Source organism: Platalea leucorodia (assembly GCF_965183815.1).
Source record: "Platalea leucorodia genome assembly, chromosome: 8".
NCBI lineage: Eukaryota > Metazoa > Chordata > Aves > Pelecaniformes > Threskiornithidae > Platalea > Platalea leucorodia.
This window is the reverse complement of record NC_138830.1, coordinates 11,161,328-11,423,480: the sequence shown is the minus strand read 5'-3', so window position 1 is coordinate 11,423,480 and position 262,153 is coordinate 11,161,328. Positions and strand designations below refer to the sequence as shown.

Genomic DNA, 262,153 nt, shown 5'->3' with positions numbered 1-262,153 from the left:
GCGGGGCGGGAAGAAGGTAGCCCGCTCTCTGCTCGGACGGAGGGACCGCAGCCGAGGCGTGGGGAGGACGGGGGCGATGCCGGTGCCCCTCCCCGTCCCGCCGCAGGCGCTGCCGCAGGGCGCTGCCTGGTTTGCAGAGGCGGAGCGGCGTCCCCGGCTCCAGCCTCGGCGGCCCCCGCCCGCCCTGCCGGCTGGTGGTTTGCACCAGCCCGTCACCCGCTGCCTTTCGGCCGGGGAAGGTGCGACTGTGTCCTTATCTGGGGCTTAACCTTTACCACAGCTGGGGCGGGAGCGTTGGCTTCGGTGCGCAGCAGCTGTGTCGCCCCCTCGGCCACGGCCGCGGGCCTGCCACGCTCTTTGCAGCAAGCCAGGCTTGGAGCAAGACATGGGGGAGGCCAGGAAAGCCCCTGCTGTGCCCCTCTGAAGGGATTCGCACCAGCTAAAGGGACTGCGAACTTGTCCCAGGGCTTTCCCAGTCAAGCTTTGCCCGCTGGAAGGGATGGGGCGGAGGGGGCGAAACCGCGGCCGTGCATCCCTGTGTGGCAGTGGCCGAGGGGCAGACGTGGCCCCGCTCCCCCAGGGAAGCGTGGCACGGGGTATCCAGCCCCCGCCTCGGAAAGTCAGTGAGGGAGGAGATGGACACAGCCGCCTTTCCTCTCACAAATATCCTTAACAAACCTTCAGCTGTAGCTTCTCCTCTGCTGTGTTTAAATACCCTGTCCTCATCTGACATCTTCTTTCCACCAGCCAAATTTGGCTGATGTCTCATTTAAGTGCTTTATATAACAAGTGCCTGCTTGCAGCGCAGTCCTTGCTCTCCTGTCAGGAATGTTTGTGAGAGTCAATTCGATAGAAAAACTGAAATAAACTCAGGAAAAGAGACGGGAATCGAAGTAGAACTGGATCCTGAATATTCCTTCCAAGTCCACAGGCCAGCAGTACAAGTAAAAAGTGTCACCACGCAAAGCAACGATTCAAGGGCACCCTTAAGGTAACAGAGAATCCCTTCAGAGCTCCCTGACACATATGGCAGCATGTCCTGTGGAGCTCCGACTCCGTTTCTGACAAAAATGAGAATCGGCTCCATTGCAGGTGCTCTAATATTTTGGGACAGAAGAATTGACAGACAGACGCACAGAAGGAGAGCCCTTCCCATGGCAAAGCAGCCGAGAGCACGCGTGGCTGCTGCATTTTCCCGCAGTCTGTTCCCCAGAACTCACAATTATGCAATTTCAGATTGCTTTGGCTGAGACTTTATGGGGAAGAAGCTGCAAGATGCACTTCATGCTTTATAAATGCTATGTCCAAGCAAAGGGTGGATTTTAAGACAGAAGCCAGTCATTAAACAGACCTTTGTCTGCATCAAACACGTTGGAATGTAGGGGTAAATAGCTGTGCAGATACTGAGCAATGTGGTTAAACAGCATAAACAGAAAGGACAAAGTATGAATGATGGAGAGAATTAAACTGTGTTAAAGCTTCAAGGTGAATCACTCTTATTGTATTTTAGGGTGTTGACCTGAAATTGTTCTGAGCATGAGCGTGCCTTTGGTCCCTGGGCAGTGGAAGCAAACAGAGCTGCTTTTCAGAGGTGGCTGGCTGTTTCTGAGCTGATGACATGTTGAAGCCCAAAGGCTCTGCGTCATGCACCTAGAGGGAAAGAAGAACATGAACCTCCATTATGCCAAAGTGAGTGCAAAATATGTTAGGAAAGATGAGCAGAGAGTGTTGTTTAAGCCAAGGGAGCCAGGGCCCTGCCTACACTTTTCTGTCCTCTATGTCTCCAGTGCTGGAGCAGATCCAAGAGTAAAAGGGAGGGCATGAGGGCTAGCAGAAAACTGTGCTGGTAAATAATGATGTGTACACTCCACCCAGACTAGCTCTGGGTGATGGGCCGGCGGCAGCATCAACAGCGTTTTTACACCTGTGGTCCTGCGAGTGTACGTACTCCCTTAGTACGATGGTGGGAGGAAAATGCTTATGTAGGCATAACCCACTTTTAAGTGTGTCACGAGTCTCCTCCAGTGTTTATTCTAAAGGATATAAACGTACTGGTGCTACCAATCAGAGGAGTTACATGTTTAGCTCCAGTGGCAGCAGCTAATGCTTTTAGCGCTGCAAGTCCCGGATTCATCCCTGTGGGATGGCAGCTGTTACATAAACAAGGCCTGTACAGTATTAAAACTTGCCCTGGTTGAAGGTCTGGGATTTGCCGTAATCAGCCCTGACTGCAGCAAGAAAAGCACAGCCAGACTGAAGAGCCAGCGGCAGCTTCAAAGCCAAGGCCTGCAGACCACGAGGGCTAGGAAGCAACACCTGACAATTAGTTTCCTTAGAGGTGTACAGTATCTGCTCCCCCACACCCCAAAACAAACATCAGCAACAAACTTAAAGTGATGCTTGAAATGAACTGACTTGAGCCATTGGATCTGGTAGTGGAGTATCACCAAGTTGACCAGGAAAACCAAGGCTTAGTCTGTGGGAGTGATGGTCTTTATTTATCCAACTCTCCTACCACATCTTTCCCCATAGGATCTGAGGACTTGCTTCTGCCTCCTGGGGAGTATGGAGCACGTGCTGCCCAGGCGACTTAACTGAGCTGAATCTTGGACACAAAAAAACAGATGTCTCTTCAGGAGATCTTCTGAGCTTGAGGAGCATTGCAGCACTAGTTTGGGTTCACAGCACTGCAATTAAGACCAGAATCTCAGCCACACAAAACCCTGTTACACACATGACTGCAAAGCAGAGAGTTGTGCACCGATGGGATCCAAACGCCTGGCAAGCCCAGAAGACACTGGCTGCACAGATCGGGTGCGGGGAGCAGTGGGGTGGTGCAGTCACTGTTTTACTACTAGCAAAAAATTGCAATGAGGCACTAGGACAAAACAGCTTTTCTCTTTGCCCTGAAGGAAAAGATAGCCCCCAAAGAAGCAGCAAGACGTGATTGGACTGATGTCCGTGGAGATATGTGGAATACCAGGAGATGCCTTGGGCTACCAGGAGTGCAGAGCTGTCACATCAGGCCGGCCACCCGCCCAGTGCCTCCTTCCAGACCTGTGGGCTGTGCGAGGCTGGCTGGGGAACACAACATGCTTTGGTCAGAGCGGATGGTGCTTGAGGAGGTGTCTTCCTTTGGCACAAATCTGGACACCCCTGTGGAGAGCTGTTCTTCCCTCTCTCCCCAGATCTCCTTTCCTATGATGTACCTCATACACAGAGGACATCTCCTTCTTACCCTTCCCCGCTGGGATGCATGGTCCCAGCTGCTGAGGCTTGCATTTTCGGCACAAGTTTCCTAGGTTCAGCCCCTCCTGATGAGCATGCTGACAGTAGTTATGCTTGCTGGTGCTTTTTTACTCTCTCGCTGATCAGAGCTCTTAGCCATGAAGTGCAGAACTAAGAAATTAATTGGATGGCTCAAGGAAAAGTCCCATGACCTCAAATTTAGCCTGCAGCATTGCAAACCATAACAAGTCCAGAAATAGGGAGGTCTAGAGAGACTGCATTCATCAGCTTGTTCCCAATCATCATCAGCTTGTATCCCTGTGCAGTGCCCGATCTTTTATTGTCCATCATTTCCAGGTCTCCCTCCCACACACAGCCTATTAGTTCAGGACTTTGAGTTCTCAGAGCAGACTAAAAGATTTCCCGTTGCACTGCAGCTACTGCAAGTCACTCCTCTGGAAAGCAATAATTTAGCCTCAGCTGGGCCGTATTTCTCTTTCCTAGGAGCCTCCAACCCATGTGGGCAGCTTGGCAGATTGAAACAAGCCTCAGAGGTCTAGCGCTGCTGAAATACCTGCGTACTGCCTACAACTGGAGAGTGGAGAAACATCGCTGCTCATTTTCCTTTGTATCTTATATCCACCTTCACAGTTTAAGAGGAAGAGGAAAATATTTGTGGCAAAAGCATTAACAAGAGGATTACTGGGAATAGTAATTCTTAGTCCATCATCCTAAGGCTCCAGCGTTAACATCCCATGGAGAAGATGGAGAGGGAGGCAGGAGCCAATGTGGTACTTGTAGCAGGACTGTCAGAAACTGCTGTGACTTGGTCAACCCATTCCCCTCTTAAATCTCACTAGCATACAAACTATTTCAGGACATCAGTGGGCTGGGTTTGTCCCATGAAAACCACAGTCCAGTTTCCTGCAAATGAAGACGTTAATAATCAGCAATAATGTTATTGCATAATAGGTCTTGACTTGTTACAGCAAGAAATGGGTATGGTTGCCTTTAATTGAGGAGAAGTTGTGGTATCTAATGGATTTGGTCCTGGTTTGCACTGAAGGACAAGAAGAGTCACAAATATTCCCTGCACATATATAGTGCTGCTAGCGTCCAAGTCTTCCTAAAAATCCTGCTGCTGTGCGCGGGGTCTGGGGAGGCTCGTGACCACTGCCCTCCGAACTGCCTGCAGCAATACCTGGTTCAACACGCCTGTCCGTGCCGTGCCAGGCATGTCCCTGCCTGCTGGAGCACAGATGCTTGTCCACAAGACTATAGACACACCACCGTATGCGCTTCATGGCTACCTGACTCCATCCAAACCCACAGCATGGAGCTAATAACCTCCCCATATGGACCTGGTACCAAAACCCTCTGTCCCATCCCAGTCGTAGCTGCACAGAAAGGGGTTAGCAGGGTCAGAGCATGAAAGACGCAGTGCCATGAGCCAACCGTTTCCTGGAACTCGGCACTTTCCTTGGGGCTGCTCTGATTTTCAGGGCTTGTGGGGCACAGGACCTTGTGGGGTGCTCAAGACCTAAGCAACACCAGAGGGACCCCTCACTTTGCAGCACAGACCCTCTCCAAGCTCCCACCTTTTCATTACTGCAGTCTCATTGTGCTTGCAGCTCTGCAAATGACTCATTCAGACGTTCAAGTCCATGTGCTTTGTGTTGCTTCAGTGCTGAACAATCTGTGTTGCAGATCAGAAACTGGGGAGAGTGGAGGCCAGCTCATGCAGCGCAGCGGGGAGCGATGATTTCCCCACCCTTCCCCTGGGAAAATACAGAAGAGGGACGTGATGCATTTGTACCAAGAGAAAAGATTCCCTTTCCTCCTGACCTGTTTTAGCCAGGAGTTCATTAATATCTTAATACACCTGTGTATTCAGCTTTCCTGGAAACGAACTGTACTTGCTTGATATTTATGCAAAACTGTTAGCAGCGTGGATGTTCACAGTGATTGTGTTTCAGAGGATAAGGCTCCCAGGCTGATCCAGGCAGAGATATTGCTCCCGAATACAGCAGTACCACCCATCACCTGCCCTTCAGTTCATGTGGGAGAATGAACCTTCCTAGCCAAGCTCACAGTGTTTTATTCTCAAAACCTTCTACAAATAGCCATGCTTTTGCAACAAATGCCTTTCAGTGTTATTTTATATTTTTTTAGGTTTTAATCATCCTGCCCTATTTCTGCAGCATTTACTCTTGTCAGAGTGCAGAAGTAAAAGGTGCGATACTGCGTTGTATCACACAGATTAAACTTGGTTTGTAATTCATCATTCATATGCAACTTTCTTTGGGCTTTGGGAGAATGGGATACAAACAACACCCTCCCAACACAATTAGCAGCAACACCTTCAAAACTAGTTTTTTCTTACAGGGAAAAGCCAGAAGCTCTCAAAGCTGTTGCAACGTTTAAAGCGTAATCCAGTGCAGAAAACCAGTTCAAGGCAGTTCACCTCTAGACTGATTGTTTAATCTTTCTTCTATAAACCTGATTATTCAGAGGATGAGATCAATTCAAGGGCAAAGCACTATCCAGAGACCAGAAGCTGATGCAGGCCTACGCACAGTAGCAAGTTGTGAGGTTCCTACAGCTTGCACCACACCCACGGTTAATAAGTAATGGATAGAAATCTGTAGCATGGGTCAAGCTGGAGCCTGCCTGCTCTCACAGGCACAGCAGACTTCAGCCTTGGCAGTTGTATGGCTGGTTGTTTGATAAAGTTAGTGGAAAGGCCAAACAATGCTAAAATAAAAAAAAAAAAAAACCAAACCAGGAGATGTGTCTGGATGAACATTAACAGTCTGGGATACATCCCAACTATACCACTCTGGCTTTGGAAGTTACCTCCTCTCAGCTGTCTATTAGCCGTAGTCTGCAGATGTGCAGTAGTGGCTTTGGTTAGTCTGCAGCACTAAGCACGTGGGGAGAAACTCCTCTGCCCCTCTCCAAGAGCAGCCCAGGACTGTCCCCAAGCCAGAGCATAAGGAGAGGACAATGTCAGAGCGGTGTGTCAGAGACGGCGCTATGCTGGACGCAGGCTGTGGCAGGGGAACTGGTTTAAGCCTTACAAAACCCGGAGGTGGTGACCAGGGCATGATGCAGCACGACCTTCCCATCGGCTCCCAGGGACGCGGTCGCAGCCTGCTGCCAGGGCAGGGCACGCTCTGTCCTCTCCTCTTCTGCCTCTGCAAAAACAGCTGTGGGCTCGCCAAGGCGAAGGCGTCACTGCTTCCAGCTGTGTGGAAACAGCAAAGCCGGACATGGCGACAAGGTCCCTCGGTTGACCTGTATTGAGATGTGGTTTTCTTACGCAGCTGCTTATGTGGCTGTGCAGGGCCTGCTTGACGGGCACCATCAAGATGTACCATGGAAAAATGATGCATGGATGCAGTGGTGAGAGCCACAGGTCAGCGTGCAAAGCGCTCCCTCCCGCTGCTCTCCCTGTCAGCACCCACAACACTCCAGCTCCTCCGAGCAGCTCCTGGTGCACGAGGCGCACATCAGGCATGGACAAGCACCACCGCTTTGATCTTCCAGCAGATGATGAACTTAGCAGCAGCCGTGTCTTCTCTCTCATTCCTCCAAACCCTCCCCGTTTCCTACTGTCCTGGTTTCAGCTGGGATAGAGTTAATTTTCTTCTTAGTAGCTGGTAGAGTGCTGTGTTTTGGATTTAGTATGAGAATAATGTTGATAACGCACTGATGTTTTGGTTCTTGCTGAGCAGAGTTTACACTAGTCAAGGACTTTTCAGCTTCTTGTGCTCTGCCAGGTGCATAAGAAGCTGGGAGGGAGCACAGCCAGGACAGCTGACCCAGACTGTCCAAAGGGCTATTCCATACCATATGGCGTCATGCTCAGTATATAAGCTGGGGGAAGAAGAAGGAATGGGGGGACGTTGGGCATGATGGCGTTTGTCTTCCCAAGTAACTGTTACGCGTGATGGAGCCCTGCTTTCCTGAGGATGGCTGAACACCTGCCTGCCGATGGGAAGCAGTGAATGAATTCCTTGCTTTGCTTTGCTTGTGCGCGCGGCTTTTGCTTTACCTATTAAACTGTCTTTATCTCAACCCATGAGTTTTCTTACTTTTACTCTTCCGATTCTCTCCCCCATCCCACCAGCGGGGAGTGAGCGAGCAGCTGTGTGGGGCTCAGTTGCTGGCTGGGGTTAAACCACGACACCTACATCAGTTGTGAAGTGACTCTGTCAGCATCCATCCAAGGTCTCGGTGATGCTGCGTAGCAGTGATGTTCAATACCTTCCTCTGCTGCACTCTCCTCCCCCAGGACACAGTTCATGGTGCCGTTAGCTCTCTCACCACCTGCTCTCATCCTCTACGGAGATGCTTGTTGACGATAGCTCAGCTGGTCATTATGTACTTCACATCTGAGCCATGCTGCTGGGAAGATGGGATGTATCCCTGGTGCCTGGCAGTGGGTCCGTAAGGAAGGCAATGCTGCAGGGACTGCCACTACCACTGGAGTCAAGGTCTCTATTTCCCCACGTGTTCTTAAGCCCTTGGGCTTTTCCATAGTGCATCCTCTGCCCTCCAGCCTAGCACATGCTGCCAGGGAACCGCCAGCCTGCGTTTGCCCCCATGCTCCCAAGCGTCCCTCGAGGTGCACGGGAAGGATGAGCCAGCCTCAGCGAGCAGGCAGCAGGCAGCCTGCAGGGAGAGGAGCTTTCTGTCCCATTGACAACACCACAAGCAGGGCTTCAAAAAAAGGAGAAAATAATTAAAAATACTGGGAGCCCCTGGTGGTGCCTGGAATCCCATGTGGCGGAGAAGAGGCCAGCTGGGATGCCAATTTTGGAGCTTGCCAGTGTGATCAGTCAGTTTTAGAAGCAAACAAGGACAGCCAAGGTCAGAGAGCGTTGGGCCTCTGGGACTGCCGCTGTGCAGCTGAAAACTGGGAAAAAGGGGAAGCTGCAAGTCAAACGCAGAACTGTCCTTGCCGCTGCAGCTGCTTCTGGGGCTCTCCCGGGTCCCGGGGTGGCCAGGTCCCAGGGGCTGGCCCTGCTGCATGCAGCAGTGATGGGGGCAAGGAGCTGTTTTTTGGAGACTCCTGCTTGGGGTCGCAGAGGAAGGCAAGCAGCTCTGCATCCAGACAGCAAGGGGATGGGAACTCAAGGCAGCAGTGTGTAATTAGCAGGGAGAGTTGCTCTGCTCTGTTGTTGGGGGAGAAAGCAGCAGAGACAACTGTCTCCTGCATTCTCCCCCTGGGAAGATCAGGACTGGTTTCCTGGGGGCTCCTGAGACAACCCCCCTGCGTGCATCTTGTTTTGCTGAGCTAATTGCTTTTGCTTCCTCTGGAAGCTCTGCCTGAGCACCAGCAGCCATGCTGCAATGCCACCACAACACCCAGGTGCCCATGTGCTCGGGAGCCCCCCGCTCCCCTCCACGCATTGCTACACCCCCCCCAGGGCTCTGTGTGGGGCTGGTGATGGCAGGTGAGCACGTGCCCTGCTGGCCCCCAAGTGATGGACTAGAGCCACGGTGCAAGGAGGATGGGTCTCAGTCTGGGTGGCCATGGCACCTGCTCATCTCTCCTCTCATTGCATCAACCGGTAGGACCATGGGGACCACCATTGTGGGACACCAAAAGTTTGGGACAAAGCCTAGGCAACAGCCTGGGTTAGCCAAGGCTAAGCTTGCAGTGAAGATGTAGCCCAAAAGGAAATACTGATTAGTCTGAAACCTCGGGGCTGTTTGTTAAGGCTACAGAAATCCCCGAACAGGAAAGCATATGTCTGGAGCAGGTCTGCTTTGCCAAACAGAGCCATGTCACGTGCCTGTCCCATGCCCGGCAGATGGGGGGGGGGAGTCCTCCAGCTGTTTCTGAGACATTAATAGGAAAAGCCTTGTGTGTAATCATGGCTTTGTCGGGTCAACTGGAAACAAAGCACTCCAGCCGCTGCGTGCTGCTCTGCATCGCGACGCGTGAGGACAGGAACCTCCCGCAGCCGTGGCTGCAGAGATGAGGCCGGTGCTCGAGGAGTGGGAAACAGCTCTAGGGTCTGCAGCCTGGTTAACACAAATCTCAGCCCCACAACGCTTAGAATAACAAACCCAGCCTAATACTGATAACCAAAGAATGGCCCAACCTCCAGACCCCCCATGCCCTCTCCCCGGGACTGGGAGTGCAGCACATGGGAGCTGGGGGATATGAAGACTAGAAGCATCAGGACCACCCCCTCCAGCCTGCGGTTACGGGATGGGAGCAGTGTGACGGTGCTCAATCCCTGGGGTAGTCACCAGCTTGTTCTGTGACCACAACGGCATCACACCTCCAACTCGTGGCTCAGCTCCTCCTCCTAAAAAATGCGTGACTGCTGGAAACTATGTGACAGAGGCAAAGGAGAGTCGCTGTACGAAAAGCAGGGCAAGGTCTCAAACCACTGCTGTGCAAAAGATCCTCCCCATCAGTGAGCAGCATCTGGCTTCCTCTTAAAGACAGAAGATTGAACCAGTTTGAACTAATGGAAAATACCCTGTTCAGACCCATCTCCTTGTTGGAGTGAGGCGCACGTAGCATCAATCACTAGCTGCTCCTGCTTTGAAAATACAGCAGCTCTTCATGTGGGTGGGAAAAATGAGCTCAAGCATTGCACGGCCTTTGTGAATCCTATTGCTGCCTCCTCTGTCTTTAAAAAAGCTAGGGCCTGCTCTCTGCAGTGCACATAATATGGCTACAGTCTGATATGAATTAAGTCCAGCTTTCAGTGTTGGTTTGTTACTTTCCTATTTCGTCAGTGCTTTGCACAGAGGAATGCACAGCGATGGTTTAATACACATTTTACTGCAGGCATTTATCAGATCACACTCTGATGTCCTGTGATTGCAGGCAAAGATACAATTTAGATCAAGTTTCTAGCTGAACACCTGTGTCACCTATAGGTAAGAGTAGGTCTGGGTGATGTCTCCACGCAGGGAGAGTTGAACTCTCCGCCATCAAGACATGGAGGGGGAGAGTTGAGCCCTGCCTGTGCCTTTACAGCTGCATGCTCTGGACTCTTTTCTTGCATCAGCACCGAGTTACTACAGCCGTGGTGTCTTTGGGCTTACCTTTGCCCTGTTTTGCACTTGACGTCATTGCAGACACCCCCGCAAAGTCCAAGCCAGGTCTTTACACATGTCTCTACCCAAGAGGCTGGTTGTGTGTCTGCACTGCACAGGGATCAGAGCTGTCAGGGTACCTCTGAGGGCCAAGGATCAAAGCTGAGTATTACGATCCTGCTAAGAGTGTTTGTTCCCATATATAGCATTGGCACTGCAGCCATGCCTGGAGTCCCTCTTTGGAAGCAGTGGCCCTGTGATGGGGACAGACAGCCCCAGAGGCACTCCAGCCCGGCTCTGACAGCATGCATCAAGCCCGGCTGGGGCAGGAGCTGTCTGAGTGCCGAGGAGGGGGGCATATTCCTGCCTCATGGAGCTAATAATTTCATCTCAGCTGACTGCATCAAGAAAAAAACAAGTCTGATAACTACAAGGTGGCAGGTATCAAACCTTGTGACTGGTGGTGTCACCAGGGCTTCAGACTGTGGTTGATTGCAAAAGGATGAAAAGAAGTAGAAATAATACATCTGTTCAGGGCACCGAAGCCAGCACTCGAAGGAGAGTGCTGCAGACAAGTGGAGACTGGGAAGCTGCTCCCGGAGACAAGGTATCTCATCTGCCTGTGCCTAGTACTCCCACTGATGTGACAGAAAAGTGGCGGGAGCACTGTGATGAATTCCTCAGCGTGTCTCAGGTATAGACCCTCATCACACGACTTGGCATTATTAATTGCTTTGACTTGGAAGAAACATAAGAGGAACCTCTAATCCAAGAGACTTCATCTTTTCTGGTTTCCAGTATATTACCTTTTCTTTGATATCTACTACAGCTTGAACCAGCACTTCTACACTACCAGGGAAAAGGTCGTTAATCAGCTACTTCCTTCTACTTCTCTGCAACCATGTGCATATCACAGTTTGAAATATATCCCTAACAAATTAAAAGAAGTGTTGGAATGAGTCCATGGGAAACATAACTTCAGCAACCAGATCTGTAGTGTACAACATCTGTCAAGATAATGTGATCTCTCACTGGCTTTGATGTGATGGAAGCAGGCTGCTGAGTTCCCCTGAGAAAATTCCCCTTCTCTCTCTTTATTAATTAGATCTTAACGCAGCCCCAACACAAAGCTTTTCTAGAATAAAACTCTGGGTGCACAAGCAATCGAAGGGGTCCTTGAAATGGCACAGCTACTGAATATCACTCAGTTCCCAGCCATCCCTGGAAATGTGAAGCCCCTTGGGCTGAGAGCTCTGATAAATGTGCCTTTCCTGTGGAGCTCCAGGCTCTCAGGGAAGGAAGGGTTAAAGGAAATGTGCCCTCTCCTCTGAACAGGGCCCTTGCAGGAAAGGCAGTGATCAGAGCACAGATAGCTGTGCCTTGATCAAAGCTCCCCCTCTCCTCTGGCAGCTCAGGCGGTGGGAAGCAGGGCTGCCTCCTTCCTGAAATGGTGCATCTGGTGGGCAGCAGGGAGAAGGCAGAGGGATGGACCACTCCTCCTTCGGCATCTCCTCCAGGCAGGGCAGGGACTGCTCCGGGAGGGGATGCTGCAAGAGCCCTTTTCCTTCCCTGGACAAGATGAGGGATGAGGAATAACCCTGCTTTCTGCCCTTGCACTGCAGAGGGGAGCAGCCCCATCTCCAAACAAGGGAGCAGGAACAGAGCAACAATTCCCTCTGACGGCTGCTCTGTGTCGGTGGCATAAGGCCCTGGTGTGGGAAGGAGCAGAGGGATGGGCTGGAGCCAGCCAGGGAGCTATTGAAATGAGGCCCTGGGTGAGAGAGTGGCCAGCCATCCTTCTCCTGGGTATTTTCCCTGGCTGTTTAGAGCCAGGGAATTCCCTCCTTGCCCCCAGCAGCCCTGGCTTGGCACCGCAGGTTCCCTTCTCATCATGCAGGTGACACCGGGTCCTGTCCCCGTAAGCCTCTGCAGCACGGCATTTCCCTGTCCATCCCCACAGTCCCAAGGCTGCGGTTACCCAGCCCCACATCTTGCTCTGCCCTTTGTCTTTCCAAAGGAGATGTCTTTTTCTTCCTGGCTCAGCCCACAGATCCCTTCCTACCAGACATTGTTTATTACCGAAGCGCAAGCCTCTCTGGGCCACCCTTACATACCTGCTTGGGAAGGGCTGTTCCCAGCTTCTCCTGCTACAGGAATCCACATGGATCAGAGCTGGAAAAGGGTTAGCTGAGAAAACAGGAGGCAGCTCTGCTACCTCCCACCTTGTGCACTGCTGAACGGCGAAAAAGGACCTGCTCGTGGGCTGCTGCATCATTTTGCGTGGCTCAGTACAGAGCCAAACAGGACCGCTAAGCTGGGGTAAACCCTGGACTAACCTAGGCTTCGAAGGCCAGGGACCCCAGGGAAGGAGCTGTTACCAATATAGCACTGGTGCACTGGTGCAAAGATTTGTATGTGAATAAGGAACATAGAAAGGGCAGGGGAAGTATTAGTCTGCAGACTCATGAGTCTTACTCGGGGAGAAAGTGATCTCCTGGGTGTTTATGCTCCGGCAGTCCCCTGTGTGATCGGGAGTGCTGGTTCCCGTGGCTGCTCCAGCACCACCCCCAATGGGAAATGTGTTTTGCTCTTCAGACTTGAGCAATTTCTGGGGTCACACAGGGTGGCTGCCTCCAGGGGCTGCCGTCCCCAGGGCTGGAGCACATGCCAAGCCCAGATGGCCGCTGACTCATCTCCCACCCACCCCCCCCAGGGCAGGGTGTCCTTGCCGAGCTGACGGAGGAGCCTGCGCCTACCATGCCTAAAGCCTCATCAGTCTCTAAGAGTGGCCAGAGAGATGAATCAGCAAAGGATGGAGCCAGAGCGTGAGCAGCGATAGCAGAAGAGCAGCAGAGCCATGGCCCTGCACCCGCACTGTGGTTACCTGTGCAAGACCATGTCTGTTAGCTGGACGTAAGCACCATTGCTCTGGGGATGGTGTTTCTCCTCGGGAGAGCAGCTGGTGAGGGATGATGGAAGCAGCGTCCTGGAAGACGCATCCCGTCACACAGACTTCATCCAAGAGCTACATAAGGAGTCTGGAAGTAACTGTTGCTTGCTGAGGCCATGGGAAGAGAGCAAAACCATTGCAAGGGGGAGAAATTGGAGCAAGGCTCGTAAAGGGCTGGAAACTCAGCTAAAATATCCAGGGCAAGACAGCCTACAGCCCAGTCTGTGTCTGTGAGGGAAGAGCCTGGGACCAGGAAGAGCCCTGGGGAAGAAGTAAATTTTCTAAGCAGTTTACTCTGGGACTTAGCAGTGCTTTCCCCACCTCTCCTCTCATTTCAGGTTCCCGAGCTCCAGGCAGGGCTGGTCAGCGGCAGACAGACTGTCACATGGATGTCCCTTCTCCAGGTACTGGGGCACTTGTGCTGTCCCTTGCCCCTCCTGGGAGACCTGTGCCACCCATGAGGAACTTGCTCAGCCTGGCACACCTATGTGGCACCCAGCGGCATGGGATGAGCATCTACCAGCAGCACCCTGCTGCTGCACTCTGCTCACCGCGAACGCTCAGCCCCATCTCCATATTCTGGCAGCTGGGGAGGTGCTGGTGCAGCAGCCGCCTGTCTCGTTGCACATCCCATCTGGCATGGGGGCAACACGAAACACGGGGCAACCAAGCTACGGGGAGCTGTGGCAGCCCAGAGCTCGGGCAGCAGTAGTGCATCCTGCCTTATAGCAGGTGAATGATGCTGTGCCCAGCATCTCGCTGGTGGAAAAGGCCACCAGGGAGTTCTGCGAGCAGCACCCCAGGGCGGCTGGAAACCCAGGGGGACGCAGACAGGGTGGCCTCGTGTCTTTGGCTCCCCTTCTCAAGACTGCCAACCAAGGAGCAGCAGGATGCCGAGAGCGGAGGAAGCCCAGCAGTCCGTCTGGCAGAAACCCTCTGCTGAGAAGCACAGGAGAGGCCCAACTGAGCGAAGAGCAGTGGAATAGCCTCTGAGTCAGTGTCCTTTCTTGTCAGCTTGGCTGGAGCCCAGGGCATGGGAGGGAGGAAGGCAGAAGGGTTGGGATGCAGAGTCCATCCGGCTTTCACATTTGCTGACTGACTTGTGGGCTGCAGTTTTCTTTTTATCTGCAGGACATGGTTCGGTGCTCAGGTAAATCTTGTGTCAGGCACAGAGCCGTTCAGGCATGCAGGAGGGCTGGACAATGTAAGCACGTCCTGGCTGTTGCCTACCCCTTCTCCCAGGGGCAGGAGCTTCTCCAAAGGTGCTTGGGTCTGGCAGACCCCTCTCTACACCTGGCAAGTGAGCATCAGCCATCCTAGGCAAGCTCAGGATGGCCCCTGAGCCCAGACACCCCGTGCCTGGGTGCAGGGCCTGCCCCATGTCACCTCTGACACTGTTGTGACGGATGAGCTCGACCCCTTGAGCAGACTGGCGGTGGTTTGGTGCAGGCTCCGTAAGAGGTAAAGACCTGAGCTGTAGCCGGGCCGTGAACTCCTCTAGTTCCAATCTGTTCTCTGAAAACCCACAAAGGAGCAGAGTGGCCCTGTGAGCATCCATGCATATGAGCTTGGAACACCGATCATGCGACTGACACATGAATAGTGGGTGGCTTTTCCAAGACTCATTTATCAAGGAACAAAGAAAGTTGTGGGTACAAGGTGTCTCCTGCATACCTTTTCTATGGCACGTAATTTGGCTACAAGCCAACCACTTTATCCTATAAATATGCCAGCCTAAGAGAGCCGCCTTTGAGCTCTCCCTGCTAGGCAGCATGGCTGCATGGCGGTGATCTCCCCTTGAGCTGGGACGCCTCTCAAGGTTGCTCCTCAAGGCAGAGAGACCTTTTACCAACGACAGATCTTTGGTAAGCGACCGATATCATGCATAACCTTGTAGTATGGTAACTTTGATTTTGTCTTGGTAACTTTGATTGCATGCTGAACTGATGCTAATGAAGCATTATATAATTTTTGCATGTACAATCCCTTAGACATAAACCGTTGACCAAGTCTGAGATTAAGATTGGACCTAGCTGCACCTAAGCTCCATCAGGAGTTTAGAAAGCAAGGGGGTCTACTCTGAACCTCGTGACTCAACGGGAGGGTCTTCCTTACTCTCTGCAACTCCGGTCTCTCTATGAATCATTCTAACTCGAGTGTAACTCAATTTTCCTTTGTATGATTCTTCCATGCAGTAATTAATAGAGTGAACCTTGTCATCGAGCTTTCTTAAGTCGCACTTTTACATTATATTAAAACCACTTTTGCTGATATCTTTGTTGGTGATTCCTTAAGCGTCCTAAACCACCCATTCACGACAACTGTGTGGGGAGAGCCCCAGCCAAACCAGGCTCCCTGCCAGCATGGCATGGGCCAGGAAGAGCTGAGTTTAGGCACTAACTGCATCCTTGACCTGGATTCGAGGTGACACACATCCCATAGCTCTGCTGAGGCACCCAAGGAAGCTCCAAGGGCATCAGAGCTGCTGGCCACCAGGCAGGACATGTGAGGGGAAATCAGGCTCGTGCTAGGTACGTGGTTCTTCCATGCAGACCTCCTGTGATCCTCCTCATTGCAAATCTCACCACCCTGGGGACCCCCTGACACAGGTCCCACTCAGCCCTGATGAATGTGGAGCCCCAAAGCCATCTAAAATAGGACCAAATCTGGAGCTGCCTGCCAAGGCTTAGTGATGCCTCATGGGCCATCGTCTATGCAGAGGGAAAAGCCAGAGATCAACCACATGCTCAGAGAGGACAACAAATGGAAAAGAGAGATGGGTTAAAAATGTAAGAACAGAGACTGGGAGAATGCCCCAGAAAGCAGAGCATCCCCACCATAGTCTGTGTGTCTTCCCACCCCCCTGCACAGCCACTGTGGGATATTGGACTCGATGGACCTTCAGTCTAACCCAGTCCAGCCTCATTTCAATTTTCATGAGCTAATTTTAATTTTAAAAGCTCCCCTGGAATTATATTGCTTTCAGAAAATGTTTGGCCTCGGTGCTACTGGCCTGCAAGTCCCGGTGAAACCAAAGGGAAATGGGTGAGCAAAGCCTGAGGAATATTTATCAGGCTGATATTGAGTTCAGTTCATTAGCAATTACCTTGATTTGTCTTCCCCTGCTCTTGCCAATTTACCAGGGCAGCGTCTTGGAAACTCGCCTCATTTGGAGAGAACAGGATGTAATTAGCCAGATAATCTGCTGATTCTCCTGTCGAGCTCTGTGTGCCCTGTCTCGACACGGGCAGTGGCTGCGCAGGCTGGATCAGACCTGATTTCTGGTGCTGTTTATGCACTTAGTGCTATGTAGGCAGGAAGAAAGATGCTGTCCTGCCCTCGGGCAATGACAAATCCACCTCTTGGATCATTTCTCAAGCTGTAACCCCTGGGCTGAAACCATCTGGGAGCTTTTGTTCTGGGGTTAGCTTCTTTGCCGAGGCAACAGGATTCCCAAGTGTATGCGGATACCTATTTTTGAAAAGGATGGGGATGATTTATTTCCCTAGGGCAGCTCATTTCTATTTTCTCACCATGTCCATCCTTGCTGCTTTATTCCAAACCACTAGCTAAGGTCAAGCAACTCAGCCACAAGGTGCAGCACAGCAAGGGCTCAGTCACAAGTTACTGGGCGCAGATGGCACCACGTAAGCAATGCCTGAGCATTTTAACTGCTAAGGGAAATTTCAGGGAATACCCAGTGCTGCAGAGTCCTTCAGGAGACAGAGGAGAGTTGTTTTCTACCAACTCAGCCCCGACCCTGCAATTCAACCAATGAAAAGGGATGCTGCATGTTGCATATTATGCTCTCCTCCCACTCACAACCCAGCCAAGACCCCTCAGCACTGCCACGGGGGCTGTACAGGCTGCCCGCGACACTGCGACAGTACTCTAGGTCTGTGATTGAGTTGTGCCTCCCTTAATTACCCCCTTCACCAGGATAGAAAAAGGCCATCAAGGCATGCCTTGGGTTCCCCCCCCCCCCCCTCCCCGGAAGGGCCCTGCCTTGCAGGCGGGGGTGCAAGTGCCCTGTGTTTCTTTCTCGAATCGCAGCTGAGCTGCGTTTCAGCTCCTTGAGTCTCTGGCTGGCCAGTCAGTGGGCAAGCGCAGAGCTGCGAGCAGATGAGAGCAGCAAGGACCAGAGCAGGGTGTCACAGCGGGGCAGTTTATGGGGAGCAAGGGACAACAAGAATCCAAGAGAGGCTGGTGAGGAGACAGAGGAGGGGCTGTGAACGCCTGTCCCATGTGGAGAGGGGCAGAAGTGTGACAACGGGTCAGGGCAGCGAGCACCAGGTCCTGCAGCACCCTGTGCTGGTAAGGGCTCTCCTGCAGCCCTCCTGCTGCCAGCCCCTTAGGAGCTCCCTGGAGAAGTCTCTCAGCCTGTTTTCCTGGTTTTGAATGCAGGGGTTATCACACAGCTTTCTCTAGCTGAAAAATGAGCAGACAGCAGTGCTGTGTGAGCTGTGCCAGGCAAGAGGGATCACAGCACTGTGAGTGGCAGCAGAGAGGCGGAGGCAGAGGGATTCAGCTGAGGGCACGCTTTCTGTGCCAAGGACTGTATGCGGCCGATCCTCTTCTGAGGGCCAGGCCAATATTGAAGCACTTTAGGAGGGACAACCAGACCTGCGTGAGGACAGAGCCCAGGCTGAGGCAGGGGTGGCTGCAGGGATCAGGATCCACGAAACTGACAGTGTCAGAGCAGAGGGCACAGCCGGACACCGTCACCTGCAGCACCCAAACCGGGCTGCTTCACCAAGCTGGGGGGAAGACAAATGCCACCCCCGCTCCCAGAAACCACGTCTTCTTTTCTCCTCTCCTCTCTGGAAGCGTCTCTGGGCGCGCTCTGAGGGGTCCCTCAGGGACGGGGGGTTTTGGGGGTTGATGGAAGGCGTGAGTGCTGAAGGGCTGGTTCGCAGCAAGGCTGGCCTGTGCGGAAACGGCGGTTGGACATCTGGAAACGCAGCACAAGCACACGACAGCTAGGAAGCCTATCAAGAAAATATAACTTTTTCCTAAACTGGAAATCCCCAAGGTCATCTGGGAAATGCCTGCGTGTGGGAAACCCGGGCCTTCCCTGGCCCTGGCCCTGGCCGTGCCCTGTCACGGCGGGGAGCGCTGCTCTCCCTCCTCGGGGGAGGCTGATAAAAACCCCTCTGCCCTGCTCCTGAGGCGCAGGCATGCGGGCCAGCAGCTTTGCCTGAGGAAGATCCGTCGGGCAATGGCGGATCTTCTCCACACAGGTGCCGAGGGAAGGGGCGAAAGGCTGGGGAGGCAGCGAGGAGTTTCTGAACCCCTCCTGAAGCTGCCCCGGCTGCCTACGCTCACCCCGGGCCCTGCCTTCTGCTCGGCCGGCTCACGGAGCGGGCCTGCCCCGCTCTCCGGGGCTGGGCTCCGCCGAACCGCCCGGCCGCGGCCCCGCGCTCTTCTGTCCCCGCCGAGCTCCCGTCGCTGCTTCCGGCGCGGAGCCGGAAGCGGAAGGGGGGGGAGCTGAGGCAGCGTGAGGAGATGGCGGCCCGCAGCACGGCGAGGCGGGGGGCTGGCGCCGGGGCGGCCCGCGGGCCCGACCCGCAGGAGGAGCCGCCACCGCCGCTCCAGGCCGTGCTGGTTGCCGACAGCTTCAACCGCCGCTTCTTCCCTATCTCCAAAGACCGGCCGCGGGTGAGAAATCCCCCCTGCTTGCTGCCGCCTCCCCCGGGCCGGTTCCTCCGGGGCCGCCTGTCCCGGTCTGCCCCGTCCCTGGGGGTCCGGAGCGGGCAGGACTCTGACGAAAAGCGGAGTTGCTCGCTGGCAACGATGGTCGGGCCCGCGGTCGCGGCGTGCCCCGCCGTGAGAGCCCCGGGCTGGGTCGGGAAAAGACGAGTCGTCCCCCCCCGCGCCGCTGCCGGCAGGTCCCGGGGCGCTGCTGGGGCCCAGGGCTCGGGCAGTCCCCGCCGCCGCGGCTTTTCCCGCCTTCCCCCACGCCGTGGAAGCCTCCGGCCGTTTCTCCTCGCTTGTAGGAGTTTATATCCCCCGCTGGAGAGGCAGCGAGGATCTTATTGCTGCGTTGGTGCTGTTTGCTTTTCCATATGGAAAGGCGAACTGCGCTGTTTGCTTTTCATCTGTCGCTGGTGCAGGAGAGGCAGCGGGTTTGGGCGGGCTTGTTTCCGATAGAGGAAAGAAGCAAAATCTTTATTCTCGCCAACAATAATGGCTAAAACAATATGGTCAGAAAAATGGATGGGGAAAGCACTTTAATTATCCAGATCAGAAGGCTCTATGTTAAAGGAAAGAGCGCTTCTGGAGAACTTGGGTCCGAACAATTATCTTGCCTCATTTGCCGATTAAATGTTTGTGGTGGTCATAATTATACACGCGAGCTCAGGCCTGAAACAAAACGTCACCAAAAATGAATTAAAGAATAGTATGAGATCACTCAGTTGTGAGTCAGTAACTTGGTTTAAAAGTGTGGCTTGAATCTCACTTCACTTTAGATCGTTTGGTTTTTTTTTTTCCCCTGCTTTCATTCTGGACACTCATGGCTTCGTCATTCGTGCCTGTCAGGTTTTTCTTGTAGCAGTTGAAGCCTGAGTCAGGGAATCAGCACTCTGGGATTTTTTTTTTTTCAGTCTCTGTCTGTTATTTAAGTACTCTTAAAGAGTTTTATGTGTGATAACTTCATTTCTTTTATGCTTTCCTCTCTGAAATGAGGATCTGCCCCTACAGAAGATCAGAAACTAGCTCTTACTGTTTAGATCAACTTTGAAAATTTTTGATAAAAGGAGGTAGAGCAGTTATTCGTGTTATTTTTCTGGTGCCACTGATATATTCTCAAGTTGGAAGGGACTGTTGCTGATGTTGAGGTACAGAGTGTTTGTTCAGCTATCTGTGTGTCTTTTTTTTCAGGCTCTTTTACCTATGGCAAATGTGGCCATGATTGACTATACTTTGGAGTTCCTAACAGCAACTGGAGTGGAAGAAACCTTCGTTTTCTGCTGTTGGAAGTCAGCTGAGATAAAAGAGCATTTACAGTAAGTCTCTCTTCTTCTTTTTAGCTTTATCATGGGGAGGATTCTTCTGTCCACCAGCAAGCCTCAAAGGTCTCACTGATCCTTCTGATGAAAACCATGTGCTAGAGATCCCCCTCCAAGAGAAGTCTCCTAACACATCTCAAAAAAAGACCATCCCTCCTGTGAAGGAGTGTGGTTGTGCAGCGTATTAAAAGGGTTGAGTGTTTCGGAACTGTGTTTGTATCGGCATTTAACTTTTCTTGTCTAAAAGCCGGGGTCTTCTGGATAGCTGTGTAAATTAGAGTACCGCCCTTTGCGTTATGCCCTGTCTCGGTATGTTGTGCAGCATATGGAAACAGGTCGCTCGGACAGCACCTTTGCCTCTGCATGCTGCAGGTTTGCAAGCTAAGAAGCATGCAGTCTTTTCCCTGCCTCAGATACTGCTTTCCGAGGAAAAAAAAGTTTGGGTTGCATGTAACTTCTCCTTCTCCTTTGTCAAAACTTGGCTCACAGTGGAGTCAGGTTTCCTAAGTTTCCATAAGCTACGGTCTCAAAGTCTAACCCTCTTCAGTTCATCTGCTGTGTGCAAATAAGCATCCCTAAGCCTATCGATAGTAATAGGATTCTCCTTGCGTTCACTTACAGATGTGGTGTGCGCTGAGGCACTGTGTCCTAGTGTGTTCTCTACAGGAATATCCTCTTTACGCCTTCGTGGTGTGTTTTTCTCCCTCCAGAAAATCCAAGTGGTGCCGCCACACCTCTCCCAACACGGTGCGCTTTGTGACTTCTGACCTGTATCGCTCCCTTGGTGACGTGCTACGAGACGTTGATGCCAAGTCCCTTGTTCGTTCTGACTTTATTCTCGTCACTGGAGATGTGGTGTCCAATTTCAATATATCCAAAGCCCTGGAAGAGCACAAGTAGGTGTTGAAAGAGTGTACGGTTGCTTGGTGTGCTGAGACTCTGGGCTCTAACTCTCTGAAGAGTGATTTTAAAGTTCTGCCCTTCTTTTTCAGGTTGCGTCGTAAGATGGAAAAGAATGTTTCTGTGATGACGATGATATTCAAGGAGTCCTCACCTGGCCACCATGCCAGGTGCAAAGAAGATGACATTGTTATTGCTATGGACAGTGCCACAAACCGTGTCCTTCACTACCAGAGAACCCAGGGGCTGAAACGCTTCCGCTTTCCTATGGTGCGTCTGGAAACTGACGGGTGGAACAGGGCTGCAGTAGTGAAGCAGCCCACCCCAAGGAGGAGGTCCTCCTTGAGTCAGGGCTGGGGAACTGTGCTTGCTGCTTCTTTTGGAGGAGCAGATGATAGGCAGTAACTCTTGGGAAACTGGCTTTTTTTGACTTTAACCTTTATTTGAGGCTTGGTGAAATCGTGCTGGGGCACACATGTTTGGGACTCATTTCAGAGTTTGAAGACAGGGCAGACATATTTCCCACAGTTCAGTTTTTGCATTTATTTGATTCCTTTTCTCCATGTGAAACAAGGGAGATGGATGGTTTGTGCTGTCGCGGGGTTCCCAAATTGGGATGCATATACCACTATTGTACACAAACCATTTTGAAGCGGCGCTGAGCCTGGCATGGGGGGGTAGAATAACAGCAGGTGCAAGGGGTGGTACCTCCTACTACCTCTGCCTGTACTGTTCACCTGAAAAGGTTATGGGCTCTTCTAATAATGTAGTAAATGCTCTGTAAATGTCTGTGGAGGCACTTTCTCCAGTGAGATAGATGGACCTTTTTCTTTTTGCAATTCAGAACTAAGACTGTGATTATATGGCATTTTCATCCCCAAATCAGTAATCAGTGGATTGTTTTTTACCTTCGAATGAAAGCACAAATCACCATAGGAAACCAAAAAGAAAAGAACAAAACAAACAAAAAAATGACAACAACAAAAAAACAATGCACAGCTGTAAAAACAGGAGGTATGGAAGCTACAAACATTGCATTTTGATTTATTAATGTTCTTTGTAGATTTGTAGCTCCCGGTGACTAAGGTAAGGAGCCTCCTGGAGGAAAAGTGATCATTCAAAGTACAAGCTGTTTCTTGGAGAGCTGCGTTGTGTAAGGATGAGGCCAGCCTTTGCTGACTGACACGCAGCTCTGTGTGTGACCAGGCTGTGCCTGCTAAGCCTGTGTCTCAGTGTAGATTGTAGATTTCTCTGATCTCCTGAACTTCAGCTAGTTTAATAATTCAATCAATGCTGCCTCTGGTTTAGAGAAGGCTTTTGGGGTTCAGTACTGCATGAGGCACTCAGATCATCTGAATTTTTTCCTCTTTTCAGAGTCTGTTCCAGAACTCTATTGAGAATGTTGAGGTGCGCCATGACTTGCTGGATTGTCATATCAGCATCTGCTCTCCACAGGTGAGCTCTGCCCTTCTGAGGGTCCAAAATCCAATCTGCCTTGCTCCCTTTGTCCTGTTGGTGTGCAGGGGGTGCGTGTGGCCTGAGTGTACTAGGTTTGGAAACCAGAACGCCCAGTTGTGCTCTGACTGAGCTGAGAGCCTGAGTGATCATGTGCCGCTGCTCTGCGGACTGTATGGGTGCTCTAGTCTGTATCTGGCATCCACTGCTCGAGCCCAGGCAGAACTAGGCAGTGGATGCCTCGGTAGACTGGCTGATTTGGCACCAGATGAAACTATTCTGGAAAATAAGCAATTTCACTTCGAGTATAGTAGCATCTGTGGAGCAGAGGTGATGGCTATGGAAAAGTGTCAGTACTTACAAGCTGGTACCATGTTAGGGTAACATTCAGGGTTATTCCAGCTTAGGCTCGCTGACATCTCTTCCACATCTGAAAAAGCTGGTGTACAGCCTTCCTTTGGGAGTGAAACTACAATGTGAGGCTGGGCGGATTGCTTGGAAATGCTAAAGCAATGTTTTGCCCCTTCTGAAAACCAAAATCTGTTCATAGTCTCCATTAGGAGGAGGAGATGGGAAGGTCAACACTCCTAGCAGAAGAAAGCTTTATTCAAGGCAAGAGCATCACTTTCCTATACTGTATAACTCGGCTTTCTGAGAACCAGTGAACAGCCATTAATTACCTGGCTTCCCTGGCAACGTTTTCTGCTAACTATATTATTTCCTTATATTTTATTCCTGGCAGGTGGCTGAGCTGTTCACAGACAATTTTGACTACCAGACACGGGATGACTTTGTGCGTGGTCTGTTGGTGAATGAGGAGGTAAGGAGAGGGTTGTTACAAGGGAGATCCTATTACCTTGCGTTAGAGAATCTTCTGACCTGCTCCTGCCTGTTTCCCAGGTCCTGGGGAACCAGATCCATATGCATGTAACGACAGAAGAGTACGGTGCCCATATATGCAACCTGCTAATGTACGAAGCTGTGTGCTCTGACATCATCCGGCGCTGGGTTTATCCTTTGACTCCAGAGATGAACTTCACCGATGACGAGAATCAGAGTTACACCCATTCTAAACACAACATTTACCGAGGGGTGGATGTTAGCCTCGGCCACGGCAGCGTGCTGGAAGAGAATGTACTCATTGGGCAGGGAACAGTCATCGGCAGCAACTGCTCCATAACAAACAGCGTTATTGGGCAGAACTGTAGGATAGGTGAGTACAAGAATGGGGGACATGCAGGTCTTGCCAGGCAAGGGCACAGGTTGTTGGGATTTAGTTTTTAAAGTGCATTTGGCTCTGAGAGAGGATGATAGGTGGGTACTGTTGAATTCTAATGGGAAGAAGGGAGAAAAGCTTGGTTTTCTAGCAGAGAAAATATATTAAAGTTTTCAGGGTACAATAATGATGCTGAAAGGTGGAAGGCACTTCATGCATGTAAGTTGTTTTAGCTGTGGAGGACACATGACCTTTACTGATCTAGAGTTATCAGCCACCAACATCCTGGAAGTGAGGGACATCTGTCCCTGTTTTCGAGAGCTGCCTGGTAGTCCTTCTTCCTAGTCTTGGCTGGATTTTTTTTGTGATTTGGCTGTATTTGTGCAAAACCAAGATGTCAGTTGTTACTGTCAACCTGTTAAGTCTCTGTAGAGAACAAACTTGTCTCTGAGCTTTGGGTAGGAAGTGGCCGTAGGCCTCTAAGGCCAATTTTTACCTTTCATCTAACATCCATCATGCATCAAGGGCATTGGGATTCAGTAAGATGCTTTCTAGTGGACTCAGCAGTGTGGGAGAGCAGCAAACTGCCTTGCTCAACATATTTGTGCTTGGTGATGTATAACAGGTGATAAAGTCACTTTGGATGGAGCTTTTCTCTGGGACAGAGTGCACATAGCAGATAACGTGGAGATCTGCCATTCTGTTGTCTGCGATGAAGCTGAAGTGAAGGAGAAAGTGAAGCTAAAGCCCCACTGTGTCCTCTCTTCTCAGGTGAGCTGTATTTATGTCTGTTCTGCTTTCTGCCTTTCTTGGCAGGTTACTAGACTTACGCTAGACCATACCAGAATAGAGGGCTGCTCCAAGCCTTTTTGCAGAGGTGAGAGATATGCTACTGCTCCTACCTTTTTCTTCCTTTTGTTTGGCTGGGTTAGTATGGTATGTGATCTAGCAGTGCTGATGCCTTCAGTTATACTTGTTAGTATACAGCTTGTCTGGAACAGCTGTTGTCCCTGCTGGTGGAGGTGCAAGGGGGCAACCAGGGTATTTCTTCATTAAGATATGTTGCACATATTTGCAGGTAGTAGTGGGTCCTGGCATCACCCTTTCTGAAGGCACAGTGATCTCTCTGCACCCACCAGATGAGGAGGAGGAGGATGATGACCAGTTTAGTGATGATTCTGGCGTGAACAAGGAGGAAAGCAAAGTGAAACTGAAAGGTAGGAGAGTCTCTGGCTCCATGCAATCAGGCTGTGCAGAGGGCTTTGCCTTCCATGATCTTTCGGGTTCTTTCCCTCCCCAATTCTAGACTCTGCAGTGTCAGGCTGGAGCTTAGTGCTGCACTCAGCTGGGAACATCTGTGTTTTCAGTAGGGTAAGCAAGGATATTCGGCTGAAGTTGGACAGTGAGGTGTACCTCAGTACCCCAATATTAAAATCTTTGGAGACTCAGCTATTTTCCATTTTTCTTAGAGTAGAAGCATTGTAGGAGACAATAAGCTGAAGCTGTTCAGTTCAAGGCAGGTTGCAAGATCTGTGTCCTCATACCTGGACTGTGTCCAAGGACTTTGTCCTTGTGAAATGCTGTTTCTACCAGTTTTGGCTTTGTCAAGGGATCTAAACATGGTCAGCTGAATGTTGCTGCTGTAGGGAGGAGTAAGTTTCGTTTGTCAAGGCAAGTGAGAAGATAAAAGCTGAAATCTGTATACATCTGCAGGAATCCCAGCTCCCTCTTGATGAAGGATATTTAGGGGCAGTAATATGCAGGTTATACCAGCCTTATTTCAGGTTTGCATGTAAGCACATCCAGTACATCTGCCTCCTAATCACTGTTTCTCTTTCAGGTTACAATAAAAAGGATGTAGGCTCAGAGGGCAGAGGCTATCTCTGGAAAGCAGATGACAAGAATGAAGAGGATGAAGAGCAGAGACAAAGCCTATGGGGTGAGGAGAAGTTTAGTGTAGTCAGCTGGGGATGGACAGACAGACCTGTGTTGGGGAAACTGGCTGGGTGGGACACTGATAATTGTGTCTAGAGTAAGACCTGGGCTTTGTGAAGCAGGCTGGCTCCAGATAACATACGTGTGTGGAGGCAAGGTGAGAGGTGAAAGCAGGCAATGGACCAGATTCTCTCTCGTCCTGTGCTCTGTGGAAGATGCTTATTATATCTTTGACTTACGCTAACACGCAGCTGTCTGTGGGGTGAATGGTGCACTGTGGGATACCAGGCCCTCCCTTGGAGGGAATATGCCTTGGCTATTCCGGGTGCTGCTGGCTTTCTTCCTGCTAGTGACAGCGTCTGCTGACATTGCTCTGTCATGAGTCAGCAGTCTGCGCAAAATGCATTTGCTTCTGTCCCTGTCCTTTGTCGTCTGCCTGCAGACTCTTAAAAAAGCCCCATTATCCTAGTGCCAGCTGTAGCATTCCCTCTGCAGCAAATCTAATCATCTGGACCTGTAAGTAGAAGCTTCCTTGCAAGGACAGATAGTTGCTGACTTGGTTGGGAAGTCCCTGGGACACCTGGTTCCTCATCCATATGACAGCTGCAGCTTTTGGGTGTTGAATGCTGCGTCTTCTCTTCTTCGTCAGGCCCAGCTATGCCTTCAGAGGAAGAGAGCGAGTCAGACAGCGACCTGAGCATGGGCTCTGAGGAGCCAGACAGTCGGGCAGCGTCCCCTCAGCTAGATGACATCAAAGGTGAGAGATGGGCTGTTAAGAAGTATGGTGAGTCTGCAGATAATGCAGTGAGTGTGAGATTTGTGCTGCTTTCTCCAGGTATATTGGAAAATTTGTGGATGTCTATAATATGTTTGTTTCCTGACCTCACTGCCTACATTCTCTACAGAGTTCTTTAATATTCCCTGTATTGCTGTCGTGTTAACCCAAGGCAGCCAGGGATGAGAAGCTAGACAAAGATCCTTTATCTTTCTCACTCCTGATCACTGGGCCTTCGTGAAAGTGACCTGCCCGAGTTGTCTGTTTAAATGGCAGTGTCGTTGGCTAAACTCAGAGATTTTGTGAAGGTCCAGCAGAGTTTCCCTGTGTGGACAGCTTGCTGCTGTAATTGTACTGGAGGATTAAATGTTCTTGTAGGAGCTGCCTCTTTCGGTTTTGGTTTTCTGTTTTGCTGTGTTCAGCTTACCTGGATTTGAAAGAGGTTCAAGCCAAATTGGAAAATAAAGCCTTTTTCATGTTAAAATATCTCCTCAAAGGAAATTAAAGAGATAAATTTTAGGTTTGAATTCACGTCTTTAGTTACGAGAAGATGAGGTTTGTCTGAATAGGAAAGGCTAGATTGTGAAAGTATAATGGAAACTGCTCTAAAAGGTTGCAGAGGTAAATAGCTTTGTACTGGTTTGTGTGGATAGATAAATGATATCTCATAGGTTGTTCCTTTATTTGAATTATAATCCACTATTTATAAGTATAGTTGATGTGGGTTTGTGCCAGCTTACGGAGAACAAATAGACATCTGTGTCAGAATGCTTCCTTTGTTAAGGGCATAGTTTCTTCAGTAATGAACAGTTTGAAGAATCTGTGCTTTTCCCTCTCATGTCTAACTACCTGTCCTTTCTTTCATTAGTTTTCCAGAATGAGGTTTTGGGTACGTTACAGAGGGGCGAAGAAGAAAACATTTCCTGTGACAACCTGGTCCTGGAAATCAACTCCCTCAAGTGAGTGTTCCCTTAGGGATGCTGTCCCTTATGCTGAACAGTTGGGTTTGATGGCGGATCTAGAAAGCGGAGGAGAAACCATGTGAATACCCATGCTTGATTGTGAAACATTAATTTTATCAGTATAGAGCATGAGAAATGCAGATTAGAGAACATGACTGAATGACGACAGGAGTTGATGGAGAGCGCCAGCTGCATCTATAGCATCCTCAGTGGTTAGGCTTTTCCTGCCCCAATTCTGTAACAAGAGATTGAATTGCTATTTAAGTAACTGTGGACTGAAGAGAGCAAGCCAGCTCTTGGCGCAGACTGCCTGTGAGTTCATGCAGGGGCTGCTGCTCTGTGCGTTGCAACATTCAGACAGCTGCCTACAGCTGGGGCTGTGCCGCGGTGTGGCTTGTCCACTGTTTTTACAGCAGCAAGTCTAGAACACGTAATCGGAGTGCCTTTTACCTAGTATTTCTCAAATACAAACCTGTTTCCCTTCTTTTGTGCAACGGTATTCCTACAGCACTCTAGTAAGTGCGAAGGGGCTGTCCCTGCAGCAGCTTGTTCCGCTGTGATAGCAGATTTTCAGGACTTGTGGCCTTATGCAGGGCCTGATGCAATGCAAGGTGGTTTTATTGCCTGAATGTTTGGAAAACCAAACAAACAAATAAAAAACAAATCTGGAAGATGAAAATCAAATTTTCTGCTGTATCTCTGTGACGAGCTACAGTCTGCAGAGATCAGATAGTGTGAAATGTTGGGGTTTTTTGCCTTTTTCCTCGCAGGTATGCCTATAACATTGGCCTGAAGGAGATGATGCAGGTGCTCAGTAAAGTGATCCTGGAGTTCCCACTGCAGCAGCTGGATGCAAACCTGGACTCCCAGAACTATTTCTCAGCGTTACTTCCTGTAAGTCCCGCTCCATGTGGCTCTTCTTTGGGCTTGTCTCCTCGTGTGTAGGAGTCTGTCTGGATGCCCCAGGTTGTTCCTGGCTGAGGAGTCTTTTTGGCTAAGCCTGAAGCCACTTGAACGCCTTGAGTTCATGAGCCTCTTTGTCTTCTATAGAAGTAAAAGTGAACTGAAACTATTGTACCTGCTTGGAAGAGCTAAGCTGAGACTGTAGGTGTGGGGAGCTTAACTTCAGTACCTGTGGTTGTTTTAGTTTCCTGTGTGTGATAGTAGAAGTGCATCACTTGTAGAAGAGAGAAGAGAGGGACTGTTAGAGATGTCTTCACAGGCTTGCATTCCAGGAACCCAGTTCCAATCCATCATAAGCCCTGTCCCTGGGGCAGCAGGGAGCGCTCCTCTCCCAATGGGATCCTTCCCAAGGTCTTACTCATCTGCATACTGTAAGTGGTGCCAATTTTTTTCCAGCCAAATGCAAAGACATGATATTGTTGTCTTTGAGCAAAGATACAGAGTTCTGTTGTGTCTCTAAAGAGACGGGTTGTATAACTGTGTTAGAACGATTTCCGTTTCCTGACTTAAGGGAGACAAAATAGGGTAGGATCTGCTTTAAAAAGCAGGCAGTCTTAGTTAATCCAAGCTGAAGCTGTTGCAGTATTTTCGCTCTTTGTTATAACGCATTTATGTATTTGAGTTTGCAAACTCTACAGGTTACGAAGGTGCTCTTACAGAATGTATGGGTCTGACGTGTTTGGGAAGCACTAGTTTAATTTTTTTCAGAGATGGAGGTAAAGAGGAACACTAGACAGACATCCTCATAATCCTTTCTCTGAGGAAGTATGTGCTTTCAATTGATGAGGAAGGGTGGAAAACTAGTTCTTCTTTATGTAGGTGTAAGCATGGCATGTGTGGACATGTGGAAATGCCTTCTGTAGGAAACGTCCATGTGAACCGATCTGTTCATCAGATGGCTTAGTGAGATTTTGCTGTTCACTCTGTTTAAATTCTGCTTGCTTTTGTTCATTTTTCCAGACTGTTTTCTTTGAATAGCATGTGCTGTCCTGGATAAAGAGAATTGAAGGAGGAGGACTGAAGAGAACAGGTTAGAGCAGGTGTTAGAGTCTGAGTGGAAAGCAGTACGTCTAGACAACAGGTTGTGTGGAGTTGGTAGCTGTGTAGGATGGTTTAGGGTTTTTCCAGCTAGGATATGGCATCTCTTCCCGTCTCCCAGATTGGGCTCCTAATCTAGCATGAGTAGGACAGGATAACTTCACTGCAGCACCCAGTCAGAAGAGGGTCTTGTCTGGGATACAGGATACTATATAAATGCATAATGTTTTGCATAATTGCCCAAAGCCCCTTAGAAGCTAAAGACAATGGAAGTACAGGAAGGGCTTACCTCTGCGTAACTTTGCCCATACATATTTCATCATAGGAAAGCTGATGCTCATGTTTAACAGCAGAGACGGCAAATCAACTCACCTTTAGTGAGAAGTGATAATAATCTAAATGTAATGTTCAGGGTGACCATGCCCCATGTCACGGACAAGTGGAATTTCTCTAGGGAGGGGATTGTGTGGCATGTGCATTTATGAAACACAAATTATCCTTAGATTTATCAAAGAGAGCCAAGTGTCAAACCAATTGACCATCATGGCAGCCAGTTTCTCCAGGTGCTCCTTTGTAAAGAACAACCAGAAAGTTTCTTAGGGAATCCTCTGGGACAGTTTTGTGCCTTGGTGTCTTTACTGTGTGCAGAATTGTTGTGCTGGCTTTCTGTACTGAAATCAGGAGGAAGGCAGTATCCTGGTGAGGTATACTGTTAATGTTCACTTGCGCCTGATGTTAGTCACCGTTACAATAACCCAATACGTTTGAGCGGAGATGTGCCTCTGATGGAGGTAGTGAATCAGCCTTCAAAGGCTTATTAAACAGACATCGATGGTCTTCCTAGGCAGCAGCTTTGTGTATTTACCAGCAGTGCTCTGAAGAGAAGAGACCAGTTCTTTGGACAGAACATGCATGTGTGTACAGCATCTGAAACAGTGACTTTTCTGCAACCTGTGGTTCCCTAGTTAGTAAAAAGTACACTTCATTAATTTACTAATACTTGCTTTACACCCTGAGAATCCCAAGCACTAGCTTGGTGTAGGTGAGTGCATAATGAAAGCAGGTAGCTGAAGTGTGTAGCTATGCAGCTAAAACTGCCTCAGTCAATAGCGGTATTAGGCTGAGATCTGCTTATGATGGTTTACGTATGGCAAAGTATTATTTTGTATGAGATGGGGATACTTGCATTCTGAGAGTGGTGAGTATCAGAAGCTCACTGAACTTTACAGAACTGTTTTATGTTTCTTACTTTATTTGTAGCTCAACTCTGACTAAGAGGTGCTGAAGGAAGATGGGTCGCTTGTGTAAGAGCGATGGTAGAGCAGTCCCAGACAGCTCAGGAGGGGAAATTGTGGAAATGCCATGGTTATGATGTATGGTTTGACTGGAGACCACAGTATGTGCTCTGAAGTGCTGGCCCCTGAGCATGAAGCTCTTAAGTGTTGCAGCAATTTTAGGAAACAAGCATCCGGTAAAGGATATGCCCATGGGTATTTTTCAGATGAAACATGGAGGCCTGAGAAATAGAGTTATCCAGTTCGATGTGTGTCAGACATCTTGTTCGGCTCTCGTACAAGTTGTAAAGCAGAGAGGGTACAGAAAACCAGACCTTTCCTAGAACTGTAGACATGATTTGAGCAAACATGGCTGAAGCTGCTGATAAACTGAAGGCTGCGCTTCTGTCGTCACTGAAGCAGCATCAAACAAGGTTATGTAGGTGATGTCTAAAGGGAGCCGGGGGAGGCAATATCGCAGCTCAGTTTGCTGAGCTGGCCAGTGTCTGCGCTGCTGCCCGCAGCTAGCACGTGTGGTGCACCTCTTCAGGTTTCTGTTAGGGAACCTTACGCTTTTGTAATGTCATGAGAGTGAACACAACATGGGATCGCTCGCTCAGGGACCAAACAGATCTCTGCTTTTGCTGAAGCAATTTACGGTGGTCAGCACAGGCGCTGTTATGGTGTAACAGGCTGGAATTATAGCTTCGTCCCTTGTGCTTTGCACGTACTTCACAATGGTGTTCTGTGCTCGAGGTAGGGGTAAAATGGGCCTAGTGTCGAGACTGTCCTTCTGACAAAGAAGAGTGGATCACAAACCTCTCTGAAGTTTGTACAGCATCACTGACCAGATCTGATGAAAAATGAATCAACTTGTCAGAGGAATTTGATTGCTTTCTCCAGACTGTAGATTGTTTTGAGGAGTTACCCAGGTAGAGTCAAAGCCTGGAAAGTTACGATGTTGTCCATAGGGATCTTTGTCAGGTTATCTTCTCACATTTTTCAGTCTTTTATTCAATCTAAAATAATTGGGAGCTTCAAATTCCCCAGTTCGGATTTTCATGAAACTCCCAAAACAGCCTCTGTGGTCATACAGGCTCACAGGTGTGTTTTGCTAGGGGCTCTGTGGGGCTGAGCCCTACTTTCACCGTTAGCACCAGTTACAGTACAGTGCATGTTCTTGACCTGAGGTGGCATATTTTTTCTTCTTTCCTTTTCCCAGCAATAGGCATACTGGATTGAGTCCTGGTGTTGTGAGTGTTTATAGCTCTGCTTTCATTTATAAATAGCTTGCTTTCAGAAACTCAATAGCTTCTAGTTAGAATTGTGCCCGCTTATGATTTAAAGGCGTTAACAGAAAGGTATTACAAAGTATTTCTTAGACTGGAAGGAACTTACTAGTAGCTTTACTACATTTGAAGTGAAGAATTCCAAAGGATAATAAAAATGCAGGACGTGGTGGTAGAGGAGGGAAGAGTGTTTAGGATTAAACATTTTGCTAAAGGCTAAAACACTTTCTGGAAATATGCCATGCAACCCTTAGTTTTTTGTTGTGATACCATGATGATTAGGATCATTCTGTGCTGTTACTGTTGTTTCTCGAGCCAGTCGATGTACTGCTATACAGATCAGTTTGTTTGTACTAATCCCCTTCTTTGTTTCTGCTTGAGGCATGCAAATTCCAGCAGGGTTGCATAGCAAATGTGTCTGAAGAGGTGATGGAGTGTAGTACTATGGAGTAGTTGAGCACCGTTTCCTAGTACAGGCTACCTTTGGTAGTCTGTGCTAGCCTGGGTTCTAGCTCCACTATGTGTCCTGAAGCTCTCCCTCTGGCAGGGCTACTGCCTGTTAACAGTTGTCCTGGACAGAATAATGCTGATTAATCCTGAATGTAGGTAACTCAGAGCTGCTTCATCACACGCCAAGCCCCTGTGAATTACCTGTTTCCCTTCAAAACAGACCAGATGTGTTCTGTAAGGAGATATGGTTGAAGGCAAAGGAAAACAGTACATCTCTACGAGCATGCCCGGGATGTAGTTGCAGGAACGCCTGCTGTTGGATTAATCCATTTAAAAAGATGTGGAATGCTGGTTTAATTTCCTACAATGTTTTTTTTTTTTTTTTAGGATAGTCTGGTCATGATGTGGCCAATGAGGAATTTTTGTATCTTATCCTAGTTCTGATACCTTTTAAAATTGTTGTGGTCAGGGGTCTAAGTATCCATATTACCTCTTATCCCAGATTCAGGTCAGCCTGTGCTGCTTTGCAGAGCTTTCCGTGCTGCTTGCTTTTCAGATATGTACAATAAGTGAAAGAGTTGTGGGGGACTCGGGCAGAAATCCTGTTTGAAGAGGTAGCACCAAAATCATTAAACTTCATAAAAAATAAGCCTTGGAGGAGAGAACGGAGATCAGCTAACAGCGTAACAACTTCTTGCCCTTCATCCTTCCCACCTGTTCCCTGCAGCAGACTCCAGGATCCAAACAAGCCTGTAGGCACACAGCAAACGTGTGACTTGCACTTAGGGGCTGCTCCATTGTGCTCCTGTTTTAGGGGTGGCTATTTTGCACTGTCCACTTCTTCTCAGCTGGTAATTATCCTGGCACTATCTTTTTCTCTTTTGTCTTATTTGCTCTTCTGCTTTGAAGGAAAAGTTCCACTGAAATGTCAGCTGTTCTGTGGGGGGAAGGTTTGAGTAGCATGTATGTGCCTCTTCTTATTGGTCTGCTGTTTTCTTTCAGTACCAGGCTCTGTTAAACACATTTATTGTGATAATCTGGTATTCCATCCAGAGAGGCAAAACCAAGAAAGCTAATGAATATCCTCAAAGTTGCTTAGTAAAACCGGGTCCTATCTGCACATGTGAGACTTAATAGCATCTGTTTCATGGACAGAGTGGGGCAAATACATTAAATGCTCAGCTGAATGGTTTCTTAAAATGCTTCTCTGGGTCAGCTTCTTAGTGCAACACAGCTGAGAAACAGGGGTGAGTGTACACAACCATCTCATAGCTCAGGAACTCTTCTGTGTTCTTCCCCTGCAGCTGTTGAAGAACTGGACCCCACTGTTTAAGAACTACATAAAACGGGCGTCAGATCACTTGAATGCCTTATTTGCCATTGAGGAATTCTTCCTGGAACATGACAGTCTCTGCACATCGATAGCTAAAGTGAGTATCCGCTCCCAACTCTGAGGACCTGTTTTTTCTTAGATTCATGGTGAAATGCATCCTGTTTGCATCATCGGCTTGTCTGCTTTAGAGGAGAGAATCTGGGGGTCTCAGTGAAGAGGGTGTATAGAAAATCCATCTATAATGATTGCTTTAACAATAAAAAAAAAAAAATTCTATGTCTGCCTGTGCCTCTGAGCACAGCTGAGGGTGAGTATTAATTACCAGCATGCAGCCTGAAGGGAGCTATTATTTTGCAGCTTCCAACCTAGGTGCCCTTGTTGTGTGATGCTGGAAGAGGCAGGGCCAGAGGCTTGCTTTAGGAAGAGCTTTACTTCATTTGTCTCTCCATGGTCCCTCGGATCTAACTGCCAAATGGTTTATCCTACTTTAGAGTGTAAAACAAGCAAAGCTGGGAATAAGGGTAGGATTTCCTATTCAGGCTGAGCTAGTTATGAAACTGGGAAAAAAGGGGAGCTGACATTTGGCTTATTACCTATCTCCCCGTTTCTGAGAGTTTTCAGTATATTCCTCCTCACCCTCCTTCACAAATATTTTGTCCCTGCATTCTTTCTGCCCTATTACACTGAGAACATTTGACTTGGATCACAAGTCTTTCCTTTAGCAGTGTCTCAGGAAGCCTCTGTCTCTTTTGGAAGAGCTCTCCTAGAGCCTGCATAACTCTTGGGTCCTCAAGAAAGAGTAATCTTAACTTCTGCTACCAGTGCTTCTGGCTGATGGCAAAGCACTTAGGACTGGAGCCAAAAGCCTTCAGTTTGGTGAGCCAAAATGTCCTTGAAGTACAGCAATTGTTTGGCATGTGTCCATTGTTCTAGGGGCCTGGGTTTCCCTGGAGGCTGGGAATTGAAGTGACACTTTATATTTGGAGTTGGCAGCCAGCTTTGTCAGTGCTCTGCCGCAAGGAGACCGACTGCAAAGTGCCTGCTCTGCCTGAGCACAAAGGCACCCTGAGAAAGCGTGATTGCATCTTCCCCTCGCTGCACTGGGCAGGAGTTTGAGCTGATGAGTGACCAATTGCTTTGACACCTGCCATAAGGCACTTTTAAGAGAGAACTGGCAGGAGGAGGGAGCCTGGGGCAGAGCTGGGTAGATTCATGCTCTTCTCTGCACACATCACCGTTGTGCATATGTGGGCCTGCAAAAGAGTTGCTTGTTAGATCTGCTTTGGGGATGGGTTTTGGGATGCTTTAAAAAGAGAACTTAAGTAACGTCTTGAACTGTCATCCTCTGTGGCCCTTTGTCGCCCGCAGCTCTCAATCATACCCTGCATCCACAGAGCTGAAGCTGATGGAGCTTGAACTTTGATTCATTATGTGTCATAGCATCTAACTGTCAGCAACATAAGGCTTGGTAGGAGAAGCACAGTTATTTTTAACAATAAAAGCAAAATGAAGCAGACTGAGCAGCCTTCTGTTGAAGATGGAGCTGGGAGACACAGATTATGTGCAAACTGTGCTTGGACATGAGCTAGCTCCAAAAGAGTTTATAGCCCCTGTTGCTTTTTTCTAATCGATGCAGGTGTTGATGACATTTTACCAGCTGGAAATTCTGGAAGAAGATGTAATTCTCAATTGGTTCTCTTTGCGGGACACGACTGACAAGGGAAAACAGCTTCGTAAAAACCAGCGGGTAAGTCCCAAAGGTGTTTAAAGGGAGGGGCGGGGGGCGGAGAGAGAGAGGCAACAGCTGCTAGAAGAAATTTCGAGTGGAGTTCGGTGCCACTGTCGCCTTCTGTGGAGCAGCTGCCATTACGCGGTAGGCCAGTAATGCACCAGTGCATTGAACACTAAGCAAGACAACCTTGTTCTCCAGAACAGACGTTTCTGTGCGTTCTGCCATAATCATCGTATTTGGATGAGGAATGGAGGTAGTAGTAGAGGGAGATTGTTTTTAGTGGGTTCTCTGTAGCACGAGGCCAGCACTTTATGGAGTAGCAGCACGGCTTCTGTAAGCCAACACCCATTTGAAATGGGCTTTAGGCCAATGCCCTCTGTGCTGGCCCCATGCAATTCCTTTGAAGCTTTCATTGCTGGCTCACCAGTCCCTTCACATATATTTCTAAGCGTTTGCTGTACTGAGTGGTTTCATTTGGCTTGTGTTGCAAGGAGCGTATAAACTTCCCCCTCCATCAGGCAGAACTTTGTGCTGCAGTTTGGCTGAGCCCTGTTCCAGTCATCCTTCCTGGATCTGGAAGAGGAGCAGGGGAAAAAAGCCATCTCTGAAGAACTGCAACTTTGTTTAAAACCTTTGCAAAGTCAGCTCTTAATATAGGTCAGCAGTGCTTTCAGCTGCTTATTCGAGCCCAGTTAAAAGGTAAAATGAGCTGCCATCTTTATAGCAATTTCTCAGGGAGTAGGTTTTTCCCAGCAGAGTTTTCCTAACATGTCTTAGCTAAGGTGCAGCTGTCATCATTTCTCCCTCAAGCTCTGAAAAACTGTCAAACTTTTTGTCTTTTCGCTGAGTATTGTGGGGATTGTCTGACTGGAGAAATCTCCCTCAGGAATTCAATCAGTCTGGGTTTGCCCATGGCATCCCACTTGTTTTTCATCTAAGCTTTTGTTCTCTCTCCCTCCGTCTGCCTCTGTTTCAGCGTCTCCTAGAAACACTCTTTCTCTTTCTTGTGCTTGATAGTGGTGCTCACTGACACAGTGTAGTTGTTGAGCATTCCCAGCATCCGTTTGGTGTCACTTGTTACCCAATTACATTGCATTCTCTCTGCAGCTCCAGAAGTTTATCCAGTGGCTGGAGGAGGCAGAGGAAGAGTCGTCTGACGGCGACCAAGACTGACACGGTAGCTCGGCATGGGAAGAGGCACTCTCACTGCCTTTCTGGGCCGAGTGGGCAGGGCAAGATCAATGCCAGTGCATGGTGTGTAGATGTGGGGCCTGACATCGAAGTGACTGACAATCCCATCATTAAGTTGTGTGTTCCCAACTTTGCCACTTCCCTCCCTCCCTCGCTTTCCCAGTGGCACCTTACGTTGGATAGTTGCAGCCCCGTGTAAAAACCATAAGGGAAAAGCAGGAGGTGGTGATACCTAGAATCCCTCTGGAGCCTGGATGTGATATACTATAAGCTATCTTTTGGGAGGTCCGTGTTACTAATACAAAGGGAGCAAATCGACGCAAATGCATACAACGCCCTTATAAATCTAACCATCGGGGTTGTGGGAGAGTGGTCATACAGCTGAGTTATTTGGAGTCATTGTTATTCTGGAGCTAAGAAAACTCCTGCTGAAGAGACACTGGCAAGGTTGGTGAGTAGGAGCATGTGGATTAGGATCTGGAGTGCAGGACTGGGATTCAGGAGTTCCTGTGCCTGGAGAAGATGCAGTTGTCTGAGGATGCCCAAGGCATTTTGCAGCCTAGGAGGCACTTCTGTGATCTATCCAAAAGGGAAAATCTCTTGCCATCTGCCGTGCGAGGATCTAACGCAAGGTTGCACAGTAGAGTTGGTAAAACCATGTGTTTCCCCCTTCTGTAGAACAGGGGATAACACGTGCTCGGTTCCCCCTGCGGGGGTTGGCTAATAGCGGATGTGTACTGGCCAGTGAAATGCCGTATGGATCACTACATCTTAGATGCGATCCGTCTTCTGTGTGTCCCCAGCTTGGCAGACATGTTTTAGAAAAGTGTCTATTTCTTTTTTTTTTTTTTTTTTTTTAATAAAAAGGGAGCAGAGGTGCCTGGCTCCTCCTGCTGCACCAGCTACACTTGTGTTTTGCTCTGGGGGCACTGACCACACCAGCTGCTTTAAGGAGGATGCAAGTTCCTCAGTTCTGCTCCAGTGTGAAAAGGAGCAAACAGTATTGCCTTCAGCAGCACGTGCTTTGTGTTTCCACATGATTTCAGTTATACAAGCTTGCTTACTTCATGTCCTTTTATTTATTTGAAAATTTCCCTCAGACAGCAGCGAAAGTGCTGCAAACCCACTGTAAAGTTCAGCAGCCGCAGAGCAACTCGGCATGCAGCAGGGAACGAGCATGCCTCTGGCACTTTGTTGCCAGCACAGACAATGTGTGGCAGCAATAAGGCCTTTAAGAACAGCTTTCTTGGAAGCGCTGTGTTCTTCCCTGCTCTCAAAGAACAGAGCAAAAAAGGCACAGCGAGAATCAGCTTGTGTTCATAGGTGGATTATTTGTTGGACGTGCTGACCTTGCCTCTGTCCCTTCAGGAGGAGCATGAAATAAATCCTTTGCGGGGGGGAAATGCACTGGAGCTGCCCACTCAGGATATTTACTTGGCCGTTCCGTGGTGCCACAATTGTCAGTGAGGGGACAGCGTTGGATGCTGGAGACCAGGGATACTGCCTCTTAAAAACTGATGTTCAGGCAGGGCGATCTTGTGCACTCACACGATCAGTTGCCAGGATTGTGCATAAATGTGCTTGTTTTCTGACATGGCAAACTCAGTCTTGTAAATGTTGGGGAAATAGTTGGTATCTGAGTTTTCTGTATCTGCCAATATTTAATTCAGGGAGCAAATAAAAACTATCCTGGTGTTACCGGCTTGTTTGCTTTGTTTGAATTGTATGTCTCTAGCTGTGGCACATGGAGCAGGGCTTAATGGGGAAGCGAAATCGCTACTTTTTCCTCAAGAGATTTTAAGCACGTAATAGGCAGGTAGGAAATCAGCACACCACTGAATTGCTGTAAATGTTCAGTGACAACTCATGACCTCGCTGTTTACAAGTAGAGAACAGTTTATTAAAACTTCCGAACTTAGAATCCTGAAACAGGTGAGGTTTGGTTTTTGTACAGGATTATGTTGCAAAGTTGAACCTTAAATCCTATGGAACCTGTTATCCTTTGCCACAATGAGAATTCGTGGGAATGTTGGCTGTTAGGTACTGCATCGTGCCCTCCTGATGTTGGGGCGTAAGAACTGGCAGAGAGGGAGAAGGACAGCTACGGAGCTCTTGGTAAAACCATTTACAAACCAGCTGCAAGGCATGGTAATTTTAAAATCTCCTTGAACATCGTAAGTATTTTTTGTTTTCCTTTCACAATGCAAAAATGGCTTAAAAAATAGGTTTAACGTGCAGTTCTGTAAATGGCTTGGTTTTGCCAGAGGCTCTTGATTCTTTGTGCTGAGTAACAATTCCACTTTTGTTTTCTCCACGTTCCTTCCTCCTTTGCTCCATAGTAACCAACTTCTTCACGGTGTGAGCAGCTTTCTCACCCAGGGGTTAAGATCCAAGGGGAGAACGTTGCTCTATGGCCAAATATCCTTCAGGCCTCGGTGGTGTGTGTGGTGGGGTGGTTTTACAGGTGCCAGGAATAGGGTAGCAAAAAGGAGAAAAAATAGGACACTTGATACTCTCCAAGGTGGAGTTCTGGCATGGTGCAGCATCCTTATGGGCAGGTAAGCCTATACTTTTTAAAGGAGCATTAATTGCATTGCTTAAGTATAGGGTGGGCTTGATGCTGTCTATTGCTTTCAGTCGAGTTGTATATTCGGTTGGAAGACTAGAAATGCCTTTGAGAGCAACCTTGTTTGCGCAATCGTTGCTATCCATCTTTTTTAGCAATGTAAGCAGTAAGTAGTTTTATTTTTTTCTCAGGCTGTAGTAGTAGTCAGATTGTCTGACTCCCCATCTGACATGGATGGATGGATGAATGTCACCTGGTGTTCCTGTATCAAACTCACAACTTAACAATAGTGCGCCTTTTAGAAAAAGAGAATAGTTTTGTGTTGCTTAAAGGTGTAAGTGTTGGAACTCAAGTACATCCACCTCTGCTTTGGTCTGTTCTGAGATGCACTGAAATGCCTGCAGCCTCTTAACTCCATAAAGAGAAGCAATGCTATCAATGTGGCAATTTTTAAATGTCGACATAAGCCAACAGGCTGTTCAGAAACTCTTCCTCGTGGACTGAGAGTGCTCAGCACAATCCCCTACTGCTAATTTCTTTGGCTCTGTGTTCTTAACCTCCATTCATTAAGAGTGAGTCATACTTCACAAGACCTCTGCGAGCAGTTAAATCAATCTATCGATGGAGTCTATTCAGTCACTTGGCCTGTTTTAAAAGAAAAGGCAGCTGTAACAATGAGATTTCATCTCTGACCGCCCTGGGGGTGTGCAGCACCCCTCCTCTGGGCTGCCTTCTCAGCACGTCAGAAAATTGCCCTTTTGGTAACAAAGGTGTCTAAGGCCTACGACACAGGCTCCAAGGTGCATCCACAACTGTGCTGGGAGGTGGGCAAGAGAGTGGCCCTGTTAGGGGAAGACTGTAATTCTTTCACGTGGGCCCAGCTTTTGGGGCAGGGAGGTTTGCAAAAAGACTTTAAGGTTAGCTCTGTCAGGGTTGACACAATGAGAAGCAGCTTAAACTAAACTTTTCCATTCCTGACCTGGATTCTTCTTTCCAGGTACGCCAGCTTTTACCACAGAGCTCCGAGCATGAGGAAGTGCCAGTCTTCCAAGAGCTGACGTGGAAATACGGGAGAGCCTCACACCTCTTATGGCTTCTGCTTACCTGAGGTCTTCCCTTGATTTATTTTTTGAATTTAATGTCAGATTCTTCACCCAGTCTAGCAGTGCTGCCCAGATAATTGCTAGCAACGCCTACGGGACTCTTTCATGCATGAAGAGGCTATTTAGCTCATGCTTGCCTGCCAGCCTGAGGAGCTTGGCTCTGTTCCCTATAAGATCTCTCTGACTCCTCTTCCTACGGCAAGTGAGTCTGGCGCTGAGGGCTGGTAACCTAGTCGCACTCCCCGTGCAGGCCCACAGTGTGGTTCTTCCTCTGCATTTGTTCCTTCTAATCCAGGAGGGTGCGAGGCGGTTCTTGCCCTTCCTGGTGGTGGGTGTTCCCCAAGCTCCGTTTGCTCTCGGCCACAGCTCCAGGAAACTGCGGATGGAGACGGTTCCTGGGCGCCCCTTGGGTGCCGGCAAGGTGTCCAGAGGGGAAGGCAGCCAGCCCAAGGCTGCTGCGGCACAGAGGCAAGTCCTAGGGGCTGGGGTCACGGTGCTGATGACGGTAGGTAAGAGAGCGATAGGGTCTGGGGAGAGAGAGAGAGAGGATGGGGAAGAAACCACAGAGCCAAGGGGCTGTTGGAGCTGATACGTGGACAGTTGAAGAGGCTACAGGATGTGGAAAGGAGGATGCTCATGAAGAGCAGAGGAGGGGGTCTGCTTGGTGAGGAAATGAGGCTGGGGAACTTGAAGGGACACTGCGGTGTCCAGTGCTGAGTATCAGGGATGGGTGTTGGATGGTGACAAGGGGTTTGGAGGGAAGCCACAGCTGGAGAGGAACTGGGGTGGGAGGTGCAGAGTCCCTGTGCGGGGTGGCCATCAGAGACGGAGTATGGGGAGTTCAAAGGGGTCTGGAGATGGGAGGACAGGGTAGAGCGGGATATGCCTCACCTTCTGTAAGCTGTATGCAAGAGGCATGTAGTTGTATGAGGAGCATGGGGAAGGCTGAGAGGTGTGGGAAAAAGGGCTAGGGCTGCTGAGATGGCAGGGGAGGCCTGGGGTGTGTACGTGAGAAGCAGTGGAGGTTGTGGGACATGGGAGCGGACACGGGACAGGAACGACCATGTGTGTGAAGCAGCATCAGGGGGGTAAGAGGGGACGAAAGCTGAACGGGGACGGGGAGCCTGGGAGGGGTATATGGGCACATGCCAGCTAGCACTGGGCATGTGGGCGCACGGGGAGTACTGGGCTGCATATAAGGGGATGTGGATGTAAAGTAAAAATCCAAACCCACGCACAGGCGGTGGGGCTGTGCGGGGCCGGGGGGGTGAGGCGGGGTGCAGGCCCGGGGGGGTGCGCCCAGACGGGGTGCAGCAGGAGCCGCTGGATGTGCGGCCCTGGGGAGGGGGTGGATGGGGGCGGGGGGCTCACAGGCAGGGTGCGGGCCTGGATAGCGCAGGGGTCCGGGTCGAGGACGCGCTGGACCGTGCCCCTCACGGGGGGCCCGTTGAGCCCCGGGCCCGGTCCGTCCCGGGGTACCGGCTCCGGGTGCAGGCTGGGCCCGGCTCCGGGCTCGGGCTCGGTCCGCGGCGCGGCCCCCGCGGGGCGCCGGTTCCGGTTCCGGCGGAGCCGGGGCGGCGGGCGGGCGGGCGGGGGAGGAGCCGCCGGAGCCCGAGCTTGCGCTCTGGAGCCGGGCGGCGCTGGGACCCGGAGAACAAGGGGCGCGGGGGGACCGGGCGTGCGGAGGCCGCAAGCCGGGCCGGGGCGCGGGAGGGGGCCGGGCCGGGCCGGGCCGGGCGGGGGCCGGGACCGAGGCCGAGGCGGCGGCCGGGGGTCGCGGGCCGCGCCGGGCCGGGGGCGGAGGAGGAGAGGCGGAGGAGGCGGAGGCCTGGCGGCCGGGCAGGGGCGCCATGGCGGCGGCCGAGACGAAGATCATTTACCACCTGGACGAGCAGGAGACGCCGTACCTGGTGAAGCTGCCGATCCCGGCCGAGCGCGTCACCCTCGGCGACTTCAAGGGCCTCCTCAACCGCCCCAACTACAAGTTCTACTTCAAGTCCATGGACGACGACTTCGGGTGAGCGCGGACGCGGGCCCGGCCCGCCGGGAGGGAGCCCGCCGTGTCCCCGCGTCTGGGGCGGGCTCCGGGGGGCCCCGTCTGGGGGGCGGGCTGCCTGGGGGGTGCCCGCTGTGGGGAGGGGGACCCGTCCTCCGCCCCCATTGCCTTGCCCTGGAGGGGGGCGGGGGGGTGCCCCGCTTGTGCTCTGTCTCGGGGTTCACCCGGTTACCTCGCCTGAGGGGGGGCTGGTGGTGATACCCCCCCCCGCCCCGTGCGCCTTCCGTGGGGCTGGTGGTCCCTGCGTGCTGCCTCTGGGGACGGCCCCCCGCCGTCCTCCCCTTCCCCGCTAGCTCTGGGGGAAGCTGCCCCCCGCTGACTGCTCTGTGGGGGAGCTGGTGGCATCCTCCGTGCACCTTCTTTAGGGTGGCACCCCGACATCTGCCAGAGGCACCTCGGAGGAGGCCATCGCCCCCTCCCCGTGCTCACGATGTTTGGGCAGCACCTTGCCCGAGAGGGTATCTCCCAGTGCAGCCCACCTTGGGGGTGTATAAGGGTGGCGTTCCCCCGCGTATCCTACTTGGGATTGTCGTTCCCCATGGAAGGGGCCTGGGCAGCTCCCACTGTGCCTGCCTGGGGAGGTGCCCCTTGTTCCCTCCACCAAGAGGGTGCGGGGGCAGTGCCCCCTCCATCACTCCTTCCCAGGGAGTGGATTTGGGGACAATTTCATTCTCCTACCGTCCATTTTGGGGAGGGCCATCCATTTTGGCAGCTTTGTCCTCCGCATCTCATCTTTGGGAAGAATGGGTAAAGGGGACCAGCTTTCTCCTCCCCTGCCTCCATGGAGAAGGAGTGAGAGCTCTCCGCGTGCTGCCCATCTCCGAGCATGGAGCGCGTACAAGACCTGCTGTACCCACGTACGTGTCCCATCCTCGATGTAAGGTGTCGCGTGCTCGATCTCTGGGATGGGTCTGTATGGAAGAGGGGTGCAGCCCTGCCTTGTGTCCCATCTCCTGCGGGGCAGCTGTCTTTCAACACCGGTGTTTTCATCACTTCTTTTGGGATACCCTTTGGTTCCTTCCATCACGTGTGGCTGTTTGGAGGTGAGGAGGTATATTCTGTCCCTTGTTTGGACGGTTGTACTGACTAATATTCTGGGGAGCCCCTGCTGTCTCCTACCTTCATAAAGTTGGTGACTGTTCTGGGGAGCAAGTACCCTGTGAAGCCAACTCTCTGTAAGACCCTTTGTCCCCACTCTGTTTTGTCCAGAGACTTCCAGCCTCTGGCTCTCCTCTGGCCTTTTTGAGGACCTGTTTCCATCCTGGGAACGTAGCTTCTCTTGGCTTCCACAACATGTGACCCTTTACCATTCCTAGCATTTTGGTATTTGGAAGAGTTGCATGATCCTCCTTCCCCTGGATTTTTTCCCCCCTCTGAAGATTTAGTGTTTACAGTAGATCTTGTGTATGGAGGCTGGGACTGCAAAAAGCTTTCAGTTTTATAGTCTTCCTAGTGTCTTCTTATTGCGCCAAATACCTCCCTAGGCTGTGATCTTGGCTCGTACCCTACGTTGAACAGGGCTGGGCCTGTTCAGGGCTTGGATGGGGATCGGTGTGGCTGCCTCGGCAGGGGATGCTTTCCCCTCTGCAGCCAAATTATCCCAGTGCCCAGGTTCCCGTTAGCTTGGGAGATGCCAGCTTTCAGATGAGGCTTGAAATTTGGAGTCACTCCTTTGACCACAGTCTGGGACGCTTTGCCTCCCTAAATTCCTCCTGACCCAGTGGAGAGCTTGAGTGCTCAGAAGCTTCCCCGTTCTCTCCAGGCAAATAGAAGTCTCCAGTCCTCATTTTCCATAAATTTCCCCAGCAATATCGGTTGTCTGTGCATCGTTTCCTGTCCCTCAGCTGTTGAGTAGTGTTGGGTGCTACGAAACAGCTGCCTCTCCCTCTCTCGGAGGGGACCGTGTTCATTGGTGGGAGAAGCGAATTCTCCGTGCGTGCTGTTTGTAAACAAATGCTTTGGGATCCTTTGAAATGTTGTTCTTGAAGTGAATTCAAACTTGTCTTGAATGAAACATTGCCATGTGGGTGGGAGAGTGTCTGCGTAACTATAAACAAAGTTTAGCAATAAATAGCAGCGTCTCGCGTTGGGAAGAGGGGTCTGGTGGCAGCAAAGTTCTGTGCTGTGCCTTTTCATCCTCCTCTATTTCTTTAAGGCTCCACAAGAGGAGGCAGATGGTAGATTAATGAAACTCAACGATAAAGCAGCATAGGGAGTTGTCGTGGATGCTAGCAGGGAGAGGGGAAAATCACTCAGGAAGACGCAGCGAGTTTAGTTGCGTCAGAAATGCATGGGATGAGATTTTTGTTGGGACCGGTTCAGCTAACTCTTCTGGGAAGAGTGAACCTCTCTGGAAGGGAAGGTGCAGCTGAGAGGGGTCGGAGGCTGCGTGTGGGCAGCCTGTCCCTTGCCAAAGTCCTGCGTGATGAGTTGCGCAGTTGGAGCAGCGCGTGGCAAGGCCTTGTGTGGGACAGAGGGGAGAAAGCCTCCGGTGGTGCCACCATGGATGCCCCATCAGGAAACCTGTCTTTGCTCCTTCCCAGGGAGCTGAAGAACGTGCGGGTGGTTGGCTGGAGCACAGGGGGGAACAGCCAGAGCAGTCCAGCTGCAGCCTTGTCTCTGAGAAGCCCTGGAGCCCCAGGCACCACTCGAAATAGAATCATAGAATTGTGGAATCATTTAGGTTGGAAAAGACCTTTGAGATCTTCAAGTCCAACCAAAATACTTCATGATCCCTGGTAATTGGTATCCAGGAGAGAGCAAGCGCCTTTGGTCTGCAGAGAGAGGCAGGGACAGAAGGGCAGGAGGCACCTCAGCTGCTCGGACTGTCAATGCATGGGCAATTAGTGAAAATGAGGAGGAGGTTAACGATGGCTGTATTCAGAAGCTGTGTGCCAGGGAAGGGCGTCGCACTCTTGCACGTGTATCCCTCTTGGCCCCTTCCCTCAAGGTGCCCTCTGCCCGGCGTGGGGGGTGGCCTGCCTTGTGCTGAGGGTTTCTGAGCTGGGCTGGTTCTGGTCAGTTGGGCAGTGTCCAGCAGTAGTACCCAGGGTAAAGCCCCTTCGTGAAAGAGGCGAGCTATTAACAGTGGATGGCCTTATGGCAGCTGATCAACGAGGAGACCTGCGGATCCGATGGCTCATGCTTTTCATCAGCGATTGGACCTTTTGCAGAATCCCTGTGGCATAAGACTAAGTTCTCCTCTCTTCTCTTGTTGGGAATGGAGGCATCTCACCTTCCAGGGTCAGCTGGAGCAAGATGTGGTCCAACATTTCCTCTCACCCCTGTTGCCCAGACTGAATCTGTTTCTCCCTCTTCCTCCTCTTTCCAAGCTGTGGATCTCCAGCCTGGCATTCCCTTCAGCTCACCCCATCCCCAAGGCAGTATTACAGCCGCTGTCTTGGTGTGTGGGATTTTTCATTCTTTTGTTTATCTTGTTAATATTTGTTTGCTCTGAGAATCAGGGCGGTGATGGAGCAGCTTCAGTGTTTACATCTCCTTGGAAATGTGAACTGAGGCTCCCCTGGGTGGCTGTGGAGTTGTCTGGCTATGCCAGGAGCTAATCCTAGTCAAAATGCTCAGCCCCAAATTAAGAAGACCCCAGAATGCTGTCACCTCTAGGTGAGAAGGAAGAGAAAGGAGAAGATTTCATGCACCCGATCCTGGGGAGAGGAGCTGTGAGCAGCAGGGAGGCTGCAGGGTTTCGTTGCCTGGTAGCTGGGCTACAGCTGCAAATAGAAGATCCAGCCTGAGCCCAGTGGTGCAGAGCAGTGACGCAGGGTGCAGATATTTGTGCCCTTGTTGGCTTTGTGGATTGCCAATCCCAGAACTGGAGACACGTGGAAGAGCGAAGCAGACTGATGGTGGATGTATGGCAGTGGTACGCTCTTCTTGAACCTGAGATACTTGTGCGGATGTGCCTCGCTGTGAAGTGTGGAACTACCCTTAGCCTGCTAACCTTGCCCTCATTAGAGAAGGAAGGGGTTTTTTTTTCTACAGCTTGAGTCTTTTTATTCAACATTTTACAGGTAAGATCCGTGTGCTGGTCAGCAGGAGAGAGCCTTAGATCAGTGCAGTGCTATGACTCTTGTGAGATCCATGTTCTCCATCAAGCCACCCGCAGGTTTTTCATGGGGTTTTGAATAGACTTTTTAATTTTTGTCTTTTTTTGTTCCTAATCTGTAAAATGGAAATTCTAACAGTGCTCCTGTGCGTTGTCTTGTCCACTTGACACTGTGAGCTTCTTGAGCAAACATTCATGTGGATCTTAGCATGACAGAGCTCTCAGTTCCATAGAGGTGCTGCAAGAACAGTACTGTAACTTCTCCTGGGGACCTGTGCAGTTGGGAAAGGAACAACCGTGCTGATGGTCTGTGGTATTTTGTAGTTTGCTGGGACATGGGCTTCAGTGATGTGTAAAGTGTTGCCTCCTGCCCAAGTCCTTCGTGAGAAACATACCTGTCTCTGGGCAGCATGGATCTTCTCACCAGCCCGGTTGTGTGCATGTTTGCCCCAGCTGAACTACAGGATTGACTTTTCATCTGGCCAGGTGACTGGTACAACTCTGAGGATATTCTTCTATCAATTGAAATGTGGTTTCTTTTGACTCGTTTTTTGCTTGTAATTGACACCGCTCATTTTCTATCAATCGAAAGGTGTTACCACAGGGGCATGCTAAAGTTTAAATTAAACTTTTCAAAGCAGTTTCAGTTAAATGAGTGCAATTTGTGTGTCCAGGTAAGTCCTTAGCACCTGCCCTGAAGATCCATCTCGTCTTTCCATAAAATCTGGAGCGCCTGAAAGTTTGACTTTCTTCTGCATGTGGAGAAAGCACTCGGGTGATCATTTTGCTTATATCCACTCGGCCACCTCTCCTCTTCCAGGCTGGAGAGCAGAAAGGCCCGCTTCTCCTGCAAGGGGACCATCCCTCGCTCCCCATCTCACCTACTTGTTCTGCATTGCCCAGAGGACACCAGCGATTCGAGGTACAGTGGTGGGATGGTGCTGCTCCTCCCACTGCTGCTGGTTTCTCCCCGTTGCAGGTCTTGATTCCAATATTAACTTTAGAGCTGTGGTGAGTGATTCCTAGGTCTCAACTGTCAAGTGAAAATTGGTATCCAACAAATTGCTAGCCCGGTATCTAATCCAGACCTGCTTAATTATCACCTGCTCTCCAAAGCCGGGTACGAGGCAGTGATTAGGGCAACACTCTGGAGGCAGAACAAAGCGGGCGCTGCTGGAATTCCCAGTGCAGGGGTCAGATGCCGTTGGTATTTGGCGACCTCATCTCCTGCACATGTGCATGGGGAAACGCGTTGACGCCGACTGAAAGGCTGAGTGATTTATTTTTATTGCAGGGTCTTTCTGAAATTGATGCCAGCAGTGACTGTCCTTCTGGCTGGAAGTGTTTGGAGCTGGGGAAGGGATCCTAAACTTAATAAGCGGTGTCAGTCCCTAAGCAGTGGTGAGCCGCTGGCATGGTGCCCCTGCCTTTCCTGCCAGCTCTTTGTAGCGTGAGTTGGGGAAGTTTGTTTTATTTTGATTTTTGGAACTTTATTTTTTAAATTTTGAATTGGAAACTGCTGTCTGCAGAAGACCTTTGCCTGTCCCATGCCCCTGGTGGAGAGTGCTTCCATGTCAGCGTGGATTTCATGCAGGGAGAGTTGGCAAGAGGTCTGTGAGCAAAAGGGCCTCCAAAACTGCGTGCGACTCCCTTGCGAGCTCACGTCCTTTGTGGTGCTTCTGTCCGAGTGACAGCATTGACCTGGCTGTGAGATGGCCGTCACTTTTCTTCTTCTGGCCAGTCCCTGTCCTTTCTGTTTGGAGGGCAGCACTTACCCACGTGAGAGGCCGCAGCACCCCATCTCCTGTGCTCCCCGCTCTGGAGGATGTGTGGTTCCCTGCCTGCTCACGTGAGATGTGCTGCCGCAGTTAACTACAGTCCACTGGAGGTTATTTTTTGGACATTTTCTTGTAGATTACTGCAGCTTGTGCCTCTGTCTCCTGGGTTGTTGAGGATTTGGCAGAGAGCTGCTAACCACTGTCTGCGCTTGTGGTGGGAATTCCTGTAATGCTGCCCGTGCTGGGGGGTGGCCCATCGACACTGGAGCTGATCCTGGCTGTAGCTGCTGCTGGAGGCTGTTTCCAAGTGTCGTGGCGGTGGTGGTGGGGGGCCACAGCAGTGCCAGGGCTGGGGTGCAGATGGAGAGGGTTAGCTGATGGTATTCACTCTTTCCCTGGGTTGTATTGTCTGTGCCTGGCAGTGTGTGTCCTGCTGTTCAACAGACCTGACTATTACTGACTCCATAGGTGTCCGGCTTTGTCTGTTGTGGTTGGAGCTGTGCTCCGAAGGCCACATTGGATGGCAGTCGTAGCCTGGTTTCTTTGCCCAGGGGTGGCATTCGGAAAGCCAAGTTAGCCAAATCGGGCTGCAGACCAATTTCCCTAAGGCCTTGTCTGTACTATGCAAACAATGAAGCTTTACAACAGCTATTGAACTTGTTTGCAGCTAGAGCTGGTCAGAATTTTTTTTTTTTACTGAGTGTATTTTCTCCCAAAATATGGTGTTATGTTGAAGCCAGCATTTTTCTTGGAGAGGTATTGTTTTCAATTATGTTTTTGATGAGAATGTTTCTTAATTTTTAGCCTCTCTTGTCGTCTCTGAAAAGAAGAGAAAGAGAGGTCAAGAAACCTTTGCCCATCCATGAGAACACAGCTGTTTTGTTGCAGCTCTTTGTTTTGAAATCATCTGGAGGACTCTGGTTCTCCAAATTCCTGCACAGAGCAAAAACCTGCCTCGATGTCTCAGAAATTGCCATGAAGTAAATCTGTGCGCCCTGACTGTCTGTGGTGCAGCTGTGCTCCAGTGTGGTTCAGTCTCTGAGGTCAAGGCCAAACACCGTTAAAAATGACTCATAAACCACCATAATCTGGGTCGTGACCTGAGTGTTGTTTGTTGTTATGGGATGATAGTGGTGGCCCCACTGCTCAGTCTTCTGGTTCCTGCTGAAATACAACTTTTGAGAGTTTCATCTAGAACTTGGCCATTCCCAAATCCCAGACCTTGGCTCACCCGCAGCGTGGGTACTGGGTCTTCTGGGTGGTGGTGTAAGGAGCGACGTTCCTTCCTATGTGGCTGTGGTGGGAGCAGGATGGGCAGCTGGGGAGGCAGCGTTTCATAATGGACTCTGAGAAGGAAGGTGCTGGCTTGTAGGGATGGAGGCAGACAGCCCACGAGCCCAAGGCCTGTATGCTTGGGAGCACTGAGCCTTCAGTAAGTCCCTCTTCTCCAGGATGCTCCTGGCTTCCTTCACCTGTGATTTCCCCACCTGGTCTCCCAGCAGGCAGAGACGCCTGGGTCTGCAGCCTCGTGGCCCAAACTCTTGAAGGTGGAGGTAGTTACCCACCGCCATGCATTTGCAGATGCTCAGGGAAGAAGGGTGCTGTGAGTATAAGCAAAGAAAATCTGTTTTCCCCCGCAGCTTTTCTGCTGCACAGATGTGTTTGGCTTCGGCCGTCTCTCAGGGTGGGCATCAGGCCCTCCATCTAGACCCAAAGGCTGTATATGCAGGGGTGTAGGGAGCATAGTTAAAATTCCTCAAGTCCTTTTTGAGCTCATGGTACTTAAAGTGGTGGGAAGCCTCTTGCATGTCTGCACAGCATTTGCCAAACTGTTCTGAGCTGAGGGTATCTGCTGTAATGAAGTGCTACTCCTCCACCCTTGACTGCATCCAAATAGATATAACAATGTTGTGGTTTAGGATATTTGATCTGTGTGAAAGCCCATGAAGGAGAGCTGGGCTTGCAGAACACAGCGAAGACTGCGTCTGCAGGAAATTGCCTTCATGTTGTCACACCAGCTTTGCATCGTGCTGCACATCTGATGAGGCAGCAGTCAGGGCTGTGTGTTTTTGGTGCTTCCTATTGATTTCCTCCTCTCTCCATCCCTTGTTTGTTATTCGGAGCCTGCCCTTCTGACCTGTGCTGGATGGATGGTGGTTTTCCAGAAGGGGGATGTGGCACCACGTGGCTGTTACTGTTTGTCCCGGTGGTGCTGGCTTGTTAGGCAGCAGCTGGCAAGTTAAGTAAAACTTAATCCTGCCGGTGGCTGCTGTTGGAAATTTTTGGACCAAATCCTTTTGTGAAGGCTTTTTGGAAGGCGGTGAAGTAAGGTACAAATCTGGGAATTAGTCTAATCTCTGTGACTTTGCTTTGTCCGTGTGCTTATCTATGTAATGCCATAGTGGCCTTAGGAGAGTACGCGAGCTCTTGGGCTGTGAATATCGCTGTCTCCAAGGACCGCGTTAGCTTGCAGAGCTGAAGTATTAGTGTCTCCCTGAGCCCCTGCTCTGAAGCTCTTGGTTTCACTTTTTTCCATCGCTGTGTTGTTACTGCAGTAGCACTAACATTGAGCCCATCCAGGAACAGGCTGGAATTCTCTGGAGGCTTTTCCAGGCAGAGATGCCTGGTGCTGACCTTCCTGTGCTGTGTAATCCTGTATCGCAGTGGAGGGTTGGGACTGTTGTTGTATCAGTTATTTATTAAAGGAGACATGCCAGAGGCATTGTTTTTCCAATCACAGCTAGCTATTGAAGGCAGCAGAAGCAGCGTTTGGGTACCCTGCTCCACTAAGTCCTCTGTGTTGGTTATCCCCTCACTGGGGCATCTGTCCATGTGTCTTGTTGGCTAAAATTTGCTATCTTGCAAGAACTGGAGGAAAAGAAGATACAGTGAGTGGTGACTGAATCGCTGCAGTGGGAATCCATCCTTCTAGTCCTGGTTGAAGACGTGAGCTGAAGCAGGGAAGGCTTCCTCGCATGACTTGGACCAGAGGTCTGTTTCTGGGAGACCTGGCACCAGCCGCTGTGTGGGAAGGTCTTTCCTCTGCTGGTTTTTGACCTGCCCCTAGGGTTTGGAGAGGAATTTATTTGCTACGTGGCCCCTCTGATCGCTGGCAGCTGTCTCTGTGATAGGCTGGGAATTCAGGGTCTGGGTAATAGAGGCTGTGAGCTTTTCCTTGTTTTCTGATTGCTGGCAGCTCCTGTCATGTATAGGCTCTGTCTGAGGACACTTGAGGGTCTGCCGGAGGGGTCTGTGTTTTGGGACCGCTGGCTCCGCATGGATTATCATAGCGGGGAAGCTGGTGCTAGCACGTTAGCCTGCCCACTCGCTGGCCTTCAACTTTTTCCCTCAGCATTGCTCTGACCTACTCTGACCTGCTTGCGATTCACGGTCCTTTTGTGTCTCACCATCTGCGAGCAAATAGGTTGTTCCCTGCACTGTGCCGTGCTGCCGTTGTTGACAACCAGAGCGGTGTCAGGAGTGCGGTGACAAACCTGGCTTTGTGGCCTGATGTGATCGAGAAGTGCGGTGACAAACCTGGCTTTGTGGCCTGACGTGATCGGCAGGGCAGGGGCAGGCAGCAGGCTGCTGCTGCGCTGATGGCTGTTAGCTGGGTTGGCCCCAGGGCGCAGCAGCTTCTCAAATTGAAGCTTTTTTTTTTTTTTTCAGAAGCTGTGATGGATATGCAAACTCCAAGCTTCTGTTTGCATATGGCTAACAAGCTGTCCCAGTTCATTCGGCCCTGCCTAGCTCAACCAGTATTTTAGTGCCACTTGCAGAGAGACTTGCCTGTGGGCCCAGCTGAGGCGGTGCTATACTGGGAGCCCATATAGGGGCTTAATGCAGGAAGTCTTGCCATTGCACTGTGTTCATTTGAATTTTTTCTTACTGGCTTTTGTAGCTCTGAGAAGGGTGGATTTCCATGGATCTAGCTGCACAGCTGAGTCCCTTATGGCAGACCTCCCAGTTGTCTTAGACCCGGGGCTGGTAAACGCACCTTTAGGTCCTGAAGGACCTCCTGCAAGATGGATTTTCCTTCCAGAGTGAAAATGTTTCATTTCAGCTGGGGCCAAAAGGTGCGTTGGTTTGGGAAAACTCTTAAGATTATTCCCTGCCCAGGCATCCTGAAAGCAGCAGAGGAGTTTTGGGGTGGCAACATCTGCTTCAGCTTAGGGTACGCTCTGTCTGGGTTTCCTTGGGGCAGCTCCGACTTACTGCAGAGGTATGTAACGTCTATACAGGGCGTGTGCATTGAGTCTGATGTGTCTGAGCTGGGTCGGACTCTGAATCCCCCATACAAAAACACGTGAGCCTACTACGGCAGGATTTTTTTGTTTTGTTTTGTTTTGTTTTTTAATATTGCCAGTGTGGGACACTTTAAAAATCTGTTGGTGCCTTCATATGATGTTACCTTTGGTGCAGCTGGTACCCGTGCTCTGGTAATAGGAAGCTGCATGGTGCACGTGCTCTCCCGTGTAGCGAGATGTGTAGACCTGAGGTGGAGACTGTGTCTGGCCATGTCATCTGCAGGGACCAGGTGAGCTCCTGGTCGGTCAACAACTAGCACAAAGAGTTTGTGGTGACTTTACGTGTGACTATAGGAGAGATGCTTCATGGGAATTTGATGTCAGTATCATAGATAATTAGGAAGCTCAAAATCGGGGTCTTGTAACTTATCAGCAGATGCACAGACACAGGAGGTGGCCCTATTGCAGTAATAATGTGTGACGAGTATTTCTGAGCTGCCATTGGGAACAGTTAATGTGTAGAGTGACCAGTTCAACACAGTTACCGAGCTCATGGGTTATTTACAGACTGCAGACAGGTTGAGCTGCCTTTCACCGCAATTCTCCATCCGTGAAGGACCTGGGAGTTGGCAGCTGTGGTTTTGAGACCCTCCACAAGAGGAACATTTCACGTCACGTGTGATGGTGACTTCTGGAGGTCACTGACCGTTATCCAGCCTTTGGTGCAGTTGTCAGAGATGGCAGGTGGGAAGGTCTTGAATGGTATGCGACAGGGTCAGGCCCGGGAGTTCACAGTGTCAAAAAGCAGCAGCTCTGAGTTGGACTTGGTCCTGCAGAGGTGGGGTATGTTGCTGTAGTAATCCAAAGCACCATCCCCTTCTAAATTACGGGGAAACACCCTCTTGTTGAAAAGGCTGTTGATCCCTGGTGTAGAGGTGAGTCCTGGCAGGACCTGGACTGAGTTCTGTACATGGCACCTCACACAGACGATGAACTAACGCCAGTGATCGCTTCTAGCTGAGCTGCTGAAACAGAAAAGCTTGGCTGCTTGCAGAAAACGCCTTCCTTCCAGATCAAAACCATGGCCTGCACCCTGTTTCAGTAAATCTCTGATGCTCTTTTGGAGGAGCCCTAGGCAGGTGATGGTCTCCTGAGGTATTGCTTTGCCCAGTGGAACGTCCATCAGGTGGCAGGAGGAGTCCTGTGGGCCAGGGTTTTCATAAAGGAAGGAAAAAGAAGTGAGTATTTTTGTTGCTGAGATTAAACCAGCAGCATGGTGGAGACAGCTCACATTTTCCCTGCTTCTTGGCTAACCAGATTCCTTTTAATTTACAGTAATTGACTGGCTCCTGCTTTATGGTTCCCATCCACTTTCTGGACCTCTGGTTGAGTGAGTTGTGTGCCACCACATGCTTGGTTTGGTTAGGACTGGAGCATCTTTCTTGTCTCTTTCTTCCAGCAGTTGAATGGTATTTTGTTTGCTGGGTGATGGCTGGAGGGAAAGCTTGGCTGGCCTGGTAAAGGATGCTTGATAGGACATTGCTCGTTGTATTTTTCAGGGGCTTGGCCCTGTGTCTTGAAAGGTGTTTGGTGAAGATGACTGGTATTAGCTGAAATAAATGAAGTATATAAAAGGCTACTAAAATGTGCTCTCTGTACTGGCACCATCAAAAGCAGGAGACCAGGTGAAACAGCTAGCCTTCATCTACTTCTGATTGGGTTTGTCTACTAGTAGACCTAGGTAGGAGCTGATTGTTTTAAACCCTTGGTTTTCTCCAAGTTCTTCCTGGCTTGCTGACAATTTCCTGAGAGTGAAGTGAATAGTTCAAGTTGCACCAAAAATTATCCAGGGCCCAAAGGTGAGGAAGAAAAAGACCACACGTCCCTGTCCCAGCGATGGTCAGAAATGGTTCTTATGGGAGTTCAGAACCCTCATGCTGTCTGCTGCCTCCTGCATTTTAGGACCAGATGGATGTAATATCACTGTTTGCCCTTTTTTCAGAGTGCTGCAATAGCCTGGGATCAGGGACAAAGTTTGTTCTTTGCTACCATGCAGCTGTTGTGGCTCTGAAAGGCTTTTCTTTGCATGAGTCTTTCTTATTGTCTTCGGCAAATGTTTTGTGGTGGAACTTAGTTTTGAGCTTTATTAACTCCCTGTTGGTTTTATAGGGGTTCTCTGTATGTCTTATAGGCCCAGTTAGCAGAGATGTTGCTGATGGTAGCCCAGCTGATTGCAAAGAGTAGGTGCAGTCATCTAGAGCCTGTTATCCTTCAAGGCCCCTTCCCACCGGGTAGGAGGTTGGGCTGGTTTCCTTGGGAGGCTCTTGCAAAGTTGTTCGTGCCGGGAGAGAGTAATGTGCGCTGGTCAGTGTCTTGAGGGCAGGACACGTGTAGAGGCTGCTTTGTCATCTCCTGGTGGAGATCTGTCATTAAACACAAATGAATTGTTAACATGATGGGGGAAGCAAACCTCACTCCTCCTCCCCACAGACATCTGCCTTGGTCTGTGCCTTCCCAGACCTGCTCTGAAGGTGGCTGGCCAGCAGAAAGGTGCTCCAAGAGCAGAGGGCTGGTGCTGGGCAGGGCTGCTGTGCTGGCAGCCCGGGACAAGGGGGTGCTGGCGAGCAGACGGCTCTGTGGCAGCTCCCTGCTTCCCCAGGTGTGGAAGTCCAAGCTTTCAGACTTTGTTTCCCACCCTCCCCCTCTTCCCGTTTTCCCCCTCTTCTCCTCTCCTTGCTCTCCCGCTGAGTTGATGCTTTTCCAGGAATGAGCTGTACTGCTGGCCCAGCACATTCCACAGCAGCAGCGCTTTCTTGGCAGGAGCCTCGCCTGCTGTTAAGAAAAAGCAGGACTGACTTGGCGTCCCTCAGCTGAGGGCCAGAAAAGGAAGGCCTGGTCCTGCCTTCCTCATGGTGCATGCAGAGCCTTCCTGGACATCGTGCCCCTCTCCCTTGCCTGTTGCATATGTGCTAACATCCCCCCAGCAGTCCTTGGAGCCCTTTGCAGCTCCTCGCTGTCGTCTTAACCGGCATGAAGTCCCTGGGCATTTCAAGGGAGCCTGTTGGTTTTCTAGCCAGCCTAGAGAGGGATGGGTGACTCCTGTGGAGAATTGCAAGGAATTCCCTGTGGGGCCCAGACACCTCTTCCACAAACTTCTTGATAAGATGTAGTTGCACCCTTTGTGTTTTGCTACCTGCAGTAGCTGGGTAAACCCTTGTTCCACCTCTCTGCACAGTCCCTTTCTCTCTGTTGGCAGCAGCTCTGTGTTGAGGGCGCTTCCCACCATCTGTACCCAGACGGAGCTAAGTGTTAACAGCAGACCAAGCCTCCTCCGGTTTGCTTGCCATCTCTCATATCTATATGAACCATAGCAACTGCATCAGGATTTTACCCTGTCTCACACACGTCTCCATTCGGCTGAGGCCTCTTCAGGCCTGTTTCCTATCCCACCTTGAATACAAGGCCAGCTTTTGGTCACTGCTATGTCTATGGATGTCTCAGTTCCCTGAAGGTCATTTCTGCAGATGTTTAACCTCAATTTTTTTCTTTCTCACAATGAGTCCTTGCACTTGTATCCTTGTATTGGGCCATGGAAGCTCTTAAAGTTGTTGAGGAGCTGAAACGGAGCTACCAGGGTGAAGATCCTGGCTGGGCTTCTGCTGGGAGTTCCCATTTGTTCTGATTTCCAATTCAAAGAGACTGGAAGTGTCACTGAACCTTCAGGGGCCTGGAGAATGCTTCCTTTGATGATGTCTCTAAATGTCCTTCTGGGGCTTGGAAGCATTGCTTGGGCAGGGCGGGATTAATTAGTATGGAGGTGCCTCCTGCAGTCCCCATGCAGCTTCCTCCTCCCAGTCGGAGGACAGGCCTGTTGGGCTTGTTTGCAGAGCAGTGCTGCAGCCAGATGGTCACTCTGGAGATCAAGGCGAGAGGGGCCGACGGGGGTCTTGGGCTCACTTCGAAATCAAGCTTTGCTATAGCTTTGCTTTGATAAGCGCTGCTCCTGGGCAGGCCTGTGAGGTCGGGTGGCTCATTCCTAAATGCCATTCCTTTTCCAGTCTTTGGACTAGATGAACAGGAGGTCTGTCCTCTGTCATCTCCCACCCAGGGATGCCTGTAGGACTGAGCACAGGTCCAGCTGGAGCCAAGCATCTCCTGGACGGAGGGGTTGTGGTTGTCCTGGTGTACGTCCAGTGTAGTGATTGCAAATGTGTTAATGAGGGGTTCTTGGGGAAAACAGTTGCTATCTTAGATGTCTGTTCAGCCCCTGCCTGAGTAACCGTGGGGGGAAAGCATGGCAAGCAGTGGGGTGCGTGGGGAGGCTGTGCGGAAGCAGTGGTGAGTGCGGTTGAGGGAGGCTGTAGAGATTACAGCCTGAAAATGAAAGAGGTTGTTCCTGTGCTTTCGCTCATGGGCACGATGTCCCCGCTCCTGAGGAGAGCGGGTAGTAGCTTGAAATGGGGTGACCTGCTCCCCGAGGATCCTTGTAAAGCTCCCTTAATTTGTAAGGAGAGCAGAGGCGGCCTCTCCTGCTTGAATGCAGAGCTGTGTTATTGTTGCATTAGCAGGACAGCTGGTTTGTGCTTTTTGATTCCTAAAAATCACCCCAGGTAAAGACAGTGCTGCAAGGGAGCTCACATTCACACGGGGTGCAGGGACAGACGGGAGAATGGCAGCTCCCCTGGGGAGGAGGGTCTGACAGAGCTAAACCACCACAGATCTGCGTTTCCCTTTTTACCCTGTGCTACAGCATAAAGCGGCAGTGGAGAATACCCTGTCCGGGGGCTCGGGATGGAAATTAAATGGGAGAGTGATGGTCTCTGTTTACACTCGGAGAGCCCTTCTCACCCCGGTGCACTGTGCAATTTGTACCCTATGTAGCACTCCTCCTCCTCGCACAGGAGGTAAAAATACAGTAAGGAAGACCCGAAGAATGCCCTGGCTTACAGAGACAGACAACTCAAATCCTCTAATCCTGTTTGATGTGTGCTGTTTGCCTGCGAAGCCTAAGGTCTCACCGATACACATGTGTACTCTTTGGTTGGGCCTGTAGCCCCTGGGGGGATTGTATCCCCACGGGAAGCACACATGTCATGTCTGGGCTTAGTCTAACAGGCAAGTATTTCCCATCTAAAATCCCAACTCTGTTGGAGAATTGCCCTGTCCAATTTTCTCTTCTGGTGAAATGGCAGCAGAGCTCGTCCCTGTGGCCCTGGCATTTGATCTTGCAGAAGGGAGGAGGATTTTGCTCTAGAGTTAGGAGAAGCTCACACTTGGATAGTAGCCCATGAAGGTGCTTGCTTTTGCTATGCAGCACTATTAATCTGTACAATCATTTGGAGACAAGACATCCCTGCCCTAAGGGGTGTGTACTAAAGGTCTTGAAAGTGAGATCCCATTTCTGGTGTGTAAATCCCTGAAGCTTGTGCTATGGGGTAGAAACGTCTCCTGATGTTTTTTGTTTGTTTCGTTGTTTTTTTTCCTTTTTTCATGGTTCTGTGGGCTGTAGAAGATGGGGGCTGTTGAGGAGTGACCTACCTAATCTGTGCACTTTTGGGGGGTTGTAATAGAGGATTAAGTTTAACATTGAATTTCTGGGCTTTGCAATGTTGGAAAAAGTGTTGCTGTTCTGTGAAGGTCTTTCCTCTCAATAATTGAACTAAATGAAGGAAAAAAATCTTACTTTTTTTTTTTTTCCATCTGCTCTACTAGCTTTTCATCTTTTTAGTGTGAAATTGTCACTGCTCAATTGTCTTCTCAGTCTTTGTACCTCCCCTAACATGACTCCTTTTCATCCTGGCTGTCGAGCTGTCTAACATGCTTGAGGGGTCCCCTTCCCTCACCTCCCTTCTTGGTACTGACCCCCCCCCAACTCCAGATTCAGCTTTTTGGATCACCGCCGCGTCCTGCGATTGCTTCTCTCTGAGCATCCTCCCCATTACGAGCCCTCAGATAGACGAGTTGGGGGACAGGACCGCCAGAGACGAGCAGCGATCGCTGCTGAGCTCCAGCCTGCATCCACATCTGAGGTTCAAATCCTCCTGCCGGACCCTTTGTCAATGCTTCTTGGATTTTTTTTCTTTCTCTGGGCTCACGTTACTCCATCCGAGTTCTTCGCTGGGACCCCACTGTGGTTAGCGGGTCCCGCTCAGGAGAGACCAGAGCTGGCTGAAGCTAGAAACTCCCTTCTATCCACAGCCTCGCCCGGGCTGGAGGCCACCGAGGGGAAACGGGGAGGCTGGGAGCACAGCAGCTGCGCTGGTGACGGCTGCGCAGCCCGGGGTCTCTGACACGGCGCAGCCGTCTCCGAGGCTTGGGTTTTATGGCCTCCTTTCTCTCCTGTGCACGCTCTCTTGTTCCCCACCTTCCCTTCATTCCTAGGACATGACTCTGTGATATAAAATACCCTCTAATTTCCTGAGCCGGGCTGGGGCTCCCTGGAGAAGGCAGCGTCTGCCTGCCTGTCCCTTGCCCGCCTCTGCATCCTTGTTCCAGGCTGCCGGCTGCTCCCGCCGGGAGGGAGCGGGAGGGAAGCTGGGAGCGTGGCATCTTCCCAGGCCGTGGGGAGAGGGTCTGCCGGCTCTTCCGGAGAAGCCGGTGGGAGGGTAGGGATGGAGCCAGGGATGGAGCTGGGTTTCCTCCACTTCCCTCCCTGCTGCCGGGGCTGCCCCTTCCCCTCCCCCAGCTGCATGGGAGCAGATGTGCTGCTTGTGTCAGCGCTGGCAGCCCCCTCTGCACACCCCAGCCGGGGTCCTGCGGCAGCCAGAGCCTCGTCCCCTCCTCCTCCCCCCCGGCTTGGCCCCGTGTGTCGCTGGGGATGGCGGTTGAATCATCCGCCCACTCGGCCTGCCTCCCCTGTAACCCTCCCTCCCTCCTTCCTCCCTCCCGCAGGTCTCTTTGTTGGAAAATTCAAGGCAGATGAGTGCCGGGGAGCGCTGGGCCTGCGGGCCAGGCGCTGAGCCTGCAGCTTGGCCGCAGCACGTCGGCCGGCCCCGGGGACAGGACGGGGGCCAGCGAGCGCCCGTTCTGCTGGGCAATTCTCCATGCAGAGGAGCAGCACTGGGGGGGCTGGACCCACGCTCGCCTGGGCAAAGCTCGGGCTGCGTCTCCATAGAAGGGGGTTTTTGTGGCCACCATTCTCAGCCATGTTGTGCCCAGCCCCCAGCAGGACTTTAAACATGAGAAAATCTGAAACCAGGCTGCCCTGATGGACAGTAAACTAAAAGCAGTCCCTTTGAAATCAGCCTTGGGCAGATGTTTTCCCTGGGCTGCGGTGGCTCCTGCCAAAAGGAAAGGCTTTTAGAGAACCGAGAGACCCTGAGCTCCTTCTGGGTCTGCTCTTTTGGGACTCCCGGGTTCAGACCCCATCAGCTGGGGGCTCTTCCCAGCACATTCACAGGATGGTTTTCCCTCCTGGCACATCCACGGGACGGTTTCATCTCATGGCTGCCTCCCCATGCAACCATGGAGGAGAAACGTGGCACCGCTCACAGCTCCCCCAGAGGCTGCTCAGTTGGTGGCTTCTGACGTGAAACTGCGGTCTTGTTTGTGTGAGAAGTGTGACTTGAAGAGAGTGATGAGAGGTGGGGGGAGGAAGGCTACAGCTCAGGGCTGAGGCTGGAGAGGAATGCAGGGCACGAATAGCTGGGACGGTGTGAGGGGTAACAGACGTGAGCAAGGCTCCAGAGAGATTCCTGCTCAGCACGTGCCCGACTCCAGCACTATCAGTTTTTGCTCCGTAGAGTCCAAATATATAATCCATTGTGCTCTGGCATCTGGGTGATAAATAATGTAGTGGCTGGGGAAGGAGGGAGAAAACTGCTCCGGGGTGGAGCTGACCCCTGGGATGTCTGGGGCAGCAGCGGGGTAATAGGAATGACAAGGGACCGGCTCTCAGGACAGAAGGAGCTTGTTCTCCATCGGGCATTGCAGTTGACGGTGGGCAGGGGGTCTTGGGGATTGGTTTCCTCTGTCCCCGCTGAAAGTGGAATAGTTCATTTGTGCTTAGCGGTTGGTCACCTTGACCCTGCAAATATATCACCCCGTCCCCTTCACCCACAGGCAGGGCTCTGTGTCCCTGAGCAGGCAGCACGCAGCACTAAAAATTGGCTCTGCCTGAAGTTCTCTCTAGGAACTGGATGAAGTCCAGGCTGCTGGCGACAGTATGAATGGATGCTAGTGCAGCCAGGCCAGGGTGCGTGTGTGTGTGCTTGGAAGTGAGGAGACGACAACTTGCCTGCATTGGAAAGGGTTGGCGTAGGCACCGAAGAGGACAGGTCCTGGGGAAGACTGCCTGTGTTTGATGCTTGTCCCGGGCTGCAGGGGCTTTGGGCAGAGGCTGGCACAGGGCATGCTGAAAAAGCATTAAGCCAGCCGGGTTTTAATCCATCCTCACTGCTCCTTTCCTGCTTCTCCATCTGTGCAAGAGGAATTAACGCACATCCTGGGAGTGGATTAAACTGCTCAAACCGTGACCTCTTCATCTGTGCCTTCTGGGGATGGGTAGCATTTGTCCAGTCCCTTTGCTGGCTCTTCCATTTGGGCAGGGATCGTGAATGCCAGCTGCCAGCAAAGACGTGGCAACGTGCTGCCTTTGGCCCGTGGGACAGCCCTTTGCTGAGTGTGCGTGGCACTGGAGCAACCAGTGCGGCTGGCAGGGTGGAGCGAGCCTGCTCCCCGAGTTTTCGTCCTCCAGCACTGTTCATTTGCCTTTTGCTGATGCCTTGTGAGTGTCGGTGAGCCTTGCCATCCTATTTTCAGTGGCTGTTTGGGCAGCTGTTGGCACACCAGGGAGCGCAGCCGGGAGCCCAGAGTACCTGTTTCTCCGAGCCCCAGCGTGCTGCGACTCGGTGGCAGTGCCTGGCCTGCGTGGCGGTCTGGGGCAATGGGTCACAGCTCCGCGTCCCGTGCTTGCCTCCCCTTCAGTTCTCCGTGAGATGGGGGACCCTTCAGAGCTGTTGATGGGATCCCGCCTCTGTGTACTCTGTTAGTTACTTATAAGCTACTTCTTTTAGTACGTAATTTGCCTTGGCTTCACATTCGTTCTTTTGTTCTTTTTCTGTTGGATTCCTTTTCCCCCCAAACATAATTTATTCACTGTTTAGATACTACGTTATTTTTTTAAGAACAATATGTGTCAAACTACCTTAGATATAGCTTGGAAGGGGAAATTAATATAACAAACTACTTGTAAGATGTCTTTGTATTAAATAAGAGTGCTTAAAATGTTGTCACTGAGTAGAAAAGAAAATAATCTTGTTAAAGCCTATTTTGCCATTAAATTTGATTTATCAAAGGTCGTATTAATTGAATCTGGTGAATTTACAAGTTTTCTTGATTGCAGACTCACTGTGGAAAAAGTATTTAGGTGCCTGGTGATATTTAAAATAGAAAGAATACACTTTCTCTCCAAAGACAACTGATGTTTTTACTGTTGGGGAAAAAAAATTATCAGTGCTCCCTCCACTGTGAAGACTGATAGTAATGTAGCTGTTTGTGTAATGCGGGAACATGACATTGTGGCACAACTATAAAGCTTGAAGTGATGTTGAAATATTATGTACGTAATTAAAAAGCAACAGTAACATTTGGGAGGAAGCATGTTTAATGTATTTCACTTTCATCTTTTAGAAATCTCTGGCGTAGGTTGTGATTCTTTCAGATCATTTTAAAGAGGTTTGAATTATGTATTTCTTTAGAAATAAGTGAACTGGTGGAAGTATTCATCTGAATTTTTTTTTTTTTTTTGACTGATTAAAATGTGAGTTGGGGGATAAAACAGCTGGATGCACATGGGAGAGCCTGTTCTGCCCTTGTCTTCTCCTCTCCAGCCTGCCAATCATGGCTGTGGGCATAGGAAGCTGTAGCCTGGCAGCAGGAGGGAGCTGCCGGTCCTCTCCCTGCCCCATCCCCAAGCCTGGGCCTGGGCTGCCTATTGTTGGGTGCAAACACCTGCCTGGGAAAGTCTCCTTTTCCTCTGAAGTCCTGGACCCAGCTCTAACTGCCTCCTCTCCCCTCTGCAGGGTGGTGAAAGAAGAAATCTCAGATGACAATGCCAAGCTTCCCTGCTTCAACGGCCGGGTGGTGTCGTGGGTAAGCAAGCCCCTTGCTCCGGTATCTCGCTGCCTGTTTCTGCTCTCTCTGAAAACCACCATTTGGTTGCATAGTGCCAAGTAAGGCACGGGAACTGCTCCCTACTGTCGAAGTGCTGACTGCTAATGAAGCTGATGAGCTGGATTACTACGCTCCAGTCCCTCAGCTGGAGAGGGGGCTGCGTGGTGCTGGGTCCCCCGTGCTGGGGAAGACGCGGGATGCCTCTGTGGAGAGCTCGCGGTCCCTGATGCCTGGCAGAGGTGACAGTCCCGGCCTGTCCGCAGCATAACCCGTGTGCCCCTATGGCAGGGTCAGCTTTCCAAGGAAAGTCCTGCTCCGGTGACTGGCGCAAGGGGCTTAAGTGACTTTAGTGCTGGTGAAGCGGACTGGATTTGACTGCCCTGAAGACTAAAGGTACTGCCTGGGCAGCTGCAGGACAAGCTTCTCCCTCCATGCCACGCCATGCACATGCTCTGTCCCCTGCCCGCATGCCTCCCTCCGCCCCCAAGGGGACCCTCTTTTTTTGGGGGGGAGGGGAGAGGGTGTTCAGTCTCCATAGCCTGTCATCCCTTTTTCCCCTCTGCTGAGCTGCAGTTTGGGCTGATGAGGGTGTGTGGATCTACGCCAGGAGCAGAACCAAGACCCAAGTGTCTTTTTCCAGAGGCCACCAGAGAGCCCCTAAACAGTAAAAATCCCCAGCAAATCAGGCTACATCAGACCTAAAGCTTCTTCTGTCCCTGCACCAAACAGCTAGGCCTCGGCTGGGGGGCCGTGAAGCGACTGCGTTTCAGGAGGGAGGGTGGAGGTGACAGGGGCGGGTGGGCGCCCTGCTGCCAGACTGGCTCCCGCCGGGATGCTGGCCGGGGGAGCGGGGCGCAGGGTGGGGTCCTGCCCGCCCCCCACACCGGGAGGAGGGGGTGCGCTGGGCTCCCACACAAAGAGCCAGCAGGCCTGGCGGCCAGACGCCTGCCGTCCTCCCTCTAGCGGTTAGCCGGGCCCGTTGGAAAACAGCTTGTCCGGCTCTTGGCCACCATCCCCACTGCTGCTGTGTCTGCCCTGAGACATCTCCCCACCCCTCCCTTTCCAGCTGCCTTCTGTTTTCACCTGCTCTATGGGGAGTCCCAGAGGCTCTGAACCCTTTCCGTTGCTCTTTATTTACCTGGCGTGCTTTTCCTTGTGGTCCACGCATCCATGCAGCCGCTGGTTTTCCTTGTAGGGGCTCTCTGGTTGCTCAGTGTGAGTGGCACAGATCTGGTGTGGCTCCATCTGGTGTGAGCAGGGCACCGTGCTGCTGCTCTGGCGTGCTGGCTCCTTGCAGGGCAGATGTGCCTGCAGTTAGCACCGCTGCCAGCTCTTCTGCACAAAGGATGACGGCAGTCTCGGAGACCTTTATGCACAGCTGGTGATCCCTTTTTCTGTCCCTGCTGAGAGTCTCCTTGTCTGTGGGTGGTTTGGGGGCTGGAGGGGGGAGCACTTGCTTTGCTGCTTCTGCCAGACAGGCTGGGATGAGGCTATTTTAGGAACTTGGTACTAATTTTAGCTAGAGGGAAAGACGGGGGCTTGGATCCAAGCGAATATTTCCTGACAGTGCAAGAGGCAAGAAAAGCACAGGGTGGTTATCAAAACCTTCCCTGGAGGAAATCCCAACCCCAGGAGTGTTAGAGAAAGGCAGCATCAGTCCCCCTGCTCCGGAACACCCCCTTTCCTCTCTTCACTGCTGTTTGACAGCTGCCTGCGGCTAGTTCCCTCTGTCCAGATCTATTTGCTTGGTCTTGCCTTGAGATCTTTAAGCATAGAGTGTTATATGACTTTTTCTCTAGGCAATGATGGCCCCTTCCAGCATTTCTTCTCCCCTGTGCTTCCAGGCAGTGGCTGCCAGAGCAATGATGTGGCCCTCAGGGAGTGGGATGTGTCCTGGGAAGACAAGTCGCCAGGAAGGTGCCAGGAGCAGAGCTGGGCATGTGCCTGGGGCTTGCTGGAGGGAGGGAAGCTGAGCCGAGTGTGAGACAAGAGCTGGTTAGACAGTTGCAAAAGCAGGAGCTGTTGGGCTTGTCCTGGGGCTTGTGGGACGGGCTCTGCGGCTTTTGGCACCCCAGGGTGCTCTCTGCCCTGTCTGCTGCCTTGGCCGTGGCTTTCTTGAGGCTGCTCTGTCTTCCTTGCCACAACTGCATCCCTTTCTCTGTTCCCAGTGCCTCCCTGGCAGCTGACCTCTCTCCCCCTGCCCTAATGATGATCTGTGGGGTCCATCCCCTCTTTTATCATGGTTTCCCCTGTTCTCCGAGGTGGGCAGGGCACAGCTTTATGTTTCATCAGTGATGCTGAGTTGATGCTCAACTCAGGACCTGTGTAAATGGGCCGTGCCTCCAGCACCTGGGTTAGCATCTGCTCCTGCTTCCATGTTGCATATGTGGTTCCCCTCACCAGCAGGCAGCAGAGTTGCCTCTCCATTTACACTGGGCATTACAGTTTGGGCAGCAGCTATCCGCTCCTTTCCAGCCCGTGTTTCGTGATCCTTCTGCCCTGACCCGCCGTGGGGCATCCCTCACCGCTGTGAGATCAGGCCTCTCCTGTGATGGCTGATGGTGTGGCAGTTGGTTCAAGGACGCAGGCTGAGGCCTGACCTGGTCTCCTCACCTCCCTGGGCCGGCTCCAGGCTGACCCACAGCCTGTTTTGTCTGGGGCGGATCAAGGCACTGGGACCTGTGGTCCCTCCCTGACACTGGGGAGAGCTGACCCCCCTGCTTGCCCGTGCCGTGGACAGATGTGGTGCAGACATGAAAAGCACATTTGAAAGTCCCTAGAGATGGAAATTGATCTTCCCGTGCTTGAGAGCTCTAGCCTTTCCCTGGGGACTCGCTCCCTGGCCAGGGGAGGGCTCCTTTCTGGGCCCTATCACCTCTGCTTTGGGCATCCCTGAATGTCTCTTGCAAGGAAGAGACTTTCTGTTGCTTTGCTGTCTGGTCCTATTGGAATTAGGCCCATTCAATGCAGCTTGAAAGTGGGGAGAGCACAAACCTGTATAGGGAGAGATGTTGGGGAAACCACTTCCCATTGAGTTCATTTGAGCTATTCTCTGTTTCATCCCACTGGCGAGCCTGTTCCCCCCGGGAGAGGCTTCACCTCATTCCCTGAACCCTGAAATTCATGGTTTATCTTAGAGCCAGCGGCACAGATGTAGGTGTGCCTGGGCTGCCCCAAAGCATGGCTAGTATAAATAGTTACTGGGGTTTGACCCTTGGTTGAATTTATGCACTGGGGAAACTGCTGAGCTTCTCAGAGGTCGGCTGGAGGCTATGCCTAGGCCGCTTAGCTGGGCACAAGCTGGAAGTTTGCAAAGTACTTGTAGAAACCAGAAAAAAAAAAAGTATGTTTTGGAGTCTTATTTCAAAGCCAGCCTCAGCCCTGAGCTCTGTTACCCCCAGGTCCCATCATGGGCTGGGAAGGTGAAAGTCCTTCTGGGTCCACAGCTCAAAGGCAGAGGTGTAGAGGCTGGTAAAATCGAGAAAAGGAATGCCGGGTAGCTGCCTCTTCCGAGGTAAGAACAACTAGGGGAATCCGCTCCTTGCCACAGGACATGTGCTAAAGGTTACCTGAGCGTAAAAATTGTGCAGCATGGGTGCGCAGATGGTGTCAGTCTCCAAGCAGGGCTGTCAGCCACCCGGACTTCACCGCTGGTTCAGGAATTCCTGAGCCACAAATAGCCAGCGTCTGGGAAGGCATTGAGGGGGAATGCTGCTACATGCTTGGCCTGTTCCATACCCGCTCCTGGGCATCTGCTGTTGTCCGCCGTCAGAGATGAGATCCTGGGCCAGGCAGGCTTTTGGCCAGCTCATTTGGCCACTCTTGTGAACGTTTTCCCCGCGCCTCAGCCATTTCGTTCTCTGTCTCTCGTCCCTCCAGCTGGTGTCTGCAGAGGGTTCCCATTCAGATGCTGGCTCAGTCTGTGCCGATAACCAGACAGAGCTGCCACCCTCCATGGAGCGCACGGGAGGAATTGGAGACTCCAGGCCCCCCTCTTTCCAGTAAGTTACCTGGACACCTATCCTGGTTTCCGAGGGACCCACAGTGACTTTGCTGTAAATCCAGACCGGGGGCTGGGACGCTCCTACCCAAAGAGCCAGCCAGAGGGGAGGAGGATGGGGCTGGAAGCAGATTCGAAGTGGAGCTGCATTACTCGACAAGCAAGGGCATGCTGAAAATAGTGCAGGGAAGTTGGCAAAGAGCTGGCACAGATTCCCCCAGTCCCTTGCCCTGAGCTCATAGATCTGCTGTGGTTGTTCCCCACCGCCTCTGCTCCTGTCCCTCAAGAAGGAGACAGCTGATGGCTGGAGGCTTGTGCTGGCCAGCACAGAGGTAGAGAGAGCCTGCTTAAGTTGTTCCCTGTTGGACATATTTGTTCCTTTTCATCTCATCGCAGCCCTAACACTGGGGGCAGCCGGGAAAACTTGGACAATGAGACAGAGACAGACTCGGTGGTGTCGTCGCAAAGGGAACGACCTCGTCGGAAAGATGGTCCGGAGCATGGTGAGTGTTGGTAACATGGCAAGAGCTCTGCAGGGCATGGCTGGGGCACAGTGGGGTACCAGCTCCAGACAAGGGACAGCTCCCTCTGCTCTGCAGAACCTTCCCAGCTTAGAAGGGCTCTTCAGTGATCTGAGGCCATAGCCTCATGTTGGAGGCAGGAGCTAACACCTGTGTTGTATCAGAGCTTGGTGTTGAAACCTTTGGGGACAAAGGAGATGTCTCCTCTAGAAACCTCAAGAGCAGGAGACAGCAGTGCCTCAGTCCTTCTTAGTTGAAAAGGAGAATGGCCTTGCCACTCCATGCTGCTCCTTGCTCTGCCAAGGAACCAGCTGCAAGTCTTCCACGACTTTAGCAGCATGGTTCCTAGTGGCCCATCAGCCTCTTCCCCATCCTGTAGTGATAGAAGAGGTATCCCACAGAATATAGATCTGATCCCAGGGTGGACTTAGAGCCGGCTGGCACTAGATGGGATTGTCTGATGGCCAGTTTCATTCTGGGAAGGTTGCCGTGAGCCCTGCGGGAAGGAAGGGGGTTGTTTCCCTGTGGCCTGTCTCAAGCACACTGAGTCTTGTCTTTTCATAGCACCCAGGGTGAATGGGACAGTGAAGGGAGAGCGGCGCCGAGACCTGGGCGGGTACGAGAGCTCCTCCACGCTCATGAGCAGTGAGCTGGAGACCACCAGCTTCTTCGATTCAGATGAAGATGACTCCACCAGCAGGTAGGAGAGCTTAGGTCCTGGAGGAACACCAGCTTCCCTCTGCCTCCCAGCACTGAGAGATGCCTTTGCAGGGCACAGTAATCCTGGCTCTAGGGTCCTTGCTCAGAGCTGCCTCTGTCTCAAGTCTCACCCAGCGGCCCCCTCTGCTGTTGTCTGTCCCCATGTACATGTTCTGCCCCTCTGCCCCTGCAATCCTCTATTCCCTGTGCCATTTCTGTGGCTCTCTTGCTGCCAGAGCCACCACCCTGGAAGCAGAAGAACTGACTCTCGCTTTTGCCTCTAGGTTTAGCAGTTCGACAGAGCAAAGCAGCGCTTCCCGTCTAATGAGGAGGCACAAGCGACGCCGGCGGAAACAGAAGGCTCCACGCATTGAGCGGGTACCCAGGGGCTGGGTATCCTGGGGAGGGCAATGCAGGGCAAGATAGGCTGCCTGGTGGATCTCTCCACTCAGTGCTCCAGGGCCGATCAGGGATTCGGCTGTGTTTGCTGTGGGCACAGCTGGGGACAGGTGGTGTCCAAGTGCTGAGACTTTATGAAGTGCTGTAAACCTTTCCCAAGCCAATGTAGCCTCAAGAGCTGGGACCACAGACCTTGTACTGGATGTGGAGAGATCACAAGGACTGTGGCTGATGCCCTCTGGCTCTGCAAAGCTCCCAGCATAAGGCTGGAGTTATGGATGGTGGCTGTGGTGCCGCAGGGAGCACAAGTAGAAGGAGCTGGGGCTGGGAATGTTGCTGAGGCACAGGAGGACATCTCATGTTTCGCTTATGTTGCAGTCATCGTCCTTCAGCAGCATCACAGACTCCACCATGTCCCTGAACATCATCACGGTCACGCTGAACATGGGTGAGTGGGAGGTGTGCATGGAGGCTGCAGTCCTTCCAGAGCGAGACTGGGTGGCAGAGAGGGAACTGGGGAACGAGCAAAGAGAAGCCATGCGGGGAGGAGTGAGGAGATGGATTCTGTAGGAAAGTGGCTTGTCTTGAAGCACTGGTCTTTCAAGAGTTTCTCTGCGTTCCAGGACATCTCTCTGGGACAGGGGTGCAAACAATCATCATTAGCACGTGGTTTGTCTGAGGTTAGGGCTGCCCGTGCCTGCTGCTTTATGGTGTCTTACTTCTTTCTCTTTCCATCCCTGCAGAGAAATACAACTTCCTGGGCATTTCTATTGTGGGACAGAGCAATGAGCGTGGGGATGGAGGCATTTACATTGGCTCTATCATGAAGGGCGGCGCTGTGGCAGCTGATGGCAGGATTGAGCCAGGAGACATGCTCTTGCAGGTACTTCACGCCCACATAGCTCCATCTTTGGGCCTGGGAAAGCAGTAAGAACAGACTCAGAAGCCTCCCTGCGCACTTTGGCAGGCTAAACCCAGGAAGCTGTGCTTGGAAGAGGGAAGCTGAGTCACTGCTGAGCTGAGTGGGGAGCTCAGCCTCTGGTCACATCTCTGGGACTCACCTCTTTGCGTTGTTTGCAGGTAAATGACATCAACTTTGAGAACATGAGCAACGATGATGCTGTGCGGGTGCTGAGGGAGATTGTGCACAAGCCGGGGTAAGTACTCGGGTTGTTCCTTACCTCCATGGGCAGCTGTATGGTGTGTGCTTGGGGTGTGTGAGTTGTGTCTTCCAGCCACCTTTGCCAGTGGCTCTACAGAAGCTCGGAACTTACCATTTTGGGGTTGCTTTGATTCCTGAGTTTTCATGCCCAAAGCAAGAATTGCAGCCAACAGAATGGTGGTGAATTGGGGTCCGTGCCCCTTTTTTGTGGGGATGCCATGTCATTAGGGTTATCAGCAACCCTCAGTAGGGTCACATCATTTTGTCCGTGGCACTAAGGAAATCCATAGCTGGAGGGGGACAAGGGCACTTTACTGGCAGCTTCTCCCTGCCTCGCAGGAGAGAGCCGGCATAGAGCATGTGTCCATCACACAGGGTTTTGTGCCACTATGCTCTTGTTCTAACTCTCGCCTTTTTGTTGCAGGCCCATCACCCTGACGGTGGCCAAGTGCTGGGACCCCAGCCCCCGGGGCTGCTTCTCGTTACCCAGGAGTAAGTGGATAGCTGACCCACCCTTAACGCTGGTGCCCAGCTCATGTGAGAGCCCTGCCTTAAGCACTTACTTGGTTGTTGTCTTGTTCCTTCCCTGTGTGTGTGACTCCATGTGGCACTGAATTGGGGTTTGATGGGGTTTCAGCTCTCCTGTTAGGAGGCTGCTATGTCCTATTCCCAGGCCAAAATGCCCATAAGCCCAGCCCTCCTTCCCACATCACGCTGGGGACGCGTTTCACTGGGGTAGGGGGGTCACTTGCTCGGGGCGCCAGAGGAAAGAGAAACCCCTCCTTGAGCCATAGGGGGATCTCTCCCTCTGCACCTCTCCTGCTGACCCTCCCTCTCTTCTTTCTCTCCCAGTTGCTCCCCAGCGGATCTGGGCTGGGCCAGACTCTCCATGCTCCGATCCGGGTGAGTCCCGGCAGATGCTGGGGATGGAATGGGCTGCGCTGAGTCCCTGTCCCTCCCCAGAGGCTGATTTGATGAGGGGATAATTTCTTATAGCTACTGACTGACTCTTTCTTCACTGCAGGTGAGCCCATCCGGCCCATCGACCCGGCAGCCTGGGTGTCTCACACGGCAGCGATGACTGGCACCTACCCAGCGTACGGTATGAGTCCATCCATGAGCACAATCACTTCCACCAGCTCCTCCATCACCAGCTCCATCCCAGAGACCGAACGTAAGTTCTTGTGCCTCCGTGCTCCACCCGCTGCACGGCTTCCTCACCTTCGCTGTGCTGTAAAGGGAGCAATACATCTGCTTGGGGACAGCTGGGATGGGCAAGGTCTGCCCTGACAGGGGATTAAGAGGGAGGCAGCTCTCACCAGGCAGGCACTTGGATCAGTGGAAGTTCTGGCTGGGTGAATTAATACCACCTTTTTCAGCCTTCAAGTTAAGGGGAGTAGAAGAGCCTGGGTGCAATCCAGGAGCTGTGGCAGGTGCAGAGGAAAGGCTCAGAGCAGTCGGGGATTACCAGCTGAGAGTGCCGGACCAGAGGGAATCAGCTTGTCCCTGGAGCAATTGCCCTCCCAGACAGCAGATAGGGCAGGATGGAGGCAGCTGGAAGCAAAGAGCCTTGCAGTGGGGCAGGGTCCTGCTGAGCACGGGGCTCTTTTCATTGCTTTCTGAAGGTTTTGGGTGATTCTAGTATACAGAGCCTTGAAGCAAGGGTCTAGAGAGCCGGGGCAAAAAGCCAGGAGTTTCTTGTAAGTTTGTGAGGAGCAGAGAATTCCCTTGCTGGGCCATGTGGGCTCAGTAGGCAGCGTTTGGATCTCAGCTGCTTGGGACTGGTTGGAAGGAAGGAAACTCTAGCCTGGGTTTTGCACAGGGCGAAATGGCTGATGTGGGAAGGATAACATTGGAAGGCTGGAAGGGGGGTTACACAGCATGCGCCCCAAGGCTGTCTGCGATGTATTGTTCCCTGGCCCATTCCTCCTATGTGCAATGCTTCCATGTAGCCCTGTTGTCTTTTCTGTCCTCTCTCATCTCTGCCTCCCTTCCCTTCGTCCACACCACAGGCCTCGATGACTTTCACCTGTCCATCCACAGCGACATGGCCACTATTGTCAAAGCCATGGCCTCACCAGAGTCAGGCCTGGAGGTGCGTGACCGCATGTGGCTGAAGATCACCATCCCCAATGCCTTCATTGGTAAGAGACTGTGCTGCCTGCAGCAGAGGCAGGGAGTGGGGAATGGGTGGTGTGTTTTCCAAGCAGATGCCCGAGGGAGCATCTCTCACCACAAACTGTTGACCAGGCCAGAGTCACAAATTGAACTTTTGGCTGTGCAGTCCCTTTTCGCCTTTTGGCCCACTTTGTCTTGGCGCCAGTGCGGCCCACTGCCTCAAGGGCCCCTGTCTTTCTCTCTGTTGCTGTATTTAACTCTGATGTTTGGTGGCAGGTTCGGATGTGGTGGATTGGCTCTATCACCATGTGGAGGGCTTTACAGACCGTCGTGAATCCCGCAAATATGCCAGCAATCTGCTGAAGGCTGGCTACATCCGACACACCGTGAACAAGATCACCTTCTCGGAGCAATGCTATTACATCTTCGGGGACCTCTGTGGAAGTATGGCACTTGGCATGGGCGAGGGAGAGGATGGAGGGGGGTTGAGGTCCTGCAGAGCCCTTCTAACACTGTGGGCACATAGCTACCGCCGTTGCCACAGGCTGGGCCCCATGTTCTAAAGACCCTGTTAGAGAGTGAGGAAGAATATCCCAGCTCCCTTGTCATGCTGCTGGGGTGGTGAAGTTGGAAGATGGCACTGTTACCTACTATGTGATCTTTTCTCCTGGGCAGCCATAGCAGAGTCTTAGTCTTTACTGACTTTGTCTCCAGGCTCTGAACTTCCAGTGCTGGCAAGGGGGTGGTGCTCAAAGAACTGGGTTGTTCTCAAGTAAGAGGGATGGGGGAAGTAATTGGCAGGGTGAGCTGCAGCTCTGATGTGGTCCTTTCCCACCAAGCTGGTCTCTGTATTAAGAGTGGGAGCTCGGACTCGCGCAGCCTGGCTATTGTCCAGCCAGGAAGCACAAATGGTTGCATTGACTAGCAGGGAGAGTGCCAACTTCTTGCCTTTCCTCGTGTACCCCATCCTTGTCCATCAGCAAGCGTGGACAGGGAGCTTCTTCATCACACGTGGTTGTCTTTCCATTTGAATTAACCCCTCTTCTCTGCTTTCTTGCAGACATGGCTAATCTTTCTCTTCATGATCACGATGGCTCCAGCGGCGCCTCCGATCAGGACACTTTGGCTCCGCTTCCCCACCCAGGAGCCGCACCCTGGCCTATGGCTTTCCCGTATCAGTATCCACCACCTCATCCATACAACCCCCACCCCGGCTTCCCTGACCCAGGCTACAGCTACGGAGGGGGCAGTGCGGGCAGCCAGCACAGTGAAGGTGAGTGCAAAGGACGAAAATATGCCTGCAGGCGGGCAGATGCCCTGTTCCGTACTGGGGAGCAGTAGGAAAAGGCTGCTTAGGCAAGGCCCTATGTGTGGGGGAACCAGGGCAAAAGCCATCTCAGAAGGGTTGTGGGACTCAGAGTTGAAAGGAGACCGAGAGCACGGACTGTGCTGGCAGATGGCTGTGCTGCAGCATGCTGTAGTCCTCTCTTGGCTAGAGGAGCATCCTTTCTTCCTGGCTTGTCTGAGCTGTCACCTAACCTTGCCTCATGCGCTTCGCAGGGAGCCGGAGCAGCGGTTCCAATCGCAGCGGCAGCGAGAGGAGGAAGGAGAGAGAGAAGACTGGGGAATCCAAGTCAGGCGGCAGCGGGAGCGAGTCGGACCACACCACGAGGAGCAGCATGCGGCGTGAGCGCGCGGCCAGCGAGCGCTCCGTGCCGGCCAGCCAGCACAGCCAGCGTAGCCAGCACTCTCTGGCTCACAGCATCCGCAGCCACCACAGCCAGCAGTCGTACGGGCCGCCCGGCCTCCCCCCTCTCTTCAGCCCCCCCATGTTGCTGATGCCTCCACCGCCTTCAGCCATGGGGCCCCCCGGGGCACCGCCGGGCCGTGACCTGGCCTCTGTGCCCCCCGAACTGACAGCCAGTAGACAGTCCTTCCGAATGGCCATGGGCAACCCCAGTGAGTTCTTTGTGGATGTAATGTGAAGCGCCCGTCCCCTGTCTGTCTGCTGCCCCTCCTTCCCCCCCTCCATCCCCGTCATTTGTCTCCTAGGACCAGCCCTGGCTTCACCCCTTGTTTTTTGGTTTTTTTTTTTTTTTTAAATTTTTTTTTTTTTTTTTTTGGTCTTGATAACGAAAAGAAAAAAAGGGAAAAAAATAATAAATGGAACTAAACCTTGATTCTAATCCCTCCTCGAGCGGGGTGGATGGGGCTGGCAGGCCTGCTGGGTGCTGCCAGCCCATCCCGCCACCAGACTTGTGTATTGCCGATGGTAATTCCCTCCTGCCGTCCTCTCTAACCCCATTAATCCGCATCCGTCCCAGCGCTCTGTGCTGCTTGCCCGTGTGTCGCTGCTGCCTCAGTCCTTCCACCCTAAACATCTCTTCTTTCTTTTCACCCTTTTGTGTTTCTTCTATCAAGCAGCAAAGAATTACGGGGTGTTTGACTTTCTCTGAGCCTGCCGCCCGTGGGGGGGAGAGCTGGAGCGTGGCGTGGCCCGACAGGAGGACACGGAGCTCCAAGGGCGCTGGGCACGCGTGGCGCTGAAGATGGCTTCTTTCCTCCCCCTTGCGGAAGACGCCCTGCCCTTCCCGCAGCCCTGAGAGGGGAGCAGGGACCAGCCTTATATATGCATTTTAAATCCCATTGTAGTTGCCTTTTGGCTAATGCATGAATGTTCCAGGGCTTCAGTGCCTCCGGGGAGTGGAGAGATGCTGCCGCTTCCCTCTTGCCTCCTTCCTCTCGCCCATGCATTGGGCCAAGTCCAAGCCTGGCGCTGCCCCATGGCAGGACCCTCCTTCACCTTGCTCGGGCCGTGAGTCTCGGGGCTGGGGCTGTACCTCTGTGTTTAGCCCAGAGCAGTGCTGGGTGCCTGCCCTTGGGTCCTCGGGGGGGATTTAAGGGCAGAGTTCTGCTCCCTCCATCCTGCTCTTTGTCCTTCCGCCTGTGACACACTGCTGCCTGCCCTGTTTGTAGGGGCTGTCCTATGTCTGGGGCTGGCGGTGGCAGCTGCTGCCTGCGCTCGGCAATGTGACATCTTCAAGGGCCTGGACGGAGGGAGGGGGCACAACTGGTTCACTTTCACGCTTTGGGGAAAGGTGGAGGTCCCCTGTGTTTGCCCTGCGAAGGACCCGAGTCTGCCTCCCCCTCTGCCCAGCACTGTGAGCGCTGCCTGCCAGGCTGCCAGGAGGGACGAGGCTCTGGGACGGCCCCGCTCTCTCCGGGCTGTGAACGGCGGCTGGCGACAACACGAGCTCCCCGGGGAGGGAGGCTGCAGCCTGAACCGTGGCCTCCGGACTTGGTGCCAGCAGATGTGTCGGGACAGCTGAGGCCATTTGCTCCGGCGCTCCCTGCCCTTTTTCCTTTTCTGGGTACTCAAGAGATGTGCCTCGGGCCGGGGGCAGCCCCCTTCCCCGCGCCCGGGGCCAAGCACGGTACGCGCCAAGCACGGTACGGTACAGGCACGCTCGACCCCGCTCCTGTTGGTGCTGGTGCCCTGCTGCGCCGTGGCCGCCTCCGTAAGCGTTGCCTCCTTTTGTCTTGTGTTTGCAGTTTTTATACGCTGGAGATGAAATGTATTTTGCTCCTCGGGGGTCTGCGTTGCCCCTGCAACCCCTCTGCCAGCTCTCGCTTGCCATCGGTTCATCATCTCCCCGTGACTCCCTAAACCCTCTCCTTCCCCTCCGCCCGCCGGGGCCCGCTCCCCGCCATCCTCCCGTCCCCCGGCTCGGCTCCGGCAAGCTGCCGCCCGTGCCCCCCTCTCCTGATGCCGCCCAGCAGCCGCCCTGGCCACTGCTCACGCCCTTGCCCTACCCTGCCCGCTGGGTTTTATAAAAACAAAACCAATCTCCTTGTTTTTATTTATAAACATAGTTTTATTGGACTCCTGCCTTGTGTTGGTGGTTTGTTTTTTGTTTTTCTTTTTTTCCAGCCTCCTTTTCTGCCCTCCTGCCTTTCGCTCCGCAGCGAGATCCCAGCGGGACCAGGGCACCCTGTTTCCCAAATGCCTCTTCCCGGCATTCCGGGGGCTGCTGCGGCCTGAACCTGGCCCTGGCCCGGGCCCGGCCTCCCGGTGCCGGTGCGGGGCCTGGCCGCGGGCGCTCCGTGCTCCCCCGTTTCCAGCAGGCATGCCGCGGGGGGAGAGGGGCGGTGCTGGCGGCCAGCAGCCCCGCGGAAGGGCATGGCCGCTCCAGGCCTCTACGCGGGGGGAGGGCCGCCTCCCTGCCCGGGCGCACCGCAGCGCCCTGCAGGCCGTCCCGGCGGGGACCGGGGCGGAGCGGAGGCCCCACGCCCGCAGCCCCGGCGCTGCCGCTCGCACGGTGCCCACGCCGCCTCCCCCCCTCCGCGGACTACAACTCCCATGGCGCACCGCGCCGCACGGACTACAGCTCCCGGCAGGCTCCGCGCGGGGGCCGTCCTGCCCGGCGCCGCCGTCGGCCGAGCCCCGCCTCCCGGGCTGGCGCATGCGCAGCGGCGGCGGGGCGCGGGCGGGGCATGCGCGGCGGCGGCTCTGCAGTGATAGGGGGGGCGCGGAGGGAAGGGGGGGCGGCGGCCGCCATCTTGGGCGCTGGGCAGCGAGCGGCGGCGGGCAGCGGCAGGTGAGGTGCCCGGGGCCGTCCTCCCGCTCCCCGGCGGGGCTGCGCGCCCCGCTTCCCTTCTCTGGGCCGGCTTCCTTGCGGCGGGTGCTCGCTCTGCGGCGGCGCCCGGGCGGTGGCCGAGCCGCCGTGGGTGGCGGCTCCCTCGGCGCTCGCCGGGGTTGGGGGTCCGCGGGCCTACCCCGCGGGGCGCGGGGCGGCCCTGACAGGCTTGGGGGGGAGCCGCCGGCGGGGAGAGGTACCTCGGCGGCTGCCCTTGAGGAGGGGAGCGGCGGTGCCCCCCGGGGCCGGGCCGCCCCTTGCGGAGCCGTGTGGGAGGGAAGCGGGGCTCCCCCCGCGGGGGGCTTTCCCTTAGGCCCCGGGGAAGGGGTGCTGGGCGACCCCAGCCCCGCCGCAGCTGGCTCATCTACTCGCACGTTGCTTAGGGGTGAGGGGGTTTATTAATTGCTTGTGTTAATTAGCTCCGTGTCCGGAGTACCTGGGGTGGCAGCCCTGCGGTGCTGAACCGGGTGAGGGTGGGGACAGAGTCAAGCTCTGCGGGTGGCGGAGGACGCCTGGGGAGGGCCTGCAGCGATGTGCTGGGTCAGCCTGAGCAAAGGTCTTGCAGTCCGATCGGGCAGGAACTTCCCCTAAAATTATTTGCCTGTACTACTGCTACAAACGTGAATTAGCTAGGTTATGGCTTGCACCCTCTGGCTTCTTCTCTGGGAAACCTGCTGAGGCAGAACATAGCGCTGCTGGTGCTAAACTCTGCTTGTTCCGAGGCTTAAAACAGGCTCTTATCCAACGGCTCCTCTAGATGCGTTTCCACTTCCATTCTTTCCTGGGTAGGTCTTTGGGTCCAGTAAAGCTGCAGGAAGCGCAGCCTGTGTTTATCATCCAGTGCAGTTGACTTCTCTCCCCGCTAGGAAATGACTCGCTTCTGATCTAGTCTTCTCCTCATAAGCTGTGTGAGTCCATGATCTGTTTTGTGCTTGCTTTAGTATGACAAAGCTGCTATCAAGTTTTAGCCTCAGGCTGCCAAAATCTGAGCCTGGAACTTTCCCAGATACCTGAGTCTGGATGGCTTCTGCGGCTTGGAAGTCTAGGTATTACAGGTTTCTAACTGCATTCGGGCTCACGTAGTGTTTTGTTGGGCAACGTTTGCTTGAATGCTATCAGATCTGTAGCTACTATTTTTTCCTATAGTAAAAGCTGTTCTTGTCGCTGTGAGTTTTGCTCGGAGGGACAATCTCTAATCTGAAGAGATGCTGCCAAACTGCCTACTTCCATATTTTCCCTGTCAGTAGGGAGACATCACTTCTGTAGGAAGTGCCATGTTACTGACATCTAGTGACAAAGATACCTGGCGTCCTTTGGGCTGCAAACTGGCCATGTTTCAGGGAGAGCATCTGAGATCTCTTTGAAGGGTATCGTAGCCGGCTTCTTCCTCCTCCTGAGAGAGCACAATTCTGGCCTTTGAGGAGTTGAGTCTTGAGGCTGTGAAGAGTTACATCTTCAGTCCTTTGAGGCACAGATGACTGGAAATGTTTGATAGCATCTCTTTTTTTTTTTTTTTTTTTGATGGAATGGGAACGATCATAAAACAAAATGGGCTTTGTAAAGAAACTTCCTGTGACCCTAGTTAAACTTCGCTTGTCTCATCCCTGCATCAAGAAATGATAAAGCCAAAACTGTCTTTTGCAGCACAACATCTCACACTGGTTTTCTAAGCTTATACTACTAAAGACCATTAGGGTGTTTAAAGGCTTTTCTTTGGGTTAGCTGGAGGATGGACAGAAGTACAGCCTGGGGTGCCAAAATATAATTGGTCTGTATGCCAGAGTCAGCTTCTCTCCTGTAGTGAATGACCTACAGAGTCAAAAGTTACTAGCAAGCCATATATTATTTTGATCTCAGCAGGAGGTTGGCAGCTCAGCTAAAAGCTTGTAGGCTGAGGCACAGAATGTGAAATGCAGTTATCTGCTCTACAGTGATAGCAGAGAGAGAAACACTGGCAAGTCAGGGCACCTAGACCATTACTGGCCTGCAGAATATAGGCTCTTACTCAAACTGCAGTCCGTGTCTCTAACCACTTCTGTTAGAAGATGAATAGAATGCAAGTCATTGTTCAGGTTTCTAGCTCAAGAGTGAAAAGGGCATAGAAGTTGCTTCAGCCTGACTTTAAAACTGCCTCGGAAGAACTGGTAGACATGGAAGAAGGCATTGGGGCTGTTCAGATAAGGTTGGACTCAAAATAAGGTGGAGAGGTGTGTTAAACACTGTTCCTGGGATGTTTTGCCAGAGTAAGGGACCTTCTTGTGTTTCCCTGTGTCAGTATTTATCTCTTACTGCTCTTTAGACTGGCTGCGTGCAGTACGGCACGCAGAAGTAGACTGTAGGAGGAGAGCCTGGTAAGAGTTGAATGTGCTCCTCTTCCTGCCCACTGGTTATGGGGATTTATGGGATTGGGTTTAAAATAGGAACGGTTTCTCTGAAACTGATGGGTTTATCTCAGTAGCTCTTTAGCTCACGGTATGCCTCTTAATTAAATTATGCAGCCTGTCTTCCCCAGGATTAAGTGATGGCAGCTACTCTTGTTTAAAACCAAGTGCAGCCCATGGCCTCCTGGAAAGTGGCTAATGCAGCCCTCTAAGCAAAGCTTAGATGCTTGGATTAGCTGGTGGGGCAGTGACATCGTTGTAAGCCTTAAGCCTTTAGGTTTGATAATGGCTAGCACTAGCCTGAAAGGACTGGTTTTCTGAATAACTCCAGTTTGCCAGAGCAGCCTGACTAATCCCCCTCCTGCTCCAACTGTTGTCGCTTGTCCAAGATCATACTGATTTCTGGAATGCAGAAATTGTTACAGTTGGTGATTTACCCTCAGCCCTCTGGGTGAGAGCTGCAGTACCTCTCCTGGTTTCTTCCTGGATGAGAACTCTAGCAGCTAATGTACCTTGAACTGCTTAGTTAGATAAGCTCATTAATGCACAGAAGTCTTACTTACTGTTAAGTCAGAACCCAAACTTTCTTTTAATAGACTACTAAATGGGTTGGTTGCTTTACACAGCTTATTAACTGACTTGTGATTGCTGTTCCCTAGATGTGCTGTGTAGATTAGAGAAATAAGCATTCCTGTTTTCATTCAAACTAAGTGATGTCTGTGCTGTGGGGAAACTTCTAGCCCTTAATGGGAGTGACAAAGCCCAGAGTAGCTGGGTCTTGGGCTCACTACTCATCATCTTGTGTTTATTCGTACCCTGTACTTGATGGCACAGGAAAATCGATGAAGCTAGCAGCTAGTCTCACAGTGGGGCTGTGGCCAAAATGGCTTTGCAGATGAGCAGGAGTCCTATCAGATCTGCTGATCAAGCCTCAGCAGCTTGCTCTGTCCGTGGCTGAGTTGAAGGTAACTGGCAGGCCATGTTGCATGCTTATTTTCACCACCTGTAGTGCTAGAGTCTTTTCTGGAGAGGTATCTCGACAGTGAGAATGGCACCTGCACAGCTGGCTCAGTAAAATACAGCTGATCCCCAAGGTGTGTTCTAAAATGAATGGACAAATGCACTCAGCGCTATCGGGATGCTACCAGTGCTCACCAAACCCTGAGGCTGTTGGTGCTTGGGTGGTAATGTGAAACTGTAGTTATATTGTTAGGGGCAGCTCTGCTGTCAGGCTGCTCCTGAGCAATTCTTCTTGAGCTGCTGCGTTACGACCGCACTTCTGAAGAGCGAACACAGAGGATTTGCTGAGCAGACCTGCCGTGGCAGCGGCCAGGCCTGGCTCAAGAGTTCAGCAGCTTCTGCCTGCACTGAACTTAGAGAAGCTGGTGTGGGAGGACACAGACAACTGCATTTGCTCTTTCCCGAGGCAAAAATACCAATATACGCCCAAAGTTTATGGCTCCAGTACCGTTAGGCTGTAGGCACGTTGCTAATGACATGTTTCCTCCAGACAGTACCTCATTCTTCTAGAGCTAGAACAAGCATCTCTTGCCTGGATGTGAAGCTGCAGTTAGTGCAGCCACGTTGCCTTGTACCACTGCAGAAAACTGACTGACAATTCACTGTTTTTCCGAAGCAATGAGTTTGAACAGATCAGCTTTTTTATTTTTTGTTTTCATTTGTGCAAATACAGTCACAAAAGGCAGACAACTGTGTTCCAAAGTTTGTGGTGTAGGTTGAAGCCAGCACTGTTCCTGCTGGTGCAGGGAAGGATTAATGGTCTGCATGGTGTCGCCTGAAAGACTTCAGGTTATGGGACGAACGTGTTGGAGAAAACCACTTGTTTGAATGTCTGTATATGTGGGATTTAGGCTAGAATTCAGCTTTGTCTTTCATACCCTAATGAACAGATAACTGTGGTACTACAGTGGTTTCTTGTTACTGGTGTGATGCTATGGCTTCTCAAGCGGAGAGACCGTGGGAGGCTAATGCAGTGGGCAAAGACTGGAGGATTGGTACTGTTTGCTGTGGTGTTTCTGGAAGAGTTGCTGCAGATACAGACAAATCACTGCAGAGGGAACAAACTATGCTTGTTAATCCATTCCTTATGTCTGCCTTGGTTTAGTCTAAGAAAGCTCCGTGCTGTATGTTGTTCATTTTTTCTACAGCTATTCTAGGTCTGAATCCACGAAGAGGCAATGGAAGTGGAAGGCTGGGCTCTTACATGCTGCAGGAGGGAGCTGCTGAATCTTCACTTGCTAAATGCAGGTTTAGTGCATCATCTCGCTAGGTAGCTCCCAGTTCTGCCACTTGTTGCATCTCAGAATATGTGAAGCTACTGACAGCCCAGCAACAGGATCCTGCTGCCCGAGCCCGTGCTCCTGACTGCACCCACGCATTCCGAGTGTGTGGCACAATGTAGGTCTGAAAGGGCAAAGCCTGATGGCTTTTGGAGAGCTGCCTATCTTTAGCTCAGATGTAATAAATAGACCATTTTCCATCTATAATAGAATCAGTGGACAAAAGCAGGTTTCAAGATACTATGCTTTATTGCATTTTTGTCTTTCTCTGGGCTCCCTTGGTTATGGTCTGCAGGTAACCTGCTGCAGAGTGGCTTCTGGGGCTTCCTCTAACGTGTCACGATGGTTTGAGAGAGGGATACTCCCTAATGCACATCCCTTGCACAGCATGAGCAGTGACATGATTTGAGACGAGTATGCTTGATTCTTTTAAGAAGGTGCACGTTACCGTGTCAGTCATTGTAGGTCCAGCTAATCCTGCTGCTTTTCAGTTACGTAACTACTGAAATGCATTCAAATCCACATCCCAGCATTTCATTTTTATACTTGTTCTTTTTTTTTTTTTAGCTGGCTGTCTTAATGTTGTAACTTTGCCATAGTTGCTATAAAGGTGTATCTTAATGCTCTCATTTTCACTTCAGTGGAAAGGCATTTCCATGTAGCCTTAACTCCTAGTAGGTTTATAAGTGTGTATAAGTATGTGGTCTGTCTGTGATGTTCTTCATGATCCTTTTCCTTTCTATTTATGGGTTGAAATAGAAGTATATGGGAATGCAAGTACTTGACAGCAGAGTAGGAAGCGTACTGGCCTTAGGTATTTGTAGGAGCAGCATTCAGATGTTAGATCTCACTCCTACCCCAGTAGCTAGCTGCTTGAAGAATGCAGAGTGTATTGGGAGAGGACTGTTGTTCCTAAATTAAGGTGATTAGTCACCAACTGGTGTGAATTCAACATACATGTGGATCTTCTCTGCACCTTAACTAGAATAAATCCATCCATACTATAACTAAAAAACAGGGCTGTAGCTAGCAGTGTGGAGCGGGTTGCCATATGTTCAAGCCAGTGAAACAGAAGGAGCGGAGCTGCAAAGCTCTGAAAATGCAGTTGATGGACCGTTAACCCAAATGCTTCATCTAGAGTTATCTTGGTTTCCAGGCACTTAATGATGAACAGTTGAAGAAGCAATGGGCTTTGCTCTTAAACTGTGTCTTGCAATGAGCTATTAGCCTGAGGAAACTCAAAAACAGCGTAGGGTAAGCTCTCTAGAAAAGGCTGACTGTGGAGAGGAGCAGAATGAGTCATTGAGAGCTGATTGAGCAATGCTGGGACGCTTTCTGAGTCATGTCGCATATGCACAGCGAGCAGACGAACCCATCTTCTGTGGTGGATTTCTTATTCTGGGGCCTTCTGATTCCAGCAGCCGTGAGTCACTGAATGTCAGTCTCAAATTAATTTGAGCCCTGTTCCCTGCAGTTCTTAACCATTGCAAGTGCTAGGATCTTTCATTTTCAAAGCTGATCTGAAAAGAAAACTGTTCGTTATTTAAAAACCTGTGGAAGATCATACCAAGTCTGAACTGTACCACTAAAAACCTCATTCTAGTTGCAGTGTAACCTTGAAATAGTTGAAACGAGTATCCGCAAAACTTGTACCGAAACACAAATGAGGATCAAAACAAAGCAGGCTTATTTTCACTGCAGCCACTTCAAGGAGAGCCATTGTCATCTTAAAGAGCCATTCTTCTTGCTAAGCTTTAAGCAACTTTCTTTTGCATGCTGCCCTTTGTATAGCTTTCCTCTCATCTGTTCATATATCTCTAGGCCAGTCATTCCACCTCTTGACTTTCCAGCTGCGCGGACATGCTCCCATTAGCTGATGGAAGTAACTGTAGTGGGGAGGGAGCACAGTCACTCTGATCTTGTGTCTGGGAGGGACTCAATGCAAGGCTTGAGCAGAAGACTGGAATGTTGTCAGTGTTCCCTGAACTTCCATTGTGGGCAAACTTGGTGAAGGCTGGCTGAGAGAACGGCGCTGCACCAGAATGAGCTTGCTGTAAATGTTGTGTTGATGCCGTTGTGCTGTCTATGCTTGTGATGTTTGGAACTCATCAAGATGCTGGACTGCAGAAGTCAAGCAGAGCACGGAAGATCTGCTTATAATTGTGTTAAATACCTTGTGTACTTGAGACCTCTTTGGGCCCTGATGTCATTAGATAGGAGTGCAGCAAGATGTTTATACTGCGTGTGTCCTTCAACTACCGCGGAGACCTGACGGATATCGGGTACGGTTGGGTTAGTCATCTAAAACTGTTTCCTTGTATTCACTGTTGTTAGCCCATGTGACTTTGCTTGGTACCTGAAAACACTTTACCTTACGCAAATAGAGTTCGGTAAATTGCACTTCTGACACAAATAGTTAGGTAAATTGCACTTAAATGTGAATTCAGGTTTAATTTGTAGAGTGGTAGAATTGTGGGGTTTTTTTCAGGCTTGAGGAGAATCATAACTGGTGTGGAAGCAAGCTGCTACTACATGTGAAATAATGCTGGTGGCTATCTCTCTGGTATATTTATGCTTGTAGGCTGCCATTACAAAACAACCTGGCAGAGTGGTCCTGATCTTGTGGCTAAATCTGTAGTAAGTGAAACTGCCTCCTCGAGTGTTAAGCAGGGGTTCACATAGCACAGAGCCAGTCCCCTTCTGACTTTGAGCAAGTTGTCCAGTATTGAGTTGCATTGCCAGTGTTGCATGGCTAGTATGCATCAGCTGGTTGGTGGCAAATCTCTCTGCGTGATCCTATTTTGTAGCAAATGAGGATTTGCAATAAGAGCAATCCTGTTCAGGAGTCATGGGGTGGGGGGTGGATATGAGGGCATTCAGAGTAGTAAGGGCAAAGTAGGTCAAAAATGGCATAGAGGTGCAGTGGTGGGACTATAAAACGGCACACTAAATTCAAGGTACATAAATGTACAATGGTGCATGTAGGTGGATTAGGGAGCAAAGGCAATTCTAGCTTCACCTGTAATATGGTTAATCACCTTGAAGACTGAATTCAGTGTGATCTTGGAGTTATGCTAGATGATGAAATCATTAGCTTCTTGCTAGTGGTGGTTTAAAAACATAAGTCAAATATTGAGAACCACTGGGAAGAGATCAAAGCAGGATCTGTATGATTGTCATACTGTCTGTATCATGGATTGCTAACATCTTGAATAACTTGTGCAGATTTGCGTTCACTTCCAGAAGGAGAATGTTTAGAGAGAGGCACTGAGAAAGACCAAAGCATAAAGCAATTTCCTTGTGAAGAGCAACTGAGTAAGGTGGGAACACCTCATTCTGGGAAGGGGGCAATGAAGGCAGTGGAGAAAATCTGCAAAATCATGAGTGGCCTGGAGATAGAGTATGGGGGCTAGTTCTTAATTTTGTCTTCCTGCGCTTGAACTGAAGGCCAGTAAACAAAGCTGAGGGAAGGAAGAAAAACCAGGCTTAAAGGAGGGTGTTTTATACAGTGGTGTTAAAACTGTAGACTTTTTTTTTTGCCATGGGATGCTGCTGATGCAGAGATTTGAGAGGAAACTGGGCAAATACTTTAAAGAGATCCATTGAGAATTCTAAAATAAACAAGCCATTGCAGGGGGATCTCCTGGGGAGTTTTTTCTTGACCTGTCCTTACTGTTATCTGACTGTCCCTTCATTGCCAACGTCCGAGACAAGACACTGAGCTAACAGATCTACAGTATGAACCAATGTGGCTTTGAAATGTGCAACTGAAGCTGGTTAGCTTGGGAGCTAACTGCACATGGAAAGTTTGAAGCCTGAGCTCACCTCCCAGTATATTTGTATAAGGAAGAAACCTAGCATTTCTTTGCATTGACAAAGAATTTTTTTAAAGACTAAAAGCACTTGAATCATGCTGTATCTAGTCTCCGTCTAACGTTGACTCTGCTGCCTAGTACTGTGATGCAATTAAAAATGCTGATATTTTTGCCTGTAACTTAAGCGAAGCTATTGCAGAATATGTTCTAACATATGAGAAAGCATAGCCTCATTATCTTAATCAACATTTAAAGCTTGTAGATCTTCCTAAGAGAAGGCATTTAATTTCCAACATGAAGCTTGATCAGCAGTCTTCTACATGTTTTATAGTAATGTAGTAAATATTCAAATCAAGGCTTTTTCAGAAAGTGATTGGATTGTCATGCTAGCAAGAGGCTTTGTCTTGTATATGCTGTGTGCCTGATCGTGTTGCTCATGAAAGCAGACGTTTCCTTTATGCTAAAAATAGTGAAACAAATAACTTAAGCAGCATTAAAACCCAAGAGGGAGATTACTTTTTTTTTTTTTTAAGACTAGGATGTGCTTTCTAGGAATCTTCTGGAAAGGGTTTGTAGAATTCATACGATCCAGCTTTGACCAGTTGCATAAGCTTCCAGGAACCTATTCTATACAATGTAAGGCTTAAAGAGGATGCAGGAACTCTTCTTCACCTTCAGTAGCAATAGCTCATATCTGAATGTGGAAGCCAGCCCTGTAGCAGTCTGAAAAGACATCCTTGACTCTATCTGGAATGAAAAAATACTAATTAGGAAAGAATTTCCTAGAGTGGGCAACAAGTTGCTTTCATTGTCGTAATGGTTCTCTTTTTTTAATCATTTGGCCTGAGTGACCTTTTGAATGTTTGCTGAATTACAGCTTCAGCATCTGCCAGACTTGTTGGGCAACTGTATTCAAACAGATGTTCTCCGTGTTTTGGGTTCTAGCCCTGCATGTTCCCTTTTAGTGGCCTCCTGGATGCCTGTTAGAGCAGTGTGCGTTTCATGTAAGTAGTCATGAGTCTGTGGTACAGCCCCTTCCTTAAATTTGAGAACCTGGTTTTATTCTGTTGACCAACAGGATTGTCCCCGTCTTCTGGGGTGAGGATGCTGGCATTGCTGCCAGCTGCACCGTGTGGCCTTGGTCCCCCTACGTGGGACACTGAGCGGCCACAGAAGGCTTTTCCCACCCTGTAATGACATGGGAATCTCAGACTGTGCCCTGCCTCTGTCTTAATAGGTTTCATTACAGAGACTTAGCCTGGAAGTAAATGAAATACTTGTATCCTGAAGTTATAAAGTGTCACTAATGGGAATGAGAGAAAAACGTATTTGAAAACCTTTTCTGTGCTAGATGGAGTCTCAGACATCAAAAAATGTTGATGACAGTGCGACATGAAGCCACTGACAAGTGGCAGGAGGCAGCCTGTTAATAGCCAGAGACGCTCAACCAGCAGAATGTGGGAGTAAAAGCCAGGAAGCTCACTACTGAGCTTTGGGAAAACTGCTCGCCTGTCTGTTTCTTGCTATTTTGACTTAACTGACTTTTTTGATTCTTTTTCCTTTTAATGAGCAGAAGCAGCCATCTGGTAGCTGAAGACCCATAGCAGAGAAATATGTGTAATGTTACTCTCTGAGGACTCATTAGGTGTAGCTAAAAATATTAGTATAAAGGCTTATGAAATTTAAAGTTTCTTTTTTGTCTTTCTGAAATGAAAATTAGTGGCTGCACTATAAATCTTGTTTTAGCACAGAGCTCATGTCTGCAGTAGTTCCCTCAAATAGGCAGCTGCTTTAGTTTCTTGAACATAACTTCTAGAGGATACGTTACTCTTAGTACTCCAGGCATCTACCCTGGAAGTCCTTTTGTCCCTCTGTTGTGTGTATTGCTTTTGTATTCTTTTTTTTCCTGACCTTTGAGATGATCTGAGGCCAGGTCATTTTAGCTTAATTTTTGCTGTGTTCCTGAACAAACACATATCGGTTCACTGTCAGCATCTGTCTCTAGGCTAGCCTCTCCCTATCCTTCCCACCCACCCCAGACAAGTGGGTGTAGGCTAACCCACCCTAACAGCAGCGTGGAGATGGTTGGTTATCTAATGCTCTGCAGTGCCAAAGCTGAGAAATACCGATGTGATCATCCCAAGACTTAGTCATGAGGCTTGCCCTATCGTATTTGTAGTGCTCTTCTCTGGGCTAAGCCAACCAGTCAGTTGCTAGCGTGGGTATTATGACTTAAACCTGAGTGAATAGGAACGTGTGCGACTACAGGAATGGCATCTGGGAAAGTAGCTGTGTATTTAGAAAAATAAAATCAAACTGTCTTCTGCCTCAGTAATGTCTACCAGCTTTGTAGTTCTCTTCAAAACAATCTTCCTTTGAAGAAAGAGGAGATTAGCAGTTTAAGAGGGTAACTTCTGAGGCACTAGCCCCCAATTAAAGTGGCTCATGGTTGAAATCTCCCACTCCAATGGCACCTTGTAGCCAGGCTGCTCTCATTTTGGACTCTGAAGTGTTACTCAGTACTGCTGCTAGGGATCAGCAAAGGCTGTAACGTTGCCACTTAAAAATTAGTTTTTTGAACAAGCACTCCAGATGCCTGCGATCAAGTAGCTTAGCTTAAGTAACTAGGATGACCCCGTTCCTCTGATCACCTTTTATGCTCTACCCATACCCCTTGAATGCAAGATGCTAGAAATTAGGCCTGAGGACTCTTGCTGAAGACATTAATTCCAAGCTGCGAAAGCAGCTAAAACGTAACACTATATAGACTCCATGTGTATTGTAGCAGTTCCCCATCACCCTTTGCTTTATTAAAACAGGGAGCTGCTTTTGATCTCACAGCTGCACTGTTGCTGGTATGTGGATAAGAAATACTCTGAATGAGCTGTTATCTAAAAAGCTTACCTGGCTAATGACAACTGCTGGTTCTCTGTACCTAGTTATTAATGCAGCCTGTACTACTAGGCAGCTATGATCCCAAGCAGATCTGTGTTGGATTTTGTCAATTTTGCATCCTTATCTGCAAATGTAATGGTTAGAAATGTTGAGTTACTGGACCAACTAGGTCAGTGGTTGCTACTGTGTAATCATTGTCTCCTTAAGTTCAGCGGTCTTCCTAGGCTCTTGTAAAAGCAGTAATAAACCAAGGTGTACTTGCTGCTAAGAACCCCCTGCTGTACAGTGTTAGGCTTGGTGACATCTCAAACACTTGCGTGAACTGCATGCAAAAAGCCTAACTAAGAATTGAATCTGATTTGCATCTTGGTCATTGGGGAGATAGGCACTTTATAGTAGAAATAAAGGGTCTTTGATTTGCTTGTAGTTCCAGGCCTGTGGTTTTTTTCTCATGTTCAGGGGATAGGCCAGATACTACTAATACTTGAGGCTTGATCCACTCGTGCTGATGAATGGAATAAGAAGTAAGCATGCATCTATTTCAGTGCTACTTTTAATCTTCAGTCCTGACTACAAATTGCAGTCATCTTCAGAGCCTTGTGTGTTACAGGATGCACAAGAGCTGTTCATTTCACGTAGACCTAAGCTCTTGAGTTGCTTCAGACAAGCTCAGGAAGTCACTCAGCTGGGCCTCTGTCAGGATTCCTGTGGTGGCTCCCGAGGTCTGGAGCAAGGCTGTTGGTTCCCGGTGGGCTTCTTTCTTGAGTCCTTGTTGTTGTGTGCCCCAGAGGGGCAGTTCTGCAGCAAACCTGAGGGAACACTGGTCTGGAGAGACTGGCACGTAGTTTGGGGCGTAGGTCTGTTGTGGTACGTACAGTCTGTACTGTGCGTTGGGAGCACACACTTTTCCATATAAAATCCCAGCAGATGAAAAAGTATAATCTGTAACTGCAGCAATAAGGCTACTTCCCTCCTCTCCAGACTAAAACACTGTTTCTGATAGTCCTTTATAAGTAAGGAGCTCTGTACTCTCCTCTCCAGGATGTAAGCATGAGGCAGGCAGTTGCTTCCAGTGTCTGAGCCGCTCCTGAGTCACTAGCTACCCTACTGGGCCTCAGCCATGTACTCGCCTGGCCAGGTGTAACAAGATAAATTAGGTGAAGTTGCCTACAGCATCAGACTTCCAGGAGTATCTCTGAACATGCCCTCCACTTGTCCCTCCCTGTAATCTGCTGGAGTTCATTATTCCTGTGGCATCAAGATGTGTGCCGTCAGGTCCTCACCACCACAAGTATTGTGAGACTTGTCTTCTGATTGAGGATGTGTGTGACAAAAGGTGTCTGTGCCCTGGCTAGTAGCCAGCAGGTGTCAAAAGTCTGTTCCTGCTGTACTGCTTGTTGCCATGCAGCCTACTGATATATGCCCTCTCTTGCTTCAGGTCTTAAGCAACATGGGAAGAGAAGACTAAAGTTCCATCATGATCGGAGGCTTATTCATCTATAATCACAAAGGAGAGGTTTTAATCTCTCGAGTCTACCGGGATGACATTGGGTAAGTGCTTGTGTTGCATCCCTGGTCTTTGCATTTCTGTCTCATTTTGGTGCGGACAACAACCCAGAGCTGCTTTGTTCTGCATTAGCTGTGCATGCATGTAAGACTGCAACTCAACTTGCTGCTCTAGGCTTAGTTCAGAAAAAAATTTAAGCCCTGGTCACCTACAGGTGGTAGTAAAGGATGGCCTGCAGACAAACCTGAGACTTCCCTTTGGATGGTAGAGATCTGGCTGTTACTCCACGTGCTTCAGCAACATGGACTGCCACTGCAGGAGTCTACAAGCCTCGCTGTAATCGTTAAAACTTTACGGGAGCAGTAATGTGGGAACTGTCTGCTATGCGCTATAACCAGGGCTCTGAATTAGTTTCAAACACAGATGTCTAGCATCAAGCACAGGCATGCAGGAGACTGCCTGTGGTCTTGGAAAGTTAAGTCTGCAAGCAGTCTCGTAGTAACCACAGCTGTACACTTAAAGCTGGCATTCTGTCCCCCAGCTTTGTATGGCAGCCTTATATGTGAAAAGCTTACATTCACTGGGTAATTAAAGTTGCGGGAAGCACTGAAACCCTTCAGTAGATTGTAGGTGTCTCGTTGCACTTCACACAAATGTTATGATGCTCACTTAGACTGAATCTGCACAATCCTTAGGCTGCTAGTTCCCAGAAGGGACCTTACTAAAAATTTGGTGTCTTATAGGCAGTGGATAGTGCTATAAGGAACCCGATATCAAATGATGATGCTGCTTGTACTGAAAACCTTAAGTGGCTTTCTTGCACGCTACTACTCTTCCTGGTGGATTTTCATTACTGTTAGGCATTAGGTGGAAGTTAGTAACTGAAGTTAACAGGGTCAAAACATAGCTAAAGGAAGCAGGGCTGTGGTAGGTGTTAATTCAAAGTCCAATGAGAGAGATCCTTCTGGTCAGTTTAGGAAAAAATCATTTGTACCAGGTCTTCACAATGAATGGTGGTAGGATGTGCTGTGAAATAACTTGTTGCCATGAATTACAAAAAACTGTCAAGCCAGTCTGTCTTGAGACTGCTCTAGTCTGAAGAGTGTGTCCCTTCTGGTTATGGATTGTCTAGGGGAGGTTAAAAGTTGAGGTAGAACTAGTAGCTAGTCAAGGCTTGCACTGTTTCATTGATGGAGTAGCAGCCAACACAGTGTCTGTAATAAGGCTGCACCTAATGAGCTTTAAATCTCTTGGCTTGTTCTGAGTCAACTAAGGCAGAGTAAAGTAGCTGTTCTAAGTGAGTGATTCCAGGGCTTCCACACAGAGCTGAGCCAAGGAAGCATTGTATTTCTGAAGCAGAAAACTGCTGGCTACAAAGTTGCCTCTCCTCTGTTGCACTAACTCATTTCAGTCTTGAATATTTGTTAGCTGAAGCTCTGTGGAGCAATTCATATGCCAGATCTGACTTTGTAAAGTTCACCTAATGAATAGGTATCACAGTGACTGAGCCAAGCCAGTGTGGATTATAGATAAATTTTGAGAATATGTTGGGGGGGGTGGGGCTAGGGACACTGTTACTGCAGTTTCTGGTAAAAATATTTTTTTTTTTTGTGGCTTGCAAACTTAAAGCACTTAAAGATAGGTTTGTGCTTGAACTGATGTTTATTCAAGAAGGCCTTTTAATTTAAAGGGCATTCTGGCTGTGGAGATGGAAACTGGGGAGTGAAGTAGTTATTTTTAATGTAGTGATCTTCTATAGCTTTTTATCTTGGCTCATTCCTCTTATAAAGCGAGTGACTTGTGTTCAGTACGTGATAAAGTACTTCCTGCCGGCTGGCCAGGCAAAACTAGAAAATGGGATTTCCTGCCTGATCTTATCTTAACTTTTTCATTTGGCAAAAGGTGCCAAAAAGATTCAAGTGTTTTCTCTAGGACTTCAGGAGTCAGTATTCCCTTGAGTGAAATCCTCCATTCAGTTCCTGTGAAAGTGTCGGTCTTGTGACTTAGGTGGAGCTAGCACTGGCTGTTAACCAAGCTTGCTCCCTAAGGTGTTGGATTCCTTCTGAAACAGGCCTTCAGACCTGGCTTGGAATTTTTTAGATGTGTGACCTTATAAAACAAGTTGTCTTAAAATGGCTCTGTCTCATCTTGTGATGTAATCAAGTAAGTGAGAATCTTCAGCTCTATAGCAAGCAAGTGGAGTTGGATATCTGCTATTTCCTATTCTGAACACTAGCATCAATACCAGGTCTGCTTAAAAGCTTTTAGTGTCCTGACCTTCAGAGGGAGGTAGAGAAAGGAATAGCCATGATCCCGTAGCTTGTACTCAACTCTGTAGTTCTGTCTCTAACCAAACAACGAGGTAATAGATTTTTAGAACACTCTACAGTTTTTAATTCCTAAACGATAGATCTGAAGTGCTGAGGGCTGAGCCCATCCAGCTTGTTGAGAGGTAGGTTGAATGGGAAATCAGCATAGCTGCTGCTTGTCTTCATGCAGGCTCTGAGTGATGGACCCTTAAGCCTCCTTGGTCTTGGCACTTGCCTTTGGCATTCTGAAGCCTCAGCCTACATGTTGGGAGAGATTAAAGGTTATCTGTGGTTATGAGAACCCCTCCCCTTACACAGTTTAAGTGTCTAAATAAGCAAATACTAGCTCAAATGTTAATGAGCAAAGTGATGGTCAATGAAGAAACCCTTCCCTTGACTTTTTTAAAGGCAGAAGTACCACAAAACTTGAACTTTCTTTGCTTGCAACTTAGAATGGCTTTAGTGCATGTAGTGCATCTGTCCATACAGCAGCTAGCTGCATGCATAAGCAACTTCTTAAAAAAAAAAAAAAAAAGAAAAAAGCAAAGCACTATGCATTTAATTCAGGATACCACAGAGGGCTCTACTGTGATCTTCAAGTGCCTTGTTCTTCAGTGACATAGTCATTGGGAGAACCTACCTGCATTTAAAAATGTAGCTATTTAATAAAAATAAGCTATTTGAAACTGAACAGCTTACATGACAAACTGCATGCACTTTAAGCGTAATAGGCATTTGGTTTCTGAGCTTCTAATACATCACTTTTGGCTTCGTGGCGCTTGATCCTTAAGGAAAAAGTGCAAGCTGGATAGAGCAGTGTCAGAATCTGCAGGATGTGCCATATCTCTCCAGATGTGCTCCAGCTCTATCAAACTTGCTGTATTTCCTGTTGGCTGGACCAAGCCAGAAAGCATCAACCCAAACAGCTTCAAATGAAAGCGCTGTCATAGAAATGCCCACTCAGACTTGCAGCCCTGTTCTGAGGCAGACTGGGAAGAAGATACCTGATACTCTGCGGTCCCCAGGCGATGCCTCAGATTGAGGCTTTGGGGTTTTTCCCCTCCAAGGCCTGCTATATCTATTAGCAGAGCAGACTGGGTATCACTGATGTGATACGGATGCAGCTCATCTGGACTAAATGCCCAGTTAGCCCTAAAATTCAGCCAAACACAAGTCTGTCCACACTGGCAGCCTGACCACGGCATGTCAGCGTTGTGCCTTGCGAGGGCTTCATTGCTGCCACCGCTTGTTACTGTCCATCCAATACCACCTTGGCCTTTTGTGCCCAGGAGCAGGGGGAGGGGGTGCTGTTTGGTCTCTCCTGATCTCTTTGGATTCATTGTGCCTTGTGTGTGTGTTTCTAACCCTTTCTCTTGTTGCTGTCACTCCTCCTTTCTCCGCTGGCGCCATTTCTGTCCATCCCATCTCATTGGCTGCTGTAGCAATAGGTAAGAGACGCGTGGTAGGCCATGACTGGCACTGCACAGCGGGCAACTGGTGTGCTAGAAAAGCTTCACTGAGCTGAGGCTTCTCCTCTAGCGTGCACCAGTCTGGTTGCTGGTTCTGGTACTAGTTCTAGCGGGTTAGAACTTGAGGCTGGGCGGGCTAATGCTCCATAACAAGCTGAACTTCTCTTGCAAGGCTTACTGGAGGGGAGGAATGGGGCTTTTAGATATTGTTATTTTATAGCAGATTAAATTACTTTCTTATGGAAAAACTAAGGTAGAAATGAAATATTGATTTAAATCAAACTTACGGACCTTCTGGGGCAATAAAACCTGAAGTATTTGAAGGCCAGAATTTTGCTTATGGGGGAGCATGTTTACTGATGAAGCTTCTACATATGTACCCAGACCTTCAAGGAGCAAACACCTGCTGTGGTAGCATATGTTCCATTGAATATCCTTTGTTTTCAAACCTGGAAGTGTCTGCTGGATTGTTGAAAACCCTCAATGCTTACAAACATTTGTATGCCTGTATCCTTGCTTGCGAGGATATTATTACTGTGTGCTTTCAAACATGGTTCTGCATAATCAGTACCATGGCCTTGATGCTGCAGTCAGAAGACGCACTGTTCTACGTAGTCTGTAAGAGTATGAGTAATAAAGCACAACTAGATGAGTCTTGGCTTTGTGTGTAGACTATTGCTTTAAGTCTTGGTCTTGTCATATAAAGCACTCGGGCTTCCTTCCTGTGTTCTTAGGATTGGTGGACTTTAACTCAATTTGGGGAGTTTACCCTGACTTTTAACTATGGGATAAGGAAACTCCAGTGTGGAAGAGCTGGCATCCAGAATGCCCCTCGGACATCCCTGTTTACCCAGGAGGGATTCGTTCCCTGTCACTAGTGTATAGACAGTTTGGATTAAAGATGGCAGCAGCTAGGGGAAGCTTGCACAGCGCCTTTTTGGCACTTTTTGTGCAGAACATCTTTTCTTTACCATAAATGGTACTGGATCATCCAGTGCACATAATGCAGTGCTATTGGCACACTGCACTGTGGGGACCCTAAGTCCATGTGCAAGAGACCTGTTCTGAAGCCTAGCAGGCTTGAGAGGACATGTGAAACTGGAAAGCCAAAAATGTTCCTAATCCTGCTTGCTGCTTTGAGCCTGCCCTCCATGGTGCCTGGGGTACGGAGGTGAGGTGGACCTGAGAACTAAAGCTCCCTTTCGTGGTATACCTGGGCACTGACTTCTGTCAGGTGACCCAGGTAGGTTTTGCTGTGTTTTCCTCAGTGGTATGTCTAGGAGGAACTGCCATTGACAAATATTTTGGGAGAGAGAGACTGCAGCTTGCTTTGGGGCAAGAGTATGAAGGCCTGGGCATGCAGAGTTGACAGTAACTAGGTGTTTGGTCAAAACTGGGCTCTTCTTTGAGCCATAAGCTGCTACTGTGTTTGTTCCCAGCTATGGCAATCAGTCGGAAGTGCTAGCGAAATTAATTGAAGGGAAGGTTCCTTTGCCGTCTGACTCTAGGTGGAGGTTAGCTTCTCCTTCTAACGACAGTTGCACTGTCATCTGAAGCTCTGTAGAGACCAGTAGTACTCTGTCTCTCCTTTAGTTTGTGCAGAATTTAATGTCTAACTCTGCTCAGAGCCTTCACTTGTCCCTCTTAAAGACATCCCCAGGCACACTTCTTAAGTGAGCTTGGTGTATGTAGTTCAGTGTCTGACTATAATTGCATAAGCAGAACTGTGCAGCCAGCTTGTTTTCACATTCGCTGTGCTAACTTATCTTTGGTGATGAACTTGTAGGCGGAATGCCGTCGACGCCTTCCGCGTCAATGTCATCCACGCACGGCAGCAGGTACGCTCGCCTGTCACCAACATCGCCCGCACAAGTTTCTTCCATGTCAAGCGTTCCAACATCTGGCTGGCTGCTGTCACCAAGCAGAATGTCAACGCTGCCATGGTATTCGAGTTTCTTTACAAGATGTGTGACGTGATGACTGCCTACTTCGGGAAGATCAGTGAGGAGAACATAAAGAACAACTTCGTGCTGATCTATGAGCTACTGGATGGTGAGATGTTTCCCTTATCTGTTATGCGATATTGCACTTGGTTGTTGTAAAACCCTTAGCTTAGTTTGATGCAGTAATAATCTTTGAAGTATTTTTAATATGTGTGACTGAGTTCAAAATCACTTGTTCTGCTTTCTAATGCCACCTGTACTGTAAGTGTAGATGACATCTCAAGCCCATAGCCTTGTGTTGATTGTGGCTCACTTTGCTGAAGTGTTGGGAGCCGCACACTTGTATGAATGAGGCAGCTGGTACTGGACTCCAGCTTCTGAATGAATCCTGTGCAGATGAAGGGCTATCATTGTGCTGAGGTATATAAGGGGGGCTATCATTAGCTGGGATGGCTGGCCTTAGAGGTGCTAGTGCCCAGGTGGCTCTAGCACTCTATGGCAGCAGTCACCCCAGGCTGCAGTTGGTTGCCTCTTGGGGGCAGTTCTGAGACAGAAGGAAATCAATAAAACCCAACCTGCTCTGTCCCAGCCCTACCTTCCCCAGTGACACTGTTCCAAATTTCACCATAGAATAATACAGTCTCTCTTAGGCTGCTTGCGATATCAGCCTGCCTGCAGACATTGCCCTTGAGCTGTCCCTGTTTCACATAACATGAGCGCTTTGTATTAGTTATGCTTCAATTTGTTTTCCAGACAAGGCACCACGCGTGTGTGTCCTGGGATTCTTTGCCAAGGGTCACAGTGACTGGTGGGTTCTCTGTTCTCTGCCCAGGGAACTCTGGGCAGATCAAGAGACTGTTCTTTCTCTTCTTTGGTCGGTCACTGCTGCCTCCTAGTAGGCACAGTGAGATCAAAACCTGCCAGTGTGGTGTTACTCAGTATTCACGTTAATGGTCTTCTCTCCCCTCCCGATCTCTTGTAGGTTGTTCCCTTCCTCTTTGAGGGGAGGGGGTGTTACGTGCACTAGCTGCCTGTAGTTAACATCTGTTTCTCTCCCACACTGATTATCTGCAGTGCCACTACTCTGCTGTTATTTTTCTAGGTTGTGGTTTTTATTACATCTTCATACGAAAATCAAAACCTAAAGAAAATGCTGCAAAGATAGATTGCTCTACTATTGAGTAAACCCTCTTTATTGTCCATTGGATGTTTTTGGAAAAACTCCTCAGTGTGCCCTGTGCACACGGCTAGTCTAGTTGATATGTAGTCCTGAAGTGCAGTTTTACTTAAAAAACAGCAAATTCATCAGTTGGACAGCTTTCCGTCACCCCTTCTCTCCAAAATATTGCACAGGGAAGTCAATTTAGCAAGGCTGTTTCTTTTCTCTTGGTAAAGAATGCTCCGGCAACTTATCCAGAAATTTAATGTGTAAGCAGTGTCTGCGTACAAATTGGCTCTCTCCTTATAGGAATGGTTAGCGTGGTTGGCATGTTTATACCTTGCAGCTCTGAACTAATGTTTTTTTTTTACCCTTTCGTAGAAATCCTGGACTTTGGCTACCCTCAGAACTCTGAAACAGGGGCCTTGAAGACCTTCATCACCCAGCAAGGCATCAAGAGTCAGGTAACCAGAGGAATTTGGGGTGCAGCACTGCTCTGCTGATTAATTTTCTGTAAGGCTGTTCAAGAAAGTATGGTCTTAATTACCAACTAACCATTTGGCCTGTGCTGAGTGGAGGTGCCTGAGAGATTGAGAACACCCTGGCAGGGATGTAGCTCAGTGGCATCTTGTTCTAGGTGTCTCTGCGCTGGTATGACCTCATCTGCCCTGGTGCATGGTAAGATGTGGAAGAAAGGGCCCTGAGCTAGGATAATGCCAGGCCCTTGCATGCAAATGATTGCTGGCTTGGGGCTCTGGTCTCTGTCAGCTTCTGACAGAGAATAAACAAATCTACCTGCTGAACCAGAAAGAGCTCTTTTGTGTGTGAATCTCACTGAGCAGGTCTGTTCTCCACCAGCCTTTAGTGCTTTGAGCTGCCAGGATTTCATGCCTGCCTTGTAATGAAGTATTCTTCAGCCTTGTGGATCTTGCTGTCAGGAAGCTGATGTTACACTGTCGCTGCCTGTAACATCTTTGCCCACCAGCATCAGTACAGTCTGAGATTTCTCATGTTAGAGATGAGAATCTCTACTGTGCATTTGGCACAGTATTAACCCTTGCAACAAAGTTTACATGGAGATAAAAGATAAAGGGCACCTGGGGAAAAAGACATTTAAATTGGACTGTTCTTGTGTTTTAAACTAGCTCTAATCCTACTCCAGGCTACAGTCCTCAAAACTAGGCTTCCCATCTTGGACGGCTCATGCTCAACCTCTGAAACCAAAGGACTGTTATAGTTCCTGTTTCTTGTGTCCCCAAGGATTATTGCTCACTGTGTCCATCTGACACAGCTGTGCAACTCCTAATGAGGACTTGGCCTAAAACTCAGTCCTCTACCCTGTGTAGCAGGTGAGTCAGGAGAAAAGCTGTGAGTCAGTTTGTACTGAAGCTGTCTGCAGCAGAGATCTGGGTGAAACTTCAGCCCCAAGGTACAAACAGAAGCAAAGTGCTAAACAAGAGCCTGCCTGGTGACTTGTTGTTAAGGTTAAGCAGAGGTCAAAGTCTCTGGAGGCTCTGTTTCAACTCTGTTCATCAGCACTTACTTCCTAAGAACTCCTTTTTAAACTTCTAATCTACTGTAGCAATATTAGCTGCATCTCTCAAGAAGGAGGTGAGAGAGAAGCTGCCCCTGAGCAGCATATTTCCTGCTAGAACAGCAAACTGTTTTGCAAGAGGGCACGCGTGTATCGCTGGCCAGATGTGAGTGCATCCGGTCTCAGTCCCCCATCCCAAGCCCTAGTGCAAATCACTCTGGCCTTCTGCAGTCTGACATTTTGGGCAGTCAGCAGTCAAGATAGCTGAGTCAGCTCCTGTTCCTAGGAAAACTGAAAACTAACCACAACCCTCACTTCCTTCCCTAGCTTTTTTTTTTTGCTTTTCTCTGTTTTAACAAACTTTTATGCTGTTTGTGTGCAAACCACTGTCACAGCATCTTAATTCATTCAACAGCAGGTTTAGTCCCTCTTACAAAGAGGAGTTTGGACCTCAGTTTTACATAAGTAAGCAGTTATTCTGCTCTGTGTTGAAAGTTTGTGCAGCCCAGTTCAAAAAGCAGAAATAATCCTTTGCAGGCACAGTATGGCAGGGGCAACAATTGAATGAGTACTTGCCAGATTTCCTTGTCTGCTCTCTACTCTGGTACATCTAGCCTCCTCCCTTGCTTACAGCCAGGACATCGGGCCCAAATCTGGGACTGGGTGGTCTGTCATCCATGTTCCCTTATCCCTGCTTAGTTCGTGATGGTGCTTTCCTTGGGCTTGTGTCCTGCTGAATTTAAGGAGCAAAATCCACAGTTATGGCAGGCTTTCCAAACTCAACTTTTTGACTTTGTTCTCAGTGAAAGATTTCAGGCATACTGAGCTGCTGCCCTCTGAATGCCCACCCCGTATGGCTATAGTGGTCTTCCCAGGGCTGGTGATCTTTGAACACAAGATCTGCTTTATTGTTTTTTTTTTTTTTTGAAAGTGGGTCTGATATTGGTGCATTGCTTTCCAAGGGAAGTACCCCCATGCTCTGGGAAGGGGGTGGTGTAGCACACAGATTTTTAAAAGGTGCTGGTGTGCAACATGGTTTCGCTTCTAGTCCCTGCCCATGAAGTAGCCCCCTCCTCAAACAGCAGAACTGCAGGCCATGCTGATGTCCTGTATCAGAACTGATGCCGGCATTGGCTCAGATGTCTTCCTCCAGCAGAGGCTAAACCTGCTCTTACACCTCGAGGTGGAGCTGTGCTCCGTGTGCTCACTTCTCACTCTTCAGATCCTGTCTGCATCTGTCCAGACTTCATTATCTGAACGTTGTCATTTTCTTCCTCTCCAAGTGCTTTCTGGGAGAGTGAGTTGGTCAGCTCTTAGTTACTGTGTTACCCCAAACCTTAGACATACTGTGGTGCTAAAATGCTAGTAGTACTTTTTGAAAGTGAGGAGGGGGCTGCCACCAGCTGCCAGAGCCCAGGAAACCTGCCGGTAGCTGTGCCTTTAACCTAGTCAACATGCTGGCAACTGAGTACAGCAGGCTGGATATTCTTGTCCCCTTTTAGCTGACTTAATTGTCCAGCTCGGGGAAGATCCCAGTCCTGAGAAATTTCAGACCCAGGTGCCTTCAGTCCCTCCCTTAGGGAACACTCATGCTGCTGGGTGATCTCTGCTTCCAGATCCATCCAGTCACTTTCTGTAGCGACCAGTAGAGTTTCATAGCACTGATGCAGGAGTTGGGAACATGAGCACATGATCAGTGTCCCTTTGGAAGCCAGAGAACTGGGTATTATATCTGTGTGTGCCTCTCCTTCCTCTTAAGCCTGAAAAAAGCATTGAACAAGGCAGATAAGGAGGCTTTTTTTGTGGGACGGACAAGGGAGGTGCTTTGTACTGCATTGAGCACTTCCACTCCCCCAGGAACTGCCTAGGTAAAACTCTCTGCCTCTTAGATATGACAGTAATGGCTCTGCTTGCTCAAGGAGTGACCATGTCTGTGGCAAGAGCATGTGTGAAACCAAGCCACTGCTGGTTTAAAGCTGAGATCATGTACTGCCACCCTGTGGGCCCAGTGCAAGGCTGCTGGGGCAGGACCCACTTCTGTGTTCTGCAGTCGTTCTGGTGGAAGAGGCAGAATTAACAAGGCCATAGCTTTATACAGGACCCATACTTAAGATGCCTGCAGTCCTGGGTGCCTTGTACTTCTCATAGTTTGGGCACCTGTGCCATGGTAAACATGCAGGGCTTGCTTTAGGAATGGCAACGGGAGGAGTCTGCTCTGCGTAGGAGCATTGCTGGGAGTGGTATTTGGCCTGTCTGTCACTCCCTCTGCTCTACCTGGTGTTTTTGTGGTGTGTAATGGGCCCAGTCTGAAAAGCCTTTTCATTGCTGGGAGTGCCAGGTTTCCTGAGGGGAACTAAAGGTCAAAGACCCTCATCTCGTTTGTGCTAATTAGCTACCTAATTGATGATGAGCTGGCCTGCTTTGTTCCTGTCCTGAGGTAGCCTTAAGCCTAACCTGCCTCTTTCTCCCTTCCTCCCTTTTCTTGCTATTGACCTGCTTGCCTGTTAACCCTGTGTGCACCACACTTGCTGCTATACATCTACTTCCTGACTTTCTGCGTGTGACTGGACCCCGCCTGTAGCATCAGGTAGGAAACCTCCCTGTGCCTCTCACCACAATCCTTAGTGCTCTTAGGAGCCTTAGAGCCTGGATGCTGTTAGATGCATGTAAGATTAGCATTGGTGTGTAACTCTAATGACTGCAGTCATTAAGAAGCAGTCCTTGGGGACCACCTGTCTCATGGCCCTCGGGTTTAATGTTGGATAAGGGTGTCAACTGGCCTGTCAGCTGCTTCTCTGCTTAACATGGATTGATGTGACAGTCTGAGACATGAATGTCATTGGTGGAGCCTGTGCCTCCCTGCACCTAGGTATAGCCTAATGGAATAGTTAACAAAATGGAAGAATCTTTTCTGCTGTTGTGACCAATTTTTAGTTAGGCATAGGGTTTTCTGTATTGAGGAGAGAATGACCAAATCATGGGGTGTGTGACAGCACCCATATCTAAGTGTCAAAAGCAGTTGTGTGTAATGAATAGCAAGCGCTTGCTCTTAGATTTAGAGGAAGCTTTCTTAGTCTTTGAGTTTATCTAGAGGTCTAAGATGTCATTTCTTCCCTTCAGACTAAAGAAGAGCAATCCCAGATCACCAGCCAGGTGACTGGGCAGATTGGATGGAGACGTGAAGGGATCAAATATCGTCGCAATGAACTCTTTCTTGATGTGCTGGAGAGCGTGAATCTCTTGATGTCCCCCCAGGGTAAGTAGGAGGTGTAGAGCTGGCATCCTTCTCCCTGTCAAGGTTTGTGAGTGGGGACCTGTGTAAGTGTTCTGAACTGCGCTCTTCTCTACATCAGGTCAGGTTTTGAGCGCCCACGTCTCTGGCAGAGTGGTGATGAAGAGTTACCTGAGTGGAATGCCAGAGTGCAAGTTTGGCATGAATGACAAGATTGTCATTGAAAAACAAGGCAAAGGGACTGCGGATGAAACGGGGAAAAGGTAAGAGGCATTGGGGTAAAAGCCACTTGCCACCAGGGACTCTTATAAAAGGGCAGCACTTAGTAGCTTTTCTGATCTGACAGACAAAGCTCACCTCTTCTTCCTTTCAGCTATTACTGCTAATTTTTCTCTGGGTAGGTCAGTTGTCGTGCAGGCTACCAGCCTGAGGGCCTCAATACAGAGGGCTTTTCTGCAGTAGGGCTAGTGTGAGGAGGTGGAATGTCATCTTTGGTGTCTGACTTCACAGCTATACATGGGCAAGTGCCAGGAGCTCTTCAAGTATTAAGATTCAAACATAGTGTTAAGTGTGGAGTTCTTGCAGCTGGAAACATTTCCCCAAAATGACTTCTCCCACAGCTTGTGTCTCTAGCAGTTCTAGTCAGTGCAGAGACTCTTACTGACAGGATGCAGTAGTCGTGCTCCCAAGGAGTGGTGAAGGAACCCCGCTGACCATAGCCTGCTCTACCCAGGCTGTTCCCACAAACTAGAGCAGTTGACAGACTAATACTGGGTGAGCACCTCCTGCTGACATACAGGTGGTCAGTGGCCGTGTGGATTGGAGGCTCATCCCTTCCAGGAGCCCTGCTACCTTCCTTCCCAGCTGCACCTCGCTCAGTACCCACACTGAAGCTGAAAACAGGTCTTATGCCTTTTCCAGCCTTCCTGCTTGGGGTGGAGAGATAAAAGCAAAGGGACTACCACTTTCTCTCACTAACCATTTGCAACTCAACTGTGTTTCTCTTGGTTGTTTTTGTTTTGTTTTTTTTTTTTTTGCTGACCCCCAGTGAACTAGGAAGGTAGATAATCTGCTTCAGCTGTGTATGCACTCTGCTCTCCCCTTGTCTCTTGCTTTGTTTGACTTGTGCATGTAACTCGGATCTCAGACACTTTCCATGATGGTTCCTGTAAATGGAGCTGAGCTGCTATTTTCCTTTTCTCTCAGAACCAAGCCAAGAGCTATCACTTCACTGTCACCTTTAAGCCATCTTTCCTGTACCTGAATCAAGCTAGTAAAATGGATGAGCCTCAGGTGGCTGCCCAGTGGGGGTATACTCTAGTGAAAACGTTATCTGCATAGGCCTCTGAAGAGTCGTTAACACTGTCCAAAAGCTGCTGTGCCGTGAGTGCCTTTGCCTGTAAATGTGCTGTTTTCTTGAGTTACAGAAGCAAGGTGGACAGGGACTCTTGCTGGGTGGTTCTCTGGTGGGCAAGAGCTTGGAGGTGTCACTGTCCAGAAGCAGTGAGGTGACCAAAACGGACAGCTGCTGCTATTGCTTTTTGGCATCTAGCATGTGGCAACAGCAAACCCCGAATAATACGGCCTGAGACCTGGAGCAGTGCTAGGCAGCAGGGCTTTCCCAGCAGTGTTCCAAAGGAACAGGAACTAGTCAGCTAATGTTGGCTGTCTTCTGGGCAATGGATTAGGAAAGACTAACTCCCACTTATGAAGCACAAACTACACCACTGGGTGGTCAGTCTGCTTCCCATTTGTGCAGGTAATGGTGGTTCCTAGGACAGCTGAACCTGCCTGTGGTGCTTACACTATCTCAGCACACTCGCATGATTGTCCTGTTGCTCCTGGCAGTTGAGGCAGCCTAGATATCGCAGTACTATATTGCTGCCTCTTCTGTTGCTACTGCCTTCTCATTTTCTGGTCCCTCTCAGTAGCTGAGAGTTCTTGGCTGACCTCAGGACCTGCAGCAAGGAAGGTATTCTCAGAGACTAGAACCCAGCACAAGTTCAGTGCTGGCAGGTTAGGTTAGTGCCCCCGGATGGGCAGATGATAGCTGTGTAGATTTTTAGAAGTGAGAGAGAGAAACCTTTATGGCATAATATCTGGTCTTTGGCAGATGGGTTCAGAATCAAACCACCTGCTAGCAGTGTGGAAATTAACAGCTGTAAAGAGATTTCTGAAGAGGAAGACCCTGGACCTGGCATCTCCTGGCTGTGTGGCAGTGGGATAGATAGCTTTGTGGACAGGAAAGTGTTCTCTCTCCTTTGAACTGTGTTGCGAGAAGACTTGGGCTAGCAGAGTTGCCTTTGCAGTACTGAGGTGCTGCTGGCAGGCAGACCCAAGCATTGTGTTGCTGGCTATGACAGGAGGGTGCTCCTCTAATCTCTCTCCTCTTTGGGGAGAGGAGGGAGAGAATTCTTTCAAACAAGCTTCCTGAAATATGATTTTTGTGGTGGTGAAACAAGGAAAGTCTGAGCCAAGAGGCTGCTGTCCCCTAAATCTCTCCCTGCCTCCCCATTTCCTGGACACCTGCGATGGCAACATGCTCTGTAGAGTAGTTTCTGCCTGCGCAGACTTTGACTGCACCAAGATACCAGGGCTGCAGCTTGCACTTGTTTAACTATGTCTTGTGTTTTTAGCGGCAAACAGTCAATCGCCATCGACGACTGCACTTTCCACCAGTGCGTGAGGCTCAGCAAATTTGATTCTGAGAGGAGCATCAGCTTCATTCCACCAGATGGAGAGTTTGAGCTCATGAGGTACGGTGGTGGGAGATGAACAGGCTGGTGCTGACATCTGCTTGCTGCTACAGTGGTGTTGCTGCTCTCTGGCAGGCTTGCGCACCTTGAGTACCTAACAAATGTGCACTTGGCTTCTTTCTTTTCAGAGTGGAATCTGTAGGGTGTCTCACAAATCCTTCTGTTACAAATGTGGTAGAAGCCCAGCTGCATGGTTTTCTTTGCCACAACTATAGTGTTGGATGTGGGTTTCCTTACCCTTTAGCTTGCTGTATCTGTGGGTTTTTTTAGTGCTTAAAACTGGTGTCCTTGAACAGGATCATTGGCAGGAACCAGATATAAAACTTGGGACTCGATGAACCATCACTACCCTAGGGCAGCACAGATCTTACTGCTGCTTCCTTCTGGGATGGCTCCATTTCTGGTTGATGTTTCGAAGCTGTTCCCTGTATGCGGGGGCTGTCTCTCTAGGAAGGTGGTACAATTTGAGACCCGAAGGGAGTTAACTCCTTCTCAGAGTTCACTGTTGCCTCCCTCCCTGCAGATACCGAACCACTAAGGACATCATCCTTCCCTTCCGTGTGATTCCCCTGGTGCGGGAGGTGGGTCGGACCAAGCTGGAAGTGAAGGTGGTGATCAAATCAAATTTCAAACCTTCCTTGCTGGCCCAGAAGATAGAGGTAAGAGAACAAAAACCTATGGTCTCTTGTGCCTGGGAATTGTCTCTCCACTTTATGTCCCTTGCTATGGAGTCCTCACAGATGAGTCCTCAAACTTGTGCAGGACTAAAAGCGTGTACTGAACGCCGCACAGATGCGTGGTGCTGCTGTGCTGTGAAAGGGAATTGCTGTAGAGCAGGGAGGTGGAAGTTGTTTGCAGTTGCACAGCCACCTTGGCAGAGGCCTCGTTCCCTGCAGCAGCTGTTGACTTAATGTCTTGGCCACTGTGAAAAGTTCATGTTCTTCTGTCTGCATGATCTGATGGCATGTCAGACAGGCAGCAGGCTGTGAGCTGTGTAAGACAGGCTAAGGGTGGCTTTGCAGCTTAGTCCCTTTCTGAGGAAGGCTTACTGCTGCAAAGCTAGGCTGTCCAGAGCCTGGTGCAACTAGACCTCCCTGGCCAGCCTGGCATCCTTCCTGAGCTCATCTGCCCGACACCAGCTGGGTTTCCTGCAGCCTGAACTGGAAAGCACTGCCCTGTTCCTCACTGACTGTTGTGGATTCTGAAAATGTGTTTGAACCTTCAAGAAACCGGAGAGCTAGCCTAGGATGCCTTGTGGTAGCTGATGTTCTCTGGGTCCTGAGATGGGAGAGAGAGAAGGCCAAGGGGTCCGGGACAGGCAGTCTTCCCCTGAGGCTGCACAGAGTGCTCAGGCTGCAGCCTCCTTGCCCCTGCTCACCAGACTCTGCCTTCTAGGTCCGGATCCCAACGCCTCTCAATACCAGTGGAGTGCAAGTCATCTGTATGAAAGGGAAGGCAAAGTACAAGGCCAGTGAGAATGCCATTGTCTGGAAGTAAGTGAGCGTGTGGGGTCGGGGGTGCTGCAGGGGCAGGGCTTGGGCCGGCAGAGTCTGTTTAGTGCTCCTGTCTGCCCTGAGCACATGTAGTGGAGGGGAGAATAAACTCGGGCGCTCCCTCACTTCTGGGCTTTCTCTGATAGGATAAAACGTATGGCTGGAATGAAGGAATCCCAGATCAGTGCGGAGATTGAACTGCTGCCCACCAATGACAAGAAGAAGTGGGCTCGGCCCCCGATCTCCATGAACTTTGAGGTGAGTCCCTGTCTGCCTCGCAGGGTGCAGCTAACCTTGGAGAACCTTTGTCAGTCTGCTCCCTTCTTCCCTCATGGGAATTGCACAGGTTTGAGTGCTCCTTGTCCCAAGCTGCCTTGTGGCTCTTTTAACACGAGGCCAGCCAGGTGGCAAAGCTAATGGAAGTAAACTGCTCTTAAAGCCACTGGAGTCTGTCACTGCATGCAGGGAGTAGGGAAGGGACCAGTGGCTCTTGGTGTCTGTTTCTAGATGCATAGCCAAGGGGTCCTCTGGCTTTTGTGTGTGGAGAGCATCTTTACCCCTCTGTTCCAACGCTCTCCGTTGCCTTTCCCTTTCTCAATAGGTCCCGTTTGCGCCCTCTGGGCTGAAGGTGCGCTACCTGAAAGTCTTTGAGCCAAAGCTGAACTACAGTGACCACGATGTGATAAAATGGGTGAGGTACATCGGCAGGAGCGGAATCTACGAGACCAGATGCTAGCCCCAGCAGGCTGGCGGGCTCCCTCTTCTCCAAGCCATCCTCCGCCTCTCCTCAAGTCTTCAAGTACATTCAGAGAAAACATCTGCCTGGCCCCTCTACGCAGATTGAAAGCCCCTGTGGCTCACCTTGGGAGCGGACTCGCCTGCCTGTGCTCGGTTACCACCCACGCTGCAGCTGAAATTCAGAACCCAGCGGCGCACAGGGGCGCAGTCAGCCTCCTGCTCCCCGTCCCAGGGTGGGGAAGGGCTAGTCTAACTCCCATCCTCTTGTGATCTTTCTAGGGAACGTCCACCATTAAACTTCCTCTTCTGTTGGTGTCTCACTACTTGCATCATATCCTAGTATTTTTGGAGTTCTTGTGCATATGTACTCGTAGAATAGACCTAAACATAGACTGGACAAATCTGAGTTGAAGTTACCCTGGCTTCTGTACTAGCTATTGCTGTTGTGGTAGATGTCGCTGGCCAGTCTGAGATGCCTGGGGTGGTGAATTTGTCGGGCCTCCACCAGAGGAGATGGTGGGCTCACCAGATCTCACCGCCACCACCTTATATTTCTTGCAAAGTCGTCAGTATAGAGTCCTGCCGTGGGAAGGTTTGTGACCAAAAAGGATGAGGGTTTAGACTCTTGCTGGTGTGTATGTGGGTGGCACAGCATTTCAGGTCCTTGGAGCACTTACCCCCACCCACCGCTGGCTCGAGCCAGTCTGTCCTTTCCAAACGAATTGGAAACGTGGCCCCTCTGTCCCAGGGCGCGCGGGGCGGCTGAGCTCTGTCAGGATGTGAACAGGGTCTGTCCTCGGGGAATCTAAAATGTGGTTGGCAGTAAGAGCCCCCTGCCCCAGCCTGCCCTCTCCGCACTTCTACCAAACGCTTCTGGGCCATAGGAATGCTGCTGCTACCCACAGTCCTGCTTCTGGTAGTGTGGTCTCCATTTTGTACACTTTGTGATTTGTCCAGCTCCGAATCTAATAAAGTATGTAGAACGGAGAAGGCTCCCTGCGTTGCTGTTTGGGACTTGTGGTGCGAGAGCCTGGGCTGTGCTCCGGGCTCGGGGCTTGCTTTTGTTGCTTCCCCAGCCCTGGGCTGCCCGGGGGTTCGTAGGTGGAAAGAACAAGGGGTGCTCTTGTTCCCGGCAGTGCCCCGTTGCTGCTGTGGCTCCCTGGGGAAAGGAGGGTGCTCGGGGCTTTCCCCCCGGGGCCGGCTCACCCAAACCTGCGCTGGGCTGAACTGACCCCCGCCGCCCCCGCGGTAAGGGCTGCTTTGCCCAAGCCCGGCCCCAGGGGGCCTTGGTGGCTTTTCCTTCTGAGCAGCTGGGGAAAGTGTTTAAAAAAGGGAGTTTTTCCCTTTCCAGTTGGCTTTTGGAGGCTGGGGCCACAGGAGGGTGCTGTGCCTGCTCCAAGCAGCGGCTGCAACAGGCCCCGAAACTCTATTTTACTTTTTTCGAAGGGGGGGGGGGGGGAAGCCCCCAACCCCCACGCCTGCCGCGGGGGGGGGCGGGGGCTGGGCCGCGCTCCGCCCGGCCCCGCGCCGCGGGGAAGCCCCGGGGTCCCTCCCCGCCCGCTGGGTACCGGGGAGGGGGGGCCGCTCTCCCCGCCCTCCCCGGTACCGGTACCGGATACCGGTCCCGGCGCCGGGCGGCTGCACGTGGCAGCGGCCTCCGCGCAGGCGCGCCCCGCCCCGGACTCCACTTCCCAGCGTCCCCCGCGCTCATGGCGGCCGCCCGCCTCCTTCCCGGCAGCCCCCGCGCGCGCGCCGTCCCTTCCGCCTCTGCCGCCGTGCCGGGCTCCGTGCGGCGGCGGCGGCGGCGGCACCGGTCCGCACCGCGGCCGGGCCCCGCTCCGGCTCCGGCTCCGCCATGGCGTCGTGCGCCGACATCCTCCGCAGCGAGTTCCCCGACCTGGACGGCGAGGTCTTCGCTTACGTGACGGGTGAGCGCTGCCCGCCTAACCGCGGCTCGGCCTCCCCGCCCCGCCGCATGTCGCGACACCTCCCCGCTGTCGCGACAGGCGGCGGCGCCCGAGTCGCGACAGGCGGCCCGGGGAGGGGCAGGGGAGCGGGAACGGGCGGGTGCCACCTGTCGGCCGCATCGCGACAGGCGGCCGTCAGTCGCGATAGCGCGGGGAGTGCAGCGCCGTCGCCGTGTGCCCGCAGGGATCCTGCACGGCAGCGGGGCGGACTTCGAGTCGGTGGACGAGCTGGTGGAGGCGGTGGGGGAGCTGCTGCGGGAGGTGTCGCAGGACGCCAAGGACGACGGGGCCATCCGGGAGATCTGCCAGCGCCTCTTCAACACCCTGCAGCTGTAAGGGCCCCCCTCACGCCCCCCTCACACCCCCCTCACACCCCCCTCACACCCCCCTCACACCCCTCTCGCCCTCCTCCTCCTCACCCGCCTCCTCCTCCTCTCCCGCAGGGACGAGGGCCGGGCCCAGCGCTGCAGCCAGGTGCTGCTGGACGCCCCCATCCAGCTCTCCCAGATCACCGACGGGTACGGTGAGTGGCACCCCCCCGGAGACCCCCATCCTCGCAGCTCCCCTCTCGCCGTCGGGGCGCCGGCAGCGAGGACAGGCTCGGGGCGTCGAGCGTGGCCTCGGGGGAGTGGTTCCCCGCCCGCCCACGGGGCAAGCTGGGGTGGAAGGAGAGGAGCCACCCTTTGGTCCCCTCGTCCTGTCGGAGAGGGGACAGTCCTGCCCGCTCGCGGGCAGCCGCTACGGCAGCGCTCGGTGGAGCCTGGCTGGAGCACGTGCTCACCAACCCAACGCTCTTCTTGCAGCGGATGCCAGCGTGGACCTGCTGCCCGGGCTGCTGCTGAAGAGAGGCCAGGCCTCGGTAAGTGAGGGGCCATGCCCTCGTTTGTAAGCCGGCGGACCCGCTGGGAGTGGCTAACGCGCGGTGCAGGTGCCCGGCCCTGCTCCAGTCACCTCGCCCTCCGAGAGCAGCCAGGACGGGCAGTCATCCTGGCCGGGGGCACCGCTGCGGGGGGTACTGCTCCTCCTTGTCAGGTTCACTGTCATTTGGGAAACTCTTGACCTTGGTCTGGTAAAGAGGCTCAACAGGAGTTAACGGCTTATTAATTTGACAAGATCTATTGGGCCATAACTTCCTAGTGAGCTTCAGAGCGTGGTTGGTGCAGTGGCGGTGCTCAGAGTGCAGCTTCTCTGACTTTCATGAGGGCCTTTGGCTCCTACAGCAAGGCCTTTGATTGAGAAAATAGGATGTACCAGGATGACGTCTTGCCATACTCGGTGAGAGAGAAGATCCTGGCTAATGGTTAGGTGCTGGATGTTACAGGTGAGGAGTTACCAGGGAGCAGCTGTTTTCCAGAGAGCTGCTGCAGGGGGGTTGTAAGCCCAGCTTTAGAAATGGCTGTGGGTTGTCGTGGGTTGAGAAATAAGATCAGGAGCAGAGAAGTTTGGAAGCAGTTGTGCTCCGTGACCTGGAGGAAATCGGAACGTCTTTGCCGATCAAACGCGTGGCCGCTCCGGAGCGACCCAGCTTGCCTTCTGCGTCAGATGCACCGAAGTTTGAGTACGGGTGCGGTGCCGTTGTGCATCTGTGAAGCAAAGACGGCGGTGGCTGTGCAGGGTGGGCAGTCGCTCTGCCAGGCTGGTCTCTGGCAGAGCCCTGCCTTCCTGGGGTAACGCGTTGCGGATGAGAACCCCTCGCTTGGAGGCTGAGACCTAACGCGATCCCCGCGTGTCTGAATGGGAGTCTTAAGTGAAAGCTGGCAGCTGTTGCTTGTTTTGGCACTGGAGCTGTTGCTGCTGGGTTCGCTCGCTGGCTCTCGCGTCCACAACTCAGAAAGGATCTTCAGAAAAATTGGAGACGATTCAGAGAAGGTCTCGGGAGGCCTCTCAAGTTCTGGAGGACATGTCTTACCAGGAGATTCAGGGAGCTCAGTATAGTTTACAGAGGGACTTAATCTGCCTGTAGGTACGGGGTCACAGCTCCAGTAACAAGATGCTCTTCAGTCTAGCGTGCAGGTCTGTAACGTGCTCCCGTGGCTGCCGAGTTGCCTAGAAATATCTAGGAGTGTTCTTGGTCAGCCACAAATATTTGACTTGACGCAGGAATAAGCTGGAGTGGGCTGAGAGCCTGGCCGAGACCAGAGGCCAGGTTAAAACGCTTGGCTCCTTCTTGCCTTCAAGTTTTTAATTAAATGCTTTTTGTCTCTGTCTTGATTGATCCGCCACGTAAGCTGACTTTGTTCCAAACTGGCTAAAGTTTAACGTGCCTGGTGGTCTAGGACGAGGGTGTGTGTAGGGTGTAGCGGAGGAGGCACCGGGGTAGCAGTTTGCTGCTGTTGAAGTGACTTGGCTGACCCGGGTCCCTGGGACTAGAGACACTGGCTGTACGTTAGGGTCAGCCAAACCCTTTGCCTCGCTGAGGCAAAACTGTCGTGTATGAGTGGTTGATTTAGGACTTCGTTCCTGAAGTCACTTCCTGGCCTGACTACCTTCCTCAAAATGCGCTTGAGTCTGTCCCAGTTCCCCTGTCCTACCTCCCTCCTGCCCTTCCTCCCTTCCTTCCAGGCGTGAGGGGTTGATTGATCTCTTTTCTCGTGGAGTTGGGCTTTTGGGGCTTTTGCTGAAGATGCTCTCTCTTCTTTAAACTCTCTCCTTTGTGCCCCAGATGGTGAACGCGAAGAAACTGGAGAAGGCGGAAGCCAGGCTGAAAGCCAAGCAGGACAAGAGGATGGAGCGGGATTCCTTGAAGTCATCTGGTCCTCTGTGAGTATGGAGGGCGCCTCGAACATCCCCATCCCGCTCTGCTGCGCGTGGCCGGGATCTGGCTGTACCGGAGCTTTCCTGTTGAGCCCCCTTCTCTGTCTTCTGCCTGCCCACAGGGTCCTCGAGGAGGCATCTGCCAGCCAAGCTGCCAGCAAGAAGGAGACTCGCATGGAGTCATCAGGCAAGAACAAGTCGTATGATGTGCGCATCGAGAACTTCGATGTGTCCTTCGGTGAGCGGTGAGTGCAGCTGGGGAGGTGGGACAGGTCCTGGCTGGGGTTTTGGACCATGGGTCATTGAGACCGGACTGGAGAGTGGTTGGGAAATGACAGAGGGCGTGGGAAGGATCAGAAAGCAAGGTGGGCCCCTGACCCTCTTGGCTTTGGGCAGGAGAAGCCTGTGATGGTTGCTTGGCCCCAGCGCAGCCTGAAATATGCTGGGGGCAGGTGGCTGCCAGTTATCTCCCTCCCCATGGGGCGGTCTGACCAGGTACCTGCCCGTTCTCTTGCTTCAGTGTCCTACTGGCAGGAGCAGACCTGAACCTGGCGTTTGGACGGCGCTACGGGCTGGTGGGCAGGAATGGGCTGGGGAAGACCACGCTGCTGAAGATGATCGCCAGCCGGAGCCTGCGCATCCCCTCGCACATCAGCATCCTCCACGTGGAGCAGGAGGTGGCGGGGGACGAGACGCCGGCGCTGCAGAGTGTGCTGGAGTGCGACACCACGCGTGAGAGTCTGCTGCGGGAGGAGAGGGATCTGACGGCTAAAATTAATGCCGGCAGGTGAGATGTTGCCGCTGGGTTTCCAGCCCTTCTATGGCTTCTTGACCGCAAGGTCTCATTCTGAGGTCTCTCCCTTCAAACGGAGGGCTCCAGCAGGGCTGGGCTGCGTCTTGCCCACCTTAGTCCTGCTTGGGGAGATCACACCCTTATATCGAGGTACTAGAGCGTGTCCAGAGAAGGGCAACAAAGTTGGTGAAGGGTCTTGAGAACAAGTCTTACAAGGAGCGGCTGAGGGAGCTGGGCTTGTTTAGTCTGGAGAAGAGGAGGCTGAGGGGAGACCTTATCGCTCTCTACAGCTACCTGAAAGGAGGCTGTAGCGAGGTGGGGGTCGGTCTCTTCTCCCAAGTAACAAGCGAGAGGATGAGAGGAAACGGCCTCAAGCTGCACCAGGGGAGGTTTAGGTTGGATATTAGAAAAAACTTCTTCACCGAAAGGGTGGTCAGGCACTGGAACAGGCTGCCCAGGGAAGTGGTTGAGTCCCCATCGCTGGAGGTATTTAAAAGACAGGTAGACGTGGTGCTCGAGGACATGGTTTAGTGGTGGACTTGGCAGTGATAGGTTAACAGTTGGACTCGATGATCTTAAGGGTCTTTTCCAACCTTAACAATTCTATGATTCTATGATTCTACCCTCCCCCAACACTCAAACCCTGACTCCCGCCAGTCCCACATGCTCCTCTTTGTCCTGCCCTAGGGGAGAAGGGACAGAAGGTGCCAGGCTATCAGAGATCTACGCAAAGCTGGAGGAGATTGAGGCAGACAAGGCCCCAGCAAGGTGAGACAGCCCTGTGGGCACTGCATGGGCAGTGGTTTGGGGTGTGGGGTATGGAAGGGTGATGCTGTGGCCCTGGGATCCAGCATGTGGGGACAGGGGGCTCTCGCTACTGCTCTTCTTCTGTCACAGCTCTGCTGGGTTACGAGTACTCGAGCTTCCCCTGAAGCTGGAGGGATTTTCCCGCCCACACCCCCACACCCCCGCCCCAAAATGGCTTGCATTGTTGCTGCTGCTCCTCTTGGACCTCCCCAGGTTCCTGGTGTCTGGGGTATTTTTAATGGGATGTTGGTGGTAGTGACTCTCTTCCTGGCCAAAGAGCTGAAAGCTTCTTGTGAATCTCCTGGGGCTTCACGTGGATGCTGCGCCTTGCTGGGCTGCATTTCCCAGTCAAGAGCTGCTCTTAGGCATGCAGGGAAGTTTTCCGGCGCCAGGATGGCTTTAAACCATGCAGCAGAGTCCCGACGGTGACTGTGGGTCTGAGACCTCAGACTGCGCTCTGCCGTTGGATGCTGTTGCTGGGTTCCAGTTCTTTCCCCTTTTCCCCAGGGCGTCCGTCATTCTCGCTGGGCTGGGCTTTAATGCAAAGATGCAACAACAGGCAACCAAGTAAGTCTCTAGGTTCTGTGCATTGAGACAGAAATGGGTGTGGGGAGAGGCTGCTGCTAGCAAGCCCCCAGGCACTGCTGTGGCTGTAAGGGAGGGGAGCCCTGTGGGAGAGTGAGGGTCTATTCCTGACTGTCCAATGTGGTCTCCTGCCTTGGGGGTGCCAAGCCCCTGCCTGCTGGGCCACGGATCTTGTGCTGCACCCGAGATCTCTGCAGGGACGTGCCGTCTCTGGGTGACAGCAGAGCCAAAAGGGTGGCGGGGGAGCAGGGAGCCTGGCAGGCAGGCAAACACAGAGTTGTTTTGCATTAAACAGTAACCCCTCTCTGCAACCTCTTCTCTCCTCAGAGAGTTTTCTGGAGGCTGGAGGATGAGACTGGCCTTAGCCAGAGCCCTTTTTGCCAGGTTGGTGTCCAGGCCTTCGTGCCATGGGTTAACCCTCCTTGCTGTCCATGCTGCAAGGTGCAGGGGTGCTGCCTGGGGGTCCTCTCGACTCAGGCTCTCGGGCTGGGGAGCGTTGAAGGCATCGCAGCTCTGTATGTGTGGTGAAACGTGCTCTGCACTGACCCTGTGCTCTTTTTGCTTCTGATGCCTATGTCTTGTTTTTCCTAGGCCAGATCTCCTTCTGCTGGATGGTAAGTCGATACTGCGAGTCCCCTCCGACACCGCCGCTGGGCCTGCCTGTGCCCTTGCTGGGGTTGGGAACGTGCCCTGGCCTTTAGCTGCCTGCTCAAAATAGCCCTGTGTGACAGGGCCGGCGCTGACAGGGCTGTCGGTGCTCCCCTGGCACGGCGGGCAGAGCTGGCGGCAGCGCAGGGAAGTCTGCTTGGGCGGCCGCTTTCACTGTGCTCAGCAGAGCTCTGCCCCACGTCCCAGCCGGGTGGTCTGCGCGTCCTCGTGCCGCAAGCAGTCCCTTTCCCTCACCTGTCCCCGCAGTCGGCTCTGGCTGCCAGCACACTCCGGGGGGAGTCCCTTCGCTGCAGGGGGTGACCCTGGTGCCAGGCTGGTTCCCTGGGGAGGTGCCCACCTTGGGTGGGGGGTCTGGGCAAGGCACTGCTGCTGGGCACCAGGGTCCAGGTACCGGTATGGAGTAGGGGGAGCGTCCCTGGCTGAGCCTCGGCCCCATGCCCACCCCCTTCAGCACACTCCACGCGTGTGAGTCCCCTGAGCTGTGGGGACAGGTCCCCACGCAGGGTGTCTTCCTCCACCATGCTGATCACTAGCCTTTCCTGAGTAAAAAAGCGTAATCCAGCCGTTCTCATCCCTCCTGACCTCAGTGTCTCTTTCCCTTCCCTCAGAGCCAACGAACATGCTGGACGTGAGGGCCATTTTGTGGCTCGAGACCTACCTGCAGGTAGGGTAGTGGGACAGAGCGAGGGTGAGGGATGGTGATGTCCTCCAGGACGGTGTCTTGCCTTGCTGGGTGGTGGGACCAAGCTCTGCACTCTGGCTTGATGATGCTCAGGCCTCCCTCTTGCTGTCTCCTCCAGACGTGGCAGTCGACCATCCTCGTGGTGTCCCACGACAGGAACTTCCTGAACGCGGTGGCCACGGACATCATCCACCTGCACTCGCAGCGGCTGGACACGTACCGCGGGGACTTTGAGAACTTCATGAAGATCAAGGAGGAGCGGCTGAAGAACCAGCAACGAGAGTACGAAGCCCAGCAGCAGTACCGCGAGCACATCCAGGTACTGGGTGAAGCCAGTAGTGCTGGGACACTCTTCTCCCAGCCTCATTCCTTTCTCCATGCTTCTAGACCCATGGATGTGGCTCTTGTTGCAGGAGGTTTGGCAGCAGAGTGGGGTTGCTGGAGCTGAAGGGAACCTGGGGTGCTCTGATGCTTTTCTCTCTTGTAGGTTTTCATTGACCGCTTTCGCTACAACGCCAACCGAGCGTCTCAAGTGCAGAGCAAGCTCAAGCTGTTGGAGAAGCTGTAAGTGCCTGTCCTGCTTCTCTCTGGAGGTGGGGAGGGGACAGTGCTCATGGGAAGAAACAGAGGTTCCCAGAGTGCCTGGGGGATACAGGGGTGGTTCGGGGTTTGGGTGCTCTGTCCCTGGTCCAGAGGTTTTGGCTAGGATGAGGCATCCCAGAGCTGACACCTTCTGGTGTGAGAACAGACCCCCCCAGTGCCAGGCACCTTGGTTATGTGTCTCCTTTCCTTGCAGGCCGGAGCTGAAACCTGTGGACAAGGAGTCTGAGGTGATCATGAAGTAAGTGTCCCCTGAGCCCTTGCTTGGAGGGCACCTGGTTCCCTTTCTGACATGAGCTCCTCCTGGGTCCTGTCCTGGCTGGGACAACCACCCCTTCCTGTGGGCCAGCCTTACTCTGACAGGGAGCCCAGGCAGGCCCCCACGTTCAGGCTCAGTTCCCTCTTGGGGCCAAGGCTGCAGATCCATGTCCCCTTCTTGTGACCATCCTTCCCAGAGACCCTGCATGGTAGGGAGCGCCCCTTGCCACCCGGGGGGTTGCAGAAGTTGTCCTTGGGGGCTGGGAGCAGGGTCTCTGAAGTTCCTGGCCATCTCTCACCTCTTCCTGCCTTCCCAGGTTCCCCGATGGCTTTGAGAAGTTCTCCCCCCCAATCCTGCAGCTAGACGAAGTAGACTTCTATTACGACCCAAGTCACTACATCTTTCGTTCCCTCTCCGTCTCTGCTGACCTGGAGTCCCGCATCTGTGTGGTATGTGGGATTGCAGAATAACGGTGGCTACCAGGGACCCTGGGAGGTCCCTGCTCAGAGCAGGGCCAGCTTTGATGTTAGGTCAGGTTGCTCAGGTCCTAGTCCAGTTGAATTCTAGATATCTCCAGGGAGGACTATTTCTCCCATTCCACTAGGTCCCATTGCAGCATTTGATCATCCTCATTTTGAGGAACATGGGAACATTTTTCCTAATACCAGTTAGAATTTGTGGCTTGTGCCTATTGCCCGGCACCTCTGAGAAGAGTCTGGGTCCACCTTCTCTGTAACTCCCTGTTAGCTGACAACAGCAGCACGTAGTGGGGGCTCCTGCTGCATTGGATGGGGCAGCAGAGAGATGCTCTGTGCTTGCAAATGAGGCTGGGACCGGGTAATCCTTAGGCTGGAGGGTTGGGGAGGGAACATCTTCTAGCGCTGCTGCCTGCGCTGCTCGTCAGTGATAGAAATGCAGCTTCCAGGTAGCCGGAGTCACTGGTTAGACTCTCATCCTGCCCCTTTCTGCTGTGCGATCATCCAAGAGAGCTGAAATTCCCTGATCGCTGCCTCCCCCTCTCTGAAGTACCTTCATGGGTTTCATGTTCTCCAATGCTGCTGCTGCTTCTCTAGGTTGGGGAAAACGGAGCTGGCAAGTCGACCATGCTAAAGATCTTAATGGGGGAGCTGGCACCAGTCAGAGGGATCAGACATGCTCACAGGTACCTGGTAGGAAGGGCTGGGGGACTGGGAGGAATGGTGCAGCTGGAGGGCTTCTGGGCTGTGCTGTGGAGTGATGGCTGCCCGAGTGACGGGGATGGGTCCTGCACACCCACGCGTATGCCCCCCCCTTCTGTAGCTGCAGCTGCAAGCGCTGTGGTTGCAGGGCCTGGTACCAGCTCCCAGTCTGTCTTCTCATTCTGCAGAAACCTAAAGATCGGTTATTTCAGCCAGCACCATGTGGATCAACTGGACTTAAACATCAGTGCTGTAGAGTTGCTGGCAAGAAAGTTCCCAGGTGAGTTCTGGAGATTCCAGGAGATCTGGGCCATCGAGGTCTCCTTTGCCACGCACGGAGCGGCATTGATTTGTTCTGTGGCCCTGGGCCCCAGACTCTGTCACGTCAGTGCCTAAGGGACACTGCCTGCTCCGGGTTAACTCCCCACGTCCAGCACAGGTTCGGGACACCAGCCTTGAGAAGCTGAGCTGGTTGCGCAGGGGCAGCCGCCAGTCTGCAGATCTCGGGCTGGTGCTCTGGGCCGTGGCCGAGTTTTGGGGGCAGATGGCCCATTTTCCTGCTGGGCACAGAACAAGCACCAGCTCCCCCTTTCCCAGCTGCCAAAACCTCTCGCTCCCTTCTCCGCTTAACGCGACGTGGCGCGGTGACAGGGAGTTGGGGGCAGCGTCACTTGGAGTCAGTCACCAGCCCTGCAGCCCCTGTCCTGATTGTGTCAGTCAGGTTTTCCCCGCAAACCCCCTGCTTGGGGGAGAATTGCCTGGAAGCGGCTGCTGAATTCCTCCCCCGCCGCCCTGGTCTGGCACAGGCTGCCCGGCCGCGGCGCCCACCGAGCTCACGGCGCCGAGGGCCCTGTGTCACGCCAGGCGTGCCATAGCTGTGTTGTGACACGCTCCTGCAGGGAAAACGGAGGAGGAGTACCGGCATCAGCTGGGGAGCTACGGCGTCTCGGGGGAGCTGGCTGTGCGTCCCGTGGCCAGCCTGTCTGGAGGTCAGAAGAGTCGCGTGGCCTTTGCCCAGATGACTATGACCTGGTAATTTTCTCCCAGATGCTGTTAATTTTTGCACGGCTCCATCCCCGGAGCCTGCTTCACCAGGAGGAAGGCGGGCATCCAGGGACTTCCCGCTGCCCCACAGAAACCTCATCCTTGGGACTTTTGCGGGGAGGGATGTTGTCACCCTGGGGGACTGTGTGGAAGCAGGCAGGTGGCTTTCTCCTGCTGCTTTGGGCTCGCAGGGATAAGGGGTGGCCCCTTAGCTGGGCAATGCCCATCTTGGCTGGGCAAATGCCGGTGGCTGCGGCTTTTCATGGCTAAAGCAGCAGTCTGGTGGAGGCCCCTGCTGCACGAAGGGGTGCGGACCCAGCCCGGGCCTGCTCCAGTGTGTGCTCACAGCCATCTTCTCTTCCAGTCCAAACTTCTACATCCTGGATGAGCCGACAAATCACCTGGACATGGAGACCATTGAGGCGCTGGCAAAGGCACTGAATAAGTTCCGGGTAAGGCTCCCTCGGTGAGATCTGTTTTTCTAATGCTCCCTGCAGCCTCCAGCTCGGGTTACTTGGTATCAGCCTGAGGTGGACAGTAGAATACCAGTGGTGGCTTCGAGTCCAGGACAGATGTTGGGAAGGGTCAGTCGCATTTCTGCCTTAGCCGTCCATCCTGGGGGTTTGTTTCACTTGCCGGCTTTGGCTAGGGGTGGCTGAGAGAGGCAACAGCAGACCAGAGAGCACCTTGTCCCCCATCTTGGCCGGTCACCTATACTCTGTGACTTCTCGTGTGCCGCATGCAGCACTCAGCCCTGCCTTGGGGCCTCTCGGCTCTTTCTTAGGCGCAATTTATGGCTGATCTCCAAAGTTTCAGCCTCCAGATAGCACTGCGATCAACCTGGTTCTCACTGTTTATAGTTGCTCAGGTTGGGGCAGTTTTCCTGTGAAAGAAAAGCTTAATTGAGGTTGCTCAGGGCCTGGTCCAGCCACTTTGGACTCCATTGACTCCACCTGGAATCTCCATCCTTGCAGTTGTCGGAAACCTGGAGAGCCAGTAACAAACCCCGCGCTTGCCTTATGAGGGGGGATGCTAAATACGTTACTGCTGCACATGCCTCCTCCCTATGTCACCTGCCTGTCCCCTCGAAGGAAGGAAAGGCTGGGATTAGGTTCCTGCCCATGAAGCACCGTTGAGTTTTCTCTGGAGCGGATGGAAACCCGAAGTCCTGGGCACAGGCTGGACAGGGGCACGGGATCTCCGTGCCACCAGCACTGGGCCCTGGGTTGTGCTCCATTAAGTTCCCTTTTTCTCCCCTCTCCGTGTGTTGGCAGGGTGGTGTAATTCTGGTGTCCCACGACGAGCGCTTCATCCGCCTGGTGTGTCAGGAGCTGTGGGTGTGTGAGAACGCCACTGTGACCCGCATCGAGGGTGGCTTCGACCAGTACAGAGACATCCTGAAGGAGCAGTTCCGGAAGGAGGGTTTCCTATAAGGGAGGCGGGAGCCGGACTGCGCCAGGGGCTGGAGCGCCAAGCTCGGCCTCCTCGGCATCCATCCCAACTGTGCCTGGCAGAGCGCCGAGGACGCTGCTGCCCGCATGGACCGTCAGCCATGCCATCAAACTGCCACCTGAACTGCTCTCCCCTCCCAGGGCCGGGCGCAAGGACAGCGAGGGAGCAGGAGCCCGGTGCTGCGTGTGGCCGGGGGCTCTGCCGGCGGCCGGGGCTGTGCCTGGCGCTGGGCACGCTGGAAAGGCTGTGCCTGGAGCTGCTGCTCTGCCGAGAGGAGGGAGGGAGGTGTCGTGTCCCGACCCCCCCAGTTTAACTCCGTGCTCTGGAGGGCAGGAGAAGAGCTGTTCTCCATGTTTCGTTGCTTCCCCCTCTGCCTTTTTCTTTCTTTCTTCTTTTTTTTTTTTTTCTTGTGTGCGTTTAGCTGGCCGAACACTAGTCAGGTTCCATCACATGCCACCGTCCCCTGTGCCGCCCTGGAGGGAAATGAGGCCTTTGCTGCTAAAAGTGACCCCCTGCCTCTTCCCCCAGCCCCTGCAAACGGGGGCTCGCTCGCTCTGTCCTCCCCAGGGGCTTGTGCTCACAGTGCTGGGGGAGCCAGAGCCCGGCTTTGCCCGGGCCTCGCTCCCTGCTCCTTTCCCTGCCTCGCTGCCTGCCTTTCCTTTCCTTTCCAACCGGCCCTGGGGGGGGGGCTGCCCGGGGGGGGCACCCCTCCCCGCCCGCCTGCACCGAGGTCGCAGTGTAAATAAACCCAGGAGGCAGTGGGTGCAGCGCTCGCCTTTCCTTGAGGGGCTGCGGGGCTGGAATTTGGGGGGCACGGAGCAAGGCTGCTGGCGGGGGGGGAGATGCTTTCCGGATGGGAAATGGCTCCCCTGCGGCGGTGGGGAGGCTGGCACCCGGGGGGGCTGTGCCTGTGGCCCACCGGGCTCCTAGGGGCCGCGGGCCACCTCGGGGGGCGGCACGGAGGAGGGGCGAGGCCGGCGTTGGGTGCCTGGATCCGGTTGTGGTTTGGGGGCTGCCAGAGACCGGGGCCGAGGGAGGGAGGGAGGGGGGCGCGGAGCGGGGGGCCCCGGCAGCCCGGGGCGGGGGGGCGCAGGGACCCTGCGGGGCCCCGGGCGGGGCGGGGGGGAGGCTCGGCGGGGCACCGGGGCACCCCCCGCCCCCGCCCCGCCGCCGGTAGAGGCGGCCCCCCCGCCAGGCCCCGCCCCCGCCTTCCCCGCCACCAGGTGGTCCCGCCCCTGCGGCCGGGGCGGCGTTCGAGCCTCGCTCCGACCGGCGGCGGGCACCCACCGCGCCGCAGCGGGCAGGGCCGGGCCGGGCCGGGCGGGCGGCATGAGCGCCGGCGGGGAGGCGGCAGGTGAGGGGCGCGGGGCCGCCGCCGCCGCCCCCGGAGGACCGTCGTTCCCCCGCGGCGGGCCGCGCTCGGCGGGGAGCAGCCCCGTGCCCAGCCCCGGGTCCCCCGTGCCCGAGGAGGTGAGCGGGGCGGTGTCCGGGGACCGGAGGGGGGGCCGCGCCGCGCCGCGCGCCCGGGGGTGCGGTGCCGCCCCGGGATGCGGGGGAAGGGGGGGGGGGGGCGGTCGTGTGTGTGAGTGTGCGGGGTGGGGGGGCGGGTCGCGTGTCTTTACGCCGGGGCAGTTGTGTGTGTGTGTGTGTGTGCGCGGGGGGCCGTGTGCCGGGGAGGGCTCTGCGGGAGGGGGCTCTGCGTGGGGGGGGTTGTGCCCGAGGGGGGCCTGGGGGGGGGGGCTGTGTGCGTGGGGGGGCGGCTCGGTGTGTGTGCACGGGGGGGGGGGGGGCGCTCTGTGTGTGTGTGTGTGTGTGTGCAAGGAGCCCCCGGGGGGCGGCCGTGGGCGCGGGCGGGGGATGGTGCCCCGGGCGCGCGTGTGTGTGCCTGTGCGGGGGTGGGGGGGCGGCGGACACGCGGGGTCCGGGGGGGGGGGGGGCGGCGGGGCGGCCGGGGACCTGCGTGGCCGGGCTGTGCCGGGGCGGGCCGGGGCTGGGGGCTGCGGGGGCGTCCGTGTCCGTGTGAACGGGGGGGGTGGGGGGTGTTGTGTGCCGGTTGCGGGGGTGCCGAGGGTGGGGGGTTCCTGGGGCGGGTGCCGCTCGTACAGGGGGTGCCCGTGCCCGTGGGCGGGGGTGGGGTCGCCCCCCCCACACCCCCCCGGCGGCCGGTCGGGGCAGGACCGGGAGCGCGGCGCCATCTTGGGAGCCATCAGGTGCCCGGCGCGGGGACGGGCGGCGGCGGCGGCGGGGGGGCCGCCCCTTCCCCTCCCCTTCCCGCGGGGGGAGCCGTGCCGCCCGGCCCCGGGCTCTGCCCTCGGTCCCCGGAGCCGGCGGGGGTCCCGCTCCTCCGCCCCCGGCTCTGCCGCGGGCTCCCGGCGCTCCCGCACCGCCGGGCCCTGGGTCCCCGGGACCCTGTCCCCAGCGGCGCCGGGCTCTTCTGGCTGACCCCCGCATCGCCGGGCCCCCTCCCAGCCCCGGCGCCTTCGCCCTCGGGGCTTGAGTCAGCCGGCTGTGGGCGGGGGGGGGGGCGGGCGGACGGACGGACATCCCCGGTACCAGGACTCCCGAGCCTCTGACTCAGGCTCTGCCAGGCGGCTGCTGGGCTTTCTTGGTGTCCCATCGTGTGTCCCCTCTCTGTGATCTGGGTTTTAAGGGCTGCATCTGTCGAGCCAGATGATGCAGATGGGTTACGGGAAGGATGGGCGTTCGGGCGACCTAAATATTACGTGCTCGTATAAGTGCCTGGCGGTCCAGGGCCGCCTGCCGGGGTCGGTCGTGATCCTCGGCTCAGGTAGGGGTATCTGGGGAGTTTAATCGACACGTGACGTTTGTTGCAGCCGTTGCAGAAACGACAGAGAACCGTGGAGGACTTCAACCAGTTCTGCACCTTCGTTTTGGCCTACGCAGGCTACATCCCCTACCCTGAAGAGGTAAGCGGGCTTGCAGGGTGTTCCTCTGCAAAAAGACTGGTTCTGGTTGCAGACCCAGCTCCTACTTCTTCTCCTGGAGATTCGTTCTCCATCCCCAGCCCCTTCCTCCTCACCCTGAACGTCTGCGCTGCGGTCTCCCATGCTAGTCCTGTGTCTTCCCCTCTTGCAGAATGAGCCCTGGACCCACGGAGGCAGCATGAGTCCCCAGAACAGCACGGGGAGCACTCAGGACAGCGATAGCTGGGCCTCGTCCCACTCCTCCGACTGCCACGTCCTGACGGACGACGGGAGGAGCAGGAACGCTGTGGCCCGGGGGGCTGTGGACAACAGCTTGCTCGTGAGCTGCCCTGCCTTCCCCACCGGCTTCTACGATGTCCGGCCCCAGCAAACCAAACGGAAGAAACCACCAGCAAAGAAACTCATTTTGGAGCAGGAGGTGGAGAAGAGGGTGCCGCTGGGCGGTGGGAAGGGCTTTGGGGCAGAGCAGGACGGGGTGAAGGAGCTGGCTGCACTGGAGGGACAGGTGCCTCCCATGAAAGAGCAGCTCTTGGAGCCTGCCCCCAGCCCAGCTGGGGATCCCCAGCCCAACTCCCTCCTGGAGGAGCTGATGAAGGAGGAGAAGGACTGGATGCACAGAGCACAGGGGACCGAGAAGCCAGCGGGAGATGATCCTCAGCTAAAGGAGCACGACCCCTGCTCTGGAGGGAGGAAAAGCCCCAGTTCTTGTAGTACCTTGGACCAAAGTGAAGGGGAAGATGCAAGCAGAGGGAGCTCCCAGCTTAGCGGTGAGTGTCCGAGGGAGCGCAGAGGGCCCCGTTGTGCTGCAGCCAGTGCCGAATATTGTCCCTCCCTCGGCCTGAGCCACCCATGCTGGCTGCAGGGAGGGCTTGTCGATGGCCCAAGCCTCTCCCAGCAAGGGGAGTCCCTTGGGGACCTGGGAGGACTGAAGAGCGGAGGGCAGGGAGCTGGCTCTGTTCTGCAGAGTGAGCCGTACAGACCTGAAACGTGTCTGACGTGGGGCATAAGGGCACCTTGCTCATCTGGTCTTTATTTTTTTTCTCTCTTTTTTTTCCCCTTCCTTTTTCAACTTCAGCAGTTGAATTCGCAGCAGCTCCCAACACCAAAGCAGAAGGTGAGTGGGGGGCTCTCCCATTTAACACCCAGGGGAACTGGCTAGTCTGGCCACAGCCGGACCTGCAGCTGGTAAGGTGGTTTCTGACCGGTGTCTCTCTCCCTGGCCAGATGACGATGCCTGGGATCTGATCACCTGCTTCTGCCTGAAGCCCTTCGCAGGGAGGCCCATGATCGAATGTAACGAATGCGCTACCTGGATCCACCTCTCTTGTGCCAAGATCCGCAAATCCAACGTGCCTGAGGTTTTCATCTGCCAGCGATGCCGCGATGCCAAGCAGGAGATTCGCCGCTCGAACCGAGCTCGGACGGTGCCGCGCAAGCGCTTCTGTGACTGAAGCTCCTCCAGAGCAGGGAGGCCGGGGGTCCCCTTTTTAAACTGAAGACTGTAGCCCGGTTTGGCTAGACAATCAATGCACAGTAATGGCAGGGGAGGGGCTGGGCCGCGGGGCTGGACTGTCCCCCTTCCACTTCTGACTCCGGGAAGCTGCCACGCGTGCCCTCCCTGGGGATCGCGTTGGCCACGGAGCTCGGCTACCCCAGAGGTGTGGGGGGGAGAGGAGGATGGTCCAGCCGCGCACTAGGTCACTCGGAAACATCTCTGTCCTCGCACAAAGCTGGCTCAGTGCCTTTCCCCCAGGGCAGCCGAGGAGAACCTAGTCCAAGTAGTTTTTCTGTGGTGTGGTGGAAGCTTACACTTATCCTAAGATGTGACTCCCCTTCCTCCTTTTTCCTCACCGTTTTCCTTTCCTTGCCTCAGACCTGCGGGTTGGCTGCGATGGCAAAGCCCTGGTGACCCAAATTCTCCTCCAGCAAGTAGGGGCAGCCCAGGCGAGCTCCCTCCACAGCGTGCTGCCCTCCAGGGCGGGAGGGGAAGGGACATCTGTCCTGCTGGCGCCCGAAGCAGACTGGGGTCTGCGTCTTGGGGGTATTGGTAGAGCCGTCCATCTCTGGCTCATCAGCCTTGTAGGCTGCACAGGGGAGGTACTTCCCCTGGCCCATGGTGCTCCCGGTTTCGTTTGCTGTGCCCGTGGCCCCAGGATAGGCCTGTTGGGTCAGGAGCACCAAAGGCATCCTCTGGTAGACGATTACGCAGGCTGCTCTCGCTGAGCAGCCCTCCTTGGTTCACCTTCTCCAGTTGCACTGAAGTCTCCTGTGTGAAAGGGGGGTGGGATTCCTGGTAGGAGACTGAGCAGTTATCCTCGGAGCTGGCTGTGACAGGGCTGTGGAGCCCTTTGGAAGGGGAACAGGAGAGTGCCCTAGTTAGCTTTCCATGTTTTCCAGTTTAAAACAACTGAAGCTTGTACCCTGTGGCCATCTCCTGCCTGCAGGGCTGCCTGGTGGAGCATCTGCTTCAACACCAGCTGGATGCTGAGTCCTGAGCTGAGATGGAGCCTGGAGCTGGGAGGACCTGCCTTCCCAGCACTCCCTCCATCACAGAAGTTGGTTTGTTTTGGTTTTTTTTTTTTCTGGACATACAGAGTGAAACCTAATGACTTGTCACAAGTGGGCCCAGAGCCCCTTCTGCTATGCAACTGCTGCTCCAGAGACACGCCTTCTCCAGGCCCCTGGTTAAGTTCGGCAGTGGAAGGCTTTCCCCCTCTCCTTGTCGTGTGTCTGTGATCTCCTGGGGCCCCACCTGCACTAACTGTTGGATCCCACCTCTTCCTCACAGCCCCTCCAAAGAGCCTGGCCCATGTGCCTTCTGCACTTTCCCCGGGGGAAGCGGACCCCGCTCCTGTCCTGGTGACACTCGGCTCAGCCCCCGGCGTGCCGCTGCCCGCCGCGGGGAGTGGGACAGCCCCCACGTGCCAGTCCCCATGGCTATATTTCTTAACTGGGTTCTTTCCTACTTGCACATCTGGTTACTGTGGGACCACAGCTGGGGGAGGGTGTGGGGCAGCCCCCTGTCACTCAGCAGCCCCCAGGCTCGTCCCTGTGCCTCTCTCCTCCTGTGGAAAGCCTGGGCCCCGAAAGTGCTTTATGTTTTTATAGTTACTTTGTATTGATATGTAAAATAGCAAATTCTGGTCCTTGCCCTGTGGAGTGTGGCTGGAGTCTTATGTATATAATAAAGTACTTTTGCCATAACGGTGGTGGCTTTGGCATAGTTCAGTGGCTTTGGGTCTCACGTCCCTCTGGGACCCGAGTGCTCCCCTTCTGCTGTGGCTGGGAGGGGACCTGGTCTGGGGATCCCACCCAGCCCTGCTTCCCCCCCAGTGCACGCCGAGCTGCACAAACAACAGGGAACGAGTGGGCCAGTGCACGTTGTATTTAATAGAGCCATGCCCACCTCCCTGCCTTGCTGCAGCGCATGGGGCTGCTCCACAGGAACGTCCTCTGGAGCTGCGTGGGCTTGGGGACAACCTCTTCGATGGGCACCATCTTCCCGAGGCTGCAGCCAGCTCATCGTGAGCATCACGGTTTACTCCAAAGCAGCAGCAGGTCCGATGCCTCAGGGAGGGTGTCCACACACCCCCCGCTGCGACTCTTTGAGGTACACCACGATTTAGCTCACAAGCTGTGTTTTGCTCTTGGGCTCTGACAAACCTTCCCTGGCTCTGCCTCCACTCTGGAGCGGAGCTACAATTTAGTCCTGACAGCAGTTGAGGTGCTAAAGGATCCAGTTTTCTCCACAAAATAAGTCTGTTATTCCAGCACAGAGGCATCGCTGGCTTCCCCTGCGGATCCGGAGGCGTGCCAGCTTTCGTCAGGCAGCACAGTCAGGTCAAATGGGGAACGCAGCGAGGGGGACAGGACAAGAAGGCACTGGGGACTGAGCACTGACCCGGCGGGGGCAGGAAGAAGTCACTGTTGGAGGGGACCCTGACCAAAGCAGGGTCCTGCTGGTGCGACATTTCATTCCTGAGGCAGTTGTGTTGGGGCAGAGGCAGCGAACAGTCCAAGAACAGCAGCAAAACTAGGCGTAATTTCTATGCTAGGGGCCAAAGCTGGGTTTGTGTGGCCAAGCGAGCATCCTGGTGAACGAGGCGGGGCGGGGTCTACTCCTCCTTGGCCCAGACTGAGCCGCCAGCCTTCTCCTCCAGGTGGGGAATCACCGCCTCGGTGTAAAACTTCTCCAGCTTGGGCACCGTCTGCTCCCAGAACTTGGCATCAAACTCCACGGGGACCACAGCCGTCTCCTTGGTGGTGTGCACCACGAAGTCAGCCTGCTGGAAGCCAGCGGCCGCCAGCTGGCACTGAACCTGGGTGAAGTAGGCATGATCCTTCTTCAGGGCGTAGGAGTCCCCGTCCACCTCCAGGCAGAAATCCTTGTCCTTGCAGGCCTCGCGCACCGTCCTGTTCCTGTGCTTGTAGGGACACTTCACCTCCAGCAGCCCTAGGGCCTTTCCCGTGGCCGCCTCCTTGATGACGCCGTCCGGGCTGGCGGCGATCCACTTCTTCTCCCGGTGAATGAAGAGGCCGCAGTCCTCCACCCGCACCGGCTTGCCCACCGCCTGCGACTTCAGCTGCTCGTAGGCCTGCACGGCCGCCTTCTCGTTGCGAACCCCCCAGGACATGGCCGGCGTTTGCACCCCGGGGCCGGAGCTCACCACTGCTTTCAGGTAGGACTGGGGCACCTCATCCGTCTTGCCGTTGGCAAACTTGCTGTTGGCGATCCTGGGGGCCACGGAGGCGGTGATACGGTTCTCCCGCCACTCATACCACTTGGGGTTGCTCCACTGGCCCCGGGTCTCCTTCTCCACCCATGGGATGTCCTGGCTCTCCAAGGGGGGCAGGAACCGGCCCCAGGCCCCGCTCGGGTCAGCCCCAGGCTGCTTCTTCTGCGGACGTGGGTCAGGTCTGGCCGGACCAGCGGCTCCTTTGGCATCAGATGACTTCTTCTGGGTTGCAGAGCAACCCCTGGGGGATGCTCTCTGCTGGTCCCCAGCATCTCCTAGGGCACTGCGGGATGCTGCGGGTCTCGGCTGAGAGGAGTCTGGCTTTGCTCCTCGGCCGGCAGCTCCGGCAGCCGGAGCGCTCCTGGATCGGCTGCCCACAGCCGCGGCCTTGGCGCGAGTGGCCGAGGCGGAAGGTGGTGGCGCGGCGGGGGCGGTTTTGGAGGCGGCTGTGGCCGGACGAGGGGATGACGTGCCGGTGGGCTCCTTCCTGGGTCTCCCCATCGCTGCCCGTCAGTGGGTCTCGCGCTGTGGGTATTGAATAAAATTGAATGCGCGTCCCCAAAACACAAATCTCCCTTTCTCTGGCCCTCCCTGCGCGGGCTGCCGGGGCACCTCTGCCCCCGCGCCTTTTCTCGGGTGACGCCAGCTGGCGCACCATGCCGGCTGCTTCCACAGTGCCGGGGTGCACACCCTGCCCCCCCCCCAACCCAGCCCTGCGTGGGGCCGGGTCTGCCCACGGCAGCCCGCGCTCCCGCCCCGCGGCCGGGCGAGCGGGGGGACGGCGGGGTCTCCCCGGGGCCACCTCCGCAGGGACGAGGGAGCGGTGCCCGCGGGTGCCGCGGCTGCACGGGGACCGGGCGAGGCTCCCCGAGGGCCCATCGCCCGGACACGCGTGGGGGGCGGACACCCGGAACCGCCCCGGGGGGACCCCACGCGTGCTGCGGGGCCGGGGCCGGGGCGCGGGGCTCCCCCGGCCCGCAGCGGCCGCCGCCGCCCGGTGCCGCCCGCTCTCACCGCTGCTCCGCCGCCGCTCCGGAAGCGCGCCCCGCCCGCACCACGTGCCCGCGGGGCGGCGGCGGCCCCGGGACGCGGGGCGGGGAGCGGGGCCGGGGCGCGGTGCAGCCGCGCCGGGTGCAGCCGGGCCCCGCCGCTCCCCGCTAGAGGGAAGCAGCCGCTCGGCCGTGCCCGGCGGGCGGGGGCCGCCCGGACCTGCCCGCTCCCCTTCCGCATCCCCTTTTCCCTCTGTTTTCTCCCCAGGGTCTCCCTCTGCCCCCCGCCCCGACCCCCCCCGGCCCCACCAACATTTTGCCCTGGGCTGGGGACAAGCCCCTGCAGCTCCCTCCGTGCCCTGCCCGCTCCCCCCCGGGCCTTTCGGGGGGGGTTTCTCTTCCAGGTCCTCTTCTCCCGGCCCCTCTCCCTCCTCCACCTCCCCCGCCCGCCTCCTCAGCCCCGGGTACCCCATCCCTGCCCGCGGGCAGGGGCCCGAGCCCGGCAGGGATGCAGGCCAGCACGGTCCTGCCCGCCACCCAGCACCCCAGCTTTGCCCTCGGGGTCCCAAGCGAAGGGACAGGCGCCTGACCGGGCTCCGCCGCGCTGCTGAGCCCCGACCGCTGCTGGCCCGAGCCGATCCGAAACGCCACGCTTCACCGACAGACCCTGCGCAGCGAGGCGGGCGTCAGGGGCGTGGGAGTTTCGAGTTCCCAAAACCCACGGAGTTTCGTTTCCAGCAGCGAGCCAGCCGCTGAGTAAGCCCGGCTGCCCCAGGCTCCCCGCGGCTGCCCCAGGCTCCCCGCGGCTGCGAGCCCCCGCTATTTTCGGCTGCGGAAAGGAAACCCAGCAGCCACCAGCGTGTGTCCTGGGTCTGCCTGCGCCAGCATCCTGGGAGGGCCCCGGTTCAATCTGGGCAGGAGGAGCGCTGGCAGCTTTCCCGGCTCCCTTCCCCAGGGGTCCCCGATGCCTCCATGAGCCATCTCTCTTCCTCTGCTGCTGTTTCATTTCCTGCTGCTCGTTCCCTCCAGCCCCTCTGTAACTCCCTGCAGCTGGGCAGGCCAATATTGCACCGGTTAAACTGAGGTGTGCCTAATTTTGACCAGGCATTCCCCTCCTCCGTGGCTCCCCCTCCTCAGGATCCCCTTTAATTGGTGCTGATTAACGAGCAGCAGACGGCTGAACACGGCGCCCCTGCCCCTCTCCCTGCAGGCAGAGCCTTTGCCTATGCTGGGTCCGAGGAGCCGCAGCTGCATCGAGTGCAGTCTCTCCCAGCCTGACACTGGCCAGTATCAACGCGGGCTTTGGGTTATTTTCTCCCATCACACTCAATTCACAGGGCTTATCAGTGACTTAGGAGCTGAGAGCATCTGGGACAGCTTTGTGGTCCCTGCTCCCTTTAGCCAGCCCTATCTCTGGGTGATATTTCAGCTCAATAAACCCAGGACAAGGTACAGGTGATGTGGGGATAAATACCCAGATCGTGACTCGTCCCTTGGGTGCTGTGGCAGTCTCTGTTGAGGGCTGTGTGGGGTTGTTGGGGCATGAGGGCATTTAACGGAGCCCTTGGGCTGAGCTGGGCCTGTGTTCGCAGGCTTTAACACACACCTTAGCTCAGCGCTCTGCTGAAAAGCAATGCCGAGCTCTCTGTGGGTTTATTTGTGGCTGCGATGAGCTGCTGTAGCGCAGCTGTGACGGCGCAGAGCGGGGACACGCATGTCTGATGCTGGTGTGAGCGCTGTATGGAGCGGGACGGAGCCCATCTGCGTCTCACCAGGGCTGCTGTGCATCACCAGCGTGCTCGGGGAGGCTCGGCTGTGTCTCCGGGGCTGCACATGCTGTGGTTATTCATCTGCCGTAACGCCGAGGCTGCAGACAGCATCTGACGCCGTGGGCTGGCTGAGCCCCGTCACCCCGGCTGGTGGCACCGACCCAGCACTCGCATTTGGATGCTTTTCTTTGCCTCAACTTGGCCTAGAAACAATATCTCAGAGAAAAATCAAAGCTTGCGATTTTTTTTTTTTCTGGGGCTGGAGCGGCCGTGGCGCTCGCCGTGACGATGGGAGCGGGAGCCCCGTGCATGCCGCAGGCTGGGTGGATGTGCTGCGGTGTGCGCTGTGCCTCCAGCAGCTCGCAGAGCTGGCGTCTGTCATGTAGGGCGGGTAATATATGGGTTAGCATCCTTCTCCCGTGGTCATAAATGACAGGGAAGGAGAGCAGCTGCATGCTTTCGCTCTCCTCTCTCCCCGTGCAGCACAAGGAGGGGAAGCGGCGTGCCGTGGGGCATCTCGCATGGGGAGAGGGAATGGCTCAGCATGCTCTCGCAAGCACCCCGGGGACACGCAGAGTGCCTCTCTGCCAGATAATTGCGTTGGCTGAAGCGCAGGGTAAGGGGTCGGGAGGAGGGAGCGTGCCCCGTGCTACTGTGTGCGGCAAAGGGCGTCTTCCACCGAGATCTTCCTCCTTTGCTCGTGCCGTCACCTGTGAAACCCGTGCCGAGGAGCCAAAGCCGTAGCGGTGCGTGGGTCAGCTTAGAGGTGAGATCCAGCGGGGAGACGCTGCTCTGCCAGGCCTCCTCGCTCCGGTGCCACTCCGAAATCACCTGCTGAGGACTGGGGGACTGCTCCCCCCACCGGTGCTGCTCTTTGTGCCCCAGTTTGTGCCTGTGTGGCTGGGCTGGCTCCGGGTTCGGCGTGGCTGCGACGGTGGGTTTTGCGGCGTGTGGGAGGGTGGGGGCTCCCCTCTGCGTGCTCTATAAAAAGAGCCGCGGCAGCACAACCCTATCTATAGCACAGCGAGGGAGCTGCCTGCGCAAGGCACGGCAGGGATTAGCCCCAAATTTGACGGTTTTCTCCAGTCCCACTTGGGAACGTGGGACCGGCAGTGGCGGCTGAGGGATTCCCAGTGCACCCCGGGCTGGGCTCAGCAGTGAGATCTCCCTGCCAGCAGATGTGTCCTGGCTTTGCCGGGATTTCCTGACCGTCTGCACCCTCCCCATGGGGGCTATGTCACGCTTGTCACCCAAAGGCTGGGCTCTCCCCAGATTCCCCCTCTTCCCTGCTCTTTGGGGCTAGGATTTCACTGCAGCACATGGAGGCTGACAGGGATGGTCCCGGTGGGACCCCAGAGTGTCTGGGTTTGGGGTGGGTGCTCGGCATCCGCCGGTGCCCTGTTCTCTTGCAGCAGTCTCAGGGCAGTTGAGACCTCTCCTAGAGAAGCTGGTTGTGACACTTGTGGCCCACGATATTTGTACTGGAGAGTTCAGCCGGCTGATGGGGGATTGCGTTTTGCCTTGTGCTTTGTTCGGGGGGGCATGGGGGGCGGTTGTGTGTCCCAGGCAGCCAAACCCCGTGTTTGTGGGTGCTGCAGCATCACCCTGGGGTCTCGCCAGCACCCGAGTTTGGCTGGATATCTCCATGCTGTGCATGCAGAGCAGCCCACGGCCTCTTGGCCAGTGCTTGTCACCCTCTGGGGGTGCTGGCCGTCCCCTGAGACCCCGGGCACCACCCATGAGAGCATCCCCCAGCCCTCCCCAGGGCGGCGGTACCAGGGAGTGTGTCTCTTTAATGAGGCTGGGCTTGGAGCAGCTCTGCTGCTGGCACAGGGAGTGAGGGATGGAGCGAGGGCGGTGAAGGAGCCAGCGCCAGAGAGGGAGCCTGCAGCAGGGAGAGGCAGGGAAGGACCGCTCATCCCCCCTGGGTACTGCGGCCCCCTGAGCCGGAGGGGCAGCGAAACCCACCCCCAGGGCATAAGGCTCTGCGGAGGGCAGGGACCCAGTGGGTGCTGAGCTGAGCCTGCAGCCCCTGTGTCATCCTCCTCCTCCTCCTCTTCCAGGTAAGGGCCGGGGTGGGGGGGGGAGTCTGGGACCACAGTGGCCCGGGACCCTGCAGGTATCCTGCCATTCCTGGGTGCCCCAGGGTTGCACGCCTGCTTTCGGGGTAGCCCTGGATCACAGGAGGGGTGAGAGGTGGGAGATGAGGCAGCAGGGCCACAAAAGTGCTGAAATCACCATCCAGCATGGACCTGACAGGGCTGGCTTTAATAACTGCTGGGAACATGCCCCAGGGTATCACCAGCTGGTCCCCGGCCCATGCCACAGATGTCCCGTGGCCGGAAGAGCAGCGGGACCCTTTTGCAGGGACCCTTGTGTTGGGGGGGGTCTGGGGGGACTGGGACATTTTTTTGGGGTGTGCCTGTGTTAGGGTGCATTGAGGGCAAGTCCTGTTCCCTGGCACGGGGCTGGGGTTTTCCAGGGGTTTTAGCAGCTCTGGGGAAGCGAGAGCAGCAGTTCTGGATGCAGTGCATGTGCCGGGGCGTGTGTGCATGCATGCACGCGTGTGTGTGTATGTGCGCAGCAGGTACTGCTCTCTGTTTCAACTTCCCAGCAGACCAAGGAGCAGTGCCAGCCAGGGGACAGCACCGCAGGCTGGAGGCTCGGGCTGGGGACAGCCCAGCTGAGCGTGGTGCCAGGCAGCCCTTCGCCCCGTCCCCTTCACCTGCAGCCACTGGGGAAATCCCTTTCCCCTCCACTCCTCCTCTTTGGGCTCTCTGCAAAGCGGTGTGCCCTACGGGCACTGGGCAGCAGTGCCATAACCTCCCGCCTCCGTGGCCTCCTCCCTGCTCCAGGAGTTGGGATGGATCCTGCTCTCCCGCCCTTGTGCTCCATCCCAGCGGAGCGATGCGATGTCCCGCGGCAAGGGGAGGCGAGGGAAGCAGGGGGTAACGCGGGCAAGCAGGAGGGGCAGCGATGCCTTGCTCCAGGCACTGCCACAGAGGCTTGGGCTCCTCTCCTTCCATCCTTCTCTTGTACCGGCCTGTGCCTCTGCCACCAGTGGAAATTTCCACTGGGTTTCCCTGTGCCGGGGCTGGCCTCACCCTTCCCCAGGACCACGCTGCACACCGGTGCGGGCGGCTGTCGCTGCAGCAGGTGAAACTCTGACAACTTCGCAGGCAGCTAAGGAGGGTCTGCTGGGCTCAGGAGCCTGGCTTGCGGCAGCTGCCTTGCTGGAAAAACTCAACCTGCCCACGGGTGAGAAGAGAAATGTTAAGTTTTTCTGACCTAGAGAAGAGTTACCTCCTTCTTGCCTTCACTGAGAGCTTTCTGCCGCCAGCACAAAAAGCCGCCCCCAGCCCCGCTCCTGTGGCAGCCCCCTCTGTATCAGAGATGCTGCTGGTCAAACCAGCTCCTGCGGGCAGCAGGTGGGGAGGGAGGAAGAGGAGGGGGCTGCGAAGGCACTGGTGACCATGCTGGGGATGGGGCCGGGGACCTGTTGGTGATGCCACACTGGTACCTGGGGACAGTTTGCTGCCGCAGGGGAAGAGGACGAAGAGGCGGGGGCGAGGACCATCGGGTCTGGTTTTATTCATTACCACGGGGCTTAGAGCAGGCAGCACGAAGCACGGCAGGGCCAGATGGGCCCTGTTTACTCTGCGAGGGTAAATGTAAAGAGAAGTGATAAAAAGCAGCCGGGATGGCTTCTCTGGTAAGTCCCTGGTAAACAAGCCGGTGGTGCCCCAGCCAACGGGCGGCACAGCAAATAACAGGCACGTTGCTGAGCATTAAGCCGGGTGCCTTGGGAACAAATGGAAGGGCTTTGGGGTAAAATCAGTCTTCAATGGCTTGATGTGGCTGGGCTGGGGGAGTCCCAGTCCCCAGAGCCTGGCTGGGTGCTGTGGTCAGGGCAGGACCCAGCTGATGACATTCCTGGTGGTGGCACAGCTGGCATGGAGGAAAACCAGGCTGTGCATTGTCCCTGTGCTGCCTTGTGTGGTGGGATAGCAATTTGGGGGGCTCAGCAGGGCATGCAGCATCCTGCACGTGGGGTGAAGACCTGGAGATGGCGGGGGGTGGTTGGGTGGCCAGGACCTGCCAGCATAACCCTGCGATGCCAATTGAGCAGATAAACAGCTCCCCTCCGGCATAATGGACTTATTCCTGGGATGCAGCCACGTTGCTAATGCGCTTCTGCGCTTCTTGGGGGCTCCCTGCCTTGTGCCAGCCGTGGGCTCGGTCCTGGTGCTGCTTCCGAGGATGTAGCCCTGCTCCGCTTTCAAGGATGCTCTGAGAGAGGCGCCCTGTGACTGCGTGCTGAGGCCCCCCGAGCCTCCTGTTACCGATGCTCGTACGAGCCGTTCCTGGGATGAAGGCCACCGGAGTGGCAGGACCAGATGGCTCGCTAGTACCTGGCCTTGTCCTCGCCCCGGGCGCGGTGCACGCTGAAGCGCCGGCACACGGCGTGACGCGGGGACCTCACTGCTGTTGGGTAGCAGGCGCTTGGGGCAGGCAGGGGATACGGTGTGGAGGTGCAGACCCATGCCTGCAGCGGGACCCATGCACACCATCCACGGAGAGGCAGGGCTAAGGCTGACCTGAATATTTTATGTGAATATGCAATGGCACGCAGTAAGGCAATGTTAGAGTGATGCCTTGGCTCTGGGCAATTACCTGGGATGCTGCTCCCAGGTGGTTTTCCCAAGGGGAAGAGAGGTGTGGAGTGGGTTGGTGCCCTGGCTGGAAGGCATCCCCAGCCACCTCTCTTCTCATGACCGCTGCCAAAGGGTGGGATGCCGCACGCGTCCATCTCTGGGCAGAGCGTCGCTTGCCCGGAGGCAGAGCATCGTCCCCCGAGCCAGGCTCCCCCCTGCAGTGCCTTCCCCCCTGTGCCACGCTTCAGTGCAGGGCTGACCTTGTTGTTAATTATTAAACCCCCGGCAAACACTGCTCGCTGTTTTGTCCTAGTTACACCATGGGCTTCTTGCCCTTCTTTTTTTTTTTTTTTTTTAAAAAAAAAATTACCCTGGTAACCTCTGTGGGTGGATGGAGATGGGAGCAGCAGATGCTCCTCTCCCAGCCAGTGCAGGAGATGGTCTGGGGAGGCTCTGAAGCCACCGAGCTGCTGTGGGGTGGCCAAGAGATGGGTTGCATGTGGCTGCCTGTTATCCATCATGTCTAGGAGTCGCTGCTTGTCTGCCAGGACTTGGGGCTTGCATGTAACTGCTGATGCCCATGAGAAGTTATTTCACTGCCCAGCAGCCAGGGATATTTACCTGTGGGGTGGAAGAGCTCTCTGTGGGCTTCTGTGACTCCAGACCCAGTTTCTAAGTGGGCTGGGGTCCGAGCAGAGCCCTGGGTCCAGGTCCATGTGTTTTGTGGATGCTGCAGAGCAGCATCCCTGGGATGAGGAGGGCTGGGGACCCGCTCCCCCCCTGCAGCCTGGGCAGATGGAAGCAGTTTACATGCACAAACCCCTTGCCAGCAGCCCCTGTCCCCGAGCACCGAGCGCCTGCCTCCCCTCTGCCCACAGCTGCCCACCAAGGGACCATGCCGGGCCTGTATGCCCTCTCCTCCTGGGAGGCTCTGCCCCTGAAGAGCTCCAGGGTGAAGGCTTGTGCCAACGGGTACTCCCTGAGCATCACTGCTCACCTCGTGTACACCAACCCCCATGAGGAGCCTGTGGAAGGTAAGGGGGAGCTATCAAGGCTGGCAGGGACCTAGGCTGCCTGCACGGACCCCTGAAAATACCCACGCTGGAGAACATCCCGTCTCCAGCTCACCTGTGTCCTGGCCCCCAAACCTGGCTCAGTCTGGGGAGAGAAGGTGGAAGTCAATGGTGGCAGGGGCACTGCCGACACCCAGCATCGCCCTGCAGGCAAGAGAAGAGCAAGGCTAGGCAAAAACATTCCCAGTGCTGAGGAAGAGGGGGATTTCATCCTCCCTGCCCTCCTCCGGGCTAGTGAGGCTCTGGGTCCTTCCTGCATGTTGCCCTGCTCCCGTGCATTTAAATCGCCCTGCTCTTAGCGGTGCTGTCATGGGCTGGCCGGTGCCGCGGCAGTGTCTGTGCCAGGATCTGCCTCGGCGTTATCTCCTGCCCACAGGCATCTTCATCTACCCACTGGAGGAGTCGGAGGTAGTGGCTGGCTTCGAGGCGGCGGTGGGCAGCCGGCGGGTGACGTTCCAGGTCCAGAACCGGCACCGGGCACAGGACTGTTGCCTCCAGTGCGGCCCCAGCCCCGGCCGGCCGCGCCGCTGTGCCAGCGGTAAGTGCTGTGGCATGGGTGATCCTGTTGGGTCCTCCAGGCTGGGAGGCTCGGAGCTCAGGGTGGGCTCCTCATCCTCACTGCTGCTTTTCCATGAGGGCTGCTGCTGCTCCCTGTGCCAGGGCAGCCCCGTCCCCTTTCCCCTCCATCCACTTCTCCTAGGTCTTTACCCTTTGCATGGCCTCTCTTGTCCCCTTTGAGAGTAATCAGTGCAATTAACACCCTCCTTCCCCAACCTTGCTGACCCCCCCGCGTCCCTCCCCTGCCCAGGCCACCTTGTCCTGGATGAAGACACAGAGCGCTCCACCTTCGTCATCATCACGGGCACACTGTGCCCAGCGGAGAACCTGGCCATCACCCTGAGCACGGCGCAGGAGCTGGCGACGCTGCCGGACGGAGCCCTGCGCCTCCTCCTCCCCCCCATCCTCACGCCCCGTGTCCCCACCGTCCCTGAGAGCGAGCCGGCAAGCTTGTGTGACGACAGGTTGGCCCTATGGTGATTTTCATGGCTTCCTCAGTCTCCGCCATCCCGGGGGGGGGATGTCGATGCTGGGCAAGCTGGGAGGGGGCAGGAGCCATCACTGCCTCTCCCCTTGCAGCCCCACCAGCTGTTTCGGGGGGCCGGGTGCCCGGAGCCAGCCGTCCCTCGCAGCGCCTGCAGAGAGCATGGATGTCTTTCGGGGACGACCCTACAACCCCTTTCCTTACGAGTTTGCCTTTGAGCTGCTGGTGAAGGGCCCCTGCTTGCTGGCAGGTAGGGGGGCAACTCGGGTGGTGTCAGCTGGTTGGGTAAAACCTCCTGAAATATGGGTGACAACCCCCGGGATGGCGTCCCCCTGGTCCCTCCATGCTTCTAGGGGGACACAAGCCCCCTTCCCAGGCAGCCTCTTGCGCTCCCTACCTACGAAGAAGCCCTTTCCCCATCCCACCCTTGGGGCTGGGACCTCCCCAAATTCACCCCACGCGTGGCTTTGGGCAGCTCTGGGTCAGCAGCTTCTTTCCCCAGGGAGACGCGATGGATGAGGGAGAGGATGGGTGAGGAGGGGATGCGGGGTGGGTGGTAGGGATGTGCTTCTGGCCGCCAGCCCAGTTAATCCCATTAGAGCTGGCAGGGAGCAGCCACCACTCTGGCGCTGGGTCCGGCACAGGTGCAGTGCCCAGTGGGTAGGGGGCTGAGGCAGGGGGCACGAGGGGCTGCCCCACTGCCTGCTCCCCCCGCCAGGGCTGGAGAGTCCATCCCACGCCCTGCGAGCCGACGCCGACCCCTGGGCCAGCTCTGCTGCCACCACCTGCGTCACCCTGGCCGAGCCCCACCGCTATGACAGGGACCTGGAGATCATCCTCTACCCCTGCGGTGAGGGGGGACAGTGCCCTTGGCGGGTTTGGGGGAGATGGGGCATCACCCCAAAAGCATCCGGAGCATCCCCCACGGAGCAGGGCAGCTCTGAACTCCCCTGTTGTCCCCCTCAGAGCCCCACCACCCCCACCTGGTGATGGAGGATGGCACCATGACGTACCCCGAGTACGAGGCCCATGTCCGGAGCCGCCGGGATTACGTGCGGATCGCCAGGAAGGACAGCAGCGGCGAGAGACAGGTGACAGGGCATGGCCGCTGCCAGCCCGGTAGGGAGGAGGAGGAGGAGGAGGAGGAAGGGGGAGGCGGTGGGAAGGGGGCGAGGAAGACCTCGGCGTGGGCCTGGGGGTGTGAGAAAGCTCCCGGCCTGCCTGGCTCGCAGGTGGTTTTTGTGCAGAAGCGTTTCCACAAAGACATCTTCCCCAACCCCGTGCTGATGCTGAACTTCTGCCCGGCGGCGGAGGGCGTCCCTGGGGACCTGCAGAGCGTCACTCGTGAGGTCCTCTTCCTCATCGACCGCAGCAGCACCATGAGCAGCCCCAACCTCGACAAGGTCAAGGTGAGGCATGTCCACAGGGCTGGGGATGCTCTGCAGGTGGCCGGTCCTTAGCAGCCCTCCCCGGTCCCCACTGTCACCCCAGGAGGCTTTGCTGGTGGCCCTGAAGAGCCTCCCGTCAGGGACGCTGCTCAACATCGCCGGCTTCGGCGCCGATGTCAAGCCGCTCTTCCCATCCAGCCGCCTCTGCAGCAATGTGAGTGCTGCCAGGCAAAGCCCCCACCAGCCCCTCTCCGTCCCCCCTCCCGGCTCCCTGGCATGGGGTCGCGGCTGGCGAGATGGGGGACCGCTGCAAGACCGGCTCTCCGTGCGGGCAGGAGACGCTGCGGCGTGCCTGCGAGCATCTCGGCGGGCTGCGGGCAGACACAGGCAGCACCAACCTGCTGGTGGCCCTGGGCTGGGCGCTGGCACAGCCCCTCCACCACGGCTACCCCCGCCAGCTCTTCCTCTTCACCAATGCGGCGGTGGGCAATGCAGGCAGGATCCTCCGGCTGGTGCGCAGGCAGGCCAGCACTGTCAGGTATGGCACCGGCAGTGCTGCAGGGTCACAGTGCTCTCCATGTCCCTTGGGCTGTTCTCACTGATTTCTCCTTCTGCAGCCCCAAATCTCACCTCCGCCAGGCCCAAGGGTGTCTTTCACCCATCGCATCCCCCAGCCCCACCGGCTCGGCTTCCCCTGGGGTACCCCAACTCGGCACACAGCCGAGGCGGCACCTCTGGCTATCAAACACCCCTGCCCCTCCCTGCTGCCGGGCTTGCCGCTGGGCTGCCCAGCCCCTGGCACCGGCCCAGCCACGGCTTTTCATCGCCTGGCTCTCTCCTGCAGGTGCTTCAACTTTGGCATGGGCCCACGGGTGTGCCGGCGGCTGCTGAAGGGCATGGCCAAGGTCAGCCGGGGCTGCGCCGAGTTCCTGAGCCCGGCCGAGAGGCTGCAGCCCAAGGTAACACCCGGGCAGGGACAGGGGGCACGGGGGCCACCACGGTGTCTGATGCTGGCTCCTCTCCCCGCCCCAGCTGATCAAGTCCCTGAAGAAGGCGATCGAGCCGGCCGTCAGCGACATCACCATCGACTGGTACGTCCCCGACAGCATGGAAGCTCTGCTCTCGCCCACCGAGCTCCCGGCCCTCTACCCCGGTGACCGCCTTGTCAGCTACTGCGTCCTCTACAGCATCGCCCGCTTCCGCGACAGGCGCCCACCAGTACGACCAGCACCGCCCTGGCATGGAGAGAACGGCACGTTCCCAGTGCCACCGGCTTCTCCCCGTGCCGGGGGGCTGACAGCAGTGCTCTCTCTCTGCCAGGGCCGGGAAGGGGCTTGCCGGAGCTCCCGGGGCTCAGCCTTCCCCTCCCAGGAGGAGGTGCCCAGTCCCGGGGAGAGCCGCCAGCCGCCCCGGAGCACCCCGGGATCTGGGGATGCCTCCCTGGAGCTCTCTGCCGGGGGCACGGAGGCGTCAGAGCGGAGTGAGTGGGGCCGGGGCCGGGGTGGGGGGCAGGCGCGGGAGCCGTGGGCTGATGGGCTGTGCGCTCGCTGGGCAGGTGCGGATCCCGTTTCGGGGGGAGACATCTGGAAGCGGATTTACCAGCCCTCCTACATCCAGGAGCAGTACGTCCTGACGCACTGCTCCGTCAGCACCGACCGCAGCCGGGGGCTGCTCTCCCACAGCTCCACCAGCAGCGAGTCCACTGGCTCCCGCGACGTAGCCCCCGAGGGCGGCTCCTCGGCCCCCAGCGCCGATGCCACCTCCCAGCAGGGCCAGAAGAGCCTGTCCCTCTGCGAGTCCTCCACCAAATCCGCCCCACTGCCCTCTGTCCCAGCTGGCACCAAGGTAAGGATGTCGATGGGGTGCAAGGGCCCACGCATGGCGGGGTTGTTCCTGGCTTAGCTGGAGTCTGGCTGCCCCGTTGTACCTGGACACGTGGCCGCTGGGCTGGAAACACAGCGTTGTAGCCTGGGTTTTAAGGAAGAATCAGCCGTGGGTGCCACAAGGAGGCTCATGGGGTGGTTTTGTCGTACTGGAATGGGACAGCTGGGGACCAAGAAGCTGGTCCCCCAGCTCCCTGGGCCAGTAGTCAGTTGGGTGGCTAACAAACCCCCTAGCCAGCTCAGATCCTTGTTGATGCTACAGAAGTTAAAAGTAAGTCAAACTAGCTGGGCTGGAATCAGGTAACCAACCTGCCAAGCTGGAGAGGAGGGAGTGGGCTGGCTGACCACCCTGCCCGGCTCCTTCAGCCCTCGACCAACGCCACCTGATGCTTCATTAGTGATGGGTCACATCCCCTCTGCTTCATACCTGGGTTTAAAGCCCAGCCAGGTCGCTGGGATGGGGAGAGGCAGCTCCCCCGGTGAAGGTGGCCCCGAGGCCGGGTGAGGCCAGCTGTCACCTGCCTCTGGAACATGTCCCTTCCCAGTGGCACGGGTTAGGTAATCTGCTCCTGCCGCACAACAGCACAGCTGGTGGCCTTTGCTGCTGAAATGTCAAGCGTAAGTGATTTCCCTGCAGTGTAAATGATCCTCGTCGGGCTCCCTGCTGCTGCGGCGAGAGGTGGCACGGGCGCCCGCTGCCCTGCCGTAGCTTTTAGGTGAAGCATCTCAGTGCAGAGACATCACTCTGTGCTGGGAACTGCATCCCACCCTACCACCATCCAGCCTGAGCAACTGAGCTAAACCCCCACACGCACAAAAATCCCTGCCAACTCCTCCTGCCTCGGCGTCAGCCTGAGTCAGCCCCCGGGGATGTTTGCAAACTCCTGTCTCGGTGCCGTCGGTCCTTCCCACGTTTATGAGGAGCCTGGCGAGCATCGCCTGCCGCCCTGGGAGGCTGCCGGCTGCCAGCCTGCAGAGCGGCGGGGCTGGGCGTCAGCCAGCGGCTCTGGCCAACAGCCGGCCGGGGCCGCAGGTGCCCCATCACGGCTTGGCGCAATCTGGGCTCTGCACCGGCGCCTTTGCCGGGCTCGCCGTCAGCCTCCCCCCTCCGCAGGTGACGGTGGCCCTGAGCACGGAGGAGCTGGCACGGCGGAAGAAGGCGCTGGCACGTGCCGCCCTGGCCGGCCGCAGCTTTTCCTCGCCGCACGGGGAGCTGGATGCCCACCGGCTGTGCCGGGCGCTGGAGAAGGTGTCGCAGAAGAGGAACCAGTCCTTGGAGGGGCGGCTGGACGAGCTGGGACCCCGGGCAGGGCGGCTGCAGCCCAGCACGGTGGAGTCGAGTGCGTGCTGGCTGCCAGGGGACGAGGGCAGCAGGGGCAGAACTGTACCCTCCCCCTCACTGAGCCCACATCTTGCCCTTGTCCAGATAACCTCCTCTCGCCCACCCACCTGGACTGGGACATGCTGGTGGAGCCCTCCTACCTCTTCAGTGCCTCGCCGGTGCCGGGGGAGCCCAGCCTGGGCGATGCCAGCCTGCCCCTGCGCTGCCAGGTGGTGATCCACGGGCTGCGAGCCGGCAAGCCGGTGTCCTGGGAAGTGACGACCTCGCTGGAGTCGCTGCTGCAGCCCCGGGAGGGGTCGGGCAGGGAGGACCCCCCACGGCGGGCAGGCAAGGCCTGGGACAAGCCGCTGCACCGCTTGGCAGCACGCTCCGTCATCCGGGACAACGAGAACGCGGCGCAGCGGGAAGCCGAGCTGGAGCAGGGTGGGTGCTGGTGCACGTGTCCCCCACCACGGCACAGCCCCGGCATCCCCCCACTTCTAACTACCTTGCTCTGGGCAGGTTTTTCCCGCCGGTTTCGCCTGAAAGCCATGCAAACCAGCAAAGCCTGCAACGTGCCTTCTCTCTACACCCGCCTGGTGCCCGTGGATGGTGCCACACAGGCAGCGCTGCCCGCAGCCCCCGAGGTGTGGGGCACAGGTATGGCTGGGGGGCCCGGTGTGCTGGGGAGGGGGCAGTGAGGGGACGGAGGGCTGAGGTGGCACTGTCCCTTGCAGCTGGCTTGGCCAGCTGGCCACGAGCCGCCACGGCTGGGAGCTGGCACCACAGGAGCTCTTCAGTGGGTCTGGGCCAGCAGCGGGATGCGGAGGAGCAGGATGAGGCCCCCGTCGCTGCAGGTACCAATCCAGGCCCTTACGTTGGCTTGTGCTCCCCAGGGCCCTGCCTGAGCACCGGGGTTCCTGGGGACCCTCAGCTCGTGGCTGCACAGGGCTGGTCCCGGCTGGAGCGCTGTGGATGCCTGGGAAGAGGCATTGGTCTCTGGCCCACACTGGGAGGGGGACTAGGGGAGCAGCGCAGTGGCCCTGGCAGCAGCTCTGGGCCGTGAAGGTCCCAGGAGCCCAGTGGCCCTCAGGGCTTTGCTCTTTTGCAGAGCGAGATGAGACCCCCGGGTCTCCGGCCAGCATCTCCTCCCCTACCTATGGCTGGGAAAAGCAGAACTGCTCAAACGGTGCGTCCAGGGCGGAGGGGGCCAAGGGCTGGATGATGGGGGGCTGGGGGTGCCCCCAGCACCCTGTTGCTGGCAGCTGAGAGCTGGAGCATCTGCTGTGCTCATGCCTGCCCTCGCTGCCCAGGCACAGGCACTGGGGAGCAGGACGCACCTCTGGGTGCACCGTGGCCCCCCATGCTCAGCTCTCCCCACCTTGCAGGACCTCCAACCAGCCCCTCCACCACCTCCATGGGCTCCCAGAAATCCACAGAGAGCATCGCCGGCTCCAGGTGAGGCTGCAGGGTGGGGAGGGATGTGAGGACCCAAAAAATGGCACACTGGGGGGAGAGCAGGACAGTGCCACTTCTGGGGTGCTGCAGGTCCAATGTTCCCCACCAGCTCCTGTGGCGTAAGGGCGGGCGGGGTTGGTGCTCCAGCCCCTTCCCTGCAGCAGGCTGGGGTCCAGCTGCCCTTCGGGAATTGCCCCCCACCCCGCTAACTCACCTGTTTGCCCCACAGGTTTAGCCTGAGCAGGCGCAGGGGCCCCAGCCTGGCGCTGCGCCCGCAGTGCCTCAGCCCAGAGAGCGAGTGCTCCAGCAACCACGCCAGCCACGACTACCTCCCGCTGGTAAGGACCCCATCCCAGCCGGGGGGGCCGAGCAGGCACCTTCCCTGCTGGGTTGCAGCCGAGCCACCCCAGCAATGCCCGGCAGCACCAGCAGCAGCACCCAGCTCAGGGTGCAAACCCAGTGGGCACCAACTCAGCCTTGCTGCATCCTCGAATGGCCCTGGGGGCCTTTACTGACATTTTGGGGAGGGGAGCACTGGACAGTCCCTGTGCCCCAGGGACGCTCCTGCAGCCCTCACCACTGAGCGCTGGGGGCTGCGGTGGGTCTGTGCCCCTGCCTGGCCCCCACAGTCGCCTGCCCCCCCATTGCAGGTGCAGCTGCAGCAAGCCCAGGGGCCATTCCAGCTCACTGAGAGCTTCTCCGAAGTGGTGCAGATCCCCCTGGACCGCCTGCGCCGGGCCTCCCCCTACGCCTCCCACCGAGCCAGCCTCAGCCCCACGTCCCCGGGGGCCAGGAGCAGCCCCGAGGCACGGCCCGGCAGTGAGGAGGGCGAGGAGCCCGCCACAGCCCCACAGCCCGGCTCGCCCCCAACCCGCAGCACTTGCTCCGAGGTGCTCAGCGCGGCCGTGTGGGCGCAGGCGGACAGCGGGCACGGCTCCGAGTCCGACACCGGCCCCCACTCGGCCGCCCCCTCCGAGGCTGGCGTGAGCTGGCAGGACGCGGGGCCAGAGGACCTGGAGAGCGCCAGCTGGGCCACGGCGGTGGCCTTGGCCTGGCTGGAGCATCGCTGCGCCGGCTTCTTCGAGGAGTGGGAGCTGGTGGCGGCCAAGGCGGACGCGTGGCTGCAGGCACAGCGGCTGCCCGAGGGGGTGGACGTGGGCTGCCTCAAAGGGGCGGCCAGGCACTTGTTCCTGCTGCTGCGTCACTGGGACGAGAACATCAAGCTGAACATGCTGTGCTACAACCCCAACAACGTCTGACGGCCGCCGGAGGGGCCAATAAAGACGCCTGGCTCCGCGCTGCCTGCACAGGCGTCTCTGTTATGGGCAAGGAGCCGTTGGCCCCGTTCAGGCCATGCTGGTGCTCACCAGAGCTCACCTGGGGGGTCACCCCCTTCCCAGCCATCTCCCATGGGAAGGAACAGACAGGGGACTAGGAAAAGCTGTGCTGGAGGGCTCCCTGGGCTGCATCAAGGCGATTCAAACCTTGAGGCAAAGCGGTTTTGCAGATCCTCTGTCGTAACCTCACCCCAGAGGCTGCTCCCCTGCCTGGGGCAGCACTCTCCCAGGGCTGGGAAAGCAGCTCCCACGGCCCCGGCGGCTGCTCTGCCTCCCCGCAGGTGGGGCAGTGCTGAGGCACAGCCGTCCTGACACTGTCACAGCACGAGGACGCTGCGGCTGGGGAAGGCCACACGAAGCCCCCTTTATTGGGGAAGTCCTGCCTGCCGGGGGTCCCCATGCTGCCCCCTCTGCACAGTTCCAGGGCTCGCAGCCCTCCTGGGATGGCGGCCGGTGGCAGCCTGGGAGCCGGGCAGGAAAAGAGTAGGCAAAAGGGGCAGTCCCAGAGGCCAGTTCCCATCGTCTGGCCGGTCACGCTCTCACTGGGCCTTCTTGGAGATGGGTGCGGGCCTCCGGCTCGGCGGGGGGGTGTGCGGTGCCGGCACGGGGGCCGTGCCGTACCAGAGCTGGAGTAGGACGAGTCCATGGCAGATGTGGAGGGAGAGGGAGCTGCAGACCGTGGAGGGGTAGGTGTTCCAGCAGAGCTCGATCACACCCAGCAGCAGCACCCTGCAGGGGGGAAAGCTGGGGGTCAGCATGGGGAGGGACATGCCAACCCCCCTCGCTCCCAGACCCCCCAGCAGCCGGGTGGTTCCCCCTCCCTGGCAGCACGCACTTGGGCATGTGGGCGAGCTTGGCGGTAGGGGTGCACCAGAGTAAGTAGGGCAGCGTGTGGAAATACCAGACGTAGAACTGGTAGTGCAGGGATCGGCTGCAGCAGACGCCCAGGAAGTTGGAGGAGAAGAGGACGAAGACGATCTGTGCACTGGCATTAAGGGGACGAACATGGGAGGCTGGAGGTGTGATCCCACAGCAGCTCCCCAGCCGCAGAGCACAGCTCCTTCTCCCGGGTCAGGCTGGTACTGACAGCGCAGCAGGACCAGGAGCCTGTGAATGCCGAGCCCGAGGTCTGCCCTGCCCTGCCCTGCCTTCTCCCCCCTTCCTTGCTGCCCACCCCACCAAAGGATATTGTTGACGGTCAAGGGAGGGGACGGGTGTTTCCTTTCGGCAGGATCCTTCAGCAGAGCCAGGATGCTCTCTTTGGACCTGAGGGGGAAGCACAAACATCGATCTCAGCTGATGAAAGCCTCTTCCACCCCGACCTTCCCCTGTGAGCCACGATGCTTGGGCAGTGCATGCTCCAAAACAGAACAGTAACTCCCCTCCCCACTCCTGCCTGCAACTGCAGAATTGCAGCACTGTGGGGGCAGGGGGGTCATGGACCCATATCCTGCACCACGGGGGCTGATGGGCATCGGCTGCCAGGGACCAGCACCCATGGGGAATCCCGGGTCTCACCTGTGCCACCGGTGCAGTGCAAAGAGCCCCAGGCCAGCCAGGTGAGCCAGGAGCAGTGCAGCATGGAAAGCCCGATTCTGGAAAACCTCTTCTGGGAGGAAGCGCCAATTCACCGTCCATTTGAACTGGAACTGGCGGCCCAGGTCAAAGGAGCGAGTCAGGTATCCCACAGGGTTCACCAGCAGGAAGGGCAGCCCCAGAATCACCTGCCGGAGACACACCAGCACCCTTGCAGCCAGGTCCCCGCCACCCTGGCCACCTCCTGAGAACCCCAGTACCGCATAGGGCGACAGGGACAGTCAGCCAAAGATGGGAGCCCCATGAATTAGATCATTTATCAACCTCCAGCTTGCTGCGTGGGGCCAACTCAGATGCTGGTACCACTGTATATCCACCCAGCGGTCTCCAGCCCCCAGGACAGCCAGGCAGGATGCTGCGATGCAGGCAGGGCAGCCCATGACCCCCTGCCGATGGGGCTGCCAGCCTGCCCCTGGCAGCCGATGCGAGCGGGGACCCACCTGGAGCAGGGCACAGATGCAGAGCTTGGGGATACAGCCCAGGAGACCGAACCGTTGGAGGAGGAGGAATAGAAGTCCGGGCGCGAAGAGCAGGATGTTCATCTTCACGGACACAGCCAGGCTGAGTGGGAAGCTGCATTACCGCTGTAGCCCCCCACACGGGTACCCAGGGGCCGAGCTCGCTCACGCAGGCAGCACCCCATGGAGAGCAGCCCCCACCCTGCCCGCAGACCCTCACCTGAAGAGGAGGCAGCCCCAGGACCAGCGTTCCTCCAGGAAGAGGTTGATGGCAAGGAAGAGGATGGCCATAGCAACGGGGTCATTAAAGAGCCGCAGGACAAAGATGGAGTGGATGCGGTAGGAGGCGCAGCACATGAAGAAGAAAACATACGGGGGGACCTTGCAGGGGACGGAGAGACACGAGGGCCATCAGCAGCCTGTCCCGGACCCCCTCGCTGCCACTGAGCCCCTCCAAACCTCAGACCCCAGCCCGTTTCGCCCCGGTGAGGACTCAGCAGAGCAGGAGAGGCCCCGAGGCGGCCAGCGAGTCCCCCTGGCTCCGGGCTACCTTGTTGGTTCGGCAGTAGATGCGAAAGACGAGGAGGAGGTTGAGGAGGTAGAGGCCGGCGAAGAGGTACTGGGCCAGGCGGACGTCAGTGCCGCGGCCCGTGGCGTAGTACAGCCCCAGGAAGATGTAGACGAAGCCGGCGGGGTAGCTGCGGAGAGACGGGAGTGAGGGGCCAGGCCCTGGGACCCCCCGGGAGTCCCCGGTCGTGGGGAGCTCGTCCGTCCCCGTCACTCACACCAGCGGCCCGGTGTCGCCCTTCAGCTGCGTGTAGTCGAGGGTCCCGTTGGCAAACCCCTCCACCTCCTCCATGTAGGCCTTCCAGTCGATCTCGGTGTCTGCGGGGAGGGCCGGGGCTCAGGCAGGGCGGGGGGGGGGGGGGGGCTCCCCCACCCCAGACCCCACGGCCCTGCCCGGTCCCCGCCCCCCTCCCTCGCTGCCCCCAGCCCACCCCTGTCCCCCGGGGGATGCTGTCCCCCATGGGGGCCGGGGGCAGCCCCGTCACCCTGCCAGCGGGACCACCCCGCTGCACCCCAGCGCCCGGGGGAGAGCTGTCACCGCCCGGAGGACCCCCCCCGCCCCCGGCACTCACAGGGAACCCTGCGGATGACCCAGAGGTTGACGCCGCCCTCGGCCAGGCAGAGGCAGGCGGCCACCAGCGGGGTGTAGCTGGGTTCCAGCAGCGCAACCCGCCGCTCCCGCCAGGCCCGTCGCAGCGCCGCCGCCCCCCGCCCCGCCGCCATGGTCGTCCCGCTGTTCCGTTCCGTGTTTCCGGCCGGAACGCTTAAAGCGGTGGCACTCACTGAAACCGGAAGCCGCACGTGGTGGGCGGTGCGGGCAGCACGTGGCGCACGGTGCTTGCCCGACACCCCCCCCCCCCCCGCCAGGTTATGGAGCGGCGGCAGCGCGCGCCCGCCGCCAACCGCCGTTACCGGCAACGCCGTTTTTGGGACGCGTTGTACCGGCGGGAAGGCGCCGAGCCCCGGGAGTGGTTGGGGGGGTTGTCCCGGTTCCTCCCGCAGCTGGAAGGCGAGCTGCGTCCCGGTGACCGTATCCTCGTCCTCGGTACGTGCTCGGTGGAGGGCGGGGGGCTCGGGGGTCACAACTGCGGGCCCATCCGCCGACAGCCTGGTAGGTTCACCCGCGCCCCCCCCCCCCGCCCATGGCGGGCGGGCGGGGCGCGGGTGAACCTACCGGGCCGGTGGGATTAAGCGGGTGTAATCACCGATCCTGTTACCGGATCAGCCGCCGCCAGCTGCGCTTAATAGTGCCTAAATCCACCCCCCCCCGGGGAACGGCTGATCCGCGGCCGAGCGCATCCCGAGGGGAAGGGGCCTCTCCCGGTGCCCGCCGCACCGGGGGGGTCCGTGTCCTGCGGGGGCCGGGTGCTGCCTCCCCCCGTTAAGCCACCCCTCCGATGCCGCACGCTGCCCTCGTTTGCCACGAGTCCTTGCCCCACGGCACCGGCGGGGGGGGGGAAAACCGGGGACGCCCCGTCCCCCTGCTCCTTCCCGGCCTCCTGCATCCCGCCCCGGGGCGGGGGGATCCGGTGTGCGGGGGCTGCTCTCACCCCGCGGCCCCGCAGCACCCAAAGCCCCCTAAGGGGGGGTAATTAAGAACCAGCTCGGTGCTCACTAATTAGCACCAAGGCACAGCCCTCTCCAGCTGCCCCAGCCCACCCGCACCCTCCCCCGGGTCCCAGGGAGCGGGGTTGGGGTGCAGGTAACCCCCCGAACCCCAGTTGAGCCGCGTCCCGGCACAGGTTGCGGCAACAGTGCCCTCAGCCACGACCTGCACGAGCTGGGCTACACCGACGTCACCAGCATCGACTTCTCCCCCGCTTGCATCGAGGCCATGCGCGCCCGCTACGCCCACTGCCCCGGCCTGCGCTGGGCCGTCATGGACATCCGCGCCCTCGCCTTCCCCGACGCCGCCTTCGACGTGGTGCTGGAGAAGGGCACCCTTGACGTGCTGATGGTGGAGGAGACGGACCCGTGGGATGTCTCGCCCCAGGCGGCTGCCGCGATGCACCGGGTGCTGGCGGAGGTAACAGGGTTGGGGGGCAGAGGGTGGACCCCGTCCCCATTTGGGGTGGGTGTAGGTGCAGAATGTCCCCTCGCCACCCTGCTTCCCTGGGCATGTCCCCACTGGTGCCTCTGCTGCCCTGCAAAGGAACACCCACAGGCGGTCCCGGCAGCCTTGGGGGTGGGGGACCCCCCCCTCTCCCACCCCACTGCCTTCCCCCCAGGGTGGTAGATGGAGCAGGTTGTGTCCCTGGGGTCCTGCTGGGGGGCTGGGTGACCCCCCCCTCTTTACTTGCACTCTAAATATGAAGGGGTGGCAGGAAAAGTGGGCCCCATCGTGGCCTGGGTGGCTGTAGGGGCACCCAAGGGTGCCCGGGGGGGCTGGGGGGGGACACGCCGAGGTGGCCCTGCCTGCCCAGGGCAAGGTGATGACCACAGGGCTGTGACAGGCTCCCCCCCCCCCCCGGCCCAGCTTCGATCTCATTAGCCGGGGTCCCCATCGGTCCAGGGTTGCCATGGCAACCCCCATCAGCATCGACAGGGCCTTGGCGTTGCCACGGGGACGGGCAATGCCTCCAGGCCCCGATTAATTGGCGACAGAGGCAGGGACCGGATTGAACCTGCCCCGGTGCGGGGGTGCAGGTCCTGGCACCCTCCCCTGCCCCAGGGGAATTACTGCAAGGATAATTAATTGCTGTGCCTGCCCGACACCCTTGGGTGTGGGCACAGGGTGCTGGGAGGGTGCTCGTGGCTACTGGCCCCCTATCCTTTCTTGCCCCCCTGAGCCCAGGAGGGAGCGGGACCCCAGGCGCTGTGGGCAGGGGGGCTGTCCTCGCCATCCAGGCCCTGCCCTGCCCTGCCAGCTCTGCTGCCTGTCCTTGTCATTCGGCCAAACAGCAAGGATTTAGCTCTTTTTTTCCCCTTTTTTTTTCCCTTTTTAATCCCCTGCTCAATCCCTGCCCTCCCCCAGCATCTCTGGGCACCAGCCTCCACCCGCAGCCGGTCCCCAATGTCCTCGTCCCCGGGGGGATTCGTGGGGCCTTCCCACCCACTTGCTGCTTTGCTGGTCCCTCTGTGTGGGTCCGGCGGTGGCTGGCACCCCGTTTCTCATGGGGGGGCTGAGGTTTTCACAGCCTCTGTCCTGCTCTCCCTGCAGGGGGGATGTAAGGACCCAAAAATCCACCCTGCCTGTGGGGATGCCCCGGGGACAGCCCTGTCCCGGTGATCCAGGGGCGATGAGGAGGGGGTGACCGGTCAGTGCCAGAGCGGGGAGCAGCCGGCCTCGCCCCCCCGCGCCGGCCGGCGGATGGGAAGGTTTCCTGCGGCCGTCTCCAAGCAACGGCCATTAGTGCTCTATTAAGGAGGGATGGGATGCGGGGATGCAGGATGCCTCTCGCTCAGCTCCAGCCGGAGATCCCTGCCTGCCCCCAGCTCTGGGGACCCCCTCCCCATGCCCACCAGTTGGGAAGCTGTGGGGTCTTTCCAGGATGGATGCATCCGGGGCTTTGCAGGAGGATGCTGAGCTGGGTGCCTGGAGGGGGGATGCAGGGACCTGCCTTCCCCTTTTCCTGGCCAAAACCACTAAGGTTTGGTTCAAAAGCCCCCACCGCAGCTGGGGGGGACACACAGGCTGCCTGCTCCCCTCTCCATCCCTGGCCCCAGCCAGCGCAGAGCCGTGGAGCTTCCCAGTGGGATTAAACCAGAGCTTGGGAAACCCCGGCTTGGCCCCCAGCCCTCTCCCCTGCCGCAGTGGCTCTCTGCCCTTGCAGAGGGGGGATCTGGGGGTGTCCCCCCCTGGGGCAGGGTGCCGATGGGGGGGGGGGATCACCGGCTGGGGGGTTGGCTGGCCGCCTGTCCGCCCCGGGCGCTGCCTTTGCATGCCGAGCACGCGAGCGCTGGCCGTAAAAGCCTTTTGACATTGGATAAAGCCAGGCAAGAAAATTGATGTTCTTTTCCATCCTGTTAGCGGGGGCTTAGTTCCAGCGGGGAGAAAATGGTGATTAAAAGGGTCGAATCCTTTCCCGTCCAACCCCCACACACACACCTCGGACGCTGGGTGTTGGTGGGAGGGTGGCACTGGGTGCCCTGGGGAGGGGTGGGTGGGATGGGGGTCCCACGCTGCTCCAGGGGGGCCCTGTGCCCAGGAGGGTGAAGCTTTTCCCTGCACCAGGGTTGGGTCTCTGTGCCATCTGCTGTGCATGGGGTGAAGAGTTTTGGGGTGCAGGGAGAGGCTGTGAGTGGGGACCCCCATTAACACCAAGCTGTGGGTGATCTGGGGACATGGCAGAACCAGGCGTGGGGGGGGCAAGGTTAGGCCAGGAAATTTGGGGGGGCAATGGGAGAGGCTGGGGGGGATCTTTGGCAGATGGTGATGGGGCTGTCCCTGCCAGAGGGGGTGAACCTCACTGTGTCCCCCCGCCCCGTCCCGGGGGTTCTCCTGCCGCAGGTGAGCCGGGTGCTGCGCCCGGGGGGCTGCTTCATCTCCATCACCTTCACCCAGCCCCACTTCCGCAAGCCCCACTACGCCCAGGAGGCCTTCGGCTGGTCCCTGCGCCACGTCGCCTGCGGGGACGGGGACGCCGGCGCCTTCCACTACTTCGTCTACATCATGCGCAAGGGGCAGCCCCTGGACGCCCCCGACCTGGCCCTGGGGCGCCGGCTGCACCAGCCCCCACCGCCCCCCGCCCCGCCGCCACCTCCCGCCCCCCCGGACAACAACGAGGACTATCTCCTTGCCATCCAGCTGTGACCCTGGGGGGGCTTCCCCTGCCTCCCCCCCACCCAATAACGCCTTAAGCTGCTCCACCCTTGTGGGTGGGGGACAGGGAACCAGTGTCGTCCCCCCAAGCTGCCCAGTGATGTGAGTAATGGGAGAAAAGAGGGGGGCTTGGCCTCCTCCCGGGGGGGGGACAGCGGGATGCTCCAGGGATGCTGTGCTCCCATCACCAGCCCTTCTCTCGCCCAGCTGGAGAGCAGCCAGGGCTCGGGGCTTTGCGGACGGTAATGAAACCAAATCGGGTTTAATTCCACCCATCCATCTTGCGGGGAGCGGCTCCCTGCTCCCCCGCCCCAGCACAGGCAGCTGGGCTGGGGGCAGCATGGGGGGTGCTGGCACTGGGTGCAGGGGGTAGCATGGGGGGTGCTCACTGCTCCCCGTCCCGCCACGGGACCCCTGGACCGGCCTCCTCGGCCGTGGGGGTGCACAAGGGCACCGTGTCCTTGTCACCCCCCAGCCCCGGCCGGGGGTCCGGGCTGGGACATGTCAGTGCGGGGCTGGGGGCACCGTGGAGTGCATGTGTGGGCAGGGTGGCACGTCTGCCCCTGTCCCCCTCCATCCCCGCTCCTGGCCGCGGTGACAACCCCGGTGTGCCGCACACGCCTGGCCCGCGCCTGCCCGTGCCTGGGGCCGGCGGCACGCGTGTGCCGGGGCTGGTGACAGGCATGCCACCGTGTGCCGGCAGGGCTGGCTGCGCATGGGTGCCAGCGCGTGGGTGCTGGCATGGCGGCTGCAGCAGGTGCGCAGGTGCTACCGGGGGTGTCCCCAGGGGCCGTTTGGGCACCAAACCCCACCAGGGTGGGTGACACCGGGGGGCACGGAGGGGACCCCTCATCAAAGGGACGGCGGTAACGTAGCGAAGAGGCGCGAGCTGCTGGGCTGCTATTTCTGGCAAAAGGCATAAGTGGGTCAGCCAGTGGCTCCCCCTGCGCCGGGAGCCAGCGAAGGACTCCGGGGTCAGCCCCCCCTGCCATGCCACCCCATCCCGCAGGCACCCCAAAAACCAGCCGGTGCCTGGGAGGAACAGAAAGGAGCAGGCGGCTGCTGGCCTCGCCTCGGTACATGAATGTATTTTATTCATTGCATTTTGTTCACCAGTACAGTGAAAAATGGCATTTAAATTTACAATGGATCATTCGTAGAACATCATGACACAAGTATCTTTTTTTTTTTTTTTTTCCTTTTTTTTGGTGTTTTTTTTCTCGGTTTTGTTTTTTGTTTGGTGTTTTTTTGTTGTGTTTTTTTTTTGCGTTGTCTCCATAAATGCCACTCGTAGGTTATTGAAAAAGATGACGAGTTTCTCATGCACATCAGACCCCCCCGAGAAGCTTCTTAAAAAATAAAATTAAATTAAAGTACAAAATTAAAAACAACGACTCAGGCCGGTCCCTGCCCTCCCCGCTCCCCCCCCCCGGCCCCACTACCCTCAAGCGAGGGGCAGCGCCGGGACCCCCCGGCACCCACAGCCGGCCCGGGGGGCTCTGGCCCCGGCGCTGCTGGGAGGGGACTGCGGCGGCTGATGGTGCTGCCGAACCCTCCAGCCGGTCCCGCTGCCGGCGGTGGGGGTCAGGCTGGGGGTCCCCGCTCCCCTCCCTGCATCTTCGGCTTTCCTCGCGTTCCCTCCATCTTTCTCACCCCCCGTTTATTTTTCCCCCCTCGGTTTTTTCTTCTTTTTTTGTCTTTTTTTTTCTTATGGAAAAAAATATGAACCATTTTTGTTTGTTTGTTTTCCCGATGCGGTTACTTCAACATCTCAACGTCAGCAGATCGTTTTTAACAAAGATTCGGATATAAAAATACAAATATGAGGAGTTTCTGTTTAAAAAGAAGCGTGCCGGAGTGGTGGGGCTGACCCTCGGCCCCCGGACCGGGCCCCCGGGCCACCAAGCTCATGCAAAAAACGATGGAGCAAAAAATGTCTCTGGACAGCAGCGCTCCCCCCCCCGGCTCGTGGGGCCGGATCCCCCCCCGGGATTCGGGGACCCCCCGCCAAGGAGGATGGGGGGGGACCCCCCCGGGGAGGGGGGGGTCTTTGCCCAGGGTGGGGGGGCTCGGCGGGTGCCCTCCCCCTCCCCGGGGGAGGCGGAGGGGTAAAGTGCATGGCTCGGGGGGGGGATGGTGGCCGCGGAGCCCCCCCCGGGCCGGGGGGGGGGCACGGGCATGGTCTCCCCCTCCTCGTCGGCGGTCCAGCCAGCATGCAGGGCCGGGCGGGCTGGGAGCAGGGCACGGCCTGCGGGTCCTGGCGGAGGGTCCCGGCTTACACCCCCGGCGGCGACTTCTCCGTCATGCCCTTGAGCACCTCGTCTATCCGGTCATCTTCGATCACCACTGCGGGGACAGGCGCGGGTGGGCGAGGGGACCCCCCCACGCCCAGCCTCTGCCCCCCCCCCTCCCCGGCTCTCACCCCACTCACCACCCCAGGAGGGCTCCAGATGTGCCCCCCCCTTCCCAGATGCTGGGGAGCACGGTGCAGGTGGGTGGAATGGGGATGGGGGGGTCGCCCCGCCCCCGCATGGCTTGGGTAGGGGCAGCATCCCCCCTCCTGCAGCCAGCCGGCCCCCTCTGGATGGGTGGTTTGGGAAGGGGGGGGCAGGAAAGACCAGGAAGGACCCCCCCTCCTCTCTGCGGCAGGCGCTGATGAGAGCAACAGGACTGGAATGGGTAATGACCCAGCGGGGGGGGCCCCGCCAGCTCGGCGGGGGTGGCAGCCAGACCCCCATCAGCATCACCCGCTGTGCAGGACACCCCCCCCGCCATCGGGGGAGCCGGACAGCCCCCCTGTCAGCATAGTGGGCTGCACGGACCCCCACCGTCAGCAGCACCATGGGGGGGTGGACAGCCCCCCCCCCCCCCCGGTCAGCATCACCCTCCAGACAGCCCCCCCCGTCAGCATCACCATCGGGGGGGCCACACAGAGACCCCCCACATCACCATCACCGGCTGGGCAGATCCCCCCCCCATCACCATCACCCTCAGGGGTGGCGGACAGACACCCCCCCCAACATCACTACTGGGGTGCTCAGCAACCCCCACATCAGCACCCTGGGGGCAAATTGGCCAGACCCCCCCCCCCCGCCATCACCAACATCACCAGGGGAGCAGCCAGACCCCCCGCCATCACCAACATCACCGAGGGAGCAGCCAGACCCCCCCCATCACCACCGAGGGGGAACCAGCCTCCCCATCACCCCGGGGGGGGCTGCTAGACCCAGCCACCACCACTGCAAAGGGGGGGCGGGTGGAGCAGCCAGCAGCTCACCCCCCCTCGGGGCCGGGGTGTATTTGTGCTGGGAGGGGGCTCTGTTCCCCCCCCCTTTTGCCCCTGCAGCTCAAGGAGGGGTGCTTGCCTATGGGGGTCCCCCAAGTAGGTGGGGTGGGGGCCACAGGGGAGGCAGGGGCCATTCTCCGGGGTCCCCAAGGCATCGGGGAGGATCGATGGTGACAGATTGGGGCGCAGGGGAGGGGGGGGGGCATTTATTTGGGTCCTGATGGAAGCAGGGGAGCTGCTGATGGGGGTCTCTGCGGCAGGCAGCAAAGCGGGGGGGTGGGGGGGGCACACAGGTTCATGGAGTCCCGGGGGGGGACAGTAAAAGGGGGGGGGTGTTTGTTGATCAGCATCGCCAGCGGCTGCTGATGGGGGTCTCTGCGGCAGGGAGAAACGTGGAGGGAGAGAGGTTTATGGGGCTGGGGGGGCTGTTTGGTGATGCTGGGGGTTGTTTATAGGGATGTGGGGGGACAGTCCAAAGGGATGTGGGGGCAATCCCAGGGGTGCTGAGGAACAGTTCCGGGGGGGTCCCGGGGGGCATTCACGGATGCGCCGGGGGGCAGCCCCAGGGATGCTTGAGGATAGCCCCGGGGGCAGCCCCAGGGATGCAGCAGGGTAGTCCCGGGGGCAGCCCCGGGCTGGGGGGGGCAGCGCTGGTGTCTGGAGCTGGGGACGGGGGGGGCCTGCGGTTCTAGGGCAGCGCCGGGTGCCAGTCGCAGAGCTGGGGATCCCGGGGATGCCGGGGGGCAGCGCCGGGGGTGATGTGGGGCAGAGCTGGAGGTTCTAGGGATGCTGGGGGGGGCAGAGCCGGGGGTGCCGGGGGGCAGTGCTGGGGATGCAAGGCAGAGCCGGGAGTCCCAGGGATGCTGTGGGGCGATGCCGATGGCGCCGGGGGGGGGCAGTGCCAGGGATGCACTGGCCAGTGCCGGGGATGCCGGGGACGGGAGGGCAGGATCCAGGGTCCCGAGGATGCCGGGGGGCAGCGCCGGGGATGCCGCAGGGCAGATCCGGGGGTCCCGGGGCAGAGCTGGGGATGGAAGGGCAGAGCCGGGAGCGCCGGGGACGCCGTGGGGCAGAGCCGGGGATGCAAGGACAGACCCGGGGGTCCCGCTGGGACAGCGCTGGGGATGCGAGAACCAGCGCCGGGGATGCCAGGGATGCCGCAGGGCAGATGCGGGGGTCCCGGGGATGCGGCGGGGCTGAGGCGGGGGGTCGGGGGGCAGAGGCGGGGGGGTCGGGCGGGTACCTCTCTTGGCGCGGCCGATCTGTCCCAGCTTGGGGGGCCGCTTGCCCTGGTTGCCCCCGAAGAAGGCGTTGGTGTCCTGCAGGCGGCAGCTGAAGGGCAGCTCCCCCGCCTCGGGCTCGGCGCCGTAGCGGCCCACCTTGTCCTCGCCGTAGGGCAGCACCTGCGACATGGCGGGGGCCGAGCGGGCCGAGCCGCGCCGCGCCGAGCCGGGAGCCGGTCTGCGGCGGCGGCGGCGGCGGCGGGGAGGAAACCCGGGCGGAAGGATGAAGTCATGCATCCGGGGGGAGCGGGGACCCCCCCGGCGGGGGGCGGCTCCGGAGCGCCGCGGCCCGGCCCGGCCCGGCACGGCACGGCCGGGATGGGGATGGGGACCCCCGCCGCCGTGCGTCCCTGCCCGGGTTGGGATGGGGGGGACCCAGCCCCTGTCCTGTCCCCAGCGCAGGGTGGTCCGTCTGGTCCCCCTCCGCCCCCGGCACGGCCTTGCCGGGGTGGTCACCCCAATTCCGGGGTGCCCCTGTGGAGCGGGGAGCCCTGGGCACAGGCGGGTACCCCCGTGTCCTGCAGCCGAGGACCACCAGGCACAGCCGAGCACTCCCGCAGCGCACCGAGGTGATGCCAAACAGACCCCCCCCCAACACCCTGCTCTGGTCCCCCGAACCACCCCAGCACCCCCAGCCCAGCTCCCAGCCTCCTGCAGCCCGGCGGGCTCAAGCCCCCCCAGATCAGCTCCTACCCCAGCGTTTCCCCAGCCAGGTTGTCCCCAGCCCCCCCCCACTTGTGCCCCTTGCCCAACACCCATCCAGGCACCCCCTCCTACAGCCCCCCCAGTGTTGGGGTCCCCCCTTGGAGCCACACCGGTCCTGCCCCAGCCCCTGCCCGTTGCCTTGGCCGCCCCATGTATGGGTCTCTGCACATGTGTGTGATCTGTATGTACACGGGTGCCCATTTGCATGTGTTTGCAGGGCTGTGGGGGGCACGTGGGTGTGATTCTGCAGGTGCCCGTGAGCGTGGCCATGTAGGGGCCGTGCCCCAGGATGCCTCTCGCCCCATGGTTTGGTCCTTCCCTGGGGGCTCTCTGCAGACAAGGGGAAGGGGAGCCATCCCCAATGGGGACCTGCTGTGGGTCAGGGAGGAGAGACCTACAAAAGCGGTTCCAGTGCCCCCCCAGAGCCCTGTTTGTGAACCCTCTGCACACCCCTGCCCCAGACCCGCCCTGGCCCTTCCCTCCTGTGTTTTTCCCTGCCAGTGCAGTGCTTGCACTAATTGGCATTGGTGGCCCTGAGCGGCCTCACCTGGGACCCCCCATCCCTGTCACCTGGGGCTGGGGGGGCTATTTAAGCTCAGGCTGGGGCTGCTGCTCCTTGCCTGAGCTGTGGGTACAGCCCTGGCCCCGGCTGGTTCCTGGACATGATGACGATGACAATGATGATGACGACAACGACGAAGGCACAGGCTGGTTGGAAAGGGCCACCCTGTCATGGAGCAGCCCTGTTCCTGCTGCTCTCTCGCATCCAGGCCCCACTGCTCGTTTGGGTGTGCTGGGTTGCAGCAAAGCCAGAGCCCTGCGTGGCAGCAGCACTTGCCAGCCCCATACCAGCCCCATGAGAATCTCCCTCTGGGTGTCTTGAGGGAGCAAGAGCGGGGTTTTACAGATGGCCCTATTGTCCATCTCTCCATGCCAGCATCTCCATGGCCTGAGATCCTGGTGAAAGGTGCTACAGAAGAGCATCAGCCCTGCTGGTCCATGTGAGAGGGCAGGTACTTCTATTTTGGGAAGTCTCAGCCATGCCTTTCCCTTTGTGCCGGGCTCTGCAGAGCACAGGTCCCCTCCCAGAGCAGAGACGGGAAGGGATGGGGCAGTGGTGCCCGCTCTCTGCTGGCAAGGCAGTGCCGTTATTCCTGTCTTTGCTGGGGAACCAGCTTGAACTTTTTCATGTGACGGCTTCTGCTCCCACAAAAAGCGCCTGGGAAAATAGGCGAGAGGCCCACGCTGAGATGTGGCCTGCTTTTCCCGTCACCAAGCCCACGTGCCGCTGCCCGTGGGCAGGGACAGGCAGGCCGTGGCACGCGCGGGGCCGGGGGTGAGCGAGAAGAGGAGCAGATGGGCTGTGTGGGATGTGAGCAGGACCGCTGCTGCACTCCAGGAGGGTTTCCAGCCCGGCGGGCTCCTGGGGAGAAGCTCAAGAGGGGTCACCCTGGGAATGGCCCTGCTTATCCTGCACCTGTATCTGTACGGTGCCTTGCACCCAGAGGAGCTGCTTGGCTTGGCTATGGGGTGGGCGGGAACTCTGTGGGGCTGGCTGGGGTTTGGGGGTGTGGGAGGGACCCTCCACCCAGCCCAGGCAGGAGGAGGGATGGATTCATGCCGGTACAGGTGGGCTGTGGGTGGGAGAGGGCAGCGCTGTGGCTCTGGGCACTGCATCTCCTTGGGACATCTCTGGCTTCCCCGAGGCTGCTGCTGGTCATGACCCCAGTCTCATCCCCTGCCAGTGCAGGTTGCATCCCGCCATGGTGAGCTGGACTGCACGCCTGCCTTCCCCTGGCTCTCATCCCACCTTCGTTATCCGTCTTTTAGCAGCCACGTAATCTCCTTTCTCGCTTCCTTTGCAGCCTTTTGTCCGACACAAAGCCGGCTCCAGAGGGAAGAAGGGGCTGTGGGAGCGGGAAGCAGGCGGCTCTTCCTGCCCTGGCTCCTTAAACCTGGGCTGCAGCCCCCGAGCTGGGACACCTTGCAGGTGATGCAAGGGCTGGGGGCAGCCGTGACCCCCCTGGGGCAGATATGGGGCCGGGCAGGGGGCACGCAGCCAGGGTCCCAGCCGCAGAGGGGAGCCGCATCGCCCCCCCCCCAGCAATGGAGATTGCGCTGCATTGCCTGGCCTCGGACGACGCCCCAGGAGCCCAGCAGTGCCTGCCGTGACCCAGCCCCACAGCTGGATGCTGCCCCTGAGCCCTGCACCCTTGGAGGGATTCGGGTGCTGGCTCCGGGTGCTCTGATGGAGGTGAGGGGGTTCCCTGCAGTCGCTGGTGCTTCAAGTGGTTTTACGGTGGAGAAACGCGCTGTGTGTGCGCAAGCGGCTCGTGGTGGGGCATGTCCTGCCCAGGCTCTGCAGGGACCCCCGGGCAGCAAGCGCTGGACTGGATGGGAGCACCTGGTGGTCCCCAAGGCCTGGCTGGGATGGGGTCGGTGGCCTGGCAGGCAGCGGCTGGATGACAGGGGGCTCGGAAGAGGCAGGAGGCATCAGCCACCAGACCCAGGGCTTTCTCTGGTGCAGGTCCAGGAGCCTGTCGGTGCTGTCACCCGGGGCTGGCCCCACGGGGCTGGGGGCTGCAGAGGCATGCCGGGAGGCCAGCTCTGGTGCCTCCATCTGTGCTGCTTCCAGCCCTGCCAAGAAACGTGAAATGGCACTTCTGCTCCGCGGCAGCCGCGGCCCCGGGGCCCTCACCGAGCGCCAGCTCCCTGCTGCTGGCACCCCCGCTCTCTCTGAGCACCTGGCCCGGCGTGGGGGACCAGCGAAGGTCACTGGCAAGGTCAGGGATGTCTCTCCCCTTGGCTCTTGTCGCCAGCTCTCGGTAGCCAAGTGGCTCCCAGGAGGCAGAGCCCAGGTGGGGATGCTGCTGTGTGTGCTGCCTGTGCCATGGTCGGGCAGCTCCTTTGCACAGGCATTTTGGGGGAGCAGAGACATGGTCCCAGGCTGGGTGCAGGCAGTGGAGATGGCCACGTGTGCCGATGGCTGTGGTGGCCCTCCTCACCGTAGTGAGGAGATGTTGGGGGACAGGGGATGGGCATCCTGCTCGGCAGCTGTGCTGTGGGTCAGCCCAGGGCAAGCATGGGACAGTGGCTTGTTCCTCGCCCTGTGCTGTCCCTGCAGCCAGTGACGTGGGAAGACAAGGCTGAAAAGCCCTCCCCCGAGGGAAAACACCTTTCCCAGGGAGGAAGGGCTCAGACCTTCGCAGGAGAGCTGGGGCCAGCCAGCAGCCTGTCACTAGTGAGATGAGTCTGTCTGTCTCAGCATGCAGCCTGGCTTTGGGAAGAGGGTGCTGCCGAGGGGGCTCCGATTGTAAGCTGGGGCAGGTGGAAGAGGGATGGCACTGTCCCCATCCCTCACATGAGCTGCCCAGGGCACAAATGGGGACGGTGAGCATCATCATCATCATCATCACTGAGCAGATGGGGCACCCCCAGCATGCTGCCTGGGGCAGGGGCTTCACGGAGGGTGCTCTGCCCAGAGCTGGGGTGGAGGGGAGCAGGAGGGTGGGGGGCTGACCCCGTCGGGGGGTGAACAGCCCTGTTGGGGTGTGAGGCTCCGTCCTCGCCTATCACCACATCTCTGGTCACCATGACAACAGACAGGCAGGCAGGCAGGCAGGCGGGAGCGGGCTGGCAGCCCTGGGGGGCGTGGGTGGGGGCCATGGGCACGGGCTGGCACCCACAGGGACCCTGTGGGGTGGGGGGGGGCAGCCGGCAGGACGCCTGGGTCCCTGTGTGGTGGGGAGCGTGGCTGGGCAGGGCTCAGCCTGCGCACTGTGAGCTCCCCGCTGTCCTGCTCTGGACCAAAAATCCCCGGGGGGACACACAGTGGGTTCGGCCGGGGGCACAGGCGCTGCGGCATGGCCAGGCAGCCCCTGTGCCGGGTGGTTTGGCACAGCGAGGCTTTGGCTGGCGCTGAGCTGAGCGGTTGAGTCACGCTGCTGCCCAGAGCGGTGCCAGGCAGGGCTGCTCAGTGGGGTCTGCGTGTCCAGGCCACCGCGGGGCTGGTGGCCTCCTGGGGGTGGCAGAGACCCAAGAGGGGAGACATAGGGTAGGGCTGTGCCCCAGCATGGGGTGGCACCCTCCCCGTGCTCCTCCAGCACCAGAGATGCGTCCCCTGCCCCCAGGCACCCTCAGCACCTGTGGGGACAGAGGGGAGCGGGTGGCCGCAGGTCCCTCTCTAGCTGTCCCTGTCCCCAGCTGACTGCCGGGCCCCGGGGAACGAGGCGAGCAGTCTCGGGGAGCGCAGGCACCCACTGCCCTCCCCGGCCCACGCACCCACTCGCGCCAGCAGCTCTTGGCATGCAGGGAGTGTGTTCCTGGCAGCCCGGCCCTCTCCCATCTGGTATTTATCTCCTTCCCGAAATCCCTCCTGCTACGGGAGGGATGCCCGGCTCCGGCGGCGATCCGGGCCCCACTGCTCACTCTGCAGCGCGGCAGTCACTGTGCTGATGTGGGGAAGAGGCTGGGCTGAAAGATGGGGGGGGCGGGGAGGGGAAACCCCCACCCCAAAAATGCACGTGGGTCCCAAGAGGTTTCACTGGGTGCTCTGGGGCATCACGGCTGGCTGCAGGCCCTGGGGGCAACACCACAGGGGCACCTTTGCCCCAGGCAAGCTCCCAGCCCCAAACTGGTAGCAACAGGGACTGCTGCCCTGGGGAGGGGGCACGTCATCCCCTTGCCCCCTCCCAACACTGCTGTCTGGCTGCCAGGGGCCTGCTAGCGCTGCCCCTCCCCACCCCAAATCCTGGGTGCCCCAAAGCTGCAGGAGCCAGGAGAGCCCGTGGGTTGCCTGGGCAACTGCAGCCAGGCACTGATGGGGAGCGGTCCAGGGGAGCGGTTGCCATGGAGACCAGAGGAGCACGATCGCCTTGGCAACGGTACTGTCCCCCCACCCCTTTCGGGGCTGTATCCTGAGGAGGTGCACCCCAGCCGGGGGTCTGCTGCCCACCACCCACTGGTGAGGGTACCCCCGGGCCGGCTCCCTGGGCGGGGAGGGAAGCGGCTGCCGGCGCCTCCCCCCGACTTCACGGCGCGAAGGAAGAGACGAGGCCGAGCTCGGCTCCTTGGCTTTATCACTCCACACACCACCGCAAGCCGCTCCTGCACCCGGTCCTGGCCGGGAGGCGGGCAGGAAAGCTGGGTGCAGTGGGGGCTGGAGGCACAGGCAGGCTCCAGGGCATCCCAGGGCTGTCCTGCCGCTCCAGGAGGAGAGCGGGGACCCTGTGGAGAGGGATGGAGGGACGCTGTCCCCCTCCCCAGGTGGCAGAGCAACTAGTGAAGGGGCGTACTTCATCCCTGCCAGCCCCCGGGTGCCCCTGGTCTGGGCAGTGGCTGTAGGCACACAGATTGAGGGGGAGGACAATGGTGGCACTGAGGTGTGCCACTGTGGTGGCTTGGGGGTCTCTGTCACCCCACTGTGCCCTCTGTGCCCTGCCACCTCTGGTCTTGACCCTGCCATCCTCCTCGTGGACGAAGCCACGCGCTGGAGAAGTCAAACAAGGGGAAAAGTCCCGGATGGCTTTGGGGGAGTCAGGGCTGGGAAAGGGGCACGGGTCAGACAGCCGGCAGCCAGAGGAACGCCCCGGCGTGGGGCAGGCAACTCGGCTCCTCGGCTCAGGCACCGAGTATGTTTCCCCCAAGCCTTCACGTCTGGGCGGGGGGTCCCTCTGGCAGACAAAGGGAGGATGAGGAGGCTATAACTCCCCCTCATCCCAAAAACAGACAGGAGGGGCACACCAGGACCCTTCCCTCCCAACAGGAATCCCTCAGCTGCACGCGAGGGGACAGCTGAGATTTCTGCAGGCTTTGGGCTTGGCTTGGTTCACGCTGCCCCTCCCTGGGCCCCACCACCCAGGGTGCTCTCAGGCCTGGTAGAGGGGCACCACACGGTCAATGGGCCCCCGGCAGATGGGGCAGAGGTGGGCAGGCAAGGCCTGGAAGCAGCGGAAGCAGCAGCAGATGTGGCCACAGCCCAAGAGGACACACTCGCGGGGCCGCGTCAGGCAGATCACGCAGGAGTCCTCGGTCCCCCCATCCCCAGCCTCCTCGCCGTCCGGCTCCTTGTCCTCAGGCTGCTGCTTGAGGCGGGCGCGGCGGTAGGCACGGCACAGGGCGTGCAGGAGGACGGCCAGGCCTGCCGCGGCACACAGCAGGGCCGCACCCTTCCAGAGCCCACTGGCCGACTCCAGCTCCGCCAGCACCGTCTGCCAGTCCCCCAGGCACAGGAAATACTCGCCCCCCCGGGCCGGCGGCTGGAGGTGCAGGGAGCCATCGGGGTGCAGGGCCAGCTCCCCGATGCCTGTCAGCCCGGCCCCCACCCGCAGCATCTCCTCCGTCTCCAGGATGCCCTTGGGCTTCTCCCCGCTCAAGTACTGGCCCAGCAGGTCGCGGAAGCCGTGGGCCGGCTGCTGGAACCGCTCGTACACCGTCTCCAGCGGCAGGCAGATGGCTCGGAGCGGACTCTCCACGTTCACCTGCGTCACCGCCTCGGTGTCTGGCGAGGCCAGCAAGAAGGGGACAGTGTAGACCTGCTCCGAGAGCACCCGCTCACTCTCAGTCCTGAAAGCAGAGAGCGCAGCGCTGGGATGTGGAGAACGCGGAGGAACTCCGAGCTCCTGGGGCTGAGCCAAGGGTAGGGACTAGAGCCTTTAACCGAGCCACTTTCTGCCTCTCAAGTGGCCCCAGAGGATGGGGGTCTGGACCCACCGGTGCAAGCCCAACCCTGCTGTCCCCTCCCATCGCTCACCAGCTCCGGGCCAAGCTGTTCCAGATCAGCCGATGCTCTTTCAGCAGCAGTTTCTGGATCACGCCCTGCAGCCCCTCATGGTAATGGCTGGTCAGCGCAGCCTTGGCTGGCAGCACTATGCCTAAGGACCAAGGGATGCATCACAGCTGAAGGAGGAGAGCCCAGCCCCTATCCCCAGTGTGGGGCCGCAGGGTCTCCTTACCTTCCAGGGCAACGTAAGGCAGGCATCTCCCATCAGCCGCAGACACCAGTGCTGGTAAATCGTCATCAACCTGGAGCTTTGGGGCCTCCTGGAAGAGCAGGGACTGAGTGTGAACATGGGCAGGGGCAGATGGGCTGGCAGGCAGAGGGCGGGTCATGCAGGGCTTTGTGGGGATCTCTGGCAGGATGTGACCTGCATGGTCCTGGGCATCGTGACATCAGTAGAGGACGCAGCAGGCTGCAGTCATCAGCAAGCTGCACCCAAATCAAAGGCTCTGGGCTGGGCAGTGTAGGGCACGGGGGAAGGGGCAGTGGGCAGGAGAGAGCATCTGAGGGACAGGGCTACCTGTATGCGTGCCACGACTCTGGCTTTCTTCCTGTACAGGTAGTAGAAGAGGCCGGAGAAGGCGAGGCTGGAGCCCAGACACAGCAGCTCCCCAGGCGTGATGGGTGGCGTGTCCATGGTGCCAGGCTCGGGCGGCACGCCTGCAAGGTGAGCGTGTTGGCCGCGGGACGGGGTCATGTCAGCCCAGGGGCAGGGATGTCCTAGCGCCCCTGTCCCCAGGGCAGGGACATCCCACTGCCCCTGTCCCCTGGGTGCTGCCGCCCTAGGGCCAAGCCTGCCCGCGGCCCTGGCTGGCAGTTCAGCTCCAGCACCCACAGGTGCCTGGCAGCCCCAGCCTGACACAGCTCCCCTTGCCCAGCTCCCCTTTGGGTCCAGAGGCACCCAAAATCTTGCCCTGCGCCCAGGATGGGGCCGAGGCCCAGCACCCGTGACCCAGCCCGGGCCCTGAACCCAGGGTCCCACCTAGGCCCGGCAGCCCCAGTCCAGGCCCAGCACCTCCAGTCCGGGCCCAGCACCCCCGATCTGGCCCAAACCCAGCACCCGGCTCGGACCCAGCCCCCCGGGCCCGGCCCGGCCCCGCCGCTGCCTCTTACGCCGGCCCGGCCCCGCTGCCCCCCGTGCCCCCCTAGGCCGGAGACGCCCAAGCCCGGACCCTGGCCCCGCCGCGCCGCCTGCTGGGAAATGGAGTGCGGCCTCCGCGGCGCGGCGGCGGGGCGAGCCGTGCCCGGAACTACGGCTCCCAGCGTCCCCTGCGCCGAACTACAGCTCCCGTCGGGCCTTGCGCCTGCCACCGACAGGACTACAACTCCCGGCGGCCTTTGCGAGCCCCCCCGGGGGCCGGTGGGGTCCCGGTGCAGAGGCGGGGGTGCACGGCGGGGGGAGCCCCGTACGGGGCTGGGGGCGCGGCGTGGGGAGAGGCCCCGGCCAGGGCAGGCCCCCGGTGCTCCGCGGAGGGGGCTCGGCCACGGCCTGGCCCCAGGGCAGGATGGGGTCACCCGTTCTGCACCCCCGCCCCGGGGGGCAAGGGGACCCCTCGGCTGGGCTTTGCACCGGGGGACACCCCCCCCGCTCCCGGGGCTGGGGTCTGTCCCAGCCCGGCTCCTGACCTCCCGCTCCCCCAGCCTCACCCAGAGCCGCCCTCGGTGTCCCCCAGCCACCCTGCTGGGTGCCAGCCGGCAGCACGGCCCCCCCACGCCGGTGGCTGAGGGGTGACCCCGTCCCCCCTGCCCTGCCTGGGGTGCCAGGGCTGAGGGCCAGCCCTGCGGCTGCCCTTCTCCTGCCCCGCGCCTCTGCTCCCCTCCCTCTGTCCCTCAAGACATCTCATCTCCCGCTCCTTTCCCTTGGTCCCTCGGGATGCCTCATGTCCCACTCCCATCCCTCGGGATGCCTCATCTCCCACACGTTCCCCCGGCTTTTGAGTCACCCCCCGCTCCAGATCCCACCTCTCCCCCGACCCCAACACCGCGAAGGACCCAGAGTCGCTGGACTAAGTGGAAACTGCTTTTAATCGTTAAATAAATTCAGCGACAGCCACCCACAGCTGAAGGCACCGGAGTCCCCGCTGCTGCCCGCTGGTCTCAGCAGAGGTGGATGGGGAAGCCAAGCCGGATTGAGAGGGGGCGAGGGAAGAGCGGAGCCGGGTGGCCCCCAGCCTCCGTCTCCAGCAGGTCGGGGGGCTCGGCTCTAGTGCTCTCCCTGGGACCCTTCTGACCTGCCCACCCCGGGGGGGACGCAGCGCTGGGGGGGCTGAGCTGTGCCCGTCTCTAGCACGTCAGGGTTGGGGGGGCAGAGCGGCGTTTTGGGGGTGCTACGGCTTTTCTGCCGGCCGTGCCCGGCCCCAGGCTGAGGATGGGGGCTGCGGTGGGTGCCCAGTTTGTGCTGGGGAGGGGGGCAGAGGTGGGGCAAGGCGGCGTGCGGTGTGTGCACAGGGGGGGACCGCGATGGAGAGTGACCCGGGGGGTGGCCCCGCTCTCTGCCCGTGGGCTAGCTCTGGCAGCCGGTGAGGGCTGGGGGTGGGGGCACAGCAAAGCATCGTCCCCTCTGTCCCCAACACCCTCCCCATCCCTACCACACCTCACAGTGCTTGCCGGGGTTCATGGGGGAGCCCAGGGGGCAGCCGAAATGTTCAACAAAGTCCCGGGAGTTGCTGAGGGTGCCGATGACGCGGTACTTGTCGGGGCTGTGGGGGTCGGTCACCAGCCCTTCGTGGGAGCTCTCGGGCGTCCGGACGGAGCACCACACCTGCCAGAGCAGGAGCAGCCTCAGGGATGGAGGACAGAGCCCCTCAGGTGGGATAGGGGGCTGTGGAGTGGCTCCGAGGGGCTGGGGAGGGATGGGGAACCCACCATGCTGCTGTGCCCTACCTGTGCGAAGCCCACGAAGAAGAGCTGGTGGTTGGTGAGCCCCAGGGCCGGCAGGCGCTTCTCCTCCCCATTCTTCTGCAGCCAGGACTTGTATGCCTGCAGGAGAGGCGCCCTGAAGCCCCGGGGAGGGACAGACAGGCACGGGGGTCCGCGTCCCCTTGGGACTGTGGCACTCACATTGTAGGCTGCCTTGAGCCCGCCGTTGTCGGCGATGTTCTCGCCCAGCGTCTGCCGGCCATTGACCTTCTCGCGGTGGACGGTGTAGCGGCCGTACTGCTCCGTCATGCACGCCGTCCGGTTCTTGAAGGCCTCCAGGGAGGAGTTCTGCCACCATGGCCGCAGGTTGCCCTCCTTGTCGTACTCCCGCCCTGCGGGACCGAGCCGTGGGTGGGGTGGGTCTGGGGGACACCGGCCCCCTGCAGACCCCCTGCTGCAGGGGGTCCCGAAGCAGGGTGGGGTGCAGTGGGGACAGCCCCAGGGGACACCGGGGGACCTGGCGCCTTGGGTCCATGCCCAGGGCAGATGGTGTCCCCCAGCCCCTGCTCCAGGCGGGCTCCGGCTAGGGCTCAGCTGTGTGCTTGGGTCCCATCCATCCCCCGGTGGATCCCTGCTGTCCCAAGCCAGATTTGTCACCCCACATTCCCCCATTGACCCCGTCTCGGCTCCGGGGCTGTGGTGAAGATGCAAAGCAGAGCGGATGTGAGAGGGACCCATCCCGTGCCCCACGGGGAGGAGGATGAGGAGGGGGCCGGGGCTGCAGACACCGTGTCCTCACCAAGCGGATGGAGCGAAAGCTGCACAGAGAAGCCGGGGGGAGGTATCAGCGGGTGCCACCTGGGGAGACAGGACGATAGAAGGGGGGGCGGCTGGGGGGGCATGAGCACGCATGATGCAATGGATGGCAAAGCGGGACCCCCGCGCGCCCATGGCACCCCCTCCCCACACCGAGGGCAGGGGCCGGGCGGGGGGCAGGGAGGTGATGGGGGTCAGGGCTGCGCTGCCCGCGGGCTCTCACCTTGGTCGTCAAACGCGTGGGTCAGCTCGTGCCCCATCACCACGCCGATGCCACCGAAATTAAGGGCTCTGTGGGGCCGTGGGAGAGAGCCAGGTAAGTGTGGGGGGATGATGCCATCAAAGCCTGCCCCCAGCCCGGGCACCCCCTCCACAGCCTGGGCACCCCGTCTGTGTCTGGGGCACCCTGCAAGACTCTGCTCCGGTTGGCACCCAGCTGGGAATGAGTCCTGTTGGGGACACTGGTGGCCCCACAGGGACTTTGCAGGTTGTCTTGTCTGTGGGATGTAAAGCCTTGAGGGACCCTCAAGTCCTCCCAGGGCTTTGCTTCGTGACTGTGGGGGGCTCTGTGGAGTGCTGGCCCTGATCCAGCCCGTGCCCCCGCATCCCCATGCCAGCTCACTTGGGGTGGTTGCGGGCGTAGAAGGGAGCCTGCAGGATGCCGGCGGGGAAGACGATCCCGTTCTTGGTGGGCAGGTAGTAGGCATTGACGGTCTGCGGGGTCATGCTCCACCTGGGGCAGAGAGGTGGGACAGGGGACAGGCAGGGATGCATCCCCTCTCCCCCCTCCAATGTGGCACCCTCCTGTGCCATCTCCCACCGCAGGTCCCCTGTGCTGCCCTGCCGGAGGCTGGCACCACCGCCGCGTGACCAAGGGACCCTGTCCCAGGGACAAGCCAGAGCCACTGCGGGTGACCCAAAATGCTGTGCCACCCCATGGAGGGACCTTCCCCCCAGTGAGCCAGTGCCACCCAGGCCGTGCTGGGGACAGTGCTGTGACACTGTGCCAGTGTCACATCCTCTGGGCCCCCCCCCTTACTGGTCGCGGTTGGGGGGTTTCCGGAGCTGGTCGGCCATCACTTTGGCAGAGAAGTTGTAGAAGTTCAGCATGTTCTGGAAGAAGGAGTCCTCCGAGACCTCGTACTGGTGAGGAAGAGGAGAAATGAGGAAGGGTCCACCAGGGACTGCTCCCCCCACCCTGTCTGGGATGTACTCAGTACCGGGGTGGCTCTGCATAACTCCCCATCCCAAACGGGTCCCCCAAATAGGGACATCGCCCCACCACGGGGCCCTGCAGGGCTTGGCGTGAGCAGGGACCAGGCCCCCTCCCTGTGAGCCAGGTGCCCCCCTACCCCATCATAGACGTCATCCAGCTCCTTGTTGTCCAGGATGAAGTCGGGGAAGCCGATCATGTCGTAGATGGCGTCCGCCTGTGTGGGGAGAGGCCCTGGCAGTGAGATGGGGTGGGGGGGCTTCCCGGGAGTGGGGGGTCTCCCACCCTCCGCCCTCCCCAGGGTCACCTTCTCCTTCGCAGCCTGCCTGGTCTTCTCGTCCATCCAGTCCAGCTGGTCCAGGGACACCTCGAATGCCGCCCGGATCTCACTGATCATCTCCTCAGCCTGGGGAGGGGAGGGAATGAAGGCCCCTCTGCCCTCCGCAGCCCCTTGGACAGGGACAGGGTGGGCAGGATGCGACCTCCCCAGGGCTGGGGGTCCCGTTTCCCTGCTCCCTGCCTTCCAGCCCTGGGGTTTGGGGGGGAAAGGGGGGTTCCCACGGATGGTGATGGGGAGGGGACAGGGGCAGAAGTATCCTCACGATGGCCTTGCTGTCCCGGTCGAAGGTGGCTTTGACGAAGAGGGAGCCCAGGGCGAAGCCCAGCGTGTCATCCGTGTTGGAAATGCAGGTTTGCCAGCGGGGCGTGCAGGACTGTGGGAGTGAGATGGGGCTCCGTGAGACCCCCAGCCCCCTCCCCTGCTCCTCTCCCTGCCCCTAGCCTGGCTCTGCCCCCTCCCCAGGGGGGAGATGCTCAGCAGCTAAACCCCCATCCCAAAAGATGGTCCCTGGGTTCCCTCTGCAGCATCCGGGGCTCAGCATTCCAAGGGCATCCCAAGGGCAGAGGTGGTCCTGGCTGCTTCCAGGCTGGGGGCCGAGGGGGCTGGTCCCAGGGCCCCCCGTTACCTTCCTGGTGCCATACAGTGTCTCCAGCAGCCTCTCCTGGGCTGTCTCAAAGCGCTGGTCCAGGCTGGAAGCTGTCTTCTGCACCAAGTTCCAGATCAAGTAGTTGTTCAGGATGCTGCAGGGGCAGAGAGATGCCACGGCTTGGCACAGGCATGGTCCATGGGGGATGCCCCAGCTGCCAGCGAGCCCAAAATGTGCCCCCACCATGGGGAAAACCCCAAACGGGGCATGGCGGGGGTTCACGGGTGCCTCACCTCCTGTCGGTGCTGTTGATGAGGTCAGAGACCTGCTGCAGGTAGGTGTCCCCGTACACCACCACGGGCTCTGTGTCGGCCAGCTCCAGCGGGGCCAGGGCGTAGGACAGGTAATCCAGCCAGTCAATGGCGGGGGCCAGGGCCTGGGGGGGGGGACACAGGGATGCGGCACCTGGGTGCTCGGCACGGCTCTGCCCCTCCCGTCTGTCACAGGAGGATCCCCTGGGGCAGGGGCTGTGTTACCCAGGAGGGTCCCAAGGTCCCTCAGCACCCCAAATCCCTGCTCTGACCCAAACCCTTCCCATGGCTCCCTGCTGCTCTCAATGCTGCAGAAGGAGGGGACCCCAGGACTCCCCATGCAGGGTGGCAGCTCGCCCCAAATCCTAATGACCAGGGGGATGAGCACCTCGCTCCAGCACCCAGCACATGTCCCACAATGGATGGGGCCGCCTGGGGTGTCCTGGGGGGGACAGCAGCGGGCATGGACCCCTCGGTGCCCCATTGGACAACCCCCCCCTTGCATCTCCAGAGGGTTTCCCCAGGCTGTGCCATGCTGTGCCCACCTGCAGCTCAGCGATGCTCATTTTGTGGTAGATCTTCTCGTCGTCCCGCCGCTCAGCCTGGGGCACGGTGATGTTGGCCAGCTGGGTTTCGAAGTCCAGCACCTGCTGCATCTGGAGGCGGGTGGGCTCCGGGGTGCCCCCCAGCAGCGTGCCCAGCTCCACCATGTAGTCCAGGTACGCTGCCAGGACCTGGCGGGACCCCAAGCCCCAGCTCAGTCCCGGCTGCAGCTCATCCCACCTCCCCGGGGGGTTCAGACCCGCTGCCTGGGCACCGTGCCTGGGCACTGTGCCACCTCAATGGGCAGGGTGCAGGTGCCGGGTGCGTCCCGGCGCTGCTTGCACCCCATTGCTGCGGGTTTCCCCTGATTGCTGCCGGCAGGGTGCCCGGTGCCCAGCCTCACCCTCTCGTTGGCAGTCTTGTTCAGGTAGTAATCCCGGGATGGGAGAAAAAGCCCCGACTGGTCTACCTGGGAGGAGAGACGGGCAGCATGGGCAGCCCAGTGCCCACCGGTGCCCCCTCGGTGCTTGCCAGCCCTCAGTGCCAAGGTGCCAACCTGGATGACGTTGCTGTTGGAGCTCTTGGAGTCTGCACCCACGTACACCGTGAAGAAGGGGGTTGCCCGGTATGTGCCCGACACCATCTTGAGGACCTCCATGAAGCTGGTCTGGTTCCAGGAGCCGGTGACATTCCACCCCCCGATCTGCTGGCAGACAGACCCGGCACCTCAAGGAGGGATAGGGTCTGTCCCCGAGGGCTGCCCCCTCCCCGGTTACACAAAGAGCTGAGCAGGAGATGTGCTAGGCTGAGCCCTGACAGTTCGGCTCACGTGTGGATGGCTGCCCACCTTGTCGATGAGCTCCATGAGGGGCTGGGAGCCCAGCTCCTCTATCCTCTGCTCCTTGAGGCAGGACAGGTAGTACCGCTGCGTCTTCCGCTCCGCCTCGCTGCTGGAGTTGAAGGTGGCGTTCTCTGCGGGAGGCTGCAGGTCAGTCCTGGGGACGCCTGTGCCCAGACGTCACCCCCCCAGTGCCCATGACCCCCCCTGGAGCCCACCTAGGAGATGCTTCATGATGGCCTGGTTCTGGTCCCAGATGCTGTTGAAGGTGCTCCACTTGGAGCGCCCATTGGGCAGTGGGTTCCTCTTGATCCAGCCCCCACATGAGTACTGGTAGAAGTCCTGGCACGGGTCCGTCTCCGCATCCAGGGCCTCCAGGATCTTGCTGGCCACCCGGACGCAGGCATCCGTCAGGCACGTGCTGTGAGAGGGATCTGGCAGGGAAGGCATGCCTGGGGCTGTGCGCGTGTGTGGGGGAAACCGAGGCACGGAGCGGGGCCAAACCCTGCCTGCACCCCGGGCACGCAGAGCACCCGGAGCAGGAGCCATGGGCTGACCCATCCCTCCCCATCCTGCCGTGTCCCCCCTGGGTGGGGGGATGCCACTGCCACCCCGGTGGGGCGCGGGGCCCCTCCCTACCTCTGTGGTACTGGATGGCCAGGGCGACGATGGCGACACCGAGCAGCAGGGCCAGGGAGATGGCGACGGCGCAGAGCACCAGCTCCAGCTGGCTGCGCGAGGCCAGGCGGCTCAGCAGCGGCCCCGGCCCCTTCCGAAACCCCACCTGGGCAGGAGCAGGACCTGCCATCGCACCGTGGGGGGACCAAACCTCACTGCTCCCTCTTCCCTCCCCTCCTGTGCCCTGGTGCCTGGCTCAGCTGCATGACGAGGAGGGGATCAGGGCATCCCTCTGGGGGTCCCCAGGGCACGAGCCCCGGCGAGCTGGCAGTGGGTGCTTGTGGCCCCCCCCCACCGCAAGGAAGGACGATGGCCCGGGCACACTCTTTGCCGCATTTTGGCTGCCTCCCAGCACATCCCTGGGGACAGCCAGGGCTGGCTTGGCTGTGGGCCCTGCTCCTGCTGCCCACCCGGCTGCGGGCAGGCTCCGGCTGAGGGTGAGGAGCGGGGCCAGGGAGGATGGAGAGGGGAAGGATGGAGGGGCCCGGGCAGACCTCACCTCCACGCTGTCGGGAGAGGCGCTGCCGTCCCCCGTTGGCTCTGGCCCCTCGTCATCCTGCAGCGTGGCACGCTTGTAGTCAGGCATCTGCCGAGGGAGGGAGCGGGCTGGGATGGGGGTGTGGGGGTGGCTGCTCCCCGCCCCACCATCCCTTCCGGATCTTACGGTGAGGACCGGTGCCCACTCCGTGGCTGCACGGGGGGAACGGGGCAGCCCCTGACCCCCCTCGGTACACCAGGGCCTCCCCCAGGGGCTGTCCCCAGCCCCGGGTGGCCCCGGGGAGCACGGGGAGAGATGCTGGTGGGGGGCTCGGGGGCTCGCTCCAGAGCATTCCTCCACGTCGCCATGGCAGCCGTGGCATCAGCCCTGCCGACAGGTGCCACATCGCCACGGAGACGTGGTCCCTGTTGCCAAGCAACCATTGGCTAGTGCTGCTGCCTTGCCCCTCCTCCCCCGCCTGGAACTTTCCATGCAGATGTGCACCGGTCCGAAACATCTGGAAGCGCCTCCCACCCCATCCTGGCCTCAGGGGTGCCCGGGGTGCAGGGCCGAGCCCGTGCAGGCAGAGCGTGAGGGGAGAGGGGGCACTACAGGGGGTGCCAGCCGGCAGGGCAGGACCCCCTCACTCCCGGCCTTACGGGGCAGCCCAGCAGGGGCTGCTTGCACCGACCCAGCCGTGAGGGCTGCCGAGGACTCAGCCAAGAGGGAGGTGGTGGAGCTGAGCCAGCAGCTTTGGGGGAGGTGGCGGGGGGATGAGCTGGAAGAAAAAGCTGGAGGCTTTGGTGGAAGAGAATCAGCAATGCTGCTGGTCACGAGCCATCCTTAGGCTTCAGAGTTAACGCCTGGGTGGGTTGCTGCTCACCCTCCCATCTGTGCTGCAGACTAAGGTGGATGCCCCAGGGCTGCCTGCAGGGCCGGTGTCGGGAGCCGGGGCGGGAAGGATGATGGGCAGGGGGTGAAGCAGAGCAAGTGCCCTGTGCCCAGCTCTGCCCACTGCCACACCGCCGGCACAGGGAGGGGGCTTCGCCTAGGGCTGCAGCAGCGGGAGGGTGCAAGGCTGGGATCGACGGTTGGCAGGAGCCCCCCGCCAGGGCGGGTTCCTGGGAGCCGCAGGCATTAGGAGGGACGGCTCGGCATCCTGTGGGAACTCAGCCAGGCACCCCCACCGCCTTGGCTCCTCCAACACTCTCCTCTCCCCTCCTGGGTGGTCCTCGTCCTCCTGGGCACGAGCCAGCATCACCCCCTCCCCAGTACCTCCTGGCACCCTTAAGGCAGGAGCAGGACCTGGTCCTGGGGCTCCTCCTGCCCTCTCCATGGGGCTGAGACCCACAGGGTCAGGGCCCCCTGCTCCCTTCAGGGGTGCTGCCTTGGGAGGCACCCTATGAGCAGCATCACTGTACCCCAGGTGGGCTTCATACCTCGGCAGAGAAGGGTCTGTGGGGCCACCTCCGAACTGCCCCAGCTCCATTTGCCCGACCCCAGGCAGGGGTCTGGATGTGCCCTTCCTCCCCCTTCTTCCCCCCGCCGTGGGGGACGGGGACCCTCCAGCCACGCAGCTCTCCCAGCCCCACGCAGCCCCCTGCGTCCCCCGGCCATCCCCCCTCCACGGGCTCCCCCAGCCCCTCCATCCCTTCCTCCTGCGGGGTCCCGCAGCCTCCCCAGCCCTTCCAGCTCCTTGAGCCCTCCAGCCCCCGGGCTCTCCTCTGCCCCGGCCCCCTCCTGTACCCCTCTCCGTCCCCTCTGCCCCCCCGGAGCCGCTGCCCCCCGTCCCCCCGCTCCTCCTGCCCCGCTCCCCGCCCTGCCCCGCCGCCATCCCCGGCCCGGTCCGCGCCGCTGCCCCGGCCACTCACGGCGTGTCCGAGCTCCTGGAGGGCCACGTTCATCCTGGCCATCCCGGGCCGCCTCCCGCCTAGCTCCGCTCCCCGCCCGGGCCGCGCCGGGCCCCCGCCGCCGCCGCCGCAGCGCCGCCTGCCTCTGCCGCCGCCATGGCCCGCACCGGCCGCCGCGCCGCCGCCGGGACCGGGACCGGGACAGGGACCGGGCAGGGATGGGGCAGCAGCGGAGGGATGGAGCCGCGGGGGCTGGTACCGGCTGGGCGCCGCCCGTAGGCAACGGGGCGGGGGCGGCGGGGGCCGGCGCCTCGGGGGTGGCTGGAGCGGGGGCACCGGTGCCCAGCCCGGTCGCACCGCTCCGCTCCACCCGGCCCGGCCCCGCCGCCAAGGTGACCGCCGTGCGTGCGGGAGGAGCCCCGCACCGGCACCGCCACCCGCACCGGTGTCTGCACTGGCACCGCCACCCGCACCCCCACTGGCACCCGCACCGGCACAGGGAGCAGCACCCGGGCTCGCACCCATGCGCCCGCAATGGGCACCGGCACGCTGACACACGTACCGGCACGCGGGGAGGCACGCTGGCACTGCGCAACACCGGGTACCGGCACCGGTAGCGGGGTGGCAGTGGTGCACAGCTGCAGCAGCACACCCTGCTCTGGTACCCGGGTGTGCACCCCAACGCACCAGTGCAATCCCAGGATGCACACACACACTGACTGACACCGGCACCCCGAGGTCACCCGCAGGCCCGTGCCACCACACACGGTGTGACACAGTCGCACGCACACAGGCGTGCACAGCCATGGCCGTCGCCGCGGTGGCGAGCAAGGGGGAGGCCGTGGCTACGCACGCAGCCTCACACCCCGCCTCGACACCTCCCAACGCTGTGCCACCGCCTGCCTGGGGCAGGGTGTCACCGCAGGTCACCCGCCTGGTGCCCGGGGTGCTGCCAGGGGGGCAGCAGCCTGTGGGAGTGTCAGGGCGCAGGCACACGGGTGGGGTCCCGCCTACCCTCCGGGGTGCAGGGCACAGAGCGGCTGGGTGGGTGCCCGGGTGTGCGCAGCAGCGGTGCCTCGAGAAACATCAGTGGGGGGACGCCTGGCACTGCAGCCACTGCCAGGGCAGGGTAAGGTGCCCCCCGGGGTCCCCGGTGGGGTGGGGGAGGCAGTGCCACCCGCCTGAACCGCGGGTCCGGGGGCACGGGGCAGCACGCGTGTGCAGGGGGTGTGTGTGTGACACGGGTGGAGGGGCACAGGGGTGCCCACGGGAGTCCCCGGCGTGTCGGGCCACTGCCGAGCCCGCCAGCCCCGGGCAATGCCGCCTCACTCGGGTGGCACCGGTGCCCCGTGCCAGGCTGGCGGAGCTCCGGGTCCCCGACCCCGTCCCCGGCTGTCCCGGGCCGGGCCGGGCCGGGCCTGGACGCCCCCGCTCCCGCCGCTGCCGATGGCGCTGCCGGTGCCCGGCGCTGCGCAGCGCCGCGACACGTGGGGCCGCCCCGCCCCTCGCCCCGCCCCTGTCCCCGCCCCCGGCGCGCGGCGGTGTCGTCACGGCGGCGCCGGGCGGCGATTGGCGGCGGGGGGTTGCGGCGCGCAGGCGCGGAGCGGCGGGTGCGCGGCGGAGCGGCCATGGAGGCGGGCGGCGGCGGCGGGCAGAGCCGGGTGCAGGGCGGCCCCGGGTCGGGCGGCGACGAGAAGCCCACGCCGCCCTGGGGACGGGACCGCCGGGAGCCGCCCGCGGGGCCCGAGAAGGAGCAGGAGCTGGTGAGCGCCGCCGCCGCGGGCCGCAGCTGAGTCACGGCCCAGCCGGGCTCGCGTCACCGGCGGGGCGGGACGTCATCCCACGTCATGAGGGTGGCCGGCACCCCTCCGGGGGCGTCTGTGGCGTCGCCGAGGCTCCCTCCGGCGGGGGCACTTGACGTCACCGGCGCGAGGGGGGTCCCTCCGGAGGGGAGCCGTGACGTCACTGAGGCGAGGGGCTCCCTCCGAAGGGAGGCCGTGACGTCTTGGGGGTACCCGCGTGACAGAGCTGAAGGCTCCCTGCCCTAGGGGGGGTGCGTGTGCGCGGTGGGGCGGGGGGGCCTTCGGGGTCTGACGTCGCTGGAGTGGGGTGAGGAGAGCCGTGATGTAATCAGTGGGGACTGCGGAGGGGTCCCCTCTTTGCCCGGCGCGGGGGTGGCCTTGGCGCCGGGGGTCCCCACGGGCTGTGGGGTGCTGCCCCTGGGTGGAGGGGCCGCTGTCAGCGGGATGCCCCCGTGGGGCTGTGCCCCGCCGGGCCCCTTGCCGTGCAGCACCGGGCGATGGAGGCGCCGCTCACCCCGGGAAGGGGTGGTCCCTTTGGGGGGGATCCCCGGTAACGACAACGTTGACCCCCCAGCAGCACTGGGGTGGGATGGCGCCCTGGGGGGGTGTCACTGTGTCCTGGTCCCCCTGCGGCTTGGGGTGACACCCCCACCCCTGCCACACTGGGGGTGTCCATGCTGGGCACCATTAACTCCACTTTCTCCTGTGCATTTCGGCAGTCCGAGGAGGACAAGCAGCTGCAGGATGAGCTGGAGATGCTGGTGGAGCGCCTGGGGGTAAGTCTGTGCCGTGCCTCGGCAAGGAGCTGCGGAGCCGGGAGCCTTGGCCAGGACTTGAGTCCGTCAGTCCCTCGCTTGTGGTTGTTCTTTGTGAAGTGGAGGCGGGGGGGGTTCATCTTGAGCAGGGCCCCTCGTCTGCTGTGGTCTGTCCCCCAGCCTTGCTGTCTGTCTGACTGGTGCCCGGGGGACCTCTGCCTCCCTCTGCTCTGAGCCATGGCTGTGTTTGAGGAGGGCTGTCGGGGTGGTGGTGCAGGAACCAGCTCCCTGCTCCCTGACAGGCAGCTTCCCTCTGCAGGAGAAAGATACATCCCTCTACCGCCCAGCCCTGGAGGAGCTGCGGAGGCAGATCCGCTCTTCCACCACCTCCATGACCTCCGTTCCCAAACCCCTCAAGTTCCTACGGCCGCATTACGGCAAGCTGAAGGAGATCTATGAGAACATGGCTCCAGGAGAGAACAAGGTAAAGGCTCTTGGCTCCACCATTCCACCTGGCTGGGGGATGGTGCTGGTGCAGGTGATCACAGAGCCATCCAGACCCTGTGGTGCAACATCAGCCTCTGTGACTTGCTCCGGTGGATTATAACTTGCCAGGGCTGTGCCTTTGCCGGCTTGTGGGTGCAGGGAGAGCGTTGTGTCCCTGGCTGCCTCTGCTTCCCTGTGCCCGGCGTGTGTCTGGACCTCCGTACTCTTTCCACAGCGCTTTGCGGCAGACATAATTTCTGTTCTGGCCATGACCATGAGTGGGGAGCGCGAGTGTCTGAAGTACCGGCTGGTGGGCTCCCAGGAGGAGCTGGCGTCTTGGGGGCATGAATACGTCAGGTAAGCCTGGGTGGGAGCAGGGCTGGGGGAAGGACAAGGGCTCAGGGGGATTTCCCTGACCACTTTGACTCTAGCCTGCCTGGGAGGTGTCCCAACTTGCTGGGCTTCTCCTGTCACATCTGCACACGTGTCACCTCATCCTCTCTCCACAGTGGTTTGCTAACTGCAGAGATCTTGCTGCCGTGGCCTCTGTAATCTCTGCTCTTAACCCTATTCCTCCCCTGGGCTTGTCCCCCACAAGCTCTCACAGGAATGTGGAGCCCCCGTAAACAATACGCAGCCCCAGCTAACTGGTAGCAGCTGCTCCCCATCTCTGGGGCTGGGTGAAGCTGGTTTCTGTGGCGGTGACGTCCCTTTGTCCTTGCAGGCACCTGGCAGGGGAGGTGGCCAAGGAGTGGCAGGAGATTGATGAGGCTGACAAGGCTCAGAGGGACACGCTCCTCACACTGGTCAAGGAGATCGTCCCCTACAACATGGCCCACAATGCAGAGCACGAGGCCTGTGACCTGCTCATGGAGATCGAGCAGATGGACATGCTGGAGAAGTACATCGATGACAACGCCTACTCCAAAGTGTGCCTCTATCTGACCAGGTGAGGGACCTCAGCAGTCTCAGGCACTGGAGGGCGCCTGGTCCCTGGTGGTCCGAGGTTGCCTGACGCGGTCATCGCCCTCATGCCTGTCTCCTCCTCAAAGCTGCGTAAGCTACGTCCCAGAGCCTGAGAACTCAGCTCTCCTGCGCTGTGCCCTGGGCATCTTCCGCAAGTTCAGCCGCTACCCTGAAGCCCTCCGCCTGGCTCTGATGCTCAATGACATGGAGCTGGTGGAGGACATCTTCACTTCCTGCAAAGATGTGTAAGTGGAGACTCATTTCCCACCCTCTGGGGCCTTCGCCCATTGTGGTGGGGTGTGGCTCCCTGTCTGGGCAAGAGCTGGGTTGGATCCTGCCACTGCCGGAGGTGTCTGGGGCTTTGGACTGAGACTCTTGCCCCTGAAATCAAGATGGGCCAGAGCGGGTCGTCTCTGGGCTGCTCTTGTGTGCCTCTAGAGCAGGGCAGGCTGGCTCACCGTTTGGTGAGCCTGTGTTTGTGCTGGGGCTGGCTGGGGTCTGGGCACTTGTGAAACCTCTTCTCTCTGCGCAGAGTTGTCCAGAAGCAGATGGCCTTTATGCTGGGCCGCCATGGGGTCTTCCTGGAGCTGAACGAGGATGTGGAGGAATACGAGGACCTGACCGAGATCATGTCCAACGTCCAGCTCAACAGCAACTTCCTGGCCTTGGCCAGAGAAGTGAGTGTCTCAGCTGGGAAAAGAGCCCTGGGCTGCCTCCAGCTGTGGCTGCCCTGGCTGCCAGGCTCTGTGGCAAGATCTAGGAAGACATCGTTCACCCCTATGAGCTTGGCCAGGCACCACCTGGAGAGGTTGCCCTTGTAGGGCAGCTGCCCTGGGGTGTGCTGGCTGGGTGGTAACCCCCTTCTCCCTTGTCTCTGCAGCTGGACATCATGGAGCCCAAAGTGCCGGATGATATTTACAAAACCCACCTGGAAAATAACCGTAAGGGCTGCTCTTGTGGCCTTTGTCTTTTCTCCTGTGGGGAGCTCCTGGGGCTGGAAGGCACCTCTGGGCCAGCGCAGTCAGCTGTGTGTCCTGAGGCAGGCCGATGGCTTGCCTGCGGTCTCTGACCTGGCGTGGAGCAGACCCAGCTGCCTGCCATGGATTTGGGCTCCTCCTACCTGCTGGTGGTGGGACAGGTCCTCATCTGCCCGTGGCGTGGGACAGCTGTGCGGTGGAAGGCTGGCAGGGCTTCTCTTGCTGCCCAGCTCATCCTGACATCATTCCCCAGGGTTCGGGGGGAGCGGTTCCCAAGTGGACTCAGCCCGGATGAATTTGGCCTCCTCCTTTGTGAACGGCTTTGTGAATGCTGCGTTCGGACAGGACAAGCTGCTGACAGACGATGGCAATAAATGGTTGTACAAGAACAAGGACCATGGTGAGGGAGCTGGCTGGGCAGGGGCTGGAGGTGCCCTTAGGGTTGGGGTCGCTACCCTGACCCTTTTGGGGGCCTGCTGAAAGCAGGGGCTACAGGGCACAGCTGCTGCTGGGCTGCCCCATGTCCCTGGCCACCACCTGCCCCAGGTAGGGCACGTCAATTCAGGGTTGATGTGAGCTCTTCTCCCCTGGAACCACAGGGATGCTGAGTGCTGCAGCCTCGCTGGGCACGATACTGCTGTGGGACGTGGACGGGGGGCTCACGCAGATCGACAAGTACCTATACTCCTCGGAGGATTACATCAAGGTCGGTGGCACCGATCCCAGCGACAGGCTCTACGGCTGCGTGAGGCAGCCCTGCTGTGGGCTGGGTGTGCGGCTGGCTCGGGGAATGGTTAACTTTGCCTTGCTCCGTTGTGCGGCTCAGCTGCTGCCTGGAGAGGGGTGGATGCCCTGTGTCCCAGGGTTTTGAGTGGCTCACAGCAAGGTGGGGAGCTCTTGGGGACTGCCTGAGGCACCTTTGGGTTCCCCTTGTCACAGAGCTACGAGCTTTGGACTGCTCAGCTGGATCCAGAGTGGCGTTGCTCACTTGGTACCAACTTGCCCATCCCGGGGAGTGGGTGTAACGTGTGGGGTGATATTAGTCACTGGCTGGCAGGGAGCTTTTGTGTGTTGGCGGCTGGTGCATGACGGTGCTTCTGCCTTGCAGTCGGGAGCCCTCCTGGCCTGTGGCATTGTCAACTCAGGGGTGAGGAACGAGTGTGACCCTGCCCTGGCCCTCCTGTCCGACTACGTCCTTCACAACAGCAACACCATGAGGATCGGAGCCATTTTTGGGTAAGGGCCTGGCCCCAGCCTTCCCGCACTGTGCAGGGTGGTGCAGCTCCCCCCTCACGCTCCCCTGGATTCTCCGCAGGCTGGGACTGGCGTATGCAGGCTCCAACCGTGAGGACGTCCTGACTTTGCTGCTACCAGTGATGGGAGACTCCAAGTCCAGCATGGAGGTAGGGAGCGAGGCAGGGTTCACCTGGGGTTCCTGCTTCCCCACCCAGTCCCCAGCAGCTCCTGGGAATACAGGGGCCGTCCTGCAGCCGGTTTGGGCTCCAAGAGCAAGGCTACATGTCCCTGCTCCATGCTGTGCTGTGCCAGAACAGCACGACCCTATTTTCCCCATCTAAGCTGCTCGTGCAACGCGACTGCAGCAGATGTGGGAGGGTAGGAAGCCATCAAGTCTCCCAGTAGCCCAAATCTTTGCGCAAAGCGGGGACCAAGGGTACCCAGTGCTCTTTCAGGCTGGGCAGCCGTCAGGCTGGGCAGACCCGGCCCTGAGCCGTGGATCAGCTCGCTCTGCACTTTCGCCATGTACAATGTGTCTCCTTCCCTCCTTCACCAGGTGGCTGGCGTGACAGCCCTGGCCTGCGGGATGATATCGGTGGGTTCCTGCAATGGAGATGTCACCTCAACCATCCTCCAGACCATCATGGAGAAATCGGAGACAGAGCTGAAGGACACATATGCCCGGTGGCTGCCGCTCGGCCTGGGCTTGAACCACTTGGGTAAGGCTGGGCAGTGCCAGTGGCTCATGGATTGGAGGATGGGCTGAGAGCATCCCTCCACCGCTGTCCTCTAACCACTGCGCCTTCCTCGGCAGGGAAGGGAGAGGCGATTGAGGCCATCTTGGCAGCACTGGAGGTGGTGTCAGAGCCGTTCCGCAGCTTTGCCAACACACTGGTGGACATCTGTGCCTATGCGGGTGAGTTGGGCTGATCGAGGTGAGGGAAGCAGGAGCGGGTCCCAGGCCCTCCGCCTGCTGATCCTGGCCCTCTGCTCTGCCCCCAGGCTCGGGGAATGTCCTGAAGGTGCAACAGCTCCTGCACATCTGCAGTGAGCACTTTGACTCCAAGGAGAAAGAGGAAGACAAGGACAAAAAGGACAAGAAAGAGAAGGAGAAGAAAGAGAGCTCAGCTGACATGGGGGCTCACCAGGTGGGGAAATGTGGGCTGAGACCTGTGCCCTGAGGCAGGAGCTGGCTTTGGGAGGATCCCCAAGGCCCTTGTGGGATCAGAGCTGGAGCAGAACAGCCCCCAGCAGCATCCCCTGCTCTCCCTGTCCCCCTGGGCTCAGCCTGGGCGCAGGGGCTGTGAGAACTTGGGTTTTGGGCTGGGTGCTCCTCGTCTGATGCTCAGTGCCGGTGTCCCCACAGGGCGTAGCAGTGTTGGGGATTGCGCTCATTGCCATGGGTGAAGAGATCGGTGCTGAGATGGCCCTGCGCACGTTTGGCCATCTGGTGAGTGAGGCCGGGGGGACAGCACAGAGCCGGGAAGGGACCTGGGAGTAGAGACTGGGTCTTGCCTCTGTAAACCTTGCTGCCCTTGGTAAGCTGGGTCTAACACCCACCTCCCCTCCGTGCAGCTGCGGTACGGGGAGCCCACCCTGCGCCGTGCTGTGCCCCTGGCGCTGGCCCTTATCTCGGTCTCCAACCCCCGGCTCAACATCCTCGACACCCTCAGCAAGTTCTCTCACGACGCTGACCCCGAGGTCTCCTACAACTCCATCTTTGCCATGGGCATGGTGGGCAGCGGTAAGCCTGGGGGACAGCCTGGTTTGGGGCTCGTGCGGGCGGAAGGTGGGAGACCCGAGCCGTGTACCCTACTCTCTGCCTGCACCCCCTCTTCCTCAGGTACTAACAACGCCCGGCTGGCAGCGATGCTGCGGCAGCTCGCCCAGTACCACGCCAAGGACCCCAACAACCTCTTCATGGTGCGGTTAGCCCAGGTGAGGTGATGATCCTGCACTCGCTGCTCGTGGCAGGGAAGGGGCAGGTTGGGGGTCCCTGTGGTGTTGTGGGGGTGTCACCCTCCTGCCGGGCAGGGCTGGGGGTCCCAGGCGTTACCCCACTGCTCTCTCACGTGCTTTCTTTGCCACGCCAGGGCCTGACCCACCTGGGCAAGGGGACGCTCACCCTGTGCCCCTATCACAGTGATCGCCAGCTCATGAGCCAGGTGGCCGTGGCCGGGCTGCTGACCGTCCTTGTGTCCTTCCTGGATGTGCGCAACAGTGAGTACTGTGGGCTCGGCCCCCCGGGCACCCCCCTGCCCCGCAGGGTGGGCATCGCTCAGCCCCTTTACTTCTGTCTCCCCCCAGTTATCCTGGGCAAGTCCCACTACGTCCTCTATGGCCTCGTTGCTGCCATGCAGCCCCGCATGCTGGTCACCTTCGACGAGGAGCTGCGACCTCTGCCCGTGTCGGTTCGGGTGGGACAGGTAAGGGGCAGCTGGGGATGGGGTGCCCCGACATCCCTGTGTGTCCCCGGCATTTACCTCGCTCTTCTCCCACAGGCCGTGGACGTGGTGGGCCAGGCAGGCAAGCCAAAAACCATCACTGGCTTCCAGACGCACACGACGCCGGTGCTGCTGGCGCATGGAGAACGGGCAGAGCTGGCCACAGAGGAGCACGTGCCCGTGACGCCCATCCTGGAGGGATTTGTTATCCTACGCAAGAACCCCAACTATGACGTTTGAGCCAAGGGGGGCCTGGGGGGAGGGTGGGTAGGTGGTTTGGGAGGGGAGGAAACAAAAAACCTAGTTTGTTTGTTTTTTTGTTACCGAGAGTCAAGAAAATAAACTATGCGGAGACTCCAGTGCTGCCGTACGCTCCTTGTGCCGGGGGTGTGGGCTGGGCGCTGAGCCCCTCAAGGCTGCCCGCTGCCCCCTGGGGCCGGGCACGGCGCAGGCCCCGAGAAGCAGGGGGTGAACACGGAGCTGTCGGGTACCACGGGTGCTCCCGCTCCTCCCCACCCTGTGTCTGGCCGCGGCAGCATGTGCCGGCAGTGTGTGACTCCCTTCCCTGGGGGGGCTCAGGAGGGGACTCCCGGGTTCAGCCTCAGAGCCGGGATCAGGGTTAAAATCGGTCTTGGGGCGGGGTGGAAGTTACGGGGGAGGTAATTTTAGGAAAGAGAAGAAAACCCTGTCCCTTTTCCAAAAGGGGAAGGGTCAATGCCTGGCCCTGTCCCCCTGGGAGGCCGGGTCTGGGGCAGCTGAGTCCCAGGGGGAGTGGGCTGGATGCAGGGTAGGGGCAAGGTGCCGTGTCCTGTGGGGTGCTGGGTGGGGGCCGTGTCCCCCGTGGGTGCGAGGTGCTGGGTGGGTCCTGGGTAGGTGCAGCAGCTGGAGGGGCGTGAGGCCTGGGTGAATGCAGGTGGTCGTGGGTGCAGGTCCCGGGTGGGCGCCGGTCCTGGGGGGGTCCCGGTGCAGGTGGGTGCGGGTCTTGGGTGGTGCCGTGTGGGTGCCGACGCTGGATGGATCCTGGGTGGGTGCGGGTCGGAGTCGTGCCGGTGCTGGGTGGGTGCTGGTCCCAGGGGGTGCTGGTGCAGGCAGGTGCAGGTGCTGGGTGGGTGCTGGTCCCAGGGGGTGCTGGTGCAGGCAGGTGCAGGTCTTGGGTGGGTGCTGATGCTGGATGGATCCTGGGTGGGTGCGGGTCAGCGGCGTCCTGGTGCTGGGTGGGTGCAGGTCTTGCGTGGGTGCTGGTCCCGGGGGGTTGCAGGTCCCGGGGGGTTGCAGGCCCCGGGCCGTGCCGGTTCCGGGGGGTTGCGTGTCCCGAGGGGGTGCCGGTCCGGGGAGTTGCAGGCCCCGGGCGGGTGCCGGTCCCGGGGCGGTGCCGGTCCCGGGTGGGTGCCGGTCCGGGGGGTTGCAGGCCCCGGGCCGTGCCGGTGCGGGTGCCGGCGGGTGCCGGGTGCGGCGTCGCGCCACGTGCTCCCGCACGGGGCGTGCGGGGGAGGGCTGGAGCGGTGGGCGTAGCCCCGACGGGGAGGCGTGGCCTAGCGCGGGAGGGGGCGTTCCCCGCCCCGCCCCCCCCGCCGGAGCGAGCGCAGGCTCCTCCTTCCCCGCCCCGCCCCGTGACGGCGGCGGGCGGGGGGCGCGCGGCGCCAGCGTCACGTGCGGCGGGCGGTGCCCGGAGCAGCTTCAGGCGCGGCGGCCGGCGCCCCGCCCCCCGCGCCCCTCCCCCGCGGCGGTGCCCGGCCCCGCCCCTGCGCGCGGCGCGGCTCCGGAAATGGTCGTGCTGCGCTGCGCTGCGGCTGCGTCGGGCCGCGCGCGCTGAAGGAGACTGAAGGTAACGGGCGGGGGCGGGGCGGGCGCGCGCCGCGGGGGGGCGGGTGGGGGGGGGGGGAGGAGGGGGGGTACCGGTACCGGGCCGCGCGCCGCCGCCCCGGGCCTCGCGCCGCCGGGCCCCCGCCGCGCCGCCGCTACCGCCGCCACCACGTGGGCGCCGCCCCGCCGTCGCCGGCCCCCTCCTCTGCCCCGTCCCGCTCCGCTCCGCTCCGCTCCCGCCGGGCCCCTCCCGGTCCCGGTCCCGGTGGTCCTGCGCGGCGCCTCTCCGCGCCCACGTGCCGGCCGGTGCGCCCCGCCGCCGCCGCCGCCGCTGCCGCGCACGTGCTCCCGCCGCCGCGCCCGCCTAGGCCCGCCGCCGCCGCCGCCGCACGTGGTGCGTGCCCCGCCGCCCCCGCCCCGCCGCGCCCGCCCGTGCGCCGCCGCCGGTGCCGGTGGGGCCGCGGGCCATGGCGGCGGCCGGCAGTGACACGTGTCCTTGGCAGAGGCCGCCGCCGCCGCGGGGGGGAGCGGGGCCGCCGGATGCCGCACCGGGCCCCCGCGCCGCGCCCCGGCCGCCCCGGCCCGGCCTCCTCCCGCCGCCAAGATGGTGCCGGCGCCTGGGGCCTGCCCGCCGCCCCGGGACGCAGCCGGCAGCGCCGGGCCGCCGCCTCGGCCTGGGGGCGAGGCCGGGCTCGGGCCTGGCGGGGCCGCCTGCTCCTGGGCCGGCGCCGCGGCCTGGCCCGGCCCCGCCGCCGGGGGCACCCCCCCCCCCCTCCCCCGCCCCCGGCCGGTCACCCCCCGCCGCCGCGGAGCCCCGCCTGCCGCCCCCTGCTCCGACGGGGCCTGGCTGCCCCGGCCCCGGGCAGGGACCCCACGCCCCGGCTGCGGGCCCGGCGCAGGCCTCGGGCCCCGGCCCAGGGGAGGCAGCGGCCGCGGCGGCTCCTCCTGTTGCAAACCCCCCTCTGGGATGGGACCCGCCTGGCCCCGGGCACCGCGGGGGCGGTGCGGGCCCCGGCTGATCTCTCTCTCCCCCTCCCTCCTCTCTCCAAGTCAGTCGGATGAACGGTCTCTGCAGGCCCGCTCAGCCGGCCCAGGTTTTTCCCGCGGGGGGGTGAGTATCCTGCTCGCTCCCGGTTGTACCGGCGGTGGGGGGCTGTCCCCGGGCGTCCCCTCCCCTCTCTGACCCCTCTTTTTTTTGGGGGAGTTGACCGGTACTAAGGCCGAGCTGAGATGGCCCGGGCTGCCCCATGCCCGGGTAGGGCTGCTGGTGCCGAGCTCCCGGGACCGGGTGGGGGGAGCACCGGGGGGCGCAGCCCAGCCCCTGCCGCCTCCTGAAACCCCGGCGGGACCCATCTCCGCTGGGCTTGTGGCCGGGGGGGCCCCCGTGATGGGGTGGCACCCCCCATTCCGGGGTTACAGCCCTGGGGGGGGACAGGGCACCCCGGTGCCGGCGGGACGTGCCTGGCAGTGCCCGGCAGCGGGACCGGGCACCGGTGGCGCTGACGCAGCCGAGCGTTGGGTTACAGGAGGCACGGCGGCTGCTCCCTCGGGTGCCCCGGCCGGCAGCGGGCTCGCCGGCTGCCGTGGGGTGCGGGGGACCCCCGGCAGGGTGGGGGGCACCGCCTCTCCTTCCTGCCCCCGGCGGCCTTTGCACTGGGGCGGGGAGAGCGGCACCGGCTGCCAAGTCCCTCCCGGGAGGGTGCCCGGGCCCGCCTGGGTGCCGGCGGTGGCAGGGGGGCTGCGGGCTTCCCCCGGGCAGGAGCGTCGGTGGCGCAGGGGGATGCAGGAGCTGCTCCCTGCCCTCCCCGGTAGGCGTTTGCGGCGTACGCCGGGGACCCGGCGCCACCGGCAGGAACAGGTTTGGCCGGCCGGGGGAAGCGCTTAGTAGGTCAGCTGGGGTGGAGCCGGGCACGGCTGACGCCGGGGTGCCGCCGGCCCACCCAGCCCCCCGGAGCTGGTGGTGGCCTGGGTGCTGGCAGTGGGCCACGGGCACTGGTGCCCGCTTGTGCGGGGTGCCTGGCCGGGCTCTGCGGGGTCACCTCGGGGGGTGGGGTGTGTGTGTCAGTCCTGCCGGTGGGCACAGCTGAGTTTGGGGCACCGTGGGGGGCTTTACTCCACAGGGCGCGGGGATCTGCCCGGGCTGGGCGCCCAGGCGGTGCTCACCCTCTCCCTGTGTCCCAGTGGGGCGGGGGGGGTGGCTGGGGGTCTGCGCCCCGGTGTGATGCCGTCCGTGGGGCATGGCCGGTGTCAGGCTTTACGCTGAGGGGCTGGAGATGCCCCGTTTTTGGGTGCAGGAGACAGATGCCAGGGGTGCTGCCTGCCTCCAGCTTACGCGCGCTGTCCCTGTCCCCGCAGATAGCGAGGGGATCCTTATGCACAACCCCATGAAATGAACAAAGCTCCACAGCCCACAGGAGGAGCCCCGACAGCCCCGCACCCTGCCCCTTCTCCCGGACTGCCGCAGGTAACCAGCCCCTTCGGGGTGTGGGGCGGGGGGGACACCCATCTTTGCCTCCCTGCTCTGTGCCGGGGGTGGCAGTGCCATCTCCTTCCCTCCCTGCCTCCCTCTAGCCGACATTCCCACCTGGTCAGACGGCACCTGTGGTTTTTAACCCGGCACCGACCTCACAAATGAATACGCCTTCTCAGCCGCGCCAGGTAAGGGCTTTGCCCCGGGTTGGAGGAGGCGATGGCGGGGGGGGGCCAGCAGCCTTTCTCCCTCCTGGCTGAGTAGCCCCCACCGCTGCGGTGCCCAGGGGTGCCAGGAGCCCTGTGGTGCCCCTCGGGGCCGGCGCGCGCCTGCGAGGGGGAGTGTGCCCGCGATCCAGACCACGACCGCTGCCTGTGGACCTCCCGGCCCTGGGGTGGGGGGGGCAGAGGCCTCCAGCCAGGGTTGCCCACCAAGTGACTGCTCTTCTCTCCTTCCTCCCCTGTCCCAAACCTCCCTCTCCTCCTCTCTTAGTTTCCAGCAGGGCCTCGGGCTATTCACCAGCAGGTACTAACCCGCTTCCCCCACCCGGCATGCCGAGCACCCTGCCCCGACACTGCACAGAAACACCCACCCTGGGCATGAAGGGGCCAGGGAGCACGTGGGGACCCCAGAGCTGGGGGATGGGCTGGTCTGGGGAAAGTGGGGGACACCTCAACTTTGGGGGGGTTTCCCTGCAGTGTCTCCCCAGTTTCTTCCTTGCATGGAGCCTGCAGCATGTGGCTGTGCCTGTGCTAACCCCAGCCCGGGCTGCTGCTTCTGCCTGTGCCCTTTCTCATCTTCTTCTTCCTCTTCTTCCCCACTTTGTGGGGGTCTCCCAGCGCCCTGCAGTGCCATGCAAGGCTCTGGACCTCCATCAGCCCTCTCATGTGGAGGAGCTGCTGGGGACAGATCTGGTGACGTTCTCGGCTGTGCTGGCTGGGGAGCCCCTTGATCCCTTCCCTGCCCCTTGGGGTGTCCCTACAGGGGACACTGGTGGATGTGAGCACCAGGCAAAGGGCTCCCCAGCCTCCTGTCCCCTCCTCTGCCAGCCACGCTGTGTTCAAGCCCTGTCCCAATGCGGGTAACTCCTGTCTCTCTCTTTCCCCTTTTCCCTCTGTATGCGTGCGCTTGCTAACAGGGAGGATTCAGGTCTCTTCAGGTAACGCTTTCTCCTTGCCCCGGGGTGTGTGTGCAGACCCTTCCTTGCCCACTCACTGCTGGGCTTGAGCTGCTGCTCCCGGGGATGCTCCCACCTGGCAAAGAAGTCGGGTCGGGATGAACGGCATGGGCCGGGGCGAGAATAGCTGGCTCTGCACGCCCTGGCTGTCCGGCCCCGGCGTGGCTCGGCACGGTGGGACTACAGGTCCCAGCATTCAATGCGAGCGCCGGGAACCGGTGTGAAGCACGCCGGGACCCGCCGCCGCTGAGCTGCGTGCGGCCGTGGCCGGCTCCGGGCGCTGGAGCTGCCGGCCCCCGTTGGGCTGGGAGGGGGCCGCGCCGGGTATGAGCTGGGTCGGGTGGACCCAGGCAGCCCCGCAGGTGCGTGGGGACGGGATGGTGCCAGGGTGGGGGTGCTCTGGGGAACACGGCTGGGGGGGGGGAGGGGGGCTGCATCCTGGGGTGGTGGGGGGGGGTGTCTCGTCGGTGCCGGGTGGGGATGCTGGCACGCCGCCTGACGCTGTGCCCCGTCTCTCCCCAAGCATTTCTACCAGAACAGGGCGCAGCCTCCCGCCAGCGCGTCCCGCGTGCAGAGTAACACGACGGCCCGGCCCGGCCCCCCTGCCCATGTGTATCCAGCTGCTTCCCAGGTGATGATGATACCCTCCCAGATATCCTACACACCTTCCCAAGGAGCCTATTACATTCCCGGACAGGTGAGGGACGTGCCCCGGGCTCTGTGGGAGGGGGCTGGGGTGGGCACCAGTGGGGGGTGTTGCCCGGGGTTGGAGCCCAGGTCTGCTTTGGGAGGGTGGAAGGGGTCCCCCAGGCTCTCTGAGCACCCACTGATTTGAGCAGGGTGTTGCCTGGCTCTGTAGAGAGGCAGCAGTCAGCGTTGGTCCCCCTCCCCGGCAGCCCCCCGAGGCGCCTGGTGCCCACTTTGCCTGCGTCCTGCTCCCTGCCCTGGCGCCCAGCTGGTTCACAGGCAGGTTTGGGGGTATGTCAGTGGTTTGGGGGTACGTCTGCGCCCTGCAGGGGAGGTAACTGACCTTTCTTCTTCTCCCCCATTGCAGGGTCGCTCCACGTATGTCGTCCCAACCCAACAGTACCCGGTCCAGCCCGGTGCCCCTAGTTTTTACCCTGGAGCCAGCCCCACAGAGTTCGGGACTTACGGTACAGATGGCGGGGAGGGGGTTGCTCTGCTCCCTGGTGCTCTTCTAGACCCAGCACCCCCACCTTTTTTTGCTCCCCTGCCTCTGGCCTCCCTGCAGCCCTCTGTGCTCAGGAGCTGAGCACAGACCCCTCTGCCTTTGCCAGCTCGCTGGGGCTGTCTCTGTGACTCCATTACAGGCTGTTTTGGGGGGCAGGGGGTGTTGCCCATCTCACAGCAACACCAAGGGCTGTGCATCGTGTCCCATCGGTCCATCCACCCCCGCCCTTTTCCAAATCGGGGCCGTTTAATGTTTAACTCTCCTGGTGGAAGGCCGGGACAGACTTTATCCCCTGCTCCCCCTCGCTCACCGTCAAGGTGGTGAGCAGTTTTCTGCTTGCTGACCCTGCCTCAGCTCCCCGCTCCCCAGGGAGCTGAGCCTGGGGTGCTGGTGTTGCTCCATGCCTGCCCTCTCCCGGCGCTGGGGAGTGGTGGTGTGAGCAGCCCCCCCTTCTTCCCCCCGCTCGCATGTGGCCACCCGGGCTGTGACTATATTTAGGCTTGGTCGGTCCCGGGAGGCCCGGCAGACACAGAAATGTGAGCCGAGGCCTCCGGCCCCGGCACAGCAGCAAAGCATAACCGGGGCAGAGATGGGTTTCTCCTGAGCCAGGTACGTCCCCGTCCTCCCTCCCTCTTGTCCCGGGGCCCAGCCGGCCTCTCGGAGGAGGAAGGTGGCCCCCAGCAGTGGCTGGCTCCCGTGCTCTGGCCAGGGCATAGCCACTTCTTCGTCCCCGGCAGGGGGGCATCCCCTGGGTGTCTCTGTGGGGTCCCAGGATGGGTTTGCCCCCCGCCTTCCCTTTGGGGCTGCAGCTGTTCCCGGGGGAGCTGGCAGCAGCATGCCTCTTGCCTGCAAGACCGGGTGGGTGGCCTGGCACTGCGTGCCCCTCGATGGGCCGGCCCTCCTGGTCCCCAGGGCTGGGCAGCTCGGGGTCTCCCTCCCTCCTGCTGCGCCTGGCCCATCCCCAGCTGTGCCTGTCCCCCCTCATGCCCACGTCCCCGTGGCACCGCTCTAGGGGTGATGTTTGCTCTGGGGGTGATGCTCGCGGATGCCCTGGGAGGAGCAGAGTGCCTCTCGGGGGCTGTGCCAGCCCTGGATGGGGTCCAGCTCTGCCTCCGGCCCCCGCCACAGCTCCCTCCTCTGGGCTGGGCTCGCCGGGGGCTCAGGCTGCGTGGGGAGCCTGAGCCCCTCGGCCTGGGTGTGAATGGAGGGTGCGGACGGGGCTGCCTGGTGCCGCCCTTGGGCTGGTGCTGGCCCCGGCGAGATAAGGGTGCCGGCAGGAAGGTGGCCGCCCGCGGAGCTGGGACACCGTACCCGGCATGGCCGAGCGTCCCGGCGGTGGCGTGGAGCCGGTGGGCACGGCGGACGCCTGCGGGGCCTGGCTGGGCGTGGGGGCGGCGCGGGGACGCTCTGCTTCACAGGGAAGGAATTCGGTCAGGCCTGTCAGGCGGGTTGGGACAATCCGGGCCGGATGCGATGGGGGTTCGCTGCAGAGCGGCACGGGCTCCCCAGGCTCCTGACAGACCCTTGTGTGTGGGGGATCAGGGGGTCTCCAGGACGGGCTTGGAGGATCTGGGTTGGCCGGTCTGACGCTCTCTCCTCTCCTCCAGCGGGTGCTTATTACCCAGCACAGGGGGTGCAGCAGTTCCCGGCGGGGGTCCCCACCGCCCAGGTCATTGTGAGCCAGCAGCCGCCGATCCCCCCAAAACGAGAGCGCAAGACGGTAAGGAGCCATCCGCCTCCAGGCAGGGGGGAGCTCGCACGCAGGAGGGGACGGTGCCAGCCCCGGCTGCCGGTGGTGTGCGGGATGGGACATGGTGCAGCATGCCGGGGAAGGCGAGCGGAGCGGGGCCGTGTCTCCCCCCCAGGCTGGGGGGCTCGGCTGAGGGGCTTGGGGTGCGCAGCGGGTGCCATCGACCTTGGCCGTCCCGGCGGGCAGTGTTGTGCTGAGTCATGGCTCCCCGGGGGGGGCGGGGGTGCCGCGGCTGCCAACTGCTGTCTGCTCCTGGAGATGCCGGCGCTCAGAGGCCTCGCGCGGGGCCTATTTATAGCGGGGAGCCGGGCGGCTGCCGGCGTGGCCCTGCGCTGGGGGGCTGGGGGTGTCGCTGGGCCAGGGAGGGGGGATGCTGGCGCATTCCTTGGCGGAGGGGCCTCGGTGCTCCTCAGGCTCTGCTCTTGCTGCCCTGGAGCAGGTCACATTTGGCGGTGGGGAGAACAAGACCCCTGGCTGCACTGTGCCCCCCACCGGAGTCCTGGACCTGTGTCCCCCCACTCACCCCCCAGCAGGGTGCCCTGTGGCTCCTGCTGCACCCACGGCAGGCGTGGGGCCAGCGAGGCTGAGGGCGTATGGGCTGTGCCTGGAATGGCACAGAGCTCGCCATGACTTTTGCGTGCTGAGGCCGGTCCCCTGTGCTGTCCCTGAGGTGGGGGGTGTCCCCACAGCCCCTGTGCCAGCGTGGTGATGCCTTGGGATCCCCCCACCCCTGGAGATGGCACTGGCCTGGGGACATGGTGCTGGCTCTGGCTGCCTGGCAGCATGGCTTGCAAGGCTCGCCCTGCCCCACACCGTCCCTACCCACTGGGCATCGGGACAGGCCGGTGTCTGTGGGGCGCTGTGCCCTGTGGGGAGGGGAGGTGGCACCCACCGGTCCCCAAACTGTGCATGGTCAGGGCAGGCACAGCGCTGAACGAGCCTCTCCCTTTGGAGAAGGGAGTGTGCTGGGGGTGTCAGGCCCAGGGAAAGGGGGTGGCCCGTGTGCTGTGTCCCCCACCCCACTGACAGCTTGCATCTCTCTGCCCTGACCCGTGGACAGATCCGGATACGAGACCCCAACCAAGGTGGCAAAGACATCACTGAAGAAATCATGTCCGGAGCAAGGACCTCATCCACTCCCACCCCTCCGCAGGTAAGGGGACTCCCCGACAGGGGCAGTGGGATGTGCACGGGGCCCTGCTGAACTCCCTCTTTGCCCCCTAGGCTGGAAGCGGTTTGGAGCCCCAGGCCAATGGAGAGACCCCCCATGTAGCAGTTATTGTCCGGCCAGGTAAGTGCCCGTGCCGGGGGTGGGTGTGCCAGCCGGCACGGCTGCTGCCAGGCTCCCTGTTGTTGGCACTGTGGAGTGCGAGATGCAAGCCCTGCCATTCTTCGGTTCACTTGGGGCTTGCGGGGTGAAACATTGCCTACATACCTGGGGACTGGTGTCCCCATGTTGGGTCCAGGAGAGTTTATAGGGGCTGTCTGCTCACCCCAGCTGTCCCCTGGGCACTGGAGGACCCCTCATGTCCCTGTCACCCGTTTGTGATGTGCGTTGGCACATCTGTCCCTACTGCTCTTGCAGATGGAGGGATTTAGGGAGGGATGTGGGGTCAGCCGGGGATTGGAGAGCCCCCTGTTAACGCCACCCATCTTGCAGATGACCGCCCAAAGCCCGCGCTGGTGGTGAGCAAGCCTGTCTCCCTGGAGCCCAACAAGTCGGCGTCTCCATCGCCTCCCCCTCCCCTCATCCCCGAGGTGGAGCCCGTGGTGCTCTCGGCCGTGGCACTGGTGCCAATGGAGCCCCCCGTGGACGTGGACACTAAACCGGAGCTGGGCGAGGCGCCGCCCGACCCGCACAAGACGTTTAGCGCCATCACTACAGTGCCAGGGGCTGTGGAGCCGCCCCTCGTGCCCACGCCCGACATGGACACGGTGGTCGCGGAGGAGGAGGAGGAGGTCGCCATTCCCCTCCCGGAGCCCGCCCCGCAGGCGCCTGCGCCCCCCGAGGCGCCGCTGGTGCCCATTGTCCCCCCCAATGCCAGCCGTGCCCCCGGTGCCGGCCGCGCCGTCGCCGCCACCCGTCGTACCGCAGGCCCCTGAAGCGCCCGCCAAACCCGCCTCCCCCAGCCCCCCGCCGCCCCGGGAAGAGCCCTGCCCCGAGCCCGCTGCCGAGCCTGCCGCCGAGGCCAACGGGGTTTTAGAGGAGGTGCCCAAGCCGGTCCCCGAGGCGCCTGTGTGCCAGCCGGTGCCGTTGCCTGCGCCGGTGCCAGTGCCCACCCTGGACTCCCCCATCGCCCAGCCCGAAGAGCTGCCCCTGCCCAACGGGGTGGAGGGCACCAGCAAAGCGGAGCCGAGCGAGGAGCAGCCCGAGTCTGACGTCAGCCCCATCTCAGAGCCTGAGGAGCCGGCTCAGCCCGGCACCCCTGCCTCCCCCCCGGCAGAGGAGGAGGAGGAGGAGAGCGAAGGCCCCGGCGAGGCCCAGGAGCGGAGCTCGAGCCCGGCCCCTGCCCCTTCACAGACCTCGGAGGCGACCGCGCAAGGTTGGGGATGCTGGGCTGGGGCGTGTGGGGCCGCGGGGTGCCCCAGGGTGGGTGTTGGGTGACATGGGGGGGTCAGCTGGGTGCGGTGCCAGGCATGGGGTACAGGGAGGGTGTCGGAGAGGGGGACGGGGTTAGGTGACCCAGGACACGTGGGTGTGGGGTGCTGGGGGACACACAACGTGCCCGTGGATGGCGAGATGGGGGGAGATGTCTGGGGTATAGAGGGGTGTACGTGTGGGGTGCCCTGGGTCACAGGGAATGAGGTGCCACAAGGGAAGTGTGTTTTATGTGATGCCTTACGCAGGGGTGTAGGGTGGGTATTGGGTACATAGGGGTGCCTGGGGGAAAGTGGGGTGCCCTAGGGATGTGCTGGGGTGAAGATATGTTTGTTGTATTTTTTTTTTTTTTAAACACCCTGCACAGGAGCATGGGGGTTCCATAGGGGTACTGGGGGAGGATGGGGAAGACGGGTACACAGGACACGTTCACACAGAGCACCCTGTGCCAGCATACAGGGGGGCTATAGGAGGGCGACCTGGAGGCAGATGTGCTTCTGGGGAGCACCTCTGTATGGGGCGGTGTGTAGGGGTGGCAGGGAGGGGAGCATATATGGGGGCAGAGGCATGTACAGGGGTGTCCCTGTACGGGCTGCCCTGCAGAGGGGTGTGGGTATCTGCAGGGATCCCCTGAGGAGGATGGGGAGCGCTGCACTGGGGAAGAGGTGTGGATGGGGTGCTTCGGAGAGGCACAGGGTAAATTGGGGTGCAGCAGCTGGATGGGGAGAGGGGTGAGGTGCCTCTGTACAGGGTGTATTCTGGGGAGCACGCTTAGGGAGCGGGGTGCCTTGGTGGGCTCTGTGTAGGATCTGCAGGGCTGCAGATGCCCAGGTGGGTGCACGGTGTGTTTGGGGACGGGGGCTGTGCTGGGGTGGCAGGACCATGTCCCTGTGGCTCACCACGGCCCCATCCTGAAGTTTGCCTGGTGTTACTGGGGCCTTGCTGGTGGCCCCGGAGCTGGTGTCAGGGTATGTGGGGGACTGGGAGGGTTCCTGTCCTTCACCTCCCTGTCTCTCCTCCCAGTCGCCGTGTCGGTGCCAAAGAAGAAGCGAAGGATGAAGGAGCTGAACAAGAAGGAGGCAGTAGGCGATTTGCTGGATGCCTTTAAAGAGGTGAGCATCCCAGGGGTGTCTGGGGGTCACCCTGTGTCCCATCTCCTCCTGTGATGAACTCTGCTTTGTGCCATCGTGTCTGGGCCACTGATGCTCTGTGATGGTAATGAGGATCTGAGGCGAGGTGGACGCCTGGGTGCGGGGTGGAGGGGGCAGGACCAGGTTCGCAGGGTGACTGCTGTCCCTGTCCTTCCCGATGCAGTCTCAGATCAGCGACAGTGCCTCGGAGGCGGAGAACAAGCCCCCTGCATCCGCCCCTGCCCGCGAAGCAGAGGATGTGGCCCCTGCCCGTCCACAGGAAGAGTCAGAGGAGACGTGGGAGGAAAAGGAGGACAAGCTGGCCCCGGAGAAGGGCAAGGCTGCTGATCAGAAGTACCGCTACAAGGAAGGTGAGCCGTGCCTTGGCCCAGGCCTTCCCCGGGAGCCACCACCTCTGGACCCAGCGGTGGGGAGGGTGGGGGTGGCACGGTCCAGCTGTCCTAAACCTCATACTCTCCTCCCATCTTGTCCCCAAGCCTGGCACAGGGTGGGGGACAGAGGCCCCAGCGCGAGGGTCCTGGCAGGAGGCAGGGAGCTGGTGGCATCAGGCTTTCTGTCTAAGCAAGCAGCGTTGTGCTCATGGCGTACCAGGCTGGGGCAGCTCTGTGGTTGTCTACATCCCACCTTGTTGGTCCCTGGGTGGGCCTGGACCTGCCGCAGCTCGGGGTGGAGGATACGGGACAGGCCGCATCAGGGTCTCCCTCTTGCCACCCACTGCAGAGCAATGGAAGCCACTGAACCCCGAGGAGAAGAAGCGATATGACCGGGAGTTCTTGCTGGGCTTCCAGTTCATCTTCGCCAGCATGCAGAAACCTGAGGGGCTGCCCCAGATCACGGACGTGGTGCTGGACAAGGTCGGTGCGGCCCTGGAAATTGGGGGAGTGTGGGTGGTGACCAGGTGGGGGTCTGGCTCCTCTTTGTGCCTTGTCAAGGCAGGGCAGGGCCTTACCTGCTGTGCTCGGGGTCCTGTTGCAGCATCTGCAACAGGCCTTGAGCCTGGGGTTGGTGGGGGGCACCTTTGGGGCCATCTTTCCAGTTCCTTGTCCCGGCGCTGAGGCTGGGGGATGGATCCGTCCCGCTCCTCTGCCCCCGGGCATCCTCAGCCCTGTGTACCTTCGCAGGCCAACAAGACCCCACTGCGGGCACTCGACCCTATCCGCCTCAGCGGCATGAACTGCAGCCCTGACTTCACCCCCTCCTTTGCCAACCTCGGCCGGCCCGTCATGGGCAACCGGGGCCTGGTGAGTATCTCCTCGCTTCACCCACACCGTCCCCCTCCGCCTCTCCGTGATGATCAAGCCTTCGAGCCAATGTGTCTGGGCCACTGATGTCCATGATGGAACTGAGGATCTGAGCAGCAGGCGGATGGGGACACCTCGGGAGCCGGCCCGGCTGGTCCCAGAGCAAAGAGCTGAGTTTCTTCTCCCCATGTCAGCCTTCAGGGTTGGGTCCCCGCCGCTCCCAGCAGAGCCAGAGGAAGGAACCCCGCAAAATTATTGCCACTGTGTCCCTCAATGAGGATGTCAAGCTGAACAAGGCCGAGAAGGCCTGGAAACCCAGCAGCAAGCGTGCCTCCGAGGAGGAGGATCCTGAGAATATCAAGACGCAGGTGGGAGCTGGGGCAGGCGGGTGGTGGGAGGGGAGGGCGGGGGGGCGACGTGCCTGGCTCTCACTGACCCTGCTGTCCTTGCAGGAACTGCTCCGCCGCGTCCGCAGCATCCTCAACAAGCTGACGCCCCAGATGTTCCAGCAGCTGATGAAGCAGGTGATGGAATTGTCCATCGACACGGAGGAGCGGCTCAAGGGTGTCATCGACCTCGTCTTCGAGAAGGCCATCTCGGAGCCAAACTTCTCTGTTGCCTATGCTAACATGTGCCGTTGCCTTATGGGGGTGAGCAGGAGCTTGGGGGTCTCGTGCCGAGCTGGTAGGGGTTTGTTCGGGGCCTTGGCTGAGCTCAGCAGGGTGCAGAGCTCTGCGTGGGGTGGGCGTGTGGATGGCAGACCAAGTCCAGAGTCTTAGCAAGGCGGGGTGGCTTTTCCCTGCTTTGAGCAGTGCCTGGGCCTTAGCTGGCCGGCTTTTGGGGGAGACACAACTCATGCTCCTTGCCTGGGTTGTACCTCTCCCTGCAGCTCAAAGTGCCCACAACAGACAAGCCCACGGTGACTGTGAACTTCCGCAAGCTGCTGCTCAACCGCTGCCAGAAGGAGTTTGAGAAGGATAAGGACGACGACGAGATCTTTGAGAAGCGGCAGAAGGAGATGGACGATGCCAGTGCTGTGAGTTGGGGTGGGAGGCTGTGGCTGAGGGCTGGCATGGGCGTCTTTGGGGCGGCTCTGGGCTCTGAGCTGCCCTGCTGTGCCCTCCCTGCAGCCCGAGGAGAAGGCGCGCATGAAGGACGAGCTGGAGGAGGCGCGGGACAAGGCCCGCCGGCGATCCCTGGGCAACATCAAGTTCATCGGAGAGCTCTTCAAACTGAAGATGTTGACGGAGGCCATCATGCATGACTGCGTGGTGAAGCTGCTCAAAAACCACGATGAGGAGTCTCTTGAGTGCCTTTGCCGCCTGCTTACCACCATTGGCAAGGACTTGGACTTTGAGAAGGCCAAGGTACCCCTTGCCCTGCCCTGCCTTGCCTTTCCCTGCCCTTGCCTTTAGGAGGGATGTGACCGTGACTCTGTCCCTCTATAGCCTAGGATGGACCAGTACTTCAATCAGATGGAGAAGATCATCAAAGAGAAGAAGACATCATCCCGAATCCGTTTCATGCTGCAGGATGTGATTGACCTCAGACGGGTAAGGCACATGACCTGCTATTGCCCGGGGACTGTCCTGTGTCCTCTGCTTGCTCCCATGGAGCTGCTGGCCTGTGTCCTCTGAGTGCCAGCAGTCCGTGTGTCCCCGGGAGGGGAGAGGTGGGTGTGTAAGCTGTGGCCAGCCCCAGAGACACCATGCTAGCCCCCAGCCCTTGGTTAGCATGGTAATGATAGTGGGCACACAGTAACTGGCGGCTGTTTAATGCAGGGGGGCTCCAGAAACTGAGCCCTTTTGTGCCAAAAGCTGCCACAGCACATGGGGAGCTGTGATGGCTGAGGCAGGAGACCGGCCTGAGGCTTTGAGGGTGGGGTGGCTGGGAAGGGGGAATGTCTCTGCCTCCATCCTCCAGCCAGCTCAGTGCCCTCTTCCCTCCTTCCCTGCCCTCTGCAGAATAGCTGGGTGCCGCGGCGAGGAGACCAGGGCCCCAAAACCATCGACCAGATCCACAAGGAAGCAGAGATGGAGGAGCATCGGGAACACATCAAAGTGCAGCAGCTCATGTCGAAGGACAAGAGGAGAGGACCCCCCGGGCCATCCTCCAGCAGTGAGTGCCTGGGCTCGGGGGCACCTGAGGCTGCCAGGGGTGGGTTGCTCCTGCTGGGCACCGCTTGAGGCCTGCCTGTGCCTTATGTCTGTCCCCCTTGTGCCCAGGTGGTCGCGGGAGCCTGGTCGCAGATGATGGCTGGAACACGGTGCCCATCAGCAAGGGCAACCGGCCCATCGACACCAGCCGGCTCACGAAGATCACCAAGGTGAGGCTGGGGGTGCAGTGTGGGCAGCTGAGCTGGCTGCTTGGCTCGGATCTTGCCTTGGTGTGAGGTTCAGAACTGACTCTGTCTCTACACCTGCAGCCTGGATCCATCGACTCCAACAACCAGCTCTTTGCGCCGGGCGGGCGGCTGAGCTGGGGCAAAGGCAGCAGCGGAGGGTCTGGCGCGAAGCCTGCAGATTCAGGTAGGCAGCGTGGGGCTGGCTGGGTGCTGTTGGATGGGGCAGGAGGGGGTATCCTTCCCCTGGCGGTTCCTGTACCGGGGAGGTGCTGAACTCTGAGACTCCCCTCTTTTCACGCCCAGCATCTGATTCAGGGCGACCAGCCACGAGCACCTTGAACCGCTTCTCAGCGCTCCAGCAGTCGACCCCTGCCGAGAGTCTGGAGTCCCGCCGCGTGGTGCAAAGGTGAGGGGCCAGCCCTGCCTTGGCGTGTGGGCGTGTTGGTCTGCAGCCCAGGGAGGAACCCCCCGAATCGGGCAGTGGTTTGCCTACATATTGACCGACATATGGCATCTGGGCTGGAATAATCCCCTGTGGCAGGATGGGGTCTTGGGGGGGCTCAGAGTCAGTTGTGAGTCCTTGTGGCAAAGAAGGCTGACCCCACCCTGGGCTTCCTCCCTGCTGTTTGGCACTTAGGGGACCACACCTGGGTGTTGGGTCCAGCCTGGGGGTCCTGGGACCAGATGGACATTGATGGGCTGGAGGGAGTCCTGTGGAGGCTGGAGCACGAGGTCCCCAGGGAGAGTCGGAGTCGGGTTTGTTCAGGAGAAGAGGAAAACAAAGGGGGATCTCGCCACAGTCTGCTGCAGGGGAAAGGTGTGGGCAGGATGGGGCCAGGCTCTGCTCAGCCATGCCAAGGGACAGAGCGAAAGGCAAAGGGCATGAGCTGGAACAGGGGAGAAACAGGGAAAAGTGTTTTCCCCTGAGGGTGGTCAGTGACCCTGGAAAGGGCTGGGATTGGAATGGGACAGCCTTGCCTCACAGAGCTCTCTGTAGGCTGGGGTCAGGGAGGGTGGTGATGGGCTCTTCACGCTGTGTCTGTTGTCCTCCCACCCAGGAGCAGCTCCAGCCGCGACAGGTCAGACAAGGCTGGGGACAGAGGGGACCGGGAGTCACGTTCGGAGAAGGGCAGTGACCGGCTGGAGCGGGCAGACAGGAACAGGTCTGCCCTCACCAAGAGGAGCTTCAGCAAAGAGACAGAGGACAGGAGCCGAGAACGAGAGAAGCAGGGCGGCCCCGAGGCCGTGCGCAAGGCTGCTAGCATGACGGAGGAACGGGACAGGAGCCGAGAGACCAGTGAGCTGGGGAGGAGCGGTGTCCTGCGGGTCTGGCCGTGGCCTGGGGCTCTGCCTGTCCCAGGCAGCACCTGATCCTTGCTCTTTCCTCGCAGTTAAGCAAGAGCCGGCACCTCCCGCAGCATCCCCCAAGCCCACGCTGTCGGAAGAGGAGCTGGAGAAGAAATCCAAGGCGATCATAGAGGAATACCTGCACATCAATGACATGAAGGTGGGAGGAGGGGGTGGCCAGGCACAGCACCATATGGCTCCCATAACACGCCATCCGCTTTCCTGGGCAGCAGTGCTCTTAGGCAGGGTGCCGGCGGTGCCTGGATGAGAAAGGGGGGAGTCGGGCTGGCCATGGGGCAGTACTGACCCGCCTTTTCTCCGCAGGAGGCCCTGCAGTGCGTGCAGGAGCTGGGAAGCCCCTCCTCGCTCTACATCTTCGTGCAGAACGGCATCGAGTCCACGCTGGAGAGGAGCACCATCTCCCGCGAGCACATGGGGGTCCTGCTGTGCCAGCTGGTGAAGGCGGGCACGCTCTCCAAGGAGCAGTACTACAAAGGGTGAGGAGGGGCTGGGCCAGCCTGGCCCCGAGCTGGTATTTGCTTGGCTTTGAATTCGGCCCTGCCTTGAGCAGGGCTCATCACTGAGACCTCCCGAGGTCTCTCCCAGCTGAGGGCGCAGGGGCTGCTGGATCCCAATGGCCCTACTGTCCTGCAGGCTGCGGGAGATCCTGGAGGTTGCAGAAGACATGGAGATCGATATCCCCCACATCTGGCTGTACTTGGCCGAGCTTATCACCCCCATCCTGCAAGAGGAAGGCATCCCCATGGAGGAGCTCTTCAGGTGAGGGGCGTGCCCCTCCGTGGGGCTGCCACGGGGTCCGGGGGGGGGGCTCCTGGGGGCAGGTAGCTCAACCAGGTCTCTGGTGCCCTGCAGGGAGATAACGAAGCCCCTGGTGCCCATTGGGAAGGCCACCACGCTGCTGGTCAAGGTGCTGGGCTTGTTGTGCAAGGGCATGGTAAGTGCATGGGGCTCGCCTAGCTGCTGGCCGCTGCCTCGGGGACTGGCAGCTTGCTCAGAGGGGCAGGCTGGCATGCGGGGATTGAACCCCTCTGCCACCAGAGGGGATGGCAGGGGGGCATCCCTTGCCATGTCTGGGTCATGGGGGTGGCATGGCCAAGCTGCACTATCCCCCTCCCTGGAGATGGAGGGCCTGGGGTGCTGATGCCGACTGTCTGTCTGTCCTGCAGAGCCAGAAGACCGCAGGCAAACTGTGGCGGGACGGGGGCCTGAGCTGGAAGGAATTCCTGCCTGAGGACCAGGATGTCAACAAATTTGTCACAGAGCAGGTGGGAGCTCAGCAGCGGTGAGGGGCAGAGACAGGCAGTGGGGGTCCCTGGGGGTCCTGCTGCCGGGAGCGTGGTGTTCCCCCATGCTGCCTTTAACAGCTCATCTCTGCCCACTCCCCCAGAAATTGGAGTACACAATGGGGGACAGTTCGGACACGCCAAGCCGCAAGGAGCTGACCTCAGAGGAGCTGTGCAAGCAAATGGACAAACTGCTGAAGGAGAACCCGAACAACCAAAGAATATACGACTGGATCGAGGTGAGGGTGTGGGCGCAGCGACTGCAGGTCCAGGAGCTCCCTCCCAGCTCCCTCCCCACCTCATAACCCCTCTACCCTTCCTCCAGGCCAACCTGAGTGAGCAGCAGGTCTCGTCCAACACGTTTATCAGGGCCCTGATGACGTCCGTGTGCCACTCAGCCATCGTATGTGAGTACCAGGGTGAGGCAGCGGGGGTCCCCCTGCCCACGCTGCCCCCCTCTCACACCCCATCTCCTGCAGTCGAGAACCCCTACCGCGTGGATGCCCTGGTCATCCGCAACCAAGCCAAGCTGCTGCAGAAGTACCTGCGGGATGAGCAGAAGGAGCTCCAGGCGCTCTATGCCCTGCAAGCCTTGGTGGTGAAGTTGGACCAGCCTCCCAGTGAGTGTCACGGGACGGGTGGGCTGAGGAGGGGGGTGGCAGGCGCATCCCCACCCCAGCAGGGCGGCTGGTGGCCGGGGAATGGCAGGGGCCCCCCCTTTGTCCCTCCCCAGACCTGCTGCGGATGTTCTTTGATGCCCTCTACGATGAGGACGTCATCAAGGAGGAGGCTTTCTACAAGTGGGAGTCCAGCAAGGACCCGGCCGAGCAGCAGGGCAAAGGGGTGGCTCTCAAATCGGTGACGGCCTTTTTCACCTGGCTCCGGGAAGCCGAGGATGAGTCGGACAACAACTGAGCAGCCGTGAGGAGGAGGAGGGGGAAGGGAAAGGGGGGAGAGAGAGCGGGGCACCCTGGGGGGCATCTCTGTCCCCTCCTGCCCCCAGCCCCTCTGGACTTGCTGACGCTGGGGCCGAGGGACCTGCTGTGCCCCCCACAGCCCCACTCTCTCTTTTCAATTCTCCTCTCCCTCCTCCCCCGTCCCGGTTCTGTTTGCAAGGCCTGTACTAGTTTGTCATGATGATAATAAACAGATGCTGACGGAGGTGGCGGTCGCGGTGGGTCCCCTTGGGGCCCCCCCTCTGCCCCCTCCCAGCGCAGGCACACCAGGTCTGTGGGAGCAGGGCAGAGCACCTCCGGACTCATGTCATGGGGAGGGGGGACAGGATGGGGACATGTCTCTCCCCTCCTCTTCCTCCTCCTACTTCTTGCTGAAATATAGAGATTATATATATATAAACTTATTAATTTGGTTTGGGGACAGGAGCGTGATTTCTTTCTCTCCCCTGTCCTCTCTGTTCCTCCATCACTGCCTGGACCCCCACTCTATGGTTTTTTATTTTAAATATAAATCATTCCCCCCCAGCTCCTGCTCTGACACCTGGGGAGGGTGCTGGGGAGGAGAGAGGGTGACCCCTCTCTGTGGGCCAGGCTGAGTCCCCTCCTCCCCCTGCCCGAAGTCCCCATCGTCCTCCCAAACGTTTAAGGCCACAATTGGGCAAGCGACGGGGCGGCCCCCCCATCCGCGTCCCCTGTATTTATAGAGCGCCGGATGTGACGAGCCGCACGTGTAATTATTAAAGGAAAGATTCAATTACTGGTCACGTGAATTTGTAAATAATTTTTTTTTTGCTTTTTTTTTTTCTTTATGGAGTATTTAATTGAAGATTTAAAGGCATCTTTTCACCTTAAAACTGGAAATAAAAGAACATTGCTAAATAACGCCCCGTGTGCCGCTGTTGCCGCCCCCCCCGTCCCATGTCCCTTGCGCCTGGGCTGGCGTGGGGGTGCCAGCCCCGAGCCCGGGCAGGGGCCAGCCTCCCCCGGCACGCCAAGGCAGACGGTAGGTACCCCTGGACCTGGGGCTGGGAGGGGGGCAAGGGGGTCGGATGTGCCTGGGACCCTGCCTCGCTAGCTCCCCCTGGCACAGGGTCTCCCGTGGTGGAGGGGGCAGCCCTGCCAGCACCCCGGCTGTCCCCCAGCGCTCCTTTTCCTGTGGGCACAGAAGTGGCAGGACCTGCGTGGTCTGCTTGGGCTCTGCCTTGGGGCATGAGATGGATCCCCCCCAACCTTCTCTTTTGGGAGGACCCTTCTTGTCTTGCAGGTGGGGTGGAGATGGGGCAGGCCTGGGCTGCCCCCAACCCTGCTGGGGGTCCATGCTGGGGGACAGAGGCGAGGGTGGGCTGGTCCCCCCCTTAGAGCCAGGCTGGTCTTTGGTGCGTTGGGCCGCCTCTTGCTGAGTCACCCTGGCCATGGCCCAGAGGGTACAGAATAATTAACCGGAGGCTGTTCCCCAGATCAGAGGCTGATCTGTCTGAGCTGCAACCCTGGCAGCACTGATGCTGGGAAGCAGTTGGCAGGGAAAGGCTGGCAGGGCCTGGCGGGGGGTACTGGCTGTGAGCTCCCCCTGTCTGGGAGTGAGTAAAGAGGGAGGCCCTTGGGCTGCTCCAGTACCCTGCTTGTCAAAGGGGAGGGTGGCACCCTGGCAGTGCCCTCCTGTCCCCCTCTCTTGCCAGGGAAAGGGTACCGCAGCGTTAATTGCCATCAGTAGGTTTCAGAATGAACAGACATCTTTGGCTGCAGGTCAACATCTCAGCCTGGCATCCGTGCTGGCCTGGATCTCCTGCAGGGGAGGTCGCTGTGGTGCTGTGAGATGTCCCAAAGCCTACACACACACACACACACACACACACACACACCCCGCCCCAAACCCAGCTCCAGCGAGGCGGGCCCCCAGCCCCCTGTCCCTGGCCGCGGGCTCCCTCCGGCACCAGCGGCCCCTTGGGGCGGGGGGCAGGCAGGGCCGCAGCCCCCCGTTCGCGGGCAGGCCTGGGGCTGAGGGCTGCCGTGTTGCGGGTGGGTCCCTGCCCCGTGTCCCCCCCGGGGGCTCCGGGGGCGGCGGCGCCCCGGGGCCGGGAGGGGCGGCGCTGTCCGCGGTGCTGGCCCGGCGCTCTCCGCGGTGCCCGGCCTTCCTCTCCTCCTCCTCCTCCTCCTCAGCCCCCTCCTCTTCCTTCGCCCATCCTCCTCCTCCTCCTCCCCCCGGCGCCCCCCTCCTCTTCCTCCATCCCCCTCTTCCTCTTCCTTCAGCCCCCCTCTTCCTTCACCCTCTCCGCCTGCCTTCATTCCCCTTCTCTCTCTCCTCGTCTCCCCTTCCTCCTCTTCCTTCCAGCCTCCCTCTCCCCCCATCCTCCCCTTCCTTCCTCTCCCTCATCCTTCACCCCCCCTCCGCCTCCTCTCCCCCAGCCTTCCTCCCGCCCTTCCTCCTCCTCTCTCCCATCCTCCTCTCTCCGTCTCCCCATCCTCCTCCTCTTCCTCCCCATCTCCCTCCTCCCTTCCCGCCTCCCCCTCTCCCTCCTCTTCCTCCCCCAGCAGTGACGTCTCTGGACGTGCTGCTCCCCCGGCCCGGCGCAGGCACCGCTCGGGGCTCCCGCACCGCGGCCCGCTCCGGCCCGGCACCAGCCTCCGGTGGGGCGCGGGCGCTGCCCGGGGCCGCCCATGCGGCCGGGGGGCGATGCGGGCGGCGCGGAGCCGGCGGTAGTGCCCGCACCGGGGCCCCCCCGGGAGCATGGGCTGCATCGGCTCCAAAACCACCATCGGTGGGTGAGCGGCAGCGGGCCGGGGCCGGGGCGGGGGGTTTGGGGCCCATAGGGGGTCTTAGGGTATGGAGGGTATCGGGGGGCTTGGGGATGTGGCGTGTAGGGGGGTGCTGGGGGGCGATGAGGGTGTCGAGGGCTACGGTGGGGCTGCTATGGGGGAGCTGAGGGTCATGGGGACGGGGTGGGGGTGTATGGGGTGGTTTATGGGGATTGGGGGGGATATAGGGAGGTGTAGAAGTGGGGTGCAGAGGATTGGGGTGCCTAAGGATGAAGGAGGGGGGATACAGGGAGCTTGAGGGCTCTGGAGGACTTGGCTGCATAGAGGGGGATGGCGGGGTTGGGGCCTGGGGGTGCTGCTCTGGGGCAGCTGGGTGGCCCAGGGGGGTGCGGGGAGATTGGGGGGTGAGGATGTGTAGGGATTGGGGGGATTAGAGGGGCCAGAGCACAGTTTTGTGGGAGCTGGTGGGTGGTGTGGGGCGTGCGGGGGGCTGGGAAGGGGCTGTGGGATTGGGGTGCTGGTCAGAGGCCTGGGAGAGTATGGGGGTGCTATGGGGGGGGTAGAGGTGTTTATTGGAGGGGCTATGGGGGCTGGCAGGGGGGTGCTGCAGGGTGTGGGGTGCCAGAGGGTGCTGTGGGGGTGCCACAGATGTCCCGGGGGTGCTGCAGGAGGGATGGGGGCGATGGGGGCCGTGGCTGTGATCCGAGGGTGTTCTGGGGGCTGGGGCTGGCAGGGGCTGGGATGGTGCTGGGGGTGTTGCAGACACACCGGGGGGGCCCTGGGGGTGCTGTTGCTGGGGGGGGCGGGGTGTCGATGCTGGGGCATCACCACGGGGTGCCCCTGCCCACAGCTGGAGGTGGGGGCAATGCTGCCAGCAGCTTCACCCCAGATAGGGGAGCACCGTTCGCCCCCCTCCATATCCCACCTCACGGCTGGTTTACGTCAGCCAGGCCCACGTCGGTGCAGGGGCAATGAGGCTCCTTGGGGACAGCCTGCTCCGGCCCCTTGGGGGCTGGCCGGGCCTGGGGGCTGCAGTGATGGGGGACCCTCCCTGGCACCGGTGCTTGGGAGTCAGTGCCCGGGGGCGGGGAGCCATCCCTTTGGGGTGCCGGTGCCAGGAGGTCGGACTGTTGGAGCAGAGGACGCCTGCGGGTGCTTTTATCCCCCCACCCCTTTTTGCTCCTTTCCCTCTGCCCCAGAGATGGGAAACTGGGGAGGGTGTGTTGGAGATGGTGGAGACCCCAGCAGCACGGCCCAGTGCCACCTCCCTCCGTGCACCCAGCACCTGGTCCGGTCCGTCCCCCCCAGCCTGGTCCAGCTGCCCCCACCCCTCCCGAAACAGCCGCCAAGCCGGGATGGGCGCCCGGTCCCCGGTGCCAGGCTGGGGCCGTGTGTTACCGCTGACACAGGCGGAAGAGTTGCCCGGGCATGAGTCACCCGTGCTGCAGCACCCAGCTGCTCCAGAGTGGCCCTGCAATGAGTTGTGTCTGGTCTCGGACCAGGCGAGAGGCAGCTACCCTGGGGTGGGGGGCTGAGGGGGCTGCCGGGGGGACGGAGGTGCTGATGCCTCCCCGGCTCTTCCCACAGTGGCCGTGGACACGACGCTGTGCGTGGAGTGGAAGGAGGTGAAAGCGCTGTCGCCGCTGAGTGCTGCCCGCCCGCTGCCCCGCCTGGTGCGCCAGGCCTCCTTCGACAGCCAGGACTTCCTCCAGGTACCGCTGAGCACAGCCGTGACCAGCCGGGGTGTCCGTGTGCCAGTACCCCACAGCGGTCACCCGGCCTGGCCATGGCCGGTGGCACGACGGGCTCCGCTGCCCGCCGCCCCGCTGCCCGCCTGGCCCTGCCAGCTCGCAGCCAGCTCCGGGGCTGCTCTGACGTCAGCCGCGAGCCGGGCTGTATCCTGGGAGAAATCAGTCCACGGTGCCTCGTTGCCATGGCAATGCAATTTGTTGCGCGCCTCCAAATCCCGCATCGCTTCCCCCGTGGCCATGGGCTTGAGGCCTGGTGTGGACAGGACGGGCAATGGGGACACGCGGCGGGGTGCCCCGGCACAGCAGGTGCTGCCAGCGGGCAGGCACTGGGGAGCCCGGCCGCAGCGGCCTTGCACACGCGTGTGCGTGCGTGTGTGCACGCGCATGAGCTGGGGAGGACACTCAGTGGCACCAACGAGCACAGGGCATGCACACGCGCAGATGGATGCGTGTGTGCAGTGGGTGCACATGTGTGTGCAGTACATGCACACATGGAGTGTGCACAGTGAGCACATGTGTGCGTGCAGTGAGTGCACATGTGGGCACGGTGAGGATGGCCCTGGCTGCAGTGAGGGGGTGTGTGAGGGTGCACGTGCATGCAGTGAGTGCATGCGTGTGTTTAAGGTCAGTGCGTGTGCATGAGAGTGTGTGTGTCTGTGCAGGCGGTTACGTGAGTGGGCACGTGCAGGTGTGCGTGCACTGAGCATGTCTTGTGCATGCACATATGTGCACGCATGTATAAGAGTGCAGTTGTGAGTGTGCATGCAGTAGCAACGTACGGGTGTACCAACAGCAGGGGAGCGTGCACACCGGCACGGTTGTGCCTGTACCCACCACCCTGAGTGTAGTGGCTGTGACCATCCCTCTGCACACACGTGCACGTAATGCACGGGCGTGCACAGACACCCCATGCTTGCCACATGGCACCTGCGGGGTGGGCACTGAGTGGGGCTGAGCCCCCTCCCAGGGCACAGGGCTCCTGGTGGGGGAGCAGGGGTAGGCAGCAGGCAGGGAGCAGGCAGGGTGGCCGGGGGCCGTGACGCCCCTGCCTGCTCTGGCAGGTCAATGTTGAGGACACTGTCGAGATGCTGCCCAAGTCAAGGCGCGCGCTGACCATCCAGGAGATCGCTGCCCTGGCCCGCTCCTCGCTGCATGGTAACTGCCCGCCCGGCCCGGGGCGCGGGGTTGCCCGAGGGGGCATGCGGGGGGGGGGGGGGGGTCTCCTGTGGGCGAGGAGGCTGGGCCTCTTGGGGAGCACATTGGGGCCAGCCCGCTGGGGTTTGGGGGGCACAAGGTATCCCTGTGGTCCCTGGTGGCACCCAAAAGAAGGACATGGGGGTGCCAGGTCCCAAGGGCTGCAGGTGGGGCGCGCTGGGTCCCAGGGTCGTGGGCTCCATGGAGGGGATAGGGGGTGCTGACGCGGGGGCACATCTCGCAGGCATCTCGCAGGTGGTGAAGGAGCACGTGACAAAGCCGACGGCCATGGCGCAGGGCCGCGTCGCCCACCTCATCGAGTGGAAGGGCTGGTGCAAGCCGGTGGAGCCGCCCACTGCCCTGGAGAGCGCCTTCAGCTCCTACTGCCACCTGAGCGAGGGCGAGCAGGAGGCGCGCTTTGCTGCCGGTGGGCACCGCGCGGGGCACGGCCAGTGGGCACGCTCCCCCACCACGGCCAAGGGCAGGGGTGGTGGGGTGGGTTGTCCCCATCCATCCATCTATCCATCCCCCCCTTGGTGCCATGGCACCATGGGCACAGAGGCGCCGGGGCAGGGGGGATTTTGGAGGCACCTCCCGGTGTGAGTGTGACCTGTGCCTGTCCCATGCCAGGTGTGGCGGAACAGTTTGCCATTGCCGAGGCCAAGCTGCGAGCCTGGTCCTCGGTGGACGGGGATGACTCCAACGACGAGTCCTACGACGAGGACTTCATGCCCTCCACGGAGAGCTCCCAGCCCACCGGTAAGCACCACGGGGACCGGGCATCTGCTGTGTGGGCCAGGTGTCCCACTGCCGGTGTTGGTGTCCCACTGCCGGTGTTGGTGTCCTGCTGCCGGTGTTGGTGTCCCGCTGCCGGTGCCAAGGGTTGAAGGAGCGGGGTGCCTGATGCCTGGCCACATTCCCCAGCCTGGCCAACCCCTTACGGGGCAGTGCCCCTGCCTGGCACCATGGCAAGCAGTGCCCGTGCCAGGGATGGGGAAACCCTGCGACGTAACACCCTCCCGGGTACCAGAGCGTATTTTGCTTTTTCTTTGGTGGTCACCAGTGCCACGCACGCAGCAATTTGTGGGCAAAGCGGGCAGGGTGCCTGGCACAGGGCTGCTCCCATCCTGCTGCTCGTATCCCGTGGGGCACAGGGTGGGGGGCAGCTTGCAGCCCCCGGTGCCATCCGCCCTGGACTGACCCCAGGCATCCCGGTTCCCCACAGAGCTGTCTGGCACGGTACCCGCCAGTGCGCTGCTGCGAGACCTGCTGCAGGGCCACCTGTGCCAGCTGGGCGTGCGGCACGGCTCCTGCGAGCCCGAAAGCGACTCCTCGCACACTCTTTCCCCCGAGACCCTCTGCTCCAGCCTCTGCAGCCTGGAGATGGTGTCGCCCTCCGAACTCACTGCCAAACTGCTGGGCTCCCTGGGGGGCGAGGACCTGCTGCTGCCCAAGCTGCCCCCCCCGGCCAGCCAAAGTGCCTTGCGGGGCCTGGCACGGCTCCGGTGCCAGGACTCCCTCTACTCCGTGTCCTACGCCGAAGCCTGCCTCTCACCCGCCGAGGACGAGGTGGTGCTGAGCAAGGACTTCCCGCTCCGCCGGAAAGTCTCCGACGTCGCCTCCTCCGGGGTGGCATCGCTGGAGGAGGAGGAGGAGGCTGAAGAGCCCTGATGACCCCCTGGGGTGCCCTGCCTCTCCTGGCGGGGGTCCAGCCCCCCAGCTGCTGCCCCCCGGCCGGACCCTGTGCTGGGCGAGGGATGGGCCCTGCCGCCACTCCCCCTCGCTAGCTGGGCACGGGGCGGGGTTCGGGGGGCCGCCGCAGCCCCCCTCGGCCAGTGTGCCCCCGCCGTGCCCCGGCCCTGCTTGGCCACATCGTTGCCCTCCTGGATTTTTTGCATGAGAACAGGGAAGGGCTTGGGGAGGTCCAACCCCTGCCCCGATGCCCACATGTGCCCCCCCAAACTGAATCAGTGGGGCTGGTTGTTCGCATGTTCCCCCCCAAACCACCCCGGGGTCTCCTTTCGGACATGGGCCCCCCCACTTTGGCATGGCTAAACCTCTCCGAGTATCCTGTGGCACCCCCGCCCCGTGCCTGGCACCCTTGGTTTGGGGCGGTGGGGGGGATTTGGGGAGCGGGGGGCTTTTCTCCTCTCTCCCCAGTCGGCTTTTATCGGACTGAGTTTTATACTGTGAACTGCTGCCTCAGGGTACGGGGCCAGTGGGGGTGCTGGGGGGTGCCGGGGGGTGCCGGGGGGGCACGGATGTGCCATGGTGCCGGGGCTTTCGATACTTTTGTACGTGCGTCAGGCTGGCATGGGGAGACTGCGGGGCCGGGTGGGCACGGGCCCCCAGGCTGGGGGCTTTGTGCCACCAGCGACAGCACACCCGAGCCAGCCCTGCAGCGGCAGGGTTCAGCCCGGCCAGGGCCCCCCAAGTCTGCTGTGGGGCAACGCGGGGTGGAGAGAGGGGGGAGGCGGCAGGTCCCGGGACTGACGTCCCCGTCCCCAAGTCACTCACCCCTAGCAGGGAACCAAGTGCCTACACGAAGGGCGACCAGCCCCCCCTGGTCCTGGCCGGGGGTGGCATCCCGGCTCGGGGACCCCCCCAGGGCTGTGCCGGGGGTCTGGGCACGCTGTCTGGGGGAGGAATGCCAGTTTTTGCCAACGCTTGCGCCCCCCTTTCCCGCATGGCACGTGTTCTCGTGGGGCCGCTCGCCCGCTGCATGCTATTCCTCGCCCAGCCCGGCCACGGCCCCCCCCAGCCCTGCACCCCGGGGTGCCCTGAGCACCCGCTATGCCCCCGCTCCCGCGCACCCCCTCAGCACCCCCCATCAACCTCCGCTGGATGCAGCACCCCTTCCCCCTCCCCGCCGTGGGGTGCCCGGCATGGGCCTGACTCCCCTCTCCCTGCATGGCCAAGCTGCAGGGGGATGCAGGAGCCAGCAGGCCTGATGCCACGCCAATGGGCTCCCTGCACCACCACCCCCCTTTCTGGGGACAGCAGCTGCTCCCCAAAGCTCTGGGACAGGCTGGGGGGTACAGGGTGCCTGCAGATGGGTGGGGGTCTTTGCTCTGCGTGTGTGTGCGCGTGTGTGCACACCTGGGAGCGTATGTGCATGTGCACGCGTGTGCATACTCGCGGGAGCTGCCTGTGTCCCCCGCCCCGCTGCAGCGGTACCCATGGGGTACCCATGGGGTGCCCACACCCCGGCACCCCCTCCTCCATCCCGCCAGGTCTCGAATAAAATCCATCGTGCGAGCGCTGTGCTGGGCACCTCTTCTTGCAGGTGGGTGGCAGGTTGGCGGTGGCAGCGGCATGTCCCCCCCGCCACGTCCCCGCAGGGTGACAGCGAGGCTTCGGCCCTTATCTCGCATTCCTGGGGCCGGGGTGCCTAATTATGGGCATCTGGCGGTGGCGGTGGTGGCAGGCGGCCGGCCCCCTCCCCGCGGCTGGGGCTTTGGGGGGCGCGGGCGGCAGGCGCCATGGCCTCGTTCAGCTCAGCCTCCGCGTACCGCGCCGAGCGCATCGGCACCTACGGCCAGGGGCATGGCGAGCCCCGCTTCGAGGGTGACCGGCGGCACAGCCCCTTCGGGGTACGGGCACACGAGGCCTTCGGGTACCCAGGTACTGGGGACGGGGGGGTGGGGGTCCCTGCTACCCCAGGGAGGGTTCCCCCAAGGTTTATCCCACTGCCCTGTGCCTGGGCACAGCGTGGGACCCACCAGCACAGACTAGGGGGGCTGGGGGGAGCCCTGACTGCCCCCCAGGTGCCCCCTGGCTCTCTGGACTCTCCTCCAACCCTCTCCCCCCAGTCCCTTTGTGCCCCCCCTGACCCAAGTCCCCGGTATGCCCAGTGTCCCTGCTGTCCCCAGGCCCCCCATGACCCCATCTCCCCCCTCCCCAGGCTCTTCTGAGCCTCCTGGTGGCCCCAGACCCCTCCATGTCCCTTCCCGCCCCTCCCAGACCTTCCTGTCTGTCCTTATGTCCTCAGCCCCCCTGTACCCCTGACCCCTCAGTATCCCCTGTTACCCCCCACTTTTCTGTACACCCCCAGAGTCCCCCAGTAACCCCATCCCCCCCAACCCACTCCCCCCAGACTTTCCTGGCTGTCCCCTGTGTCCCCAGCCTCCTGTGCCATTCCCCTGCTCTCCCCAGGTCATCCAGTGCCCCCAGACCCTCCTGGTGCCTTCGGGTGCCCCCAGACCCTCCCAGTGCCTCCTGCTACCCCCAGACCCCCACCCCAGACCACCCAGTACCCCCTGTACCCCTGGGGCCCCCAGTTCCCCCTGTAACCCCCAGCACCCCCGATGTCCCCAAACCCACAGTGCCACCTGCTACCCCCAGCCGCCCTCCCAGTGTCCCCAGCCTCTCCTGCACCCCCCAGTGCCCCAGCCCCTGGGCACCGTGCCCCCATTCCTGGCAGCCCCCCCAATGCCCGCAGGGTCCCCAGGCGCCATGTGCCCCTGCAGCCTGGGCACCTGGGTGCGTGCCCAGGGTGACACCTACCAGGTGGTGGCCGACGTCAGCCAGTTCGAGCCCCCCGACATCGTGGTGACCACCTCCAACTGCCACGTCGCCATCCAGGCCGAGAAGGTGAGGTACCATTCCCCCCTCCCCGGCCATGGAGCACTGGGGGGTCTGCCCCACGGCACCCACTTCTGCAGGGGGGTAACTGGTAATGTCCCCTGCTGGCACTGGGGTAACTGGGAACAGCCCCTGCTGGCACTGGGGTAACTGGGAGCTGTCCCCTGGTGATGGGACAAGTAGCTCCTGCTCCACTGCACCTTTCCTGCACTGGGATAACTGGGAACTGCCCCTGCTGGCACTGGGGTAACTGGAAATTACCCCCAGGACTGAGACAACTAGGAGCTGCTCTCTGCTGGCAATGAGGTAACTGGGAATTGCCACTGAGGCACTGGGTAACTGGGAACTGCCCTGTTGAGCTCCCTGCTGGAGCTGGGGTGACTGGGAGCTGCCCCATCACTAGCACTGGGGTAACTGGGACTGTGCCATGTGCTGCTGTGCCATGCCATGCCATGCCCCACCACGCTGGCGCTGCCTCCCCACAGGTGGCCGAGGACGGCACCGTCTGTGACACCTTCACCCACAAGTGCCAGCTGCCCGAGGACACGGACCCGCTGTCGGTGAGCTGCTCCCTCACCGAGGCTGGCACGCTGGTCATCACCGCCCGGCGCCGTGCCAGCACCTGCCCCGGTGAGCCCCCGCAGCCGCTGTACCGCAGCGAGGCCACGCTGTGAACCGGCACCGGGTAAAGAAAGGCTTCTCGCCCCAAGCGATGCCAACCCCGGTGCCGTGGCGAGGCTCAGCTGATGCCCGCTGGCTGTGCCCCCTCCCGCCTCTGGCCCCTCGGGACTCTGGCTCTGTTTATAAAGTCCTTTTATTAAATTAATATAAAAATCTCTGTATTTACACGGGGGTGGGGTGCACAGTGGAGAGGTGGCAGGACCCCCCTTCCCAGCCATGAGGCGCTGGGGAGGGGGACAGTGCCCACCCGTGTCCCCGTGGGCACCCAGACCTGCTGCCCCTCTGCCCCATGCGCCACCCCGAGCGGGGACATTGGGGTGCCCATGGGTGCGGGGGTGAGGGCGGTGGCTACGCCGGGGGGCACCGGGGCTGGGGGGGGCAGAGGTAGCAAAGTGGGAAGCCCCAAGAGCTGGCAGGGAGGCGGGGGGGCACGGGCAGGCTGGGGGGCACCTGGCCAGCCCCTGGCACGGGGCGGGGGGCAGCGGCACTGGATTGCGGGTGCCCACCCCTATGCCGAGCCTGGCATAGGGGTGGGCACAGGGTGGGCATCCCACAGCACCCGCCGGGGGCCCCTGTGGCACCTGGGGACACTGTGGGGGGACACCCCATCTCACTGGCCTTTGGGGGTGTTGTTGTCGTCGTTGTCGCCCCCGGGACCGGCCTCGCGGGGCATGGGGTGGTGCTGGTGGCGGTCCCAGAGCTGGTGCAGGGCAGTGGTGTCGGGCTCGCCGGCGCTGGTGGTGCTGTCGCGGAAGCTGGCGAGCGGCGGGCGCACTTTCACCCCCTTGGCCGTCAGCGAGCCCTCGATGGCCTTGCGCAGCTGCGGGCACCCCAAACCCATGGGCAGGAGGCTCCGGGTGCCCCCCACCCCGCGCCCCACCACCCCACCGCCCCCCTGCTCACCTCCTTGAGGGACACCATGCCCACCAGGCGCCCGATGCTGGTGACGTACGCGTGGTCCAGCCCCAGCAGCGAGAAGATGGTGTGGGTCTGCAGGAAGAGGGGGATGAGTTGGGGGTCCAGGGAGACCTGGGGAGGGTCCAGGGGGGCGCAGGCGCACCTTGTGCAGCGAGGTGTGCTCCACCAGCTGGAAGGGTGCAGGGTCGATCTTGGTGCTGCTGAAGTCCACCGGCTGGTCCAGCTGCTGCTCCTCCCACTCCAGGATCTGAGGGGGGGGGATACACGCCGTGGGGCAGGGTGAGGGGGCACAGCCCCCCAGGGTGCCAGCGAAGGCCCCCCACGCTCCCTGCACCCAACACTGTGGGGGCACTGGCCCCCCCACCCCCTCCCACCATGCCTTGGCACCCCGCTGGGATCTCCCATGTCCCCTCGGGCAGGAGGGTCCTGCCTGCCCCTGCCCGCCCCCTCACCTCCGCCGGGGTCATCTTGTCACCCAGGTCTATCTCCTCCTGCAAAAGAGGCGGGCGTGGGCGGCCTGGCAGGGCAGCAGGCAGCACGCCCGTTGCAGGCAGGGTGCAGGCAAGGCATGGGCAGGGAGAGAGCAGGGCACAGGCAGGGTGCAGTGAGGCTGCAGGCAGCAGTGATGGGGTAGGGCGCAGGCAGAACATGAGCGGGTTGCAGGCAGGGTGCAGGCCGCATAACGTGATTGGTTGAGAGGACATAAGTCACACCACGATTGGCCAAGGCGGGACAAGCCAGGCTTGTGATTGGTGGAGAGAATGCAGGCTGTGCCATGATTGGCTGAGCAAAGTGGGGCAAATCCCATGGCCGTGACTCGCCGAGAGGCTCCGGGTCACGCTATGATTCGCCAGGAAGGTTTGGGACTGGGAGGATGCACACTGTGATTGGCTGAGCAGAATCGGCATGGTCTGAGATTGGCTGCACAGATACAGGCCAAACATGATTGGCCGAGGAGAATCTTGCTAGGCCCCTGATTGGTTCAGAGAATCCATGCTGGGCTCTGATTGGCTGAGAGGAGCTGTGCCCAGCCTGTGATTGGCTGCAGCTTACCGCGATGGAAATGCGGACGTGTTTGGCCTTGCGATAGGCCATGCCCTGGGCCTGGCACCATGCGGGGAGAGACAGCGGCGTTAGGGCATGGCGTGGTGGTGCCATGGGCAGGGATGGGCAGGGAAGGGATGGGACAGGCAGGGATGGGCAGGGAAGGGATGGGATGAGCAAGGAAGGGAAGGGACAGGCAGGGATGGGCAGGGAAGGGATGGGACAGGCAGGGAGGGGCAGGGAAGGGATGGGATGAGCAAGGAAGGGAAGGGACAGGCAGGGACAGGCAGGGAAGGGACAAGTAGGGATGGGCAGGGAAGGGATGGGACAGGCAAGGATGGGCAGAGAAGGGATGGGATGGGCAGGGAAGGGATGGGATGAGCAAGGAAGGGAAGGGACGGCAGGGAGGGGCAGGGATGGGAAAGAATGGAAAGGGATGGGAAGGGGCAGGCAGGGATGAGCAGGAATGGAAAGGGATGGGACAAGAATGGGCAGGATGGGGCAGGGATGAGAAGGGATGGAAAGCGATGGGCAGAAATGGGCAGGAAGAGATGGGCAGGAGTAGGAAGGGATGGAAAGTGATGGGCAGGACTGGGAAGGAGTGGGAAGGGCTGGAAAGGGATGGGAGTGATGGGAAAGGATGGCAGTGGGTAGAAAAGGCCAGGCAGGGTCAGGCAGGGATGGGCAGGGCCAGACGCTCACCTCAATGGGCTCTGCGGCAGCGTTGGCACAGAAGAGGCTCTTGAGGGCGATGCCGGTGTGGTCGGTGGTGCTGGCTGCGGGCGGGGAGGGGGTGTCAGCGGGGGAGTGCAGGCAGGGGCCGGGGGGGGCCAGGCACAGACTCACCCGGGGGGGTCTCGGCCAGGCTGCTGGGCACCCGCTTCAGCGCCGGCTTCAGGGGCTTGCGGGGGGCAGCGCGGGTGCCCGAGGAGGCCTCTGTGCTGATCTGCGGGGGGATGGGGTGGTGAGGGCACGGCGGCGGGGGGCACCCTGGCCGGGCATCCCCCGAGGTGGCCGCCCCCCTCACCTGAAAGCGGATGCTGGCATCAGAGAGCCGGTGCCCGTCCTCGGCCAGCGCCTTCTGCCGCAGGGCCTGGAGCCGGCGCTCGGGGCTGAGCTGGTGGCAGAGCAGGGCCCCCACCTGCGCCCGCTCGATGGAGCCCAGCAGGATCATGGACTCTGCCGGCAGCAGCGAGGGGCTGTGTTGGCTCCCGATGCCCCCTTCACCATTGCTCCCCCGCCGTCCCGGCACGCCCCATGGCCGGGGCTGGTGCCGGCGCAGCCCCCTGCCCGTGTCTCACCGGCTGACTCCACCAGTGGCAGGCTCTTCATCTTGGTACTCTGCAGGACGTGCTGCAGGTCCCGGTACTTGCAGTTGAGGGTGACATAGCGGATGTCCCGCACCATGATGTCCTCCACCCGCACGTTGTATTTCCTGCCCGGGGTGGGTAACGGTGGCCTCAGGGTGATGCCGCTCCCTCCCCTTGTGCCTGGTGAGGGGCTTGGGGACAGGGCAGGGGGGATACACTCACTCGTGGTGGCCCCAGCCCAGCTCGGGGAGGTAGGGCAGCTTCTTGATGCGGATGATGCTGTCGTAGAGGGAGGGCTGGAGGCTCTGGGCCACAGCGTTGGCCAGGATGACGGCGATCATGACGGGCAGGATGTGCGAGATCTGCCCCGTCAGCTCAAAGACGATGACGGCCGTGGACACCGTGTGGGTGACGGCGCCCGACAGCGCGGCCGCTCCTGCGCCCGTCCCCGGGAGACACAGGGGCTGCTGTCAAGTGCCGCCTGCTGGGCTGGGTCCCCAGCCCGGGGCATCCACCATACCCCAAGCCTTTGGGACCTCCTGGGGACATCCCTGGTGGTGGGATTACCCCCAGTCCCTGGGGACACCACCTCAGCCCTGGGGAACCCACCAGCTCCTTTGGAGCATCTCCAAGTGATGCCCACCATAGTGTCCCCGCGCTGGCCCGGTGCTTACCCACCACGGCGTAGCCCCCCGGCACGATGCGGTAGGTGTTGCTGTTGGCATGGATGCCGTCGGGGAACCAGGCTGCCATGCTCTCCCCCACCAGGCGCCCGAAGGCTGCCCCTGCCCGCAGAGAGGGGCTGGGAGCGGGTGCAGGGGCTCTCCCAGCACCCGACACAGCCTCGCGTCCTCTCCTCTGCCCCGGTGCTGCCGGGGAAGGGGACCCTTGGGGACACCCACGGGTGCGCCAGCGTGGGTTGGCAGGCAGCTCCCTCCTCCCACCATGCCCGCGCAGTGTATGGGCTCTCACCGATGACAAAGACGGGCATGAAGGCTCCACAGGGCACCGGGATGGTGGTGGCCAGGGCCGACATCCAGAACTGTACAGGGGACACAGGCACCTGTTAGTTCCCCTCCTGGCCCAGCCCTGCCTCCTGCCCCTACTGTGCCCCGCAGCTGGCTGCCGTGGGGCAGCACGTGGGCACCGCACTGCGCCAAGGGGCAGTCCCACTCCTCCCCGGGGCACCACGCCAGCACCTCCCCAGTGGCACCTGGGGGCACCTGGCCAGGACCTCCCTGGGGGCAGCCGGGAGCAGCCAGCCAGCACCTCCCTGGTGGCACCCTGCCAGCACCTCCTGCTGGCACCTTGGTGGCTCCCAGCCAAGATCTCCTTGATAGCATGCTGGCAGCACCCAGCCAACAAACACCTTGGCGGCCTCTGGGAGCAGCCACCCAGTACCTCCCAGTGCCACCTTGCTGGCAACCACCCAGTACCTCCCTGGTGGCATCCAGGAGCCGTCCCCAGAGCCTCCTGGTGGCACCCTGGGGCTGGCAGGGGCAGGAGGCACCCACCTTCATGACGATGAAGACGACAAGGGTGACGAAGACATTGGAGCGGGGGTGATGCCAGGCCTCCAGGATGCCCAAGTACTCAAACTCATCGTTGAGCCCCTGCTTGGCCCACGTTTGGTTGTCGAACAGCGTCACCAGGGTTTCCTTCTGGGTGAGCTGGTGAGGGGCAGGGGTCAGCCAGGGCTGGCGGTGGCCCCGGGGTGGGGACCGGTGTGCCACCGCACAGCGGGTACCTGGCCAGCCATGAACTGTCCAAAGCCGGGTGGGAAGGTCAGCGTGGAGATGAGCAGCGTCACCAGGGCAGGGAAGAGCAGGCGCCTGGAGGGGTGACACGGGGCAGAGGGCGATGCCGGTGCAGCCCTGGCTCCACCACCCCAGTGCTGGGGACTGCTGGGCACCTACTTCTTCATGAGGAAGCGGTTGATGGTCTTCTGGCGGCGCATGAACTGCACGATCTTGCGGTTGAGGTAGACGAAGAGCGCACCTCCGAAGCCACTGGCAATCCTGGGCAGAGGCGGGGCGTGAGCATCCGTGTGTCCTGCTGCCACCACTGCCGCCACCACCACCAGCACCATCACCACCACCAGCACTGCCACTGCCACCCCGGGGCCATGGGATGGACGCCACGGCTGCCGCACTCACCCGATGACGGCAAAGGCAGGCAGCTCCTGCAGGTCGAAGGGGAAGTCGAGGCGGAATCGGGTCTTGAACAGCGCCGTGATCGTCTCTGGGGAGGCAGCGGGGGTCAGCGTGGCCGGGCGGTGGGAGCCCCATGCCCCCCAACCCTGCCGGGGATACCTTCGTCCTTGTTCCAGACAGCAAGGACGCGGAAGATGAATGCGCTGAAGGTGGCAGCGAAGAAGCCGCGCCAGTAGTTGCGGACGGCGAAGAAGGTGGAGGTGACCTCGATGCTGAAGAGGACGCCTGGCACCGGGGGGAAGCGCACGAGGGAGGCGGCGAAACCCAGGTGGGCTCCCGGCGCCCAGCATGCTTCCTCCCCGAGCCCACGCTCGTGCACACCCCGCAGGGGTCCAGCCGGCCCCACGGACACGCTATGGGGCAGTTCAAGGGCTTCCCTGGCAAAGCACGCGGCCGGTCCCTGGCTGGCGGCAGCGGGCACGGCGGAGCAGGAGTTGGCACGAGCAAGAGGGTAGCGTGGGGACATGAGCAGACATGGCAGGTGTCACTGGGGAGGGGGCACACGCAGATGGACGGACAGACGGATGGGGCAGCACAGCAGGCAGAGGGCAAGGAAAGAGTTAGACACATCACCAACCTACGGGCAGGGCTCAGCGGGGCCGGAGCGAGGAGCTCCCTGGAGCAGAGGGCGGCAGGGGAGAGGACGAGAGCAGACGTTACACCTCCAAGAGGACAGTGCCCGCTCCTCCCTTCCTCCTCCCCGCCGAGAGGCACTGCCCTCTCCCATGCCAGCCATCCTGGGGGTCCTCACTGGGCGGACCCTGGTGCCCGGGCGGGATGTGCATGGGGGCTTGGGGGACCCAGGGTGACCCTACCTCCGATGGGGGCGGCGAAGCAGCAGCCGACACCAACGGCGCAGGCGGCCGCCAGCATTTCGATGTTCCTCGCCTCGTTCTGCGGGCGAGCCGGGGGTGAGCAGGAACTGCCCCCCCCCCCTGCCCCGGGCACTGCCAACCCTGCTGGGGGGGCACAGGCGGAGCCCCCCTGGGGTCAGCCCACCCTGCTCACCTCATAGTTGCCCCCGAAGAGGGAGAGAAAGCGGCAGAGCAGGGCTGCGCACATGCTGGCGATGTGGACAAAGGGACCCTGTGGGGACAGCGGAGGGGCTGAGGACGGTGCCCCCCCCCCCCCCCCCGGCCCCCTGCCCGCCCTGCCCCAGGCACTGCCCTCACCTCTTTCCCCAGGGGCATGCCGCTGCCCAGGGCGCACGTCAGCCCGATCACCTTGGCCACGAAGGTCTTGAGGGTGAGGTACTCCTTCAGCACGACGCCCCGCAGGATGGTCTTCATCTCGGGGATCCCCGAGCCTGGCACCATGGGGACAGCCCTGACCCATGACCATGGGTGGGGGGACACTGGGGAGTCCCTGTCCCATAGTTCTGGGGCAATCCCTGATGCTCTGCCGTCTCCCACTGCCATAGGAAGACCACAGAGACACCTCTCCCCACAGCACAGTCTGCAGGATCAGCCCCATGGCCATGTAGGGACAACCCAGCCCATAGCCCTGTGGGGACCTCAGTGCCATAGCTCACAGGAGACCCTCTGATGACCAGCCCACAGCCTTAGGAAGACCTCCATGACCCTCAACCCCATAGCCCAGGAGGACATCCAGCCCCTAGCTCCCATGAGATCCTCTGAAGAACAGCCCATAGCTCTTGGAAGACCTCCCAGGACCCCCAACCCCATAGCCCAGGAGGACATCCACCCCAGAGCCTCCAGGAGACCCTCTGAAGATCTGCCTATAACCCTGGGAAGACCCCAAGGAGCTGCAGCCCCATAGCCCAGGAGGACATCCACCCCATAGCCCCCAGGAGACCCTCTGAAGACCATCCCATAGCTCTTGGAAGACCCTCAGGACTGCCAACCCCGTAGCCCAGGATGACACCCATGCAGCTCCCAACCCACAGCCCCAGGGAGGGGACACCCGGTTAGGGCACAAGCAGCCCCCCCGGTGCCCTACCCACAGCCTGTGGGGCGAGGATCTGGGTGAAGCCGGCTGAGAAGGTGATGAGCACGGTGGGGTAGGTGACCCAGGCCAGGTACTGCAGCAGCACGTTGGTGTCCAGGCCCCCGTACATCCACTTCTGGGCTGCAGGCACAGTCAGCAAGGCAGGTCATGGGTGGCAAGGGGCATGGCACAGCCCTGTGACATGGCCACCCCATGCCCCCCTGGGGACCCCACCGGTGCCTACTCACCTTGGAGGCAGGTGGCGATGGCGAAGTCCATGGCCCAGCTGACCAGCGCCATGACCAGCCCCAGCAGGATGAGGAAGACCCAGTCCTCGCCCACCTTGGAGATGAGGAACCGCTGGCACTGCAAGGCGCAGACTGCGGGCACAAGGGCAGGCTTAGGGCTGGGCGCCCCAGCAATGAGCACACCAGGGCAGCGGGGCCAGGGTGGTGAGGACACGAGTGCTCACAACCGGCAGCACCAACCCAGCACTGCTGGCACTGTGTGGTGCAGGAGCACCATTGTGCCCAGCCATCACAGCCCTGCTGCAACCACCGGTGGGCAGGAATGGTGGGCTCTGGCTGTGCACAGCCGCACACGGCGCTGCTGGGCATGCACCTCCCACCAGCACAGTCCCCCTGGCACAGCCCCAGGCAGAGGGGCTGGGGGCCTCCCGGTCCCTGCAGCGTGCCTGGCTATTTTGGGCCATTGTGTCCCCACTGCCCGGCGGACAGGTGGCATTGTCCTCGGCACCGGTGTCCCATGACAGCCGAAGAAACCCTACCCGCCACCACTGTGGCAGGGTGGGCAGCGGTGCCCAGACCATGCACTGCCATGGGGCTGTGCCCACCAGTGTCCCTCCCGTGTCCCCATCCCTGGTGGCCCTTACCGCGGCAGGGGGCACAGCGGCCCTGGGTGTACTCCAGCAGCTCAGAGGGGCGGCGTGGCCGGGGGGTGCCCCCCTCCCCCTGCCCCTGCTGCAGCCGCAGCCGGGCCGCCTCGTCCTTGGCAAAGGTGCCCAGGTCCTGCGTGTAGCGCCCATACATCTGGGGGAGAAAGAGCAGGTGAGGGCATCAGGGGGGCTGGCACCCTGACTCCCATGCCCAAGTGGGGAAACTGAGGCAGGGGAGTGGTGGGCATGCTGGCATGGCCTCCCAGCACCGGGGGGTGCCAGGCAAGGGGGCAGGCAGCCATGGCATCCCCAGGGGAAGGGGCAGCGGTGCCTCTGGGGGTCCCCGGCCGCCTGCCAGGGTGTGGGAAGGGGCCGGGCAGATAAGGCGCGCGGGGACCGATGACGATTGTTTCGCCCACACGCCCAGTGCACGCAGCCGGTACCAGTCCCCAGCCCTGCCCAGGTGCCCCAGGCACTGGGTTGGGCTGGCGGAGGGTAGGGAAGGGCCTCCGGCAATGGGAGCACAGCCATCCTGGCTGGGAGACTCTCTGAGGGCTGATATTGGGGTTGTGCTGGTGCTCTGCGGGTGCCTCTCCTTGGCATCACTAAAAGCAGGGCTGGGTTCCCCCCAGGCGGCAGGCTCGGCAGGCCACACAGGACACGAGCTGTCTGGTCTCAGCCGGCGGCAGGGAGGCAGGAGGGCAGTGGGGGGGCAGGGCATACCCCCAGTCTCAGGGGAGAGGGGGGCACAGCATCAGGCTTGGGGCAGTCCCTGGGCCACAAGAAAGGGATTTGGGGAGCAAGGGGGTGCAAGGGGCTCTGTGCCCAGTGGGGGGGCAACACCTCCTCCTTGGGTGCCTCCTGCCTGGCCACGGCACGTGGCTTGGCCCTGGTGGGGAGGTGGCCCTGGCAGTGCCCGCCGTGCCAGCCTGGAGCTCTTTGTGCCCGTCCTCCCTGCCGAGCCGGGGGCATTTGTCCTGCGCTGGCGGGCACTGCCAAGGACTCGGTTGCTTGGTTTCCGCCTCGCTCCCCCGGCATGACCTGAATGCCAAGCGCCAGAGGTTGGCCCAGCACAAAGGGAGGCTTCAGGGCCGCGGGGGCCCCTGCCAGGCTCCCATGTTGGGGCGACGTGAGCCCCATGCCAATGGTGTGCCCACCTGCCGTGCCGTGCTGGTGCAGTGCGTGGCCGCCCAGCCGGGGCGCAGCCGCCCTCCTCCTTGGCACGGCTCGTGCCGGTGCCTGGCGGAGGGGCAACGCCACGGGTGGGCACCGCGCTTGGCACGTGGGCAGCCCAGCCCCGGCCGCCGGCAGCGGTGCCCACCCCGGACGCCTGGGTCCTCTTCACACTCCCTGTCCTGCTGGCACATGCCAGCTCCCCGTGGGGACAGTACGAAGGTGCATTTCTCACGGGGCACCGCTCCTGCCCAGGTCTCTTTGGCAGGGAGTAGAAAGCAGCCAGAGCGGCGCCGGGTGGATTCTCTGCTGTCTAATACCTGGGTTGTGCTAGACAGCGGGAGGGAGGGTGGGGAGGCAGGCGGGGGGGGCACATTCATTTCCGTTGCTGACCCCCTTCTGTCATGGATTTCCCCCCTGAACTCCTGCTCAGCACGGGCTCAGTGGCTCCTTGCCCTATGGAAATGTGCCAGGGGGAAGGCATGAGCCAGGTGGAGGTGCCGGCACAGCCACTTTGGGGGCCAAATTCAGCATCGGCTGCCAGAGGAGGACCCCAGCCCCACACGGGGCCCGGCGTTCAAAGGCTCCCTTCGGGCGAAGCTTGTTTCCTCTGGAAGACGAAACGGGCCGGCGCCCTGAGGAGCACTGTCCCCCTGCCAAGCGCTCGCCTCCTCCAGCCCTGCTGCTGCCCCACAGCCAGCCCTGGCTGGGACTGGGGTATCCCCAGGCTGAGCGCCCCCAAATCGACTCTGTGCCCACCTTCTGGGGCTGTGCCAGAGGCTGGCACGCTGCCCCCCAGGTATTGGGGCACGCAGAAGGATGCCCAGTCCCAGGGGGTCCAGTCTGGGGGGGGGAAGACGGATTTTGCTCCCCCTCTGCCCTCTGTTTGCAACCAACCCCCTTGCAACAACAGGGATGCAAGCAAAGGGGCCATGCCAGCCCGCTGCCTCCTGCCACCCCGTGCGACCCTGCTGCCCCGTGCCATGGCCCCGCAGGCAGGGCATGGGACCCTGGGGGTGCCCAGTGCCGGGCAGCCCCAGCCACTGTGCCCACAGCCACTGTGCCCCAGCCACTGTGCCCGCAGCCCTGGCACGGCTGCAGGGCTGTGGTGAAGGCCAGTGGTGGGTTCTCTCCTTCCTCCTCCTCCTCCTGCTCGGGTTATTTTTCCACAAAGGCCTTTTGAAACACAAACAGCCCCGGGACTCCGGCCTCCGCCGTGAAGCAGCTGAACAATCACAGTGCCGGGCAGGCAGGGAGCGGGCACGGAGGGGGGGGCCTGGCGGGGTGCACCCGGGGACACAGGCACGGGTCAAGGCCGTTTTGTCGGCCCCGGGCTCCTGCGTTGTGGGCACCGGCCGTGCCGCAGCCCCTCCGGCCGTGCCAGCCCACCGTGCCCGCTGCACCCGGGCGATGTTGCGCCTGGGGTGGGCACCGGCATCTGGCGCTGCCGTGTCCCTGTGCCACCCTGTCCCATAGCACCGAGCTTGCCTGGCAGCGGTGCCCACCTCTGCACGGCCAATGCCAGCCAACCTTCGCCCCAAAACCATGATCCGGGAGGGAGGGAATATTTAAAGATGGGGGGCAGGGGGTCCCCCGGGCTGGCAGCAGGCAGCCAGAGGCTGCGGGGTGTGTGTCACGCTGCCCGTCTTAGTCGGGCTCTAATCGCCCTGAGCGGCTCGGCGGTGAACAAGGGCAGTTTGTCAAGCTTAATCCCCCCGCCCCGGGGGCCCTTTGCTCCCCACCACGGCAGTCTGGCATGCGGGGGGCACCGGGGCTGGCGCGCACCCCGGCACCCTTGGCACGGCTGGGGGTTCTCATGGGCACCTGCCCAGCATGGGGTCCCCAGGGAGGGACGCTGTGGCCTGGGGAGACCTTTAGGGCTGGGGCTGTGTCAGCCCCCAGTGGCACCATGGCCATGGCACCCCAGGGCTGGTGAAATCGGCGGGGCGGTAAGGATGGGGATGGGGCTCTTTGGGCACCACTGGGCAGAGCCCGGCTGTGATGCCACAGCTGTGGGCATGGGCAGCAAGAGATGTCCCCACGGCTGTCCCCAGGGCTGTCCCCAGGGCAGTCCGGCTTGGACCAGCCTGTGCCAGGCTCCGACTGGATCTTGACCTTCCTGGCAGGTGGTGACTCAGATGCACTGGGGAGAGCTCGGCAGCCCTCCTGCCCGGCGTGTGCCCAAGCAGCTCCTGAAATCGAAGCGTGAGGCTGTGGGACAGGAGCCCGGACACAGCCTTACCCATGAGCCACAGGTGGTTTCATGAGCCTTGCTGCAGCCCAGAGGCCATGGGGATGGGCACCCTGTGGCGCCCAGGGCATGGGTGCTACCCCGCCCGGAGGAAAGGAGGGCAAAGTCTGCCAGCGCTGCCCACAGGCTCCTCCGCCCCGCATTGCCCGGCTGGGCTGGCCTCTCCGCCCACCCACTGTGGACACTGCACAGAAAATGCGGAGGGTGCCCGGCACAGCCGTGCCCTGACACTGCCCCTTGCCCGCGTGCCGGGTGGGCAAGCCTCAGCAGGGCTGGCCCCTCTTGCAGCAACCAGCTCAGGCTCTCGGCAAACTCAGGCAGCTGTGGGCACGGGTACCCCGCAGCGGCTCAGCCCCCGCTTCCCTGCTCACGTCCCCGGCCCTGCCTGTCTGAATGCCTTTGCCAGGGCAAAGTACTCATTTGCTGAGCCGCCCTGGGCACTGTCCCAAGCGGAGACCAGGGAGAAGCACCTTTGCCCGGGATGTCCAAGAGCCATAGGCAGCGGAGGGGCTGCGGGCACGGCAGGGAGGGAGGACACCCTGGGGATAGCCGGGCAGCTGGGTGCCAGTGGGGAGGCCTTGCCAGGGAAGGAGTCGTAAATGTGGGGCTAAGGTTGCAGGCGGGGAAGATAGGCTATCTTGGGGGCAGAGGGCTGGGGACACACAGGGCAGGGGGTGAAGGGTGCCCGGGTGGTGCCTCTGGGAGCCCCCACAGGGTGGGCATCACCCTGCAGTGATGACGGTTTGGGGGGGGGGGGGGGGGGGTGAGGTGTGCACGAAAGTCCTGCCCTGGGGTGGGGGCTCAGTTGGGCTCCTCCACCGCCGGGGGGGCTGCGGGGTGGCACCCCTGCCCCCATGCCCTGCCCAGCCACAGCCCGGTGCCGGCACCCCAAACCGGGCACCGCAGGGCTCATCGGCACTGCCACCCTGAGCGGGGCAGCACCCCCAAACCGCCCATCTCCCCCCGGCGTGCCGCCAAGCCCAGTGCCCCCCCAGGTGCCCGGTGCCCGCCGGTGCCCCCCCGGTGCCCCCCCGGTGCTCCCGGTGCCCACGGGTGCCCGGTGCCGGCCGCACTCACCAGGGTCTGCTCATACTGCAGCGCCCGCTGCCCCTCGCTGTCGGAGGCCATGGTGCCGCCGCTCCTGGCCGTGCCGGTGCCGGTGCCGGTGCCGGTGCCGGTGCCGGTGCCCGCGGCGGCGGCTCCTCCCGGGCCGTGCGGGGCGGGCCCGGGGCACTGCCCGGGGGAGGGACCGGCCGCGCTCCGCCTCCACCGGCAGCGCCCGGCACCGGCAGCCAGCGCCGGGCAGGGGCAGGGGGTGCCCGGCCGTGGGGCTCTGCCCTGCAGCGGGGGTCCCTTCCACCCACCCGTGGTCTTTGCCCGCCGGTTTCCCAGCTGAGGGTGGCACCCGTGGGCAGCCGGTGGGTGCTGGCGTGGGGCGACGGCGGGTACAGCTCCCTGTGGGACGCATCGCTCCCTCTTCCCACGGGCTGGCGTGGGGCTGGCACTGCCACTGTCCCTGCTTCCCCGTGGTTTCTCCCCCGTGGGACGTGGGCAGGGAGGACCGTGCTGGGGGCAGCACGGGCGGCCAGCCCGCAGGCTCATGGCCATGCCTGGCTGGGGGTCAGATTTGGGGGGCAGAGCGCCTGAGGTCTTGGCGTTGAGAGGCACAGGGGGATCCGTGGATGCCCCCGGGTGGCAGGGCACCTCGGCACTGTGGGGGCTCACCAGAGGTACCCCAAAGCTGGCAGGGAGCTCGTCCTTACCGTGGTGCTGCTCAGCGTCCCAGGACTGCCAGCCCCAGGGAAGGAAGGTGGGCTCCGCTCTTCGCTGCCGAACCCGCTGGGCAGCAGCGGCTCAGCCCTCTCCAGAGGGGCACACGGGCAAAGCTTGGCACCGGCAATCCTCGGGCAAGGCGCTCCGGCATGGCAGGCTGGCTGCCGGGACCTCCGTCTCACCACTGCCACAGGCTCAGGGGCAGCTGGGGCAGTTGGCAGGGCCGAGCTTGCCCTCCTCCCCGGGGCACCGCAGGGCACCTTTGCGGCAAGAACTGGGTGCAGGGAAAGACGGAGCCGTGGCACTGCCGGGCTGGTGCTGTGGGACTGGGCTAGTTCTTGCCGCCTGGGTGCCACCCTCCAGTTTGACGTTGGCACCCTCAAGGGTGGGTGATGACGGCTGGGCTGGGGGCTGGGATATGCCCTGCGCCAGCCCGGGAGGGTTCATTGCCGGACACGAACCGGTTTGCGGCAGAAAGGTGATAAAATGGGCTGCCCGCTCATTGTGTCCCCAGGCACGGAGCTCCCTCCTCGCTCGTCAGCTCCTGGCACTGCCCCGCGGTAGCCGGGACACTCATCCGGAGGGACAGCCCCATGCCAGGACGCAACCTCTGCCTGCTGCCACCAGTGTGCCCGGCTGTGGGCCACCAGCACACTGCAAGGCCACCACGGGTGCTGCCACCCTGCTGGCACAGGCACCCGTGTGGCCATGGGCATGCACGGGGCAGGACACCCGGTTCAGCACCCAGGGCTCTGTGCCAGTCCGGTATGCCCCAGTGCCATCCTCCTATTGCCCTACCACTACCCCAGTGTCACCTCTGGTGCAGTCCCAGTATAGGCTAACACTGTCCCTCTATGGCGGCGTTGCTGTGCCAGCATGCCTCAGTGCTGTCCCAGTAGAGCCCAGCGTTACTTTCCCTACAGCTCTGGCACTGTTCCAGTATAGCTCTGGTACCGTCCCAGTGTATCCCAGCACAGCACAGTCATATCCCCAGAGGTGCCCCAGTCCCCCACACTGGGGGGACATTGCCCCCACCAAAGTGGAGAGGGCTCCCATGGGCCCTGTGGGGCCTTATTCCAGTACAGCTGTACTGGGGTGAGTGGGCGAGCACTGCCCCAGAGCATGTGCCGCGGTCTGCCCTGGCACCAGTATGGGTGGCTGTGTGGCACACCCAACCCCGGGCACTCGGCTTGCTGTGGGCGCTGCGGGCAGGCGCCTCCGTGGGCGGCAGCTGGCTTGGGGCCCCGGGCTGGGCTCTTTGTGCCACTGCAGAGGTGCAGGGGACAGAGCCCTGCTGTCCCTGTGCCAGCAGGCACCGTCGCCAGGCGCTGCATCTGCAGCCCCCGCCGTGGGCACAGGCAGGGCTGGCATCGCGGCCTTGGCCATGGGTGCTGGACCCTGCTCTGGTCCTGCCCAGTGCCACCCTACAAGCACCACCCCACAGCCTGGCACTGGCTCCCAGGGCTCCTGCCCCCCAGACACTCCCCCCCAGCATATGCAACCCCAAACCCAGCAAGGCCAGGGCTTGCAAATCCCACCGGAGCCCAGTGTGAGATGCAGGGGCACAGCCCTGCACCTGCTGCTGCTAGGAAGAGGCAGGGAGCCGGGTGGGCAATATCTCTGGTTTTAATAAATACAGCTGGACCCCCGTCCACAGGCACCATAAATTATGTGATGAGCCCGGCTGAGCCAGGGCAGGCACAGCGAGACGGGGGCCGGAGGGATTTTACACTATGTACAAGGTGGGCACGATGCCTGCTGCGCCCGCTGGCCAGGGGGGCTCGGAGGGGGAGGGCAGCAGGTGCCCCAGCCTCCGCCAGCCCAGCCGCTGCCCGCTGGCAGGAGCGGGCAGGGCAGCCCCGGCATTGCGGCTGTGCTGGGACGGGGTGCCCAGGCTGGGCGCCTGGCCGCGTTCACCCCGCCGTGCTCCTCTGTGCCCCCCGCCCTGCACGGGGGCGATGGGCGGCAGGGACCCCCCACAGCCACCCAGCCTCGCTGCGCACTCGTCCCGCTCCAGGCAGCAGTCACTGCTCAGCGGCTCCATGCCTCCGCCCTGGCATCGTGGACCTTCTCCCGCGCATCTGGGGGGGCATCCGGGGCTGCGGAGGGGGGAAAGCGGGGCTGAGAGATGGGCATGGCGGTTGCCAGGAGGGCACTTGGGTTGGTCCCAGCCCTGGCTCAGCACCCAGGGGGGCCGGGGAGGTGCACGGGCCACCGCAGGGTGTTTGGGGGAGCAGTGCCTACGTGTGAGCACTCGCACTCACCGCGGCACTTGGCGCAGCAGGGGTTGTCCCTCCTGGCAGGGCTGGCGCAAGCGGCCGGCGGGCACTCCTGGCGCTGGCAGTGCGTCTCCCCTGACTGCGGGGCAGAAAGAGGGGCTGAGCGCAGGGGCTGGTGGCTTCTCAGGGCATGACGGGTCCCTGGGGTGACACCCCAGGCTGCTCTCCCACCTGTCCCCGAAGCACTGGGGACTGGCAGAGGGGCACCTCTCCTTCCCCTGGTGCGGTCTGAGGCCTGGCACACTCACCACACACCAGCACAGGATACACTTCATTTCTCCAAAGGGGGGCACAGAGGGATGCCAGCTCTCATTGTTGAGGTACCAGCGGCGCCCGAAGCGGCATGCCCGCGGCCCGTCTGCCTGCATGGTGTCAGCCAGCTCGGGGATGCTCTTCTCTGGGGCTGCAGGAAAGGGCACTGGGAGTGGGCACACACACGGCGGGGGCATGCACATAGCAGGGGCACACCGTGGCATCGCCAGCAGTGGCATGGGGAGGTGCAGGGGCTGTGCTGGGCGTGTGGGGAGAGCCGAGGGCAGGAGGGGGTGTAGGTACCTGGGCATTGCTTGCAGCAGTCGGAGGGGCTGGCGCGCACAGGGTTGGCACAGGTGAGCCGCGGGCACTGCACCTTCTCACAGTGCACTTCGCCCGTGGTGCCCTGCGGGGAGAGCGGGGGGCTCACGGAGGGCACGGGGCACTCGGTACAAGGCACGCACCCCCCTCCCTGGTTTGAGCCCCTGCAGCAGTGCCTGGCAGCTCACCGTGGGTGCCAGGGCAGCTCTGCTGCCGAACCAGGATGGGGGTCTGGGTGGGGAGTAGGACCCACACTCACCTTGCAGGTGCAAATGGCACATTTGATGAGGCCAAATGGGGGCACGACAGGGTGCCAGCGGGTGCCAGAGCCTCGCCATGTCTTGTCCCCATCGAAGTAGCAGCCTGGGAGAGGAAGAGGAGGTGGGCACAGTGGGGGTGCCGGGGAGGCCGGGGGGCAGAGCTGCCCACTCCGCCTGTGCCCGCTGGGACTCACCCTCGCTACTGTCCCGTGCCCGCTCCAGCTTCAGCTCCTCCTGCCCCATCTTCTTTTCTGCAAGGAAGAGGAAGCCATGAGTGGGTGCAGAGGCTCAGAGAGGGACTCCCCCCACACCTTGTACCCATAGGGAACACCCTGCTCCCCCAGCCCCCTGCCTGGGACCGCCCCCAGGTACCTTCGCAGATGGGGCAGCACAGCTCCTCGGGGTGCACCTGGCGGGTACAGTTGAGGGGCTGGCACAGGATGGGGTCACAGATCACCGTGCGCTTCTGGGGGCAGCAGGTATGGGGTTCATTACAGAGGGCATGGCTGATGGGTGCTGCCCCCCAGTTTGTACCCCTTGGCATGTACCTGGCAGCTGCAGATGGAGCACTTCTTGTCATAGTCGGGTGCCCAGCGGGTGCCATGCTCCCGGTGCTGCCCCTCAAAGAAGCAGGAGTTGGGGTCCTTCTTCAGCTGCTCCAGGTCCCTGGTCTTGGCACCCTCTGAGAGCTCGGACTCCCCCGGGGCCAGGCGGGTCCCTCCTGCATGGCACCGGTTGGGGATGTGCACCTGGATGGGGGCATGGAGCAGGAGGGTTGGCACCGCCGACGGACCCTGCTTCCCATGCCGATACCCGGCTGCCCTCCATGGTCAGGGCTGGTGGAGGAAGCACCCACAACCACAGTACACACCACGCCGGGCTGCCAGGACCGTGCCACTGTCCCCTTCCCACCCCGCTCTGGGCAGTGTCACCTGGCTGGAGACCCTGGGCAGTGGTGGGGACCTACCCGTCCGCGCATCTCCCCATGGGGGTGGGCTTTGGTGCTGACTTGCAGGAAAGCAGTGCCCTGGGCCAGGTGCTGCAGCAGGTCGGCGTCTAGGTCCTTCACCACCCCCTGAGCCTGTCGGGGCACGAGGAGCACCGGTGGGGGCATGAGGAATGGCCCCATCCCGCTGTGGGGTGCCCCGACGGGGTGCCCGCCTCACCTCGGTGCTGTAGAAACCCTTGAGCAGGCGCTTGTGCTGGTGAGGACGGGCGCCCATCTCGCCCAGCTCAGCCACCCCATGGAGGTGGGCGCTGACGGTGCCGTCGGCCGGGCGGCCTAGCCCCGCCACCGAGATCTCGTAGTGCAGGTGGCAGTGCTCGTCCAGCGAGAGCCAGGCGTGCCCCCCGGCACCGCTGCCCACCGGGGGGGACACCAGCTGCCCCGCCAGCGCCACGGGCATCTCTGCGCACAGACAGGGGCCATGGGAGGTGGCAGGTGAGGGGGCTGCCCCACCGCCCCCGCCACCACCCCTGGTGCCCCCCAGGTACCTGTGTAGCGGGCAAGCAGCCCGCTGTAGGGCAGGGAGATGACCTGGCCCCGCAGCTCGCCCTCCACCCAGTCCTTGGTGGCCACATTGAGGAAGAGCTCGTTCTGCAGCAGCATGTGGGCATCACGGGCGCTGGGGCTCTGCCAGATGCCCTGGGCCTGTCGCCAGCGGGAGACTATGTGGGTTGGGATGGGGACTTGCTGAAGGTCCCCGTGCCATCCCCCCTAGTGCCACCCAGCACTCACCAGCCCGTCCTTGTAGCTGGGTGTCATGTCGAACAAGATGTTCCTCTTGCTCTTCCGCCGGGGTTTGGTCTCCAGCGTGACGCCCACCACCTCGCTGGCAGTGCCCACCACCTGCACCTGTGGGAAGGGTGCCGAGGGGCAGCGCTGGAGGGAGAGACACCCTTGGGACCCCCAGGAGGGAGACGGGTGTCCCCCGCTTACCTGGTACTCCAGGGTGCCATTCTCGTGAAGTGCCAGCTTGGCCGAGCCCACAGCCCCCGTCTTGGTTGGCAGCAAGGCATCTGCTCCGCACAGCACGCTTTGGATGGCTTCAGCCCGGTGAGAGAGGTGGGGTGTGAGGTTGGCATGGGGGGGCACAGCCACCCCCTCTGCACCCCAGGGTGCCCGCCCCGTGCTCACTGTCACAGCTGCGGCGGGTGGTGATGGTGCCCGCCAGCTGGCGTGCGTGCCGGCCCTCCGTTTCGGCCATGATGCGGAGCTGCCCCTGCACCAGCCACTGCAGCTCGCGGGCAGACAGGTCGCTCAGCACCTCCGCGAAGTCAGGGTCCTGCCGGGGGGGGCACGGTGCCACGGCTCAGCCCTGGCATGGCGGGCACTGCGGCTGCTGGGGCACGTGGGGGAACAGACGGCTTTACCTCCACGGTGATGTTGGCATGGACCTCCCGCAGCGTCTGGCCCTGGTGCAGGATGCGGACCCGCAGTGGGACCCAGGGGGATTCTGGCCATGGCAGAGGGGGTTGGACCCGCTGGACCAGGGGCCTGCGGCCACTGTCCCTCTGCCCCCCAAACCCACCCCTCTGTGCCCACCACCCCCAAACTCCTCCACCCGATCCCCCACTTTCTTGCCAGCTGCCTGTCCTGTTCTGCATGCCTGGACTCCTGCACACACCATGACCCCCACTGTTCCCCCCTGCATCCCCAAATCCTTGCAAAACCCACATCCCAAACCCATCCTTCAGCACACCGACCCCCACACCCCATACGCAGTCCAGCACCCCCTGGCCCCACCCTCCCCCCCCCATGCACACCCCAACTCATGCACCAACCCTTATGCGCACCTCAACACCCCCCCCCCCCCATGCACAGCCCCTGTATCCACCCTGACCCCACAGATGCCAACCCAAGCCATGCACCTCCCTCAGCCCCACGCAGCGCCCCCAGGCAGGGCCAGGCCCCATGGGGTGCCCGTGCCCACCCTCACCCCCAGCGCCAGGCTCCAGCAGCCCCCGGGCCATGAGGATGAAGTGCAGGTTGTTCTCGGTGTCGCTCAGTGTCAGCATGGCCATGCCCCCAGCGCCCAGGTGCGTGGGGTCCGATGAGGTCAGGATGGCACCGAACGTTTCTGTGCGGGGAGAGGGGGTGTGCGGGGCATCCCGGTGCGCACCCACGGGGTGGGCACGTGGGAGACGGACTTACCTGCGAAGAGCGCCCGGTGCTTGAGGATGTGCCCGTGGACCTCTCCGGAGGGCTGTGCCCGGGTGACGAGGGACACGCGGAGCTGCTCCCCCCGCAGCAGCTGGATGTTGGCCTTGGACACCGTCCTCCACATCCCGCAGAGCTGTGGGTGAGGGCAGGGCTGGGCAGGGGCTGGGGGGCACCGCATGCCCGGGCAGGGAGAGGAAGGGGCACCGTGCCCCCCTGCCCTCCCGCCCCCTCTCACCATGCCATCCTCAGGGGCAGCGCTCTTCTGCACAGGGTGTTCAAACAGCACGTTGCCCTCGGGGTCGCTGAAACGCACCCGGCTCGGCCGACCCAGCCTGCGGGCACCCAGGGGATGAGCAAGGACCCCCCGCCCGGCCCCCCCTCCCCTGGCACCACCCTCGCTCAGCACTGGGCACAGGGGTGCGTCAGGGAGGGCACATGGGGGTCGCCCAGCGATTTGGGGTGGATGAGAGAAGGATGACATCCCCCTGGGGTGCCAAGCGCCATGGTCTGCCCGCCCATGCCTGGGCTGGCCCAACGCTGCCGTCCCGCTGGGTGCCAGCTCGGCATGGGTCCCCTGGGCTCCCCTGCCCCAGCACCGTGCCAAACCGGCACCGAGCAGGAGGGGGGTCCCCGCTGGGAAAGGAGGCAGGGCAGGACCCGCCGGGAGCCGAGCGCTCGGGCCCGGCTGTAAATTAGGAGCATTTTCGGCTCCGTTTGGCTCCCCCGGTCGGAGCTGGAAATTAGTCACCACTTTACTATGCAAAGGGGCCTGGAAGCAAGGAAGAGCAGAAGAAACCGGAGCGGGAAGGAGGGAGGGAGAGGAGAGGCTCTGCTGCCGGAGGGCATCCGGGGAGGGCACGGCGAGGATGGGGGACCCTGGCAGCAGCGCCCCGGCGGTGCCTGCCTGCAGAGCCGGCGGGGTGGCACGGCGCCTCTGCCCCGCTGCACCCGTGTCCTCGGCAGAGCCCTGGAGCCATTCCCGTTTGTTCCCGCTCCAAACCCGGAGGCCGGGCCGGTGCTGCGGGTGTGCCAAAATCCTGGCTGCTCGCCCGGGCTGGACCCCCAGCACATCACCCCCCCAAAGCTCTTGCCCTGCTAATGCAAGGCTGTGGCACCGCAGGGGGATGTTGAAAGGGAAACTGAGGCACAAGCACTGTTGCATCCCCCCCTTTTCCAGGGGGATGCCCGCTGTGCCAGCCTGGGCAGGGGGCAGGACTCACCGCTCATAGCTGATGGAGAAGAGCAGGTAGGAGCGCAGCAGGGTGAAGCGAGCCTTGGCCACCGCGCTGGATGTGGGGTGCCACGGCTCCGGGCCACTTGTCAGCAAGGCCACGAACTCTGGGGAGGGGATGCCGAGGATGGTGGGGAGCACAGGGGTTGCCCCGCAGTGCTGCTGCCCACCTGGGCGGGCGGCTCACCTGTGCGGGCATCGTCACGGACCAGCCCCTCGGAGCTGAGGTACGAGCGGTCGTTGTAGGGCTTGTCCAGGTCATCCTCCTTGTCCTGGAAGTACTCAAAGGTGTCGAAGGGGGGTGCAGGGCTCTTCTCCGGGGGGCCTGGCAAGGCTGGCATGGGGTGGGCACAGGGGGAGACCATTGCACCAGGCTGCTTGTGCCAAAGAGCTTGGGGTGGGGGGCAATAATAAATCCCCCCTCCCGAGGCAGACCGAGATGTGCCCTGTGAATCACTGTGGGGCTCTGCGCTGGGGTGCGGGGGGCATGCTGGGCACAGGCAGGATATTTAGCCCTGTGCACCCTCTCTGCACCCCTCCCAGGGTGGCTGGGGACCGCTGTGCCCATCAGGGCACCCCAAGGGCACTGGGAACCTCTATAACAAAGCAAGCAGCCCTTTTTGGGGGTGTGTGCGCAGTGCCCCCTTTCCCATGCCCACGGGGGACCCTGTGGGTGCAGGGGGGCTCCCCGCAGGGAGGCACCCGCTGGCCTCACCTTTGGGGCAGGTATGGCAGCAGTGCCCCGGCAGCAGCGTGGCCCGGGGGCAGGCGGGCACGGGGCAGTCCTGCTTCATGTTCTTGCAGTTCACTTTCCCTGCTGGCTTCCCTCGGCGGTTCCTCTGCTGCGGGGTGGCAGGGGCAAAAGCCTGAGAGAGCCGTGTCAAGGTGCGCAAGCCGTGCCAAGGTGTGCCCCCCGGCACAGCCTGGCTCCCCCCATCCCAGCCCATCTGGAGCCCCCGGGGAAAGCCCGGACACCTTTCGCAGCCCCCAGCTGCCTGTACGGCAGCCAAGCCCGGGCCCCCTCCCCACGGCCCCCAGCCCCCTGCCCAGCTGTGCGCGGCCCCGCCAGCCCCGGCCTCGGGGGGCTGCTCGGAGGGAGGGAGGGGGCCAGGGGCCATCCCCGAGGAGGAAGAGGAGGAGGAGGAATGAAGCCTGATCCTTTAAATCCCCCTTCTCCTCCCCACTGCCGCGGTGCGGGGGGGGGACATCCAGGTGTCCGGATGGCTGGAGGGACCCCCACTCCCCTTTTCCATGGGGGTGTGTGTATTGAATGAAAGGATCGATCTCCCCCCCGCCAGTCCCCTCCCCAGCAGGGCCGGATCCTGGGGGATCTCCCGGGGGAAGGGGGGGTCCCGGGGCCGGGGGGGGGCGCGGGGGCACTTACCGGTTCGCAGTGGCAGATCACGCAGCGCATGACCCCAAAGGGCTCCCCCAGGTCCGGGTGCCATGTCTCCTCCAGGGCATAGAAGTGCCCCCCGAAAGCGCAGCCTGCGGAGACACCCCCCCCATCCCACCCACCACCACCGCCACCCCCGGTTACCTCCGGGCCGCGGGCACCCCCCTGCCGCAGCCCCGGACAGCGGCCGCCACCGCCCCGTCGCCCGCTGGGCACGGCGGCCGGTCCCGGTGCTGGTCCCGGTCCCGGTGCTGGTCCCGGTCCCGGCCGGCCGGGGGGTGCAAGAAAAGACGGGGGGGGGGGGGGGGCGTGTGTGCGTGCAGGCATGCGGTGCACGGACGGGGGTGCGGGTGGCAGGGAGGGGGGCGCACGACTCGGGGGTGCGGCAGCGGCTTGTATAGGACAGGGGGTGCCCGGAGCGGGGGGGTACGGGGGAAGGAAAGGGGGGGCTCCTACCTGCCGCCCCCCCGGGGGGCAGCGGGTCCGTGTCGGGCCGGATGGGCAGGGCGAGCTTGGGGCGGGCGGCGCGGCCGGGCAGGAGCAGGGCGAGCAGCAGCAGCAGGAGCAGCAGCAGGGCGGCGCGCATGGTGCCGGCCGGCCGGGGCAGGCAGGCGGCCGGGGGCGGGGAGGGGGGGCCGGGCGCTGCCTGTCGCTGCCGCCGCCTCTGCCCGACCGCCGGCTCCGGCTCCGCTTTATAGGCGGCGGCATGGGCAAGCGGGAGCTGCGAGCCCTGTGCAAACAAAGGGCCCGCTAATGAGGCGCAGGCAGCGGCAGGCCGGGGGGGGGGGGGGGGGACGCGCCCCCGCCGAGCCCCGACCGAGCCCCCCCTCCCCGGGCCCCGGCCCTGCCGCCCCCGCCGGGCACGGAGCGTCCTGCGGCACCCCGGGGCACGCAGCTGCCCCGCCGGGCACGGGGTACCCCCGGGCTCGGGGTGTCCCCCCATCCATTGCCCCCCCCCCCCCCCCCGGCATGGGGTACCCCTGGGGGTAGAGCATCCCCACTCACATGGCAGCCCCAGGGCATGGGGCACCCCCAGGGGCTGGGCATCCTGGGGACACCCCCCCTCCGATCCACACAACACCCAGCGGGACATAGGGCACTGTGGAGACACTGCCACCACCATCCACACCCCTTCCACAGAGCTTGGGGTGCTCCTGGGCACTGGACATCCCCATCCACATGCCCCCCCCTCCCCCCCCAGGACATGAGCCCCCCACATAAACCCCCTTGGGAATAAGGCATTTGCAGGGCACCCCCATTCAAATGCCCCCCTCCTCAATCCATATGCTCTCCCCTGGCATGGGGCATCTTGGGGACTCTCCATCCACACAGCCCACCTTCAAGCATGAGCCCTCCCAGGGCTCCTTGGGCCCACCCAGGCACAGGACATCTTGGGGACTCCTCCATCCACTCAGCCCCCTCCCAGGCCGCTTGGCACCCCAGGACACGGGGCACTGCAGGGCACCGTCCATCCACACAGTCCCCTGTGGCAAATGGACCTCCTGCAGACCTCTCCCCCGCAGCCAGCCTCTCCCCAGGACATACAGATCCTCCATCCACTCAGCACCCCTGAGCATGGGCCCCCAAAGCATGCCCCCCCCCCAAATCCACACTGCGCTCTACAAAAAGTCGCACACACCCCACAACTTGTGCCCTCGACATCGCCAAATGCCTCTGGCTGCTGCCCACCCTGGGCAGAGGAAGCCTCCAGAGTGGGACCCCGGGCTCCTGCCTGCCAGTGACAGCGACTGCAGGGGGACAGGAGCCCAGATGCCTGGGTTGCCTTGCCCAGGGAGGGGAGGAGGCAGCCGTGGAGGAAGTTGAGAGAGCAGCACCCAGCACCAGTCCCACTCTTCACCCACATGTGCCCGGGCTGGCGAGGGCGGTGGCGGTGGGCAGTGAGCAGACACCATGGAAAAGCCTGGGAAGAGCATCATCCAGCTGGGGAAACTGAGGCACGCACTGCGGCGGGGGGGGCGGTGGGGAGGGGGGCCAGCGTGTGCCCCCCGTGTCCCTGCCTTGCCACCCCCACCGAGGGTGGCAGGGAGGGGTGGCGGGTGGCGGGTGCGTGGCGGGCGGGCGCCCGGGGAGGGGAAGGCGGGTGGGGAGGGGAGGAGGGGGAAGCGCAGGGCTGCCAAAATCAACTCCGGGCGGTACAAACACCCGGCCAGCTGCGCGGTGTAGCTAGGGAAACACGGCACAGCTGGAGCACAACAGGCCCCTGCCTCCCCAGAAGGCTCCTCCTGGGCCTCCCCGCGGCCCGGCGAGCGGCTGGGGGGGCTGCAGCCTACCGCCCCGTGCCCCCAATGCCAGCTCTCATGGGGTTGCCCACCCCTGGCTTGCCCATCCCATTCCCTGCCCCAGTTTGGCACATGTCCCCGTGCAGCAGGCACCCCTCCCGGGGAGGGCAGTGGGGCATGGGGGCTTGGCCGTGCCGGGGACCTGCCCCGTGGCAGGAGCTGGCACTGGTGTGAGGCAATGAGGAGCAGCCGGGCTTCCCCGGCGGGACAACCCGCTGGCATCGCCAGGGCTGGGACACTGCCAGGGCCCCGGGCATCCCCTGGGCATGGCTGTGCCCAATGCCCTGCTGTTCGCAAGCACTTTGTGCAAGCAGGGACCATGCCCAACAGCATGGACCCCCTGGCTCCATGCCCTCCCCGCTGTCCCCGGCGGTGCCACTGACCTGTCCCCTCTCCTCTCTCCCGGCGTCCCTGTTGGCCCGGGATCCGGCAGCACGGTGGGCAGGGGAGGGCTGGGGTCTGCGCGGCCGTGCCAGCGTTGCCGTGTGGTGCCCGCTGCGGCGCGGCAGCGGCCCTGGGGGACGGCGGGACATGAGTGGGGCCGAGCAGGGAGGAGGCGGGCGATGGCTCCCGGCCGCCCTGCCGGTGCCAGGAATCCGATGCTGGCTCCGCGCACCCAGAGCTCGTCACAGTCTCCTGGCTCAGCCGCAGGGAAGCGGCAGGGGAAGCTCTCTCCCCTTTCCCGGGAAAAGGAAGGAGAGACAGGGAACCCGCCTCGCCACGGCCCTCGGCATGGGGGAAACTGAGGCACAGGGTGGCAGTGTGAGGGGGAGGGGGGCTGCAAGGGTGTTCTGGCACTGCCAGGCTGGGACCGGGGTGGGACGCTGGCACGGGGCCTGGCAGGGCAGAAGAGTGCTGGGCATCCCTGCCTGGGGAGGGGGCATCGCCACTGCAGTGGGGCACACGGGCAGGGAGGAAACGAATGCCCCAGCCGTGCCCCCATGCCCCAGCCGTGCCCGGGCATCCCTCATCCACAGCCCCGCCTGCCCCTGGAAATGCCAAGGCTGCCCCCAGGTGAGGGGCAGAGGGCGGCTTGCCAGCGCCTCGGGGGTCCCTGTGCTGGTGGGGAGGGGGTGGCGCCGGCCGGGGGTGGTGCTGGGAAAGGGTCCCAGTCCTGCCAGCTGCTTCCCAGCGCCCGCACATGTGTGCTGGCAGCGCCCTGCACAAAGGCGGCTCTGAGGCGCTCCGGAGCCGGGCCTGGTGCCGGCACAGCCCCAACGGGGCCGCCAGCTGTGGGCAGCTGGAGCCGCACGAGGATGGAGCCGGCCGGCTGCGGGCAGCCCTGGCCAGCCCGCCTGACACCCGCACCCCTCCGGCACCTCTACCCGGAGGTGGCGGCCCTGTGGGGTGCCATGCTGGCACAGCGTGGGCGGGACGCCCCGATGGCGCCCTCCAAAACGGCCCACAGCACCGCCGTGGCTTCGTGGGCACGTGCCCTGCCCAGTGGCGAGGGTCCCGCGGAGTGTCCCAGTGGGCTGCGGTGCCAGGGCCGGGCCGTGCCTGGCATGGGGGCATGGCGGTGGGCCCTCGCCAGCGCTCCTGCCCCACGCAGCTCCCTATTGTCTGGCCTCATTAGCCGCTGCCTGCTCGCGGCTTTGAACATGAGCCGGGCTCGGGGCGGCAGGAAGGAGCCTCTGCTCCCCAGGGATGGGGTCGAGGCAAAACCGCATGCCCCAGCCCCGCCTTCCCACCGCCTCCCGGGCACCCCGACACCCCCTCCTCGCCCCCGTGCCAGGCGTGAGCCCGGAGCCGAGAAGGCACCCCCCTCTTCAAAAAGAGCCCCCCTTGACCGATCCACTCCAGCACGGGGTACGGAGAGCCATCGGCTTCCCCAAAGCTTTGTGCCGAGTGTGGCTTGCCCCGTGACTAATCCCCCCCGGCCTTGCACACACGCGGCGGGGCGGGGGGGGGGCTGTCGTAATGGGTGGAAATATCTCATAATTCACGTTGGACACGGGGATTACAGCCGTTCCGGCAATATTTGCACAACTGGTAGGCGGCTTGCAGGGCTGGGCCGCCCCAGACGAAGGCCAGGGGGGTCTGGGGATGGAGGGGTTTTTGGGGGTGGCAGGTATGGGGAAGGGGACGCAGCCTGGGGGGGTGATGGAGCGGGGGGAAAGTGGCTGTTTTCTGTCTGTGAACACATGGATTTTATTACAGAGGGCACGATGCCGGCATGGTGGGGATGGCTGGGACTCTCACCTTCATCTCATCCTTCTGCGGTGGGCACGGCTCGGGGAGTGGGATGGAGATCCCAAAGCAGCTTCGTCTGCGAGGCCAAGCAGATCCCAGCCGTGCCCTGGGGCACCGTGCCCTCTCCCAGTGCCCCATCAACTCCATAGAGCTCCCTGCTTATAGGAACACCCAAAGGTGCTGGTGTCCCCCTGGCCCCAAACATCCTCTCCCCAAAGGCCTTGCAGGGCGACCCCAGTGGGAGGAAAGCGGGGGGCGTGTGGGGCACGGGGGGGGGGGGGGGGGGGGGCGTGTTTGGCATGGGGATTAGCAAGCTCCCAGAGCGATGGTGGTCTCCCCCCTCCCCACCGGACATGCAGGCAAATATTTGTGCCCAGACTTCGCAGGACGGCGAGAAGGAATTTCATTCTTGCGCCCACCTGCGGCTCGGCTGCCTGGCATTAACCCCTTCGCCACCCCATGGGATGGAGGGAGAGGGGCGAGGTGCCCTCCCAGCACCCCCCGTGCCCCCCATCAGGGTGGGGAGCTTGGCCGAGGAGCAGGATGGGGGAAGAAGGTACAGCAGGATCTCCCTGGATGCCAGCAGGGCCACCGGCACGAGGTGCCCTGGCACAAGGCAGTGGCTGGAGGGTTTGCCCAGGGGCATCCTCTGGGCAGCACCAGGGGCTTCGTGCCAGGGTGCCAGGCACTGTATGGCCTGCTGGGAATTGGGAAAGGTGGGGGAACCCTGCCAGCCTTCACCCCTGAGATGTGGCACCCCAGCCAAGGTGCCCTTTCGCCCAGCAGTGCCATGGTGCCTAGACATGACAGGCTGCCAGGGAGTGATCCAGGGTGTGGAGGACATGGGGAGCGGGATTTGCCCATGGATGTTTATTGGCAATTTGCAAATGTAAAAAAAGGCCCGGAGGGGGCAGAGGACACCCAGCTCCTGGGAGCTGCCCGTGCTCGGGAAGGGGTCCAGCCTGGGTAAAGGGTCCCCCCTGGCACCCCCAGAGCCCTGCTGTGCTCCTTTCCCTGGCCCTGGGGCCAGCTGGGCCCTGAGCAAACGGGGCTGTTTGCTCACGCCGGGATTAGCCGCTCTCTTTGTTCCTTTGACTTTCTCTTCCCTTTATGCCGGACCCTTTTATGGGGGCTTCAAAGGGGGCTGGGACCCCCCCCCCCTTCCCTGAAAGCCCAGGTTTGCTTCCCATGCCCCCCTCGCCTTGTGCCAACATCCCAGGGGTGACCACCAGGCACATCTGGGTGGCCAGCGGGGACAGCAGCTGTGCCACCCGCCTGTGGTCACCCCCCCGGCCCCCCCGCCGCCTGGCACGTCCGGCTGCCCTCAGCACCTTGGCGAAGTGGGTGCGAACGGCTGCCCCCCGCAGCGGGATTCCCGACACTTTGCACCCTGTAAGGAGAGGTGGGAAACTTGGCACTGGGATCTGGCCAGCTGCGCAGCCCCACGGCCCCCGCCTTGCTCCCTGCCCCCTGCCAGAGCCCCGCCTGCCTTGGCTGCAGCCCCCCATGCTCCTCTGGGGTCCCTGAGCCCCACTCGCTGCCCCACTCCCCCTCCTTCCAGGGCACGCAGCATCCCTGGATTCAGGCTGGGGGGAACGGGGTGGGCTAGCCACCGGGGCTCCCCGCCACATCCCCTTCTGCCCCCTTGGCATGGGCAGCAAGTGCTGGCATTGCCCTTTCCAGCAGAATACCAGGCTGCCCACGGGCACCGGCTCCCACTGCCCGCCAGCCTCTGGCACGGCTGAAAAGGAGCATTTTGGAGTGAAGGGACGGTTTTATGCAACTTGGGGTGCTCTGGTGCCCATTGGGGTCCAGCAGGCATCTTCCCAAGTACCAGCCACCCTCAAGTTTCCCCCGATTGGTTCATTTGCCTAATTATGAGGGCAAGCAGAGAGCGCAAGGCACCGCAGTTCTCCAGCCTGGCATCGTGAAGAGTTTTGCACCCAGGGAGGGACAGGGACCCAGGCACAGAAGGGGCTGGCGTGGGGCTGGTGGCAGGATCGGGGCCAGCGCTGGCAGAAGGGCCGAGGGTGCCGGCAGGGCACATTTGCAACTTGTCACGTCCGCAGAGACGGGGCAGGCTGCGCGGGGGAAACCCGGCGGTGTTTGACCCCGGTGCTCGCGTCTCCCGCCGCCACCAGCCGTGCCACAGGCGAATTGGGCTGCCAGCCTTGCCCTGGAGCTGCAGCACCCACCGGACCCCCTGTCTGGGCAGCCCACGACCTGCAAGGTGGGTTGCTGGGAGCCAAGCGGGGCGCGGGGTAGGCAGAGCAGGGCTGAGGTGTTTACTCTGCCTGTTGTCAGCTGGCCAGGCGCTGCCGGGAATCGCCGGCCGCGGGGATAGGGGTGGGAGCGTGCGAGAGCAGGGGTGTGAGAAGGAAACACGCGGGCTGCGGGGAGACCAGGGGCAAGAGGATGTGGTCGGGGGGGGGTCCCTCCCAAAGGGAAGCACTGGGGGGCTGCCTGGCCCTGGGGGTTATCTGAGCGTGCACCCCGACACCCGCCACGGGAACTGCGCATGTGCACACGTAGGTCTAAGGGTGCGGGGTGTGTACACGTGTGCCATACGGACGCACACATGCATGTATACACGGGTATGGGGGGGTGTACACCTGCCCCCCCCAGGCTAGAGTGCCCTGGGGGGGCTGGGTCATGGCTGTGCCAGGGCCTGGCACTGGGCAGACCCCCGGCGCTTCTCCCACCCAGGAAGAGGGTGTCCATGGGTGCTTCACCTGCCCACCCAACCAATACCCTGCTGAAACAGCCCCGGGGGCCGCACGCCAGCCAGGCCCCCGTGCTCCATCACCCTCCCCAGCTCAGAGGGGTCTCCGTGCTCTGCAGCCCCGCCAGGGATCTCCCGCGCCCTGAGTCACCTCTGGGTGACGGGTGCAGGGGTCGGAGCCCACCTCTGGGCGAGGGTCACCGGGGCTGAGATCCACCTCCGGGTGAGGATCACCAAGGACGGGGTCCAGCTCTGGGCAAGGGTCACCAGGGTTGTGGTCCACCTCTGGGAGAGGGTCACCGGGGTTGGAGCCCACCTCTGGGTGAGGGTTTTTGGTGGCCTTCGTGCCTGGCTGCCACAGGCGGGAGCAGGACCCCAGCAGGGCTGACGGTCCCGGGACTGCCCAGCGCAGGGTCACCAATGCCATCTCTTCTGCAGGTACCAGTGCCACTCTCACCCCCTGGACAGGCACAGCCGAGGCGCTGACCGCCGAGGTCCCGGTAGCCGAGCGCTCAGGCCAGGGGGCAGGTGAGCAGTCCCGGAGGGCGCCCGGGGACGCCCTTCCCGCTCCCCGAGCCAAGGGAGGAAGCGGCCGGAGGCAGGAAGCCGTCCCCCGGGCCCGGGGCCCCCGCTGCGATTTTGCTCGAAGGTCAGCGGCGACACAACAGGAAATCGCACTGCCTCACTGGGCGGCCGGGCAGGAGCCGGAGAACCGCTTCGTGCCGCCCCGGGGGTGCTCCCAGCCCCCGGCCCTCCGTCCCGGCTGGGCGGCTCGCGGGGAGCCCGCGCCACCGCCGTCCTCCATGGAAGGGGGACGGGAGCCGGGGAGCAGCCGCTGGCCCCAGGGTGGAAGATGCAGGGCCGAAGCCCCCAGCTGAGCATGGAGCTGAACAGTGAGTGCGTGGCTAAAAGGGGGGACGGGAGTGAGCAGGAAGGGGCATTGCATTGGCAGCAAGCACCGTGCCCACACAGCTGGAGCGTCCCCCACGTGGGCACCCCAAGAGATGAGCCCCACAGGTGGGCAGCAAACCCCAAGGGCAGCTCTGGTTTGGTTGGACCTGGCCACTACCAGCGTGCGAGGGCAGCCGAGCATCTCTCCATGCCCGTCCTAGAGAAGCAGGCTGTGCCGAGGGCTTTTGGGAACAGGTGTAGTGCCAAGGCAGGCAGCGAGACAGGTGGATGCACAGAGGGCCTTTGGAGAGGAGATGCCTGTTGCCAGGATGGGCAGTCACTGGGGACAGCAGCCGCCCAGCCAAGAGGTGTCTGGGGCAGCAGCGTGCCGGCGGCGCTGGGGAAGGCAGTGCCAGCAGGCCAGCCCTCGGCCAGAGCGGCGGCGAGGAGCAGACGTATGCTGCAGGATGCTGCAGGCAGGGATTCCCCGAAGCGCACGTCACGCCCGGAGCTGCTCCTGGCACAGATCTGGAGGGCCGGCCCTGGTCCACCCAGAGAGCACAGCTCTGCTCCCCGCCTGCAGCCAAGCCAAAAAACTGAGCAGAGCGGCCCCTCAGCACACACCAGCAGCACGGAAACCCCGGCTCTCCCCAGCACCCAGCCCTCCTCAGCCCCCCTAGACCCCTCTCTGCACCCCTCACCACGGGGCCACCAAGGCCACCAGCGGGCTGGGGCGAGGGTTTGCTGTTGCATGCCTGACCCTGGGCTGGAGCCGCGCAGGGAGGGCGGCAGGGTGGCCAAGGTAACCCTGTCTCCCCCAGGACTGCTCCTCCTCACATCCTTCCTCCTGCACGTGGAAGAGGGCCGTGCCAGCCCAGCGCGGCTGGTCTGCGACAGCAGACTCATCCAGAAGTACATCGGGGAGGCCAAGGACATGGAGAAGAGAGCGGTGAGGATACAGTCCCCCCCCAAAACCCAAAGCAAGGGATGGGGACAGCTCCTGGTGTCTCACCTCAGCACCTCCTCTCCCCGTTAGGGCCAGTGCCAGGCGCTGCCCGTGCTCAGCTGCCCCACGGTGCTGCCCTTGGTGGACTTCAACCTCCAGCAGTGGAAATCCAAATCGGTGAGAGGGGCTGGGAGAATGGTGCTGGCACCGGGGCGCCCACGGGGCTGGAGAAGGAGCCCCCCGGGTTGGCACAGGCACCAGGAATGCTGAACGATGCCTGTGGGCACACCTGGCAGCACAGGGGGGTGGAGGAGGACCCCATCCAGACCTAGGGTGGGCAGAGGAATAAATGGGGGCCGGGAGGCAGCCCGCTCACTGCCTGCTCCCCCAGAACGAGACCAAGCGGCGGGAGATCCTCTGCGACCTGGCGCTACTGGTGGGTGCTGTGGCAGGGGCCCAGGGCCAGGTGACCCAGGAGTGCGGGGCCAGGCAGCTGACCCAGCTTTACCAACACGCCAACTCCTTCCTCCTGCTCCTGCAGACCTTCAGCTGGGAGGTGAGACCTCCCCCACGCCAGCCAGGCCACCCCGGCGCAGCTGCCGCCTACGCTGGGCCGGGTACAGCGGCTTTGTCACCCCCCTGTCCCACTCTCGTCCCTCAGGCAGGACCCTGGGAGCCGGCCTGCTCCCCACGCTCCACGGAGCAGACCCAGGTCACCGGCATCTTCCTCACCTACCGGCAGCTGGTGCAGGGCAAGCTGCGCTTCTTCTTCCATGACCTGGCCAAGGACTTGTGCAAGGAAGGCCAGGGGGGTGGCAGAGACCCTCAGTGCGGGGCCCGGTGAGGCTGCGCACAGGGCTCAGCCCCCATCCCGCGTCAGAGCAATCCTGCCGGACGCCGAGCTGCGCTCTGGGTGCCCAGGAAGGTGCCCGCAGGGAAAGGGTTGGCTCCCGCTCCTCAAGCCTTCGGCGACCGCAGACAGCAGCTATGCCCGCGCGCCAGCGGGCACAGGCCCTGCTCCTGCCCAGGCAGGCCCCTCTACTGTGAATGCTTTACAATTAAAGAGCTATTTTTCTAAAGGGTTGCTTGCGTCCTCCTTTCCTTGCCGCTGTGGCCCCGGCAGGGGGACCGCACGCCCCCAGGGGACGTGCTCCGGGTCTCTGCCCGGTGCCCAGCTCCCTCCCGCGGCAGCCGCCAGCTCTGCAGGGCAGAAGGGCTCCCACCAGAGCCCACTCGGGGACGTGAGCTACCGCTCCTCGCCCCCTGCACCCGCCTGCCTCTCCCCAGCCCCAGCTCCGTGCCCAGAGGGGTGGCAGAGAAGACCCCCGGGCAGGTTTGGGCTGCCCGACCTTTGGGAAAGCGGTACGGGCCCCCTCTGCCCCGGCGCAGGCGTACCCGCTCCCTGCCAGCCTCATCCCTCAGCCAGCAGAGCCAGATCTAGAAAACACATCTCAGTTTAATCAAAAACGAGCCCCGCCTGCCTCAGGGTGGCTCCTTCAGAAGTGGTCCCCAGCCCCGAGGCAGAGAGGCGGCTGTCCCAGTCCAGAGCCAGGCCCATGCCTGCTTTTGAAGCGCAGGAAGGCAGAGGTGGGAAGCGACACCCAGCAGGCAGGACCGCGGAGCACCCAGCACAGTCTCCACTCGGCCACCAGGCACCTCTCTCCATGCAGGAGGGGGCTGTAGATCCCAGCAGGAGTCCGAAGAGGCCGGGATGAGGAGGGGGACTGCTCCCTCCTCCCCAGCTCCGGCAGGGCCAGGCAGCATGGATGCTCGGGCAGGATTTCAGGTCACAGGGCTCCTGTTTGCTCGCCAGCAGAACGTCTCTGGGGCAGCCCACAGAGGCAGGGGGTCTCCTAGAAGGCCAGCTTCTTCATCAGCAGGTAAACTCGAGAGTCCACTTCAAACCCGTGCAGGTTGTTTGCGTCTCCCTGCAGCCGCATGAGCAGCCCCCCGTAGGACACGTAGGCAGAGCTGGGGTGGGAGTAGAACAGCGGTGAGAGCGGGGAACCCCATGGGAGACCCAGGCGGGGATCCCGGTGCCTCCCCACCACCCCCCCGGGGCACCGCATCCCCCCGCTCCTGCCGACAGGCACTCACAGGCGCGTGGCTGCCTCCGTGGAGGTCTCATCCCCTTCAATCCTGTACACCTTGCCGTACATCACGTACTCGAACTGGTCTGCCCTGTGACGGGACAGTGGGAGCTCAGAGAAGAGTCAAAGCCGGGTGTTCCCCCAGCTGAGCGTCCTTTGGGAGAAGGCACCTCGCAGCCCCTCAGCACTTCACCTTTTCCCTCATCCACCCCTGCGTGGGTCCTGGCTGGGCCCCCGTACCTGGACGGCCTGTCGTCCGTGGGATTATACTCGCCATCATCCAGGGTGCCATCTTCGTACAAGGTGCTGGCGATGACCAGGCGGAATTTGTCCCCTGGGAGGAAAGGGCAGAGGAGAGGTGAGACGGCCAGGGGCGCAGCCAGAGCAGCAGTGGCCACCGCAGATCGGGGGGTGGTGGCAAGGAGCTGCCCTAGTGGGTTTAGCACAAAGCCCCGTCCCTGCATTCAGTCCTCCAACAGGATTGCAGGGAAAAAGGAAAAGATCACGCTGGGTCCTCCGTCTCCTCACGGACACTGGTCACCATCATGGAGGAGACCAGTCCCACCAGGACACCGCTGCTGGTGTTTCTATGGGACACAGCAAGAGATTCGTGGGGAGAGTCCCCAAGGGCTTGGCTGGGCCTGGGCAGGTACGTGAGACCCTGCAGCACCAGGTCCAGCCCTTCTGTGCTTCGTTTAGGGCAAGACTCTCTTTTTCACCCGTTTAGTATATTTAGCCACAGAAGCTCATTTCAAAGGGTCTCCCTTAAAGCTGGGCTGCCACCAGCTGAGGCAGTTTCACTAGACAGCATCTCTTGGGAACAGGCCAGAGATGAGCACAAACAAATCCCACAGTGAGACGAGGCAGAATCCAGCTCAGCCCCAGCACAGTGAGAGCGCCCAGCACCTCCTATCACCTGGGGACTGCACAGGGGCCCAAGAAAGTCTGAGACAGCTCCTTCCTTTTTCATAGCAAACTCAGCCTCCCTCCTCCGACCACCAGCATGTGCCTCTCTAACCTCACCTCACCCCAGCCCACTCTGGACTAACAGCCCGATAGCTTACCGAGGTCCACGGGATAGATCTGGATGTTCACATCCAGGATAAGGTCCATCTTGAAGGACTCGCTCTCACAGTGCAGGCGGGACACTGGGGAGAGTGGCAGAGTCAGGACGAAGGACAGAGAAGACCCCCATGGGCTGGGTGGGAGCAGGGTCCCAGGGCCAGGCTACTCCTGTCCCCACCCCGGACTGGCACCCGACCTATTCGGGGGAAGGGGTGCACAGGGCTCGGGGATGGCTGCCAAAGCCTGGGAGCAGCCTGAGGCCTGCGCGGGCAGGGAGAGGGGCACGGTGGGCTGAGAAACAGCGTGGGGGGGCCGTGGGCGCACAGGCCGGGCTGGGGAAGCGGGGCGCACCAGGGCACGGCAACACACGGCGGGGTCGGTGCCAGACGACGGCGAGGGGACGGGGCACAGGGGCCACCGCCGGCGGGAGGGGCAGAGACCGGGACAGACGGGGGTGGGTGGGGTGGGGGGTGTTGCAGCCCGGGCTGAGGGAGGACACAGGGCCCCGGCCTGAGGCACCGCAGGCCCGGGCAGGCGGGGAAGCGGCGCGGAGCCCCACTCACCGCGGTCGAACTTCTTTCCCTCGGGGTCGATGTCCTTCACGTCGAAGATGTCCTCGAAGAGGATCCCGGCCATGGCGGCGGCTCCGCGTCCCGCTCCCGCCCGGCGCCCGCCGATGACGCGACCTCACTTCCGCCGCGCGCCGCCAGGCAGGCGCCCTTCCGCCGCAGGACGGAAGTAGCCTCAGGGTGGGCGGGGCGATCGCCGCGCCTGCGCACTGCTGCCGGCCGGCGGCTGGTGTCCGCGCGGCCCTAGTGCCCGCCCGCCCCTGTCCCCCTCGGTGGGCCTGCGGGCGGGGGACGCCGCGCCGTGCCGTGCAGCGCCGAGCACCCGGGCGGCGGCGGATTCCCGGCTGCGTCAATGGGCTGGCACCCCCGGAGCAGGGGCTGGCACCCCCGGAGCAGGGGCTGGCGGGGGCACTGCGGCTGGGGGGCGCTGCGATTGCGGGGGGGCATTGCAAAGGGGGGCGGTGAGATGGGAGGGGGGCATTGCAGCGGGGTGGGGGTGCACTGCAAGCGGGGCTGTGTTGCACTGGGGGGCATTGCATTGAGGGTGCATTGCAATTGGGGGCATTGCAATGGGGGTGCATAGCACTGGGAGGGTGCATTGCAATGGGGGGTGCACAGCAGTGGGGGGCATTGCAATGGGGGCATATTGCATTGGGGGGGCATTGCAATGTGGGGCGTTGCATTGGGGGTGCGTTGCATTGGGGGTGCATTGCATTGGGGTGCATTGCAATGGGGGGTGCATGGCATTGGGGGGGTGCATTGCAACGGGAGTGTATTGCAATGGGGGGGCATATTACAATGGGGGTGCACTGCATTGGGGTGCATTGCAATGGGCGTATGTTGTAATGGGGAGAATTTCAGTGGGGAGTGACTGGTATTGGGGAGTGCATTGCAATGGAGGGGCGTTGCAAGGGGGAGCACTGCAATGGGGGGCATTGCAATGGGGGTGCACAGCAGTGGGGGTGCATTGCAATGGGGGGCATTGCATTGGGGTGCACTGCAATGGGGGGCATTACATTGGGGTGCATTGCAATAGGGGGCATTGCAGTGGGGGGGCACTGCAGTGGGGGTGCATCGCGGGGGGCGTGCGCTGCAGAGCGCGGTGCACCGCAATGGGGGGCTGCCGGGGCCCCTGGCGTGGCCGCCCTGCTGTGGGCTGGCCCCGGAGGGTCCCGCAGAGCCCGTCACGGGGAGGGCTCATGCCCTTGGACCCCTCTGGGGGTGCCGGTGCGCCGGGGGGCCCCGGCCTGGGCGGCCGGGTGCCGGCAGAGGGAGCTGCGAGGCCGCGGATGGGACGGCATCGCCCACGGCCACGGGCGGGTCCCGGCCCCGAGCCGCCCCAGCCAGCGGCCCCCGCCTGGGGAGGTCCGAGCGGCCCCCCGGGGGCCTCCCCCCACCCCCAGGCGTGGGACAGAGGGGCTTCACCCGCCCCCCCCGCGGCCGCAGCTGGTCATCAGTGTCATGAGCTGCGCGGACTCAAGCAGCGGCGGGGCCGGGGAGCTGCAGCCCCCGCCGGCTCCTTCCCCCTCCCACGCCAGCCCCGTGGGGGAGGGACGGGCGAGGGCCGTCACCCGTGGCCTGCCGATGAACCGTGAGGGGAGCGGGGGGGTCCGGCAGGGCCGGGGGCGGCTCACACGTCGGGGCGCAGCGGGGTGCTCGCACGCCTGGCATCTGCTCCGGAGCCGCCGGCGCGGGGTCGAGAGTTCAGCCTTGGCCCCCCAGTGCCACCGCCAGCCTGCCTCGGCCGGTTTGTCCCTGGCTCCGGTGATTCATGGCAGCGGGGACCCTGTGCCCCGTTTGGGCAGGGGGTGCCCGCCCGGACGTGGCACCGAGGGGGCCGGCACGGAGGTGGGTGGCGGGGGCAGGTGCCGCGGTGTGACGGGGACCGGGGAAGGCGGGTGGCACGGCACCGTGTGCCTGGCACACGGCTCCTGGGGACCGCGAGGCCATGAGCGGGGGCATCTATGGGACACGGGTGCCCGTGCGTGGCCCCGGTGCCTGCAGCGAGGTGGCTGCGTGGGGACAGAGCCCACGCTGTCCCCGGGAGCCGGACATCTCCGGGACATGGCTCAGGGTGGTACCCAGAGCCGAGGTGCCCCCAGCATCCGTGCTGGGATGCCCGTCACAAGATGTCTGTGGTACCCAGACCCACCCCGGTGTGACCTCTCCACCGCGGCGCAGGCAGCGGGGTGGGGCGGGGTGGTGACACGCAGCGGGGACGCTGGCATGACGGGGGGGTGCTGGCCCGTCGCGGGGGGCACACGGGCGGTTCACGGCAGGGTCACCCCGCGGCGGTGGCACTCAGCTGGGACAGCCCTGATGCGCTGGGACGTAACCTCGGCTCCTTCTAATCATCGTCTGGGTGGGTGACCCAGTGCTCCCTGCGCCCTCCCTGGCATCCTGCACCCCGGGGTGCCCCTGCCCGCCGGGGGGGTGCGGGGCTGGGCTGCGGGGGGGCCTGGGCACCCCTGCGTGGGGGACTGCGGGGGCACCCGGGGCTGTGCGCGTTGCCAGGGGGTGGCAGCAACACACCGAGCATGGCAGGGCACCCCCAAACCCCAGCCAGGCTCACCAGTCTGACCAGTTGCCCTCCTCCAGCATCCCCAGGATGCCACGCTGGAGGGATGTGACCCACCGGGGGGAGCCGGCCGGGGCAGAGTGGCGTTGGGCCCAGGGCTGTTTTTGGGTGCCAGCCCCCACCGTACTCAGGGGTACCTGCTGGGAGCCCGGTGCAATTCAGGCCGGGGCGCCCTGGCACGGCTGTGCCCCCTGCTCAGGTGCTCTCAGGGCCACTGCAGAGTGACACAAAGGCTTAACCTATGGCTTATCCCACCCGGCTGGCCCTGCCTGCCCCTGCTGAGACCTGGCACGCTCAGTGCAGGCCAGCAAGCAGCCGGGGCCATGCTCACCAGCCGGCAAGGCAGCCCCCCAGGGATGCTGCTGCCCGCGGCCCCTGCCAGCCGGCAGCACAGTCTGTCTCCCTGCCCTTGCGGGACCGGGGCACAGCTGAGCCCCGACCCCGGGCACAGGCGGGCACGGCCCTGCAGGAGGGTCATGGGCACGCAGCCACCCGTGGGGCCAGCTGGTGGAGGGCATGGGGGGGCAGCTTTCCAGGTGCCCCCCAGATGCCACAGGGCCGAGGTGGCAGCAGGAGCCTGGCACGGCCCTGAGCCCCCAGGGGCTGGCTGTGCGGCATGGCCACGCTGCCAAACCCCCTCCTCGGCCCCACGCCCAGGCAGCCCGTGGGGCAGGATCGGCTTGGGGAGGCTGGCCGTGGTGTAAATCCGGCCAGGATTGGCAGAGGACAGGGCTCCCTGCTTTTCCCTGCACCACATCCCCATCTGCCCTGGCTCTGCCCGTGTGCCTGCTGCCTCGCCAACCCCATGCCATGCTGTACTATGCCGTGCCATGCCGTGCTGTGCCACAGGAGCGTGGGTGGGCAGAGGGACCCATGTGCCCAGCTAATGCCAGCCCTGTGCTGCCGGGGGGTGAGCAGATGGTGCTGGGGTGGGTGCTGGGGGGTCGGCACTGCCTTCGGTGCCGTTGCCTCGGGAGCACCTGTTTGCCAACCAGGTGCCTGGCGTCGCCTCCTTATCTGGGATTAAACAAACCCTCCCCAGATCCGGCGCCAGACGCCGCTCCTGTGCCTGTGGGACCAGCCCTCCCCTACCCCAGGGCTCCCCCGTGCCTGCTCCCCCCCTCCATGCTGGGCTGGGGGGGGGGGCACCCAAGCCATGAGTCCCTGGGGGTGAAGAGCCCCCCAAAAGCTGTCCCCAGGCTGCCCTTGCTCTGGTTGTGCCATAGCCCTCGGGGTCTCTGTGCATTGGGGCGGCCGGGGCAGGTGTACCCAGCGCGGGGAGCACCCAGCCAGTGCCCCCAAAGCAGGGCACAGGGTGGCACCGTCTCTGCCCCTGCCTTGGGGCACCCCCAAAACATCCCAGAGCAAAATGGGATCCACTGGGAGGGTCCCCCGGTCCTGCCGTGGCCAGGGAGGTGCCCGTGGCCCCAGCGTGGTGAATCCTGGCAGCGCCGGTGCCTGCGGTGCCAGGCTCCCCGAGCAGGGTGCAGCCCCCCTCCCTCGTTAGCCGCTTGGCTGTTATCTCCCGCCGATAAATTATACAACACAAGCGTGCCTTTGAAACGCGGCCAGGCCTCCATCCGGTGGGGCGGCCTTTGGGGGCCCGACATCAGCTATTTGTGGGCTGCCTTTGCTGTGGAGGGGGACGGGGACAGGGGACGTGATTTCGGGCACTGCCCGGGCAAGGGGGTGCTGGGGACGGGCTCCTGGGCTGCGATACAGACTCGAGGGCAGAAGCAGAGGAGCAGTGGGTCTGGGAAACCTGCCTGCACCCCTGCCTGCACCCTGTGCCCATACCCACTGCTTGCAACACTGCCTGTACCGCCACACATCCCTGCCTGCATTCCTACCCATACCCCTTGCCTGCACTCCTACCCATACCCCTTACCTGCATCCATGCCTCTGCCTACACCCCTTGCTCACACCCCCGGTTTGGGGTGCGGGGTGGCAGCGGTGCCCGGGCTGCCGACCGGTGCTTCAGAGGCAGCGGCAGCCCCTGTTATCTGCCGGCACAAAGGAGCCGAAACGGGGCTGCCGTTACGGCAGCAAACAAGGGCAGGGTGAGGCTGGGAAGGTGGGTAGCCACCGGCACCTGTGGGCACCCTCCCCGGTGGCATCGTTGCAGGTGGCGGGACGAGGGGCAGGGTGGCACCATCCCCATGCCCAGGGGTGGGGGTCTCCCCCATGCACCCCAATGCTGGGGAGCCGAGGCTGTGTGGGGCTGCCCAGGGCAGTGCTGCCTGCCGGTGCGTGTTGTACACGCGTGTGCACACGTGTGCTCTCCCGCTGGCTCTGCGGGTGCCCCCATGGGGGGTGCCCCCATGGGGTGCAGCAATGGGGCGCGGTGGCCTTGGGGTGCCCATCCCTGCACCCTGCTGGGTTGGTTCCCACCTGGGCTGGGGGTCGGGCAGGAAGAGACCAAGCCGAAATTAAGCTGTTAATGAGCCCGTCTGTCACCAGGCCACCAATTACCAGGCTGGGAATGAGGAGATGATGGAGCATGGCATGGCTGGGGGAGGGGAGCAGGATGCCAGGGTCCCCAGCATGGGGGTGGCTGGGGGGGTGTCACCGTGTCTCAACAGCTTCCCCATCACCACTGGCCCCCAGGGACCATCAGCCACATCCCGCGGGGTCGGGGACAGAGGGGACAATGTGGCCACAGCCATGGCAGAAGCTGCAGGGTCTCCAGGAAGGGATTAGCCCCTTCCCCCCCTGCTGAGGCCCTGGGTGAAAAAATAAGCTTCTGGGGAAATAAACCCCAGCCACTGTCCCTGGCTGGCACAGGGCGTGTCACCAGTGTCATGAGCTGGCTGTTCTCTGCACTCGGGCCATGGAGGGGCACGGGCCTACCGGGAGCGGAGAAAACGGCTGTACCCCAGGGATGCTCCCAGACCCTCTGGATGCTCCCGGCCCTGGGAATGGGTCCAGCAAGGAAGGGAGCTTATAGCCCCCGCCCCCCCCCATTGCCCTGCTCAAGACTGCTGTGGTGCATGGCAGAGGCCCCTGTCCCCGTCCCCGTCCCCATCCCTGTCCCCAGCCGGGATGGGCCAGGGTGGCCAAATTCCTCCGGGCTGACGCTGACGTCGGTTTTTCCGCGACACCTCTCAGGAGCAGGGCCGGGTGCCCGGCTGGGCTGGCGGAGGGACAGGCCATCTCCCCCAGCTGTCATCACGCCTGCCTGTCCCCGCGATGGCCCTTAGCGGCACCCGGCCCCGGGAGGGACCTGGGGGCTGCCGGAGACGGGGAGGAGCGGGTCCCTGCTCCTCCGCGGTGGCGAGGGGCTCCGTGCCGGGCACCGGCAGCGTCCGGCAGCTGCCTGCCGTGCCCTGACCAGACCCACTGAGCCAAACCCGGTTGAGCCAGAGGGCGGGCTAGGATTAGAGCTGGGGGATTTTGCTGGGCTCCAAATTAACTTAACGGCTTTGGAAGACAAACAGATTAGGGAGCTGTGGGGATCGGGGCAAGGATCAGCTAAATTGGAAGCAGAGGCAGGCGGCAGTGTCCTGCCCAAGCCCCGCTCCCCGCTGCCCAAATCTCCACCCCAGCCCCGTGCCTCCATGGGGTCCCTGTGGTCCCCTCCCGTGGCCAAGCCAGTGTCAGGGCTGGTTGGGGCAGGCTCTTCCCTCCAGCCCGGGTCTTGGCCTCGCGTCAGCAGCCTCCGGGCGTTGCTGCCTTCCCCTTCCCTTTCCCTGCCCGTCCCTTTCCCGCTCTCCATGCCCCCTCTCCCTGCCCTCCCCTTCCCCAGCACCCTGCATCCCCACCCACATCCCGGCCGCGTCCCCTTGCACCTCTCCTCACGTGCCATGAAGCTGCTGCCGAAATAAGTGATCCCGAAATAAGCTTCCTCCCAGCGCCCCATAAATCTCAGCAAAGCACCGAGTCGGGAGGACAATCCTGCAGCCCCCTTTGCTGGCAGGGTGCTGTGCCGGGTGCCTGCGTGTGTCCCCCCCCCGGTGCCCCAGGAGGGTTTGGGGTTGCATTGCCGCCCCGATAGCATCAGGTCCCCGGGGAAGCCCCGCTCGCTGGAGATCGGATTGCCAGTAATGAACAACATCTGGGCATGGGGGCTGGGGACAGAGGGGATGGAGGGGACAGAGGGGGCAGAGGGGACAGCCCTGTTCCCCTCCAGCAGCCAGGCACATCTCTGGGGATGCTGGGCAACACCAGACCAGTGAAAGCGCTGGGACCTTCACTGCCCGTTTCGGGGTGACATCCCCACGGCAGGACCCGCAGCGCCACTTGTGACCCGAGCCTGGCAGGTCTCAGCCAGGCTTTGGCAGTGCAGCGGGGAGAGGGGGCCGGACTGGGGTGGCCTGGGGGTCCCCGAGGAGGAGGGGGCCGTGGCGAGGAAGGCTGGGTGTGGGGGACAGCCTCCTGCTGCCGCAGCCCCCCCGGCCCCCCTGGCCCCCTCCTGCCGCCGCTTCCTGCGCAGGCAGCCTGGGGAGGTGATGAAAGCAGCCCCAGCAGATGTTTCTGGCTTGTTTTCATCTCATTAACCGTTTCCTCTTTTATTATGGGATAAATTATTAATTGTTCGTCGTGAGGAAGAAAGGAAAGAGAAATCCTGACGGAGACCCCGCAGGCCCCGGGGAGGGCGGCAGGCAGGGGCTGGCACAGCCCGGGGCAAGGGGAGGGCAGGGAGGACGTGGGGTTGGGTCCCTGGGGTGGAGGCAGCCCCTTGTGGTGCCACCAACCCCCAGGTTTCCCCCCAAAAAAGAGGGGCAATGTGCAGGAGTTGCTCGGTGAGTGGGGCCAGGGTGGGCTGCGTGGGGGGCTGCCCGGCACCTGGCCTCTGTCAGCAGCTGGTTGAAGTAACCTGGGCAGACAGGGAGACAGCAGGGCTGGGCACGAGACCCAGACCGCGGGGCACCCATCTGCAAGCCCCCCACCCAGAGACCCCCCAACCCCTTCTCCCTGCCCTCTCCTGCCCCCGCGGGCTGAGAACGGACATGCTCGCTGCACCTCCTGGCCCAAGCACCGGGCCTGGGCCTGGGCCTGGGCCTGGGCTCGGGCTCGGGCTCGGGCTCGGGCTCGGGCTCAGCCCTGCTGCCCCCCTCACAGCTCCCCGGCCCCTGCCCCCCTGAAATATTCATGGCCCGCAATGACGAGTTAATTTAATTGCCCTGATGAGGAGATGAATAATTTACGCTCTTTGCGAGCAGGTCGGGAGACATCATTAGCAGCTGATCTCAGAGCAGGGAGGGGAAGTGGCCGAGCCCCCACCCTGCTGCTCGGGGACACCAGGTGGGCGACAGGGACCCAAAAGCATCCCCATCCTGGTGTCCCCGTGGCCGGGTGGCATGTGGTGAGGGCCGGGTCACCAAGCTGCCCCTGTCCATCCTATGACACCCGGCACCGTGGGGTGGGAAGGTGGCCCCAGCCCGGCGTGCCGTGCCTCTCCCGGTCCCGGCGGGCTCCGAGGCGCAGCCTCCCTCCATCCTCGTCGTCGCCGCTTTGGTCCACAGCCAGTGGCAATGGCTGGGATGAAATACGGCTGGGAGAAGGGGACGGCGTGCTCTGGATTCCTGAGATAACGGGGACAGGCGGGACAGGGACTTTTATTTACATTTTTTCCTTGAAATTTTGGCCTCTCTCTGCTGAGACCCCATCCGGCTGCCGCAAAGATAAGAGGGGCTGGCAAGGGGGCTGTTGGGGGTCAGGATGTGTTTCAGGGGGCTTATTCCCCCTTGAGCCCTGATGCTCACCCTGGTCCATGCACCCCACGAGAGCAGGGGGCACGGCCGAGTGGCGAGGGGGGGCTCAGGGCTGGCTCCTTCCCCACTAAAATCCATGTTTCTTCCTCTCCACTGGTGCGACGGGGACCTTGGGGGCCTGATCCACCCCCTCCCCTCACCCCCACGGCTCAGGGGGAAGCCGTGTCTCCTGCCGGTGCAGCCCCCGCCTTGGTGGAGAAGGCAAAGCCCAGGGTAACGCTGTTGTGGTGGCCACAGCAGGAAATTTCGGGCCAGAGGCCGTGGCTGCAGCCAGCCGCCCGGTAACGCCTGGATTTCCTCCTAGCGCTGCCCGGCGTTGGGCTGGTGGGGAGGGCTGGGGTGTGGGGGCTGCCTGGCCGCGGCACCCTGTCCCGCGGCAGGAACAGCCCCGGCTGCCCCACGGCCCTGGGGGGCACAGCTGAGCCCCGTGGGGGGCCGGTGCTCCCGCAGTGCTGGGGGTCCCAGGCTGTGCCCCTCTCGCAGTGCTGGGAGCATGGCTGTCCCAGGGAGGGATGGGGGAGAGGGGCTTCTGTGACTCCTGCACCTGAAGCCCCTGGGGGTCCTGTCCCCGCTGTCACCCCCCGTGCAGGGCTGGCCCCCACAGGGTCACCCGGGGGAGGCTCCCTGGGAGGTCCGGCATGGCTGGGGTGGGGGGGCAGAGCCAGGACCCACCACAGCCACCCCAGGTGCCAGAGCCGGTGGGGTGGGTGCACAGGGGCATCCCCTGGCGTGCAGCCACGCACACCCATTCGCACACTCAGACACTCACATATACACCCCCCTACATGCAGCACCGATGTCCCACACGCACTCACAGATACAAACACGCACTCCTCCATGTGCTCAGACACGCACAGACATGCTCACACGCATGCACGGACCTCTATGTTTGCACACACGTGCACATATGCATACATGCAGACACCTATACATGTACACAAACGCATGCAGATGTACACATCAGCAGACATGTAAGCGTGCACACATATGCACTCATGCACTCGCATGCATCCACACAGCCCCCTGTGAGTGCACGCACATAAATCCCCAGGCATGCACATATGTGTACATGCTGCATGCTCACCCATGTGCGTGCACACACTTGTGCACATGCATACACACGTGCAGTCCCCCGTGCACATACACACACCCCTATAAGTGCACACACATGAACGCACACGAACTCACACACACACACGTATACAGACACAGTCGCCTGCTCCTGCCAGCACACATGTGCTGCCTGCCCGGGGTGCCGGCGGGTGCTCCCCACGCAGCCGCTGCCCCCCCGGCCGCTCTCCGGAGTTTAAGAGCAAGGAGGAATTTTAAATGCATTGACCCCTGACCCGGCCCTGCCTGCGAGGGGAAGCCAGACCCCGGGCTGCCCCCAGCCGGATGGGGCCGGGGGGGCTGCAGGGGATGTTGAGCCCTCGAAGCCCGTGGCGGGCAAGGGGGAGCACCCTGCCTCACCCCCCATTTTCCTGCACCCCCTGTGCCTGCTGCCTCAGGGAGCACTGACAAGGGTCACCCCAAAACCTTGGGGATGCCACACTGGGGGGGGTCTGTGGGGCGGGATGCCCCCACCATGCCCTCTGCAAGGGGTCCCGGGCCCCCTACCCCGCTCCTGCCCCGCTCCTGGCATCCCCACCTCCTGTGCGGAGGGGCTGTGGTGATGGCGGTGTAATTAAAAACGCAATTAAGCGCTGCCACTTAGCAGAAAAGTCATACAGTTTGGGGATAATTATCTGACAATATAACAAGTTGCCCAACATTAATCAGGCTCTGATCTGCTCCAGCAGCTGCGCTCCCCGCTCTGGCCGCTCCCTTAATGGCATCCTTCAGGAGACAGCAATAAATCAGGCCCTTACGGGGGCCCTGGGGGCAGCACGCTGTCCCCTGCCTGCTCCCTGCCTGCATTTGGGGGTTTTTGGGGTGCCAAAGTAGCACCCTCCCTGCCGAGCCCTGGGGTGTTCCTCTCCTGCCTGTGGGTGCTGAGAGCTGTCTGGGGCTGTGGGGCTGGTCCCAGGGGATCAGCCATCACCCCAAATCAGGGGGCTCATGGGGCACCCCTGAAAGGAGTCCTCCTAGGGGGGACGGCTGTGCCTGGGGGAGATGCCCCCCGCTGGGAGTTGCCCACTGTTCTCCACCGAGGGACACCCAGCACCCCCCTGCCCTCCCTGGGGACGAGGCTGGCGAAGGGTCCCCAGGTGGCTGGGGGTGCGGGGTGGGGGTGCAAGAGCTCCCAAGTCCATCAGTGATGCAGGGAATTAATGAGTATTTATGGCTTGTATTTGCCGGTGTTAATGAAGCCCTCACGCTGGAACAATATTAGCTCTGGAGCAGAGGAGGGTCCTCCCATCACATCCCCCGGCATCGCCCGGGGACCATCCCCGCACCGGGGCAGCCCCAGCTGTTGCCCCATCCTCGTTGCCCTCCCAATGCCAAGCCCCGGTTCGGATGCCAAGGGTTCCCGTGCCGGGGGGGACCCCTAGGTACCACATCTCCCTGGCCTGGAGATGGGCCCTTTTGCCCCCCTTCCCCAAATTTGCTGCCACAGCCAACATGGTAGCACAGCCTGCTTTGCAGCTGGATCCTCCCACGCTCCTTTCCCGCAGCCCCGGGCTCTGCCTGTCCCTGTCCCCATCCCTGTCCCAGCCTGCCCGTTTCTGGGGGGAATGCGGCCCTGTACAGCTCCAACTTCTAAGGGCTGGAGATAAAAGCGGAGCTCGTTGCCTTTGTTCGGGCTCTGGCTGGCGTGGGCCGGGGAGGGGGAACCCGCCAGAAAGAAACCAGCAGCTTAACACATTCACTTCGCCCCTAATTTGCCGGTTCTGCCACAAAATCCCATTACAAAGGGCTTAGCGGCTGCGCCCAGGAAGAGGTCACCGCCGGGGGCCCCCGAGGAGATTTACCCGCCACAAAAAGCGCGAGAAAAGAGCAACCCCAACTCCCTCGGGCGCTCCCCGGCATGGCGAGGGGATGGGCATCGTGTTCTGGGGTCCCGCTGTCCCCTGCCCGTCCCCTCCACCCTGCACCTGGCAGCAGCAGAGAGCGGTTGCAAAGGCGCAGCTGGGTTAATTCACCTTTGTAACTCCAAAACCAAATAAAATGTGGCTTGGCATTGATCTGCGGGCGTTGAGCAGGGCCATAAACCACCGGTGCTAGCCAACGGGTGCTGCCTGAGATCCGGCTGTGCCGCACTAGGCTGCGTCCCTGGGATTTGATGGGGGGTGTGGCTGCGGTGGCCTCCCAAAACGCACCAGAAGGGACGGGGTGACCCCGCAGCTGGGTACACAGGGAGGGTGCTGGGAGCCAAGGGGAGCCCAGAGCCACTCATGGCTTCCCCGTGCCGTGGGGACTGGCTGTGCCGGGCTGGGCAGAGCTGCCTGCCAGTCCGGGGCACCTCGCTCAGCTGCGGGGGTGATTTGGGGGAGCCTGAGGGCAGGGCAGGGAGTGTGCATGGTGGGGTGCTCACGGCTAGAGTTGGTGTGGGTGGTGTGCAAGGGAAGAGGCAGCCAGGGTGGGTGTGCACAACCAGGTGCAGCCATGCAGCTGTGCATGCAGGAGGCGGGTGCTTGGCCGCACACACCTCTGAGTATGGCAGCCCACGCATGAGTGTGCACACACGCCTGTGCAAGCGTGCACAGACACAGGGACCCTCGGTGGGTTTTGGAGGGACCAGGACAGACCAGCTCAGCCACCACGCCATGGGGCAGTGGCACACAAAATGGCACGGCATGCTGGTGATGCAGGCATGAGCCCCCACGACGGAAACGGTGCCGGGCTGGGGCACAGCTGCGTGCTTGGCACCGCTGCTGCCGGGCTCCAGCACGCCGGCAGGGTGGGGAACAAGGCTCGGCAGTGCTGAAAGGAGCGGGGCGAGCGCCCAGGCGGGATGGAAATGAGTCCCTGGGGGTCCGCACAGCACAAAGGCACCCGCTGGGGTGGGCTGAGACCTTCCCAGCCCCTCGCCACAATGTTTGCAAATACCGGAGGCCACTTACGGCGGGGCCGCCAGCGGGGAGGGCGAGGGGGGCTCCCGGCATCCCCCTCCGGCCAGGGGCTCAACGAGCACTGTGCTGTGCCAGGGTGGCAGAGCCGGGCACGGAGCCCAGCCCCGGGCCTGGCACTGCCCCATGGATGCCCCATGGCACCCCAGATGGTGGGGCCGAGGTGGGCAGGGGCTGCCCATCACCTTTGTCGGCGGCCCCAGCGCGGGAGCCAGGGAAGCGGGGAGCGGCAGGGAGGAATGTCCCTGCTCAATGCCCACCATGCCGGGGCTGACAGCCCTGAAATCGGGCTGTCACATCCCGTCTGGGCAGCCCTTCACCTCCATTTGTGGGGGCCTTGTTCTCATTCAGCCAACACAAACACAGCACTTAACCCTCCGGCTCCCACCGTCCCGGGGTGCAGGGCCAGCCAGATCCAGGCAAAGCATCGGGCACTGGAACGTGCCACTGCCATCCTGCTGCAGCATCCATAGGGATGAGGTGGGATGCCCTATAGAGCCAGGCTCTCTGGAAGGGATGTTTTAGGGTCTCCAGTACCCCCCACCCTCACCCCACAGCACCCGATGGATGCCCTGAGCCAGGACCCGCTGCCTGCCCCGGGACGGGGAGGCTCATGCCAACCCCTGCGATACCGCACACCCTTCCACCGCTTCCCTCCAGACCCCACGACCACCCCGAGACCCCTTCCCACCCCCCCGCGGGGACACCCACCCTGCAGCAGCCCCGGCTGCCGATGAAAGCGGGAGCAGGGAGTCTTTCCTTTGACACAATTAAGCAGCCCCGGGTCCCAGCGCCTCGGCTCGCCGCAGTGTGTTAAATTAATGTAGCAGAAAAAATCATTATGCGAGGACACAGATGGAAGTGACCAAGCAGAAAATGCGATGTGCAGCGGCGGAGGACCCCTCTTACCCGTGTAAACACCACGGGGAAGGACAGGTTTCCCAGCTCCCAGGCAAGGAGGTGACCGCAGCCGGCCGGGGGGCTTCCCCCCCACATTGCTGCCAGGGCAGACCCCAGATGGAGCCGGACACTGGGGTCCCCTGGATGGGTGAGGGGAGTGGATGGTGGGACCCCCCGGGCAGTGGGTAACCCAGGGGTGGTGAGGGCTGGCCGGCGAGCCAGGCAGTGCGTGTGGCCAGGCCTCCGCTCGCAATTACCATGTCATTATGTGCCGGCACAGCCATGGCTAACGAAGCAGAAAAGCGGCCCCTGCTCAGCACCCACGGGGAACGGGGTGAGGGGGCCCTGGGGGGAGCCCATGGGAGCACCCAGCTACACGTGTGCATGCACACCATACATCCACCTGACATGTCCCCTGGGGTGGGCACTCGTTCCCTGAGCACCACCAACACGGGGGAGCTCTCCCTGGGTGCACACCCTGCTCTCTCCTGCCTTTGTGGCCCAAAGGGACCCAAATCCACCCTAGGGACGCCCTCAGCCCCCAAGGGAGCTGCCCCAGAGAAGGTTTCTGCTCCCTGAGGAGATAAACCCAAGGCAGACAAGGCCCTGGGGCTCAGCTCTGAGCCACTCAGCAACCACTGAGGTCTGTGGGGCTGCTCACTGAGACCTTGCACACTGGGAACCCCAAATATCAGCAAAGGCAAGCTGGAGGGTCCCCACACCAGGACCCAGCATGGGGCACAGTGGGATGCAGAGGGGGTGCAGGGATGCTGAGCACGTGGGAAATGTGGGATCTGATGCCGCCAAAGCAAACCCTCCTCCTCTCCCACCAGGTCCTACCTGCTGCTCAGACAGAAGCCAGAGCCTCCCAGTTTGAACCCACGGGTGTTTCAGGGGGCCAGAGCTGTCCCTGCACAGGACCCAAGGTGGGGTCCCTGGGCAGCCCAGCTCCCCTTCTGGCCAGGCTGACCTTATACCCCACAGCCTCCTTCAGCCTGGATTTCACCCCAGCTGGCCACCCCATGGCAAACGAGGACTAATTACACACGTGCCCTCGTTTGCCGGGAGCTCCCAGGTGTCAGCATTTGGGTGCTCCCCGTGCCACCTCCCTCCGGGGTTCGGGGTGCTGGGAGATGGGGACAGACAGGGGGTCAAGGGGGTGGCTGCCGTCTGCCCCGGCGCTGGCAGGGGTTATCACACCGGGGCAGCACGGGATGATAACCAGAGCTCCCTCCTGTCGGCACTGTGGGGTGTGAGAGCGGGATGGGGACAGGGACGGTCCCCAAGCCCCTGTCCCCCGCCTTGGAGACGCCCTGGGATGGCGGGTGCCCGCTCCTTGCCGCCTCCCCGGCCGGCTTTGTTTCTGTGAGGCTGCGTTCCCACCCGCCCAATATTCATGTGGGCCCCTTCCCTCCCCAGGGGGCTGCTAATCCCCCCCGAAACTGGCCGGGGGATTGTTGACCGAGCTGCCATATCCCTTGAACAAGCAAGCCTGGGCCCCGCAGCTGCTGCTGGATTAAGAGACACCCTTTCGCTGCCATAGCCCCTGCACCAAAGCGCCTGGTCCCCCTGAGCATACCTGGCCCCCCATGCATGATGCTCGGGGGGGCAGCAGGCAGGAGGCCAGGGGGATGGTCGCTTGGGGCACTCCCGCAGTAAAAGCTGACAGGTTTAGTGTGGCTCTCCAGGC

General features: G+C 59.9%; 20 protein-coding genes across 36 annotated transcripts; 12 read left to right on the top strand and 8 right to left on the bottom strand.

The window, feature by feature from the left end:
- The first annotated feature begins 18,748 nt into the window (after positions 1-18,748).
- On the top strand, positions 18,749-38,773 carry EIF2B5 (eukaryotic translation initiation factor 2B subunit epsilon). Of its 2 annotated transcripts, XR_014229067.1 has the most exons (17): positions 18,752-18,904; positions 20,129-20,253; positions 20,967-21,152; positions 21,249-21,426; positions 22,531-22,611; positions 23,354-23,431; positions 23,512-23,824; positions 24,453-24,598; positions 24,906-25,044; positions 25,668-25,766; positions 26,412-26,519; positions 27,406-27,496; positions 28,270-28,393; positions 33,818-33,943; positions 35,483-35,593; positions 36,686-36,832; positions 38,724-38,773. XR_014229067.1 is itself a non-coding variant. In XM_082320495.1 (16 exons), the coding sequence occupies exons 1-16, from the start codon at positions 18,752-18,754 to the stop codon at positions 36,749-36,751; spliced, it is 2,124 nt and encodes a 707-aa protein (XP_082176621.1). In that variant the 5' UTR covers positions 18,749-18,751; the 3' UTR covers positions 36,752-38,435. The 2 variants fall into 2 exon arrangements, 1 of the variants encoding a protein (XP_082176621.1); XM_082320495.1 differs by lacking the exon at positions 38,724-38,773 and having other exon boundaries at positions 18,749-18,904; positions 36,686-38,435.
- A 3,463-nt stretch (positions 38,774-42,236) lies between these two features.
- On the top strand, positions 42,237-75,311 carry DVL3 (dishevelled segment polarity protein 3). 5 transcript variants are annotated; one of them, XM_082319105.1, is made up of 17 exons: positions 42,237-42,455; positions 62,605-62,674; positions 66,575-66,696; positions 67,092-67,198; positions 67,781-67,916; positions 68,200-68,293; positions 68,693-68,762; positions 69,058-69,197; positions 69,395-69,471; positions 69,901-69,968; positions 70,329-70,379; positions 70,501-70,650; positions 71,489-71,620; positions 71,871-72,038; positions 72,655-72,867; positions 73,155-73,553; positions 74,019-75,311. In XM_082319105.1, exons 1-17 carry the CDS (start codon positions 42,289-42,291, stop codon positions 74,048-74,050), a joined length of 2,196 nt encoding a protein of 731 aa, XP_082175231.1. In that variant the 5' UTR covers positions 42,237-42,288; the 3' UTR covers positions 74,051-75,311. The 5 variants fall into 5 exon arrangements, with proteins under 5 accessions (XP_082175231.1, XP_082175233.1, XP_082175232.1 ...); XM_082319107.1 differs by lacking the exon at positions 70,329-70,379; XM_082319106.1 differs by having other exon boundaries at positions 73,155-75,311.
- Positions 75,312-76,100: 789 nt separating this feature from the next.
- On the top strand, positions 76,101-106,082 carry AP2M1 (adaptor related protein complex 2 subunit mu 1). 3 transcript variants are annotated; one of them, XM_082320228.1, is made up of 12 exons: positions 76,115-76,192; positions 80,781-81,030; positions 89,061-89,173; positions 94,694-94,959; positions 96,391-96,473; positions 100,664-100,799; positions 100,897-101,038; positions 103,412-103,531; positions 104,055-104,190; positions 104,927-105,024; positions 105,171-105,282; positions 105,626-106,082. In XM_082320228.1, exons 3-12 carry the CDS (start codon positions 89,100-89,102, stop codon positions 105,758-105,760), a joined length of 1,302 nt encoding a protein of 433 aa, XP_082176354.1. In that variant the 5' UTR covers positions 76,115-76,192; positions 80,781-81,030; positions 89,061-89,099; the 3' UTR covers positions 105,761-106,082. The 3 variants fall into 3 exon arrangements, with proteins under 3 accessions (XP_082176353.1, XP_082176354.1, XP_082176355.1); XM_082320227.1 differs by lacking the exon at positions 80,781-81,030 and having other exon boundaries at positions 76,101-76,192; XM_082320229.1 differs by lacking the exons at positions 76,115-76,192; positions 80,781-81,030 and adding an exon at positions 88,938-88,958.
- A 1,462-nt stretch (positions 106,083-107,544) lies between these two features.
- On the top strand, positions 107,545-119,315 carry ABCF3 (ATP binding cassette subfamily F member 3). 2 transcript variants are annotated; one of them, XM_082319748.1, is made up of 21 exons: positions 107,545-107,690; positions 107,914-108,061; positions 108,173-108,252; positions 108,533-108,588; positions 110,392-110,489; positions 110,606-110,728; positions 111,004-111,270; positions 111,964-112,044; positions 112,591-112,650; positions 112,996-113,052; positions 113,260-113,282; positions 113,946-114,001; positions 114,138-114,338; positions 114,507-114,583; positions 114,816-114,860; positions 115,195-115,327; positions 115,952-116,040; positions 116,245-116,336; positions 116,956-117,088; positions 117,465-117,552; positions 118,375-119,315. In XM_082319748.1, the coding sequence occupies exons 1-21, from the start codon at positions 107,618-107,620 to the stop codon at positions 118,531-118,533; spliced, it is 2,139 nt and encodes a 712-aa protein (XP_082175874.1). In that variant the 5' UTR covers positions 107,545-107,617; the 3' UTR covers positions 118,534-119,315. The 2 variants fall into 2 exon arrangements, with proteins under 2 accessions (XP_082175874.1, XP_082175875.1); XM_082319749.1 differs by lacking the exon at positions 112,591-112,650.
- A 566-nt stretch (positions 119,316-119,881) lies between these two features.
- On the top strand, positions 119,882-124,576 carry LOC309594007 (PHD finger protein 13-like; the record flags this gene model as incomplete). The annotated part of the gene is made up of 5 exons (XM_082319224.1): positions 119,882-120,022; positions 121,387-121,479; positions 121,649-122,264; positions 122,573-122,611; positions 122,722-124,576. The coding sequence occupies 5 exons, from the start codon at positions 119,882-119,884 to the stop codon at positions 122,946-122,948; spliced, it is 1,116 nt and encodes a 371-aa protein (XP_082175350.1). The 3' UTR covers positions 122,949-124,576.
- Positions 124,577-124,903: 327 nt separating this feature from the next.
- LOC309594196 (uncharacterized protein) lies at positions 124,904-127,902 on the bottom strand. 2 transcript variants are annotated; one of them, XM_082319594.1, is made up of 2 exons: positions 127,813-127,902; positions 124,904-126,758 (listed from the first exon to the last, which is right to left on the bottom strand). In XM_082319594.1, the coding sequence occupies exon 2, from the start codon at positions 126,732-126,734 to the stop codon at positions 125,613-125,615; it is 1,122 nt and encodes a 373-aa protein (XP_082175720.1). In that variant the 5' UTR covers positions 126,735-126,758; positions 127,813-127,902; the 3' UTR covers positions 124,904-125,612. The 2 variants fall into 2 exon arrangements, with proteins under 2 accessions (XP_082175720.1, XP_082175721.1); XM_082319595.1 differs by lacking the exon at positions 127,813-127,902 and adding an exon at positions 127,248-127,271.
- Positions 127,903-134,541: 6,639 nt separating this feature from the next.
- Positions 134,542-143,070, top strand: VWA5B2 (von Willebrand factor A domain containing 5B2; the record flags this gene model as incomplete). Its single annotated transcript, XM_082319370.1, has 21 exons — positions 134,542-134,680; positions 135,096-135,257; positions 135,528-135,753; positions 135,857-136,011; positions 136,480-136,611; positions 136,728-136,852; positions 136,994-137,170; positions 137,253-137,363; positions 137,485-137,687; positions 137,994-138,108; positions 138,182-138,367; positions 138,470-138,629; positions 138,705-138,994; positions 140,147-140,372; positions 140,459-140,797; positions 140,876-141,013; positions 141,091-141,210; positions 141,465-141,542; positions 141,742-141,811; positions 142,041-142,149; positions 142,462-143,070. The coding sequence occupies 21 exons, from the start codon at positions 134,542-134,544 to the stop codon at positions 143,068-143,070; spliced, it is 3,870 nt and encodes a 1,289-aa protein (XP_082175496.1).
- A 470-nt stretch (positions 143,071-143,540) lies between these two features.
- Positions 143,541-146,492, bottom strand: ALG3 (ALG3 alpha-1,3- mannosyltransferase; the record flags this gene model as incomplete). Its single annotated transcript, XM_082320905.1, has 9 exons — positions 143,541-143,877; positions 143,984-144,128; positions 144,338-144,414; positions 144,667-144,872; positions 145,185-145,305; positions 145,423-145,583; positions 145,753-145,900; positions 145,988-146,087; positions 146,342-146,492. 9 exons carry the CDS (start codon positions 146,490-146,492, stop codon positions 143,688-143,690), a joined length of 1,299 nt encoding a protein of 432 aa, XP_082177031.1. The 3' UTR covers positions 143,541-143,687.
- A 147-nt stretch (positions 146,493-146,639) lies between these two features.
- On the top strand, positions 146,640-150,522 carry EEF1AKMT4 (EEF1A lysine methyltransferase 4; the record flags this gene model as incomplete). Its single annotated transcript, XM_082318969.1, has 3 exons — positions 146,640-146,814; positions 147,512-147,795; positions 150,220-150,522. 3 exons carry the CDS (start codon positions 146,640-146,642, stop codon positions 150,520-150,522), a joined length of 762 nt encoding a protein of 253 aa, XP_082175095.1.
- A 1,768-nt stretch (positions 150,523-152,290) lies between these two features.
- CAMK2N2 (calcium/calmodulin dependent protein kinase II inhibitor 2) lies at positions 152,291-155,229 on the bottom strand (the record flags this gene model as incomplete). The annotated part of the gene is made up of 2 exons (XM_082319770.1): positions 152,291-152,877; positions 155,061-155,229. 2 exons carry the CDS (start codon positions 155,227-155,229, stop codon positions 152,807-152,809), a joined length of 240 nt encoding a protein of 79 aa, XP_082175896.1. The 3' UTR covers positions 152,291-152,806.
- Positions 155,230-160,874: 5,645 nt separating this feature from the next.
- On the bottom strand, positions 160,875-163,801 carry LOC309594332 (mitochondrial ubiquitin ligase activator of nfkb 1-A-like). Of its 5 annotated transcripts, none has more exons than XM_082319961.1 (5): positions 163,756-163,801; positions 163,104-163,243; positions 162,759-162,846; positions 162,557-162,677; positions 160,875-162,369 (listed from the first exon to the last, which is right to left on the bottom strand). In XM_082319961.1, the coding sequence occupies exons 2-5, from the start codon at positions 163,218-163,220 to the stop codon at positions 161,673-161,675; spliced, it is 1,023 nt and encodes a 340-aa protein (XP_082176087.1). In that variant the 5' UTR covers positions 163,221-163,243; positions 163,756-163,801; the 3' UTR covers positions 160,875-161,672. The 5 variants fall into 5 exon arrangements, with proteins under 5 accessions (XP_082176087.1, XP_082176085.1, XP_082176088.1 ...); XM_082319959.1 differs by having other exon boundaries at positions 163,697-163,761; XM_082319962.1 differs by lacking the exon at positions 163,756-163,801 and adding an exon at positions 163,655-163,687.
- A 1,366-nt stretch (positions 163,802-165,167) lies between these two features.
- On the bottom strand, positions 165,168-173,158 carry ECE2 (endothelin converting enzyme 2; the record flags this gene model as incomplete). The annotated part of the gene is made up of 19 exons (XM_082319145.1): positions 165,168-165,344; positions 165,467-165,562; positions 165,644-165,834; positions 166,482-166,549; positions 166,881-166,991; positions 167,298-167,401; positions 167,611-167,688; positions 167,779-167,877; positions 168,074-168,184; positions 168,437-168,551; positions 168,691-168,833; positions 169,254-169,442; positions 169,655-169,720; positions 169,808-169,954; positions 170,099-170,223; positions 170,308-170,523; positions 170,729-170,873; positions 171,267-171,353; positions 173,117-173,158. The coding sequence occupies 19 exons, from the start codon at positions 173,156-173,158 to the stop codon at positions 165,168-165,170; spliced, it is 2,310 nt and encodes a 769-aa protein (XP_082175271.1).
- Positions 173,159-174,699: 1,541 nt separating this feature from the next.
- PSMD2 (proteasome 26S subunit ubiquitin receptor, non-ATPase 2) lies at positions 174,700-182,016 on the top strand. Of its 2 annotated transcripts, none has more exons than XM_082319121.1 (21): positions 174,700-174,858; positions 175,617-175,673; positions 175,972-176,136; positions 176,374-176,495; positions 176,863-177,087; positions 177,191-177,349; positions 177,637-177,781; positions 177,985-178,045; positions 178,335-178,481; positions 178,681-178,787; positions 179,190-179,317; positions 179,397-179,484; positions 179,874-180,036; positions 180,132-180,233; positions 180,320-180,465; positions 180,684-180,767; positions 180,893-181,061; positions 181,161-181,255; positions 181,411-181,537; positions 181,625-181,743; positions 181,819-182,016. In XM_082319121.1, exons 1-21 carry the CDS (start codon positions 174,724-174,726, stop codon positions 181,999-182,001), a joined length of 2,727 nt encoding a protein of 908 aa, XP_082175247.1. In that variant the 5' UTR covers positions 174,700-174,723; the 3' UTR covers positions 182,002-182,016. The 2 variants fall into 2 exon arrangements, with proteins under 2 accessions (XP_082175247.1, XP_082175248.1); XM_082319122.1 differs by lacking the exon at positions 174,700-174,858 and adding an exon at positions 174,920-175,148.
- Positions 182,017-185,923: 3,907 nt separating this feature from the next.
- On the top strand, positions 185,924-201,849 carry EIF4G1 (eukaryotic translation initiation factor 4 gamma 1). Its single transcript, XM_082319485.1, is given in 32 exon segments — positions 185,924-186,028; positions 186,136-186,222; positions 187,735-187,908; positions 188,266-188,365; positions 190,011-190,123; positions 191,214-191,306; positions 191,378-191,444; positions 191,814-192,175; positions 192,177-192,696; positions 193,776-193,864; positions 194,067-194,253; positions 194,624-194,757; positions 195,025-195,144; positions 195,339-195,512; positions 195,597-195,794; positions 196,034-196,180; positions 196,275-196,511; positions 196,593-196,697; positions 197,109-197,262; positions 197,370-197,470; positions 197,570-197,672; positions 197,792-197,894; positions 198,547-198,785; positions 198,880-198,995; positions 199,160-199,332; positions 199,490-199,615; positions 199,709-199,790; positions 200,023-200,121; positions 200,244-200,378; positions 200,465-200,546; positions 200,619-200,759; positions 200,873-201,849. Coding segments are annotated over 32 exon segments (4,818 nt in total). The 5' UTR covers positions 185,924-185,953; the 3' UTR covers positions 201,055-201,849.
- Positions 201,850-202,008: 159 nt separating this feature from the next.
- On the top strand, positions 202,009-208,465 carry FAM131A (family with sequence similarity 131 member A; the record flags this gene model as incomplete). The annotated part of the gene is made up of 6 exons (XM_082319486.1): positions 202,009-202,098; positions 205,437-205,561; positions 206,662-206,755; positions 207,039-207,221; positions 207,425-207,553; positions 208,020-208,465. The coding sequence occupies exons 1-6, from the start codon at positions 202,014-202,016 to the stop codon at positions 208,463-208,465; spliced, it is 1,062 nt and encodes a 353-aa protein (XP_082175612.1). The 5' UTR covers positions 202,009-202,013.
- Positions 208,466-210,276: 1,811 nt separating this feature from the next.
- LOC309593969 (heat shock protein beta-7-like) lies at positions 210,277-212,052 on the top strand (the record flags this gene model as incomplete). The annotated part of the gene is made up of 3 exons (XM_082319170.1): positions 210,277-210,418; positions 211,236-211,387; positions 211,864-212,052. The coding sequence occupies 3 exons, from the start codon at positions 210,277-210,279 to the stop codon at positions 212,050-212,052; spliced, it is 483 nt and encodes a 160-aa protein (XP_082175296.1).
- A 617-nt stretch (positions 212,053-212,669) lies between these two features.
- Positions 212,670-224,938, bottom strand: CLCN2 (chloride voltage-gated channel 2; the record flags this gene model as incomplete). The annotated part of the gene is made up of 23 exons (XM_082320832.1): positions 212,670-212,879; positions 212,963-213,049; positions 213,120-213,224; positions 213,430-213,468; positions 214,724-214,797; positions 214,868-214,967; positions 215,049-215,200; positions 215,323-215,456; positions 215,554-215,767; positions 216,006-216,116; positions 216,304-216,373; positions 216,846-217,001; positions 217,079-217,163; positions 217,248-217,349; positions 217,488-217,572; positions 217,644-217,769; positions 218,360-218,438; positions 218,553-218,630; positions 218,717-218,850; positions 219,504-219,632; positions 219,740-219,871; positions 220,384-220,540; positions 224,888-224,938. The coding sequence occupies 23 exons, from the start codon at positions 224,936-224,938 to the stop codon at positions 212,670-212,672; spliced, it is 2,610 nt and encodes an 869-aa protein (XP_082176958.1).
- A 2,522-nt stretch (positions 224,939-227,460) lies between these two features.
- CHRD (chordin) lies at positions 227,461-235,071 on the bottom strand (the record flags this gene model as incomplete). The annotated part of the gene is made up of 23 exons (XM_082319221.1): positions 227,461-227,682; positions 227,848-227,941; positions 228,111-228,265; positions 228,418-228,520; positions 228,695-228,798; positions 228,890-228,946; positions 229,068-229,161; positions 229,244-229,444; positions 229,663-229,776; positions 229,862-230,103; positions 230,190-230,346; positions 230,434-230,550; positions 230,635-230,741; positions 230,833-230,980; positions 231,069-231,151; positions 231,635-231,775; positions 231,850-231,991; positions 232,094-232,190; positions 233,079-233,196; positions 233,277-233,423; positions 233,805-233,931; positions 234,474-234,577; positions 234,942-235,071. 23 exons carry the CDS (start codon positions 235,069-235,071, stop codon positions 227,615-227,617), a joined length of 2,850 nt encoding a protein of 949 aa, XP_082175347.1. The 3' UTR covers positions 227,461-227,614.
- Positions 235,072-242,466: 7,395 nt separating this feature from the next.
- On the top strand, positions 242,467-244,381 carry THPO (thrombopoietin; the record flags this gene model as incomplete). The annotated part of the gene is made up of 5 exons (XM_082319037.1): positions 242,467-242,593; positions 243,413-243,540; positions 243,628-243,714; positions 243,929-244,093; positions 244,199-244,381. Exons 1-5 carry the CDS (start codon positions 242,554-242,556, stop codon positions 244,379-244,381), a joined length of 603 nt encoding a protein of 200 aa, XP_082175163.1. The 5' UTR covers positions 242,467-242,553.
- Positions 244,382-244,993: 612 nt separating this feature from the next.
- Positions 244,994-247,387, bottom strand: POLR2H (RNA polymerase II, I and III subunit H). Of its 3 annotated transcripts, XM_082319372.1 has the most exons (5): positions 247,256-247,387; positions 246,692-246,775; positions 245,868-245,961; positions 245,635-245,718; positions 244,994-245,508 (listed from the first exon to the last, which is right to left on the bottom strand). In XM_082319372.1, the coding sequence occupies exons 1-5, from the start codon at positions 247,326-247,328 to the stop codon at positions 245,391-245,393; spliced, it is 453 nt and encodes a 150-aa protein (XP_082175498.1). In that variant the 5' UTR covers positions 247,329-247,387; the 3' UTR covers positions 244,994-245,390. The 3 variants fall into 3 exon arrangements, with proteins under 3 accessions (XP_082175498.1, XP_082175499.1, XP_082175500.1); XM_082319373.1 differs by lacking the exon at positions 245,635-245,718; XM_082319374.1 differs by lacking the exons at positions 245,635-245,718; positions 245,868-245,961.
- Between the last annotated feature and the right edge of the window lie 14,766 nt (positions 247,388-262,153).

Excerpts from the sequence above, each read along its gene's own strand:
- EIF2B5 (XM_082320495.1), top strand. The coding sequence starts at position 18,752 with ATGGCGGCCCGCAGCACGGCGAGGCGGGGGGCTGGCGCCGGGGCGGCC. Across the intron at positions 20,254-20,966 it reads GAGATAAAAGAGCATTTACA|AAAATCCAAGTGGTGCCGCC; the intron begins GTAAGTCTCTCT and ends TTCTCCCTCCAG. Across the intron at positions 33,944-35,482 it reads TCTGCACATCGATAGCTAAA|GTGTTGATGACATTTTACCA; the intron begins GTGAGTATCCGC and ends TAATCGATGCAG.
- DVL3 (XM_082319105.1), top strand. The coding sequence starts at position 42,289 with ATGGCGGCGGCCGAGACGAAGATCATTTACCACCTGGACGAGCAGGAG. Across the intron at positions 66,697-67,091 it reads TCCAGGCCCCCCTCTTTCCA|CCCTAACACTGGGGGCAGCC; the intron begins GTAAGTTACCTG and ends ATCTCATCGCAG. Across the intron at positions 71,621-71,870 it reads CATCCCCAATGCCTTCATTG|GTTCGGATGTGGTGGATTGG; the intron begins GTAAGAGACTGT and ends GTTTGGTGGCAG.
- AP2M1 (XM_082320227.1), top strand. The coding sequence starts at position 89,100 with ATGATCGGAGGCTTATTCATCTATAATCACAAAGGAGAGGTTTTAATC. Across the intron at positions 94,960-96,390 it reads GATCTATGAGCTACTGGATG|AAATCCTGGACTTTGGCTAC; the intron begins GTGAGATGTTTC and ends ACCCTTTCGTAG. Across the intron at positions 105,283-105,625 it reads CGATCTCCATGAACTTTGAG|GTCCCGTTTGCGCCCTCTGG; the intron begins GTGAGTCCCTGT and ends CTTTCTCAATAG.
- ABCF3 (XM_082319748.1), top strand. The coding sequence starts at position 107,618 with ATGGCGTCGTGCGCCGACATCCTCCGCAGCGAGTTCCCCGACCTGGAC. Across the intron at positions 114,002-114,137 it reads GGCTCGAGACCTACCTGCAG|ACGTGGCAGTCGACCATCCT; the intron begins GTAGGGTAGTGG and ends TGTCTCCTCCAG. Across the intron at positions 117,553-118,374 it reads AGGCACTGAATAAGTTCCGG|GGTGGTGTAATTCTGGTGTC; the intron begins GTAAGGCTCCCT and ends GTGTGTTGGCAG.
- LOC309594196 (XM_082319594.1), bottom strand. The coding sequence starts at position 126,734 with ATGGGGAGACCCAGGAAGGAGCCCACCGGCACGTCATCCCCTCGTCCG.
- LOC309594332 (XM_082319958.1), bottom strand. The coding sequence starts at position 163,280 with ATGACCCCGTCCCGCGGCCAACACGCTCACCTTGCAGGCGTGCCGCCC. Across the intron at positions 162,847-163,103 it reads GAGTCGTGGCACGCATACAG|GAGGCCCCAAAGCTCCAGGT; the intron begins GTAGCCCTGTCC and ends CTGCTCTTCCAG. Across the intron at positions 162,370-162,556 it reads AACAGCTTGGCCCGGAGCTG|GACTGAGAGTGAGCGGGTGC; the intron begins GTGAGCGATGGG and ends CTCTGCTTTCAG.
- PSMD2 (XM_082319121.1), top strand. The coding sequence starts at position 174,724 with ATGGAGGCGGGCGGCGGCGGCGGGCAGAGCCGGGTGCAGGGCGGCCCC. Across the intron at positions 177,350-177,636 it reads TTCACTTCCTGCAAAGATGT|AGTTGTCCAGAAGCAGATGG; the intron begins GTAAGTGGAGAC and ends CTCTCTGCGCAG. Across the intron at positions 181,062-181,160 it reads CATGGGCATGGTGGGCAGCG|GTACTAACAACGCCCGGCTG; the intron begins GTAAGCCTGGGG and ends CCTCTTCCTCAG.
- POLR2H (XM_082319372.1), bottom strand. The coding sequence starts at position 247,328 with ATGGCCGGGATCCTCTTCGAGGACATCTTCGACGTGAAGGACATCGAC. Across the intron at positions 246,776-247,255 it reads GGGAAAGAAGTTCGACCGCG|TGTCCCGCCTGCACTGTGAG; the intron begins GTGAGTGGGGCT and ends CACTCTCCCCAG. Across the intron at positions 245,719-245,867 it reads ACGGACGACAGGCCGTCCAG|GGCAGACCAGTTCGAGTACG; the intron begins GTACGGGGGCCC and ends GTCCCGTCACAG.